Below are 243,793 nucleotides of genomic sequence, written 5' to 3'. Positions count from 1 at the left end.
GTGCTATTTAAGTCTGACAAGGCAACTGATGGGAATAGCTATTATTGGCCAATCTAGGTTTATATATCTATGGTCACGACACTACCGAACAATTACCGTATATGCATGTAAGATGGCTAACCATCCAGCCTATGGCTTACCGGCCAGCGTATGGGTTTTTCCAACTCTGCTTTTCCTAGTCTTGATTTATCTTACTTGTCGGCTATATAACATACCTACCCTTGTTATTTACAAAAAGTTCTTTACACTAGGCAAGCCACTGGGGAAAGCCCCTAGTGAGCTGTTGTGCCGTGATTGGTCTCGACGCCACAGTGAACTAGGCTGACAGTAGCTGATGCATTAGTTCTACACACAGGCTGACTACAGGCAAAGTTTTTACTTCACTACATAAGGTTGGTCTTGAGTATTCTGCATTCAACATTTACAATTCTCCGGTGTAACCAGGGCTATAAGAAATCTCGTGTGAAAACAGAAGTTAAATAGGTTTACAAAGTTTAATAGCTCTTCACTTTTTGGATCAGAATACATGTACAGCCATTTTCAGAATTTTGGCAAAAAAATCACAATTTTATGAAAAAAGCGTTAAAGATTTTACTATCACAAGTGTGCAGTACTGTATATAAAATCATAAGCGTAGAGGGATTCTCTATATTGTGTAGCGCCTGTTCATATGAATACTTATGTAAACAAGCTTACTTCTACTAGGCAGGAAAGTAGAACTCAACTTTCTGTTGAAAGGATGCTATAAAACAATTAGTAAAGAACTGGTTGTTTAGGCTGTTCTTAAAATAAACTTAGCAAACTACAAATCTAGCCTGTAGTGATAAAACTTGACTACTGCATTGCTCTTCGCTTCGCTCTTCGCTTCGCTCTTCGCTCTGCTCTTCGCTTCGCTCTTCGCTGGTCCTTCGCTCTCTTTTACTAATCTTGCCTCCCGGCAACACTGGATCACTGGCTTATATAGCAAGTTCTGTGCTAGTCCAGCGGCTTTTCATGCAAGCTAGCCTGTGTATAACTGCGTTAATCAGAGCTTTTCATGCAAGCTAGCCTGTGTATAACTAGGTTAATCAGAGCTTTTCATGCAAGCTAGCCTGTGTATAACTAGGTTAATCAGAGCTTTTCATGCAAGCTAGCCTGTGTATAACTGAGTTAATCAGAGCGTTTCATGCAAGCTAGCTTGTGTCTAACTGGGTTAATCAGAGCTTTTCATGCAAGCTAGCCTGTGTCTAACTGGGTTAATCAGAGCTTTTCATGCAAACTAGCCTGTGTCTAACTGGGTTAATCAGAGCTTTTCATGCAAGCTAGCCTGTGTATAACTGAGTTAATCAGAGCGTTTCATGCAAGCTAGCCTGTGTCTAACTGGGTTAATCAGAGCTTTTCATGCAAGCTAGCCTGTGTATAACTGAGTTAATCAGAGCTTTTCATGCAAGCTAGCCTGTGTATAACTGAGTTAATCAGAGCTTTTCATGCAAGCTAGCCTGTGTGCCTCTGTGTTACCTATAGTTTTGCAAACTGTACATGTCCAGCTGATGCATTCATACAAATATTTTTGTTTCCTGCGATCACTTTAAAACGTAACCATGATTCCTAGCACCTTGGCAGCTAGTGCCCTTTTGTCCATTGTAGCGATAGTAGTATCTTGTGTCCTCCCAACACTATCGACTTATTTTTAATTTTATATGTTCACTTGTATCTGAAGGGAAACATTTGTACATTCATTAAAATAGTTATAGCTTAATTTTTCGGCTTTAGTTTCATTAATGGGCCATTATTGGAACCCCCAACTTTGCCATATGAATACGTAAATAATGTGAAGAATTTTTAGATACTATAGTAAACCTATCGCAAGCTGAATTTCTCTGAGAGATTTTGAGCTCCATAATGTCATTGTGCTCGAGCATAAACCTAAGATATTTTCAGCAACCTTTCGCAAAGTTGTGCTTTTGGTTTGAGCTTTTTGTAGGTCACTTACCATTATATAACTTACCCTTACATAACTTACCCTTATTGTTGTGTCTGATGTTAAACACTAACTCACGTGATGTTTAATATCCTGTGCACCTGTGGCAGAACTAAAAGAGAGATAGCCTGTGCACCTGTGGCATGGTTAAAGAGAGATAGCCTGTGCACCTGTGGCTCAGTTAAAGAGAGTGATAGCCTGTGCACCTGTGGCTCAGTTAAAGAGAGTGATAGCCTGTGCACCTGTGGCTCAGTTAAAGAGAGTGATAGCCTGTGCACCTGTGGCTCAGTTAAAGAGAGTGATAGCCTGTGCACCTGTGGCTCAGTTAAAGAGAGTGATAGCCTGTGCACCTGTGGCTCAGTTAAAGAGAGAGATAGCCTGTGCACCTGTGGCTCAGTTAAAGATTAATTAAAGCAAGTAGAGCTTTTCCAATGAATTGTAAAGTTAAAGGTTGACTTGCAACAAAATTCACATTACAGTTATTTGGTATCAAAAGATTCACCATGTCTTACTCTGCAGTGTTGTAGGTGCAAAATATGTAGAAATGTGATTACAAGCTCTTAAAAGTTTTAATTTGATTACAAAATCGGAATCAGCGTGTCTGATTTACCTTTGAACAAACAATGAAATCTTTTCTTAGCAGTTGTGGTTTAAAATCCATTGTTCTACTGCAGTTCACCATTTTGATAAGAATGGTCGTATACAATCATTTCAAGCCTAGCTGAAATTTGTTGTTGTTTATAGGAAAACCAGTGATTGATGAACACGATGGAGTGGTTGAATTATATGTTTAAACAGTTGCGGGTGACTAGCTGGCAGCCTGACTCATCTACACTGCCTCCAGCAGGTGGGAGGGAAGCTCTACTCTTTCTCTCGCATCCTTAAAGCTTCACTTGCAACAAAATTCACATTACAGTTATTTGATATCAAAAGGTTCACCATGTCTTACTCTGTTGTCTTGTAAGTGCCAAATATGTGGAAATGTGATTACAAGCTCTTAAAAGCTCAAAAATGAAAAGCCGCCGTAGATTGGAATCTGTTTATTTATCAGACGTAGTCATTACAGTTTGGTTATTGTCTTGTCACGTGATGTTCTCACGTGAATTGAAAGGCCAATAAAAGGCTCAATATAAAGCTTATCGTAGCACTAGTTTATGACAAACACTTCGGGCTTTACCGAAGACCCCATATCAAATATAGATGCTCGCTACTTTACAGTTTTGTTTTGGCCTGGTCTAATCGGCAAGTTGTAATCTGATCATGTGACCCAATACTTCGCAAATAATTTCCACAGCAGTTTTCAATTATCACAGATTACCAACAGGCTCATCATGATTATCAGACAATGATATGTACTCATGCGAGTTAAGGTTAAAAAATTAAACAAATTTTTACGGTAAGTTATAAGATATCAGCACTAAAAGTGACAGCATTACAATGATGATAAAACAGACGCGTAAGAACAATAGGCATGGTTTTATTGAATGCGTGAAGTATATTTGTGAAATATTTCGATGAATAAGGTTGTATAGAAGTGTAAACAGAAACCATATCTTAACAACTATGTCCCATTTGAGCCGTTTTGGAAAAAGAATCCAAACTACGGCGGTCTCGTGTAGCTGCGATTAACTGTTCGTTTTTTAGCATTTAAGAGCTTGTAATCACCTTTCCACATATTTTGCACCTACAACACAGCAGAGTGAGACATGGTGAATCTTTTGATACCAAATAACTGTAATGTGAATTTTGTTGCAAGTCAACCTTTAAGTTATTAGGGCTCAATAAGTTAGTCTAGAAAACAAGTAATGGCAGGTTATAATTATCATTGTCATTGATGTAATAGTGTTCATATCGTCTTAACAAAAAGTTTATTGTAAGCATATATGCCAACTGTATTATAATATAGTATACCATAGACTGTCTGTTTTCTGTGTATTCGTGCCTGTGTATGTCCAGCTATAGGTATTTAAATCTTTGAATTTAAAATTACGCAGTAAGATGGATTAGAACTCATCAAAGATTGCACCCCAAGTTTTGAATCCATAAGCTCTAACACTGAGCTACCATATTTACACGATAAATGGTGTATTATTTTAGTATTGCTCCCACGCAGTACGATCCCCCTAATAACAAATCTTTTTTTTGCCTAATGATATCAACAATAATTTCTCTCAAAATTAAAATTTGGCAATTTGTGTACTGATTATATTTGTTATTAAGTGATCTATGTTGCTCGCCATAGTGAGTTCAGAGTTATCCATTATGGCAAAAACAAAATCGCAAACGAATAAATGATAAAATTTTAGTTAGAAGTTCGAAGTTTACTAAAATACATCCTAAAACTTCCTTCAAGTATGTGTTTAGTAAACTAAATTCATATAAGTTAGATTCAACGATTATGTTACACATCTGTCTTAGGTAAGAACTTTCTACGTAGTACATTGTAATGCTATATTATCTTGCAGATAATAACCACAAAATACACTAAAGTCATTGTAGGTACCTATAGTTACCAAAGTTAACATAGTATTTTGTTATTAATTTTAATGATGATAATCTTTACCAGGAGATGTTTGCATTAGATAATTACTATGGGTTTCTATACCACTCTATGTACGTCTATAGCCTATAGTATTGGCTGCTGGCATGCCAATTTTCGCATGCTAACACTGAAATGAACAGATTATATTTAGCCATTGATTGCTAATGATTTTACATTTAAACACCTCTACATTTTTATTTTTTCTCCCGATTTATTTCAACGAAACACTTCTTTCATGACATGAAATTTAAAACTTGCAGTTGTTTTAAAAGGTTTTGAAAAGCAACACAGTTGCTTTAATTTTCTTCTTAATTTATTCGCACCGAACAAAAATACTTTTGTCCTGATATGAAGTCTAAAAGTTAGGATGGCAAGTGTTGTTATATATGTTAAATACAAATCAATTTTTTGTCCAAAGACTTTTTATTACCCGGGTAGGCGGGTAACACCGGGTAGTATAGCTAGTAATGAAATATAATATGAAATAATACATTGTAGTACAGTATAGTAAAATGTGGTATAATATTTTTTATTAAAATTAAATAGTACATAAATTAATATAACATAACATTGTATAATAATGTTAGATAACATGGTATGATAAGATACAATATTATATATCTTACACTATGTCATGTCATATTCTGTTGTAGCATATTGTATTATGGTATATCATGTTGTGCTGTATTATATTAAATTGTACTATCATATATTTTATGGTATTGGTCTTTTTCAATTATGTATGCAAGCAGTTTATCTCTTTGAAAAATTCATATTTAAAGCATTATAATGTACAAACATACTGTATTATATTTAGTTATATTACCATTATATTAAATGTACAGTATATACACATATTAAATTGTATTTATTATGTTATATTCAGTTATGTTATATTATAGTGTTGCTGTTATATTAGATTATAATATATTGTGTTTTATTATAGTATATTGGGTTATATTATAGTATATTGTGTTATATTATATTATAGTATATTGTGTTATATTATAGTATATTGTGTTATATTATAGTATATTGTGTTATATTATATTGTGTTATATTATAGTATATTGTGTTATATTATATTGTGTTATATTATAGTATATTGTGTTATATTACATTGTGTTATATTATAGTATATTGTGTTATATTATAGTATATTGTGTTATATTATAGTATATTGTGTTATATTATAGTATATTGTGTTATGTTATATTATATTGTGTTATGTTATAGTATATTGTGTTTTATTATATTGTGTTTTATTATGTTATGTCGTGTTTTATTATACTGTGCATTATTATAGTATATTGTGTTATATTATATTGTGTTATCCCACGACCAAACGAGCGGAGCGAACGTTTGAGAGTTTTTATGATACATGCATGTGCACACAACTTACGAAAATTATTCATCAACAACGTCGCAAACCCTTGTTTCGAAATCTCATCAACAAATTTAAAGTATAATAACGATACAAAACACATATAAGCCTATTTAAAAATGTTACCAAGTCTTTGTAAATTGTCGACAGTATCTTAAAACTTACCCATCTGATCGGATTATACATAAATAGACAGATTAATTTGGCCGAGAATCGTTATTAAAACTAGCCAAGCCTTATTTTTATCAAAATTAAGACCGGCAAATGAAACGCCGAGCAACAGAGAATAGAACCATTAAGTCGTGCGCATTTCATGAAAAAACCGTGCACATTTCACCAGTCTATAGCATTGTCCAATTGCCAAAGGTTTCTGTAATTAACGTAGAAGTACTGAAAAGTAATCGTTTCTTTTTTGCACATTTCAAAGTAACTGACATTTTGGACACTTATGAGTACTTTGGTATTCCAACTGATGTCCAAAGCAGTGAAAGTAAAGGAAATGACAATGATATTTTTTCTAACGATTCTTATGAAATTATTGCAATATTTAATTATAAGAATAATTATTCGGTTTTATAAGATTTAATTATAAGAATAAGCATTTGAATTGACTAGATCGAAGTATATAGTGACCGATGTTGGGCAATACGTTACTGTTATTATTTTTTCTAAATAGTTTTGCTAAATAGATTTTCTAAAATCTATATAAATATCACAACTTCCTGATATTGTTAGCTATGACGTTTTGAAATGTAAACAAAATTGTGCAATGGTTTTCTATTATTACTGTATTACTACATTAATAATATTGGTTATTCTAATAATATCAGTGCATTTTACTTCTAATATCGCATTTCTCCTATTGCAGGGGGAGAGATATAAACATATAATCTTTTCCTTTCATTATTGCTGTTTGTTGTACATAATAACACCCATTACAGCTACCATTGCAGTTATCCTGTTGCATCGCAGTGCCATTTGATTGCTAATATTGCATTTCTCAACCATCAGTACCCTTTCTTTTTTCCAATATCACTTTGGTCGTGGGCTGTATGACAGGGGAATTTCTAGTATTATATTATATTGTGTTATATTATATTCTGTTATATTATAGTATATTGTGTTATATTATAGTACATTGTGTTATATTATATTGTGTTATATTGTATTACACTATATTGTGTTATATTATATTGTGTTATATTATAGTATATTGTGTTACCCTATATTGTAGTATATTGTGTTATATTATATTGTGTTATATTGTATTATACTATATTGTGTTATATTCTATGCTACTACTGTTAGATTTGTTACTTTTCCCAAGTTCTCTTATGCTCGCTATTTACAGCTGAAAATGAAATTATAATCAAAGATGTAACAATAAGGTTGGAGACTGGAGACATTACAGAAGCTAAGGTAGGACAACTCCTAAAATAAGAGTTTTATAGATAGTGAGGTGTCAATGTTCTTGTTCACTATAGACTATGGAGAAGTGTATTTAATGAGATAATTTAGCTGCTCGGAGGCAATTATGAGTTGAGGGCACTTTTCTTTCTTATGTTTACAAGATTCCAGATTGATTTTTCCCTTTTCTTTACTGCTCCGTAAAGCTTGGTTCCCATATACATCGCAAAGCACTGGCGACAGCACTGCAGGCTATTAGCGGTGAAATGAGAACCTATGCGCCGGGTTTAGCAAGAGTTTGGCGCTGTTCAAATATTGCGAAGAGCCGCAGGCAAAACCTTCCCGAAATGCGCTGTACAGGTGAAGGTCACCTTTATAGAAGCGACATGGCGAGCGAACGTTTTATTTGATTACATGATTATGTTTAGTAATGCAGCTTTATATGTGAACAGAAGCCGTCGAGCCTAGCGTCACAAGCGTTTTGCTGCGCAAGTTACCGCTGGAGTCTCACAATAGATATCGGAACCAGGCTTAACGAACACGTCTGAGCGTCAACTAGTCGTGCCAATTTGACAGCACATTGCTTATCTGTCAATATGCTCCACACAACGCGTTGTAGGCAGACGTTTTGGTGAACTCGACTGGAAGAAATTTAGACCTGAGTAAAGGTAGTTTATCTATGGCTTTAATGAAGAAGGCAAGAGGAAACTTGCAAGAAGAATGCCGGAAACTTGCTCCTGTCAATATCGGAGATGTGGTAGAGACCCAAGGCTATGAGTTGAGCTGTCAGAAAGTGTATCACTGCATCTGTCCACAGTCATATTCGTTTGAGGTATTTTATATAACATGAGGGTGTAAATTCAAAATAACTTGAGCTTTCCTATTTGACATTATGTTTACTGTTGACAGTTTATATATGAGATTATATAAACCAAAAAACCTCTAATTGAATGCCATAGTGCTTTATCTATCAACCTTTCCTCTATAGTGGCGGTCAATTGGAGGTCAATACATGTAGAGGCTAGCGTTTTATTTTTCAAATTTCTCATCAGAGTTTTGAGAAGATAAATTTAGCCCTTTTACGGGCGAAGCAATTGTCGCCTATATTTTGCCCTCTTTTTTCCGGTCGACCGATATTAAACCTTTTGAATGCAATAAATCTGCTAGCTTACCTCCAGCTTCCCAAACATCTCTTAATAACTATGCATTAAGAAACTGAGAAATATATCTACCAGTCGATATCTATTGCTTGCCATTGACCTGCGATGATACTATAACCTGTGTCATGTTTTACAATTTGTTGCAGCTTCAATTTTCATTTCATTCTAAATTTGAAGACATTTTTCAATTTTATGTCTATCCTAATTGTAGTAGCCGGCATTGCCCGAGTAGTAAAATAATCTTTGCTCAGAAAATTTATTTGTATTTAACATATAGCAACATTTGCCATTCTAACTTTCAAACTACATATCATAAGAGAAATGTTTTGTGTAGGTCAAATGAATTTAAAAAAAAACAATTATAAAAAGGTTTAGATGTAAATGTGAAATGGTTCGTAAGTAATAGCTAAATTTGTTTGTAACAGCTATAGTCTATTTTGCTACAATTACAATAAAAGATGATTCGGTAATGATACATATTAATACGAACTGAAAAAAAAACAAAAAAAATTCCGAATATGTAGAACTAGAAATTCCCCTGTCATACAGCCCACGACCATAGTGATATTGGCAAAAAGAAAGGGTACTGATGGTTGAGAAATGCAATATTAGCAGTCAAATGGCACTCCAGTGCAATAGGATAACTGCAATGGTAGCTGTAATGTACTGGGTGTGGGTGTTATTATGTACAACAAACAGCAATAATGAAAGGAAAATATTTTATGTTTATATCTCTCCCCCGCAATAAAAGAAATGCAATATTAGAAGTAAAATGCACTGATATTATTAGAATAACCAATATTATTAATATAGTAATACAGTAATAATAGAAAACCAATGCACAATTTTGTTTACATTTCAAAACGTCATAGCTAACAATATCAAGAAGTTGAGATATTTATATAGATTTTTAGAAAATCTATTTAACAAAACTATTTAGAAAAAACAATAACAGTAACGTATTGCCCAACATCGGTCACTATATACTTCGATCTTGTAAATTCGAATGACTATTCTTATAATTAAACCTTATAAAATCGAATAATTATTCTTATAATTAAATATTGCAATAATTTCATAAGAATCGTTAGAAAAAATATCATTGTCATTTCCTTTACTTTCACTGCTTTGGACATCAGTTGGAATACCAAAGTATCCATAAGTGTCCAAAATGTCAGTTATTTGAAATCGGTAAAAAAGAAACGATTACTTTTCAGTACTTCTACGTTAATTACAGAAACCTTTGGCAATTGGACAATGCTATAGACTGGTGAAATGTGCACGGTTTTTTCGTGGAGTGCGCATGACTTAATGGTTCTATTCTCTGTCGCTCGGCGTTTCGTTTGCCGGTCTTAATTTTGATAAAAATAAGGCTTGTCAAGTTTTAATAACGATTTTAGGCGGAATTAATCTGTCTATTTATGTATAATCCGATCAGATGGGTTAGTTTTAGGAAATTTTCTACAAATAATAAAGACTTTAGAAATAGATAAGAAATAGTTTTATATGTGTTTTGTATCGTTATTATACTTAAACGACTCCATTGAAAAATGGTTTAATTTGTTGATGAGATTTCGGTACAAGGGTTGTGTACACATATGCATTTATCATAAATCTCCCAAACAATCGCTTCGCTCGTGTTTATTCATGGGATTAATAATAACAATTCTTGCATGGTAGAGGTGTGTGCGTGTATAAACAAAGGTTACTGTTCCACCAGAAGCTATCCATCAAAACTTTGAATACGACGATACTGGTACCTCCCAATACAGGTACAAATGTAAAAATGAGATGTCACACTGGCTTTGTCTGACAGAACGGAGAGAGAATTTCGAGGCCTTTCCTATGGAGATAATATAATTGTCTGCTTGAGAAGAATTGGCTTTGACCCCAGATATAGCAATTGAACTGTACAAAAAATATTTCTCAACGGGGCATCGTAATGCGTGGACGCAATGCTAACATAATTAGCGTGTGCATACGGTATAGCCAATATAATAAAGTCTAGGACTAAGATGCCTTATGTAGCTCAGTGGTAGAGCGCTTAGGTTAAAAACTTGTGTATGCATTCGTCGTGAGTTCAAATCCATTGTAATTCTAAAATTTGATAACTATTATTAGCTGGAACTACACACATACATACACGCAAACTTTGAAAAATATATATATATACCTATGTTACTTTATATATATATTATACTAGCTGTACCACCCGGCGTTGCTTGTGTAATAGAAGAGTATTTGGACAGAAAATTGATTTGTATTTAACATATAACAACATTTGCCATTCTAACTTTCAAACTACATAACATGAGAACAGTTTTTTGTGTTATAAACAATGAGAAGTAGTGAGAGTTTGGCTATTAGCCAGTTTAATAATGTGTGCGAACAGCTTCTCGTGACGTTATGCTATGACCCGCGTAAGACGCAAAGCAGTTAGGTTTTGCCCTGATATAATGACTTATATTGGCAGGCTATCAATTCGACTTCCGTAGTCGTGTGGTCTAGGCGTGAAACTGGTGAAAGGCTTGGTCCGAGATAAAATCCTCTTCGGAACGGAATATTTATTCCTAGATTTTAAGATCTATAGCCGGATTTCCGACGAACAAACACACGGATGGACTTTGAGAAATATATAGATACATATGAAGTTTATTAAAAACTACAGGTTAATTAAAACCACTTTACTTTACAGTGTAAACCACATATACTATATATATATATATATAGATTTAACAATGTTGCATAAAAGCCCATTGCACCCATTGATATGTTTGCTACAATTTGCAGCCAAAATTAGCTTTTATGTGCAATAGAAGAGGAGTTAACTGTGTCAATCATTTGTAAGATCAGATTACCGCAATGATGCTAGCAAATAATATGCTATAAATCTGCAAATTTATAAGTTATGTAATGATAATCTATCAAATGCTGTAAATATATATTCATGAACAAATGACATAAACGAATCGTACTTATATTACACAGTAGATACAAAAAGCCGAACGCACTGAATGACTGAACAGACCGAACATCTTTTTGGGAGTTGCCCTCCCTCAACTATTATCTATAAATCAATTATTATCTATTATAAATAATATTGATTGCATGTTTTATACAATTATAATAAATATTACTATATATAGACAAAAATATATTCATTTCCAATTGAATAAAGAAACAATTTTGGCTAGTTATTTAGCTACTGGTTCACCAATGGTTAACGATACTACTGAACAAATAAAACCTTTTGCTTCTACTAGGCATTTCACTTTTATCTGTCAAAGGTGAGGCAAGTACTGATAGGACAATAGTGACAGCAAAAATACTTCAATTGAATATGTCATATTTTTATTCACAGCGTGCTTCACTGGCGCGAAAATAAACAACAGCCTCTAAAATGTTTCTACGGAATTCATTGAGCTCTTTATTTATAGAAGTTTGAGTTACGCACCCTTATCCTCAAATAGTCACACGAGAGGGCAACTCTTAAAATATTCGGTCTGTTCGGTCATTCAGTGCGTTCGGCTTTTTGTATCTACCGTATATTACATGCAAAAACAAAAGTTAACGTTCTTAAAGCAAAAATATTTGCATCGATTGCTTGTCCAGCTTCGTTCGGATTGTTGCTTTCGATGGAACGAACATCTTCTGGTTGTGCAAAACCTTCTACAATGTCTTCTGACTTGAGATTTTCTTCTGTACTACTGATCTAGTTGATGTTAGCATCCAAACAATTTTCTGGCTAGCAAAACCTTTACGCATTACATTTAGCACAAATGCAACGCGTAAATGTTTTGCTCGCTAAACTTGACCTTTGTTCTGTAGCAAATTTAAACCATTTTTTATATGTACATGTACTTCGAAGTATAAAGACACCATTAAATAAGAAACTACTAGTAGCCTGAGACAGTTGGTAATTATATATGTGGTGTTGATTTCAAAGTTTTAACGAAAAAAAAAGAAAAGCTTCGAATTTGGACAACGAGAGAATTAATTATTATTGATGTAAACGATTCATTATTAATATGATTTTGTAGACATTTTTCTACTGATCAATTAATATTATTAATAAAAATAAAAAATTTTCAAAGTGACCCGCAAATAGAGATGGCGTTCAATCAGAGGTGGCGTTCAATCAGAGGTGGCGTTCAATTAGAGGTTTTTCTCGGTAAGTGGTATACTATGAACAGCAAGAACTTGTGCCATAGTACATCTAAACTTGGTTTCGTTCCTGCATTCTCCCTCCACTTCTCTTGTTGCCTGACAACCATAGACATCTTGAATGTGTTGACAGAAAGTAAACAAGATCATCAGAAGGTGCATGAAAATGGCTTCAAAATCAGGTTTTACATCGATGGTGATACCAAGCCTTGGTTCAGGGAATTTACGCTACCCTCCAGAAGACATCGTTATGAGCATCATTACTAGTATTGGCAGCTTTCTTTCTGGGTCCAATCAGACATCAGTGCGAGAAGTCACCCTAATGGTGCACGAGAAAGACACAACTAGTGTCAAGGTCAGTCACACTAACTCGCTATATGCCCGTGTTACTAGGTACACTCAGGGCTGTTTATCAGATTCATATTAGCAATTAGCACAACCTAACAATCTTCATAGAGTGTCTGTTCAGTTGCCTATTTGCTGCTTTATACATTTACTGTAATGCTTCTTTTGTGGTTTCAATTTGGTACTTGGACTAATCAATGACTCGAAGAGTAAGTAGCAGGAGAGTAAGTAGCAGGAGAGTAAGTAGCAGGAGAGTAAGTAGCAGGAGAGTAAGTAGCAGGAGAGTAAGTAGCAGGAGAGTAAGTAGCAGGAAAGTAAGTAGCAGGAGAGTAAGTAGCAGGAGAGTAAGTAGCAGGAGAGTAAGTAGCAGGAGAGTAAGTAGCAGGAGAGTAAGTAGCAGGAGAGTAAGTAGCAGGAGAGTAAGTAGCAGGAGAGTAAGTAGCAGGAGAGTAAGTAGCAGGAGAGTAAGTAGCAGGAGAGTAAGTAGCAGGAGAGTAAGTAGCAGGAAAGTAAGTAGCAGGAGAGTGAGTAGCAGGAAAGTGAGTAGCAGGAGAGTGAGTAGCAGGAGAGTGAGTAGCAGGAGAGTGAGTAGCAGGAGAGTGAGTAGCAGGAGAGTAAGTAGCAGGAGAGTAAGTAGCAGGAGAGTAAGTAGCAGGAGAGTAAGTAGCAGGAGAGTAAGTAGCAGGAAAGTAAGTAGCAGGAGAGTAAGTAGCAGGAGAGTAAGTAGCAGGAGAGTAAGTAGCAGGAGAGTAAGTAGCAGGAGAGTAAGTAGCAGGAGAGTAAGTAGCAGGAGAGTAGGTAGCAGGAGAGTAAGTAGCAGGAGAGTAAGTAGCAGGAGAGTAAGTAGCAGGAGAAATGTTGGCTGCCAATAAAGATGAACTTACACAAATTTTTGTAGATTTTATCAGAAAGTATCAGTATTTTTTATCAGTTGCCATTGTTTTTCATGTTTGAAGTGATCTGACTGCCAGGATGTTCTCAAATTAAAATCGACAAAACTTGATTCCGGTTAAAACGTTCAGATTCAACCGAACGTGTGATTATGTCGTTCATAGTTACTCTTCAGCAAAGAGACCGGCAGAATAGAAATGCGTAATGCTGCAACGTGAAAGCGACACAGTGCGTCCTCGGGTTATGATTACCCTGTTATACGATTTTTTGCCTTTCGATGTGGAACACAATGTTTTACACCCTCACCGTACAATTCTTTTGTGCTATCCGATATCAGCAAAAGTTTATCTTGAAACACGAAATTGGCAGTCAGTGTGCTGAATACGTTGGAATAACGAAGATGATGAAATGCTATTTACCGAAATCTCTTCCACAACGGATGACAGAGATATGATGCTTGATCTCTCTCAGTTTCACGTTATTTGCTATAATACCTGGGATTTGCTATAATACCTGGGATTGCTGGGAAAATAAAACCAGAAACATGTAGGTGATAAATTTTAGCCGATGACCAAGTTGAAGTTTAGTAAAACACATTCTAAAACTTTCCTTTAAGTGTGTGTCTAGTAAGCTAAATTCATTTAAGTTAAATTCAATTTTTATGTTATACATCTGTCATAAAGCTAAGAACTCCTTACAGTACATACTGCACATAATATATAGTAGTGTTCCATTTATTGCGAATCATAACCACTAAATACACTAAAGTTGCTGTAGGTAACTGTAGTTACTAATGTTAACATATTATTATGTTATTAATTTTCAAAATGCACAGTATGTATAATAAAGTTTTGAAGATTTTTACCAATTGGTGTTTGCATTAGATAATTACTATAGGTATCTACACCCTCTATACGACATTTTCGCCTTGCGATGCCAACACTGGAATGAATTAAAACCGCACGGTGAGGCTCCACTGTAGCCAATAATAATAAAAAGAGAGACAGGCAGCCGAGCAGCTAGTGACATTTCAGCATATTTTTTCTGAACGCTTTAACCACGATCAAGTTTTGTCGATTTAATTGCACCTTCTTCTGCTTTCACTCTCTTTAACCTCATATTCCATTAGGACATACTGTAAAACCTCTATTTAACCTCATCTTCCATTAGGACATACCGTAAAACCTCTATTTAACCTCATCTTCCATAAGGACATACAGTAAAACCTCTCTTTAACCTCATCTTCCATAAGGACATACCGTAAAACCTCTAATTAACCTCATATTCCATTAGGACATACCGTAAAACCTCTATTTAACCTCATCTTCCATTAGGACATACCGTAAAACCTCTATTTAACCTCATCTTCCGTAAGGACATACCGTAAAACCTCTATTTAACCTCATCTTCCATTAGGACATACCGTAAAACCTTTCTTTAACCTCATCTTCCATAAGGACATACCGTAAAACCTCTATTTAACCTCATCTTCCATAAGGACATACCGTAAAACCTCTATTTAACCTCATCTTCCGTAAGGACATACCGTAAAACCTCTATTTAACCTCATATTCCATTAGGACATACCGTAAAACCTCTATTTAACCTCATATTCCATTAGGACATACCGTAAAACCTCTATTTAACCTCATATTCCATTAGGACATACCGTAAAACCTCTTTTTAACCTCATCTTCCATTAGGACATACAGTAAAACCTCTATTTAACCTCATCTTCCATTAGGACATACCGTAAAACCTCTCTTTAACCTCATCTTACATAAGGACATACCGTAAAACCTCTAATTAACCTCATCTTTCATTAGGACATACCGTAAAACCTCTATTTAACCTCATCTTCCATTAGGACATATCATTATAAACCAATGATAAAAAGTGATCAGAAAAAATTATCCACAAATTGGTTCAAACAATGACTAGATTACATCAACATCAACTAATTCTTTTGTTGCTGTCGTCGTGGTTGCCATGGCTTTAGTGACAGGTTTTACTAAGAAGATCGATCGTCACAATCATCGAAACTCACCCCTGATTTGAAGTCACTAAGATATAACCCATCGCTTTCAGATTCGTCCGTGAGATGGTTAACAATCAGATCTGAAAACTTTTAAATATTTAGATGGACAATTAGATTACACTTTAAGAACAGCGTATGATGTAATAGCGTCCAATGTTATGTAATATAATCCACTGTTATGTAATAGTATCCACTGTTATGTAATATCATCCAATGTTATGTAATATCATCCACTATTAGGTAACATCATCCACTGTTACATAATGTCATTCGCTGTTATGTAATAGCATATGCTGTTATGCAACGGCATCTATTGTTATGTGATATCATCATCTGTTATGTAATAGCATCCACTGTTATATAACATCATCCATTGTTATGTAATATCATCCATTGTTATGTAACAGCATCCATTGTTATGTAATATCATCCATTGTTATGTAACAGCATCCATTGTTGTGTAACATCATCCATTGTTATGTAACAGCATCCACTGTTATGTAATAGCATCCACTTATGTAGTACTCATAGAACAGAATGATATATTTACCACAATGAGTACTATTTTTATAAGGCAGTAAAATATGAAGCTGCATGTTCAAGTCTAACAGAATTGCTCAATGATATGCAAGCAATATGTTAGCATTTGAAACAACACAAATATACCAATCTCAGCATCGGTGCCTACTGTAGCGAATCCAAATAGTTTTAGCATTTCTCATAATATTTTTAGCTGGATAAATTGCTGCACCATAACCTTCTACATATAACATCTGTTGAGGTAAATTGTTGCACCATAACCTTCTACATATAACATCTGTTGAGGTAAATTGCAGACTCATGTAGGCAGCGAGTGGTTCAACCTTGTTATCAATGCATACGGCTTTGGCATGTGAAATAGTTGAAAATGTTTTCTCAAGCTTTATGTTATTATATAGATCTAGCTATTTATTGTTAATGATTGAACTTGGACAATCATTCAAGTACACCCAAAAATCTCGCTGTTGAAACTTGAATCACTGTTTTTGTAACATTGATCGCATACTCAATGTGCTAGAATATGCATGAGTAAATGTAAATTGATTGCATACTCAATGTGCTAGAATATGCATGAGTAAATGTAAATTCAAAAACTTTCAATTTTTCCAGCACCATATTTTTACTATTATGTACTCTTATTATTTTAAATTATCATTATTAGTTAGTATTTTTATCATTATTATTTGTTATTTTTACAAATTGACACTTTTTATAATCAATTTTGACTTCTTATTGTTCTTATTATTGTTACCTATCAGTCTCACCCTTATTATTGTTACCTATCAGTCTCACCCTTATTATTGTTACCTATCAGTCTCACCCTTATTATCGTTACCTGTCAGTCTCACCCTTATTATCGTTACCTATCAGTCTCACCCTTATTATCGTTACCTATCAGTCTCACCCTTATTATCGTTACCTATCAGTCTCACCCTTATTATCGTTACCTATCAGTCTCACCCTTATTATCGTTACCTATCAGTCTCACCCTTATTATCGTTACCTATCAGTCTCACCCTTATTATCGTTACCTATCAGTCTCACCCTTATTATCGTTACCTATCAGTCTCACCCTTATTATCGTTACCTATCAGTCTCACCCTTATTATCGTTACCTATCAGTCTCACCCTTATTATCGTTACCTATCAGTCTCACCCTTATTATCGTTACCTATCAGTCTCACCCTTATTATCGTTACCTATCAGTCTCACCCACATCTTCAGTCTTTCCTGCTTTCTAATGTAAGCAGAAATACAGACACGCTAATACTCATCTCCGCACGCTTTCACCGAGTTTTTCCAGCAGAACTATACAACCTCAAAGGCATTATCCTTCCGTAGTCAGGGAGACGTTTGGAGGGCAGAGCCTGAAATGTACATAGATGAACCACAGACAGCACAAAAAACCGCAACAATGCCGCAGAGCCATGGTAACACAAGATCCTTTTGCTTTACAGATATTTATACAGTCTAAATAATAAATATACTTCCAAACAAACTGATTCCTACCTGCTACTAACCTGCTAGTAACCTGCTAGTAACCTGCTATTACTGGTAACTGTACTACTTTGAAAAAAGCAACAGGACCCAGGAAATTGCATCATAGCCATAGCTTTCTCAGTATCATCTTGGTTACTGGTTGTGTTTTGGTAATAAGCCAGATATCAAATACATTCCGACAAAAGATATCGATATTGTTTTTTCTAACAAGGAAAAATTAATTTACTTTGTTACACATATACATGTAGATATATAGACACTACCTGTTCATATACATCTGTTGCAAACAGACTCAAATGCAATGGTTAAACCCTTTTTGAGTATGGTGACATACAGATACTTACAGATATGGTTTGGAAAGACAGTAAAATATATATATGTACGTATATACATTAATACCTGCAACACTTGGTTCTAAACACTGAACGGCAAGGTTGTGGAATTTAAGTTAGTCTTTCCAGAATCTGCAAGATTTATAGGGAACTTTTACAAGAATGTTATCATAAATCTATATACATGTATATATATATATATATTTCTCAATGTTTGTCCGTTTTGTAGGATTGATTGTCCAGCTATAGCAATTAGTAGAATAGTTGTAGTTGGACAACAATGCAGACGCAAAGTCATGGCTTACCACCATTAGAAGCCTATCTAGAATTTTTAATTGGCAATGTGCTTGGCTAACAGCTTGAATGTTACAGTTGTTTGACAATGTTTTAAAACCTTCACAGTTGTTTTTATTTTTCTCTTAATTTATTTCAACTACACAAAACACTTCTCTCATAATATGTAGTTTAAAAGTTAGAATGGCATATTTTGTTATATATTAAATACAAATCAATTTTCTGTCCAAAAACCTTTTTATTACCCGGGCAATGCCAGGTAGCACAGCTAGTTAGTCTTTAAATTTAAAAACTGCTGGCATTCGCATTAAAAACCAACTCTTTGTGTCGCTCAGTATGTATATTTATATATATATATATCACTTGAAGTTGTTCAAATGTTATACCCTTTACAATACCAGCTGGTGCCATGAGAAATTAACTACATAAAACAAATTTAGTCTAGTTAGGCAAGTTCAACCCATACTTACTAAAAGATATGCCGAGTTGAGCCTTTTCTTCACATTGCACAGCAATGGTTGAGTTTTCTCTTCACATTGCACAGCAATGGTTGAGTTTTCTCTTCACATTGCACAGCAATGGTTGAGCTTTCTCCTCACATTGCACAGCAATGGTTGAGCTTTCTCTTCACATTGCACAGCAATGGTTGAGCTTTCGTCCTCACATTGCACAGCAATGGTTGAGCTTTTGTCCTCACATTGCACAGCAATGGTTGAGCTTTCTCCTCACATTGCACAGCAATGGTTGAGCTTTCTCCTCACATTGCACAGCAATGGATGAGCTTTCTCCTCACATTACACAGCAATGGTTGAGCTTTCTCCTCACATTACACAGCAATGGTTGAGCTTTCTCCTCACATTGCACAGCAATGACAGTCATATCGCTATAAAAGTCTTATTTTCAAAAAACATATTATATAATCAAAGTTTTGCTCAAAATAATATTCAAGCCAAGGTGTTGGTGTTTGCAAAATATCATACATGTAGGATAGGAAAGTTTTTAGCAACATTTATTAGAGATATCTATGGTAGTCTTAATGTAATTGTAGGAATACTCTATCGTTCTTTTGGATGTACATGTACAAGCAGTAGATCTCATTAAATACACACACATAATGTTATGTAATTAATTTTAAATATAGCTATGTTGAGCATAAAGTATGGATGGATATTAGAGTATATTATGCAATAATTATTAGAATGTAATATTATGTAATATGTTGTATAATAGGAAATCATAGTTAGCCATGCTGTAGTAAATATGCATATTATAAAATAATATATTATGTCCTATTTAATGCCTGATATTATATAATTTTGCATCATATTGTGTAATGTGGTATTATAATATGTTATTTTTAATAGTGCTATACCATATTCTATTTTCTTATATTATAGTATATTGTGTTATATTTTATTGTGTTATATTGTGTTATATTATATTGTGTTGTATTATATTATATTGTGTTATATTATATTATATTGTGTTATATTATAGTATATTGTGTTATATTATATTGTGTTATTTTATAGTATATTGTGTTATATTATATTGTGTCATATTATAGTACATTGTGTTATATTATATTGTGTTATGTTATAGTATATTGTGTTATATTATAGTATATTGTGTTATGTTATAGTATATTGTGTTATATTATATTGTGTTATGTCATAGTATATTGTGTTATGTTGTAGTATATTGTGTTATATTATAGTATATTGTGTTATATTATAGTATATTGTGTTATATTATAGTATATTGTGTTATATTATAGCATATTGTGTTATATTATAGTATATTGTGTTATATTATAGTATATTGTGTTATATTATAGTATATTGTGTTATATTATATTGTGTTATATTATATTGTGTTATATTATAGTATATTGTGTTATATTATAGTATATTGTGTTATATTATAGTATATTGTGTTATATTATAGTATATTGTATTACACTATATTGTGTTATATTATATTGTATTATATTGTGTTATATTCTATACTACTACTGTTAGAGTTGTTACCTTTTCCAAGTTCTCTTATGCTCACTATTTACAGCTGAAAATGAAATTATAATCAAAGATGTAACTATAAGGCTGGAGACTAGAGACATTACAGAAGCTAAGGTAGGACAACTCCTAAAAAAAGTTTTATATTTTGTGAGGTGTCAGTGTTCTTGTTTGCTATAGACTATGGAAAACTTTATTTAATGAGATACTTTAGCATTCAGCTGCTAGGTTGGAGGCAGTTATGAACTGTAGGTTGCACTTTCCTTTGTTATGGTTATAAGGTTACAGATGTCACTGTTCCTTGTTATGGTTACAAGGTTATCAAAGGCCTCCAAATCTAGGAATATTCGTGAAAACCTCTGAATGCGGCAAAAAATTTATAGCTTAGCACAATCGACCCATACGTGTAATTGTAAGCTAAATAGAAAACGAAACACTCATTATGCGCATGCGTAGGGTTAATTTTATTGCTAGACGTAATAGAGTTAACTCTTCATAGAGAGTGACAGTTTTCAGCGGCAAATAAATTAGTTCGCGAATATGCATGAAATGGCAATTTTCGTGAAATATAACTCCGCGAATAAATGCATCCTGTAGGGTAGATGTCACTGTTCCTTATTATGGTTGCAAGGTTATAGATGTCACTGTTCCTTGTTATGGTTACAAGGTTGCATATATCACTGTTCCTTGTTATTGTTACAAGGTTGCATATGTCACTGTTCCTTGTTATGGTTACAAGGTTACAGATTTCACTAACCCTTATTATGGTTACAATGTTACAGATGTCACTGTTCCTTATTATGGTTATAAGATTATAGATGTCACTGTTCCTTGTTATTGTTACAAGGTTGCAGATGTCACTGTTCCTTATTATGGTTATAAGGTTACAGATGTCACTGTTCTTTATTATGGTTACAAGGTTATAGATATCACTGTTCCTTGTTATGGTTACAAGGTTATAGATGTCACTGTTTCTTATTATGGTTATAAGGTTACAGATGTCACTGTTCCTTGTTATGGTTACAAGGTTATAGATGACGCTGTTCCTTGTTATGGTTACAAGGTTATAGATGACACTGTTCCTTATGGTTACAAGGTTACAGATGTCACTGTTCCTTGTTATGGTTACTAGGTTACAGATGTCACTGTTCTTTATTATGGTTATAAGGTTACAGATGTCACTGTTCTTTATTATGGTTACAAGGTTATAGATGTCACTGTTCCTTGTTATGGTTACAAGGTTATAGATGTCACTGTTCCTTATTATGGTTATAAGGTTACAGATGTCACTGTTCCTTGTTATGGTTACAAGGTTATAGATGACACTGTTCCTTGTTATGGTTACTAGGTTACAGATGTCACTGTTCCTTGTTATGGTTACAAGGTTACAGATGTCACTGTTCCTTATTATGGTTATAAGGTTATAGATGTCACTGTTCCTTGTTATTGTTACAAGGTTACAGATGTCACTGTTCCTTGTTATGGTTACAAGGTTACAGATGTCACTGTTCCTTGTTATGGTTACAAGGTTATAGATGTCACTGTTCCTTGTTATTGTTACAAGGTTACAGATGTCACTGTTCCTTGTTATGGTTACAAGGTTACAGATGTCACTGTTCCTTGTTATGGTTACAAGGTTACAGATGTCACTATTATTACTGTTCCTTATTATGGTTGCGAGATTATAGAATTATCTGATTAATATAATTGATGTCCGTCCTTTTTCTTGCTGTTATAAATTTATTATATGGAACACACATCTGCGAACGCATGAGACACCGTCTTGTCAGCTTTGAGAATGCTGACTTTTATTAGAGTTGCCCCGATTTTGGTATCGGAATCGGTATCGGTGCCGATATGAGTGTCAAGTATCTGAATCGGTATCGGCCGATCTTTTCTTAAAAAATCTGAACCTTCCGATACTTTTTACAGATCAACCATTTAGCAGAAAACTGTATTTTAGCCTGCTATACTAATAAAAAATCATCAGCTGTAAGCTTCTTACTTTTACTTAATGAATTTCAGGCCTGCCGCACAATTTATTTCATGTCTATAGCCTGATCAACACAGCGAAGGAAACTTTTTAGCCAGAACGTAAACAAAAAGTGTGGTATTTCCCAATTACAGCGATAGGATTTATTGCAGGCAATCACGAACAAGATAACAAAAATGGGAGACAAGAACGCAGTGTAATATTTCTATTTACTAGCATTACGAAAGTAATTTAAACAGTCGACGCATAAAGTTATCTATCACTCTCTTGATCCTGACGATACAATGGATCGTTTGTATTGTACAAAAAACGGTAACCCCAGTGGCGTATCGGTATGTAGCCTGTCCTCCAACATCTGTTGCAAGGGAATCCCCCTTCAGTACGCTCGGCTACACTGATAATGATGGAAGAAAAGAGACGTCTTACTGAGATAATTGAATCACTAACGGTTTTTAAAAGAAACATTGATTTGCTCTAAACTTGTACAGGCACAGCAGTTCATCCAACAATAGAAGAGGGACTTCGTTATCACAGATAGAACTGTACCACTAACAGTAATTACCTTTATTTACAAATTACAAGAAACATGGACTGTTTTGTTACTACATGCACGGTATGTCAGTATGTGAATATGTATATATTTTTTTCCATAAATGCAAACAAATAAATACAATAATATTCATGTTTTCTTTGCATTATGTTTGTATTTGCATAATAAAATGAGCTACTATCTATGCAACACAAAAGATCTGAATCGGTATCTGAATCGGATTATTTTTCAATTAGGATCGGTATATCGGATCGGTATCTGAATCGGCTGGTGAATTTAGAATCGGGGCATCTCTAACTTTTATTGCTTATCTGTCAATATGCTCCTCACAACGCGTTGCAGGCAGATGTTTTGGTGAACTCGACTGGAAGAAGTTTAGACCTGAGTAAAGGTAATCTATCTATGGCTTTTTTAAAAAAGGCAAGAGGAAATTTGCAAGAAGAATGCTGGAAACTTGCTCCTGCCAACAACGGAGATGTGGTAGAGACCCAAGGCTATGAGTTGAGCTGTCAAAAAGTGTATCACTGCATCTGTCCGCAATCATTTTCATCTGAGGTATTCTAAAGCCAAAAAATTAGTATATGTTGAAAATAATAATAATTAGGTGTTTAAAAATTAAAATTACTTTGAATGTTATATCAGTACCTTCTTGCAGAAGTTTTATAATAGGTTTCAACTGTTATACTAACGTATTACCTCCAGTTTGTAACACCTTCCAAGCATGTTCCACTTTTTGAAGAAGTTTCTACGTTTTCTTAGCAGAGCAGAATAGCTTCTCAACCCTAACATCATTGGAATCAAGTTTAATGGTTTTTGAGACTTGCTCCAAACATTTTTGCTCCCATAACCTTTTTACAACCAGCACTGTTTGAGCAGCCCAGTTTATATACGCAAGTGTCACAGTTTATATATGCAAGTGGTGCAGTTTATATACGCAAGTGATACAGTTTATATACGCAAGTGATACGATTTATATACGCAAGTGATACAATTTATATACGCAAGTGATACAGTTTATATACGCAAGTGACACAGTTTATATATGCAAGTGGTGCAGTTTATATACGCAAGTGATACAGTTTATATACGCAAGTGATACGATTTATATACGCAAGTGATACAATTTATATACGCAAGTGATACAGTTTATATACGCAAGTGACACAGTTTATATATGCAAGTGGTGCAGTTTATATACGCAAGTGATACAGTTTATATACGCAAGTGATACGATTTATATACGCAAGTGATACAATTTATATACGCAAGTGATACAGTTTATATACGCAAGTGATACAGTTTACATACGCAAGTGATACAGTTTATATACGCAAGTGATACAGTTTATATACGCAAGTGATACAGTAAGGACAGAGAGCACTTGTCTACATGTAATGGCATATCTAAACTAGTAAGCGATGTGTTTAGTTGCTGTTATTCATTTGCCTTCTATTTCTCATGTTGTCTGACAACCATAGACATAATCAATGCGTTGACAGAGAGTGAACAAGATCATAAAAAGGTGCATGAAAATGGCTTCAAACTCTGGCTTTAAATCAATGGTGATCCCAAGTCTTGGCGCTGGGCAGTTGCGCTACCCTCCAGAAAGCGTTGTTATGAGCATTGTCACTAGTATTGACAGCTTTCTCTCTGAGACCAATCAGACGTCAGTGCGAGAAGTCACTCTAATGGTGCATGAGAAAGACACAGCTAGTGTCAAGGTCAGTCACACTAACTCACTATATACCTCTGTTACAAGACAAGGCACACTCAGGGCTATCTATCTTAGACAGCTTATCTAATCTTAGACAGTTTGAGCCACTATTAATATATTAAGTGAGCCTTGTCAGGCTCATAGATAAATAGTAAATGCTAGGCATGGCGCATTGAAATAATTTAATTTGTTTTCTATTGCAATAACCTAACGCTGCTATCGGTACTATTTCTCTGTGGCTATTGCTCTATTCCCTCTTTGGATTACAAACAGAAATGGTAGATGGTTGTTGACAAAGTTATTGAGTAATATAGTGGATGATCAGACCGACTAGCATTATGCGCAAGTGACTAGCACTGCATTTGCTCCTAGAGCAAGTCTGATTGTGACTCTATCTGTAGTTTGTCCTTAATTGGCTGCATCTCAGTGATAATAGCCACAGGCTTACACACCTGTTGTCCATTGTCATTTTTATCAGCAATGCTTGACGAATGGCGGAGCACTGACATGATCTTCATGTGATATCTTTTTGTCTTTTACAACCAAAAAACATTGTTCAGACTTCAAGCATTCTACTTATTATTTCTTATTATCCCTAGATATGACAATGTCACCTGCCAATTTAAATTTAGTTTCTCTTAATTTTATATGCGTGAGGAAACAGCTCTATATTTCAAATAACAATATTTTAATTTTGCTAGCAACTTATTACTACTCGTTACTAGTAGTAGTAGTTACTAGCAGTAGTTACTAGTCATAGTAGTTACTAGCAGTAGTTACTAGTAGTAGTAGTAGTAGTTACTAGCAGTAGTTACTAGCAGTAGTTACTAGTAGTAGTTACTAGCAGTAGTTACTAGTGGTAGTTACTAGCAGTAGTTACTAGTAGTAGCTACTAGTAGTAGTAGTGTGCCATGAGAGGTTGCTACGTCAAATCCTGTATGATGCATTCTATTTTCGCCCCTACTGTGGTATGGACAAACAGACAGACGTACATGGTACTCATTATTATTAGTAAAGGTTATTTCAACTTATTTATTGCCATCTTTAAAATTTGGCACATACTTTAATCATTATTTACTATTGTTCTTATTGTTGTTACCTATCGGTCTCACCGGTGTCTTTCCTACTTTTTAATGTGAGAATGAAAACTGTCACCCTAATATTCATCCCTGCAGGCTTTCACCAAATTCTTCCAGCACAACCATACAACCTCTATAAGTGAAATGAACTGCTTAAGAGAAGAGCCTGAGGAGATGTACATAGAGAAACCACAACCAGGTGTACTATCACAGAGCTATGGCAATACATGACTCTATCGATTGAACCTGTTTATACATGAACAGCTAATATTCTATTTACTAAACAGCTGATTTGCTAGTAACTAACCACTGATTATTACACTATTTTTAGAAACCTGTAGGAATCAAGAGATTTTTGGTTTTCCCTTACATTGCATCATATTTTTTCCCATACATTGCTTCATATCTTTTCCATGCAGTGCATCATATCATTTTATTTATCAGCTTCTGATTTCGGATTTTGTCAAAAGAAGCACTTGAAATTCGAGTGCCACTTGTGTCCTTTTTGGTAATTAAAACCTAATCTGTTGTTGACATGTCAGGCTGCTGTAAACTACAGGACAAAGGCAGCATTTTATCTTGCTCAGTTCTAACTTCTCAAATGTAAAATGTTGTCTCACCTAGTAAATGTATCCGTTCTTCATAAGATTTAATCGATATTTTGTGATTCGCCTAGCTGTGAGTTATTATTTTTTAATTTTATTTTAGTATATCCTTCTCATTGGAGTTCCCCAAACACTGGCTACCAAACGGTAGAGGTGCCTTCCAATACTGAGGAGTGGAAGGAAGTTGAAGGGGATTTTCTGTCCTCGATGGAAAAGAGAGTTGATGTTATTAAGGTGGCTATTAAAGATGTGATTGCGTCAAATTTTAGTTAATTTTAACAGAAAGTATTGATATTTTTTATCAATTGATATGCTGTTTGTTGTTTTTGGCGATCTCATAGTCAAAATATTTGAAGATTAAAATTGACCAAAATTGATTGCGGTAAAACGCTAAAAAAAGATGCGCCCAGACTTGCCCAAAATAATGTATATAGTGAGACAGTTTGTCTCCATCTCTCGCATTTACAACGGCTATTGCGATAAAAGTCTAGTCCTACGCAGTTCTATTGGCATATATTTTATTTTGTATTTGCTCATGATTGCTAGGATAAGATGTTAAATCGAGCTACAGATACATTATTATAAATGTCTCAAACGCCTCTAATAAGGGAAATTAAAAATTCGTCTTATTAGTTTTCTCTGAATGCTGTGTAAACATCTGAGTGCCGATTATGGTTCTGCCAGTCTACGGTAATTGGATCGTCGAGTTAACTTATTTCATCGAAGCCTTTGTATCAGCGAAGTTCTCAGTTGCTACCCACACTGGAAACTAGTTACTAAATAAAATAAGCAAGCCACTTTTTTGAAAAGACTGTTTGAATACATGTATATGGCGAAACCAACTACATCCTTAAAAAAGTCATGTATAATCAACGTTATGTAGTCATTATTAAAATCAACTTGTAGAAAAAAAAGTTACTGGTCACATTTGATTAGTTGATTCAAGAACAAAACAAATGGTTTTGCGAGTTGACTGAAATATTGAACGCAAAACAATGTCAATTTCTTTGAAGTCAATTAACTCACTGATTCCGGCAAAGGGTTGATAAAGCTATTCTTGCACCTGGTTGACGGTTTGTGGGCTCACCTGTTTTCACTTAGTAGCGTGGAGCATAAAAACTCTTGAGCTCTTAATATTTGATCCTTTGGAATAGAGTCGAGCTATGCAAAAGTACCTGTCAATACAGCTCTGATTACACTTCATAGATCTACCTATCAGACAAGATTTTAGCACGGGTGGCAACGGGGCTATGGTGTTAGCATGGGTGACAACGGGGCTATGGTGTTAGCATGGGTGACAACGGGGCTATGGTGTTAGCACGGGTGGCAACGGGGCTATGGTGTTAGCATGGGTGACAACGGGGCTATGGTGTTAGCACGGGTGGCAACGGGGCTATGGTGTTAGCACGGGTGGCAACGGGGCTATGATGTTAGCACGGGTGGCAACGGGGCTATGGTGTTAGCACGGGTGGCAACGGGGCTATGGTGTTAGCACGGGTGGCAACGGGGCTATGGTGTTAGCACGGGTGGCAACGGGGCTATGGTGTTAGCACGGGTGGCAACGGGGCTATGGTGTTAGCACGGGTGGCAACGGGGCTATGGTGTTAGCACGGGTGGCAACGGGGCTATGGTGTTAGCACGGGTGGCAACGGGGCTATGGTGTTAGCACGGGTGGCAACGGGGCTATGGTGTATTCAATATGCTCTGCAAATCTTGTTTTGCATTATCTTCAACAATATTATGTTATGTGATTTTCACAAGCCAACAAGTTTCCATCTTGGCATAAAGTTTTGATTAAAAACTTCCATCCAAGTCGTGGTCACTCACATAGTTTCAGCTCATATAATAGGACAAATTAATCTACTGCAGCAGACTCAAACAAAACATATCATGTTTTGTGCAGCACACATTCATGTCTTTCTCTCTCATTTATGGCAGTTTCCAGGCTGACTCCACTGCTCCTGTGATCATCCTGTAATCAATAAAACAAATGTCATAAGTATATGTCATTCATAGATATGTCATTCTAACACACATTTACTGAAAGCTTTCGATTTGGGATCTAGATAGATTGCGAGTGTAATTTTCAAAATGAATAAATGTTTAATAAAAGCATGAGTACGCCAAGCCAACAATTCAAAGCTTTGTTTTAGATAGTTACAGATGAACATTGATCAATCGATTTTCTTCACTTTCTACAAATGAGGAGTGAACATAAATTCTAATCATAAATCTAATTTACTAGCTAATACTGCCAAAGAAAATTTGAAGCAAATATTATAGCTAGGTGAAACCATAAAAAAGTTGAAAAATGTTGATTGGTAATAGCAAAAAATTTTTTTTTATTAATTAGTAAATGTATTCATGAGTACTAAAATTATTACCTTTAGTATGTATATATATAGGAGACTCAAAGTTAAAGATAAATTTACCTCTATTCTCCTATTGTCCTCTGCAGCATAACGCTGCTGACACATGTCTGCTCTAACCATAAGCCGTCTGCCTCAATCTTTAACTACCTGATGCTCAGAAAACTCTGAGCCAGGAACTTTGCAGGAACTGGAAGCATTGTTACAATTCCGTTGATCGTCAATAAAACGTGTCGTTGCAGTAATTCAGTAAATTAATGATGTCAATTAATTCAGTAAATGCCGACGTTGATACACGATCTAGTAATTGAGTAAAATCTCTAACGACGAACATTTTCGAGTTCACAGACAGCATGTTTTACGAGCGATAACATTTATTATGACCTATATGAAAATTTTGTGCTTATGATTGGCTAAAGAAGAGATCTTATATTTATCGCTCGTGGACTCTTTTCACATGTATCACTATACGCGTCACGAATAAAGCACTCGCTAGAATCTGAGCATTTTAAAATATGATTTCATTCAAGCACTTATATCTCTGGACAGGGTTAGTCTACAAAGACAAAAGTAGCACCAAATTGTAGCTGATGTTTTAGCCTTTAATTGGTCTCAATTTCATTTGATCGACCTTTTTGACGCAACCACATCTTTAAACACACTACAGTCAAACTTGTAAACATTAAAGTTAAACCTCTACTCATTACGGCCAAACCTCAAGATATGCTATGTATGTTACAACTATTGTATGTTGGATCCAATATATCTATAAGACTACACTAAAACTCATTTAATTCGCTCCTAAACCAAAAGCTTTTGATTATTATACAATAAATATTGTGGTTAATTATGCTTTAAAACAAGTACATTATAAAACTATTTATGAAGCTAAATTATACTCTAAAAAATAAATTAATGAAATAATGATTGATAAAAAGAGGTTTGTTTACCGTTCAGAAACACACAGTCAAGTGTAGGTTCAGAATTAGAGGCAGTGATTGAGATGATGCAGTGCAACTTACTAACTTTGTCTTAAATTAGGTAACAGAGTAACTTACTGACTTACTTTGACTTGAACTAGGTAATAAGGTTTGAAGTAACTTAGGTAAATGTAGTTTTTACATTGAACATTCGCTTTTTAATACGTATATAGAAGCCTCGTCATTCTTATTGATAAAACTATGTTGCTGTAAATAAAACACTAGTGCAATCTTTTGAAGATTATGTCTACTGAATTCTATGTTGCGTGTTAGAAATTTTTCATGTCAAGGTGATTCTAGCAGAGGTTTGACTGTATTTGATATAGTGGTCATGCAGGCCTTTTCTGTAACAGTGGAAGGAGATGTCCGGGTAGTTTGGCAAAGAGAGGTCACGTGATCATCAGACTACAATGGCTGGTTGGTTGTCAGCTAATCACCACAAGTGCAACTAATAGCCATAAGCTTAGAATTCAAGAATTTTTACATGGTCTTCACATGATGTTGGATTTAATTCAATAATTTGTTATCATCCATTAAATTGCAGTCATAAAATATTACTTGGTTAGAGGTCTAAGAGTAGGTCTCAACTAAAATATTATTTCAGTATTTGTGTTGTGCATTCTTTGACATCGCCAAGTTGAAGATGCCAACCAATGACAAAGCTTCTGGTTGTTATTCCCTCGGCTTCTCACTTGATCTGTTAACTAAGTTGTCTACTCTTTGATCTGCTCTTCATTAAACGTTTTTAAAGAATGGAAGTCAATAAAAATGAAGACGCTACCAGGATCCATTCTATTATCGACAATGAAAAAACTGATTCTAACAACATTAACCTGCTTTAACCTGTCATATGCTTTTACACAGCAGTCGGACTTAGTCACCCGCTTATTAATTTACAAGCTAGTTTGATTCTTGCACGTGACTGAAAGCTGATTGGTTGTTTATTTGCAGATAACAAGAGTACAGAACCCACTCACATACAAGCAGTATGTGACACTAAAGGATCACATTAGACAACAGCTAGGTGATACAAGTGAGTCTGTTGAGCGAAAACTCTGGCATGGCACATCCCGAGACAACATAGACAAAATCACTTCTAAATTCTTTGATCGTTCGTTTGCCGGTGACCACGGTAAGGAGACAGAGTTCAGTAGCTGTGAGCAAACACACAGTTACAACGTTTTCGCATCAGAACCTTTTTGTATCATGTTTTCTGGGCAAACTACTTCCATACCGCTTGCGTGTGATATCACTGTCACTAGAGTCAGTGTTTAGTATAACTAGAGAAAGTTCTAGGTAGAATCAACTCACAGATTAGTAAGCATATATGTTGACCAGGATGAGAAAAATTTTTTCATACATACCGTAAAACCTCTAATGTAACACTACCTCTATTTGACTGTCATTATGAGAGAAGAGTTGAAAAATAGAGCACTAGCCTCTATTAAGTCTATTTGAATGTCACCTCCAACTGACCGCCACTATATAAGGTTTGAAAAAAAGCGCCATGGCATTCAATTAGAGGTTTTACGATATATGTATCTATATATATATATATATAGATACATAAATATATGTAGCTATATATTAGGAGACTGTTCTATTGAGATAGAACTCTATATTCACTGTATTAGGAGACTGTTCTATTGAGATAGAACTCTATATTCACTGTATTAGGAGACTGTTCTATTGAGATAGAACTCTATATTCACTGTATTAGGAGACTGTTCTATTGAGATAGAACTCTATATTCACTGTATTAGGAGACTGTTCTATTGAGATAGAACTCTATATTCACTGTATTAGGAGACTGTTCTATTGAGATAGAACTCTATATTCACTGTATTAGGAGACTGTTCTATTGAGATAGAACTCTATATTCACTGTATTAGGAGACTGTTCTATTGAGATAGAACTCTATATTCACTGTATGATGATAGGAGACTGTTCTATTGAGATAGAACTCTATATTCACTGTATGATGATAGGAGACTGTTCTATTGAGATAGAACTCTATATTCACTGTATGATGATTGTATCAGCGATTCAATCACTCATCTTCTTTATACTGCTTGATATAAGGCAAAAATTCTGGCATGTTGTGTATAAAGCTAATAGTAATACTAACACAACAGGTCAGCAACCAATCAAATGGCACGATAGCAGTTGTGTGCTCTTGTTTCAATTTTAGGAGCTATGTACGGCTTTGGATGTTATTTCTCCACCACCTCCCAGTACTCCCATAAATACAGCTCACGCAACAGCAGGAGCGGCAGCACACTGTGCATGATCAGGGCGCGAGTGCTGACTGGTGAATACTGCTCTGGTGCCTGCGACTACAAGTCACCTCCTTACAAGCCCAGCTCTATCATTGAACAGTACGATTCTGTAGTTGACGAGGTCAGCAACCCAACAATATTCGTTATTTTTCAAGATGCTTCAGCATATCCTGAATACGTCATCAGCTACAAAGTGATACCTCAGAGAGTGCGCCTCTACAGCTAGTAATCTAATTAAGTTGCAACCTCAGAGAAATTGGAACGCTCTTTGAATGTGTAAATCCATAATCTTCTGCTGCACACTTTTCCTAAAACATGTTAACCAAAAATTGTTAATGAATGTTGAATGTATGTTTATACAATCAAAGCGGTGCTTTTGAGTTGAAACAGAAATTTTTGTACTTTTTATATGTACTCATAATAATATTACATGTAATATAAACATAGAGGTCTATCTACCTTAATACTATTAAATGGAACATAAACAAAGATGTCTATATACCATAATACTATTACATGGAACATAAACAAAGATGTCTATATACCATAATAGTATTACATATAACATAAAAAGATGTCTATCCACCATAATATTAAAGTACATGTATTGTAAAGAAGAATAAGAAGCAACAAGAGTTCTTGACAAGAGTGTAATAGAGCAGGGGTGGGGAACCTACGGCTCTCGAGTCATATGTGGCTCTTGCTGGTTACATCTGGCTCTTTGATAAACCAGGGGAAAAATAATCCATAATTTTGCTATTAATTTAATTAACATAATAAAAAATAATGCTGAAATTACAGTAAAAATAAACAAAATAAAAAATAACATTTAATAAAAATATTTTAATACGTATGTTATATTTTATATGTATTGACATAATACAGTAGACGCTCCTATAACGTATAGGCCTACCTCCCATGACGCAAATTCCAGATAATGTAAAGGATTCATGTGAAATTTTAGCTTCCCACTTTGTAAAAATTTCCATACAACGTGTAGCGTCAAGCCAGGCAAATTCTCTTTTTTTAATTTGAATGATAATTTATTTCGCCACACTTTTGAAAATAAAAACAACGCGCGTATAACCCCATATCTATTATACATATGCGGTATACAACTTCCATGACATTTAGTTTGTCGTGATATATCGTCAGATGTGTCGACAAAACAGAGAAACAGCAATTGTTAATCAATACTTGAAAGCGATTGATTGGTGCAGGTGTTACATCGTCAGTCCACCAATCCGAACGTCATGAGTTGGAGTATCGTCAAAAGTTCTGTTCGACGAACAGGTAGTACCGCTTTTTTGTAAAATACTTTGTTGTTCTGCTTTCTTGTAGATGTATAAAAATTTGCTATTAGTATTACTTTGCAGAGTATATTTTGCTGTTTAGAAAATAAGCAAACCGTTGTAAATAAAACTAGGACTTATTTTGTTCGAATGGTTTGTTGGTTAATACAAAATAAACGAACAAAATAAATCAATTTTTCTTATACTCTAAAATTGCTCAAACATGCTAATTTTGTTGGTTTTCCTTTTCCATTTAATGTTTCCGAGATTCAACATATACATATGGCTCTGCTAGAATTTTGAAAATTTTGGGTTTTTGGCTCTCCCAGTCAAAAAAGTTCCTGACCTCCGTAATAGAGTAATAATGCACTCTTACAAAATTAATTACTTTATTATATCAAAATAACTCAGGTGGTTGGAACAGCATTTGTCATCATAACAAAGAAAAGGCAAAGTGCCGAAAAACAAGATTGGAACTGTACACACACGATCATGAGTGGATGCATTGTGAAACATCTTACTAGCGGCCCGTCATAAACACCATAAAATCGATGGATATATAGACTATCATGCCCTAAGTTACTATAGCCGATACAATTATATAGAAAAGGTGAGAAACATCATTTCATAAATAATTTAGTTCATCATCGATATGAGGGTGTCAGGTGTACAAATATGTACATAAGATTCATGGCTGCGCTAGCAGTAGGCAGAATTTAGCTATGTCTCAGCTTTAGTAAAACATCGTGTTGTGTAGAATGGGCCGTTTACACCTCGTCTCAAACTCTTGCAACAATTCATCTATTTCATTGTCCAAGTCCTCGGATTCTTGAAGCTGTAACACGTAGGATATTTTATTTTCTTACAATGCTGACAGCCCACAAAGAGCAGCAAAAATGAGTTCAGTGCGCACTCACTGCAAAGCAGTATTTGTGACCATTGTGGAAAAGTCACTGGCATTCATGCGGAAAGATATTCAAGAATATAAAGCGAGACCCATATCAGAAGCAGCTGCTTCAGTGTAAAATAGAGTTGTGAATGACCATTTAAGCAAATCATAGAGTTATGAAATTTTAGAGTCATGTTCTAATTACCCTAGGACACTTATGTATTCGCGGCATCTAACTTTCGCATTTTCGCGGCAACATCCTCTCACGAGAATTTCATGAGCGAAACTAAACTATGATAACGAACGAGCGAAAACGCGAAATTAAATGGCTTTGTTCATTGACATTCACAATAAAATCGTCATATTAGAAATGCAGGCAAGTTTCGTGTGTGGTTGGCTCATTGGGCAATTTTTGCTAAACTCATTATAGCTAATACACCGACTGAGCAGCATGGCAAAACAAATTAAGATAATGAGTTTTTTTGGAAAAGCCTAGACAAATTAGGAAGATGATGATATTAGTCTAGTCATTGAATTTGTAACTGATGAGGATGACAGGCTGGTAGGGAAAGTCATAAAATTGAATAATAATTATTGTGGTGATGAATTTTATTACCAACCAAAAGCAATAACAACCCGGAGCCATGGCCACCGCCGTGCTATAAATACTTGAATTCTAATATTGGTACCACATAGGTCACTGCGGCAGAGACCTTGACGTCATTGATAGTCCAGGAAACAAATGGCAGCAAGCGATCAAATTGCATTAGTGATCTCGCCTACACATTTCTACCTGCGGTTCACAAATAAAAACTACCGTACTTTTCGGACTATTAGCCGCTACTTTTTTCTGATGATTTGAGCCATGCGGCTTATACAGTAATACTTCAACTTACGAGTGCTCCAACATACGAGAAACTTGAGATACGAGCCAGCTTTTAAGCAAGTGTTAGCACTAATATACGAGCCATGTTTGAGATACGAGCACGTGAGTCACTTGCCAAGTATGCCGGAGGTGTTTTATGAGAACAGCATCACTGTGTATTTTTCAACTGCTCAGGTTATACTTTTGTATCGTGTTTTTTGTGCGCGATTTTCAGTGCAGAATTATGTGAATTAAAAGTACTGTGGGTTGACTAAAAGTTTGCCAGTAAAATGAAAAATAATGCAAAGAAAAAGCGAATGATAACAGTTGATATTAAACGGGAAATTATTGAAAAATATGCGAAATATATATGCGTGATTGAGCTAGCTCAGCAATTTGACAAAAATACATCCACAATTATCAAACAGAAGGAATATATTCAGGGCATTTAGTTCGCAAAAGGACTAACGATAGTTTATAAACGGTACAGCGATCTTCACGACCGCTGATGGAGAGACTGCTCAGACATGGATAAAAGATAAACAATTGGCCGGTGAAAGCGCACTGAAACGATGCTATGTGAAAAGGCCGGGTGCTATCTATCAAAACTATAAAAATAAACATTCGGACAAGTTGGCTAGTGGTCGTGCATTAACCCTCTGTGACGACACCTGTTTCGTCCTAATCGCAACATATTGAAAAGGCGACAAAGGCAAACGTCCTTAGATAGGTTTATCTTAAAACGGCCGGCTGGTCGTGAAAGCGAAACAAAGGAAAAATTAGCTAACCAGCGAGAAACTTCAAACTATGAACGCCGAAGAAATTTTATTTCCCGTTTTTAAAACCGTTCCCGGTTTTAATTACGTTAAGTTGAAAATGAAAGTTTGCTTTTAGGTTTGCTTCTAAGTTTGTCTGTTAAGACATTGTTAAAATCCAGATTTATCAAAGTCAACTGTCGTAATGAAGAATAACTTATATCTCCCTCCCTGGCAAATGCTAGCGTTAGCTGCTATTGTATGTATTTAATTTTACATTTTAATTAATCACATTTCCTTGCATTATTTTTTATTTGTTGCTTTTTGAAAGCATGTGGTAAGTTAGGACAATAACCAACATGTTCTTTCTGTTACAATATCTTGTTTTGAGTGTTTTATTTGCATTTTTAGAGTATGGAAACCAATCAATATATATTTAATTGTTCTTTATATAAATAAATTGCACCAACATGCGAGCAAATTAACATACGAGCTCAGTCTCGGAACGCATTAAGCTCGTAAGTTGAAGTATGACTGTATAAGGGTGCGGCTATAATCTGTGGCTTTTTCTTTCACCGCTAGGGCGCACTAACGGGAATCTCCAATTAGTGCGCTTCTAGCGGTGAAAGAAAATACGAAACAATGCCTCACGGTACCGCCCCGTTAAACACTAAGTTAAAAAGCGTCGGATAATACGAAATTGTGCCGTCCTGCACTGTTCCGTTTTAAACAGCAAAGTTGCTGCCACGTTAAAAAGCCCAGTCCTTAGTTCTGCGGCCTATACAAAGGTGCGGCTTATGTATTGTTTTATTATCGTTTATTGGAAAATAAAGCAGATGCAGCTTATATAGAGGTGCGTTTTATAGTCCGAAAAGTACGGTAGTCCCAAATTGAAAAATATTTCGTACCAGTGAACCGGACCTGAGGAATCTAATGATGTTTGTTCCACTGCATTTATTTTCACATCACTATATTTCCGCACTCATCAGAGGTGCGAAATTAAGTTGCAGCGAAATTTTACTCTGTGTGCTACTCACGAAACTAAATACTAGCGAAATATAAGTGTCCTAGGGTAAATAATAGTGCAAAAAATTCTGGTGATAATTAGCATTACAATTCCAATGGAAGTTTTAGGTTATTAATCATAGTTGATTATTAAACAATTAGTTCAAACGAAGTTTGTACCGTTTAAAGCAGGGGTGGGCAACCTTTTCAAGAAAAGGGCCATTTTGCAAAATGTAACTATTGTTGAGGGCCGCATCATACAACCCTGATTTGGTATTTTCTGTCTTGAATAAAATTTCAAAAAGTAGCATATAATATACAACTTGAATACAATACAAGAATAAACGTGTACATGTATGTATTGGATTTATAAATGACAGTAGACAGTAGATAAAGTATGGAGATACAAAATATAATATTTTTATAATATTCATAGTGAGAAGCTTGGTGTTGGAGATTTTTAGCCAATTCGTTAATGTTAGGTTCTATTCTTGATGTGCACAGACGCAAACTATGCAGCAAATGACTGTCAGTCAGATTGCTTCTCAGTTTGCTTTTGATGTACTTCATTTTGGAAAACAGTTGCTCACAGGTATATGTATTTCCAAACATGCAGACAAATCTTCTGGCAAACTGCTTTAAATTACAGTAATCTGCAGTTGGTAAGGACTCGTAAAAGTCAACTAGGTGCATCGCTTTGAAATTTTGGATGAGAATATCATCCTCCTGCAGCGCGTTCAGTTCAAGCTGGAGCTGGATAGCTGCTGAGCTTATCTCACAAGTACAAGGCAATGAGAAGATGGTCATCTCACTTCTGAGGCTTCTGAACTCTGTAAAACGAGAGGAAATCTCCTCTCGAAGTACTGCCACTCTCTGAGCATAGCTATCCAGGATCTCGTTGTTGCCATTAAAGACAGATTTAAGGGTAGGAAAGTGATCAACTTTTTCTTCACGCAGACTCTGCTCATAGAGCTGAATATCTCTTTCAAATGTTCGGAGGTGCTTAAACAAGTCATGTATCAACTTGTCTTGTCCTTGAAGCCTCACGTTGAGTTGAGATAATTTTTAAAAATATCATTTAAGAACGCGAAGTCCATTCGCCAGAGAGGATCACACAGTTCTTGAGCCTCCATTCGTTTCAACTTCTGGAATAAAATGATCTCATCTAGTAATAGCCAGAAACGTTGCAATGTTGATGCTCTGCTAAGCCATCGAAGCTCAGTGAAATAAACAACATCCTCAGATTGGCTGTCCAGGTGTCTCAAAAACTCCTGAAACTCTCTGTGGTTTAGTCCTCGTGAGCGTATGTAGTATATTGTTTTTACTACTACTGAGTTGACATGATCCATATTGATAATTTTTGCGCTCAGGTTCTCCTGGTGTATGATGCAATGAACTGCAATAACATCTGGCTGGAGCGCACGTACTTTGGCTATAAGACCATTGTGACACCCCTATCATGGATGGTGCACCATCTGTACACAGTGACACACATTTGCTGAAGTCCTCAATTCCCATTTTCTGTAGTGATGCTTGAACACCTTCAAATATATCTACACCTCTTGTAGTAGCTTGCAACGGGTTTAAGTCGAGAAGTTCCTCAATTACATTGAAATCCTTATCTACAGCTCGAATAAATACACCCAGCTGTGCTGTGTCCCTGATATCTGTACTCTCATCAAATGCAAGTAAATAGCATTCAATATCACCGAGCTTCACCTTTAATTGATATGCTATGTCTGAGCTCATATCTTCTACTCGTCTGACTATTGTGCGGCGTGAAAGAGGTACATCTGAAACACTTTTTTAGCATTTGTGAGCACTTAACTTCAGCACGTTTCAGTAAGCACTCTTTTACTATTTCACCATCAGAAAATGGCTTTTGGTGTTTGGTGAGAATCTTCGCAATCTTAAAGCTCACTATAATATTGTCAATGTCAACCTCACGTGATTGAGTTAACACTTGCTGCTGCGCTTTCAGGCTTTTTTCAACTTTTCTGCAAGTTGTCTTTCTCCTCTGTGTTGTATCTGCCATAACTTTTACCATGATTTGTTTCAAAATGTCTTCTAATGTTGTATTCTTTGGTTTGAGCTACTGAATTCTGGCAGATTAAACATACTGTTTTGTTATGTACTGATGTAAACAAGTATTTATCCTGCCATTCAGTATTGAATTTCCTGTTTTCTTCAGCCACAGTTCTTTTTCTTTTAGTAGCCACGATGACTAGACAGCACCTAATTATTAATCAACAGTTAAAGTAAATTGACCAATAATGGGCAAGAACAAACCAACAATCATCGAAAGGGAATAGCTATTTGTAAACAACTACATTATTGCAGTGTATGCTATGTGTAAGACAAACCTGAAACTGTGATCTAAATACATATAATAGAAATATCACAGATCATGGATTGAATGATAAATAGATGGCGTCTTTGCAGTACGTACATGTATGTACATTATATAACACTATCTATGACTACTCTGCTAAAGTTTAGAGCCAACTGAAAATTCTAGTTGATGTGAGGGACACTACATTATGCATCTAACAAAATCTCACCACTATGTAGCATTTTTTATATTTAGTGCATTGTACTCATTCAAACACATCTATATATGCAAAATTACTGGGAGGGATGGAAGGGCCGCACGATAAATGGAAAAGGGCCACATGCGGATCCCGGGCCGCACGTTGCCCATCCCTGGTTTAAAGGTTGACTTGCAACAAAATTCTCATTACAGTTATTTGGTATCAAAAGATTTACCATGTCTTACTCTGTTGTGTTGCAGGTGCCAAATATGTGGGAATGTGATTACAAGCTCTTAAAAGCTCAAAAAAACGAACGGTTAATCGCAGTCATCACGAAAACGCTGTAGGTTGGAATCCCGTTCCAAAACTTCTGTTTACACTTCCATGCAACCTCATTCGTCGAAATATTTTTACAAATATACTTCACGCATTCAATAAAAGAATGTCTATTGTCCTTAAGCGTCTGTTTCATCATCATTGTAATGCTGTCACTTTGAGCACTGATATCTCAAAACCTGCCGTAAAAACTCATTTAATTTTTTAACCTTAGCTCGAGGGAGTGCATATCATCCTCTGATAAACATGAGGAGCCTGTTGGTCACCTGTGATAGTTGAAAAGCGCTGCCGAAGTTGTTTGCACCATTTGGCAGAAAATATGGGCCACATGACCAGATTATGACTATATGATTAGACCAGGCTGAAACGAAACTGTGAAGTAGCGAGCATCTATATTTGATACAGGCTTTCCGGTAGAGCCCGAAGTGTTTGTCATAAACTAGTGCTACGAGACATTTTATATTGAGCCTTTATTGGCCTTTAATTTCATGTGATAACATCACGTGTCAAAACAATAACTACGTTGAGTTGAGTACATCATTGAAATATAGGGATTCCAACCTACAGCGTTTTCATGATGGCTGCGATTAGCTGTGATTAACTGTTCGTTTTTGAGCTTTTAAGAGGTTGTAATCACATTTCTACATATGTTGCACCTACAACCCAGCAGAGTAAGACATGGTGAACCTTTTGATACTAAATAACTGTGATGTGAATTTTTTTGCAAGTCAATCTTTAACATAAGCCAACAGTAGCCTATATGATATAACATTTCAAAAATACTTGAGCCTATAATACACAAACCAAGTTCCAACATACTGTTTGGAGTTTCTCAAAGCACTGAAATTACAATGGTTGGTGAAAATTGCAAACACTCCTAAAGTAATAGTTAGTTGTTTTAGTTAGTTAGACAACATGTGAGTAAAACAACAACTGGTCAGCTGTCATGAATTGGTAAACATGTGGATAATAGACGGTAACTCACCAGCACACACAAATCGCAGATCAGAAATGCTCCTAATGTTGCCTCTTCATGGTTGTCATGTATCTCTATGTTGATAATATGAGCCTGTGATCCAGGATCTGCATTTCCCGTCTCCCTGTTTGTTAGCTCTATATATATTAAGAATAAGAACAGGCAGTTCAAGCTTTTCAGCAGCTACGACACGAATCATAATGTAACTAAGATGAAAAATTTGCAAATTTAAGATATAAATGCTCCGTAAGAGCTCAGGTTTCATATTTACAGCAAAAATCTCTATCTGAGGACAAGCATATATAACTTATATTTTACTAATAAGCAATTTTACAGCTGTAATAATATCGAATTTGAAAGAAACGACACAGATAATAAAATGTTCTCACAAAGAATAATCATGATCTAAACGCGATCATCTTCTCCATACATATACTAATATTACATTAATGATTTAGCAAGTTGTGATTATCTACTTTTTTTACTTTTTGTTGACTGAACTGGATTAAAAAATTTATACCTTCTATGCACTGGTCATAAACACGCTCCTCACATGTTATTACTATATCAAAATGTTCTTTACAACTTTGAAAACGTTCTGGACGCGGCTTGAGTCTTATATTTCTATCCAGCATGTGAAGTATACCATTTTGTGTATATCTATTCTTTTTTGATAAGGAAATGTTGAAGTGACATACACTGTATATCATAAAATAGCTTATACATGTAGATAAGCAAGATAACGTAAAACAAAAGGATACAGTGCTCGATCCCTGTTTATAAGATCTTGATACATTTGCTCGTAAGTTGTGTTGAAATCATATACATTCGGGGAATCGGCAGAAGATCCAGGTAACTTCACTTGATTACCAGATCCAAAGGATCGAACTTGGAAGCCTTTTTTCCTACAACAAGTGCAACATCAATTACCGAGTCCTTTCTGTTAATTGGAGTAATTGATTCACAACTTTGTTTACCGCCTACACTCAGTTAAAATAAAATGAGAAATAGCTTGTAATAAAATGCATGAATAGAAATTATATGACGACCAAACAAACTTGCGACAGTTGAAAATAGATCACTTCCTCAACAACTTGCCTACTTACATTAAAAAATAATGAGCTTCCATACTTCTGTTTTGGTTACTTGAACATACAACTGCCAGCTTAAACTTTTGTTGAAACATTGCGGTGGAAATATATAGACTGAAATAGAAATGAAAAAGTATGGCAGACACTAATCCTCGTCCTAGTTGCTGTGTGGCGTCAAACTTGGCTCTTATTTTTTTCCCCACAACAATGCTTATGAAGACAGCTCTGACTCTTTCTTCCCGGAGGCATAAACCGACTATCGGGAGATTATTCGCACAAGACCAGATGACCGACTAGTTTATCATGGAACACTCTGTGCATTATGAAATTGTCTATTACACATACTGTATAGTCAATCTTAACAAATATAAAACGCTTTAGTCAAACTCAATGCAGTTGTAATAACGATTTGTAATTAAATAGATAGGTAATAATTGTGACTCTCGAATAAGATGGTTGCTACTTTAAATGTAATTTTATTGCCTCAAGTCTAGACTGAATAGTCTTGTGGACGGCTAGGCGACACATTTGGGTTAAAGGGCAAAAACGTCAGACAGAAGGGCGACACAGTGGACGAAAATGCGCCAATTTTGGACTGAAATGCGACACGTAGATTTACAGATTATTTATCGCATATAGATCGACTGCGTGCGAATGCGATGCTTGATGTAACAAAACTTTGTGGGGTTTTTAATTAGCTATGAATCATGACGTTTTTAATTGTTTCAATGCTTTTATTGCTAAAGTCCAAACAAACCAAAAAGCCAACCAATTTGTCGCCTGTAAATCTGAAATTGTTTTTAGTGTCTCTCTTTTGTCTGAAGTTGTCGCCTTATAAACAAAAAATGTCGCCCTATCGACTGTCGCTCAACCGTCTAGTTACCACTGAATAATCGGGGAACTAGCGAGTCCATACTTGTTGTTGGCGTGTGTCAGAATTGGCCAGATTTTATAGTGGCGCTTTATTAACGATTGAAGCGATTGCCTTGAAGATTCTGACTGTTGGTGGCAGAGTGGAAATAGTCAATCTCTATTATCTGTATGTTTTTGTTTTAGTGTTGTTGATATTCTTCATTGCCAATAAAGCCACAATACCTAGGTTTTCACGATAAAAATTGGAGTATAGGTTCTGTTTATGTGGTTTGATGGAAATGGTGTATGCGTATACATATTATTGCAGTTTTGCTAGATGATTCAACTTTATAAATTTTTATATTTCATTTCAGTTTTGTCAGATTGCTCTAAAAGAGTTCTCCATCAATATCAGCACTTTGTTTACCCGTTCTAGCAAATTGTAGGCTAGGTTGCTCGTGCCAATGTAGATATTTAATAAAATCGTTCTCAACAAAAAAACACCAATATAAGCAATTGGATACTATCTAATAGTGAAGTTTATATATGCGCAGTCAGCTTATCACGATGTAGCAATTAAAGTTTTTTTTGTAAAGCAAGACTAGGCTGCCCTTAATGCAGCCCGATATGTAACTTTTGTTGCGAATATGACCTTCATAAATAATTTATCAATTCGTTTTTGGCTCGTAATGTTAACACAGTCAGATCAGGTAAAAACTTTCCGCAAAAGATCCTCCAGTGGAGGTTAAAAAAGCGGAACTCATCCTAAAGAACAAGAAAGTTACTCAATCTCGGCACGGACTTCCCTCACCGTCCTAGGCCAAAAAGTCTTAGCTGGTCAGTATAAATGTGGGCAGGTAATACCTTCCAAATCGAGTAGAAAATGCAGTAGGCTCGTCTTCTTCATCTAAACCACTTTTCCTAACTTTCACGTCTACGTTTATATAAATATCGCCTCCAACGATTCTACTAAAGTATTTCTACACAATCTGGATCGTCTCTCCTCTAATTATTCAAAAGAACCACTCTCTCTTAAATTACTGAAACTAACAGTTCCTTTTTTTAATTATAAATCCCAATGCTATGTTCTGTGTTTGCTCCAATGATAGAACATCTTTCTTAAGGTGTGGATCCCAAGCTATGCACCCATAATTCGAGATGTATTGGAGAAGACAGAGATTGATCATGTAATATCGAATGCACCACCAAAATCATAATACAACCGCATCTTAGTTTTATGTTGATAAAGCAATATTGCAAGATAATCGTGTAGACAAGTTTGTAAATAAATATCTATAAGACACTGTTGATACACGAAATACGTAATACTATGTATCTGTGTACTGGTGATGTTACAAGGCATTTAGGCGCTTCCTTTTACAAATATATTCCATAAATATTGTAGAAATAAAATGTTGCTTTAGCACGAATCTTCTGATTGTATCCTTTTGGTACTGCGCTTTTAGCAAACATAGCTGAGCTCTTGCATAGTTGTGATAGCTGAAATGTTGTATTTAACATTTATGCTTTACATTTTACGCTTTATATTTAAAGTTTTTAGAAGACTGCTTCGATTGCGATTGTTCATCACTTTTAGTTGATAAATAAATGGTGAGCAGGGCACAACAGTTATGACTGCTGTTCAGCAGACGTCTCCACAGCAGCCACCTTTCTTTCATCGGCCAAGGTTTGAAGGATCACATGATGGAGGCTTCCGACCACGTTTTCATCGATTTCCTCATCATTCCGCTGGAAGATTTCGTCCGCCAGGCTTTGCTGGGCAGATCAATGACAACAGGGGTCCGAAACCATGGATAGATCATCGCCCTGGCTATACACCAAACACATCTTACAATCAAGGTTTGTTCTCCCATCTTGGAATTACACCGAGTCGATGGAAAGCTGAAGGTGAAGACCTTTCTGCTCCGTCTGTTGTGATACCTTGAAAAATCCCAACAAGTCTGTTGCCATGGTTCTTTTTTGCGAAATAAATCATAAAGGCACATAATATGATTCAAGTTCCTTATCAGAAAGAAACCCAATTTTGTTTGTGTTTGTACAAAGTCATAAAATAGGTGTTATACCCTAGGTTCTATCCAAAAATTCAAAAATCTTATCACACCAAAGGATATGTCCTAGTTATAAGCATTGCTAACTGAAATAGCATCGGAGCTGTTCAATTAGCTCTAAATAAAAATTTAATAAATTATCAGCAACTTGCATGATCTTAAAAAGTAGTGATAGCAAAACAAGAAAGGAGGTTTTGTTTGTCAAAATGCATCTATCTCTGAAACGACTACCTTCACAGAGGTTATTAAACAGAAATAGACAGAAGTGAGGTCTACTTTGTTTACTCCTTTTTTATATATTTGTATTTGAAAGATATTTGAGCTCTGGCATTTTCAATGTTGGTTATGCAACCTGAAGATGCATGACAATGGCTAGTACTAGGAAGACCATGACATTATGCCGTATTGTTACTGCATATTGCCTTTTGTGTGATCATTTGAATGCATCTAATTTTAATTATCTTAAGTAATTTCTCATACAGTACAGCTTGAAATTTATGTGTATTATAACAAGTAATGCAGTATGCACTCATGGATTGCATTGCTGAAGATATTTGCAACCTCTGGCAGCAGGTCATCAAACCGGTACATTTACATTAATGTGTGTAGCACTTAGTTCTACATACAGAAGGATGAAAATTGTGGGATGACAAACCAACTCTGTAATAAGTCGTTCAACATGCATAATATTTGCTTCTATAGGTAAACAGGCCAAGAAGAGTTCTCATAGAAAGACTATAGATTACAATGCGACTGTTCTAAGAGCCCTTCAGGTAGATCAGATTGTTATACACCTCATTTGGACAATAAATTTGTTTTGTTTGCGTGTGTCGCTACGGTACATTTTAAAACTTGGTTCATACATGTAATAGTGTTGTGAGATTAGACTACCATAATTTGTTGCTCCATGTCACGCATTAACATTCCGTGATTATGCATGTTGGCAATTCCCCATTTTGACTCATTGTATGCAGTTGGTTTAAGAATTATTTATTGCAAGTGCTTTATGTGGCATAGAAAGGAAGACTCCCAAAGAAATCCCTCTGGTAAGAACAATATTCAAATTACTTTGTCATATGTGGTACTCAACACCATATAGATGTACAGCCCCGTATTACATTTATGGTAACAATGTCTCAACCCAGATACCCAAGTTTATAGTGATTCACGTATTATATGACCAGTGCTATTATATGACCGGTGCTATTATATTACCGGTGCTATTATATGACTGGTGCTATTATATGATCAAGTTTCATAGTGGTCACTGCTAAAATAACCAGCGGGTCATCGCTAGTTAAGGGCGATCTTCAATTGTGTAGAGTTGAAACCAGAACCACGCCGAATATTGTGCCAGTAACATAGTTCATCTCCTGCATCGGTGTAGATATGCCGTTTCTCAACTGTGATACGTTTGATATTGGCATCTGACACGCTATGGTTTGTATAGAGGTTAACTTGTGTTAACTCTAGTAGTATCATGAGCAGTATTAATCTATTTTATGAATTATTCTAAGGTTTGCAGAATGTCTGACTCGGCTTTCTTCTTTCCTAATTCTTTGATACTCAGAGTTATTCTCTCCTGGCTTGTTTGTTATTTTATTGGCTCATCTTTAGAAAGACGTGTAGTTTAATCATTTTTATTCCAATTGTGCGTGGGTGATACAATGAAGTTTAGCTGTGGTCATACCCAATCTCTGCTCACAACTAAGGTTGTAAGGTGTAATTATAATAAAATCATCAGCAAATTATGTGAGGTGTCTTTGTCCTGCAAAGAAGTGAAACTTATGACTTGGTAATACCAGTTGAGAGCATTTGTGCTGTTCTGTATTCATTGCATAATCTTGTAAGGACAAATACCAACCGTACCAACAGTGGGTGGAATGATTTTCAACTATAACAAAACTCATACTGTTTGTTACGTTGAAGTTTTCCAATTTACGATAACACAAAAAATGATTAAAGACGTTATCCTTGCGAGCATTTGCAAGGCGTTGAGCTGAAGATATATTGATTTAAGTTACGACATCACCAACATGTATATGCAGTCCTTCAGACTGGACTTCGAACTGGACTTGAGACTTGATCAGTTGGAATATATAAATAACAAAAATGATTGCACGATCTTTATTAACGTTATAAGGCTATGGATTACAATGAGGTAATACAGCTATTGCACACCAAGGACTGCAGATATATCATTCTGTCAAGACTGTACCTGTAGACATGTCCGAGTACATTTAATATACAGCAATAGAGTTACATCAGACCATGCAAATCAAAGAGTTATAAAATTTTAGAGTTATGGTCTCATATATAAGTATGCATGATTTCTTGTGTCTATATTAGCGCAGCCTGTAAAATTTGAGGCGTGTTGCCATTCCTTTTGCTAATAGATTTTAAATGCTGATATATCTAACCTATACTAGTTGATACCCATGCTAACACAATCTACACTCCGTGACATACCTGTTGCCACTATCTATACTGCCTCATCACCATGCTGGTGCAACACTCCGTGACATACCTGTTGCCACTATCTATACTGCCTCATCACCATGCTGGTGCAACACTCCGTGACATACCTGTTGCCACTATCTATACTGCCTCATCACCATGCTGGTGCAACACTCCGTGACATACCTGTTGCCACTATCTATACTGCCTCATCACCATGCTGGTGCAACACTCCGTGACATACCTGTTGCCACTATCTATACTGCCTCATCACCATGCTGGTGCAACACTCCGTGACATACCTGTTGCCACTATCTATACTGCCTCATCACCATGCTGGTGCAACACTCCGTGACATACCTGTTGCCACTATCTATACTGCCTCATCACCATGCTGGTGCAACACTCCGTGACATACCTGTTGCCACTATCTATACTGCCTCATCACCATGCTGGTGCAACACTCCGTGACATACCTGTTGCCACTATCTATACTGCCTCATCACCATGCTGGTGCAACACTCCGTGACATACCTGTTGCCACTATCTATACTGCCTCATCACCATGCTGGTGCAACACTCCGTGACATACCTGTTGCCACTATCTATACTGCCTCATCACCATGCTGGTGCAACACTCCGTGACATACCTGTTGCCACTATCTATACTGCCTCATCACCATGCTGGTGCAACACTCCGTGACATACCTGTTGCCACTATCTATACTGCCTGAATAAGTTGACCACAGTCTATCCTTCCTGATATACATGTATATCTACATTCCTAATATACATACAAAGTATGAGTATTACATTGTCAGATTAGCCTTAGATCATGTGTTGTAGAATCGGTTGTTTTTACGCGATGCTGATGAGACAGCCTCAGTATTCCCTGATAGTCTCTACATGGGATCACTCACAACTCCAAGTGACATGAGACACAATCCTATTAACTGTGTTACAACCAAGTTTATTCGCCAATCAACGAATAAGATAAAGTGTCCAATCTTCACAGTCGCTGTGAGTGTAGTTATAGAACCACGCTATGATTTCCATCTTATGTATACATGTATATGTAAACATGTGTCTTCTCGTTCTGTGTAACAAATACTATTCTGATCTCTGTTGAGTTATTGAAGTGTTATTAACAACTAAAGCGACATTGTAAAAAACTGCATATGCGTGTTTTATAACTGTGCATCATTGACCTATGTTGTCTGCATATAATTATATTCTTTATTTTATTTTGTATTTGCAAGAAAAACCATTAAAAATATAACTGTTATTGCTTAGTTTTTATATTATTTGTTATTTTAAAACATCATTATTTATAATCAAATGCATAGACCTACCACATCACTTCACTGAGAGACAGGAGCAGACAATTTCTTTAAATTGGCTAAAAAGTTGTACTTAGTAATTTGTTATAAGATCACAGGTGTCACTGTAACACATACATCACTGAAAATTTACTAGTTTTAGGTCGGAAGGCTGTCGTCTTCTGCTAACAAAACTCTTTTACTTGCGTTTGTTATTTTTCCAGTGGACACCAGAGGGTAGGAGACTTGTTACTGGAGCGTCTAGCGGAGAGTTCACTCTATGGAATGGTTTAACCTTCAATTTTGAAACCATCTTACAGGTAATGTACAGCGTTCCATGTCAATAACAGAATTCTCTTACTATCATACTGTAAATGTTTTCTTCATCGATATGTAAAGCAGGCACTTGGCTTGATTCTAGTCTACAAGCTGTTTGGCTACCATTAAAAGCAGTTACATATGATTAACAGGCGCATGACTCGTCTGTTCGATCTATGATCTGGAGTCACGATGATAACTGGATGATGACAGGAGACCACAGCGGCTTTGTCAAGTACTGGCAGAGTAATATGAACAACGTGAAGATGTTTCAGGTGAATATCAAGGACTCAATTGCCATAGTTATTTCACACGTTTGAGGAGTGAACCAAATTTGCAAAAGTGTTCATTTTGTGACATTTGTGACAGTTCATTTCATAGCAAGAAGTGGGCTTATCATTTGCATGACTGGAAGGACTTGCTGGTGTTACTGTCGAATTGTGTTGTCTATCTATAAGGTACATGTATGTATTTATCAGGGCATAGAGGGCAAGGAGGACGTGAAAACAAAACATGTGACCGCCATATGTCATAAACCGTCATGACCGCCATAAAAATATATGATATATATCTTTATGTATCATATATAAACATATATCATATATAAACTTATATTATACATAAACATATATAATATATAAACATATATTATATACATGTATAAATATATATTATATACGTATAGAGATATATTGTATATAAACATATATCATATATAAACATATATTATACATAAACATATATCATAGATGTAGACCGACAGTCTGACTGTTGTAGCAATCGACAGATTTGGGTGTTATAGAATAATAGAGTAGCTCCTTAATCTCTGCGCTTCATCGGCACACATGATGATCTCTCACCAGACTGACAGGATATTAACATAAAATAGTTAGAGGAATAGTTTTTACTTAGCTTTTAGATACTGTCAGTTCTGTGTATTTATAGGGGGAGCGAGTCTTTTCTGAAAGTGAACTAACAGTTTGCTTCAGTAAGCAGAAACGTGTATCAGGTTATTATCAGTTTATTATCAGGTTATTATCAGTTTATTATCAGGTTATTATCAGTTTATTATCAGGTTATTATCAGGTTATTATCAGTTTATTATCAGGTTATTATCAGTTTATTATCAGGTTATTATCAGGTTATTATCAGGTCATTATCAGGTTATTATCAGGTTATTATCAGGTTATTATCAGTTTATCGTCAGGTTATTATCAGGTTATTATCAGGTTATTATCAGGTTATTATCAGGTCATTATCAGGTTATTATCAGGTCATTATCAGATTATTATCAGGTCATTATCAGGTTATTATCAGGTCATTATCAGGTTATTATCAGGTCATTATCAGGTTATTATCAGGTCATTAGGTTGTTGACAAAGTATCCTATATTCTAGGCTCACAAGGAAGCCATAAGAGGCCTGAGTTTCTGTCCAACAGATACCAAATTCGCTTCCTGTTCAGATGACGGCTCTGTTAGGATATTTGACTTTGCCACCTGCAGTGAGGAAAGACTTCTCAAGGGTGGGTATACTGTAAAACTGTTGAATATGCTGGCTCGTAGGTTTTCTGGCGATTCCTAGCCTATGATCCCAATATTGAGGCTTTGAGGACACATATTCTTGGTTACTGTCACTCTCAATATACATGTATGTTTATATAGCCTCCATTCTCTATTGGCTGCAGGACATGGTGCTGACATGAGGTGTGTAGACTGGCATCCTCAAAAGTCCATTATTATCTCTGGCAGCAAAGACAGTCAGCAGCCTATCAAGCTGTGGGATGCGCGGACAGGCACCAGTCTTGCTACTGTGTGAGTCACAGTATTGTTCAACTCTGTCAAGCTTTCTTGATTTGTACCTGACTCTTTCTGGTCGTCAGTCCAGCAGTATGGCTTTAAAAACTAATGTGATAGTGTATATACTGATAACTGTGTGATAGTGAATATACTGATAACTGTGTGATAGTGTATATACTGATAACTGTGTGATAGTGAATATACTGATAACTGTGTGATAGTGTATATACTGATAACTGTGTGATAGTGTATATACTGATAACTGTGTGATAGTGTATGTACTGATAACTGTATGATAGTGTCTATACTGATAACTGTGAGATAGTGTACATACTGATAACTGTGTGATAGTGTATATACTGATAACTGTATGATAGTGTATATACTGATAACTGTGTGATAGTGAATATACTGATAACTGTGTGATAGTGTATGTACTGATAACTGTATGATAGTGTCTATACTGATAACTGTGAGATAGTGTACATACTGATAACTGTGTGATAGTGTATATACTGATAACTGTATGATAGTGTATATACTGATAACTGTGTGATAGTGTATATACTGATAACTGTATGATAGTGTATATACTGATAACTGTGTGATAGTGAATATACTGATAACTGTGTGATAGTGTATATACTGATAACTGTGTGATAGTGTATGTACTGATAACTGTATGATTGTGTCTATACTGATAACTGTGAGATAGTGTACATACTGATAACTGTGTGATAGTGTATATACTGATAACTGTGTGATAGTGTATATACTGATAACTGTATGATAGTGTATATACTGATAACTGTGTGATAGTGAATATACTGATAACTGTGTGATAGTGTATATACTGATAACTGTGTGATAGTGTATGTACTGATAACTGTATGATAGTGTCTATACTGATAACTGTGAGATAGTGTACATACTGATAACTGTGTGATAGTGTATATACTGATAACTGTGTGATAGTGTATATACTGATAACTGTATGATAGTGTCTATACTGATAACTGTGAGATAGTGTACATACTGATAACTGTGTGATAGTGTATATACTGATAACTGTGTGATAGTGTATATACTGACAACTGTGTGATGGTGCATGTACTGATAACTGTGTGATAGTGTACATACTAATAACTGTGTAGTCTACTATATAAACGGCAATCGTTGTCTGTCTGCGTGTTTGATTGAGTGTCCGCCTTATAGAGTACCGTACCTTTCGGACTATCAGCGGCTACTAGGTATCTAGGGCGCATTAACGGGAATCTCCGGTTAGTACACGCCTCTATACATAACCTATTCATTGTTTGCCCTTTTCACACAAAAATGACGTAATAATTTCAACTCAATGGCTTTCTTTTAGCTTCATGACACGCGATGCTTTTTGTCCTCGACGTACTAGGCTAATTTGTTTTCGGCAAAACGATATCGACAATAGACTCTCTCGATATTAAAATTTGGCGATCAAATTTTATTAACTCTGAAACACGACGCTGTTTTTGTGAACCTCTATTTCTGGCTTTTCTTAAGGTTTAATTGCTAAATCGCTGTTAAGGTCACTACCTTTCACGCGGACAATTGTATTATCTCAAGCGAGAATAGCATCTAGATTCTCTCACCTCCGATCAGACAAAGACACTACAATATTTTATTTTTACATAACATATCGTCGTACCGGTATCGTCGTATTCAGAGTTTTGATGGATGAAACAGTAAGTTTAGTGTTGGTGAAACAGTAATTTTTTTATACACACACTTCTATGCAAGAATTGTTATTATTAATTCAACATATTCACGAATTTTATTTTGTTTTCTCAGTTCGTATTAATTGTATCATTACCGAATCATCTCATATTGTAATCGTAGCAAAACAGACTCAATTTAGCTATTACTTGCTAATTATTTTACTGTTACATCTAAACCTTTTTATAGTCGTTTTATTTTTAATTTTTATTTTACCTGCACGAAACATTTTTCTCATGGTATGAAGTTTGAAAGTTACAGTTGTTTGACAAAGTTTGATAAACTTTACAGTTGTTTTTATTTTCTCTTTATTTCAACTACACAAAACACTTTTCTCATGATACGTTACCTATCATGTTTTCTCATGTTACCTATGTAGTTTGAATGTTAGAATGGCAAATGTTGTTATATATGTTAAATACAAATATATTTCCTGTGCAAAAACTTTTTTATTACCCGGGTACAAGTACAGCTTATGGTGTGAAATGTCGAAAAAATACTTTATCGAAGTTGTTTTCTCGCCTTGGAGAGGATTAAAATTTACATTATTTTATTTTAATGGGAAAAATTGTTTCGGATCTCGAACAACTCGGTTTTCGAACTACCTTCTGGAACTGATTATGTTTGAGAACTGAGGTTCCACTATACGTTATCAAAAGATATAGTTCACTGAAAGTTATGAAATTTTATATTTACATTGGTTTGAAAACCTTTACAGTTGTTTTATTTTCTCTTAATTTATTTCAACTACACAAAACACTTCTTTCATGATATGTAATTTAAAAGTTAGAATGGCAAATGTTGTTATATGTTAAATACAAATCAATTTTCTGTGCAAAGACTTTTTTTACTACCCGGGCAACGCCGGGTAGCACAGCTAGGCTTGGGCCGTGGCGTCACTCGGGGATGCGTGGGAGACCTTTTTTGATCGAGAACCGCGAGAGTCTCTAGGCGCGGCTTTCCGGATGAAAGAGTTGGCGAGTGCGAGGCGATTGATTGCAAAGCGATTGAGTGCTAGGCGATTGGTTACAAGACGATTGGTTGCGAGCGCAAGGTGATTGATTGCAAGGCGAGCGCGTGGTGATTGATTGCAAGGCGAGTGCGAGGCGACTGATTGCGAGTGCGAGGCGATTGATTGTGAGGCGAGTGGGAGGTGATTGCGAGGCAATTGATTGCGAGGCGATTGATTGCGAGGAAAGCGCAAGGCGATTGATTGCGATGCCGGTGCGGGCCGATTGATTGCAAGGCGATTGATTGCGAGTGCGAAGCGACTGATTGCGAGGCGAGTGCAAAAAGGCGATTGTCAACTGCTAGGCGGGTAAAGACTGGTCAGCCGAGGCGGGGGCTCAGCGGAAGAAGTGCGCGATCGTCAACTGCAAATATAGACGAGGGTGAACGGATGCATGAATCTAGACACATGAATCTAGAATATTTACTAGATTTTACACGCATCTAGCTGTAAGACACATTGCAGATTTCCATTGTTCTCCCCAACATTGACATGTATATGTGCATGCATTCTCTGATCAGGACAACAATTTCAGTAGACTGCATATTTGGAGTTGTTTTACAGTATGAAAGACAACTCTCAATAAACCTTATGCTGCACGCGAATCTGTTCCTGTAGACGGGTAATGCAGCTAGTAGTGTATATACTGATAACTGTGTGATAGTGTATATACTGATAACGTTTTGATAGTGTATATACTAATAACTGTATGATAGTGTATATACTGATAACTGTGTGATAGTGTATATACTGATAACTGTATGATAGTGTATATACTGATAACTGTGTGATAGTGTATATACTGATAACTGTGTGATAGTGAATATACTGATAACTGTGTGATAGCGTATATACTGATAACTTTTTGATAGTTTTTTTATATTGATAATTGTGTGATAGTCTATATACTGATAACCGTGTGATAGTGTATATACTGATAACTGTGTGATATTGTATATACTGATAACTGTGAGATAGTGGATATACTGATAACTGTATGATAGTGTATGGACTGATATTTGTGTGATAATGTATATACTGATAACTGTGATAGTGTGTATACTGATACCTGTATGATAGTGAATATACTAAAAACTGTGTAATAGTGTATATACAGTACTGATAATTGTGTGATAATGTATATACTGATAACTGACCTAGTAAGATAAGCCTTTGTAATCGTAATAGTTGCAGGCTTCAACTGTTAGATTATAGTCAGTACCATTTATGTGGGATTTCACATAAATGGTACATTAACATTTATGGTGCTTTGACCTTTAAGCACCATTTAATGTAAATGGTCTTTTACCCCCATAACTGTGGTTTTAAAACTACAGTTTCTTATGGTATGGGAAACTGTAGTTTAAAACTTGAGGATGTGTCACAGAAAAGATTGAAATTTGATGCCTTCCAAACTACCTGGCATACTACTCCAAACTGAAGCCTTTGCTTTAGTGAGATCGATTCAGAACAGTTACTTTGCAGCTATATTTAACTGAAATAAATTCAAGAATAAAGTGTCAAATAATAAATTTACAATATTAATAGATATAATAATATCTATAATGATAATAATCGATACAATGATATCTATAAAATATGAAATAAACACGAGATAAACCAACAGTAGAACCATACCAGATAACTACAGCAGAAGAAATGATTATGTAAAAAGATGGAAAAACAAGCCAACGCATGAACAATCTGCATGAGAACTGGGAGAAAGTACAAATACAGAACTTGAGAAAGCACACCTTTAAGCATTAACAGAGGCATTCATATTGACACTCCAAGATCGAGCCATCAAAACCGATTACGATTCGAACAAAGTAACTCAAACAACTGACAATCAATATTGCTATGTACAACAAAGAATAAAACAAATATTCCATCATAATAGGGGGATGTCAACTCCTCACTAGCAAAGAATATATAAGCAGACACACCAGAAACAAGTACCTTCAGGGTTCTTTAGTAAGGCACTCAAGCTAGAAAGCACACCGCAGAGGTGAAAAAAACAGTCCACTGCCTACTACCAAACATGAGAAAATCATGGTACTATGTGACTTCAAGGTCAACAGTGATTAAGATATTTACACAAGAAAACCAGACAAAAATATATGACAAAAAAGAAGACAAATCACCATCATCCGTGTTTCCTGCCCTATAAATGCTAATGTCAGCTACAAAGAGACAGCTCGAGATCTCACCTTAGAAATTGAGAAGGTGTGGAAAGTACGAGGCACAGTTGTCCCAATAGTGGTGGGAGTGATTGGAGTAGTGACTAAAGCATTTTCAAGTCACCATGTACTTGTTTTGAAAGACTTGAATGTGTTCAGAATACACAAATCATCACTTCTTGGTACGCACCATATCATTCGCAAGGTGCTATAACTTTACGCCCCACAGTGAAGGACCACACAGCATTCAGACACCAACAATTCCAACCTTCATCTGTGTTCAGAAGAGAGCATGTTACTGAATACAATAATAACATTTACTTAGAATAATATAAGATTACAATAATACTGATAATAACTTAATTACGTGGGTCTCTGGGAACCACAACTGACGACTTGGAGTAGCAGTCCTTGGGCAGCTTTTTTGAAACACATTCTATGGAACACATAGGGAGCACATTCTATGGAACACATAAGGAGCACATTCTATGGAACATATAGGGAGCACATTTTATGGAACACATAGGGAGCACATTATATAGAGAGTGTGTAGAAACAGATGAGATGTATGACACTGGCAACCTTAGGGTTTAGGAGAAGATCTGGTATTGGTCTAAAACTGGGTTCGCTGTGAATAAAAATCTCATAATAATAATGCTTATACTAAAATAGTATGCTATGCAACATTTATGTAACGTATATAAAGCTATACATGTACATGAAGCCATTTTCACTGGCACCCAGACAGCCTAGCCTACCCACCAAATATTAATATTACTTAGATTGTTTACTGAAACTATTTTATATCATTTAATTGTTGCTGGCACCTGTGATAGTCTAAGATGAACAACTGATGTGAAAGTATTAGCAGGAATCTCTTATATTATGAACCTCTTATAGACTAACATACTTTCCTAGACACATCTATTTAAGCCAAAAGCACCCATGAGACATCTATAATAGACATCTATTTATTTTAAGGCATGCCCACAAGAGCACTGTCATGTCTATGAAATGGAACCGCAATGGAAACTGGTTTCTAACTGCATCTCGTGACCATCTCCTAAAGCTTTTTGATATCAGAAACATGAAGTCTGACTTCCAGACATTCAAAGGTCACCAGAAAGAAGCGACGGGTGAGTTTTAGTCATGGAGTTGTCTTTCCTGTCATTTTATTTTTCTCTTACTGCTTTCTTTTCCTTCCTTTCTTCCCTCAAGATTTTTAAATGCACACAGTTTTTCATAAACGTGAATCTACTTACATATATATTTTTGTTTATAAACTAATCAGGAGACAAGATGTAATTTCAAGTAAAGTTGCAGACCACAATGAGATATTTGTGGTTAAACTCATGATAAGTGCATGAATATAAGTACATGCTAAAGGTCCATCTCGTTGAACTATATAGCCATTTCACATCCTGTAACCAGTGCTGGCATTTGCTGCATGCAACATGCTGAGCTAAGAGAGGTACAACAATGAGCAAAGACACTGTCATAATAAATCACGTGATTTCTCAGCAATCCTTTCATGGTTATGTGTGGAAAATACTTGATGAACATCAAGTATTTTCCACACATGCTATAACTGCTATAATAAGGTTGTTTTTAACTTAACCTTATTATAGCAATTCGCTTGTTTGTGATGTTGGCTAACATTGGATAATGCCATAAAACATGATTTCAAAGTTTTGTCTCGTGTACATTGCAAGCCAGCACTCTGGGAGTTACTATCTCTGGCATTGCTGGTTTATTCATCAAAAAGGACATTATTCTCTATCTTGTTAAACTACAAAATATTTTTCTAACAAAATTGAACCCATTAATTTAAGCACCCGAGGCATACACTTAGATAACGAAAAGTTATCTAGTTAGAGATAGGCTTATAAGCAGTTGCCATATTTTTTGTAATATTGTTAGAGAGACAAGTGAGCTAACTCGGATAGTATGTAAAGACTTTTACATACTATCTACATACTTCATGTACTAATATATGACAATCTTCCTTTCTTATGCATTGTCTCTATAGCCAAATCAGTATCAACCACTTCCATGGGAAGATCTATCCTCAGCTCCAATGTTAAATGCTCTGTCACTCTTGCAGTCGTGTCCTGGCATCCTATATATGAAGACTTCCTAGCGAGTGGTGGATCAGATGGAGCCATCAAGTTCTGGAGTGTTGGGTGAGTGCAGAGCAATGTTTGGGTTCTGAAGTGTCGGGTGAGTGCAGGGAAATCTTTGGGGTTCTACAATGTCGGATGAGTGCAGGGCAATGTCTGGGGTTCTGGAGTGTCGGGTGAGTGCAGGGAAATGTCTGGGGTTCTGGAGTGTCAGGTGAGTGCAGGGAAATGTCTTGGGTTCTGGAGTGTCGGGTGAGTGCAGGGCAATGTCTGGGGTTCTGGAGTGTCGGGTGAGTGCTGGGCGATATCTGGGGTTTTGGAGTGTCGGGTGAGTGCAGGGAAATGTCTGGGATTCTGGAGTGTCGGGTGAGTGCACGGAAATGTCTGGGGTTCTGGAGTGTCGAGTGAGTGCAGGAAAATGTCTGGAATTCTGGAGTGTTGGGGGAGTGCAGGGCAATGTCTGGGGTTCTGGAGTGTCGGGTGAGTGCAGGGAAATTTCTTGGGTTCTGGAGTGTCGGGTAAATGCAGGGAAATGTCTGGAATTCTGGAGTGTTGGGTGAGTGCAGGGCAAAGTCCGGGGTTCTGGAGTGTCGGGTGAGTGCAGGGCAATGTCTGGGATTCTGGAGTGTTGGGTGAGTGCAGGGCAATGTCTGGGGTTCTGGAGCGTCGGGTGAGTGCAGGGAAATGTCTTGGGTTCTGGAGTGTCGGGGGAGTGCAGGGAAATGCCTTGGGTTCTGGAGTGTCGGGTGAGTGCAGGGCAATGTCTGGGATTCAATCTTCTTATCAGCCTGCCAAGCTTGAATGCATAAAAACTTGTTCACACAAAATACTAGAGTTGCCCCGATTTTAATATCGGTATCGGTGCTGATATGGTTGTTAAGTATCTGAATCGGTATCGGCTGATCTATTCTTAAAAAATCGGAAACTTCAGATACTTTTTACATATCAACGATTTTGCAAAAAACCGTATTTTAGCCTGCTACACTAATAAAAAATCATCAGCTGCAAGTTCCTTACTTTTACCTAATGAACTCCGGGCCTGTCACACAATCTATTTCATGTCTATAGCCTAATAAACGTCCACACAGCTTAGCAATGTTTCGGCTTTAAGTCAGGACGTAATCACAAAGTGCGGTATTTCCCAATTACAGCGATATGATTTATTGCAGCCAATCCTGAACAATAGAACTATAATGAGAAACAATAATGCGGTGTAGTGTTTCTATTTACTAGCATTGCGAAAGTAATTTGAGCAGTCGATGCATAAAGTTATCTATCTCTCTCTTGATCCTGCCGATATGATGTATCGTTTGTATCGCATAAAATAACCTTAGTGGCTTATCGGTATTTAGCCTGTCCTCCATCATCTGTGGCAAGTGAGTCCTCCTTCAGTACGACTGGCTACATCGATAGTGATAGAAGATAAAGACGTTTCACTGAGACAATTGGGTCACTAACGGTAATTAAAAGACAGGTTTATTTGCTCTAAACTTGTACAGGCACAGCAGTTTGTTCAGCAGTAGAAGAGAGACTTCATTATCACAGATAAAGTTGTACCACTAACAGTAATTACTATTATTAATAACATATTTTAAAAAACATTGACTGTTTTGTTACTTGATGCACGGTATGTCAATATGTGAATATATATATATACCTGTATATCTTTTTTCCATAAATACAAACAAATAAATACATCAATATTTTTTTTTTTTGCGTCATATTTATATTTGCATAATAAAATTAACAATTATTTATGCAACACAAAAGATCTGAATTGGATGATTTTTCAATAAGAATTGTATCTGAATCGGCTGGTGAAATTAGAATCGGGGCATCTCTACAAAATACCTCTTGTATGGCAGCCGGACAACATAAAGTATTATCTGTTCCATCGCAATTACATTTCTCACTCTTGTCATATGTGATTATGTTTGTGTCCAATCTTTGCATATCTTGAGCACTTTTCCAGAACTCATTCATATTAGCCGATCCAACTCGTCAACTTTAACCATAGAACTCGTCAACCTTACTTTTGTTAAACGTAGACTGTGTCCATCTTTGTCATACAGCTTGTCTGCTTTAGCTGTGACACTCGTCCTAATTACCTATTCGACTTGTCCACATTACCTATACAACTCGTCTGCAGTACTTGACGACTCATCCACATCTATACAACTTGCCCTCATTTATACAACTTATCCATCATCATCTTGTCCACATCAGACAGCTTGTCTACCAACTCATCTACCATGGCTATTCAACCCTGCCAGTGCAATTTTCTTGTAATTCTGCACATTTTCCCTGCATATATGAATTCTGCAGTCATGTTTTTGCTGATGGTATAATTCGCTTGTAGAACGGACAAAGAGGTGGGATCTAATGATACGGCACATGAGGGTTTCATATGGAGCATGGCCTGGCATCCAATGGGGCATATTCTAGTCACAGGTAGTCTAGTGTATCATATTCTAGTCACAAGTAGTCTAGTGCACCATATTCTAGTTACAGGTAGTCCAGTGCACCATATTCTAGTAACAGGTGGTCTAGTGCGCCATATTCTAGTCACAGGTAGTCTAGTGTACCATATTCTAGTTACAGGTAGTCTAGTGTACCATATTCTAGTTACAGATAGTCTACTGCACCATCTTCTAATTACAGGTAGTCTAGTGTACCATATTCTAGTTACAGGTAGTCTAGTGCACCATATTCTTGTTACAGGTAGTCTAGTGTACCATATTCTAGTTACAGGTAGTCCAGTGCACCATATTCTAATTACAGGTAGTCTAGTGCACCATATTCTAGTTACAGATAGTCTACTGCACCATATTCTAATTACAGGTAGTCTAGTGTACCATATTCTAGTTACAGGTAGTCTAGTGCACCATATTCTTGTTACAGGTAGTCTAGTGTACCATATTCTAGTTACAGGTAGTCCAGTGCACCATATTCTAATTACAGGTAGTCCAGTGCACCATATTCTAATTACAGGTGGTCTAGTGCACCATATTCTAGTTACAGGTAGTCTAATGTACCATATTCTAGTTACAGGTAGTCTAGTTCACCATATTCTAGTTACAGGTAGACTAGTGTACTATATTCTTGTTACAGGTAGTCTAGCTTGCCATTTTACTTTTAATATTGCATTTCAATATAATAAGAGATTTAATAAACATATTTCAATATTGCTGTTGTTAGTTAAATTACGTACAGTAGGTTAGGTCTACAGCTTGAATTAATATTTATTTTATTATTGTAAAACATAAGTTTGAGATAGTTAAATATTTATTTTATTAATATTTATTTCTGTTACATATCGCTGTCAAAACCGTTCTACATTCAACACAACCAACTTTCAAAATGTATATTACAATATATTACAACTCAAACAGACTTTTATTACTTGGCAATCCCATTGCACAGATTAACTCAAAACACGCTGGCCGCAATGCTCAGTTGGCATCTTCTAATCTTGCATGCGGTCTTCAACGCACTGTATTTCTATCAGTCGGTTCGCGAGTTATGCTTAGAGCAAATCTTTGGGTTGAGAAGGGATAATTTAGTCAATGGTTCAATTGGTACTGTCTTGCATATCATATACTGTGCAAATCAAGGCCCACCTGCATTACCTGCTTTCGTTGTCTGCATATTTCCAGATTATACCGGTCCAACATTTCTTCCCGAACACCCTAACAGTTTTCCAGTTATACCTATCAAGCGTACTTGGACTGCTGGCCCTGCCACTCTTAGCCGTACAGGCATTCCTCTAGATCTAGCATGGGGTTTGACAATACACAAGAGTCAAGGTCTTGCCATGGCTAAAGCTGTCATTGATATAGGCCACCACGAAATGACCGCTGGAATATCGTTTGTTGCTCTCTCTCGAGTTCGAAAAATCAATGACTTGTTAACAATTTGCTAGGGAGCGCATCACTCGATTAGCTATCAATGACCAAATCTTACAACGCAAAAGAGAGCAGACTAGACTGCACGACCTTAAACACATACTGTATACTTATAACAGATATTCTAATATCAACAATTTACCAATTACTCGTATACCCGGTTTCTACCCAACTTTACCTCCAAAATAAATTGTTAGTGGCGCCTTTTTAGAGTTGTCCTCCCTCAAATTTATTTTATATCATCTCAAACAACTCTCATTTACATTATACTCTGTCAATTCCTGCTGAGAACTACTTTTTCAACAACCAACAGCACCCTTTCTTTTTTCCATTATTACATGTACTTTGGTCGTGGGCTGTATGACAGTGGAATTTCTAGTGTACCATATTCTAGTTACAGGTAGTCTAGTGCACCATATTCTAGTTCCAGGTAGTCCAGTGCACCATATTCTAGTTACAGGTAGTCCAGTGCACCATATTCTAGTTACAGGTAGTCTAGTGTACCATATTCTAGTTACAGGTAGTCTAGTGTACCATATTCTAGTTACAGGTGGTCTAGTGCACCATATTCTAGTTCCAGGTAGTCCAGTGCACCATATTCTAGTTACAGGTAGTCTAGTGTACCATATTCTAGTTACAGGTAGTCTAGTGCACCATATTCTAGTCATAGGTAGTCTAGTGTACCATGTTTTAGTCACATGTATTCTAGTGTACCATATTTTAGTCACAGGTAGTCTAGTGCACTATATTCTAGTTACAGGTAGTTTAGTGCACTATATTCTATTACAGGTAGTCTAGTGTACCATATTCTAGTTACAGGTAGTCTAGTGCACCATATTCTAGTTGCAGGTAGTCTAGTGCACCATATTCTAGTCACAGGTAGTCTAGTGCACTATATTCTAGTTGCAGGTAGTCTAGTGCACCATATTCTAGTTACAGGTAGTCTAGTGCACTATATTCTAGTTAAAGGTAGTCTAGTGTACCATGTTCTAGTTACAGGTAGTCTAGTGTACCATATTTTAGTTACAGGTAGTCTAGTGCACTATATTCTAGTTACAGGTAGTCTAGTGTACCATATTCTAGTTACAGGTAGTCTAGTGTACCATATTCTAGTTACAGGTGGTCTAGTGCACCATATTCTAGTTCCAGGTAGTCCAGTGCACCATATTCTAGTTACAGGTAGTCTAGTGCACCATATTCTAGTTACAGGTAGTCTAGTGTACCATATTCTAGTTACAGGTAGTCTAGTGTACCATATTCTAGTTACAGGTGGTCTAGTGCACCATATTCTAGTTCCAGGTAGTCCAGTGCACCATATTCTAGTTACAGGTAGTTTAGTGTACCATATTCTAGTTACAGGTAGTCTAGTGCACCATATTCTAGTCATAGGTAGTCTAGTGTACCATGTTTTAGTAACATGTATTCTAGTGTACCATATTTTAGTCACAGGTAGTCTAGTGCACTATATTCTAGTTACAGGTAGTTTAGTGCACTATATTCTATTACAGGTAGTCTAGTGTACCATATTCTAGTTACAGGTAGTCTAGTGCACCATATTCTAGTTGCAGGTAGTCTAGTGCACCATATTCTAGTCACAGGTAGTCTAGTGCACTATATTCTAGTTGCAGGTAGTTTAGTGCACCATATTCTAGTTACAGGTAGTCTAGTGTACCATATTCTAGTTACAGGTAGTCTAGTGCACCATATTCTAGTTGCAGGTAGTTTAGTGCACCATATTCTAGTCACAGGTAGTCTAGTGCACTATATTCTAGTTAAAGGTAGTCTAGTGTACCATATTCTAGTTACAGGTAGTCTAGTGTACCATATTTTAGTTACAGGTAGTCTAGTGCACTATATTCTAGTTACAGGTAGTCTAGTGCACTATATTCTATTACAGGTAGTCTAGTGTACCATATTCTAGTTACAGGTAGTCTAGTGCACCATATTCTAGTTGCAGGTAGTCTAGTGCACCATATTCTAGTCACAGGTAGTCTAGTGCACTATATTCTAGTTGCAGGTAGTCTAGTGCATCATATTCTAGTTACAGGTAGTTTAGTGCATCATATTCTAGTTACAGGTAGTCTAGTGTACCATATTCTAGTTACAGGTAGTTTAGTGTACCATATTCTAATTACAGGTAGTCTAGTGCATCATATTCTAGTTACAGGTAGTCTAGTGTACCATATTCTAGTTGCAGGTAGTCTAGTGCATCATATTCTAGTTACAGGTAGTCTAGTGTACCAACAAGTGTTATGGTCTTTCTCACTGTTTAAATCTCCTACAATCTATTCATTCCAAACTTATAACAGTTCTACAGGGATGTCATAGACTATCTATAATATTTTAGCTAAAGTAAATCATAAGGTCATCACATACTGCCATTGTGAGTTGCTGTTGAGGTGGTGTATGCTTTACTACTTACCATTCTTAAGTCTGAGAAACCATGACTTTGAGCTGCGCAGGTTAAAACCAATAATAGATATACAGTGAAACCTCAGTTTTCGAACGCTTCGGTTTTCGAACGCTTCGGTTTTCGACCAACTCGGTTTTTGACCAGTAATTTTGAGATTTGTTCGTCTTAGATCTCAAACATAAATTCAGTTTTCGAACAAACCGGACCATGCGCATTACAATTAAACACTTGGCACAGCGTGGAAACATCCATTAACAAAGGGAGAAGCAAGTTGCACTTCATAATTTATTCACAAAAAGAAAGGAACCGTCTGGGACGCCGTCCTTTCTACCGAAGAGATTTGCTAGGAAGACAAATCCTCTAGTCGAGTTATCCCAAATTGTTTTGGAGGAGGGTTCTCCTTCAAAGATGTGAATAAACGTGCCATTGCTGTTTTTTCACACGATTTTTGATGTAACCGATCCGGTGCATTTTTTGCTGTTTTACTATCGATTTCTGCAATTTTCGGTGTTGTATTTTAACCTTTAATGTTTTCATTATTTTAAGAGCCAAACATATGAAGTGTTTACCTTTTTTTTCTCTTTTCATCATCATAGATATAAAATATTTTATTAAGTTTAAACACGATCTATATCTACTCGATTTTATTCATAGTATGCAGTGGTCAGTACAGTTTATGATGTAAAATGTTAAAAAAATACTTCACCGAAGTTGTTATCTCGGGCTTGGATTGGATTAAAATGAACATACATTAATTTTAATGGAAATGATTGTTTCAGATCAACTCGGTTCTCGAACAACCTTCTTGAACGGATTGTGTTCAAAAACTGAGGTTCCACTGTGCTGTTATAAAATCAATATACATGTATTTCTTAAATCCACAAATATGATGGAAGAACAGGCCAATGATATATTATCCCCGACTGTTTTTGTTTTTTAATCGGCCAGGTAGCAATGATCATAGCACAAAGTTTTGGGCGCGAAACAAGCCTGGCGACACAATGAAGGACAGGTATAACCTCAATCTGGTGCCTGGGGAGGATGAGGTGGAAGAGAATGCTTTCACTGGTAACATCAGCAGCTCTGCCACTCAGGAGCTGCCGGGAATGGGTATAGATGAGGAGATGATGGAGCGGATGAAGCAGTGTGAGTCAGTAGTGATACTACCGGAGTTTCCTAGAGTCATTGATGTTGCAGAGCCATAGAGTTACTGGCTATGACTCATATTTGATTTTTGAATGTCAATAGAATGGCAGTTTGTTAAACTTTTTGTCGTAGTTTGACATCGTGCCAACAAGTATTGATAATCATTGTCTCAAGTAACAACTAGAAGGTCGATCTTCATAGACGAATTGTTCAAAAGAGAAAGGCAACCCTAACATGTCTATTTTTAGCGTCAAGAGGTAACAAAGCCATATCATCACAATGCAGTAAATATAGTGTTTAGGAATTTCAAGTATCAAAATGTTTCTATAAATGATAAAACAAAATATTGAAGCACAGTTTCAATTCATGCCACAGACTTTGATACCGCTTTGGCATGTCCTTCTATAGGTATTACCGCCTGTTACCGCATATAACCCTATCTCACATTTGGCATGTTCTTCTATAGGTATTACCGTCTGTTACCGCATATAACCCTATCTCACATTTGGCATGTCCTTCTATAGGTATTACCATCTGTTACCGCATATAACCCTATCTCACATTTGGCATGTCCTTCTATAGGTATTACCGTCTGTTACCGCATATAACCCTATCTCACATTTGGCATGTCCTTCTATAGGTATTACCGTCTGTTACCGCATATAACCCTATCTTACATATAGCATGTCCACTATAAGTATTACTGTATGTCCCCGCATATAACCCTATCTTACATATAGCATGTCCACTATAAGTATTACTGTATGTCCCCGCATATAACCCTGTCTCACATTTAGCATGTCCACTATAGGTATTACTGTATGTCTCCGCATATAACCCTATCTCACATTTGGCATGTCCTTCTATAGGTATTACCGTCTGTTACCGCATATAACCCTATCTCACATTTAGCATGTCCACTATAGGTATTACTGTATGTCCCCGCATATAACCCTATCTTACATATAGCATGTCCACTATAAGTATTACTGTATGTCCCCGCATATAACCCTATCTCACATTTAGCATGTCCACTATAGGTATTACCGTATGTCCCCGCATATAACCCTATCTCACATATAAGCAGACCCTATAAATCGAAACACCCCATACGACTTATCAAAGCAAAAGGTTGCTGAAATAGAGCTGCCTTTGTAGGCTTAGAATAATACATTACTGATCGGTGAGTAGTTATATAATTAGCTAATCGTCTAATATCACCGCTTAATCGAAAGGAAACAATCATCTGTTTGCTTCGAGCCAATGGAAAACTTGTTTTCATCTCATGCTGGCTTTAGTTTTGCCTTGTGAAAACCCGTGAGATAAAAACCAGTGAGATTGATCATACAAAGGAGAAAAGTTGTTGATGCAAACCAATAATGCTGTAATTACGGTACAGCCACAAATTAAAAAGTCATGTCAATTTTCTCCTTCTTCTATGCCCAAAGGGGTGAGTTTGGAAAGATCTTGGAACGGATTGGGTAATTTACATGTATTTTATTGTTTTTATAATGTAAAATCCCTATAACGTGATGTTATTGGAATGAATTATTTACGTTGTAGGAGCGCGCACTGTATTTATTTTAACAAATAATATTGATGATTCTTCTGACTCAGAACATGCTGAACTTGTTAACCACATGATAGTATTAAGAGGGCAAGTGTCCCAACTCATTCTGCAACACATTTTTGGCCTTTTTATGGCATCTAAGGATGAAAAATTTTATGCTAATTAATTTCATCAAATGTTATGACAGCTTGTATGCACCGATGTCAATTATTTGGTTTTACTGAATATTTACTAGTTTTGGTCTAGTTTTAATAATTTATTTGTTAGTGAAAGAGTTAATGCTAGGGGTATGACAGTCTGAAAGAAGCAGTGTAAGACATGCATTTCTTTTTATGAATAAATCAGACATTTCTTCGTTAAAATGTAACTGTACTAGCAATACTATTAATCTATATATTTCTCAAAGTTGTGTGTATATTTATCATCATGATTGTCCAGCTATAGCTTTTAAAATCTTGGAATAGAGAATCCGTATCGCAGAAGATTTGATCTTGTACCCTCCCATGCACCAGTCCAACGCCTTACCAATTCAACCACCCGAGCTTGATTAATTCAGTAGGCGATATATGTCACTATATGGGAGCAAATACGCTACCACTCTTCATTACAACGCAGCGTGATGGTGTAACGTCATAGATAGGGGTAGCTCTTATTAGTAAGCTTACTCAAATTATTCATTGGCAATGTGCCAGGCTAGTAGCAAGTAGCAGGCAACTACATTACCTCTCATTGTTTATAAGCTGATTTTTAATACCTGGGCAACGCCGGGTAGCACAGCTAGTTAACTAATATTACCTTTTGCATTTGTCATTTTTTGAAATAATTTAAAAACTCAATTTTTTGTTATCATTCCCAATTCTTTTAATTTGCAATTTTTAAATGTGCCATTGCAATTTCAAATGTGCCATTACACTTCTGTTTCCAGTTTTTCGTAAGGTTTGATTGCTAAATCGGTGAAGGCTAATACTTTTCATGCAGACAATTGTATTATCTTGAGCAGGAATAACCTCGACATTATCTGAACCGTTCTGTCAGACATAAACAGTACGATATCTCATTTTTACATTTGTACCGGTATCAAGAGGTACTAGTATTGCTGTATTCAAAGTTTGGACGGATAGCTTCTGCTGGAACAGTAACCTTTTTTATGGACACACTTATACGGACCCTTAGTTATTATTAATTCAACATAATTCCGAATTTTCATTTTGTTTTCTCAGTTTGTATTAATTGTATCATGACCGAATCATCTTTTATTGTAATTGTAACAAAACAGACTTAATTGAGCTATTACTTGCTAATTATTTCACGTTTACATTTAAACACTTATAATTGTTTTATTTTGTTTCTTAATTTATTTGGCCTGCACAAAACATTTCCTCACGATATGAAGTTTGAAAATTACAGTTGTTTGACAAAGTTTGAAAACCTTCACAGTTGTTTTATTTTTTCTCTCAATTTATTTAAACTGCACAAAACACTTTTCTCATGAAATGATGTTTGAAAGTTAGAATGGTAACTGTTGTTATATGCTAAATAAAAATTAATTTTTTGTGCGCAGACTTCTATTACCCGTCAACACCAGGCATTCGTCTAGTCACTCTAGTGCAATAATAAAACACAAGTGATCATGTGTATCACAACCAACCAACCACAGACTGTTATTATCGTCATAGCGTACTAGTATCAAGCAAGAGTGTGGGCACACTCTCACTGTATCACAACCAACCAACCACAGACTGTTATTATCGTCATAGCGTACTAGTATCAAGCAAGAGTGTGGGCACACTCTCACTGTATCACAACCAACCAACCACAGACTGTTATTATCGTCATAGCGTACCAGTATCAAGCAAGAGTGTGGGCACACTCTCACTCAGAACAAAATCTAGAGAAAAGAGCCAAATGCACCTGTTGTATTGTATTTCTTTTTGAATGGATCTTTACATGCAGCTTCTTCTCAAGTGCAAGCCATTGCTACTGTATAAAACATACTTTAAGTTAAAAGCTTCAGAAAGCTTAGCATGGTTCGAGTTGTAATGTTGAAATTAAGTTAGCATAATGTTATTTCACTTGCTTTCTGTCAGAATTATATGCGTACTACTGAATGCCCGGCGTTGCTCGAGTAATAAAAGTCTTTGCACAGAAAATTTATTTTTATTTAACGTATAACAACAGTTACCATTCCAACTTTCAAACTTCATATCATGAGAATAGTGTTTTGTGCAGTTTAAATAAATTGAAACAAAAAATAAAAACACCTGTTAAGGTTTTCAAACTTTGTCAAACAACTATAACTTTTAAACTTCATATCATGAGGGAAATGTTTTGCACAGGTCGAATAAATTAAAAGGGTTTAAATTTAAATGTGAAATAATTAACAAGTACTGTAATAGCTAAATTAAGTCTGTTTTGCTACGGTTAAAATAAAAGATGATTTGGTAATGATACAATAAATGCAAACTGAAAATAATATGAAAATGCTGAATTAATGAGAACAATTCATGCATAGAAGCGTGCGTAGGCGTGCGTGTAAAAAAGGTTACTGTTCCAGCAGAAGCTATCTATCAAAACTTTGAATACGACGATACTGGTACCTCTTGATACCAGTACCTCTTGATACTAGTACCTCTCGATACTGGTACCTCTTGATACTAGTACCTCTTGATACTGGTACCTCTTGATACTGGTACCTCTTGATACTAGTACCTCTTGATACTGGTACCTCTTGATACTGGTACCTCTCGATACTGGTACCTCTCGATACTGGTACCTCTCGATACTGGTACCTCTCGATACTGGTACCTCTCGATACTGGTACCTCTCGATACTGGTACCTCTCGATACTGGTACCTCTCGATACTGGTACCTCTCGATACTGGTACCTCTCGATACTGGTACCTCTCGATACTGGTACCTCTCGATACTGGTACCTCTCGATACTGGTACCTCTCGATACTGGTACCTCTCGATACTGGTACCTCTCGATACTGGTACCTCTCGATACTGGTACCTCTCGATACTGGTATCTCTCGATACTGGTACCTCTCGATACTGGTACCTCTCGATACTGGTACCTCTCGATACTGGTACCTCTCGATACTGGTACCTCTCGATACTGGTAAAAATGTAGAAATGGGATATCGGACTGTCTTTGTTTGGTACTTTGTCTGTATGAATGTAGAATGTAGAAGATATTCCTACTCGAGATAGTACAGTCGTCCGTGTAAAAAAATTGGCCTTGCCCGCGATTTAGCAATTGAATCTTTTTAAGCAACTGAAATAGAAATTCACGAAAAGATGACAAAGCATCGCTTTTCATAAAGCTAAAAGAGTTCATAGAGTTTTAATTAATATGTCATTATGGGTGTAAAAAGGGAAAAGGGTATATACGTTATGTAGTAAGAGCAATGAATTGCAAGAGCTTTCGTACTCTCGTGGTTAGAGAATTGGATTACATACCTGCGGTCATAATCTTAGTCAGTTCAAGTCCAGCAGAATGTGAAATTTTAATTCCAAAATTTTAACACCTATAGCTGGACATACCGAAAGACAGACAGACGACAGACAGATAACAAACTTTAAGAAATATATATATATATAGATGAGCTGGACCCTTAATTTGGTAACTTTTTTGCGTTCTGGAATCGGCTTATACGTGTATGTGGGGTTATACAGTATTATAATGCTCATTGCATGAAATGAAATACAGTAGGCACTCCTACAACGTAAATACACTAGTGTTACATGCTACGAAGTTTTGTCATATTTTTTATCTTCGTAGCATGTAAATGGTTCAAAACATATCTTTAAATCTTTGAAGCGATTCAAACCTCCGTTTCAAGGGGGTATTTTTGAAAACATCGTAGCAACAACGAAGTACTGTGTATCATGTAAACATCGATACAATGTATTCGTATTATCGCACAAATCTTTTTGATCGGAGGTTAGATTTTCATCAGTTAGGTTCTTACAGCATCTCTGTTTTTAGTGCACGCGTTTTTAAAATATTAACTCCAAAATTTAAAGAAAGATTTCTTACGCGCTTTGACATTGACGTTTGACCTTAGACGCATTCTAGGAGTGCCAGACGCAATATAAATTATGTGCCCCGTTGTAGATAAAAGCGCAACAGACTAATATAGAAAACACGGTGTTGTACAACAATTTCTTCGTAGCACGTAAACTCATCAGCTACGAATAATTGCGAGTTGCCCGACCACTCCTGCGTATCATGTAAATTCGTCCTCCTCATTCCTACGATCAAAACTACAACTTCGAAGCTCAAAAATTCGTAGCATGTAACACTAGTGACAATCCGTTTCAGGACCGTTTAAGTTATAGGGAATTTATGTTATGAGAACAGTAAAATACATGTAAATTGCCTAATCCGTTTCAAGCTCTTTCCAAACTCACCCCTTTGACCATGCAAAAGGAAAAACCTGACTTTTAATTTGTGGGCTGTACCATAACCGCAGTATTATTGGTTTGCATCGACAACTTTTCTCCATTTTATGATCAATTTCACTGGTTTTATAGACCATGAATTTTACAACAAGTTGATAGGAACTGCACATTTTCGACATTCATTTACAACGATTTTCTTATCTTTTTTAAACAGCAAAGTCTATTCTGCAAATTAAAACTAATAACAAATATTTTGTACGCAAACAATAAGGCAAAACAACAAAATATTTTTATTTAAAAAGGCGGTTCAACCTGGCCGTCGTCTATCCTGTACCTAGTGGTCAAGGTTAGGATAAAAGATAACTTCCGACGATACTCCAACTCGTGACATAATGACTGGTAGGCCGACACTGTAACACCTGCACCAATCAATTGCCTTTGTATTTATAAATAATTGTGCAGCAATCCTATTATCATTTTTGTCGACATATTTAACCATTTATTACGACAAACCAGAATGTCGCCGAAAGTTATATACAAGGACATACGCACGGCGGTTTTTCTTTCGCAAGTGCGGCAAAATAAACTAAAATTAAAATCGAATTTGCAAACTCGCTCGACTTGACACTTTAGGTTTTATAGAATTTTTGACGTAGTAGGAAGCAAAAACTTCACATAAATTTGTTGTACCTTTTATAGAATTTACGTTGTAGGAGGTATACGTTATAGGAGGTATACGTTATAGGAGGTATACGTTATAGGAGGTATACGTTATAGGAGGTATACGTTATAGGAGGTATACGTTATAGGAGGTATACGTTATAGGAGGTATACGTTATAGGAGGTATACGTTATAGGAGGTATACGTTATAGGAGGTATACGTTATAGGAGGTATACGTTATAGGAGGTATACGTTATAATAGGAGCATTTACTGTAATTTAAGAAAAAATAAAACAACTTTAAAGGTTTTCAAACTTTGTCAAACAAATTAGAAAAATATAACGACTATAAAAAGGTTTAGATGTAAATGTGAAATAATTAGCAAGTAATAGCTAAATCAAGTCTGTTTTGCTACAATTACAATACAAGATGATTTGTTATTGATACAATTAATGCAAACTGAGGAAACTTGTATGAGAAAACTTTAGTTGAAACTATGCATCAGTTGTTTCAACTAAAGTTTCAGCTAGCTCAGGATCTCAGGCAAATACCAGTGGTACTATATTTCCACTATCACTACACAGATTAATACAGCAGCGGGTGATAAAATACTTTGTGCTAACAATCGCTTGATTCTAAAAGCATCTACGAACTATGACCTGAGCCTGAGTGGTATCATAGCCTTTACAGTTTGGTATTCTTAATGGTTCAGTTCAGTATTAAATAATGACTTACCAGTTCAAGGCAGCTTTGCCAATGTTGATTGAATAGTTCGCAGTTCTCATTTATTGATGAGACAACTCCCAGCTACTGGTTGGATATTCCATCGTTGTGGGACATTTCACAGTTATCGATGGGCAACAATCAGTTACTGGTTCGACGATTATGTCTTATTGATGAGACAGCTCTTAGTTATTGATGAGACAGCTATTAGTTATTGATGGGACAACTCTTAGTTATTGATGGGACAACTCTTAGTTATTGATGGGACAACTCTTAGTTATTGATGAGACAACTCTTAGTTATTGATGAGACAGCTCTTAGTTATTGATGAGACAGCTCTTAGTTATTGATGGGGCAACTCTTAGTTATTGATGGGACAACTCTTAGTTATTGATGAGACAGCTCTTAGTTATTGATGGGACAACTCTTAGTTATCGATGGGACAACTCTTAGTTATTGATGGGACAACTCTTAGTTATTGATGAGACAGCTCTTATTGATTGATGAGACACCCAAATTGTCCAACCTCATAAAGTTTTTCCCTTTTATATTGAATTAGTTAAGTTGTGTTAAGTTGTGTTATGTGGTTATCTTATCAGTCTAGTATATTAAGATCGCACTGTGTAAACTGTGTACGTTTTTGCAGCGAATAAGGATGGTATCCCAGGACTCGACATGGACGGTAAGGATATGAGTACAGAGACGTTCTTACAGGAGCGAAAGGGCAAGTACATGTTCACTAAGAAGATTGACAGGTCATTCGCCGCTGCCTGGGAGGGTAAAGTTACAGTCGCTCCTCAAAATAGTAGTGAGTTTTATACTTTGCTCTTCTTGATCAAGACTAGTCTCTTCAATATATCACTAGGTTTCCATTGTGCCTTCGCTCCAGATTTAGAGTTGTACGCGCATTGAGTTATCGTGTAATAAGTGATTCCATTTATATTTGCATTATTGTCCATTGTCGACAGCATGCAAAAAAGGTTTTCCGCATGCTGTCGCGTTAATTTGTAAAAAAAATGATGAAGAATTCTATGCTAGAGGTCATAGCACTGCGCTTCTGCCTCACCTAGCAGCACTTTTCTCATCACTTTTTTGAATTAGGGACGACTAAACTGTGGGAAATGTTTAAATGTTTGTGCGGCATTTCCTTGCACATCAGCCGCAAGTGCCATTTCCTTGCACATCAGCCGCAAGTGCCATTTCCTTGCACATCAGCCGCAAGTGCCATTTCCTTGCACATCAGCCGCAAGTGCCATTTTCATCTTTCGTTACCATGAAACATTCAGTATGTAAACTATGTAAACTATGTAAACTATGTAAACGCGCTTGACTTTGCTGCTTCCATCTTGCGGATGACACAAACTGCAGATTGACCGCATCATGGGACCATATTCTACGAGTTGCTGTACAAGTCTGTTTACCAAGTTGTGCATCATGGGACCATAGTCTACGAGTTACTATACAAGTCTGTTTGCTAAGTTGTGTATCATGGGACCATAGTGTACGAGTTACTGTACAAGTCTGTTTACTAAGTTGCGCATCATGGGACCATAGTGTACGAGTTGCTGTACAAGTCTGTTTACTAAGTTGTGTATCATGGGACCATAGTCTACGAGTTGCTGTACAAGTCTGTTTACTAAGTTGTGTATCATTGGACCATAGTGTACGAGTTACTATACAAGTCTGTTTGCTAAGTTGTGTATCATGGGACCATAGTGTACGAGTTGCTGTACAAGTCTGTTTACTAAGTTGTGTATCATTGGACCATAGTGTACGAGTTACTATACAAGTCTGTTTGCTAAGTTGTGTATCATGGGACCATAGTGTACGAGTTGCTGTACAAGTCTGTTTACTAAGTTGCGCATCATGGGACCATAGTGTACGAGTTGCTGTACAAGTCTGTTTACTAAGTTGTGCATCATGGGACCATAGTGTACGAGTTGCTGTACAAGTCTGTTTACTAAGTTGTGCATCATGGGACCATAGTGTACGAGTTGCTGTACAAGTCTGTTTACTAAGTTGTGTATCATGGGACCATAGTGTACGAGTTACTGTACAAGTCTGTTTACTAAGTTGTGTATCATGGGACCATAGTGTACGAGTTGCTGTACAAGTCTGTTTACTAAGTTGTGCATCATGGGACCATAGTGTACGAGTTACTGTACAAGTCTGTTTACTAAGTTGCGCATCATGGGATCATAGTGTACGAGTTGCTGTACAAGTCTGTTTACTAAGTTGTGTATCATGGATCATAGTGTACGAGTTACTGTACAAGTCTGTTTACTAAGTTGCGCATCATGGGATCATAGTGTACGAGTTACTGTACAAGTCTGTTTACTAAGTTGCGCATCATTGGACCATAGTGTACGAGTTGCTGTAGAAGTCTGTTTACTAAGTTGTGTATCATGGGACCATAGTGTACGAGTTGCTGTACAAGTCTGTTTACTAAGTTGTGCATCATGGGACCATAGTGTACGAGTTGCTCTACAAGTCTGTTTACTAAGTTGTGTATCATGGGACCATAGTGTACGAGTTGCTGTACAAGTCTGTTTACTAAGTTGCGCATCATGGGACCATAGTGTACGAGTTGCTGTACAAGTCTGTTTACTAAGTTGCGCATCATGGGATCATAGTGTACGAGTTACTGTACAAGTCTGTTTACTAAGTTCTGCATCATTGGACCATAGTGTACGAGTTGCTGTACAAGTCTGTTTACTAAGTTGTGCATCATGGGACCATAGTGTACGAGTTGCTGTACAAGTCTGTTTACTAAGTTGCGCATCATGGGACCATAGTGTACGAGTTGCTGTAGAAGTCTGTTTACTAAGTTGTGTATCATGGGACCATAGTGTACGAGTTACTGTACAAGTCTGTTTACTAAGTTGCGCATCATGGGATCATAGTGTACGAGTTGCTGTACAAGTCTGTTTACTAAGTTGTGTATCATGGATCATAGTGTACGAGTTACTGTACAAGTCTGTTTATTAAGTTGTGTATCATGGGACCATAGTGTACGAGTTACTGTACAAGTCTGTTTACTAAGTTCTGCATCATTGGACCATATTCTACGAGTTACTGTACAAGTCTGTTTACTAAGTTGTGTATCATGGGACCATAGTGTACGAGTTACTGTACAAGTCTGTTTACTAAGTTGTGTATCATGGGACCATAGTGTACGAGTTACTATACAAGTCTGTTTACTAAGTTGCGCATCATTGGACCATAGTGTACGAGTTGCTGTACAAGTCTGTTTACTAAGTTGTGTATCATGGATCATAGTGTACGAGTTACTGTACAAGTCTGTTTATTAAGTTGTGTATCATGGGACCATAGTGTACGAGTTACTGTACAAGTCTGTTTACTAAGTTCTGCATCATTGGACCATAGTGTACGAGTTGCTGTAGAAGTCTGTTTACTAAGTTGTGTATCATGGGACCATAGTGTACGAGTTACTATACAAGTCTGTTTACTAAGTTGTGTATCATGGGACCATAGTGTACGAGTTGCTGTACAAGTCTGTTTACTAAGTTGTGTATCATGGATCATAGTGTACGAGTTACTGTACAAGTCTGTTTATTAAGTTGTGTATCATGGGACCATAGTGTACGAGTTACTGTACAAGTCTGTTTACTAAGTTGTGCATCATGGGACCATAGTGTACGAGTTACTGTACAAGTCTGTTTACTAAGTTGTGCATCATGGGACCATAGTGTACGAGTTGCTGTACAAGTCTGTTTACTAAGTTGTGCATCATGGGACCATAGTGTACGAGTTACTGTACAAGTCTGTTTACTAAGTTGCGCATCATGGGATCATAGTGTACGAGTTGCTGTACAAGTCTGTTTACTAAGTTGCGCATCATGGGACCATAGTGTACGAGTTACTGTACAAGTCTGTTTACTAAGTTCTGCATCATGGGATCATAGTGTACGAGTTGCTGTACAAGTCTGTTTACTAAGTTGTGTATCATGGATCATAGTGTACGAGTTACTGTACAAGTCTGTTTATTAAGTTGTGTATCATGGGACCATAGTGTACGAGTTACTGTACAAGTCTGTTTACTAAGTTCTGCATCATTGGACCATAGTGTACGAGTTACTGTACAAGTCTGTTTACTAAGTTGTGTATCATTGGACCATAGTGTACGAGTTGCTGTACAAGTCTGTTTACTAAGTTGCGCATCATGGGATCATAGTGTACGAGTTGCTGTACAAGTCTGTTTACTAAGTTGTGTATCATGGATCATAGTGTACGAGTTACTGTACAAGTCTGTTTATTAAGTTGTGTATCATGGGACCATAGTGTACGAGTTACTGTACAAGTCTGTTTACTAAGTTGCGCATCATGGGATCATAGTGTACGAGTTGCTGTACAAGTCTGTTTACTAAGTTGTGTATCATGGATCATAGTGTACGAGTTACTGTACAAGTCTGTATATTAAGTTGTGTATCATGGGACCATAGTGTACGAGTTACTGTACAAGTCTGTTTACTAAGTTCTGCATCATTGGACCATAGTGTACGAGTTACTGTACAAGTCTGTTTACTAAGTTGTGTATCATGGGACCATAGTGTACGAGTTGCTCTACAAGTCTGTTTACTAAGTTGTGCATCATTGGACCATAGTGTACGAGTTGTTGTACAAGTCTGTTTACTAAGTTGTGTATCATGGGACCATAGTGTACGAGTTGCTGTACAAGTCTGTTTACTAAGTTGTGCATCATTGGACCATAGTGTACGAGTTGCTGTACAAGTCTGTTTACTAAGTTGTGCATCATTGGACCATAGTGTACGAGTTGCTGTACAAGTCTGTTTACTAAGTTGTGTATCATGGATCATAGTGTACGAGTTGCTCTACAAGTCTGTTTACTAAGTTGTGTATCATGGGACTACAGTGTACGAGTTGCTGTACAAGTCTGTTTACTAAGTTGCGCATCATGGGACCATAGTGTACGAGTTGCTGTACAAGTCTGTTTACTAAGTTGTGCATCATGGGACCATAGTGTACGAGTTGCTGTACAAGTCTGTTTACTAAGTTGTGCATCATTGGACCATAGTGTACGAGTTGCTGTACAAGTCTGTTTACTAAGTTGCGCATCATGGGATCATAGTGTACGAGTTGCTGTACAAGTCTGTTTACTAAGTTGTGTATCATGGATCATAGTGTACGAGTTGCTCTACAAGTCTGTTTACTAAGTTGTGTATCATGGGACTACAGTGTACGAGTTGCTGTACAAGTCTGTTTACTAAGTTGCGCATCATGGGACCATAGTGTACGAGTTGCTCTACAAGTCTGTTTACTAAGTTGTGCATCATGGGATCATAGTGTACGAGTTGCTGTACAAGTCTGTTTACTAAGTTGCGCATCATGGGACCATAGTGTACGAGTTGCTCTACAAGTCTGTTTACTAAGTTGTGTATCATGGGACTACAGTGTACGAGTTGCTGTACAAGTCTGTTTACTAAGTTGCGCATCATGGGACCATAGTGTACGAGTTGCTCTACAAGTCTGTTTACTAAGTTGTGCATCATGGGACCATAGTGTACGAGTTACTGTACAAGTCTGTTTACTAAGTTGTGCATCATGGGACCATAGTGTACGAGTTGCTCTACAAGTCTGTTTACTAAGTTGCGCATCATGGGACCATAGTGTACGAGTTGCTGTACAAGTCTGTTTACTAAGTTGTGTATCATGGGACCATAGTGTACGAGTTACTGTACAAGTCTGTTTACTAAGTTGTGTATCATGGGACTACAGTGTACGAGTTGCTCTACAAGTCTGTTTACTAAGTTGTGTATCATGGGACCATAGTGTACGAGTTGCTGTACAAGTCTGTTTACTAAGTTGCGCATCATGGGATCATAGTGTACGAGTTGCTGTACAAGTCTGTTTACTAAGTTGCGCATCATGGGACCATAGTGTACGAGTTGCTCTACAAGTCTGTTTACTAAGTTGTGTATCATGGGACTACAGTGTACGAGTTGCTGTACAAGTCTGTTTACTAAGTTGTGCATCATTGGACCATAGTGTACGAGTTACTGTACAAGTTGTTTACTAAGTTGTGCATCATTGGACCATAGTGTACGAGTTGCTCTACAAGTCTGTTTACTAAGTTGTGTATCATGGGACTACAGTGTACGAGTTGCTGTACAAGTCTGTTTACTAAGTTGCGCATCATGGGACCATAGTGTACGAGTTGCTGTACAAGTCTGTTTACTAAGTTGTGCATCATGGGACCATAGTGTACGAGTTGCTGTACAAGTCTGTTTACTAAGTTGTGCATCATTGGACCATAGTGTACGAGTTACTGTACAAGTTGTTTACTAAGTTGTGCATCATTGGACCATAGTGTACGAGTTGCTGTACAAGTCTGTTTACTAAGTTGCGCATCATGGGACCATAGTGTACGAGTTGCTGTACAAGTCTGTTTACTAAGTTGTGTATCATGGGACCATAGTGTACGAGTTGCTGTACAAGTCTGTTTACTAAGTTGTGCATCATTGGACCATAGTGTACGAGTTACTGTACAAGTCTGTTTACTAAGTTGTGTATCATGGGACCATAGTGTACGAGTTACTGTACAAGTCTGTTTACTAAGTTGTGTATCATGGGACCATAGTGTACGAGTTGCTGTACAAGTCTGTTTACTAAGTTGTGTATCATGGGACCATAGTGTACGAGTTGCTGTACAAGTCTGTTTACTAAGTTGTGTATCATGGGACTACAGTGTACGAGTTGCTCTACAAGTCTGTTTACTAAGTTGCGCATCATGGGACCATAGTGTACGAGTTGCTGTACAAGTCTGTTTACTAAGTTGTGCATCATGGGACCATAGTGTACGAGTTGCTGTACAAGTTTGTTTACTAAGTTGTGTATCATGGGACTACAGTGTACGAGTTGCTCTACAAGTCTGTTTACTAAGTTGCGCATCATGGGACCATAGTGTACGAGTTGCTGTACAAGTCTGTTTACTAAGTTGTGTATCATGGGACTACAGTGTACGAGTTGCTCTACAAGTCTGTTTACTAAGTTGCGCATCATGGGACCATAGTGTACGAGTTGCTGTACAAGTCTGTTTACTAAGTTGTGCATCATGGGACCATAGTGTACGAGTTGCTGTACAAGTCTGTTTACTAAGTTGTGCATCATGGGACCATAGTGTACGAGTTGCTGTACAAGTCTGTTTACTAAGTTGTGTATCATGGGACTACAGTGTACGAGTTGCTCTACAAGTCTGTTTACTAAGTTGTGTATCATGGGACTACAGTGTACGAGTTGCTGTACAAGTCTGTTTACTAAGTTGTGCATCATGGGACCATAGTGTACGAGTTGCTGTACAAGTCTGTTTACTAAGTTGTGTATCATGGGACTACAGTGTACGAGTTGCTCTACAAGTCTGTTTACTAAGTTGCGCATCATGGGACCATAGTGTACGAGTTGCTGTACAAGTCTGTTTACTAAGTTGTGCATCATTGGACCATAGTGTACGAGTTGCTGTACAAGTCTGTTTACTAAGTTGTGTATCATGGGACCATAGTGTACGAGTTGCTGTACAAGTCTGTTTACTAAGTTGTGCATCATGGGACCATAGTGTACGAGTTGCTGTACAAGTCTGTTTGCTAAGTTGTGTATCATGGGACCATAGTGTACGAGTTGCTGTACAAGTCTGTTTACTAAGTTGTGCATCATGGGACCATAGTGTACGAGTTGCTGTACAAGTCTGTTTACTAAGTTGTGCATCATTGGACCATAGTGTACGAGTTACTGTACAAGTTGTTTACTAAGTTGTGCATCATTGGACCATAGTGTACGAGTTGCTGTACAAGTCTGTTTACTAAGTTGTGCATCATTGGACCATAGTGTACGAGTTGCTGTACAAGTCTGTTTACTAAGTTGTGCATCATGGGACCATAGTGTACGAGTTGCTGTACAAGTCTGTTTACTAAGTTGTGTATCATGGGACTACAGTGTACGAGTTGCTCTACAAGTCTGTTTACTAAGTTGCGCATCATGGGACCATAGTGTACGAGTTGCTGTACAAGTCTGTTTACTAAGTTGTGTATCATGGGACTACAGTGTACGAGTTGCTCTACAAGTCTGTTTACTAAGTTGCGCATCATGGGACCATAGTGTACGAGTTGCTGTACAAGTCTGTTTACTAAGTTGTGTATCATGGGACCATAGTGTACGAGTTACTATACAAGTCTGTTTACTAAGTTGTGCATCATGGGACCATAGTGTACGAGTTACTGTACAAGTCTGTTTACTAAGTTGTGTATCATGGGACCATAGTGTACGAGTTACTGTACAAGTCTGTTTACTAAGTTGTGTATCATGGGACCATAGTGTACGAGTTGCTGTACAAGTCTGTTTACTAAGTTGTGTATCATGGGACCATAGTGTACGAGTTACTGTACAAGTCTGTTTACTAAGTTGCGCATCATGGGACCATAGTGTACGAGTTGCTCTACAAGTCTGTTTACTAAGTTCTGCATCATGGGACCATAGTGTACGAGTTACTATACAAGTCTGTTTACTAAGTTGTGCATCATGGGACCATAGTGTACGAGTTGCTGTACAAGTCTGTTTACTAAGTTGCGCATCATGGGACCATAGTGTACGAGTTGCTGTACAAGTCTGTTTACTAAGTTGCGCATCATGGGACCATAGTGTACGAGTTGTTGTACAAGTCTGTTTACTAAGTTGTGTATCATGGGACCATAGTGTACGAGTTGCTGTACAAGTCTGTTTACTAAGTTGTGCATCATTGGACCATAGTGTACGAGTTGCTGTACAAGTCTGTTTACTAAGTTGTGCATCATTGGACCATAGTGTACGAGTTGCTCTACAAGTCTGTTTACTAAGTTGCGCATCATGGGACCATAGTGTACGAGTTGCTGTACAAGTCTGTTTGCTAAGTTGTGTATCATGGGACCATAGTGTACGAGTTGCTGTACAAGTCTGTTTACTAAGTTGTGCATCATTGGACCATAGTGTACGAGTTGCTGTACAAGTCTGTTTACTAAGTTGTGCATCATTGGACCATAGTGTACGAGTTGCTCTACAAGTCTGTTTACTAAGTTGTGTATCATGGGACCATAGTGTACGAGTTGCTCTACAAGTCTGTTTACTAAGTTGCGCATCATGGGACCATAGTGTACGAGTTGCTCTACAAGTCTGTTTACTAAGTTGCGCATCATGGGACCATAGTGTACGAGTTACTGTACAAGTCTGTTTACTAAGTTGTGCATCATGGGACCATAGTGTACGAGTTACTGTACAAGTCTGTTTACTAAGTTGTGTATCATGGGACCATAGTGTACGAGTTACTGTACAAGTCTGTTTACTAAGTTGTGTATCATGGGACCATAGTGTACGAGTTACTGTACAAGTCTGTTTACTAAGTTGTGTATCATGGGACCATAGTGTACGAGTTACTGTACAAGTCTGTTTACTAAGTTGTGTATCATGGGACCATAGTGTACGAGTTACTGTACAAGTCTGTTTACTAAGTTGCGCATCATGGGACCATAGTGTACGAGTTGCTCTACAAGTCTGTTTACTAAGTTGTGCATCATTGGACCATAGTGTACGAGTTGCTCTACAAGTCTGTTTACTAAGTTCTGCATCATGGGACCATAGTGTACGAGTTACTATACAAGTCTGTTTGCTAAGTTGTGTATCATGGGACCATAGTGTACGAGTTACTGTACAAGTCTGTTTACTAAGTTGTGCATCATTGGACCATAGTGTACGAGTTACTATACAAGTCTGTTTACTAAGTTGTGCATCATTGGACCATAGTGTACGAGTTGCTGTACAAGTCTGTTTACTAAGTTGCGCATCATGGGACCATAGTGTACGAGTTGCTGTACAAGTCTGTTTACTAAGTTGCGCATCATGGGACCATAGTGTACGAGTTGCTGTACAAGTCTGTTTACTAAGTTGTGTATCATGGGACCATAGTGTACGAGTTGCTCTACAAGTCTGTTTACTAAGTTCTGCATCATGGGACCATAGTGTACGAGTTGCTGTACAAGTCTGTTTACTAAGTTGTGTATCATGGGACCATAGTGTACGAGTTACTGTACAAGTCTGTTTACTAAGTTGTGTATCATGGGACCATAGTGTACGAGTTACTGTACAAGTCTGTTTACTAAGTTGTGCATCATTGGACCATAGTGTACGAGTTACTGTACAAGTCTGTTTACTAAGTTGTGTATCATGGGACCATAGTGTACGAGTTACTTTACAAGTCTGTTTACTAAGTTCTGCATCATGGGACCATAGTGTACGAGTTACTTTACATGTCTGTTTACTAAATTGTGTATCATGGACCATAGTGTACGAGTTACTGTACAAGTCTGTTTACTAAGTTGTGCATCATGGGACCATAGTGTACGAGTTACTGTACAAGTCTGTTTACTAAGTTGTGTATCATGGGACCATAGTGTACGAGTTACTGTACAAGTCTGTTTACTAAGTTGTGCATCATTGGACCATAGTGTACGAGTTACTGTACAAGTCTGTTTACTAAGTTGTGTATCATGGGACCATAGTGTACGAGTTACTTTACAAGTCTGTTTACTAAGTTCTGCATCATGGGACCATAGTGTACGAGTTACTTTACATGTCTGTTTACTAAATTGTGTATCATGGACCATAGTGTACGAGTTACTGTACAAGTCTGTTTACTAAGTTCTGCATCATGGGACCATAGTGTACGAGTTACTGTACAAGTCTGTTTACTAAGTTGTGCATCATTGGACCATAGTGTACGAGTTACTATACAAGTCTGTTTACTAAGTTGTGCATCATTGGACCATAGTGTACGAGTTGCTCTACAAGTCTGTTTACTAAGTTGCGCATCATGGGACCATAGTGTACGAGTTGCTCTACAAGTCTGTTTACTAAGTTCTGCATCATGGGACCATAGTGTACGAGTTACTATACAAGTCTGTTTGCTAAGTTGTGTATCATGGGACCATAGTGTACGAGTTACTGTACAAGTCTGTTTACTAAGTTGTGCATCATTGGACCATAGTGTACGAGTTACTATACAAGTCTGTTTACTAAGTTGTGCATCATTGGACCATAGTGTACGAGTTGCTCTACAAGTCTGTTTACTAAGTTGCGCATCATGGGACCATAGTGTACGAGTTGCTGTACAAGTCTGTTTACTAAGTTGTGCATCATTGGACCATAGTGTACGAGTTGCTGTACAAGTCTGTTTACTAAGTTGTGTATCATGGGACCATAGTGTACGAGTTGCTCTACAAGTCTGTTTACTAAGTTGTGCATCATTGGACCATAGTGTACGAGTTGCTGTACAAGTCTGTTTACTAAGTTGTGCATCATGGGACCATAGTGTACGAGTTGCTGTACAAGTCTGTTTACTAAGTTGTGCATCATTGGACCATAGTGTACGAGTTGCTGTACAAGTCTGTTTGCTAAGTTGTGCATCATGGGACCATAGTGTACGAGTTGCTCTACAAGTCTGTTTACTAAGTTGTGTATCATGGGACCATAGTGTACGAGTTACTATACAAGTCTGTTTACTAAGTTGCGCATCATGGGACCATAGTGTACGAGTTGCTGTACAAGTCTGTTTACTAAGTTGTGTATCATGGGACCATAGTGTACGAGTTGCTGTACAAGTCTGTTTACTAAGTTGTGCATCATTGGACCATAGTGTACGAGTTGCTCTACAAGTCTGTTTACTAAGTTGTGCATCATGGGACCATAGTGTACGAGTTACTGTACAAGTCTGTTTACTAAGTTGTGCATCATTGGACCATAGTGTACGAGTTGCTGTACAAGTCTGTTTACTAAGTTGTGCATCATTGGACCATAGTGTACGAGTTGCTGTACAAGTCTGTTTGCTAAGTTGTGCATCATGGGACCATAGTGTACGAGTTGCTCTACAAGTCTGTTTACTAAGTTGTGCATCATTGGACCATAGTGTACGAGTTGCTGTACAAGTCTGTTTACTAAGTTGTGTATCATGGGACCATAGTGTACGAGTTACTATACAAGTCTGTTTACTAAGTTGCGCATCATGGGACCATAGTGTACGAGTTGCTGTACAAGTCTGTTTACTAAGTTGTGTATCATGGGACCATAGTGTACGAGTTGCTGTACAAGTCTGTTTACTAAGTTGTGCATCATTGGACCATAGTGTACGAGTTGCTCTACAAGTCTGTTTACTAAGTTGTGCATCATGGGACCATAGTGTACGAGTTACTGTACAAGTCTGTTTACTAAGTTGTGCATCATTGGACCATAGTGTACGAGTTGCTGTACAAGTCTGTTTACTAAGTTGTGCATCATTGGACCATAGTCTACGAGTTGCTGTACAAGTCTGTTTACTAAGTTGTGTATCATGGGACCATAGTGTACGAGTTGCTCTACAAGTCTGTTTACTAAGTTGTGTATCATGGACCATAGTGTACGAGTTGCTGTACAAGTCTGTTTACTAAGTTGTGTATCATGGACCATAGTGTACGAGTTACTGTACAAGTCTGTTTACTAAGTTGCGCATCATGGGACCATAGTGTACGAGTTGCTGTACAAGTCTGTTTACTAAGTTGTGCATCATTGGACCATAGTGTACGAGTTGCTGTACAAGTCTGTTTACTAAGTTGTGCATCATTGGACCATAGTGTACGAGTTGCTGTACAAGTCTGTTTGCTAAGTTGTGCATCATGGGACCATAGTGTACGAGTTACTATACAAGTCTGTTTGCTAAGTTGTGTATCATGGGACCATAGTGTACGAGTTACTGTACAAGTCTGTTTACTAAGTTGTGCATCATTGGACCATAGTGTACGAGTTACTGTACAAGTCTGTTTACTAAGTTGTGCATCATTGGACCATAGTGTACGAGTTGCTGTACAAGTCTGTTTGCTAAGTTGTGCATCATGGGACCATAGTGTACGAGTTGCTCTACAAGTCTGTTTACTAAGTTGTGCATCATTGGACCATAGTGTACGAGTTGCTGTACAAGTCTGTTTACTAAGTTGTGTATCATGGGACCATAGTCTACGAGTTGCTGTACAAGTCTGTTTACTAAGTTGTGTATCATGGGACCATAGTGTACGAGTTGCTCTACAAGTCTGTTTACTAAGTTGTGTATCATGGACCATAGTGTACGAGTTGCTGTACAAGTCTGTTTACTAAGTTGTGTATCATGGACCATAGTGTACGAGTTACTGTACAAGTCTGTTTACTAAGTTGCGCATCATGGGACCATAGTGTACGAGTTGCTCTACAAGTCTGTTTACTAAGTTGTGCATCATTGGACCATAGTGTACGAGTTGCTGTACAAGTCTGTTTACTAAGTTGTGTATCATGGGACCATAGTGTACGAGTTGCTCTACAAGTCTGTTTACTAAGTTCTGCATCATGGGACCATAGTGTACGAGTTACTGTACAAGTCTGTTTACTAAGTTGTGCATCATGGGACCATAGTGTACGAGTTACTGTACAAGTCTGTTTACTAAGTTGTGTATCATGGGACCATAGTGTACGAGTTACTGTACAAGTCTGTTTACTAAGTTGTGTATCATGGGACCATAGTGTACGAGTTACTGTACAAGTCTGTTTACTAAGTTGCGCATCATGGGACCATAGTGTACGAGTTGCTCTACAAGTCTGTTTACTAAGTTCTGCATCATGGGACCATAGTGTACGAGTTACTATACAAGTCTGTTTACTAAGTTGTGCATCATTGGACCATAGTGTACGAGTTGCTCTACAAGTCTGTTTACTAAGTTCTGCATCATGGGACCATAGTGTACGAGTTACTATACAAGTCTGTTTACTAAGTTCTGCATCATGGGACCATAGTGTACGAGTTACTATACAAGTCTGTTTATTAAGTTGTGTATCATGGGACCATAGTGTACGAGTTGCTGTACAAGTCTGTTTACTAAGTTGTGTATCATGGATCATAGTGTACGAGTTACTGTACAAGTCTGTTTACTAAGTTGTGTATCATGGGACCATAGTGTACGAGTTACTGTACAAGTCTGTTTACTAAGTTGTGCATCATTGGACCATAGTGTACGAGTTGCTGTACAAGTCTGTTTACTAAGTTGTGTATCATGGGACTACAGTGTACGAGTTACTGTACAAGTCTGTTTACTAAGTTGCGCATCATGGGACCATAGTGTACGAGTTGCTGTACAAGTCTGTTTACTAAGTTGTGTATCATGGGACCATAGTGTACGAGTTGTTGTACAAGTCTGTTTACTAAGTTGTGCATCATTGGACCATAGTGTACGAGTTGCTCTACAAGTCTGTTTACTAAGTTGTGTATCATGGGACCATAGTGTACGAGTTGCTGTACAAGTCTGTTTACTAAGTTGTGCATCATTGGACCATAGTGTACGAGTTGCTGTACAAGTCTGTTTACTAAGTTGTGCATCATGGGACCATAGTGTACGAGTTGCTCTACAAGTCTGTTTACTAAGTTGTGTATCATGGGACCATAGTGTACGAGTTGCTCTACAAGTCTGTTTACTAAGTTGTGCATCATGGGACCATAGTGTACGAGTTGCTCTACAAGTCTGTTTACTAAGTTGTGCATCATTGGACCATAGTGTACGAGTTGTTGTACAAGTCTGTTTACTAAGTTGTGTATCATGGGACCATAGTGTACGAGTTGCTGTACAAGTCTGTTTACTAAGTTGTGTATCATGGGACTACAGTGTACGAGTTACTGTACAAGTCTGTTTACTAAGTTGCGCATCATGGGACCATAGTGTACGAGTTGCTGTACAAGTCTGTTTACTAAGTTGTGTATCATGGGACCATAGTGTACGAGTTGTTGTACAAGTCTGTTTACTAAGTTGTGCATCATTGGACCATAGTGTACGAGTTGCTCTACAAGTCTGTTTACTAAGTTGTGTATCATGGGACCATAGTGTACGAGTTGCTGTACAAGTCTGTTTACTAAGTTGTGCATCATTGGACCATAGTGTACGAGTTGCTGTACAAGTCTGTTTACTAAGTTGTGTATCATGGGACCATAGTGTACGAGTTACTGTACAAGTCTGTTTACTAAGTTGTGTATCATGGGACCATAGTGTACGAGTTGCTGTACAAGTCTGTTTACTAAGTTGTGCATCATTGGACCATAGTGTACGAGTTGCTGTACAAGTCTGTTTACTAAGTTGCGCATCATGGGACCATAGTGTACGAGTTGCTGTACAAGTCTGTTTACTAAGTTGTGCATCATGGGACCATAGTGTACGAGTTGCTGTACAAGTCTGTTTACTAAGTTGTGCATCATTGGACCATAGTGTACGAGTTACTGTACAAGTCTGTTTACTAAGTTGTGTATCATGGGACCATAGTGTACGAGTTGCTGTACAAGTCTGTTTACTAAGTTGTGTATCATGGGACCATAGTGTACGAGTTACTGTACAAGTCTGTTTACTAAGTTGTGTATCATGGGACCATAGTGTACGAGTTGCTGTACAAGTCTGTTTACTAAGTTGTGCATCATTGGACCATAGTGTACGAGTTGCTGTACAAGTCTGTTTACTAAGTTGCGCATCATGGGACCATAGTGTACGAGTTGCTGTACAAGTCTGTTTACTAAGTTGTGCATCATGGGACCATAGTGTACGAGTTGCTGTACAAGTCTGTTTACTAAGTTGTGCATCATTGGACCATAGTGTACGAGTTACTGTACAAGTCTGTTTACTAAGTTGTGTATCATGGGACCATAGTGTACGAGTTGCTGTACAAGTCTGTTTACTAAGTTGTGTATCATGGGACCATAGTGTACGAGTTGCTGTACAAGTCTGTTTATTAAGTTGTGTATCATGGGACCATAGTGTACGAGTTACTGTACAAGTCTGTTTACTAAGTTGTGTATCATGGGACTACAGTGTACGAGTTGCTCTACAAGTCTGTTTACTAAGTTGTGCATCATGGGACCATAGTGTACGAGTTGCTCTACAAGTCTGTTTACTAAGTTGTGCATCATTGGACCATAGTGTACGAGTTGCTGTACAAGTCTGTTTACTAAGTTGTGCATCATTGGACCATAGTGTACGAGTTGCTGTACAAGTCTGTTTACTAAGTTGTGTATCATGGGACCATAGTGTACGAGTTGCTGTACAAGTCTGTTTACTAAGTTGTGCATCATGGGACCATAGTGTACGAGTTACTGTACAAGTCTGTTTACTAAGTTGTGTATCATGGGACCATAGTGTACGAGTTGCTGTACAAGTCTGTTTACTAAGTTGCGCATCATGGGACCATAGTGTACGAGTTGCTCTACAAGTCTGTTTACTAAGTTGCGCATCATGGGACCATAGTGTACGAGTTACTGTACAAGTCTGTTTACTAAGTTGTGTATCATTGGACTATAGTGTACGAGTTGCTGTACAAGTCTGTTTACTAAGTTGTGCATCATGGGACCATAGTGTACGAGTTGCTGTACAAGTCTGTTTACTAAGTTGCGCATCATGGGACCATAGTGTACGAGTTACTCTACAAGTCTGTTTACTAAGTTGTGCATCATTGGACCATAGTGTACGAGTTGCTGTACAAGTCTGTTTACTAAGTTGTGTATCATGGGACCATAGTGTACGAGTTACTGTACAAGTCTGTTTACTAAGTTGTGTATCATGGGACCATAGTGTACGAGTTACTGTACAAGTCTGTTTACTAAGTTGTGCATCATGGGATCATAGTGTACGAGTTGCTGTACAAGTCTGTTTACTAAGTTGTGCATCATGGGACCATAGTGTACGAGTTGTTGTACAAGTCTGTTTACTAAGTTGTGCGTTTTCCATTCATGTCCTGCTAGCAGTTGCTAGATATCGGTTACATACTAAGAAGTATTTTGTAGATCTAGGCCGTCCTCTCCTCGGGGAGAAGCCTACTTCAGACAGTCCCCCACCAAAGGCTGCATTGCTCGACCCACCTCAGTCCCAGAACGACTCTAGTGTGTATGGAGAAAATGATCAGATGCAATCTAGTGATCGAGAGCAGCCAAGAGGAGGCCTTATGCAGACTCCCAACTTTAATTCTTCTGGACCTATGGGCTATTCTGGACCAAGGCCTGATTTTTCCAATGGGCCAAGAAATGATATGAGGGGACCCAGATCTGAATTCCATAATGGCCCGATAAACAATTTTATGGGCCAAAGGCCTGACTTTAGCAACAATTTCAACAATAGTAACTTCAATGGACCCCGAATAGACTTTAGAGGTCCTCCGAATAATTTCAGACACCGAGGTTCTGGCAACCAAGGTGGACCTGGCAATCAAGGTGGACCTGGCAATCAAGGTGGGCCAGGTAACCAAGGTGGACCAGGTAACCAGGGTGGGCCAGGTAACCAGAGTGGACCAGGTAACCAGGGTGGGCCAGGCAGGGACCAGGGTAGAGGGCAATGGAATTCACACAACTGGAATGGGCCGAAAAGGGACTCTAACAGGCCGGGCCAGTACTGAGCTTTATCTATTTTAGTTTCAATGTTATTTTTGTTTTGTACATATTATCAGGTCTCTGTACATTGTAGCATTCTGAGTTCTGTTCACAAAGTCAGCAAGAGAGTTCTTCCGTATACAAGAGCCTTCAGTCACTTTCTTGATCACAATCTGTCTCTTAGCCTAATTCTCTTTCTCTGTACAAATAGATCAGGCTAGCCTTATATCCATACCTTCTTATTGCCAGCATAAACAATATTATATTTCCGCCTTGCCTAGAAGTTGATGCCAAGTCTTGAGTCGATTAGGAATTGTTGTGGCCATGTATTGTTTCCATTGAAGCCAATATGGTATTATTGCAATGCTTGAAAGTAAACTTTATTACAAAACATTAAGTATACAGTTTATCTATACAAAGGCAGGCTTTATTACAAGAGATCAGTTTCATTGGTAACGTGGGATTTGCCATCTAGTGCCTACGCGAGAAAGGCCTTCAGCGGGCATGACAGCTTTTTGACTTGTTGGTGTGACAACTTCTGATTTAGGCGGAGTTCTAAATGCAGCAGCTTTGGGCCCCATGAGTTGTGCTAATGTCACACCTACTGGTGTTGTTATTGAATCAATAGAGTCAATCGAATCGGCCTCTGGGTAGAGGATAGCTCGTTGCTTGGCTGAATTTTTATTCATCGATGTCTTCAGTAGGAGGGCAGTCGTTTTTCTGATGTCAGTAGCTGTTAGCTGCATATATCTGGCAATAGTAAATAGAGTGGCTCTATTAGCTGAAGACCTCAGAGTGAGCAACTCAACCATAAACAGTTTTTCGGATAACTTGAATGGTTTGACACGCTGGAAAATATAGCTACAGTGGTTCTGTATCTAATGATAATGGTAAATATAGCTCTCTAGTGATAATAGTAAATATAGCTCTATAGTGATAATAGTAAATATAGCTCTTTAGTGATAATAGTAAATATAGCTCTCTAGTGATAATAGTAAATATAGCTCTCTAGTGATAATAGTAAATATAGCTCTAGCGATAATTGTAAATATAGCTCTCTAGTGGTAATAGTGAATAATTATAGCTCTTTAGTGATAATAGTAAATGTAGCTTTCTAGTGATAATTGTAAATATAGCTGTCTAGTGATAATAGTAAATATAGCTCTCTAGTGATAATAGTAAATATAGCTCTCTAGTAATAGTAGTAAATATAGCTCTCTAGTGATAATAGTAAATATAGCTCTTTAGTGATAATAGTAATTATAGCTCTCTAGTGATAAAAGTAAATATAGCTCTAGTGATAATAGTAAATATAGCTCTCTAGTGATAATAGTAAATATAACTCTCTAGTGATAATAGTAAATATAGCTGTCTAGTGATAATAGTAAATATAGCTCTCTGATGATAATAGTAAATATAGCTCTAGTGATATTAGTAAATGTAGCTATCTAGTGATAATAGTAAATATAGCTCTCTAGTGATAATAGTGAATATAGCTCTCTAGTGATAATAGTAAATATAGCTCTCTAGTGATAATAGTAAATATAGCTGTCTAGTGATAATACTAAATATAGCTCTCTAGTGATAATAGTAAATATAGCTCTCTAGTAATAGTAGTAAATATAGCTCTCTAGTGATAATAGTAAATGTAGCTATCTAGTGATAATAGTAAATATAGCTCTCTAGTGATAATAGTAAATGTAGCTATCTAGTGATAATAGTAAATATAGCTCTCTAGTAATAATAGTAAATTAGCTATCTAGTGATATTGACAGACTGCTGCAGTACAAAATTATGTTTTAATAAAAACGAAAGCAGAATTGAAACATTGTAAGCTAAAAGGCTTCGTGTAAAGCTAGCAGAGATAAACAATGACAAACTGACAAGTATATTTCTTCACGATAACAGCCATCTATTTTTAACTATGGTTGCACCAAATATTGAAGCCCTTGCTAAATCCAAAATAAGATTCAGTTATTTTTTGTAGCGACAGTTCAATTGTCAAACAGATAATAAGATGTAGCTAATAAGCTAGATGGGTAATTTACATCAGCTGCATGAATTTATTTTCAGTTAGTCATGATTTTTAGGCCTTAATATTGACTCGACGCGTAGGAGACTCTATTAGTTGTCTCAAATAACTATTATAATAGTCATGCTAATATAGTTACTATATATATATAAATCTCAGTGTTTGTGTGTCTGCGAATCGGTGTGTCCAGTTTTAGTTATTAAAATTTTGGAATGAAACGCTTGCTTCATGCCGGATTTGAAATCATGGAGATTGTGACCGTATGTTTGTAACCACAGATTTAATCAATGAGCACAAACACAGTCCTTAAAACACTATCGCTCTTATCATATACCTTATACCCTTTTTCTATTAATTGATACATCGCGCCTACGCATTACGATGCCCGTGTTATAAAATTGTTTCCGGCCAACTCTATGAAATACGATGCTTTTTCGTACCATTTGTTTTCTGCCATACGATATCAACAATAATTTCTCTCAAAATTAAAATTTGGCGATCGTATCTCAGTTAATTGTTATTCGTTATGATAAAAATGGTTTCGCCAACAGATCAGTGATAAAATATTAGTTACAAGTTTGAAGCATATACTAAATACAAAAAATACTAAAATACATACTAACATTCCTTCAAGTAGGCCTATGTGTTTAGTAAGCTAAATTCATATAAGTTAGATTCAACGTTTATGTTACACGTCTGTCTCGAAGGTAAGAACTCCCCATGTAGTTCATTGTAATGTTACATTTTATTGAAAATCACAACCACAAAATGCACTAAAGTTATTGTAGGTAACTATAGTTACTAAGGTTAACATATTGTTTTGTTACTATTTTTAATGATGATAATTTTTACCAGGCAGTGATTGCATTAGATAATTACTATGGGTTTCTATACCACTCTATACGTCTATACGATATTTTCGCCTTATGATGCCAACACTAAAACGAATTAAAATCATATAATTGTTTACCAACTAATTTTTCATTGTAATCATAGCAAAACAGACTACATTTAGCCAGTACTTGCTAATTATTTTACATTTACATTTAAACACCTCTATAGTTTTATTTTTCCTCTTAACTTATTTCAACAAAATACTTCTTTCATGATATGAAATTTAAAAGTTACAGTGGTTTGAAAAGTTTTAAAACCTTTACAGCTGTTTTTTTCTCTTAATTCATTTGAACTGCACAAAAAACACTTGAACTGCACAAATACACTTTTCTCATGATATGAAGTTTAAAAGTTTGTATGGTAAATGTTGTATATGTTAAAGAAAAATAGATTTTCTGTCCAAAGACTTTTATTACCCGGGCAACGCCGGGCATTCACCTAGTAGTGTATACATGTACATGTAGCTGTTATATTATTAACAACACAACTGTGTAACCATGATAGGTGGGTCATGAGACCAACTACTCACCTGTTTTTGTGAACTGTCTCCCTTTCTCTTGTTGATGTATGCCGGTAGTTGATTATGTTCTCTACAAGCCTCTGATCCTTCTCAGCTATAACCGGCAGGGTGCTTCTAGAGATTTTAGAGCTTGGAGCGTAGTACTTTTCAACATACTCTTGCATTGTGCTGTGCTGACTAGCTAACAGAGCAGCACGCTCTTTCTCATCTAGACCGGAAGCTCTTGGGTTCGGGGTCTGATGAAGGTCGGAGACTATATCCACATCAGGGTTGCCGTGTTCCGGCTCATGAGATGCAACTAATTCTTTAGTGTCATCCTTGTCCTCAAGCCAAGGACAGATTAAAGGGTCTGAAGGCGATTTATGTGTTGGAGGTAAGTGAAGCCTGTGTACCCTGACGTCTCCTTGACTGTATGACCTGTGCTGGTTATCTAGTTTAGCCTGTCGACTGCAGTTCTGGTGGTCAGAAAATGAGCTGTGTTTGTGTAGCTTGTTATAATTCTTACAAGGTATCATTGAGAGGGATGCGGCTGAGCTTGTTCCATTGATACAGCTCCCTAGAATAGGTACACAAGCTACCTTATCACCTTGAATAGTGATGTTCTAGAAACTAAGGCCTCTAAAATCTGAGGCTACAATGTAATAGATCTCAGGCTACAATGTAATAGATCTGATGTTAATATTTATACCAAAATAATTCTACAGAGTTACAGATATAAATGTTTATCAATTATCATATTATGGTTAAATTAAAGCCAAGGTTTGTGATTTGCTGTTTCAATGATATCATATATGATACTTGATAGCCTGTGATATCATATATGATATTTAGTAGCCTGTGATATCATATATGATATTTAATAGCCTGTGATATCATATATGATATTTAATAGACTGTGATATCATATATGATATTTAATAGCCTGTGATATCATATATGATATTTAATAGCCTGTGATATCATATATGATATTTAATAGCCTGTGATATCATATATGATATTTAATAGCCTGTGAGATCATATATGATATTTAATAGCCTGTGATATCATATATGATATTTAATAGCCTGTGATATCATATATGATATTTAATAGCCTGTGATATCAATGGTAAAGTTACATAAAACAATTACAGTGATTCAACATTAAGTTTCAAGTCTAATATAATAGAATAATAATATATAATAGAAATGATATGATCACCTCGGTAGTGAGATGATCCTGCTTGCTTCCTTTTCACCGATACTGTAGATGGCGCACTGCTTGTTAGGCTCTGTCTAAAGAATGCTGTCGAGCTGCTGTGATGGTATCTGATTGCCGGAGTGCAAGGGCTTGCGCTCACTGAAACAAAACAAAACTGGAGATCAGCTGACGCCATATCTTTTTCAAGAGTAGTGGCTGGTGACATGACAGCTGCTAACTCCCACCTAAGCTCCGCCATTCTAGCCGCCATTTTCACTGATAGCATCAATGTTCAACTATTCTAAAAAGGCTATACATTATCCACAGATCTAGCAATAGTTACCTTTGAGATCTCTCAGTCCGCGTAAGTTTATGATGACGTCTCCGTCTTAACTAATAGAAAAATATTTTCGAGCCATTCAAGCTTTAAGTTAATCTGCTTAGTAAAAAGGGATGCCTGCGCAGATATTTAGAAAAAGACAATATTTGGTCTGACCTTTAAATAATGACGTACTTTTACTCATTAGACTGCTGAATCTTAGACCTAGCTGGATTGTTGTAATTCGTTCCACTATCAATGCATTTCCATGATTCGAATTGGGTTCGGAGTTGCCCATTGCCAACGAATTCACACCCTACCATTTCAACGATTCGAAGTTGCACTATATATAGGTCTTTCCAAGATTTATGATGTCTACCTCAAAACAAAACTTGTTAAAGTAGATTCAATTTTCATCATTTTTTCAATGATGCAGGTAACTAGTTGTACTAATCCAGGATGCCTGATCACAACTGATCGCAATGCTGAAACCTTCTTACCTCTACTGGTGAGAGCTTAGTCGAGTGTTGTCGATTCGAATCCATCAGCAGTGAGAGTTTCTATGAGGTCGAATAGTACTCTCACTGTGAATGGCTTTACATAAATTTAGTGAAGTGAAATGAGTCGCATGCATTCAGATTTTACCATTTTTATTATTCGAGTGAAAGCAACCCCTAATAAATTTGAAACATGGAAAGACAGTCGATCGAACAGTCAGAGTTCAGTAGCTCATCACAATGTATCGTAGAAGAAAAAAAACCAACTCATTTAAAAGGATTTTCTTCAGACAAAATCGAACCTTTGGCAGCATCTTAAAACTTACTAGCTTTGTTTCTTGAAAGTAGAGCTTTGAGGTGTCTGAGATATTTGGAAAGGCCTTCATTGGGGTCTGATGTGATGAGACAAGAGCACACTGATGTTGTTGGCCAAGATGTAACACTTGTTTGGGGGCTCTCCTGTTTAGCCTGTGAACTAGAGTTTATACTACTCCACTCCTTAACACCTGCGTGAAAGGAAGCTTTATACATTACATAAGTAGTAACCCTAGACTACATAGCAAACCCTAAAGCTTAATATCACAATCTACCTTAATCACAGTGACATGTAGGGTATATTCACTCCAATAAAGGCTTTATATTTTCATACCAATTTCTAATATTTTCAAGCAAGGAGTTTTTTCAAATTATGTCTACTAGAGCCCTAGCAGCCAGACGCGCTGTGAGGATCGTCAGGCGTGTCAATAGAGCACAGAGAATAAGTATGCGCACAATTGTTCTAAAGGCCTGGAAAGTGAATGAATGGCTTAGTAGGTAGTTGTGTTCCGAGCAGTGTAGTTGATGGTCACTAATTCAAATCCCAGATGATGTAATCTTTTTTAACCTCAAACCGTGGCTTCAAACAGCCACTGACCTTATTATAGTAAATATTTTCAGCCTACTTTTGTATATAGACAGCAATAATCCTGGTTGCTCGATCAAATACTAACTAAAATGATCCACATTAGCCTCAGCTCCCGTAGCATCAAATCCCTTTACAAAGTAGGCAAACGAAGTCAATTATCAATGAAGTTATTAGTTAAGCCAATTATCACTTTTATATTAAGTTTCATGAAGTCTTTGGCATGCGCTGTGACCAATGGGGAGTTGTGTATTTTAGGCCGAGTTTCCTGACATGTTGCCAAATAAAGTAGTGGAGAGTGCCTCTTCAAGCCTGAGAAATGCTTACATCGCATTCATGCAAGTTTGAGGTAGACATGAACCAGGAAAGATAGATTCATTTCATTCAAGTTTAGCTCAGTTGAAACTGTCTTGTGCAACTATCTTTCTAACTGAAGTATAAAAAAGATGAACAACAGTATGAGTAGTGCTCTAGTGTTTGTATAACGTGTTTCTATATATTATATATATTGCCCACAGTGAAAAACATTTCACAATTTGTGGCACCAATAATACACAGCCCCCACAATGGGGGGCTGTATATCATTGGTGCCACCAACTAGTTACTTTGCGATTCATCGACGTGCGATGGGTGTTTTTCAAAATGTTTGCCTTGAGGCATTAAAGTTTTTCTTACACACTTACGGGACTCTACTTATGGGACTCTACTTATGGGACTTTACGTATGGGACTCTACTTATGGGACTCTACTTATGGGACTCTACTTATGAGACTCTACTTATGGGACTCTACTTATGGAACTCTACTTATGAGACTCTACTTATGAGACTCTACTTATGGGACTCTACTTATGAGACTCTACTTATGAGACTCTACTTATGAGACTCTAATTATGAGACTCTAATTATGGGACTCTACTTATGAGACTCTACTTATGGGACTGTACTTGTGGGACTTTACTTATGGGACTCTACTTATGAGACTCTACTTATGAGACTCTAATTATGAGACTCTACTTATGGGACTCTACTTATGAGACTCTACTTATGAAACTCTACTTATGAGACTCTACTTATGAGAATCTACTTATGGGACTCTACTTATGGGGCTCTACTTGTGGGACTCTACTTATGGGACTTTACTTATGGGACTCTACTTATGAGACTCTACTTATGAGACTCTAATTATGAGACTCTACTTATGAGACTCTAATTATGAGACTCTACTTATGGGACTTTACTTATGGGACTCTACTTATGGGACTCTACTTATGAGACTCTACTTAGGAGACTCTACTTATGAGACTCTACTTATGAGAATCTACTTATGGGACTCTACTTATGAGACTCTACTTATGAGACTCTACTTATGGAACTCTACTTATGCGACTCTACTTATGGGTCTCTACTTATGAGACTCTACTTATGGGACTCTACTTATGGGACTCTACCTATGAGACTCTACTTGTCAAACCTATAACAGATCTTTATTGAAGCAGCCACGATAAACTGCGACGTATTGTTGAACTAGTGGAACGGGAAAATTTATTTCGTGTACCATCTGTGCTTCCTTTCATTACGCATCTAGAAATTAAAACACAAGCCTGTGTCTGCAGGAAGAGGATTCTACAAGTTATTGGACGTCAAATAAGAAAAAAATATTTTTTATTAAATTGTCACTGTTTCATGTTTATAATAAACAAAGTACAGCTATCCTAATCAAGAGATTTACAAGATTTTTACCTGTTGTCTATTTTGGTTATACTAAGGTATACTAGGTATACCTTAGTATAACCTTATACTAGGTTATTTTGGTGTACTAGGTTAAAGCTTGTAGCACATCGAAGACAGACACCTACCCATGTCTCCATTTATTGTTGTCTCCCAGAATCCATAAGGTCTTGACCACTCTGCGAATTCACTCTCTTCTTCACCTGAGCTGCATAAAAAAGTACTTCGTCTCAAACTGCATTGATGTGCCCAGTAACTTGGCATAAAGAGCAGAGGAATTGGAAAGAGCCATTTTGGTGCAGCTTAGACAGCTTGCTGGTTTTATGGTAAACATAAGAAGTATTTTAGGTTTGCAGTGACGCAGGTAGCCAAAGCCGAAGGCTAACAAACTGTTACAGAAGCAAAACAAAGTTGTACTTTTTCCTGTCTCTTGTGTTAGAGCGAACAGGAGCCTTGATTTTACTGTCTGACTGTGATGCAACATTGCCTGAGTTCTTGCCAGATGACTTCAAATGTGGTGGAGGAGCAAACATGTCTGTATTTAGTCTATAGTTGTTCAAGTTGTGCCTTGTAGCAATGTCTACTCTCCACAGTTGATTGGGGTACTGCAAGTACATATGCATCATTCAATTTTATATTAGGATTGTCTCTCACATAATATATGAAACAAATAACTTTTGTCTTCTTTGAAGTTTCATTATCACTTATCTTTGTCATATTTTATCTTTTGGCATTTCACTAAATTATAGCATCTGTCAGATTCACCTTTAGATTATTCCTTGACCTCTACTAGCATCTCATTTACTAGCCTGTCATCTACTAGCTTGTCATCTACTAGCCTGTCATCCACCGGCATGTCATCTGCTAGCGTGTCATATTATAAAATGGTTCTTTTGATGACCACTGGTCCTTGTCAGTTGTAATCCATAGTGATGTTTAAAAAATATTTGTAGTATAAAAAATAGTAAACGTAACGAAACTGGGTAATTATGTTCAAAGCAAGCTAATATTTGTATGCTTGCGAGGCCTAACATTAATGGTAAAAATAACTCTTAGGCCTTCACATGGCTCACTTTATGTTTAATAGTACACCATACAACATTTTCCTGACTAGTGCTAGTGGAAGCCAGCTAGCTCTGTCTGAGCCAGCAACTTGACTAGGCATGCCTCGACGCAGGACCCAAAGCTAAGTCATAAAGGAATTGAGCCTGTGGCTCTCCAAGCACTTATAAGGCAGGACGAAAGCGATGTAGATCAGAGCACCTTTGCACTCGCTTTGTATTTGTGTTTCTCAGCATGAACTTATCTCAGCAAATACATTTATATATCTTTATACATAACTGCGTTGTCACGCGAGATTTGGTGTGGTGCGAGTAAATGAGTCTTGCCAGCTTCCTTCACATAGTGGTACAGCTAGAGATCTCCTAATTGACACCCCAAAGTACTCTAAGTAACAGCAGTATGTGTTACACATGTAGAATAGACAGCAGGAATTAATATACACTACAATATGCATCTTACACACCAAATAATCTATTTAATATAGAGCATAGATTTAAGGGCTCCCTTACTTATTATACTGCAGCATTCCACAAATCTGTCAACCATACATGTACCATATACTTTGATAGTTGGCTCAACCGTTGTATTTATTACATGCATTTTTTATAGCTCAGGTTCAGTTTTGTGTTCTACACAGTTGTATGTGCGTATCGATTCAACTTGCATTTACTCCTTGCCATTTGGTGACACCCTAACTAGTTGCTGCCTGAAAGGTCAGCTTAGTAACAATATTGAATGTAGCAAATTATAAATGTTATATTAACTGGACGGCTGCTTTAGGTTGCTATATCACTGTCAGCACATGTGCTGCCAGTGATAAGATGGCTACTAGTGTGAGTGTATAAAGCTAACTGCGATATAAGCAGGACTGAGAAGTGCTGATAACACTTTTGTAGATAAAGGACAGATGGTAGAGTAGAGTCAGTAATACACATGGTAGAGTCAGCAATACACATGGTAGAGTCAGTAGTACACATGGTAGAGTCAGCAATACACATGGTAGAGTCAGTAGTACACATGGTAGAGTCAGCAATACACATGGTAGAGTCAGTAGTACACATGGTAGAGTCAGTAATACACATGGTAGAGTCAGTAGTACACATGGTAGAATCAATAGTACACATGGTAGAGTCAGTAGTACACATAGTAGAGTCAGTAGTACACATAGTAGAGTCAGTAATACACATGGTAGAGTCAGTAGTACACATGGTAGAGTCAATAGTATACTTGGTAGAGTCAGTAATACACATGGTAGAGTCAGCAATACACATGGTAGAGTCAGTAGTACATATGGTAGAGTCAGTAGTACACATGGCTGAGTCGGCACTTGGTGAACCTAAACATAAAAACTTGATTGATTGTAATTAGATGCGGTTATAGCTCTGGAACTTGAAACATCGATCAAGTTTTTATTAATTGTTTTGTTTACCACATGTATGTACCCATGCTGATACACTTCAACCGCCTCCTACTTGGTAAGAGCAACTATATTTCAATAAGCATACATATTTATAGGCAGTACATTACATGTATAAGGAATTACTATTTACTCACGATTTTCTCATATTTTTTGCCCAAGTAGACCTTGCCCATTGTGATATCATCTACATGTGCTTATGACCATGTGCTTATGACCATGTGCTTATGACCATGTGCTTATGACCATGTGCTTATGACCATGTGCTTATGACCATGTGCTTATGACCATGTGCTTATGACCATGTGCTTATGGCCATGTGCTTATGACCATGTGCTTATGACCATGTGCTTATGACCATGTGCTTATGACCATGTGCTTATGACCACGTGCTTATGACTCATTAAAGAACGCGTGTCATGAGAACTTATGCAGATATTTTCATGTTCTCACTGTATATATATATGTATATATATATATACAGTATACATATACAGTATGTATGCATATATACATATACAGATATATATATATATATATATATATATATATATATATATATAAACAGCTTAAATTTACGATGGTAGATGGAAGTTGGAAAGCAACGCCGTAGAAATAACTACTAACTATCTCAGGCTAATAGTAGTTCTTTGTTTAAAGATGTGGTTGTGTCAAAAAGGTCGATTTAATGAAATTATGACCAATAAAAGACTAAAACATCAGCTACAATTTGATGTCTTTTTGTCTTTTTTGACTAACCCTGTCCAGAGATATATGCGTTTGAATGAGGCCATCTTTTAAAAAGCTCAGATTTCAGCGGGTGCTTTATTCGTGACGTAACGAGTGATACATCTGAAAAGAGTCCATGAGCGATAAATATAAGATGGCTTCATTAGCCAATCATCAGCACAAATTTTTTATGTAGGTCATATTAAATGTTATCACTCGTAAAATGCAATGTCTGTGATCTCGATGTTAGGGATTTTACTCTATTATTAGATCGCATCGACATCGATATTTACTAAATTGATTAACATTGTTACTTTAATGAATTACTCGATTGACACGTTTTATTGACGAACAACAGAGTTGTAGAAATGCTTTAAGTTAATGCGAAGGTGACTGTGAGTATTTTGAGCATCAGGTGGTTAAAGTTTGGAACAGACAGCTTATAGTTAGAGCTGACAGGCGTCTGCAGCGTTATGCTACAGAGGAAAATAGGAGAATGGAGGTGAATTTATTCTTTACTTTGAGTCTCCTATAGATATACTGTTGTGTTAACATTCAGATTATATTTCCCTGTTTGAGGCTATAATGTAATTTCCTGTGCGCACGTGCAAGATACGGATGCACAGTGAGTTCTTGAGGGCTTCTTTTGAATCCATATCATCTAGCAATATAATGGCTTAGATTGATGAATATACTAAAGGTAAATACTGAATATATATCTAAACTTTAGTATTCATGAATACACTTACTAATCAGTAGAATTATAACTTTATAATCTTTTATCGTTTCACCTAGTTATATTTGCTTTAAATTTTCTGTGGCAGTTTTAGCTAGTAAATTAGATTTATGATTTGACTTTAGATGTTCACTTCTCACTTGTAGAAAATGAAGAAAATCGATTGATCAATGCAAATCTTTAACTTCTAGAACCAAAGCTTCGAATCGTTGGCTTGGCGTACTTGTGCCTTTGTTAAACATTTATTCATTTTTAAAATTACACTCGCAATCTATCCAACTCCCAATTTTAAAGTTTTCAGTAGATACGCGTTAGAATAGCATATCTATGAATGACATATATTTATTGCATTTGTTTTATTTATTACAGGATGTTTATGTGATCCCACCATCGAAGCAGCTTTGTCAGTGTAGACACTGCCATAAATGGGAAAGAGAGACTTGAATGTATGCTGCGTAAACCATGATGTTTTGTTTGAGTTTGCTGCAGTAGATGAATTTGTTTTATTGTATGAGCTGAAACTATGTGAGTGGCCACGACTTGGATAGATAATTTTAATAAAAGCTTTATGCCGAGATGAAAATTATTTTGCTTGTAAAAATTATATAATAAAATAATATTGTTGAAGATGATGCAAAACCTGGTTTGCAGAGCATTGAATACATCATAGCCCCATTGACACCTGTTCTGAAATCTTGTCTAATAGATGGATTTATGAAGTGTAATCAGAGCTGTATGGACAGGTACTTTTGCATAGCTCGACCATTTGTTTAGTACAGTCATACTTCGACTTACGAGCTTAATGCGTTCCGAGACTGAGCTCGTATGTCAATTTACTCGCATGTTGGTGCAATTTATCTATATATAGAACAATTAAATATATATTAATTGGTTTCTATACTCTAAAAATGCAAATAAAACACTCAAAACAAGATATTGTAACAGAAAAAGCAAGTTGGTTATTGTCCTAACTTACCACATGCTTTCAAAAAACAACAAATAAAAACAATGCAAAGAAATGTGATTAATTAAAATGTAAAATTAAATACATACAGTAGCAGCTAACGCTAGCATTTGCCAGGGAGGGAGATATAAGTGTAATTCTGCATTACAACAGTTGAATTTGATAAATTTAGATTTCATCAAAGTCTTAAAAAACAAACTTAAAAGCAAACCTAAAAGCAAACTTTCATTTTTCGTAATTAAAATTTCTTCGGCGTTCATAGTTGGAAGTTTCTCGCTGGTTAGCTAATTTTTCCTTTGTTTTCGCTTTCACGACTAGCCGGCTGTTTTAAGATAAACCTATCTAGGGACATTTGCCTTTGTCGCTCTTTCAACGTGTTGCGATTAGGACGAACACAGGTGTCGTCACAAAGGGTTAATGCACGACCACTAGCCAACTTGTCCGAAAGTCTATTTTTATAATTTTTATAAATAGCACCGGCCTTTTCACATAACATCGTTTCAGTTGCGCTGTCCCCGGCCAATTGTTTATCTTTTATCCAATGCCTGAGCAGTCTCTCCATCAGCGGTCGTGAAGATCGCTGCGTCGTTTAGAAACGCATTATGGTTAGTTCTTTTGCAAACTAAATGCCCTGAATATAACCCTTCGGTTTGATAATTGTAGATGTATTTTTGTCATATTGCTGAGCTATATCAATCACGCATACACATTTCGCATATTTCACAATAATTTCCCGTTTAATATCAATTTGTTCAATATCAATAATCAATTGTTATCATTTGCTTTTTCTTTCCATTATCTTTCATTTTACTGGCCAACTTTCGGTCTACGCACAGTACTTTTAATTCACATAAATCTGCACTGAAAATTGCGCACAGAAAACATGGTACAAAAGTAAAACCTGAGTAGTTGAAAAATACAGAGTGATGCTGTTCTCATAAAACACCTCCGGCATACTTTGCAACTGACTCACGTGCTCGTATCTCAAACATTGCTCGTATATTAGTGCTAAAACTTGCTTAAAAGCTGGCTCGTATCTCAAGTTTCTCGTACGTTAGAGCACTAGCAAGTTGAAGAATTACTGTACTTGAATCAACCAATCAAATGTGACCAGTGAATTTTTTCTACAAATTGATACCAATAATGACTCGATAACGTTGACTATACAACGTACATGACTTTAAGAGATGCAGTTGGTTTTGCCACATATTCTTTTTAAAGACGCAGCTTGCTTATTTATTTTTATAATTAGTTTTCTTTGTGGTTAGCGACGTAACTGTGCTGATATAAAGACCTTATTCTACTTAGTTTGCTTGACATAATTACCGTAGATCGGTAGAATTTGTAGTCCGTACTAAGAAGTTTACACAGCATTTACACAGTTTACACAGGAAGCTAATATGACAAGTTTTTAATTTCTCTTGTTTGAAGCGTTTAAGACATTGATAATAATGTAGCTGTAGCTGGATTTTAAATTTTATTCTAGCCAACACGAGCAAATACTAAATAAAATATATGCCAATAGAGCCGCGTAGGACTAGACTTTTATCGCAATAGCCGATGTGAATAGGAGAGATGGAGACAGGTTGTATCACGCGTTACATCATTTTGGGCAAGTCTGGGCATGTTTTTTTGGCCTGAGCGTTTTCACCGCGATCAGATTTTTTCGATTTTAATCTTCAAATATCTTGGCAATGAGATCACCTAACATAACAAACAACATATCAACTGATAGACAAAAAAATATTTTCTTTTAAAATTAACTTAAATTTCACGCAACCAAATCTTTAAGATGAGAGTAGCATATCAGTGGCTCCTTCTTGAAAAGAAGAGGATCCTGGTCCTCTAAGAGAAAACTAGGAAAGAAGTAAGTGCAGTGCAATATTTTACCTGCGAAATAAGTCGATCTGTTCCATTCATTGCTAGTAAATGTCTAATTTTACTCAGTGGTTAAAACTTTAGCACACAGAGAGGTGAAGGAGCAGCGCTGTGTAACCGACAGTCAGAGCTGAATGGCAGCGTCTTCAAGCGCACTCTATAGCCAATCTGTTCCAACCATTAGATTATAATTGAATAGCCATTGATTCTACACGGCATTATTTACACAGACCCTTGTTGACTGCTGCCATTTATCCGTCAATTAGGCTTGCGAGGGCAAGTGAAAGACATGCCTGGCTACTAGCATAGCTACGGCTAGAATTAGATAGCATAGCAAAAGTGGGCAAATTACATAGATGAACTACAAACATATTTGATAACTAAATATCTTTTCGAAAAACACGTGATCAATTTATGGGATATGAGAAGCACTTGCTAGATACTTAGTATAAACATATTGTGGTGTGTTTACATGTTCTGTCAGCTTACATTCTTTACTATTAAAACAGGGAATAATGTTGAAATATTCCAGATTATTTCTACGTCATAAAGGTTACCCTATACCATAGAGTTGACCTTATGCCATAGAGTTGACACATATACCATAGAGTAGACACATAAACCATAGAGTAGACCCTATACCATAGAGTTGACCCTATACCATAGAGTTGACACATATAACATAAAGTTTACTCTATACCATAGAGTTGACCCTATGCCATAGATTTGACCCTATACCATACAGTTGACAGCTATACCATAGAGTTGACCCTATACCATAAAGTTGACACCTATGCCATAGAGTTGACACCTATGCCATAGAGTTGACCCTATGACATAGAGCAAGCATTTTAATGCTCACAGCCAACCTTTCGTAGCATCTGCTTTCCCTTAAGCAATAATGAAATGTGTTCATAACTTATTTTCTAGTAAACCTGATGCAAAGAGGAGGTGGAGAGCAAAGTGAGGTGTATAAAAAAACCTGATGCAGAGAGAAGGTGGAGAGCAAGGTGAGGTGTATAAATAAACCTGATGCAGAGAGGAGGTGGAGAGTAAAGTGAGGTGTATAAATAAACCTGATGCAGAGAGAAGGTGGAGAGCAAAGTGAGGTGTATAAATAAACCTGATGCAGAGAGAAGGTGGAGAACAAAGTGAGGTGTATAAATAAACCTGATGCAGAGAGGAGATGGAGAGCAAAGTGAGGTGTATAAATAAACCTGATGCAGAGAGAAGGTGGGGAACAAAGTGAAGTGTATAAATAAACCTGATGCAGAGAGAAGTTGGAGAACAAAGTGAGGTCTATAAATAAACCTGATGCAGAGAGAAGTTGGAGAACAAAGTGAAGTGTATAAATAAACCTGATGCAGAGAGGAGGTGGAGAGTAAAGTGAGGTGTATAAATAAACCTGATGCAGAAAGAAGGTGGAGAGCAAAGTGAGGTGTATAAATAAACCTGATGCAGAGAGAAGGTGGAGAACAAAGTGAGGTGTATAAATAAACCTGATGCAGAGAGAAGGTGGAGAACAAAGTGAAGTGTATAAATAAACCTGATGCAGAGAGAAGTTGGAGAACAAAGTGAGGTCTATAAATAAACCTAATGCAGAGAGGTGGAGAGCAAAGTGAGGTGTATAAATAAACCTGATGCAGAGAGAAGTTGGAGAACAAAGTGAAGTGTATAAATAAACCTGATGCAGAGAGGAGGTGGAGAGTAAAGTGAGGTGTATAAATAAACCTGATGCAGAGAGGAGGTGGAGAGCAAAGTGAGGTGTATAAATAAACCTGATGCAGAGAGAAGTTGGAGAACAAAGTGAAGTGCATAAATAAACCTGATGCAGAGAGGTGGAGAGTAAAGTGAAGTGTATAAATAAACCTGATGCAGAAAGGAGGTGGAGAGCAAAGTGAGGTGTATAAATAAACCTGATGCAGAAAGGAGGTGGAGAGCAAAGTGAAGTGTATAAATAAACCTGATGCAGAGAGGAGGTGGAGAGCAAAGTGAGGTGTATAAATAAACCTGATGCAGAGAGAAGGTGGAGAGTAAAGTGAGGTGTATAAATAAACCTGATGCAGAGAGGAGGTGGAGAGCAAAGTGAGGTGTATAAATAAACCTGATGCAGAGAGAAGTTGGAGAACAAAGTGAAGTGCATAAATAAACCTGATGCAGAGAGGTGGAGAGTAAAGTGAAGTGTATAAATAAACCTGATGCAGAAAGGAGGTGGAGAGCAAAGTGAGGTGTATAAATAAACCTGATGCAGAAAGGAGGTGGAGAGCAAAGTGAAGTGTATAAATAAACCTGATGCAGAGAGGAGGTGGAGAGCAAAGTGAGGTGTATAAATAAACCTGATGCAGAGAGAAGGTGGAGAACAAAGTGAGGTGTATAAATAAACCTGATGCAGAGAGGAGGTGGAGAGCAAAGTGAGGTGTATAAATAAACCTGATGCAGAGAGAAGGTGGAGAACAAAATGAGGTGTATAAATAAACCTGATGCAGAGAGGAGGTGGAGAGTAAAGTGAGGTGTATAAATAAACCTGATGCAGAGAGGAGGTGGAGTGCAAAGTGAGGTGTATAAATAAACTTGATGCAGAGAGAAGGTGGAAAACAAAGTGAGGTGTATAAATAAACCTGATGCAGAGAGGAGGTGGAGTGCAAAGTGAGGTGTATAAATAAACCTGATGCAAAGAGGAGGTGGAGTGCAAAGTGAGGTGTATAAATAAACCTGATGCAGAGAGAAGGTGGAGAACAAAGTGAGGTGTATAAATAAACCTGATGCAGAGAGAAGGTGGAGAACAAAGTGAAGTGTATAAATAAACCTGATGCAGAGAGGAGGTGGAGAGTAAAGTGAGGTGTATAAATAAACCTGATGCAGAGAGAAGGTGGAGAGCAAAGTGAGGTGTATAAATAAACCTGATGCAGAGAGAAGGTGGAGAACAAAGTGAGGTGTATAAATAAACCTGATGCAGAGAGAAGGTGGAGAACAAAGTGAAGTGTATAAATAAACCTGATGCAGAGAGAAGTTGGAGAACAAAGTGAGGTCTATAAATAAACCTGATGCAGAGAGGTGGAGAGCAAAGTGAGGTGTATAAATAAACCTGATGCAGAGAGAAGTTGGAGAACAAAGTGAAGTGTATAAATAAACCTGATGCAGAGAGGAGGTGGAGAGTAAAGTGAGGTGTATAAATAAACCTGATGCAGAGAGGAGGTGGAGAGCAAAGTGAGGTGTATAAATAAACCTGATGCAGAGAGAAGTTGGAGAACAAAGTGAAGTGCATAAATAAACCTGATGCAGAGAGGTGGAGAGTAAAGTGAAGTGTATAAATAAACCTGATGCAGAAAGGAGGTGGAGAGCAAAGTGAGGTGTATAAATAAACCTGATGCAGAAAGGAGGTGGAGAGCAAAGTGAAGTGTATAAATAAACCTGATGCAGAGAGGAGGTGGAGAGCAAAGTGAGGTGTATAAATAAACCTGATGCAGAGAGAAGGTGGAGAGTAAAGTGAAGTGTATAAATAAACCTGATGCAGAAAGGAGGTGGAGAGCAAAGTGAGGTGTATAAATAAACCTGATGCAGAAAGGAGGTGGAGAGCAAAGTGAAATGTATAAATAAACCTGATGCAGAGAGGAGGTGGAGAGCAAAGTGAGGTGTATAAATAAACCTGATGCAGAGAGAAGGTGGAAAACAAAGTGAGGTGTATAAATAAACCTGATGCAGAGAGGAGGTGGAGTGCAAAGTGAGGTGTATAAATAAACCTGATGCAAAGAGGAGGTGGAGTGCAAAGTGAGGTGTATAAATAAACCTGATGCAGAGAGGAGGTGGAGTGCAAAGTGAGGTGTATAAATAAACCTGATGCAGAGAGGAGGTGGAGTGCAAAGTGAGGTGTATAAATAAACCTGATGCAGAGAGGAGGTGGAGTGCAAAGTGAGGTGTATAAATAAACCTGATGCAAAGAGGAGGTGGAGTGCAAAGTGAGGTGTATAAATAAACAGCATTTTAAAAGAATTTCCTGACAACCTCTGAAACAGAGTCCTGCTTTTCAATTCGATTATTACTCACTTTTACTTACTACTAACTTTTACTCAACTACTGATCACTCCTACTCAGTTACTGATCACTCCTCCTCAGTTACTGATCACTCCTCCTCAGTTACTGATCACTCCTCCTCAGTTACTGATCACTCCTCCTCAGTTACTGATCACTCCTCCTCAGTTACTGATCACTCCTCCTCAGTTACTGATCACTTCTCCTCAGTTACTGATCACTCCTACTCGGTTACTGATCACTTCTATTCAGTAGCTGATCAGTCCTACTCAGTAACTGATCACTCCTATTCAGTAACTGGTCACTTCAACTCGGTAACTGATCACCGCTACTCTGTTACTGTCACTGCTACTCAGTAACTGATCACTCCTACTCAGTAACTGGTCATTTCTACTCAGTAACTGGTCACTGCTACTCAGTAACTGGTCACTTCTACTCAGCAAATGATCACTGCTACTATGTTACTGTCACTGCTACTCAGTAACTGATCACTCCTACTCAGTAACTGGTGACTTCTACTCAGTAACCGATAACTTTCTCAGCTAAAATCAACTATCAACTAAAACAATATAAAGGCAAACATCTTTAGAATGAAGTATTACAGTATAGTATATCCTACGCTTACTGAGTATGTACACTGATGGTTGATAACAACCCCGAATCCACAGCACATTGTAGCCACGTGTATAACACAGGTATAACCCATGTATGACGCGTGTATAAACCATGTATAACATATGCATGACGCCTGTATAACACGTGAATGACGCGTGTATAACACATGGGTAACGCGAGTATAACGCATGTATAACGCATGCATGATCCGTGTATAACACATGTATGACATGTGTATAACACATGTATAATGCATGTATAACACATGTATGACGCGTGTATAATACATGTATGATGTATGTAAGATGCGTGCATAACTCATGAGTCCGCATAACACCTGTATCAGTCTTAACAACATATCACTCAGAAACATATGGAGACATGAAAGCTTGTTGTATCTAAATTCTGCTGAGAAAATGTGTCATACACGATGTATACCCTTACAGCACACTTTTTCCACATATTTAACGATTACAAATAATGTTATGATTTAGTAATTATATTGCGTGTTTTATCAATAAAACTGGTGACAGAGTATATATTTGCTAGGAGAAACATGGAGCGCTTTAGTTAGTTTAAATCTCAGACTCGGCTACACAGCTGCTGGTAATATCTATGGTTGTTAATGCTTTCTAAAAGACGCATTGTAGGCTTAACGCTAAGCTTTGTAGGATTTGGAATAAAGCTTTGAGAATTTTCATACAGCATGAATCCCCTCAACTGCACTATGATGCAGTTGAGGGGCTTCATGCATCAGGGATTGATTCTTATGTCCAACGTGGCATGCATCTAAGATGTTTTGGGAATCCTTTATACTTGCATCATTGTTTTTTGTAATATTTAGGTGAAGCAGTGTGGATAGAAAAGCAGGTTTACACCCTTTAGTCTTCTTGTTTTTCTTCTTGAAAACAATAAAAGACAAAAATAAAGAGCCAGAGTACGAACTCTCATTTTAGTATAAGCTTTCCGAAAGCTGTCAAGAATTACAGAAAGATTTGAGCCAAACAAAAAAGTGATAGATACTTTCACGAGAGACCTTGACCTGAAGTCAGGTCAGAACCGTGAAGTCAGACTGATTTGTACAAAACAACGTGTTGAAGAGATGAACGAGGGAATGAAAACAAACTTTACAATAAACTTAGCATCGTCCATAAGGCGAGACGCAGGCTGAAGGTCTGTCAACCTGCCCTCAGGTTACATGGTGCATTTTCAAAACAGACACTAGACCAGTAGGTAGTTTTCTTGCCCTTTTCAAGAACTCAGTGTGCAACCATTTAACCAATATGCAACCTTCGTTATCTCCCTTCTAAACAGTCTCTAGTACCGCAAGACCCACTGTTGAGTTTGTTTATGTATGTTTGGACAAACCTCATGAATTCAACATGATAAAGGCAGGTTTACACCCAGCCTTTACAGGATGTAAAGGCAGGGTGTAAACCTGCCTTTATCATGTTGACAAAAATGATAAAGGCAAGAATTACAGAAAGATTTGAGCCAATGGATATGTATTTGACACAATGATATATAAACTAGGTACTTATAGATTTAGACACTAAACAAACATGGGTTATTTACCTGTTGCCCTGCCTTTACAGGATGTAAAGGCAGGGCAACAGGTAAATAACCCATGTTTGTTTAGTGTCTAAATCTATAAGTACCTAGTTTATATATCATTGTGACATTTTAATTGCCAGGGACCAGAAAATTTTTAATGATTAAATAAAGTTATATTGATAGAACGACCAATCTAAAGATGCTTCATCTTATAAGAGATTGGTGTGGACACTATTAGTGTGGTTACTATTGGTGTGGACACTATTAATGTGGTTACTATTGGTGTGGACACTATTAGTGTGGTTACTATTGGTGTGGACACTATTAGTGTGGTTACTATTGGTGTGGACACTATTAGTGTGGTTACTATTGGTGTGGACACTATTAGTGTGGTTACTATTGGTGTGGACACTATTAGTGTGGTTACTATTGGTGTGGACACTATTAGTGTGGTTACTATTGGTGTGGACACTATTAGTGTGGTTACTATTGGTGTGGACACTATTAGTGTGGTTACTATTGGTGTGACTACTATAATTGATGTGGTTACTATTGGTGTGACTACTATTGATGTGGCTACTATTGGTGTGGACACTATTAGTGTGGTTACTATTGGTGTGACTACTATTGATGTGGTTACTATTAGTATGACTACTATTGATATGGTTACTATTGGTTAACTACTATTGATGTGGTTACTATTGATATGATTACTATTGGTGTGGCTGCTATTAGTGTGGCTACTACTTTGGGTTAGTATCAACACATTATGAACTACTGTTGTATATCATGAGTGTTCTTTTAGTTTTAACTGTTCCTTCTGTGTCTGTTATAAACCAAAGTATCATTATAAACATGTTGTCACCTGCTAAATGTTGTCACATTTACTCTTATATTCTACACAATTTTTAGCATAAGTCATTGGGGACAGAAGATAAGCAAAAGCAACAAAATATAAAATGATCCGATTGTGAAAGCACTTGTGGCTTTTTACTCAAAGCACTGCTAGCTACATAGTCCATCTATATGTAATTCATTTCAAGAGCACCCGCTGCTGTTTGTCCATGAACTTCTAACTACGTAGAATACCTACATGTAAGTCATTGCAAGGGTACCTGCTGCTTTTTGTCCTGGCACTGCCAACTACCAATACCACATACATGTACATGTAACTCATAGCAAAACACCTGCTGCTGTTTACCCGAGCACTTTCAACTACATATACCGCCTACACGTAGCTCATTCACTCGTTCAAATGGTTTCTACTTACCCATATAGTGTAAGTATCCTTACTACCGTCGCGATGTATCGTCTATACTAGTCTCCCAATCGTCGTGTTCAAGTAGCGATACTAACAAGCCTCCCATAAAATCAACTTATCGAGATGCGATAGAGTTTAGCATTGCCACTTAGTGATCAACAATTATAATACAAGCAACAAGCAATCAAATTATACCTCACTGTACAATCTGATTCAAGTCCTCACAGCCTCTTTGTTTCCATTTGTTTGCACAAAAACTTAAAATAATGATTTGTTTGTTCCTAAAATTGTATATTATGCAAATATGGAGCCTTTGTGTTAGCCGCATTATTAATGCTTCAGGTCAGCTCAGTTGCGAGTAATACACTTCATAAAGGCAGCCCTTTAACAGTAACCAAATAATACCAGTAGGGTACATTATTAATGCTTCAGGTCAGCTCAGTTGCGAGTAATACACTTCATAAAGGCAGCCCTTTAACAGTAACCAAATAATACCAGTAGGGTACATTATTAATGCTTCAGGTCAGCTCAGTTGCGAGTAATACACTTCATAAAGGCAGCCCTTTAACAGTAACCAACTAATACCAGTAGGGTACATTATTAATGCTTCAGGTCAGCTCAGTTGCGAGTAATACACTTCATAAAGGCAGCCCTTTAACAGTAACCAAATAATACCAGTAGGGTACATTATTAATGCTTCAGGTCAGCTCAGTTGCGAGTAATACACTTCATAAAGGCAGCCCTTTAACAGTAACCAAATAATACCAGTAGGGTACATTATTAATGCTTCAGGTCAGCTCAGTTGCGAGTAATACACTTCATAAAGGCAGCCCTTTAACAGTAACCAAATAATACCAGTAGGGTACATTATTAATGCTTCAGGTCAGCTCAGTTGCGAGTAATACACTTCATAAAGGCAGCCCTTTAACAGTAACCAACTAATACCAGTAGGGTACATTATTAATGCTTCAGGTCAGCTCAGTTGCGAGTAATATACTACATAAAGGCAGCCCTTTAACAGTAACCAAATAATACCAGTAGGGTACATTATTAATGCTTCAGGTCAGCTCAGTTGCGAGTAATACACTTCATAAAGGCAGCCCTTTAACAGTAACCAAATAATACCAGTAGGGTACATTATTAATGCTTCAGGTCAGCTCAGTTGCGAGTAATACACTTCATAAAGGCAGCCCTTTAACAGTAACCAAATAATACCAGTAGGGTACATTATTAATGCTTCAGGTCAGCTCAGTTGCGAGTAATACACTTCATAAAGGCTGCCCTTTAACAGTAACCAAATAATACCAGTAGGGTACATTATTAATGCTTCAGGTCAGCTCAGTTGTGAGTAATACACTTCATAAAGGCTGCCCTTTAACAGTAACCAAATAATACCAGTAGGGTATAAGTTTTACAAAAGAAAATCAACTTTTTGTGGAGACAGTTTTTTTCTTGACTGGCCATATAGAAACCGAAAACAGAGCCATTTAAAATTCGCAACTTAATAAGACATAAAAAACATGCTTCTTAAACCAGCTTTAGATTGTAAACAGGGATCATAATAAGAAAAGATAGTTTTGGATTCCCTACATGCACCCTAAATGGCTGCGTATTACAAAATAGTTCGACTCATATCCATAAACATGCAGTTACCATCTGCATGCTGTTTTCAGCAATATATGGCAAACTCAATATATCATTGATCCACAAACAAATCCAATAAGACATTTCCATAAAACACCTAATGCATTTGTTAGAAGACAAGCGATCAGTTATTGTAGCTCAAGTAAGACTCAAGACACTGAAGGTTGGAAACAAGCGATCAGTTATCGTAACTCAAGTAAGACTCAAGGCACTGAAGGCTGGAAACAAGCGATCAGTTATCATAGCTCAAGTAAGACTCAAGACACTGAAGGTTGGAAAAAAGTGACCATTTATCGTAGCTCAAGTAAGACTCGATACACTGAAAGTTGGAAACAAGTGATCAGTTATCGTAGCTCAAGTAAGACTCAAGACACTGAAGGTTGGAAACAAGCGATGAGTTATCGTAGCTCAAGTAAGACTCAAGACACTGAAAGTTGGAAACAAGCGATCAGTTATCGTAGCTCAAGTAAGAGTCAAGACACTGAAAGTTGGAAACAAGCGATGAGTTATCGTAGCTCAAGTAAGACTCAAGACACTGAAAGTTGGAAACAAGCAATCAGTTATCGTAGCTCAAGTAAGAGTCAAGACACTGAAGGCTGGAAACAAGCGATCAGTTATCGTAAGAGTCAAGACACTGAAGGTTGGAAACAAGTGATCAGTTATTGTAGCTCAAGTAAGACTCAAGACACTGAAGGTTGGAAACAAGCGATGAGTTATCGTAAGAGTCAAGACACTGAAGGTTGGAAACAAGCGATCAGTTATCGTAGCTCAAGTAAGACTCAAGACACTGAAAGTTGGAAACAAGCGATCAGTTATCGTAGCTCAAGTAAGAGTCAAGACACTGAAGGTTGGAAACAAGCGATCAGTTATCGTAGCTCAAGTAAGACTCAAGACACTGAAGGTTGGAAACAAGCGATGAGTTATCGTAAGAGTCAAGACACTGAAGGTTGGAAACAAGCGATCAGTTATCGTAGCTCAAGTAAGACTCAAGACACTGAAAGATGGAAACAAGCGATCAGTTATCGTAGCTCAAGTAAGACTCAAGACACTGAAAGTTGGAAACAAGCGATGAGTTATCGTAGCTCAAGTAAGACTCAAGACACTGAAGGTTGGAAACAAGCGATGAGTTATCGTAGCTCAAATAAGACTCAAGACACTGAAAGTTGGAAACAAGTGATCAGTTATCGTAGCTCAAGTAAGACTCAAGACACTGAAGGTTGGAAACAAGTGATCAGTTATCGTAGCTCAAGTAAGACTCAATACACTGAAAGTTGGAAACAAGTGATGAGTTATCGTAGCTCAAGTAAGACTCAAGACACTGAAGGTTGGAAACAAGTGATCAGTTATCGTAGCTCAAGTAAGAGTCAAGACACTGAAGGTTGGAAACAAGTGATCAGTTATCGTAGCTCAAGTAAGACTCAAGACACTGAAGGTTGGAAACAAGTGATCAGTTATCGTAGCTCAAGTAAGACTCAATACACTGAAGGCTGGAAACAAGCGATGAGTTATCGTAGCTCAAGTAAGACTCCATACACTGAAAGTTGGAAACAAGTGATCAGTTATCGTAGCTCAAGTAAGACTCAAGACACTGAAGGTTGGAAACAAGTGATCAGTTATCGTAGCTCAAGTAAGACTCAATACACTGAAGGCTGGAAACAAGCGATGAGTTATCGTAGCTCAAGTAAGACTCAATACACTGAAAGTTGGAAACAAGTGATCAGTTATCGTAGCTCAAGTAAGACTCAAGACACTGAAGGTTGGAAACAAGTGATCAGTTATCGTAGCTCAAGTAAGAGTCAAGACACTGAAGGTTGGAAACAAGTGATCAGTTATCGTAGCTCAAGTAAGACTCAAGACACTGAAGGTTGGAAACAAGTGATCAGTTATCGTAGCTCAAGTAAGACTCAATACACTGAAAGTTGGAAACAAGTGATCAGTTATCGTAGCTCAAGTAAGACTCAAGACACTGAAGGTTGGAAACAAGTGATCAGTTATCGTAGCTCAAGTAAGACTCAAGACACTGAAGGTTGGAAACAAGTGATCAGTTATCGTAGCTCAAGTAAGACTCAATACACTGAAGGCTGGAAACAAGCGATGAGTTATCGTAGCTCAAGTAAGACTCAAGACACTGAAAGTTGGAAACAAGCGATCAGTTATTGTAGCTCAAGTAAGAGTCAAGACACTGAAAGTTGGAAACAAGTGATGAGTTATCGTAGCTCAAGTAAGAGTCAAGACACTGAAGGCTGGAAACAAGCGATGAGTTATCGTAGCTCAAGTAAGACTCAAGACACTGAACGTTGGAAACAAGTGATCAGTTATCGTAGCTCAAGTAAGACTCAATACACTGAAAGTTGGAAACAAGCGATCAGTTATCGTAGCTCAAGTAAGAGTCAAGACACTGAAGGTTGGAAACAAGCGATGAGTTATCGTAGCTCAAGTAAGACTCAAGACACTGAAGGTTGGAAACAAGCGATGAGTTATCGTAAGAGTCAAGACACTGAAGGTTGGAAACAAGCGATCAGTTATCGTAGCTCAAGTAAGACTCAAGACACTGAAAGATGGAAACAAGCGATCAGTTATCGTAGCTCAAGTAAGACTCAAGACACTGAAAGTTGGAAACAAGCGATGAGTTATCGTAGCTCAAGTAAGACTCAAGACACTGAAGGTTGGAAACAAGCGATGAGTTATCGTAGCTCAAGTAAGACTCAAGACACTGAAGGCTGGAAACAAGCGATGAGTTATCGTAGCTCAAATAAGACTCAAGACACTGAAAGTTGGAAACAAGCGATCAGTTATTGTAGCTCAAGTAAGACTCAAGACACTGAAAGTTGGAAACAAGCGATGAGTTATCGTAGCTCAAGTAAGACTCAAGACACTGAAAGTTGGAAACAAGTGATCAGTTATTGTAGCTCAAGTAAGACTCAAGACACTGAAGGTTGGAAACAAGTGATGAGTTATCGTAGCTCAAGTAAGACTCAAGACACTGAAGGTTGGAAACAAGTGATCAGTTATCGTAGCTCAAGTAAGACTCAAGACACTGAAGGTTGGAAACAAGCGATCAGTTATCGTAGCTCAAGTAAGACTCAAGACACTGAAGGTTGGAAACAAGCGATGAGTTATCGTAAAAGTCAAGACACTGAAGGTTGGAAACAAGTGATCAGTTATTGTAGCTCAAGTAAGACTCAAGACACTGAAGGTTGGAAACAAGCGATCAGTTATCGTAGCTCACGGTCATCAACGCTTTAACAACCACGCCAAACGATCACTCTAGGTATTAGAGAATAATTGTACATCTAGTTATCACACCTAATGACCTTTGAGTGTGCTCCGGACTGTTAGGGTGCTAGCAGTAATAAAGACCTGGTGAGAATTTAACTTGTGAAAGCACCCTTAATTGCAACGATGACTCCATTAACAGGCAAATAGGTCTCTGCAAGCTGTAGCAGATAGACATGGAAACCATCACCTGATAGGCAATCACAATGATTTGCAGCTAAATTGATCTTTAGAGCATCGAAAGTCTCAAGTGAGTTGAATCCGAGTGTTTAATTCATTAAAGGGTCAACTCAACCAGAACAGATCTAGAACATGAGAAATTTATGATAGAGAACGGAAGAGTGTTAGTAAAAACAAGGAAAAAGTACTTATTAGAAATTCAAAATACTGGACAGCAAGATAAGATAACACCAACAAACAAAAAGAGTGTACTTTATTTAATCGAAGAAAATAGAATATTTGGCTGCTCAATGTTTGTACAACTAAAATTTGTGTACAACACTGGAGACAGCAAAGAAATATTATTAAGCCAAACAAAGGAGCTCAAAGTCATAAACACTGTCATACATACACTCCAACTGTCTTCACTCCAGTGCAAAACTAGCCAGTCTCGCATATCTATTGACCTTGACACCCGATGTTGAGTCGTCTCCCTCATAGTCTCCTACCACGACATTCTTCCCTCTGTCGGTGCCATACCTACAACAGCAAGTATTTGTACCAGTCCATGAACCACTAATACTTAACAGGTTAGCATACGATAGATGAGCCCTTCATCCATGTTCTTAAATGTCTCTCCAATGCTTTTAGAATCGAGTTTAATTGCGTTCTGTTCAGTCTAGCAAAAGTTACACTGAATACCCTGTATAGTTGGTAGACTCCACATCTGCTACTAGCTGTCCACATCTGCTACTAGCTATCTACACTTGCTACTAGCTGTCCACACCTGCTACTCGCTGTCCACACCTGCTACTAGCTGTCTACACCTGCTACTAGCTTTCCATACCTACCACTAGTTGTCCGCACCTGTTATTAGCTGTCCATACCCGCCACTAGCTGTCTACACCCGCTACTTGCTGACAATAAGAAAAGATAGACTTTTACTTGTCTAGAGCTGTTTTCCTGTCGAAGCACTTAGCCAAGGTTCTCATGTAGGTTGGGTCATTGCCACAGCACAGCCCAACATAATCTACACCAATCTCCTTACACTTTTGGGCATACTGGCGAATGTCTTCGTAGGCACACGAGTGTTGTATAAGGTCATGCGGGTAACATGATTTATCTACGAACAGACAATATGACCAACTGTAGAGTGAGACAGAATAGAACAGGTTCGAGTTCAGTTCCTGAAAAAGGCTACCGGTTATCACAACAATGATATTCAACATTAAATTTCTCTTTGCGACTGGGCATTTCCCCAGTTGTTGAGGTTCCTTGCCACTGGACTCAGACATGTCCAGCCAAGATTATAGAACCATTATGTGTGTGACAATACTCTTAAAATAAGACTTGCCCAGACACTGCTTGTAGTACCCTTAGCAGACACACGGTAGGTCATCTGTGACCCTTAGCAGACACACGGTAGGTCATCTGTGAGAGATTACTCAAACAGTCTTCAATTATGACCTAACATTCACCCATTCTCTACATAACTCATTTTTTATTTTCACTGGTTTATAGAACTCAGTTTCACTTATACTTTGCCAGTTAATACTCGTCAGACAAGGCCACAAGAAAAGACAGTCTCATAGAGCGGGTAACTCCAGCTATTTAAGTAATTCTAGCTATTTACAGGTTACATCTTACATGGATATTTTACAAACTAGAAATTCCACAGTCATACAGCCCACGACCAAAGTGATATTGGAAAAAAGAAAGGGTACTGATGGTTGAGAAATGCAATATTAGCAGTCAAATGGCACTGCAGTGCAATAGAATAACTGCAATGGTATCTGTAATGTACTGGGTGTGGGTGTTATTATATACAACAAATAGCAATAATGAAAGGAAAAGATTATATGTTTATATCTCTCCCCTTGCAATAGGAGAATTGCAATATTGGCCAATATTAGAAGTAAAATGCGCTGATATTATTAGAATAACCAATATTATTAATATAGTAATAATATAAAACCAATGCACAATTTTGTTTACATTTTAAAACTTCATAGCTAACAATATCAAGAAGTTGTGATATTTATATAGATTTTTAGAAAATCTGTACTACTTAGTCATTGTTCTGTAGTCATCCAAACTTATAATTAAATACTGTAATAATCTCATAAGAATCGTTAGAAAAAAATATCATCGTCATTTCCTTTACTTACACTGCGTTGGACATCAGTTAGAATACCAAAGTACTCAGCAGTGTCTAAAATGTCAGTCACTTTGAAATCGGCAAAAATGAAACGATTCCAGTACTCCTACATTAGTTACAGAAACCTTCGGCAATTCGACAATGCTATAGACTGGTGAAATGTGCATGTTATTTTTTCGTAAAATGAGCACGACTTAATCGTTCTATTCTCTGTCACTCGGCGTTTCAATTTCCGGTCTTAACTTTGATAAAAGTAAGGCTTAGCAAGTTTTAATAACGATTTTCGGCTAAATAAATCTGTATATTTGTGTATCATTCGTTCAGATGGGTAAGTTTTAAGATACTGTCAAAACTTTTCAAAGACTTGGTAATATATTTGGATAGGTTTATGTGTTTTGTATCGTTATTATACTTAAAGGACTCTACAAAACGATGGTTAAATTTGTTGATGAGATTTCAAAACGAAGGTTTGTGACGTTGTTGATGAATAATTTTCGTAAGTTGTGTGCACATGCATTTATTATAAAAACTCTAAAACTTCGCTCCGCTCATTTGGTCGTGGGATTAGAAAATATTATATAAGTTCACACCTCAACTATAGTTACGAACCTGAGCCAAGGTGCTTCAGAGACTGGAAATTGGGGGTTTGCGCATCAGTCCGATAGCAGATTGGAAGGCAGCCCAAAGGTCCCTTGAAAAATAACGAATGGAGTTGGCAGGTGCTAAGAAATGACATATGGATAGAAGGTGCAGAAGCTATAAAAGTTAACAGATGAAATGAACTATAACAAAGCTATAACAGATGTAAAGTTTTTTGCTGACAGACTTGGAAGAATTCTATGATAAGATTAGAAGTCGGTTCAAATGAACAGCAAGTTTAACATTGTTCAATAAAATCAATTTACGTTGTCATATTTTCTATGCTATAGTCTGATTTAAAGACACCAAATGGAAAACTTCCCTAAGTTCAAAAAGCTCCAACCAATTTTTAGATTGTAACCTTTAACCTTTACTATAACAAGAGCCGTGTCTGTCATTATCGCGCCTGACGATCTCTCACACGGCAGTCTAGACTGCTGGAGTACAAATTTATGATAAATTTTAACTTAATGTTTTTACTCTTGACCTGAATATGAGTAGCGCTAAAGTGCTGCTACTCCAAGCTTTCAACGCTGTCACAACAGAAGACAGATTTTATATATTACTTTTAGATCAGCCTAAGGAGTCAAATTCTACTTTTTTAGTTTCTATAATATTTACATAATAACATCATTTCAAAGCTCAATCTTTGCAACACAAAAAGGTTGCAATTGGACAAGCTAAAAATTGACGTTTCTACCATTTTTGCTGGGATTTTGTGAAGCAGGAAAAGCTCAACGCTTCCAGCTGTAGAATGTGCTGACTTGTAACCCTCAATATTGAGTAGAGTAAACCTTAATTATTTACACGTGTAACAAGCTGCCACTCCTCAAGGAAGCCACACTTGGATCAATATTACAGCTTTGTCATTAAACTGTAGACAAGCCTCTATTATCGCTTGAGATGCAAAAACCAGAACTTTTTTAAGTTATGAAAAGTAAATATAAATTTATTTAAAGAATGCACTCTCCATACTTTGAATTAAATTTAAATTGCTTCCGCAACCAGTTTTGCTGTCGTTGATCTCTTACGGTGTATTCTAATATGAATAGTCTATGCATTTTGATGAGGGAGTTGTCACACCGAACTGATCTGATTTGTTGATAAGGCACAGTGAGCAACTTGAGACCCAATTCTCTTTCTGTCATAACCAAGGTATCACCTTCTAAACTTTTTATTTACAAATCCCTAGGCTACCTGTCATGTCAATGAGAACTCAGAAATCATGAGTTGTATCCAATGTCATGCAAATTAGCTTCTACGACATTTCCAAGTGGGTTTATAATAATGCCACATCTTAAATCATGTAATGATTTGACACTCACACTATCTGACTAAAGCATGAGAAAAACACAGTTGTTGCTCCAATTTCATGAAGCTATACTAGAAATGCCCTCTATAGCTACGCTATACATGTAGATACCATAGAGCTACTCTAAAGATATCATAGAACTACTCGAGAGATACACTAGAGCTACTCTAGAGATACTATAGAGCTACTCTAGAGATACCATAGAGCTACTCGAGAGATACAATAGAGAAACTCTAGAGATACCATAGAGCTACTTTAGAGATATCATAAAGCTACTTGAGAGGTACAATAGAGCTGCTCTAAAGATACCATAGAGCTACTTTAAAGGTACAATAGAGCAACTCTAGAGATACCATAAAGCTACGCTAGGGATACTATAGAGTTACTCGAGAGAGACCATAGAGCACCTTTAGCGATACCACAGAGCTACTCCAGATAAACCATAAAGCTACTCTATAGATACCTTGCAAACTTTTCGACATTCTTCAATAAGAGGCATCATTGTAGCTGGTCCTCTACTACAGTTGAGGGAGACAACATCCGCTCCTTCCTCTTGCAAACGTCGTAGAGCTTCTGGTATCGGTAAACCATCAAAAGTCATCCCGCGAGGGTTCACTGGGCAAATGCTGATCACAGTGGTGAAGCCTGAAACATATGGGTTGCTAATCAAGTAAAAATAAAAGGGAGAGCAGTTAGAGCTTTCCTGATCTCCATAAAAGGGTGATACATGAGCGCAGCTCAAATGTTGCGCCTGTGAAAGTGTCTACCTACGCCATAAACTCTTAGATCACGATATTGATATAAACACAAACCGGATCAGTGAAAGATAACAGCCAACAAGTTGACTGACCTCTTTACAGCAAGAAATACCACAATCACGGTACTGGTACCGACACTAACAGGGAGTATCAGCATCTCAAGTTTTAGATTTACTGAATAATGAAATGCATGATGTCATCACTAAAATGTAAATATCTAATGAATACCATGAAGCACATGAAGCCTTAGATTAGCATTTCAGTCTAATTATTCATCCTCACTGAAAAGCACTAACAATAAATAATGCTGCTTTTATAGAATACTTTTCTACATCGATCTACTATCCCCATCTATGGCTGTAGCTAAAGTATGTCTGCAACATTAGGTTTTATTTACTGCGACCTTACTGCGACCTTGCTGCGACCTTACTGCAAGCGATTCATAATGCGGATGAGTATGTGTTTCAGCAGTATTCAACAACAACATCTGAACTTATATAGCTAACCATCAACCAAGGTTAGACAACTCCACCTGAATACGTGGACGAGCAGTAGTGAATGCTAATTGATAATCAAAATATTTCTCTGAACAAATGTTAAAAATATGATTTAGCTATACGAACATCTGTTCATTCTTTACCTATTACAGAGAATGAACAAAGAAGACAATTTTAATTTCATATTTTTACTCTGAACAACTCACAAACTTTTTACAAAATGGCTAATTAATTTTTTTCGAGAACCAAACTTTTAGTAATTAATTGAAAAATTTCTACAGCACATATAACGCCTTGCTTTAGAGACAAAATCATCATCTTGTCGCAATTATAATTCCAAGAAGTGTGTATCAATATAATTATGAGTAATAATATTTTTAATAATTTATATACCTACTGTATAATGTAATAAAATATTTAAACATTTAATACATATTTAGCATGTAGTATAATAATTATATCATACAAATTATAAAATATTATAATATTGGAAATTATAAAATATAATAAATAATGATGTTATATATATTTATATATAAATTCTTTTTTATATTTATAGTATATTTACAATAATAAATATACTTGTAATAATATTTTTTACTCAGACTTTGTTTCTATACAAAGTGTAAAGCGGTGCAAAAACTACCAAGTATTTATTGTTGTAATTAAAGTATTTATTGCTATAATTAAAGTGTTTATTGTTGTAATTAAAATATTTATTGCTATAATTAAAGTATTTATTGTTGTGATTGAAAAATTTATTGTTGTAATTAAAGTATTTACTGGTGTAATTAAAGTATTTATTGTTGTAATTATTTATTGTTGCACTTTAGGCCTGCTAATGCTACGTATATAAATTGGTGTATAAGAAAAGACTCAACTAACCAAATTTTTTGAGGATTTTCAAAGCCAAAGAAGCCTCTCCGTAGTCCCAAAAGGTTTCAGCAATCATGTAGTCGACTCCTGCATCTTTTGCCCACTGGCACTGTTCCTGTATCAGAGGTAAACAGCAACGTGAAAATTAATTGAATGCTGCCAGCTTTACATCCTTCCAAGAAATGGGCATAGGCTCAATCAGGGGACCATAACTCTGGCTTTAGAAAACTCAATCAGTCGTCATCAAATTGAACTATAAAGGCCACACATGTAGAGCCCACACATGTAAAGCCCACACATGTAGAGCCCACAAATGTAGAGCCCACACATGTAGAGCCCACTCATGTAGAGCCCACACATGTAGAGCCCACAAATGTAGAGCCCACACATGTAGAGCCCACTCATGTAGAGCCCACACATGTAGAGCCTACACATGTGGCAAAATTGATTTTCATTAAAGAATAACAATTACCAAAACTCTGTTCATAGTCATTGCTATTTGTCAGTCAGAACAAAATAAACAAAATTATTCACTGGTGTTAAATGTGAGGCATTTAACAAAGATACCTTGTTCAGTTATGTACGTAGTCAAAAAGTCAATAAGTATATCCTCATGTCTGATATGACAGTAACTAAAAGCGTATGTATGTAAGTCCGTGAGCTATAACAAGGTAATTACAAGCATATGTGAGCAACTCACGGAAAACATCTGTTCACAGGCTTCAACAGTGCTCTGATCATCTGGGTCCCACAGGTTGCTGTTACATAGACCTCCGGCAAAGAATTTGTCATTTTCAATGGCCACAGACCTTGCTATTTCTAGAGCTCGCTTGTTTATTCCTTCTAATTCATTCTCTCTGCCCACGTCCTTCATTTTTTGTCGGTGTGCATAATACTGGTAATATATAACACCACAACACTGTAGTAATGGTAACATATAACAAACACAACACTGTAGTACTGGTAATATATAACAACACAACACTGTAGTAATGGTAATATATAACAAACAAAAGACTGCAGTACTGGTAATATACAACAACACAACTATGTAGTACTGGTAATATATAACAACACAATACTGTAGTATTGGTAATATATAACAAACACAACACTGCAGTACTGGTAATATATAACAACACAAAACAACACTGTGTACTTGTTATATATAGCAACACAACACTGTAGTACTTGTAATATGCAACGCCAACGCAACGCCATCTCATGTATTAGTAAGGGCTATAGATAACTAGCTTACTTAAAAGTTGATTTGAAACAAACTTCACATTACAGTTATTTGATATCAAAAGATTCATCATGTCTTATTCTGTTGTGATGTAGGTGCAAAATATGTGGGAATGTGATAATCAGCTCTTTAAAGCTCAAAAATGAACAGTTAGTCAATCGCAGCCATCACGAAAACGCCGTTAATTGGAATCTCTTTTTTTCGACGACGTACTCAAACATTGTGGTTATTGTTTTTGATCAAATGAAATGAAAGGCCAATAAAAGGCTCAATATAAAACATCTCGTAGCACTAGTTTATGACAAACACTTCGGGTTCTATCAGAAACTCTTATTAAATATAGCTGCTCGCTACTTTACAGTTTCGTTTCGGCTTGGTCTAATCGTCGAGTCATAATCTGACCATGTGACCCATACTTCCTGCCAAACGGCGCGAACAATTTCTGGAGCCGTTTTCGAATATCACAGGCGACCAACAGGCTCGTCATGTTTATTGGAGGATGATATACACTCCTTCAAGCTAAGGTTAAAAAATTAAACAAATTTTTACGGTGCGTTTTGAAATATCAGTGCTCAAAATGACAGCTTTACAATGATGATGAAAAAAATGCGTAAGGGCAATCGACATGGTTTTATTGAATGCATGAAGTATATTTGTAAAAATATTTCGACGAATGAGGTTGCATGAAAGTGTAAACAGAAGCCATCGTGTTCAGCTACATCCCATTTGAGCCGTTTTGGAAAGGGATTCCAATCTACGGCGTTTTCGTGTGGCTGCGATTAGCTGTTCGTTTTTTAACTTTTAAGAGCTTGTAATCACATTTCCACATATTTGGCACCTACTACACAACAGTGTAAGACATAGTGAATTTTTTGATCCCAAATAACTGTAATGTGAAATTTGTTGCAAGTCAACCTTTAAATTAGCCATTGGCAAGATGCCAGGCTAATGGCAAATGACATTGTTTGTAAGCTGATTTTGTGAGTGTAGCATTAATATCACTGTTTATAAGCTGATTTGTAATACCCGAGCAACGCTAGGAATTCTGCTAGTCTTATATAAAGCTAAAAAAGCTATTGACTAGTTGGTTGGCTGCATAGCTCTATGAATATTCTACAGTGAGAGTGGAGAATGGGATGGTTGGCTGCATAGCTCTATGAATATACTATAGTGAGAGTGGAGAATGGGATGGTTGGCTGCATAGCTCTATGAATATACTATAGTGAGAGTGGAGAATGGGATGGTTGGCTGCATAGCTCTATGAATATACTATAGTGAGAGTGGAGAATGGGATGGTTGGCTGCATAGCTCTATGAATATACTATAGTGAGAGTGGAGATTGGGATGGTTGGCTGCATAGCTCTATGAATATACTATAGTGAGAGTGGAGAATGGGATGGTTGGCTGCATAGCTCTATGAAAATACTATAGTGAGAGTGGAGAATGGGATGGTTGGCTGCATAGCTCTATGAATATACTATATATAGCTCTATGAATATACTATATTGAGAGTGGAGAATGGGATGGTTGGCTGCATAGCTCTATGTATATACTACAGTGAGAGTGGAGAATGGGAGTGGAAAGGGAATGCGTCAGACAGGATTTGAACTTGTGACATTCAGCCTGGTTGACCAACACTCTAGCACCTGAACCAATCTGTACCCTTTTAGCATTTCAGAATAATTTCGTGGATACTTAATCTCTCTGGTATACTGTTGTGGTACTAGTGACAATAATTAGAGTTCGTCTATGGGCCGTGTCATTGATCATGCCAAAAGATTGGATATTATTTTAAGAGGAAGTAACTCTTGAATAAGATCAAATTGACTTTTTTAAAGAGAACTTTTAAAAATATGCTGACTGTGTCAGGTTAATGTGTCAGGTTAATGTGTCAGGTTAATGCGTCAGGTTAATGTACTAGGTTAATGTGTCAGGTTAATGCGTCAGGTTAATGTACCAGGTTAATGTGTCAGGTTAATGCGTCAGGTTAATGTGTCAGGCTAATGTGTCAGGTTAATGCGTCAGGTTAATGTGTCAGGTTAATGCGTCAGGTTAATGTCCCAGGTTAATGTGTCTGGTTAATGCGTCAGGTTAATGTACCAGGTTAATGTGTCAGGTTAATGCGTCAGGTTAATGCGTTAGGTTAATGCGTCAGGTTAATGCGTCAGGTTAATGCGTCAGGTTAATGCGTCAGGTTAATGCGTCAGGTTAATGTGTCAGGTTAATGTATCAGGTTAAGGTGTCAGGTTAATGTGTCAGGTTAATGTGTCAGGTTAATGTGTCAGATTAATGCATCAGGTTAATGCGTCAGGTTAATACATCAGGTTAATGTATCAGGTTAACGTGTCAGGTAAATGTGTCAGGTTAATGTGTCAGGTTAATGTGTCAGGTTAATGTATCATGTTAATGTATCATGTTAATGTGTCAGGTTAATGTGTCAGGTTAGTGTGTCAGGTTAATGTATCATGTTAATGTGTCAGGTTAATGTGTCAGGTTAATGCATCAGGTTAATGTGCCAGGTTAATGTGCCAGGTTAATATGTAGACCAGGTTAATGTGCAGACCAAGTCAGTTCACTCTGGAGCCATAGTCATTAAGTTTTTACAAGGTTGTCTAACTTCAAAGAAAACCGCTAACACACTGAACATTTTTTGACAGGTGTGGGTAAAAAAACCTTACTGCTTGTATCACGGCTGCTCTCACATCGCTTTAGCTCTTCAACTAACTCTTACATATTGGAGGTACAAAAATCATGTAAAATGTTGTACTCATTAATACTAGTCTTATTTTAAGGATTAGGCTGAGCTCTACAACGAACTTAGGCAAAAAGGCCGCTATGTCAGGATTAGAGCAGAGAAACCCCATGTAGGCTGGCACATAACTGCGAGACCCCTTCATTGCCACTACCTAGTCTCATACAAACTGGTAGTCGCTGTAAACATACTGTGAAGGCTTGCACGACATCACTTCCTGCATCGACGAACTCCTGGTGCATTGCCCGTACAGCCTCAGGACAGTCAAGGACAACTTCAGGCACAAGGCTTCCTGCTCGCACTCTTCCTCTTCGTAAAAACTCAAACAGGTATCCTTCAGCAATCACCAGCGGTTTCTGAGTTTTTAAAAACTCTACCAAATCTATAAAAAAAGTATTTCTATTTTTCATGCATCATTAACCAAGAGATCTCTGAGATGTAAGATAGCATCGAAGGAGGCAGCAGACAGTGTCAGTGCAACAGTCAGCATGTTGTGAAAGTCAGCGTGTCGTGATAGTCAGCGCGTCATGACAGTCAGCCTGTTGTGATAGTCCGCTCGTTGTGAAAGTCAGCGTGTTGTGACAGTCGGCGCGTTGTGACAGTCAGCGTGTTGCGACAGTCAGCGTGTCATGACAGTCAGCGTGTTGTGACAGTCAGAGCGTCGTGACAGTCGGCGTGTTGTGACAGTCAGCGTGTTGTTACAGTCAGCGAGTTGTGACAGTCAGCGTGTCGTGACAGTCAGGGTGTTGTGACAGTCAGCGCATTGTGACAGTCAGCGTGTCGTGACAGTCAGCGTGTCATGACAGTCAGCAAGTAATTCCTGATAAGACTAGACTTATCAAATTTGTCAACAAAATAGACTTGAATGCACCATAAATTTTTCCAAAGTGCATTCAGAGGTAGGAATGAGTATGTCCCTATCTTTATAGGTACATTACTGAATCAATGGTTTGGTGTGGTCAACAGCAAAAATGAACATTTTAATTAATTCCAATTTAACAAGATTTTAAGCCTGGTTCCAATATACGTCGGAAAGCACCGGCGACAGCACCGCAAGCTATAGCAGTGAAACGGGAACCTATGCGCCGGGTACCGCCGAGGACCACCGGTAGTTGCCTGTGGCAACGCAATAGTTTAGCATTGTTCAAATTTCGCTGAAGACCGCATGCAAAACCTGCCCAAAATGCACTGTACAGATGAAGGTCACCATTGAGGGAAACGGCATGGCGAACGAACATTTTATTTGATTACGCCATTATGTTTAGCGATGCAGCTTGATATGTGAACCAGGGGGTGCTAAACATATTATGGAAATGTTTACTTTTCTTTATCCATTTTCATAAACATAAATATTTCCATAATTTTATTGAAATGGATATGGAAATTTTATTTTAGAAATATGGAAATGTTATGGAAATGAAAATAATATAGATATGAATTATGGAAATGGAAATAATATGGAAATGGATTATGGAAATGGAAATAATATGGAAATGAGTTCTGGAAATGAATTATGGAAATGCAAATGGTATGGAAATGAATTATGGAAATGTCATGGAAATGGACATAATATAGAAACGAATTATGGAAATGTTAAGTAAATGGAAACTGTGGCATACACATAATCCCTGCTGTGAATAGATGCCGACGAGCTTAGCGTTTTGCTGCGCAAGTTACCGCCGGAGTCTCGAAATCGATATGGAAACAAGGTTTTACATATGAGCAGGGTAAAGCAAACAGCTATGGATTGAATGATTCCCCACTAACTTGTTGTGGTGATAAACATCCTACAATAAGGGGTTACATTAAGGGTGTACATTAAGGGTGTAAATTAAGGGTGTACATTAAGGGGGTACATTAAGGTGTTACATTAAGGCGTTACATTAAGGGGTACATTAAGGGGTACATTAAGAGGGTACATTAAAGCGTTACATTAAGGGGTTACATTGAGGGGTTACATTAAGGGGTACATTAAGGGTGTACATTAAGGGGTTACATTAAGAAGGTACATAAAAGGGTTACATTAAGGGGTTACATTAAGGGGTTACATTAAGGGGTTACATTAAGGGGTACATTAAGGGGTACATTAAGAGGGTACATTAAAGCGTTACATTAAGGGGTTACATTGAGGGGTTACATTAAGGGGTACATTAAGGGTGTACATTAAGGGGTTACATTAAGGGGTACATTAAGGTGTTACATTAAGGGGTTAAATTAAGGGGTTACATTGAGGGGTTACATTAAGGGGGTACATTAAGGGGTTACATTAAGTTGTTACATTAGGGGTTACATTAAGGGTTACATTAAGGGGTTACATTAAGGGGTTAAATTAAGGGGTTACATTGAGGGGTTACATTAAGGGGGTACATTAAGGGGGTACATTAAGGAGGTACATTAAGGGGTTACAGTAGGGGGTACATAAAGGTGTTACATTAAGGGGGTACATTGAGGGGTACATTAAGGTGTTACATTAAGTGGTACATTAAGGGGTTACATTAAGGGGGTACAATAAGGGGTTACATTAGGGGGTACAATAAGGTGTTACATTAAGGGGGTACATTAAGTGGGTACATTAAGGGGTACATTAAGGGTTATATTAAGGGGGTACATTAAGGGGTTACATTGAGGGGTTACATTAAAGGGTACATTAAGTGGGTACATTAAGGGGTTACATTAAGTGGGTACATTAAGGGGTTACATTAGGGGGTACATTAAGGTGTTACATTAAGGAGGTACATTAAGGGGTACATAAAGGGGTTACATTAAGCGGGTACATTAAGGGGTTACAGTAGGGGGTACATTAAGATGTTACATTAAGGGGGTACATTGAGGGGTACATTAAGAGGGTACATTAAGGGGTTACATTAGGGGGTTACATTAAGGGGTTACATTAAAGGGTTACATTGAGGGGTTACATTAAGGGGGTACATTAAGGGGGTACATTAAGGGGTTACATTAAGGGGTACATTAAGGTGTTACATTAGGGGGTACATTAAGGGGTATATTAAGGGGTACATTAAGGGTTATATTAAGGTGTTACATTAAGGGGGTACATTGAGAGGTACATTAAGGGGGTACATTAAGGGGGTACATGAAGGGGTTACATTAGGGGGTTACATTAGGAGGTTACATTAAGGGGATACATTAAGGTGTTACATTAAGGGAGTACATTAAGGGGTACATTAAGGGGTACATTAAGGGTGTACATTAAGGGGTACATTAAGGTGTTACATTAAGGGGTACATTAAGGGGGTACATTAAGGGGGTACATTAAGCGGGTACATTAAGGGGTTACATTAGGGGTACATTAAGGTGTTACATTAGAGGGTACATTAAGGTGTTACATTAAGGGAGTACATTAAGGGGTACATTAATGGGTTACATTAAGGGGGTACATTAAAGGGTTACATTAGGGGTACATTAAGGGGTACATTAATGGGTTACATTAAGGTGTTACATTAAGGTGTTACATTAAGGGAGTACATTAAGGGGTACATTAAGGTGTTACATTAGGGGGTACATTAAGGGGGTACATTAAGGGGGTACATTAAGAGGGTACATTAAGGGGTACATTAAGGGTTACATTAAGGGGTTACATTGAGGGGTTACATTAAGGGGGTACATTAAGGGGTTACATTGAGGGGTTACATTAAGGGGGTACATTAAGGGGGTACATTAAGGGGTTACATTAAGGGGGTACATTAAAGGGTTACATTAGGGGTACATTAAGGTGTTACATTAAGGTGTTACATTAAGGGGGTACATTAAGGAGTACATTAAGGGGTTACATTAAGGGTTACATTAAGGGGTTACATTAGGGGGTACATTTAGGTGTTACATTAAGGGAGTACATTAAGGGGTACATTAAGGTGTTACATTAAGGGGGTACATTAAGGGGGTACATTAAGAGGGTACATTAAGGGGTACATTAAGGGTTACATTAAGGGGTTACATTAAGGGATTACATCAAGGTGTTACATTAAGTGGTACATTAAGGGGTTACATTAAGGGGGTACATTAAGGGGTTACATTAGGGGGTACATTAAGGGTTACATTAAGGGGGTACATTAAGGGGGTACATTAAGGGGTTACATTAAGCGGGTACATTAAGGGGTTACATTAAGGGAGTACATTAAGGGGTACATTAAGGTGTTACATTAAGGGGGTACATTAAGGGGTACATTAAGGGGGTACATTAAGAGGGTACATTAAGGGGTACATTAAGGGTTACATTAAGGGGTTACATTAAGGGGTTACATTAAGGGGTTACATTGAGGGGTTACATTAAGGGGGTACATTAAGGGGTTACATTGAGGGGTTACATTAAGGGGTTACATTGAGGGGGTACATTAAGGGGTACATTAAGGGGTTACATTAAGGGTTACATTAAGGGTTACATTAAGGGGTTACATTAGGGGGTACATTAAGGTGTTACATTAAGGAAGTACATTAAGGGGTACATTAAGGTGTTACATTAAGGGGGTACATTAAGGGGGTACATTAAGGGGGTACATTAAGAGGGTACTTTAAGGGGTACATTAAGGGTTACATTAAAGGGTTACATTAAGGGGTTACATTGAGGGGTTACATTAAGGGGGTACATTAAGGGGGTACATTAAGGGTTCCATTAAGGGGGTATATTAAAGGGTTACATTAGGGGTATATTAAGGTGTTACATTAAGGTGTTACATTAAGGGGGTACATTAGGGGTTACATTAAGGGTTACATTAAGGGTTACATTAAGGGGTTACATTAGGGGGTACATTAAGGTGTTACATTAAGGGAGTACATTAAGGGGTACATTAAGGGGTACATTAAGGGTTACATTAAGGGGGTACATTAAGGGGTTACATTAAGGGGGTACATTAGGAGGTACATTAAGGTGTTACATTAAGGGGGTACATTAGGGGTACATTAAGGGGTACATTAAGGGTTACATTAAGGGGGTACATTAAGGGGTTACATTAAGGGGGTACATTAGGGGGTACATTAAGGTGTTACATTAAGGGGGTACATTAAGGGGGTACATTAAGGGGGTACATTAAGGGGGTACATTAGGGGGTACATTAAGGTGTTACATTAAGGGGGTACATTAAGGGGTACATTAAGGTGTTACATTGAGGGTTACATTAAGGGGTTACATTAAGGGGTACATTAAGAGGGTACATTAAGGGGTTACATTAAGGGGTTACATCAAGGGGTTACATTAAGGGGTACATTAAGAGGGTACATTAAGGGGTTACATTAAAGGGTTACATCAAGGGTTACATTAAGGGGGTACATTAAGGGTGTACATTAGTGGTTACATTAAGGGGGTACATTAAGGGGTACATTAAGAGGGTACATTAAAGGGTTACATTAAGGGGTTACATCAAGGGGTTACATTAAGGGGTACATTAAGAGGGTACATTGAAGGGTTACATTAAAGGGTTACATCAAGGGTTACATTAAGGGGGTACATTAAGGGTGTACATTAGTGGTTACATTAAGGGATGGCTGTATAACAAGAGAATGAAAGCTTTTCACGTATGTATATATCAATCAAACAAAGCAACTGCAGTATGCAAGGCGGGGGTCACTCGAATCAAAACTGAACATACAGTAATTCTATATTCAGCTATTTCTTATTCTCTTTCTCCGTTACCCTGAGCCTGGATTGAATCTTATAATATATTAAAAAGTGAATATTATTTTCTTTAGTAAATAGTAAGTCGTCCATTTGAGCGGAATTGAAGTTAAGGGAAGACATTCAATAGTAAACTTTTGGGTCTTTTAAATTTGAGGTCAAATGTACGAGCTGACGCGGAGGGCACTGGCTTTAATTCACAAGTTTACAGTAAAAGCAGAAAAAGCGAAATTCTCTATTAAAAAGTGTCTCATGACTTCCTAATACAGAAAACTCCTTGTGATTGTGTAACTCTTGTGTGGACCTAATTAACAACAATTATTTAAACTGTTTTCAGATAAGCTCAATGACTTTAGGATCACTGGCTTTTTTACATGACATCGCAGCCTTGCAAATCTTGCTATTTATGTAACCAAAAATCTTAATGTCAAAATACTTTGTTTTATGACAAGAATTGTTTGTTAAGTAAAAATGTGATTGCAAGGAGAAACACTTTGTTGCATAGAGTAGAGAGTGACTTTGAAGCATTTCAAATTGCTAACAAGGAGAAGTGACTCTCTATGTTTATGACTTTCTATGTCACGGTGTGTAATCCGTCTCTTTTACTTCCCCGTTATCGTCGTCACTTTATAGTGTTGGCGAGGTCAAGGATAAAGGCAAGGTAGTGTTGCAATTTCAAGTCACTTTGAACATACATTATGTATATAAACAGCAAGCGAGGATTTTCACAAATTGTTCTAGCAGGCAAAAACAGAGCCTACCAGGTGAACTTATCGTGTGTATGTATAGACTATTATTATAATAGTCTATAGTAATATATGTAGTAGATGTCCTTAGTCAATAGTTCCCAGTCTATGTTTTATAGCCTACAGTTTATCTTCTTTAGTCTCCCATGTTTCTTCTGTTCTATGTAGACTACTTTATATTCCATAATCTATGGTCTATTGTCTATACCCTACAGATCTACGATCTAAGCTCCATATTCTAGTCCATATTCTAGCTGGCTATTTGCCAGCAGCATAACTGACCCTTGTAACCCCTGTAACCGGCTTGCCAATGTTGTTTATGATTGCGGCACACACTGCTCAAATAGCCGTTTTAAGTTACGGGCTTTCAGATAAACTTATATCTTTGATCAGAAATGAAAACATCACAAGGTCAGAAATGAACTCCATCAATCGTACCTCTAAACTGAGCTCTCGACTGGAATAGGAATACGGCAGCTGTCTGGCGCTCCAGGTTTGATAGTCCCCCAAAAAGGCCTATTTGGCTCGGCCCAAAATCACGTTTTTAGGGGGGATTTCAGACCATGGGGAACTATCAGTGAATTTGCTACTTTAGGGGGCTTCTCTTGCCAAGCCAGTGAAAGGGCCCATGTTACACATACGATACATATGCTAAAGGCCTAGCAGAAATTATTGTCATAGCTTCTGAATCATATTGGATGTTTAGTGGGGCGTGGAACTTTGGCGCCTCTAGGGAACTCCCAGTGTTCAGTGTTTAAGGGGTGTATTTCAAATTGACCAACCAGGTGATTGGGGGTACAATATCGAAGTCTGGGCCTAGTCAGGTGGGTGTTTCTTTCAGAGTATCAACCCTGGGTCTGGCGCAGATCCTTGAAAGCAATGCAACATCATGTACTAATAATGAAATGAAACTGGCCTGTAAATCCCTAGTTGACAAGTACTTGTACGCATATTGCAAGGCAACATTTCTGATGATCCCACTCCAGAACTATGATTGTTTATTTCACTGTGATTAAACACTGTGATTGACTAAAATTTAAAGGTATCTTTAAGAATTTTTATTTTGCTGAAAGCATGCTAACATCTAGTAAGAGGCCTAAACGCTTGCAGACCGTACGATCTCCATTTTATTTGCCATATATACCTATATTCACGGCCCTTACCTGCCTCTCATAAGGCATACATGTTGCTATATATCTATATTCACAGCCCTTACATGCCTCTCATAAGGCATACATGTTGTTATATACCTATATTCACAGCCCTTACATGCCTCTCATAAGGCATACATGTTGTTATATACTTATATTCACAGCCCTTACATGCCTCTCATAAGGCATACATGTTGTTATATATCTATATTCACAGCCCTTGCATGCCTCTCATAAGGCATACATGTTGTTATATACCTATATTCACAGCCCTTGCATGCCTCTCATAAGGCATACATGTTGTTATATACCTATATTCACAGCCCTTACATGCCTCTCATAAGGCATACATGTTGTTATATACCTATATTCACAGCCCTTACATGCCTCTCATAAGGCATACATGTTGTTATATATCTATATTCACAGCCCTTACATGCCTCTCATAAGGCATACATGTTGTTATATACCTATATTCACAGCCCTTACCTGCCTCTCATAAGGCATACATGTTGTTATATATCTATATTCACAGCCCTTACATGCCTCTCATAAGGCATACATGTTGTTATATATCTATATTCACAGCCCTTGCATGCCTCTCATAAGGCATACATGTTGTTATATACCTATATTCACAGCCCTTACCTGCCTCTCATAAGGCATACATGTTGTTATATATCTATATTCACAGCCCTTACATGCCTCTCATAAGGCATACATGTTGTTATATACCTATATTCACAGCCCTTACCTGCCTCTCATAAGGCATACATGTTGTTATATATCTATATTCACAGCCCATACATGCCTCTCATAAGGCATACACATTGTTATATACCTATATTCACAGCCCTTGCATGCCTCTCATAAGGCATACATGTTGTTATATACCTATATTCACAGCCCTTACATGCCTCTCATAAGGCATACATGTTGTTATATATCTATATTCACAGGCCTTGCATGCCTCTCATAAGGCATACATGTTGTTATATATCTATATTCACAGCCCTTGCATGCCTCTCATAAGGCATACATGTTGTTATATACCTATATTCACAGCCCTTGCATGCCTCTCATAAGGCATACACGTTGTTATATATCTATATTCACAGCCCTTGCATGCCTCTCATAAGGCATACATGTTGTTATATACCTATATTCACAGCCCTTGCATGCCTCTCATAAGGCATACATGTTGTTATATACCTATATTCACAGCCCTTACATGCCTCTCATAAGGCATACATGTTGTTATATATCTATATTCACAGCCCTTGCATGCCTCTCATAAGGCATACATGTTGTTATATATCTATATTCACAGCCCTTGCATGCCTCTCATAAGGCATACATGTTGTTATATACCTATATTCACAGCCCTTGCATGCCTCTCATAAGGCATACATGTTGTTATATACCTATATTCACAGCCCTTACATGCCTCTCATAAGGCATACATGTTGTTATATACCCTAGGACACTTGTATTTCGCTAGTATTTAGTTTCGTGAGTAGCATACAGAGTAAAATTTCGCTGGAACTTAATTTCGCAGCTCTGATGAGTGCGAAAATAAAGTGATGTGAAAATAAATGCAGTAAAACAAACATTAGATTCCTCAGGTCCAGTTCACTGGTACGAAATATTTTTCAATTTGGGACTACCGTACTGTTTGGAACCGCACCTCTATATAAGCTGCATGTGCTTTATTTTCCAAAAACGATAATAAAACAATACATAAGCTGCACCTTACTATAGGCCGCAGAACTAAGGACTGCTTTTTAACGTGACAGCAACTAAGCCATTTAAAACGGAACAGTGCAGAACGGCACAGTTTCGTATTATCCGACGCTTTTTAACTTAGTGCCTAACTGGACAGTACCGCGAGGCATTGTTTCGTATTTTCTTTCACAGCTAGAAGTGTACTAATTGGAGATTCCAGTTAGTGCGCCCTAGCGGTGAAAGAAAAAGCCACAGAATAAGCCACAGTGATTAGCCGCACCCTCGTAGGTTTACCTATAAGCCGCATAGCTCAAATCATCAGAAAAAAGTAGCGGCTAATAGTCCGAAAAGTACGGTAGTTTGTACTTGTGAACCGTAGTTTGTACTTGTGAACCGCAAGTAGAAATGTGTAGGCGAGATCAATAATGCAATTTGATCGCTTGCTACCATTTGTTTCCTGGACTATCAATGACGGTCAAGGTCACTGCTGCAGTGACTGATGTTGTACCAATATTAGAATTCAAGTATTCATAGCACGCGGTGGCCATGGCCCCCGGGTTGTTATTGCTTTTGGTTGGTAATAAAATTCATCACCACAATAATTATTATTCAATTTTATGACTTTCCCTACCAGACTGTCATCCTCATCAGTTACAAATTCAATGACTAAACTAATATCATCATCTTCTTCATTTGTCTAGGCTTTTCCAAAAAACTTTTTATCTTAATTTGTTTTGCCAAGCTGCTCAGTCGGTGTATTAGCTATATTGAGTTTAGCAAAACTTGCCCAATGAGCCAATCACATACAAAAATTGCCTGCATTTCTAATATGACGATTTTATTGTGAATATCAATGAAGAAAGCCATTTATTTTCGCGTTTTCGCTGGTTCGTTGTGATAGTTTAGTTTCGCTCATGAAATTTTTGCGAAAGGCTGTTGCCGCGAAAACGCGAAAGTTAGATGCCGCGAATACATAAGTGTCCTAGGGTATCTATATTCACAGCCCTTGCATGCCTCTCATTAGGCATACATGTTGTTATATACCTATATTCACAGCCCTTACATGCCTCTCATAAGGCATACATGTTGTTATATACCTATATTCACAGCCCTTGCATGCCTCTCATAAGGCATACATGTTGTTATATACTTATATTCACAGCCCTTACATGCCTCTCATAAGGCATACATGTTGTTATATATCTATATTCACAGCCCTTGCATGCCTCTCATTAGGCATACATGTTGTTATATACCTATATTCACAGCCCTTACATGCCTCTCATAAGGCATACATGTTGTTATATACCTATATTCACAGCCCTTGCATGCCTCTCATAAGGCATACATGTTGTTATATACTTATATTCACAGCCCTTACATGCCTCTCATAAGGCATACATGTTGTTATATATCTATATTCACAGCCCTTGCATGCCTCTCATAAGGCATACATGTTGTTATATACCTATATTCACAGCCCTTGCATGCCTCTCATAAGGCATACATGTTGTTATATACCTATATTCACAGCCCTTGCATGCCTCTCATAAGGCATACATGTTGTTATATATCTATATTCACAGCCCTTGCATGCCTCTCATAAGGCATACATGTTGTTATATATCTATATTCACAGCCCTTGCATGCCTCTCATAAGGCATACATGTTGTTATATATCTATATTCACAGCCCTTGCATGCCTCTCATAAGGCATACATGTTGTTATATATCTATATTCACAGCCCTTGCATGCCTCTCATAAGGCATACATGTTGTTATATACCTATATTCACAGCCCTTGCATGCCTCTCATAAGGCATACATGTTGTTATATATCTATATTCACAGCCCTTACATGCCTCTCATAAGGCATACATGTTGTTATATACCTATATTCACAGCCCTTGCATGCCTCTCATAAGGCATACATGTTGTTATATATCTATATTCACAGCCCTTACATGCCTCTCATAAGGCATACATGTTGTTATATACCTATATTCACAGCCCTTGCATGCCTCTCATAAGGCATACATGTTGTTATATATCTATATTCACAGCCCTTACATGCCTCTCATAAGGCATACATGTTGTTATATACCTATATTCACAGCCCTTGCATGCCTCTCATAAGGCATACATGTTGTTGAACATAATAAAGGTGATAATTGAGCCCATTTGTACATGCTACGGTTCATTTTGAATTTCCTCAGCTATTGTTTGTTGGTTAAGTATCAGCTAATTGCAAACACACCGATCGCACACACCGGTCGCATATACCGGTCGCACACACCGGTCAATCATACCAGTCGCGGACAACAGTCGACCATACCAGTCGCAGACACCAGTTAACCACACCGGTCGACCTTGGTATTTTCATACTGAGGCTCTACTGATTGGACTCACGGCTACAGTTAGCAGGTTGAATATTGCAGCTTGTGGTTGCTAGTCACGGATATGAGATAAAAACAAGCTCAACATGCTGCAAGATAGCGTATCATGTATAAACAGATAACACTGGCATATTATGGATAATGTATTCAATGTTAAATGAAGAAATATATGGTTTTGTAATAAATAGTTCCAGCAATTATTATATTATTGTAATAAATAGTTCCTGCAATTATTATATTATTGTAATAAATAGTTCCTGCAATTATTATATTATTGTAATAAATAGTTCCTGACTTCCTGCAAGTTCAAATAAATTAACACAGACTTTAAGTAAGCATACACAACTTTTTGCTTCTAAAAATCACTAAAAAATATTCATTTCTAGTGAGAAGCCCTGCTGCCTACATGCTTCATGTAAAATGCTGTCATCAATTGTTATAATTATAATATATAAAAGTGATGGCAAAACTTTTAACAGCATTTTCTATATACATGTAATAAAATAATGGTTTTACAACAGTTGTATTGTACTGGAAGGTCTCCATTGTGATCATAATACCATTGCAAGACATTTTCCTGCACATAAGAACATTTTCTCCATGTATATTTACTAAAGAAAGTGCTTGATGTTCAGTTTCCACGTGCCATAGGAATAGATCAGTCTATGTATGATGTATGTATGTATGTAACAAAATCTCATTAAATTCACCTGCTAATTCCTTGAAGCATTGATCACAAGTCTCTCTCCAGGGAATGCATAAACATTTGGAAGGCAAATTATTGTTGCTTTAAGCTTAATCCAGGCAATGTATATGTCTGTGTGAATTTCCATAAAAATATTCAATGAGCTGCTATACACGGCAGGTAAATATTACTAAGCCCACTTATATGAGCAGTAGCCTGTACCTCGAGCACACACAATCCATCACCACCCAAGAATTAATCCTATAAGATATATAAATAGACAGCTTCCTACCGGCAGCTATCTGAAGCTAACAGTTAAACACTACTTGGATATAATCTAAACCTCTTCGGCGAGTACCATACCTTTAGGTTGTCTCTCGTTAGACATCTTGTCTGCCCGAGTGTCACTGTAAAAGTGCGGAGACTGATAAGGAACTAGACACGACTCCTGCCCAGGGGCTGTCAGCGTTTGGCCAATGTAAACATCGATAGTATGGCGCTATTCAGGGATGGCAGTTACCGGCACTATTAACACTGATAACTTATCTCGTACACCGTGGCACCGTAGAAAAGCTGTGAATGTTTACTGTAACGGCAAGTAGCTGTAAATTGTAGAGTAGAGTGCTATTGAGACTGGGTCAGCAGAACTTAGCAAGGTTGTGACTGCTATTCATAGGACCAGCGTATACAAACTGCTTATATTTCGTTGTGAGATCAATAATATAGCAGGCTGGTTATTGTGACTTGATGAAAGGGGGCAAGGGAGTGTGTACGATATAACGCTTGTAGAGCGCGGTGAGTAAACACCATCACGTGTGCTGCCAGTAGTATTTACTCACCTACAAATTGTTAAATAGGTATAATAATATTGCGCACACTAACACCGCAGACATATTTCTCAATGGAGCTTGCAAGAGCTTACTACTACTTTTCTCTAATAAAAAAGATTGGGAGACTCCCACTACAACCAACTGACAACCAACTTGTTAAAGGCATTTTCTATATACTACAAAACTGGTTTTACAACGATAGATTGTACTGGAAGGCCTCCATTGCAATCATAATATCATTCATTGCAAGAAATTTGCCTGCATACAAAAAAGATTTGCTCCACAAATATTTACTCTTTTAAAACTCATTAATTTGGTATTTTTAGATTAAAAATGAATAATCAATTTGACTCTTACATAATAATATCTATATATATATTTCTCAAAGTATGTGCGTCTGTCATTCCGGCTATAGCTAGTTAAAATCTTGGAATAAAAAATCCTTCCAAAGAAGATTTGATCGCAGACCCAACCATTTACCAGTCCATGCCCATTAGGCTAGGCCGCTAGAGATTGAGTTGTTCATTGGCCGATATAAGTCGTTATATGGAAGAAAATACCCACCGGCTTTGCATACAATGCAAGGTGACTGCGTAAGTGATTGTCATTAGTTAGCTTACTAAAATTTTCCATCGGCAATCTGCTAGGCTAATAGCAAGTGGCAGACAACTCTCATTGTTTTTCATTGTTTATAAGCTGCACGAAACATTTTCCTCATGACATGAGGAAATATGAGTTTAAAAGTTGTTTGACAAAGTTTGAAAATCTTTACAGTTGTTTTTATTTTATATTAAATTATTTCAACTAACACTTTTCTCATGATATGTAGTTTGAATGTTGGAATGGCAAATTTTATTATAATTTATGTTAAAGGTTGAGTTGCAACAAAATTTACATTACAGTTATTTGATATCAAAAGATTCACCATGTCTTACTCTGTTGTGTTGTAGGTGTAAAATATGTGGGAATGTGATTACAAGCTCTTAAAAGCTCAAAAACGAACAGTTAATCGCAGCCACACGAGATCGCCGTAGTTTGGATTCTCTTTCCAAAACGGCTCAAATGTGACGTAGTTGTGAGAGATGGTTTCTGTTTACACTTTCTTGCAACCTTGTTCGTCGAAATACTTTCACAAATATACTTCACGCATTCAATAAAACCATGTCTATTGTTCTCACGCGTCTGTTTTACCGTCATTGTAATGCTGTCACTTTTAGCACTGATATTTTATAACTTACCGTAACAAATCATTTAATTTTTTTGCCTTAGCTCGAAGGAGTACCTATTATTGTCTGATAATCATGATGAGCCTGTTGGTCACCTGTGATAATCGAAAAGTGCTGCAAAAACTATTTGCAAAGTATTGGGTCACATGATCAGATTACGACTTGACGATTTGATCAAGCCGAAACAAAACTTTGAAGTAGCGAGCATCTATATTTGATACGGGGTCTTCGGTAAAACCCGAAGTGTTTGTCATAAACTAGTGCTACGCTAAGTTTTATATTGAGCTTTTTATTGGCCTTTCAATTTACGTGAGAATATCACATGACACGACATTAACCAAACTGTAATGACTACGTCAAATAAATAAACAGATTCCAATCTACGGCGGCTTTTCGTTTTTGAGCTTTTAAGAGCTTGTAATCACATTTCCACATATTTGGCACCTGCAACACAACAGAGGAAGACATGGTGAATCTTTTGATACCAAATAACTGTAATGTGAATTTTGTTGCAAGTCAACCTTTAAACACAAATCAATTTTCTGACCAAAGACTTTTTTATTACCCGGGCAATGCTGGGTAAGCTAGTATATATACAATGTATATATATATTGAATTGTTTTTCCACCACGGCTAATCCATATGAGTGGCAGTTTCTGCTCTAACTAGAGTCTCCTAACAGAGACCTGAGAGTTTTGAGCACTCACCTCAAGATCTTAGCTGTTCCCAATAGCACACTTTTCTGCAACTCATTTGAGTTGATTGCTGTCAATATCTGGTCACGCCACAATTTATGCTCAGGTGTTATTGCGCCCAGTGCCCCAATGACTACTGGAATTACAGTTGTTCTTACATTCCAGCATTTTTCAATCTATTCTCCAAGAGGGAGATATTTTTCTACCTTTTCTTTTTCTTTGCTGGCTATATGTAGTCATTGGGTACTACTACATCTATTATAGTAGCCCCCTTGTTCTCCTTGTCCACCACCACTATATCTGGTTGGTTTGCTAGGACATGCTTGTCAGTCCGGATGTAGACACCCAGAGGATCTTAGCACGATCATTTTCATTATAGACCGTAAAGTATGGAGTATAGATGATGGACTACAAACTATCGAGTATAGACAATAGACTATGGAGTATAGACAATAGACTATAAACTATGGAGTATAGACAATATACTATGGACTATGGAGTATAGACAATAGACTATAAACTATGGAGTATAGACAATAGACTATAAACTATGGAGAATAGACAATAGACAATAAACTATGGAGTATAGACTATAAACTATGGAGTATAGACAATAGACTATAAACTATGGAGTATAGACAACAGACTATAAACTATCGAGTATAGACAATAGACTATAAACTATGGAGTATAGACAATAGACTATAAACTATGAAGTATTGACAATAGACTATACACTATGGAGTATAGACAATAGACTATAAACTATGGAGTATAGACAACAGACTAAAACTATGGAGTATAGACAATAGACTATGAACTACTGAGTATAAACGATAGACTATAGACCATGGACTATGGAGTACGGCTAACAACTGTACAAATGGTGCAATGCTTGATCTATCGGACAAAGATCTAAAACTTGTTCAACATTTTAATAAGCTAGAATGTATTACAATAACAATAACATGGTGATACAAAAAGATAACATTTAAAAATACAGTATAAGGTTCATTTAATGGTTAAAGATAGGCCATGTGAGCGAGTCTGCTATCTCTCTCATAGACTCAATTGTATAAATAATATTCATACCTGTTGTATAATAAATAATGATTATTTTAGAAAAATTTAGTAGCGCTGTGATTAGTAACTTACATTTGAGATGTAACGTTCTATAACGTTCACCAGCATCTACACATGAGAGTAAATGTTGTAAATAACGATATTTCCAGTCAATACCCAAAAAATAATGTGGGTTGGTTTATGTGTTTTGAGTAGAAAACTGATTCACACTTTCAGAGTAAAAAGATTCATGAAATAATTCTCAATTCACAAAAATCAAAATTATTGCTAAATTTAATGGGGTCTGTGGGCTTACATAGAATATATATGGCACATTTAATGGGGTCTGCGGGCTTTCATAGAAGATATAGCACAGCAAGAAAATATAGCGCAAAACTCTCGCAAGTTTGAAAACTGGAGCAGGGCAGATTAATGCGATAGAAGTTAGGGATAAAGAGGATTATTGATATGCAATCACATCATGTAAACAGTTTCATGATAGCAAACACGAAATGTCTCTCGATGGTGTCGGTCTGTTGGTGGGCGTGTAAAAGATTGACTGTTGATAAGACATGCTTTGTGCTGGAGGAAAGTAGTACTATATATAAGGAACATGGTGCTGACAGAATTTAGGACTATATATAAGGAACATGGTGCTGACAGAAATTAGGACTATATATAGAATAAAGCAGTCATAAGGTCAAAAAGATTAAGAACGTCGATCCGTGGCAAGAATATATAACCTTACATACATTCTCGCAGCAAAAAATCCAGTCCTCACTAAATAAATTTTGACATAACATTGATTTTTACTGCAGAGCGCTGGCTGCTTCTAAACAAAATCAAAACTGCTAGAAAATTCTTGAATGGACACGCCCAGTCCAGATCAATTGCGCAATCATGAGAAATGCGTGAGTCATGCGAAAAACAATTCAAAGAAATTATGCAGTATTCTCAGTGAACCATGCTATAAACCATGGTATATGGCTATAAACCACGCTATATGGCTATAAACGATGCTATATGGCTATAAACCATGCTATATGGCTATAAAAAAAAGCAAAGTGCTAGCAACTCGCAAGAAAACTGTTGGAAATAAAAGCAACGGTGAGAAATAATAAAACCAAACACGCGTCTGCATGTACCAGGCGTATGCAGATCTGACGAGATTTTGTGACAGTGGTAGATCTTATACCCTTATAGTATGCTTTCACTCTAAGATAAGATGGAACAATACAGCAAAGCCACGCACCGATGTCAACACAAATGAACCCACCCGCTTCTTGCAAGTCAATAGATATGGAACATAAGACAGTACCTAGTAGCCAGTTGTCGACTAATCACTAATAATACATGTACAATGAATATCAGTATCACAGTTGTCTACTAATCACTATACATGTACAATGAATATCAGTATTTCAGTTGTCTCCTAATCACTATACATGTACAATGAATATCAGTATCACAGTTGTCTACTAATCACTATACATGTACAATGAATATCAGTATTTCAGTTGTCTACTAATCACTATACATGTACAATGAATATCAGTATCACAGTTGTCTACTAATCACTATACATGTACAATGAATATCAGTATCTCAGTTGTCTACTAATCACTATACATGTACAATGAATATCAGTATCTCAGTTGTCTACTAATCACTATACATGTACAATGAATATCAGTATCTCAGTTGTCTCCTAATCACTACACATGTACAATGAATATCAGTATCACAGTTGTCTACTAGTCATTATACATATACAATGAATATCAGTATTTCAGTTGTCTCCTAATCACTATACATGTACAATGAATATCAGTATCTCAGTTGTCTACTAATCACTATACATGTACAATGAATATCAGTATCTCAGTTGTCTACTAATCACTATACATGTACAATGAATATCAGTATCTCAGTTGTCTACTAATCACTATACATGTACAATGAATATCAGTATCTCAGTTGTCTACTAATCACTATACATGTACAATGAATATCAGTATCTCAGTTGTCTCCTAATCACTATACATGTACAATGAATATCAGTATCACAGTTGTCTACTAATCACTATACATGTACAATGAATATCAGTATCACAGTTGTCTACTATTCACTATACATGTACAATGAATATCAGTATCTCAGTTGTCTACTAATCACTATACATGTACAATGAATATCAGTATTTCAGTTGTCTCCTAATCACTATACATGTACAATGAATATCAGTATCTCAGTTGTCTACTAATCACTATACATGTACAATGAATATCAGTATCTCAGTTGTCTACTAATCACTATACATGTACAATGAATATCAGTATCTCAGTTGTCTCCTAATCACTACACATGTACAATGAATATCAGTATCTCAGTTGTCTCCTAATCACTATACATGTACAGTGAATATCAGTATCTCAGTTGTCTACTAATCACTATACATATACAATGAATATCAGTATCTCAGTTGTCTACTAATCACTATACATGTACAATGAATATCAGTATCACAGTTGTCTACTAATCACTATACATGTACAATGAATATCAGTATCACAGTTGTCTACTATTCACTATACATGTACAATGAATATCAGTATCTCAGTTGTCTACTAATCACTATACATGTACAATGAATATCAGTATCTCAGTTGTCTACTAATCACTATACATGTACAATGAATATCAGTATTTCAGTTGTCTACTAGTCATTATACATGTACAGTGAATATCAGTATCTTAGTCGTCTACTAATCACTATACATGTACAATGAATATCAGTATCTCAGTTGTCTACTAATCACTATACATGTACAATGAATATCAGTATCTCAGTTGTATACTAATCACTATACATGTACAATGAATATCAGTATCACAGTTGTCTACTAATCACTATACATGTACAATGAATATCAGTATCACAGTTGTATACTAGTCATTATACATGTACAGTGAATATCAGTATCTCAGTTGTCTACTAATCACTATACATGTACAATGAATATCAGTATCACAGTTGTCTACTAATCACTATACATGTACAATGAATATCAGTATCACAGTTGTATACTAATCACTATACATGTACAATGAATATCAGTATCACAGTTGTATACTAGTCATTATACATGTACAATGAATATCAGTATCTCAGTTGTCTACTAATCACTATACATGTACAATGAATATCAGTATCACAGTTGTCTACTAATCACTATACATGTACAATGAATATCAGTATCACAGTTGTATACTAGTCATTATACATGTACAGTGAATATCAGTATCTTAGTCGTCTACTAATCACTATACATGTACAGTGAATATCAGTATCTTAGTCGTCTACTAATCACTATACATGTACAATGAATATCAGTATCTCAGTTGTCTACTAATCACTATACATGTACAATGAATATCAGTATTTCAGTTGTCTACTAGTCATTATACATGTACAGTGAATATCAGTATCTTAGTCGTCTACTAATCACTATACATGTACAATGAATATCAGTATCTCAGTTGTCTACTAATCACTATACATGTACAATGAATATCAGTATCTCAGTTGTATACTAATCACTATACATGTACAATGAATATCAGTATCTCAGTTGTCTACTAATCACTATACATGTACAATGAATATCAGTATCTCAGTTGTCTCCTAATCACTATACATGTACAATGAATATCAGTATCTCAGTTGTCTACTAATCAGTATACATGTACAATGAATATCAGTATCTCAGTTGTCTACTAATCACTATACATGTACAATGAATATCAGTATCTCAGTTGTCTACTAATCACTATACATGTACAATGAATATCAGTATCACAGTTGTCTACTAATCACTATACATGTACAATGAATATCAGTATTTCAGTTGTCTACTAGTCATTATACATGTACAGTGAATATCAGTATCTTAGTCGTCTACTAATCACTATACATGTACAATGAATATCAGTATCTCAGTTGTCTACTAATCACTATACATGTACAATGAATATCAGTATCTCAGTTGTATACTAATCACTATACATGTACAATGAATATCAGTATCTCAGTTGTCTACTAATCACTATACATGTACAATGAATATCAGTATCTCAGTTGTCTCCTAATCACTATACATGTACAATGAATATCAGTATCTCAGTTGTCTACTAATCACTATACATGTACAATGAATATCAGTATCACAGTTGTCTACTAATCACTATACATGTACAATGAATATCAGTATCTCAGTTGTCTCCTAATCACTATACATGTACAATGAATATCAGTATCTCAGTTGTCTACTAATCAGTATACATGTACAATGAATATCAGTATCTCAGTTGTCTCCTAATCACTATACATGTACAATGAATATCAGTATCTCAGTTGTCTACTAATCACTATACATGTACAATGAATATCAGTATCACAGTTGTCTACTAATCAGTATACATGTACAATGAATATCAGTATCTCAGTTGTCTACTAATCACTATACATGTACAATGAATATCAGTATCTCAGTTGTCTACTAATCACTATACATGTACAATGAATATCAGTATCACAGTTATTCAGATAAAGATAAGTTGTTTGTTGAATGGGAGTCTTGGTTTTGTTTCCCAGCTTCACCTCGGTAACACATTTCAGCAAAAAGTGTTGTTCATGGTGCGATCTTCCTAAAGAAATGCTATTCTCTATGACATATTCTTAGGTATTACAAGTGGTCACAATAATTCCATGGTTAAGAGGATTCTTCTATCACACACCAGCAGATGTTAACCTTCCGCAGTTTAAACTCAAGTGAGAGAACACAAATCCCAAAAGATTTTAAAAGCAAAACAGGTGACACCATAGGTGAAATATATAGAGAAAGAAGTAATCTGGACAGCAATATGCTATTCCCTGCTGCAGTTTGATCATGAAATAAAAGCTATTACAGTGTATGTCTAAGCTATTTAATTTTAAGACAAGGGAACTTTTTCAGGCACATTTATCTTCCCCATGTTGTAACTTGATCCAAACATGGACAAACAAAATTTTCATCATCCACACTCAAAGTGCTGATAAGATAATTCACAAATTTACGTTTCCTGGTAAGACTATCAAAACCTCAATAACTCCATACAATAAGTTATACAATAGACCAACTATATGAACTGCTAGACGTGACTGTTGTCGAAAATGTTGTCTATCAGTATGTGTTGCGTTGAACTAAGGGAGAGAGAGAGGGAGAGAAAGGGAGAGAGAGAGAGGGAGAGCGAGGAGGGGAGGGGGGAGAGAGAGGGGGGAGAGGGAGAGCGAGGAGGAGAGGGGGGGAGAGAGAGAGGGAGAGAAAGAGGGAGAGAGAGAGGGGAGGGAGAGACGGAGAGGAGAGAGAGAGGGGGGAGAGAGAGAGAGGGGAGAGAGAGAGGGGAGAGAGAGAGGGAAGAGACGGAGAGAGAGGGAGAGGGGGAAGAGGGAGGGAGAGAGGGGAAAGAGGGAGAGAAGGAGAGAGAGGGAGAGCGAGGAGGAGAGAGGGGGGAGAGAGAGAGGGAGAGGAGAGAGAGGGAGATGTAACTGAATATTTGGAGTTGTTTTACAGTATGAAAGACAACTCTCAATAAACCTCTTGCTGTATATGAAACTGTTTCTGTGGACAGATAATGCAGCTAGCAGTTTGGGGCCGTGGCGTCACTCGGAGAGTGAGTGAGAGCCTGGATACTCTCGCCCTGAGTGCAGCGAGAGTATCCAGGCGCAGCTTTCCGGATGAATGAGTTGGCAAATGCGAGGCGATTGATTGCAAAGCGATTGAGTGTTAGGTGATTGATTGCGAGGTGATTGATTGCAAGTGCGAGGCGATTGGTTGCAAGGCGAGTGCAAGAGCGCGATGGTCAACTGCTCGGCGAGTAAAGACTGGTCAGCCGAGACAGAGGCGAAGCGGAAGAAGTGGGCGATCGTCAACTGCAAATATAAACGGGTATGAACGGATGCATGAATCTAGACACATGAATCTTGAATATTTACTAGATTTTACACGCATCTAGCTGTAAAACACATTGCAGATTTCCATTGTTCTCCCCAACATTATTGACACATATATGTGTATGCATATTCAGGGCAACAATTTCAGTAGACAATTTACATAATAATACATCAGGGCAACAATTTCAGTAGACTTTATATTTGGAGTTGTTATACAGTATGAAAGACAACTCTCAATAAACCTTATGCTGCACGTGAATCTGTTCCTGTAGGCGGGTAATGCAGCTAGTGTCCCTATAAACCGTGATGTCCCTATAAACCGTGATGTCCCTATAAACCGTGATGTCCCTATAAACCGTGATGTCCCTATAAACCGTGATGTCCCTATAAACCTTGATGTATACGATGCATACTCTGATCAGGGCAACAATTTCAGTAGATTTTTAGTTAGATAGTTAGATTTCAGTAGTAATTTCGTGTGCGCAGCAAAAAGGTAACTGTTTCAGCAGAAGCTATCCATCAAAACTTTAAGTATGACGATACTGGTAGCTCTCAATACTGGTACAAATGTAAAAATGAGATATCGGACTGCCTTTGCCTGGAACTTTGTCTGACCGAATGGAGAGAGAATGTAGAGGCGACTCTTACTCGAAGTAATACAATTGTCCACGTGAAAAGTATTAGCCTTCACCGATTTAGCAATCGAACCTGATGAAAAACCGGAAATAGAAATGTAATGGCACATTTGAAATTGAAACAGCACAATCTAAAATTGCAAACTAAAAAATTAGGTAATGGTAGCAAACAATTAGCTTTTATTAACAAATTTCAAAAAATAACAAATGCGAAAGGTAATATTAGTTAATAATTAAAAGTGTAAATTTAGCGAGTGCATACGGTATACGGTGTGTGATAAGAGCGGTAGAATCATAAACACATCGTAGTTTGGTGGTTAAATGCACGGTTCAAATATTGTGGTGGCAATCTTCATGCATGAGTTCAAATTCAGCAGAATGCGAGCTTTCAATTTCAAAATTTTAATAGCTATAGCTAGACATACCAAAGGACATACAGACCACTTTTGAGATTTATATATATATATATATAAAATGCATGTATGAAAATATAATTAGGTTATAATAATGTTTAGGTGTTAGACTAGCTCCATCCTCTACCTATGCATCATTGTTTAATGTGTCGCCAAGGCTACGCCTCTGTTCACTTGAAATTAACGTTAAGGCAAAATTATAATAGAAAGCCAAGTGGAGTTACCTGACATATTTATCGATAAGCTTCCAGGCTGTGGAACGATTTAAACGCGCAGACAATATTTTCTCACAATACTTGCTGCAACATATGAATGTTTTTGACAATCAAAATAAATATCGAAACGAATGAAATTATTAGCATATTGAGGTTAAGGAACACAGATCCTACAAGATGAATTTACAAGCATTGATTGTTGTAAACTATTCTGTGATTCACCAGTGTTGCGCTGAGCCTTAAGAAGTGGCTCGACTAGCAGACGGCTGGCTGTGTCACTAATAAGAGCCACACTTAGAACCGGCCACTATTAAATTTTAGGCGGGCTGTGTAAGAAGCATGGAAGTATTCCTATTAACAAGGTCAGCAGCGGCAGTCAATAGACCTTCTAACCTCCTAACCCTCTACTACATGTATAATAACATGACTTCTAACCTCCTAACCCTCTACTACATGTATAATAACATGACTTCTAACCTCCTAACCCTCTACTACATGTATAATAACATGGCTTCTAACCTCCTAACCCTCTACTACATGTATAATAACATGACTTCTAACCTCCTAACCCTCTACTACATGTATAATAACATGACTTCTAACCTCCTAACCCTCTACTACATGTATAATAACATGACTTCTAACTTCCTAACCCTCTACTACATGTATAATAACATGACTTCTAACCTCCTAACCCTCTTCTACATGTATAATAACATGACTTCTAACCTCCTAACCCTCTACTACATGTATAATAACGTGACTTCTAACCTCCTAACCCTCTACTACATGTATAATAACATGACTTCTAACCTCCTAACCCTCTACTACATGTATAATAACATGACTTCTAACCTCCTAACCCTCTACTACATGTATAATAACATGACTTCTAACCTCCTAACCCTCTACTACATGTATAATCACATGACTTCTAACCTCCTAACCCTCTACTACATGTATAATCGCATGACTTCTAACTTCCTAACCCTCTACTACATGTATAATAACATGACTTCTAACCTCCTAACCCTCTACTACATGTATAATAACATGACTTCTAACTTCCTAAACCTTTACTACGTGTATAATAACATGACTTCTAACCTCCTAACACTCTACTACATGTATAATAACATGACTTCTAACCTCCTAACCCTCTACTACATGTATAATCACATGACTTCTAACCTCCTAACCCTCTACTACATGTATAATCGCATGACTTCTAACTTCCTAACCCTCTACTACATGTATAATAACATGACTTCTAACCTCCTAACCCTCTACTACATGTATAATAACATGACTTCTAACCTCCTAACCCTCTACTACATGTATAATAACATGGCTTCTAACCTCCTAACCCTCTACTACATGTATAATAACATGACTTCTAACCTCCTAACCCTCTACTACATGTATAATAACATGACTTCTAACCTCCTAACCCTCTACTACATGTATAATAACATGACTTCTAACTTCCTAACCCTCTACTACATGTATAATAACATGACTTCTAACCTCCTAACCCTCTTCTACATGTATAATAACATGACTTCTAACCTCCTAACCCTCTACTACATGTATAATAACGTGACTTCTAACCTCCTAACCCTCTACTACATGTATAATAACATGACTTCTAACCTCCTAACCCTCTACTACATGTATAATAACATGACTTCTAACCTCCTAACCCTCTACTACATGTATAATAACATGACTTCTAACCTCCTAACCCTCTACTACATGTATAATCACATGACTTCTAACCTCCTAACCCTCTACTACATGTATAATCGCATGACTTCTAACTTCCTAACCCTCTACTACATGTATAATAACATGACTTCTAACCTCCTAACCCTCTACTACATGTATAATCACATGACTTCTAACCTCCTAACCCTCTACTACATGTATAATCGCATGACTTCTAACTTCCTAACCCTCTACTACATGTATAATAACATGACTTCTAACCTCCTAACCCTCTACTACATGTATAATAACATGACTTCTAACTTCCTAAACCTTTACTACGTGTATAATAACATGACTTCTAACCTCCTAACACTCTACTACATGTATAATAACATGACTTCTAACCTCCTAACACTCTACTACATGTATAATAACATGACTTCTAACCTCCTAACCCTCTTTCTACATATATAATAACATGACTTCTAACCTCCTAACCCTCTACTACCTGTCTAATAACATGACTTCTGCTGATGATTCAAGTGCACACTGGTATGCACTTGTCAACACAATTGCCTTACAATAAAAAGAGCAAAAGCTCAGATCACTTCGTTCACATGGAGCTAGATACGTGTATTTGCCTGTTCTAGCGTGAACCAGATTACCACGGTGCTCCAAGAACATTTCAGAAAGCCTTCTCCACATGGAACACTCAGAGGCCAATTTGGACCACCCTTGAGAGTGCCATAAAATAGGGTTAATGTTGATGCAAATATTGATTGATTGGAAGATCTCCTTACTATAAAAATATATAATACATGTATATAAATACCATCCATACTTTGTGTAAAAAGGTTTTAAATCTGAACTGCCGATTTCGCAACAAGCAAATTTAGAACAGCCGCTGACAAACATATACACAAGCTATCACCAGCAATAAATAATATTTACAGTCATGAATGAACATGCTATGACCTTCAGGGATACATCAACCAGGGCATGTGCATGCATAAACATGTTGCGCATGATCAATGTACTCCCATCAACAGCAAAAACGTCAATATTATGTAAATCTATAAAAGCTTCCCACGATGCAAAAAACCTTTAAAACTTTCGCATAGCGCCTAGTGTCTTATGAAGAATTCCGTTCAAACTGTGAAAAGTTTAGTCGAAGAGATGTTAACAGTTGTAACTTCTAGAAATAGAAGTTGAGATGTTGCACATAGTTACCCCTGACTATGGCCGCGTTATTACTGATGAAACTGTCTCCATAGTTACGACTAATAGAGTTTATCACTATACATTGTAGTTACCACCGCAGAAGGCCATCGCTCTGGTTACGACTATCATTGTTACACTGAATACTGAAGGAGTACATCGCTCTGGTTACGACTATCATTGTTACACTGAATACTGAGGGAGTACATCGCTCTGGTTACGACTATCATTGTTACACTGAATACTGAGGGAGTACATCGCTCTGGTTACGACTATCATTGTTACACTGAATACTGAGGGAGTACATCGCTCTGGTTACGACTATCATCGTTACACTGAACACTGTGGGAGTACATCGCTCTGGTTACGACTATCATTGTTACACTGAATACTGAGGGAGTACATCGCTCTGGTTACGACTATCATCGTTACACTGAACACTGAGGGAGTACATCGCTCTGGTTACGACTATCATTGTTACACTGAATACTGAGGGAGTACATCGCTCTGGTTACGACTATCATTGTTACACTGAATACCGAGGGAGTACATCGCTCTGGTTACGACTATCATTGTTACACTGAATACTGAGGGAGTACATCGCTCTGGTTACGACTATCATTGTTACACTGAATACTGAGGGAGTTCATCGCTCTGGTTATGACTATCATTGTTACACTGAATACTGAGGGAGTACATCGCTCTGGTTACGACTATCATTGTTACACTGAATACTGAGGGAGTACATCGCTCTGGTTATGACTATCATTGTTACACTGAATACTGAGGGAGTACATCGCTCTGGTTACGACTATCATTGTTACACTGAACACTGAGGGAGTTCATCGCTCTGGTTACGACTATCATCGTTACACTGAACACTGAGGGAGTACATCGCTCTGGTTATGACTATCATTGTTACACTGAACACTGAGGGAGTACATCGCTCTGGTTACGACTGTCATTGTTACACTGAATACTGAGGGAGTACATCGCTCTGGTTATGACTATCATTGTTACACTGAATACTGAGGGAGTACATCGCTCTGGTTATGACTATCATTGTTACACTGAACACTGAGGGAGTTCATCGCTCTGGTTACGTCTATCATCGTTACACTGAACACTGAAGGAGTACATCGCTCTGGTTATGACTATCATTGTTACACTGAACACTGAGGGAGTACATCGCTCTGGTTACGACTATCATTGTTACACTGAATACTGAGGGAGTACATCACTCTTGTTACGACTAATTTAATTCATAACTAAGAAAATACATCGCTTGCGTCGCATTTTAAAATTAGTAAAAATTAAAAAGTCTCTGACCATGGAAGCTGAAGTGCTTGAGGTTGTATTGACTACAGTACATCGACTATCAGGTACAATACAAACAAAAGTTAGCCAACATAATTTCACATTACAATTGGTTACTTGAACAGGAACTATTCGTTGTCATCACTTGAACAGGAAGTATTTGTTGTCATCACTTGAACAGGAAGTATTTTTGTCAACACTTGAACAAGAAGTATTTGTTGTCATCACTTGAACAGGAAATATTTTTAAAGGCACCCATTAGTAGTTTTATACACTTTTAGCGACGCGGCACGTTTAACGGAATAATCCACCTGAAGCAACATACCGCTGTTATCCCCTGTACTAACAGCAACACTAGTAGTGTCCTGCAAGTCATTGGTATCACCTGTTAGCACCGGAGGTGTGCTGTTCACCTTAGACAGCTGCTTCTTCAACGGCGAGTTACAGCTTGTTTCATCCTCTATACGAAAACCATTCTTCATGAAGTGCTTAATGGTGATAGACTTTTTGATGTGATCACACCTAGAGTAGCCCGAGTTGCTAATACCTCCCGTTGCCGAATGAGACGGGGTGAGAAGACGTATAGTACCTTGCTGTTGAACCATTTTAGCTAAGTCTTTTCTTGTCACATTCGTTTGCCTCCTGCGCACAACTGCTTTATTACGGCACATGGCCATACAGGCAGCAGCTCCAAACAAACTGCAGACGAGTAGAAATGTGCCGATGCCGGCTAGCAGACCAACTGTATTTGGAGGAAGGAAACTAGAAGACAGAGTGGTGATGGAGCGAGCATCCTCACTGAAACCCAGTGTAGTATCCATGTTTACATAGAACTTGACTGCTGACCAAGGAATGAAAACAAGCGAGGTAATAAGGCAGCATTCTCAATTAGCTTGGACTAGTAATTAAATTTGAATAATGTAAGCTAATTCCGCAAGTGAGCTAGCAAATCATAGACTGACTGGAAGCCTTGAGCAAATCAAATCTCTGCAGCTACAACTTCCGATTGGTGAGCCTAGTTTCCCACTCTCCAGAAGAGTACAATGTTACTTCTATTCATAGTGCCGTGACTAGAAGTTATCGTTCCAACACAATTGAGCTACTACTTGATAAGAAAACAGTATGAAATTTGTTTTGGGAAACAGCAGTCACACTAAGGTTTCTTAGTTGTTGCTTATCACTATAGCAACAGAGAGCTAGGCCTGCTTATGATCTTCTTAGCTGGCAACTCTCAAGATTTTTGGGAGAGTTCGAATCTGAAAGTTATACAGTAAACTGGAGCACTTGCCCGCAAGTCCCCTTAAGTCTTATAGGCTAAGTCCCCTTAAGTCTTATAGGCTAAGTCCCCTTCCAGTCTTATAGGCTAAGTCCCCTTCCAGTCTTATAGGCTAAGTCCCCTTCCAGTCTTATAGACTAAGTCCCCTTAAGTCTTATAGGCTAAGTCCCCTTCCAGTCTTATAGGCTAAGTCCCCTTCCAGTCTTATAGACTAAGTCCCCTTAAGTCTTATAGGCTAAGTCCCCTTCAAGTCTTATAGGCTAAGTCCCCTTCCAGTCTTATAGGCTAAGTCCCCTTAAGTCTTATAGGCTAAGTCCCCTTCCAGTCTTATAGGCTAAGTCCCCTTAAGTCTTATAGGCTAAGTCCCCTTAAGTCTTATAGGCTAAGTCCCCTTAAGTCTTATAGACTAAGTCCCCTTCCAGTCTTATAGGATCAACTTCATTAAAATTTAAACTATTTTATCAAAAAGTATGAATATTTTTTGACCAATTAAAATTTGGTTGTTCTAGGTGATCTGACTGCCAAGACGTTTCAAAATTAATATCTCTAAAACTTGAGCGTGGTTAACATGCTCAGAGGAGAAAGACGTGGCCTGACTTCTCAAAAAACCAGATCAATAGTCATGCATATTGTTTATAAGTTATAAATATGCTGTCTCACCAGCATTGGGTACTCATATGTTTACACAGCATTTAAAGAGGAAAAATATATAATTTTTAACCAACCTGACTTTAAATAATTAGAAACGTCTATAGAAATCTACTTGAAGCTAAATTCGAAACTTTAGTCCATCGATCATCAGCAAACACAAAATACAAGTTATGAGATAAATTTGTGCAGGACACTGCAATTAAGATACTCGCTTAAGCAACAAATAAGTAGTAATCGGTCTCCCATTGGGAATCCATCATGCTCTCGACTCTACTATTTTTATACTATTTGGTTCGGACAAATAATATAAGAGTTAGATATCTATTACGTTTCAAATAACGGTTCAGCCAAAGAGAAGACAACTAATCGGTTTCTAATAATAACTGTAGTATGTTGAGGCGTGTTCGCTGACCCGCTACCTAGAGTTGCTGAAACTCAGTTGAAGAAGCAAACGCTCTCTTCATGCCTAGTTACAGTGACTCGTCTTCTCTCTAATTGCTCAGCTCCATCAGCTCACACTGTTGAGGATTTGATTACCTTACAGACCCAACCTTGCCCCCCCAGCTATCAAACAAATGCACACAGGTATATGACTAGCAGATCATTGCGAATAACATACGTAAAATAACTTTATATAGCACATGTATATAATATATAATACATAATTCATAATGCATGCATGTGACAACTACGGTAATAAACTATCACCTCTACTCAAACTAGTCAACTTGACACGCGGTGTGACTGTCAGACTAGAAAACACCAATTCTTTGACACGTGCTATAATGGTAATGATGTGATAGGTAATGGTGGGCCAAACACTAATTTCTGGTTATTCTCTGAAGCAGCCAAACTCCAACAATCTCAAGGTTAAAAATGACTCACAGTCTAATGAGTCTATATTGCTAAGGAATCAGAGCTAGCTCTAGCGATCCAGAGGTTCATCAGTGGCTGACATCATATTAACAGAGCCTACAAGTACATCAGGAGCACTCATTCAGTCAGTCATAGCATATAACTGATTGTTCAACTCTCTAGACTTGACAGATTCAACTCGTTAGACTCGACAGATTCAACTCGCTAGGTACGCTGGTTGTTACTTGGAAGGACAAGTAGGCAGTGCTAACAACTTGTCCTTATACAATGTATGCGGTCAAAGGAATTAATTAAGAAATGGTAATAGATTATGATGATAATATAAAAAGAGCTATTACCTATCGAAGGATGGGAGACGTTAAGCCAGAAAATGCAAATAAACACAAATTCTGATGTGAATGGAAAGGTGAAGGTCAAGTTGAAAATGCTACTAGACAATATACACCGCTTGAATTATTAAAACTATACTTCAGAAACAAGAGAAATGGCAGGTGAATGATTACTAGACCCCTATTATATATATAAATATATATAACTAGAGTGTTGGAATAGGTTAATGTTACTTATCTTTCTTCCAGATTGATGTTTTACTCTGCCGTCGCTGTGACCCCAGAGTAAAATATCAATCTGGAAAAAAGATAAGTAACATTAACCTATTCCAACACTCTAGTTAATTTATATATATATGATATATTACTGAAGGCTTTGTGATGCCGAAAAATTCATAATAACTACAGTGCACCCTCTTAATAACTCAGTGCATCCATTCCAGGGTTGGCATCGTATGGTGAAAAAATCGTATGTACGGCTATAGAAACTGTTGTAATTGTATAATGCAAACATCCCATGGTAAAAATCATCAAAATTTTAAATAAGTACCGCACATATTAAAAATTAACAAAATAGTATGTTAACCTTAGTAACTGCAGTTACATACAGTAAATTTATTGTATTTTTTGGCTATGATCTGCATTAGAATGTAACGGTAGCACTGTGCTGTGTAGTGCGTAGAGAGCTCTTACTTTCAAGACAGACATCTGTATAACATAAATTTTGAATTCACTTTAAATAAGTTTAGCTTACTAAACACAAACTTAAAGCTAAGTTTTAGTATGTACTTTAATTTATTTTACTGAATTTCAACTTTTTATTGCTAAAATTTTATCACCTATTAGTTTTTGGCTTCGTTTTTAAGATAATTTTAACCGGTCTCATTAAAACCTTTTTCAACATAATTCGGCAAGAAAGCTCACACAATTAGATGATGTTTCCGTAATGAAGTGGATTTTTGTTAGTAGATTAGAGAAGTTGTCTACTGAATCTTTTTTTCGAAGGGATTGCAACTCCAATTTTGCTACCGGTTTTAAAGGGAAAATGGTACCATTTTACAAACGAGAATTGCTGAACTGAGAGAAATCGGTCATCATGTCTCTTTCAGACGTTGTGAAAATATTTTCAGCGAACAGCATTGCGATGTCTTTGTTATTTTGACGTACGCAATAAGCGCATCGACTGCCAAGTTTGAACTCGGGCGAAAATTTTGTTGAATTCGTATGGTGAAATTAGATTCGTATGGGTGAGGTGAAAAAATCATCATGTTCCACTTCGTAAATTAAAAAAATCGTATATCAGGGTAATCGTATCCTGAGGGTGCACTGTATCTGCATCTATTAAAAGCCATCCAACCAGCTTGACTTCCTAAAAGTTTGGTTTGCCAGCATTTCCTCAAGGATCACAAGCAATCATGATCCAAACACAGCTGAGAATTTAACAACTACTGTTTAAGGTTGCAAGTTATTACTATACATAAAAAGAAAATATTGGAAGCTCTATAGCTATTCTATAATAGTTGCTATTCTATAAATAGCTATAATATTATGTACGGATATAATCTATTATAAATAATATAATATAAATAATTACAATATTCTTACAGCTAATCTACAAGAGGTGTAAGATGCTCTCGTTCACTGGAAGCTTATAAGGATCTAAGATTTGTGTTTTAAATGGCGCCCAATCAGAACACAGAATAGAATTGTTATGTGGTTTATTCCGGAGTTATATTCACACCCAGGCCTCTACAAGCAATGGTATCTCTGCATCAAGATGATAATATAAGGAAGTCGAGTTGCTGACAGAACACGTTAGAGGTGATGAAAGTCTGAAAGTGTGAAGACTCAAAACAGAAGCAAAAACAGACAACTAGCTGATAAAATAAATTGGAATTATTATTCAAGTTTTAAAGTATCGGCTCTATGAATATCTGGAAGGTTCAACTCAATGAAAGCTGACCTTTAACAACATTGAGGATCCGCTCTATATCTGAATCCTTGTTCATGTTCGGACGATTTCCTGCCGGCACCATCAGCTCAAAGTCAGGCTTATACTCCATGAAACTCTAAAAAAGAATGCCAGATACTCCGAGTGTCATCAACACATATTAGGCACTGAATGTCATTGACACATAGCAAGCACTGGGCACCAAGCACCATACACCAGCACCAAGCACCAAGCACTTGGCACCAAGCACCATACACCAGCACCAAGCACTCGTACCAAGAGCAGAACATTTACTAATCCAACACAAAGTTCCAAACTATCGGGTGCAACATCCATTCAAAAGACCCTGTAGCTATTCTTCTACACTAGCACTCTGGAAGTCGGTGTGATGAGAGATCGTCAGGAGTGCCGATAGAGAGAATAACAATATGCAAAAGTATTCTCAAAGCCTTCTTTTTTAAAACTTGAGTTTGAACTGACAGTAAAAACAGAAAGCAATGTCAGAACACTGAGCTAACTTTTTAAAATCAAGATCCCGAGAGCATTTAGCAAGCTGACAGTGAGGAGTTGAGCGTTTTCTGACAAGCAGCGTTTATGTACAGATAATGCTACCTAAAATGTTGTTTCGTTGCATCAGCTCAGCTTTAATGATGATCACTCGCACTACATGAGACTGCCATAGTAGTACTAGTATTAATAGTATTAATAGCATTTATAGTCACTGCAGTGAACACGTGATAGAACACGCCTACAAGATGAACTAGAAACCAAAACTACACTGTATTAGCCAATAAATAGTCGGAGCGCCTCATTAAAACCTTCGTTTCTGACTCTCTGTGAAGAATACTGGAAAATAAAGCATATAAAACAGTGACTGACCTCCATATCTGATGGAATATCACATGGTAAAGCAACTCCAATGGCGGCGGCAGTGAGTGATGCCCACGTACGCGCTGTGTTAGCAAAGTGGTAACCCCCTGCAAGTCATAAATAAACAGGGCATCGACCAATTATTTTATCACCTAAATATATACGAGTATATATTTCATATAATTATGTACAAGCAGGATGAACCAATTCATTGCTGCTGGTGGAAACAGCATACAGAATATACATAGTAAGGCCTAACCTCGAAAACTAACTTGGTTAGAATTATTACTACTTTTAGAATTACAGTGGAACCTCTTCATACGAAAGTAAGACATCCTGGAAGCCGTTTCGAAATTAGAAAAATTCCTAAGTCCAAACCATATACAAAAAGCTCTAATTCATTCCAGGCCTCCACCCAGCCGATATATATATAACATTTGCATAAATTATAAATAAATGTAATAGTTAAAACCTGTAGCAAATATATGCTACAATTATAAAACATCTTAAATAGAAAAATTACACATCAAAAAAGAAAAATACTGCGAAATAACAAATAAAAATATGAATATGTTTGTTCATTTATCTTTGGCAATGGCCGTCCAGACTAGAATAAGAACAGACCACTGGAAGTTAGAGGATGGCGGGCAGAAAAGGAGGATGTTGTCCCACGACCAAACAAGAGTGAAGCGATTGATTGGGAGATTTATGATAAATGCACATGTGCACACAACTCCCAAAAAATTATCCGTTATCGGCCGTCAACAAACCCTTGCAACGAAATCCTATCAACATATTTAACTATTTTTCAGTAAAGTCGTTTAAGTATAATAATGATACAAAACGCATATAAACCTATTTAAATATGTTACCAAGCCATTGAAAGGTTACCGCAAATTCCTAAAACTTACCCATCTGATCGGATTATACACAAATAGACAGATTAATTTGGACAAAAATCGCCACAAAAGGCTTGAAAAGCTTGGTTTAATAAAAGTTAAGATCGGAAATTGAAACGCCGAGCAACAGAGAATAAAACGATAAAGTCTTGCGCATTTCACAAAAAAAAAACGTGCACTTTTCACCAGTCTATAGCATTGTCGAATTGCCGAAGGTTTCGGCAATAAACATAGGAGTACAGAAATCATTTCATTCTTTTTCATTTTCAATTTCATTTGCCGACACATTTGAGTACTAAAATGACGATGATATTTTTTAATGGTTCTTATGAGATTATTACAATAATTAATTATAAGTTTGGATGACTACAGAACAATGACTACGTAGTACAGATTTTCTAAAAATCTATATAAATATCACAACTTCGTGATATTGTTAGCTATGCCGTTTTGAAATGTAAACCAAATTGTGCATTGGCATGCAATATAGTATTATTACTATATTAATAATAATGGTTATTCTAATAATGTCAGTGCATTTTACTTCTAATATTGGCCAATATTGCATTTCTCCTATTGCGGGGGTAGTGATATAAACATATAATCTTTTCCTTTCATTATTGCTGTTTGTTGTATATAATAACACCCAGTACATTGCAGCTACCATTGCAGTTATTCTATTTGACTGCTAATATTGCATTTCTCAACCATCAGTACCCTTTCTTTTTTCCAATATCACTTTGGTTGTGGGCTGTATGACAGTGGAATTTCTAGTATTAATATCTTGATTTTTTTGAAAATTAATGTTTTACAAGTGTACGTAGAAAGATTTATTTACTGAACAGCACAAACTGAACAACTGCCAACATACTGAAAACACAGAACTTAAATTGCTAGAAACGAAAGTTGCCCTACCATGTATGAAATATGTGATAACTCCAAATTGGAGAATGAATGAAAACACCGCTTGTTATTGGTTTACATTCGCTAGTTAAAAGAGACTGAATGAGCGTTGTTCTAAATCGTACCCAAGTGAAGCAAGTGAGTCAAGACACAAAACTAGCAAATGGGCCAAAGTACAAAATACCTTTCAATCCGTCACAGCTAAAAATTTCTTTCATATCTAGAATTATCTTTCGTAAGTCAAAATTTCCAGTCACAAATTTTTCATAATTTGAATTTACTTCAGCAGCACAGAAAGAGAAAGAGTAAAGATGGTAGAAAAAGGAATAGTTAACTTATCCCAACTTGCACTAACTACCTTGCTACTTGCTCAAATTGCCTTAATATTTTTGTTATTCTTTTATCCTTAACGGTTGACTTGCAACAAAATTCACATTACAGTTATTTGGTATCAAAATATTCACCATGTCTTACTATTTTGTCTTGTAGGTGCAAAATATGTGGAAATGTGATTACAAGCTCTTAAAAGCTCAAAAACGAACAGTTGATCGCAGCCATCACGAAACCGCCATAGATAGGAATCAGTTTATTTCTCTGACATTGTCATTACATTTGGTTATTGTTTTGTCACGTGATGTTCTCACGTAATTTGAAAGGCCAATAAAAGGCTCAATATTAAACTTCTCGTAGCACTAGTTTATGACAAACACTTCAGGTTTTACCGAAGACCCCGTATCAAATATAGATGCTCGCTACTTTACAGTTTTGTTTCGGCTTGGTCAAAGAGTCTAGTCGTAATCTGATCATGTGACCCAACACTTAACGAATAATTTCTGCAGCATTTTTCGATTATCACAGGTGACCAACAGGCTTGTCATGTTTATCAGACAATGATATGTACTCCTTCGAGCTAAGGTTAAAAAATTAAACGAATTTTTACGGTAGGTTTTGAGATATCAGTGCTGAAAGTGACAGCACTACAATGACGATAAAATAGACGCGTAAAAACAATAGACATGGTTTTATTGAATGCGTGAAGTAAAATTGTAAAAATATTTCGACGAATAAGGTTGCATGAAAGTGTAAACCAAAGCCATTTTGTACACCTACGTCCCATTTGAGCCATTTTGGAAAGAGAATCCAAACTACGGCGGTCTCGTGATGGCGGCGATTAACTGTTCGTTTTTGAGCTTTTAAGAGCTTGTAATCACATTTCCACATATTTTGCACCTACAACACAACGGAGTAAGACATGGTGAATCTTTTGATATCAAATAACTGTCACGTGAATTTTGTTGCAAGTCAACCTTTAACTTTTACCAGTTTTGTTTTGCTTACAAAACTGTAACGTTTGACATGCAATATATGTGGGGATTGTGGGGAATTGTGGGAAATTGCATATTTAAAACTGTGCAATACAAACATTCATTCAAATTTACATTTACGCTTAAAGACAAATTTACACACCATTTTAGTAGATTTTGTCAGAAAGTATAGACATTTTCCTTTCCTTTGCAATTGTGTTTGATGTTTGAGGTGATCTGTTTGCCAGGATGTTTCAATATGAAAATTAACAAAACTTGATCGCGGTTAAAACACTAAGATCAAGCAAAAGTGCAATTATGATTGTACTTTCTCTAATTGCAAGAGACCGACAGAATAGAGACGCTAAACAATATCATTGCTCATAACTTTAGCGATGATAGCATCTAGTGACAGCATTTTGCACGTAGTCTTTCTCTGAGCATTTCAACCATGATGAAGTTTAGTTGTTTTTCATCTAAAAACATCCTAGTAGTCAAATCACCTCAAACATCAAAAACATATGTGTGTGTGTGTGTGCGTGCGTATGTGTGTGTGAGTGATTTATTTCATCAAATATATAGTATATACAATTGCAAACATACGAACAAGAAAACAAAGAAAAGTTTCAAACAATTGTATATCAAAGATCAAACAAAGGTAGAGATGATGGGGCCAGTGCGAAATAGCAGAGCTAACCGGTCGCAGGCCCGAGTCGACAGCATAAGGCGTAGACACTAATACTCACCAAGCCGAGCTAAGGTGGAGCCTTATCTCCGTTTTAAATTCACCAATAGGTTTTATTAATTTCAACGACGCTGGCAATTTATTCCACAGTGCAGACATCACAAAGTTAGATGTTCATTGACCAGCAGATGGAGAATAAAAAGGAGTAGGAAGTGAGGATGATTGAAATCGGGTGTTATAATGTGAAGGTTTTTGAAATGTTTGTGAATGATATAGTTTGTGTGCTCTAATAAGTGATTTGTAATGATACATTCCATCAGCAGTCAAAATCCTAGAGTCGTGAAATAAATCAAAAGTTGGGTAACCAAAAGGCTTTTTATATATAATATGCAATATTTTCTTTTGAAACTTAATTAATTTGTCAAGGTGAACCCAAGAAGCATTTCCCCATGATTCTACCGAGTAGCATAATTTAGAGTGAATAAAAGAGTAGTAAAGCATTATCAGAATCTTTCTTGGAACAGTAGTGCTTAATCGAAAAAAACAGTCCTGAAATATGTAGGTCTTAAGTCAATCAGTAAATTGCGTGTGTGTGAGGACCAACTCAAATTCCTATCAATTGTAATGCCTAAAAACTTAATTTCATCAACTTCAACTATATTTTTATCCTTTAAAGTTAACAAGTGTTCAAATTTAAAACTGTTCTGGTGGTTTTTGAAAACAATGTAAGCTGTTTTGTCACAATTAATTGTTAGTTTATTTACTTGACACCAGTGGCTCAGTCTTTGAAGATCAGAATTAATTTTTGTGTAAGATTCATTCAAGTCTTAAGAAGAAAACAAATTTGTGTCGTCAGCATATAAAATTGGAGTTAGATACAGCAGAGATTGACACAGATCATTTATATATAGTACAAACAGAGTTGGCCCTAACACAGAACCCTGAGGCACACCGCATGTTATGTTGCAGGAATTAGAATATGAATCATTTATTTGTGTAACCTGAGTTCTATTCGACAGATAACTGCGGATCCAATTAATAGTCAATATATTAAAATTATAATTATTCAACTTGTTAAGTAATATATTATGATCAATGGTGTCAAATGCCTTACTAAAATCTATGAAAATACTAATTACACATTCTCTTTTATTAAAAGACTCTAGAATTTGATCAGTAAAAGATAAAATTGCATCCAATGTGCCTCTTCCCCGCCCAAAGCCAAATTGATTTTGATTGAGAAGGTTGTTAGATTCTAAGAAATCAAGAATTTGCTGATTTACAAGTTTTTTCCATTATCTTACTAAAAATAGGTAAGATAAAGATGGGACGATAATTAATGTAATTAATTAATGTGTATGTGTGTCGTTCGGTATGTCCACCTGTAGCTATTAAAATTTTGGAATTAAAAGCTGGAATTCCGCTGGATTTACCTCCCGAAAAGCACAAACGAAGGTCAGTAATCCAATTATCTAACCATGAGTCTAAGATGGCTCTTACGATTCATAGCTCTTACTATATCCTGTAAACACCCTTTTCTCGATTGCACGCACTAAATGACGTATCAATTGAAACTCTATCAAGTCTAGGAAACGCAATGCTTTTTCGTGTTTTTGTGAAGTTCTATTTCCGGTTTTTTCGTTAGGTTCAATTGCTAAATTGCGGTCAAGGCTATTCCCATGGACAATTGTATTATCTCGAGTAGGAGTAGCCTCTACATTCTCTCTCCATTCGGTCAGACAAGGACAGTCCGATATCTGCTTTTTACATTTGTATCAGTATCAAGAGTTACCAGTATTGTCGTATTCTGAGTTTTGATTGATAGCTTTTGGTGGAACAGTAACCTATTTTATATATATATATATCCAGCTATAAGGTATATCCAGCTAAAGCTTTTAAAATCTTACAATTATTAATTAAGTATAGTCTATGTTATAACCAATGAGAAGTAGTGTAGCATATATATAAATTGTATATATATATATACTAGCTGCATTACCCGTCTACAGAGTTTATTGAGAGTTGTCTTTCATACTGTAAAACAACTCCAAATATGCAGTCTACTGAAATTGTTGTCCTGATCAGAGAATGCATGCACATATACATGTCAATGTTGGGGAGAACAATGGAAATCTGCAATGTGTCTTACAGCTAGATGCATGTAAAATCTAGTAAATATTTTAGATTCATGTGTTTAGATTCATGCATCCGTTCACCCTCGTCTATATTTGCAGTTGACGATCGCGCACTTCTGCCGCTGAGCCCCGCCTCGGCTGACCAGTCTTTACCCGCCGAGCAGTTGACAATCGCGTTCTTGCACTCGCCTCGCAATCAATCGCTTCGCACCCGCGATCAATCGCCTTGCAATCAATCGGCCCGCACCCGCCTCGCAATCAATCGCCTTGCACTCTCCTCACAATCAATCGCCTCGCAATCAATCGCCTCGCACTCGCCTTGCAATCACCTCCCACTCGTTTCGCAATCAATCGCCTCGCAATCAATCGCCTCGCAATCAATCGCCTCGCAATCAATCGCCTTGCAATCAATCACCTCGCACTCGCCTTGCAATCAATCACCTTGCACTCGCAACCAATCGTCTCGTAACCAATCGCCTAGCACTCAATCGCTTTGCAATCAATCGCCTCGCACTCGCCAACTCATTCATCCGAAAAACCGCGACTGAAGCCTCACTGTACTCGTGGGGAAAAAGGTCTCCCGCGCATCCCCGAGTGACGCCACGGCCCCAAGCCTAGCTGTGCTACCCGGCGTTGCCCGGGTAGTATAAAAAGTCTTTGCACAGAAAATTGATTTGTATTTAATGTATAACAACATTTGCCATTCTAACTTTCAAACTACATATCATAAAAGAAGTGTTTTGTGTAGCTGAAATAAATTAAGAGAAAATAAAACAACTGTAAAGGTTTTCAAACGAATGTAAATTTAAAATTTCATAACTTTCAGTGACCTATATCTTTTGATGGCGTATAGTGGAACCTCAGTTCTCAAACATAATCAGTTCCAGAAGGTAGTTCGAAAACCGAGTTGTTTTTAAAAATAAAATTAAAATAATGTAAATTTTAATCCCCTGCAAAGCGAGAAAACAACTCGGTAAAGTATTTTTTTAACATTAACATTTTACAGCATAAGCTGTACTTGTACCCGGCTAATAAAAAAGTCTTTGCACAGAAAATATATTTGTATTTAACATATATAACAACGTTTGCCATTCTAACATTCAAACTACATAGGTAACATGAGAAAACATGATAGGTAACGTATCATGAGAAAAGTGTTTTGTGTAGTTGAAATACAGAGAAAATAAAAACAACTGTAAAGTTTATCAAACTTTGTCAAACAACTGTAACTTTCAAACTTCATATCATGAGAAAAATGTTTTGTGAGGGTCAAATAAATTTTAAGAATAAGACGACTATAAAATGGTTTAGATGTAATAGTGAAATAATTAGCAATGGCTAAATTGAGTCTGTTTTGCTACGATTACAATATGAGATGATTCGGTAATGATACAATTAATACGAACTGAGAAAACAAATTAAAATTTGTGAATATGTTGAATTAATAATAACAATTCTTGCAGAGAAGTGTGTGTATAAAAAAGTTACTGTTCCACCAACAGCTATCCATCAAAACTCGGAATACGACGATACCGGTATGACGATATGTTATGTAAAAAATAACATATTGTAGTGTCTTTGTCTGATCGAAGGTGAGGGAATCTGGATGCTATTCCTACTCGAGATAATGCAATTGTCCGCGTGAAAAGTAGTGACCTTAACAGCGATTAGCAATTGAACCTTAAGAAAAGCCAGAAATAGAGGTTCACAAAAACGACATTGTGTTTCATAGATGTAATAAAACTTAATCGCCAAGTTTTAATATCGAGAGAGTCTATTGTCGATATCGTTTTGCCGAAAACAAATTAGCCCTAATACGTCGAGGACAAAAAAGCATCGCGTGTCATGAAGCTAAAAGAAGGCCATAGAATTGTAACTATTACGTCATTTTTGTGTGAAAACGGCAAATGATTATTAAGTTATGTATAGAGGCGTGTACTAACCGGAGATTCCCGTTAATGCGCCTAGATACCTAGTAGCGGCTAATAGTCCGAAAAGTACGGTACTCTATAAGGCGGACACACAATCACACACACAGACAGACAACGATTGCCGTTTATATAGTAGATAAATTAGAAAATTAAATAGTTCACTTACCTTTTTTTCAGCTACTGACAGTTTCTTGCTAGCGCATTCCTCAGGTTGAAGTCTACAGCTTGAAAAATGCACTAGCAAGAAACTGTTAGTAGCTGAAAAATTATTAGCTGAACTATTTAATTTTGTAATTTAAAATTCAAATTTTAACGCAAGTCACCTGAAGAGTGCACCAGCACGAAACAGACCTGTCATGACCCCAGAGTAAGACATCAATCTGGAAGAAAGATCAGTAACATAAACCTATTCCAACACTCTAGTTAGTTATAACACTCCGCACTTTTTAGAGCATAAGGTGTTGTTCGCAGTAGGCCTGACCACTTATTACAATTTTAAGACTTTTATAATGGGAGCAAATGTGCATGTGTAGTTGGCATCAAATAACTCTAAATGTTCCATCATTATTCATAAACACGCCCATATAATAAAGGTAATAATTTTAGTACTCATGAATACATTCACTAATTAATAAAATTATTTTTGCTATCACCAATTTTTGCTATTACCAATCAACATATTTTAACTTTTTTATCATTTCACCTAGCTATAATATTTGCTTCAAATTGTCTTTGGCAGTTTTAGCTAGTAAATTAGATTTATGATTAGAATTTATGTTCAGTGTGTAAAAAGTGAGGAAAATCGATTGATCAATGCTCATCTTAAACTCCCAGAAATAAAGCTTTAAATTGTTGGCTCGGCGTACTTATGCTTTTATTAAACATTTATTTTTAAAATTACACTCGCAATCTATCCAACTCCCAAATTGAAAGCTTTCAGTAGATACGCGTTAGGACGACGTATCTACTGAATGACATATAGTTATTACATTTGTTTTATTGATTAAAAGATGTTTATGTGCCGTCAGCAGCGAAGCAGTTGTGTCAGTCTAGAAAATGCCATAAATTGGAAAGAGAGACACGTGTGAGAATGTGTGCTGCACAAACATTGCTGTGTTTTATTATATATATATATATTGTTTATATATATGTTTTATTATATATATATATAATAAAACACATCAATGTTTTATTATATATATATAGATATATTTTATAATAAAATAATATCGTTGAAGATAATGCAACACATGATTTGCAGAGCATATAGCATCATAGCCCCATTGCCACCTGTGGTAAAATCTTGTCTGATAGGTAGATCTATGAAGTGTAATCAGAGCTGTATTGACAGGTACTTTTGCATAGCTCGACTCTATTCCAAAGGACCAAATATTAAGAGCTTAAAATACTTTATGCTCCATGCTACTAAGTGAAAACAGGTGAGTCCACAAACCGTCAACCAGGTGCAAGAATAGCTTTATCAACCCTTTGCCGGAATCAGTGGGTTAATTGACTTCAAAGAAATTGACATTGTTTTGCGTTCAATATTTCAGTCAACTCATAAAACCATTTGTTTTGTTCTTGAATCAACTAATCAAATGTGACCAGTAACTTTTTTTCTACAAATTGATTCTAATAATGACTACATAACGTTGACCCTATATGACTTGTTTAGGGATGCGGTTGGTTTTGCCATTAATTTGAATGCTTTCTTTTCAAAGATGCGGCTTGCTTATTGTATCTAGTAAATAGTTTCCGGTGTGGGTAGCACTGAAAACTTCGCAGATAAAAAGGCCGCGATGAAATAAGTTAACTAATATAATTAAAATAACTAATTAATTAATAATAACTAAAATAATTACCATAGACTGGCATAATCGTAGTCGGTACTCAAATGTTAACATAGCATTAAGAGGAAACTCATATGACAAATTTCCCATTTCCCTTATTTGAGGTGCTTGAGATATTATAGTAATATATCTGTAGCTAGATTTAAAAGTTTAGCCTAGCAATCATGAGCAAATATAAAATAAAATATATGCCAATAGAGCCGCGCAGGATTAGACTTTTATCACAATAGTCGATGTGAATACGAGAAATAGAGACAGACTGTCTCACTATAAACATCATTTTGGGCACATTTTTTTTCTGAGCGTTTTTACCACGATCAATTTTTGTCGATTTAAATCTTCAAATACCTTGACAATAAGATCGCCTGAAACAACAACCAACATCTCAACTAATAGAAAAAAATTGATACTTTTTTTAAATTGACTAAAATTTGTCGCAATCACATCGTCAACTATACTATATGTATAACTAATTAGGTCTATGGTTTATAGGCCGATATTTAACACCTGTGCAACTCTGGGCTTTCCGCTAGTACATGTACGTATATAAATCTTAAAGTTTATGTGTATGTATGTACTTCGGTTGGTCCATTTATAACTAGTAAAATTTAGGAATGAAGAATCTGTATCGCAGAAAATTTGAGCTCAGAACCTTCCATTCAAATTCCTTACCAGTTACACTACTCGAGATTCATGGAATTATTGGGTGATATATGTCGCTATGTGGGTGAAAATACGCTATGTGGGTGAAAATACGCTACCGCTCTTCGTTAAGCTGCAATGAAATTTTAAGCTTGCTACCACAGCTCTTACTAGTAAGCTTCATAATAGTAGCCATTGGCAATGTGCCAGGGTAATGGCAAGTGGCAGGCAACTATATTACCCCTCACTGTTTACAAGCTGATTTTTAATACCGTGCCACGCCGGGCATTCCGCTAGTCTGTCCATAAATTACAGTAAATATTTCATATAAAAACATGCTACAGTCAAACCTCGACTTACAATCACTTCCACAGGCAAATTTTTTGATATTGCTGATAAAAAAGGGTAAAAACAGCAATGCTAATACGACAGAAAACACACTATTGATGTGTAACACGTAATGTTTAAAATACAAATAGCTCTATTTAATTCGTATGACTCGCTTATAACTTGACATGCCTACCTAGGAAAGTATGCGCGACGTATCAAAAAGATATCTATCGTGGAATGGTTACCTATTATGGAAGTTATCTATCGTGTGGAAGCTCTATATGTATACATAAACTTGGAGTTTTCTTCACCTGTCACTTTCAGTGATATGTGATTAACATAATAACTACTGTATCGATGAGCCTCCGCAGTTCTAGAATAAACCGTACGAGTTTGGTATGAATGTTGAGTTATCATAAGCTAAAAAATTAACATATTTATAAAGATTCCGAGTCATGGCATGATACATCTACAGGCCACCGGCTACAGCATTTCTCCTAGAGTTATGAGCAGCTGCACTCCAATCACACACCACCTCCTGATGCCTGCATTTTTATGGCTCAATTCGCAAGAAATCTTTGTGGTTGTGGAAGCAGAACAACTGTTTGCTGTCATAGTGAACACTCACCTCCTCCCAATAGCAAGGTTGGTAGCTTCAGATCCAGCACTTGGCTCACACACCTTACATAGCAGCTGCTGCTGAGATTGAATGAATCCATTTCATCCATTGCTAGTCCATCGGCCCCGCACTGACATATGATGGTATGAGGAATAAACTCCTTGATGACCATATTGAGTGCACTGCAAGACGTGACAATCTTCTCAAATATGGTAAATGCAAGGCTGACAGTGAGAAGCGGTGAGGTCATAATAAAGTCATGAAATGAATAAGAAAGTACTGAAATTAAAAACATACACAAAGCAACAAATAGCACTGATAAATGAGGTCAGGAATTTGTACGAAAATTTATGGGCAATGACCGAAATTGTCTCCACCTGTTGAACACTTTCATGTACTGCTCGGTTGTGATGCCATCTGCAAGGGGAATGTTTAGTGTGTAGTGGCGACCCTTTCCTTCTCCGACATCCTCCATTCCACCGCTGCCTGTAGGATAAGACTAAATGCTAATATATTAAAAGCGGAGTGAAAGCATTGAAGGTTGACTTGCAACAAAATTTGCATTACAGTTATTTGGTATTAAAAGGGTCACCATGTCTTACTCTGCTGTGTTGTAGGTACAAAATATGTGGAAATGTGATTACAAGCTCTTAAAAGCTCAAAAACTAACAGTTAATCGAAGCCATCACGAAAACGCCGTAGGTTGGAATCCATCTCCAAAGCGGCTCAAATGGGATGTAGTTGAACACGATGTGCTCTGTTTACATTTTCATGCAACCTCAATCATCAAAATATTTTCACAAATATGTTTCACGCATTCAATAAAACCATGTCTATTGTCCTTACGTATCTATTTCATTATCATTGGAATGCCGTCACTTTGAGCACTGGTATCTCAAAAACTAGCCTAAAAAGTTACCCTTAAGTAAGCCTTAAAAGAATCTTAGCTCGTCGAAGGAGTGCATCTCATCCTCTGATAAACATGAGGAGCCTGTTGGTCACCTGTGATAGTCGCAAAATTCTGCAGAAATTGTTTGTGCCATTTGGCAGAAAGTATGGGTCACATGATCAGATTATGAGTAGACGATTAGACCAAGCTAAAACAAGATTGTAAAGTAGCGAACATTTATATTTGATAAGAGCTTTCCAGTAGAACTCGAAGTGTTTGTCATAAACTAGTGCTACGAGACGTGTTATATTGAGCCTTTTATTGGCCTTTCAATTCACGTGATAACATCATGTGTCAAAACAATAACTACGTCGAGTTAAGTACGTCATCGAAATGAAGGGATTCTAACCTAAGGCGTTTTCATGATTGCTGCGATTAACTGTTCGTTTTTGAGCTTTTAAGAGCTTGTTATCACATTTCCACATATTTTGAACCTACAACACAGCAGACTAAAACATGGTGAATCTTTTGATACCAAATAACTGCAATGTGAATTTTGTTGCAAGCCAGCCATCAGGAAATTTCAAAGTTAGACTAATAAAACATACTTTTTGCTAAAGAGGTACGTAACAATCTTTACTATAATATGAACGGTGTTTGTCTGTCTGTCCAAAGTAACGGTTGGAGGTGGAAAAGGATTACATTGTACAGGACTCTCACATTGACACACTGACATTTAGGAATAATTGTATGCATAATTATTACATCTGACGATATCTCATGGTACACTAGAATGTCAGCATACCAATAAAAGAAGTAGGAAAGGTAAACCCGATAATATATATGGGTATCTATGGGATAATTTATATGGGTATCTATGGGATAATATATATGGGTATCTATGGGATAATATATATGGGTATCTATGGGATAATATATATGGGTATCTATGGGATAATATATATGGGTATCTATGGGATAATATATTTGGGTATCTATGGGATAATATATATGGGTATCTATGGGATAATATATATGGGTATCTATGGGATAATATATATATATGGGTATATCTCGATATACCCACCTGGATAAAAACCAGGAGAATATTTGTGCAGGGACATACAATAGACTTTGTTGGTTGACCAGAACGCATCTTCTACACCTGCAAGAACCGAACCTGTTTCTTTACTCAATCTAAACATATGTGATCTGAAAGCATATGTGATTTGAAAGCATTGTATCAACCATTTTCACATAAATGATAGATACAATTATAAATAGAATAAAAGAGAAAACTTCACTGAGAGATATTGTCTGTTAAAATAAACACATCATATAGTAAAGCAAATGAATAGGAAATTTAATCATATTGTAGCTACAGCCATTGCTGAAAATTTGGATCAAATAGGTCACAAGCGGAGGATGGAATTGTTCAAAGCTGCACAAGCATGATAATATTCATTGTCAAAGCGATCCCGAGTATTGATGACTCGAGCATCAAGTAAGTGATATACTGACTAAATTTTAACGTATGTCGAGTAAAGCTCAATGTGCCATAAAGGTGTTACAGCGCCTTCCCGGGTTATGGCGTCCTTGTTTTAGAGTCTTTTTTCGCCTTATGACGTGAAACACAATGTTTTTTTATTCGTTACGATATTTTTCTCGCGTACATCAACAAAAATGTTTCGAAATTCTACTTTGGCGGTACATGTGCAGAATACGTCGGAATCACAAAAATGTTGATATGCTAATCGTCAAAAATCCCTCCTAGAACACATGAAAGAGATACGATGCTCGCTCTCTCTCAGCTCAGGATATTTCATGTTACGTAAACGCTTGATATTGCAAATTGTGAAATGAAAATTCGTGACAAGCGAAATTGAAATATTACTGTGCATTTTGGCATTTAATACAATATTTACTATAAACATTAATTAATTCTATGTATATAACAGCATATATCACTTTTATTCGTTAGCCACGGGTCCTAAGATTAATAACAACGTTAAAGGAAGAAGTAAATGATTTTTTATTGGTACCTATTTTTTATTATGTACCTAATAAAAATTAGGTACATAATAAAATTATGTAGTATATAAAATTTTGATGATTTACACCGAGGGGTGTTTGCATGAGATAGTTACTATGGGTTTCTATACCCGTCTACATGATATTTTAGCCTTATGATCCCAACACCGCAACAAATCAATGTATCTTCTTGAGTATATTTAGAGAGAGAGCTCTTTAAGACTTGTCCTCCCCTGCAGCACATCTAATAGTTAACAACGTCAGTTTGTATAATGCTTTAGTGAATGGCTGTAACTATATAATTGAAAAAATATACCGTATAGATTGGGCCAACCTACCATCACCGTGATGAAGATCTATGTCTATGTACAAGACTCTCTCAAATTTCTCTCTCAGCTTTTGAGCAGCCAACACAATATCATTGATGTAGCAAAAACCTGCCGCATTAAATCTACAATCGTATAGCAGGAATGGTATAGCCAGAATGGTATAGCGGGAATGGTATAGCGGGAATGGTATAGCGGGAATGGTATAGCGGGAATGGTATAGCCAGAATGGTATAGCGGGAATGGTATAGCGGGAATGGTATAGCAGGAATGGTTTCAATAGCATCAATGCAAGCATTGCATAAGCTATTAATATCAGAAGTCAAGGATGCCGAGGCAAGATATTGGGTGTAGCCTTGGTCATCTGCAGGTCACATTGGCCATTGCGGCTACACGTTCAATTCCGGTCCAAATTTCAGGAGGTATTATATAAGTTTTTTTTTATTTTACCACAAAGAAAATTGAAATTTTCTATTCTTCAGTTCAGAAATAAGCTTTTCTTGCAAGGCAGTTCAAACTGAACACTTATCCTGAATATTTATCATTAAACAGACATGAAAAGCAGAAAAGTACAATCATCAACAAATAGGTAACAGAAAAGCAAATTTTATAAAACAAATGGAAAAAAACTAGAATTGTTGGATCGAAAAGGAAAGCTCGGTAGAAGGGTGCACAACTCAATAAACACAAATATGAAAGTAAGTCTGCGCACACCTCTTGGCATGATGCCAGCCCCCACACCAATTTATGGCTACATCAACCTGTCCTTCGACGAGGGCCTCTGCAGCTACTATACTGCCTCCAGCCACGAGGGCACATTTAGGAAATAGTCCTTCCTCCACAGGACAGTCATAGCCTATCAACAGCCACACATGTAAATATGGGTTCAGACAGGTAGATCAAAGTGTAAAGTAAGCAATGTTTACGATTGGCTATAGAGACAGGTATCTGCCACTACACTACAATCTTTGTGACCATAATCTATATCTAGTTACTATAGTACAATATCAGTTAAACTACTCAAGATACATAATGGAAGCAATATATCAGCGGTCCAATCATCAGCAGAGAGTGTGAAGACAACAACTACCTAATCACTGTCTATGTAATGGCTAAATCATTGGCGCCGTTTCCTGCCATTAGACTTAGATGCAGAGTTCATGTACTGATCCAGGTTTTACATGATAACTATGAGGGTAGAATTGAAAGGATCTGTTCTAATTATTGATCGTAAAGAGCGCTGAGAGCTGAGCTTATCACATGAGATTTTAAAGGGGCCAATCATATTCTGACTGCCAACTATACAACTACCAACTGTACAACTACTAACTGTATAACTACAACTACTAACTATACGACTACTAACTGTACAACTACCAACTATACGACTACTAACTGTACAACTACTAACTATACAACTACTAACTATACAACTATTAACTATACAACTACTAACTATACAACTACTAACTATACAACTACTAACTATACAACCACTAACTATCCAACTACTAACTATACAACTACTAACTATACAACTACTAACTATACAACTACTAACTATACAACTACCAACCATACGACTACTAACTGTACAACTACTAACTGTACAACTACTAACTATACAACCACTAACTATACAACCACTAACTATACAACTACTAACTATACAACTACCAACTATATGACTACTAACTGTACAACTACTAACTGTACAACTACTAACTGTACAACTACTAACTGTACAACTACCAACTATACAACTACTAACTGTACAACTACCAACTATACAACTACTAACTGTACAACTACTAACTATACAACTACTAACTGTACAACTACCAACTATACGACTACTAACTGTACAACTACTAACTGTACAACTACTAACTATACGACTACTAACTGTACAACTACTAACTATATGACTACTAACTGTACAACTACTAACTATACAACTACTAACTGTACAACTACCAACTATACGACTACTAACTGTACAACTACTAACTGTACAACTACTAACTATACGACTACTAACTGTACAACTACCAACTATACAACTACTAACTATACAACTACTAACTGTACAACTACTAACTGTACAACTACCAACTATACAACTACTAACTGTAAAACTACTAACTGTACAACTACTAACTATACAACTATAACTACAACTACTAACTGTACAACTACTAACTGTACAACTACTAACTATACAACTACTAACTGTACAACTACTAACTATACAACTACTAACTAGAAAAACTGTTATAAATAATTCAATATTACTAACAAAAGACTATTTATATTAAGGAACTACCAATTTATGTATCTCTGTCTAAAACTATACAACACGTGAATAGTAACAAACAATGGCTATATAAACATGTGATAAACCTTGAGTATTGGTTAATCATTGACCAGCTCTCAAATTTGCTTACTAAATATCTTATGGTTACAGAATGCAACAGTTAAAAGATGCAATACATAGGCGGCTGGCTCAAAGGCTAATAGATTTTTAAGCAAAAGTGATAACTGTAAAGATTCCTTCAAATGTTTTGGAGCTTCGCGAGATATGGTTGCATAAAAATACCGCTGACCAAAGTGCTCCTTCTTTCTTTTTGGAGGGCTCAGTCACCTTCTTGTGTATAGCAATTCTATTTACTATGCATTCCGTCATTGGACCACATAATAGTCTACTTGCCTACTGGAAATCATAGCATAAACCTTTACGTGAACATCCCAGCTACTGATGCAATGATTTTTAAATCATCGTTTACAAAACATTTCTGACAAATTGTTAAAGATAGAAGCAAACTATCACTACAACTGTTTAGGCTAAGTTTTAAAAGTGTTTGACGTTAAGGTTGGAATACATACCCAGCCCGCAATCCTCCGCTATCTCTTTATCTATCTTCTCAGGGTCATCCAATTCACACACCTTCTTAAAAGTTTCAAGGTAGTCTCTGGAATGAAAGCTGGACAGTTCATCAATGGATAACTCCCGTGGCTCTAACACCCTGTAGAAGGTGTAAAGGTTAGTTTACAACCGAGGAAGAAAGACAAATTAGACTCGGGTACCAGCACAGCCTTACGGTAGACCAACTTAAGAGATCTTTACAATTTGTACATAGCAAGATACAATATCTGCATATATACAGTTGCATAGGTGAACAGCAAGATTTACCAGATCTATGTTATGTTCCACTCTGTGAATTGTTTTATTTGCAGGTGATTAAGAAACCAGACTATAATTACGACCTTTGTGCCCTAATTAGTACCATATTTTTTGCACCAAAAGACGCACTTCAAAATGTAAAATTTTCTAAAGAATTAGCGGTGCGATTTATGATATGGTACGTCGCGTGAATTGACGGAGTTATAAAATCTTCAATAAGCGTACTGCGGTTACTTCTCCGTGGATGATTTGCCGCTGAGGCAAGTGGTACTGCGGTTACTGCGGTTACTTCTCCGTGGATGATTTGCCGCTGAGGCAAGTGGTACTGCGGTTACTGCAGTTACTTCTCCGTGGATGATTTGCCGCTGAGGCAAGTGAAATAAATGAAGAAGTCCAATATACTAAAGAATTAGAGAGATTTTTATAAGTTTAAAGAAGTGAGCTGGTACATACACATGGTATGAATACTGACCACATCTGGGCATGGAGACCATAAGCTTCGATTAGCTCAGCACACAGAGATGCCTGCAACGTACAACTTCAATTTATACACTTCCCAGTAATTTACCACCATGTTGTAAGGCAGCATGTTGTTATGCAGCATGTTGCAAAACAGCATGTTGTGAGGCAGCATGTTGTAAGGCAGCATGTTGTAAGGCAGCATGTTGTGATGCAGCATGTTGTTAGGCAGCGTGTTATAAGGCAGCATGTCGTTAGGCAACATGTCGTTAGGCAGCATGTTGTAAGGCAGCATGTTGTAAGGCAGCATGTTGTAAGGCAGCGTGTTGTAAGGCAGCATGTTGTAAGGCAGTGTGTTGTTAGGCAGCATGTTGTAAGGCAGCATGCTGTAAGGCAGCGTGTTGTAAGGCAGCATGTTGTAAGGCAGCGTGTTGTTAGGCAGCATGTTGTAATGCAGAAGCTCTTGTGTAGAATCACCTAAATTCATGTCACCTGAAGCATCAGTTTTTTTGTAACCGACTAAAACGCGCATATTTAGACACAGCTTGAAAAACGATTGTGATATTGATAATTTATTTGATGACATATAAGAAGAATTGAACATTATTGTTTACAAAATGCTGGTCTGAGTCGGTAGACATTTCAACCAATCATGGTCCATCTCTGCAGTAAAGATTCTTTTGCTAACGGTATGTGCATAAAACTTCAATGGTACCTTCATGTAGTCACCAAGAATGTTTAAAAAACTAGCTTGAGATTTAACCATGAATGACAACCACCACCCTTACATCACTAGAATATTTCAGTTTTTAGAATACTGCAAATTCATTAACGGAGTGATATTATGATGAATGACCAATGGAGATACAAGTGATTTACCATTATTAACAGAGTGATATGATGAATGACCAATGGAGATACAAGTGATTTACCTTTATTAACAGAGTGATATTATGATGAATGACCGGTGGAGATACAAGTGATTTAGTTTTATTCAAAAGAATCATGGGGACATTCAACTTTTAGCTTTTGCTCAATCGTTCTATATGAAAATTTCGATGACTCAGTTCATTGGTCAGCTGCCTTAAACAACAGCATAATTCTATATATATATATTATGAGATGAGTGGTTGAGTCCAGTTTTTGTAGCCAGTTATGAGAACCCCGATGCTTCCAGTAATCTGAAAGTTAATGATTCCACATAAACGACTGCCTAACAACAGAGAGGTAACAGATTGTTTCACCTTAACGGAACCAACAGGACATTTACTGATCACCATAGTACAACAATAACAAAAGGTTGAGAACGGAGAAACTAGATGAGCCAGCCATGAAAACAGTTTGTTATGATAGTCTACTATCATAACTTGAATAACCGCAAAAACATTAGAGCAGTCCTTAGCATGAACACGCTCAAAATAATCATCAAATAACCGGTTGTAGTTCATTCACGTGATTAATAAGAATTACTTGTTTATAATATCAGCCTCGATGTATACTCATACTCCAGCTATAATTGAAAACTCACCCGACCTTTGATCCGAGGAAACATATCACAGGCTTGAACCATCTCTTGGCTGTACGCATAGCCTACTCTCATTATTCTTTTTCTATAGCGGGTTAAAGAATGATGCTCTTATAAATACAAATACATGAATGAGGTAATAGGTAAAAAATGTGCGTAGGCTAATTACTACAACTTATGGTTCCAATCTTTAAATATCAATCAAGAGTAAAACCTTGTTAACAACAATGTTTAACACGATATATGTTTCTTTACTAAAATTTATCGATGTTAATGAATAATACATCAGATCTTACCAAAAGATTCTGCGCATGTAGCATGTAGTTCTCAGGGACAGTATCTGCACATTCACAAAGAAAACGGCATCTCACCAGATGATCCAGAAAGAATGGACTTCAATTCACATCCTTCACCAAACACTCCACTGTTTATAGCATTTAGTTGTGATGTAAACACAGCGTCTCAGCATAAATATAAAGCTATCATAGTTTTGGTGGCAACGATAACAAAATCAAATAGCTATGTTTTCTGTGTTGCCATCAAACATAAAATGACCAAAAGCCAAATGGAAACGGATGTTGTCAACATAAAACAACTCAATTAGCTTTTTTCTCATTATAGCAAAAATATAAATATATAAAAAGAAATGAAATGGTATATGCATATTACTGCTTAATACAAAAACTTAATCTTACCAAAACATTTCAATAAGGATGGTAGGTATTGTTATGCTAACTCCATCATAGAACATGAGTAGACTTTGTATCATTGTGTGTATATATAGTGTATACAGTGCATATAGGGTATATAGCGTATATGGTGCATATAGGGTATATAGTGTATATGGTGCATATAGGGTATATAGTGTATATGGTGCATATAGGGTATATAGTGTATATGGTGCATATAGGGTATATAGTGTATATGGTGCATATAGGGTATATAGTGTATATGGTGCATATAGGGTATATAGTGTATATGGTGCATATAGGGTATATAGTGTATATGGTGTATATAGGGTATATAGTGTATATGGTGTATATAGGGTATATAGTGTATATGGTGTATATAGGGTATATAGTGTATATGGTGCATATAGGGTATATAGTGTATATGGTGCATATAGGGTATATAGTGTATATGGTGTATATAGGGTATATAGTGTATATGGTGTATATAGGGTATATAGTGTATATGGTGCATATAGGGTATATAGTGTATATGGTGTATATAGGGTATATAGTGTATATGGTGCATATAGGGTATATAGTGTATATGTTGCATATAGGGTATATAGTGTATATGGTGCATATAGGGTATATAGTGTATATGGTGCATATAGGGTATATAGTGTATATGGTGTATATAGGGTATATAGTGTATATGGTGCATATAGGGTATATAGTGTATATGGTGTATATAGGGTATATAGTGTATATGGTGCATATAGGGTATATAGTGTATATGTTGCATATAGGGTATATGGTGTATATGGTGCATATAGGGTATATAGTGTATATGGTGCATATAGGGTATATAGTGTATATGGTGCATATAAGGTATATAGTGTATATGGTGTATATAGGGTATATACTGTATATGGTGCATATAGGGTATATAGTGTATATGGTGCATATAGGGTATATAGTGTATATGGTGTATATAGGGTATATAGTGTATATGGTGCATATAGGGTATATAGTGTATATGGTGTGTATATAGGGTATATAGTGTATATGGTGCATATAGGGTATATAGTGTATATGGTGTATTTAGGGTATATAGCGTATATGGTGTATATAGGGTATATAGTGTATATGGTGCATATAGGGTATATAGTGTATATGGTGCATATAGGGTATATAGTGTATATGGTGTGTATATAGGGTATATAGTGTATATGGTGCATATAGGGTATATAGTGTATATGGTGCATATAGGGTATATAGTGTATATGGTGCATATAGGGTATATAGTGTATATGGTGTATATAGGGTATATAGTGTATATGGTGCATATAGGGTATATAGTGTATATGGTGTATATAGGGTATATAGTGTACATGGTGCATATAGGGTATATAGTGTATATGGTGCATATAGGGTATATAGTGTATATGGTGCATATAGGGTATATAGTGTATATGGTGTATATAGGGTATATAGCGTATATGGTGTATATAGGGTATATAGTGTATATGGTGTATATAGGGTATATAGTGTATATGGTGCATATAGGGTATATAGTGTATATGGTGTGTATATAGGGTATATAGTGTATATGGTGCATATAGGGTATATAGTGTATATGGTGCATATAGGGTATATAGTGTATATGGTGTATATAGGGTATATAGTGTATATGGTGTATATAGGGTATATACTGTATATGGTGCATATAGGGTATATAGTGTATATGGTGCATATAGGGTATATAGTGTATATGGTGTATATAGGGTATATAGTGTATATGGTGCATATAGGGTATATAGTGTATATGGTGTGTATATAGGGTATATGGTGTATATGGTGTATATAGGGTATATAGCGTATATGGTGTATATAGGGTATATAGCGTATATGGTGCATATAGGGTATATAGTGTATATGGTGCATATAGGGTATATAGTGTATATGGTGCATATAGGGTATATAGTGTATATGGTGCATATAGGGTATATAGTGTATATGGTACATATAGGGTATATAGTGTATATGGTGCATATAGGGTATATAGTGTATATGGTGCATATAGGGTATATAGTGTATATGGTGCATATAGGGTATATACTGTATATGGTGCATATAGGGTATATAGTGTATATGGTGCATATAGGGTATATAGTGTATATGGTGCATATAGGGTATATAGTGTATATGGTGCATATAGGGTATATAGTGTCTATGGTGCATATAGGGTATATAGTGTATATGGTGCATATAGGGTATATAGTGTATATGGTGCATATAGGGTATATAGTGTATATGGTGTATATAGGGTATATAGTGTATATGGTGCATATAGGGTATATAGTGTATATGGTACATATAGGGTATATAGTGTATATGGTGCATATAGGGTATATAGTGTATATGGTGCATATAGGGTATATAGTGTATATGGTGTATATAGGGTATATAGTGTATATGGTGCATATAGGGTATATACTGTATATGGTGCATATAGGGTATATAGTGTATATGGTGCATATAGGGTATATAGTGTATATGGTGCATATAGGGTATATAGTGTATATGGTGCATATAGGGTATATAGTGTCTATGGTGCATATAGGGTATATAGTGTATATGGTGCATATAGGGTATATAGTGTATATGGTGCATATAGGGTATATAGTGTATATGGTGCATATAGGGTATATAGTGTATATGGTTCATATAGGGTATATAGTGTCTATGGTGCATATAGGGTATATAGTGTATATGGTGCATATAGGGTATATAGTGTATATGGTGCATATAGGGTATATAGTGTATATGGTGCATATAGGGTATATAGTGTATATGGTGCATATAGGGTATTGTCACAGTGTGTGCTCACACTGAATGCTAATGACTCTACCAGCCCTACAGTAGCTGAGTCAGCTTATCCTATTATAAGATTACTTATGCTAGCTATGTTTGGGCTAGCTATGTTTGCCCGTTGCTCACACACATCCTATGCATACAGTTCATTACAGTTCATACAAAATAACATTATTAACTTAAAATTCCTGACTTCATGATATGGTGTCAGGACGAGATTTTTGAGGAGAACGAAAAGAAAACATGGCAGAAGGAGGGCTCAAGCCGCCGGCAAGTTTTGTAAATTCTACAGACAATCCCAGCGAGACTAGTAGAAGTTGAAAAGCATGGCTCGAGCAATATGATTTTTACATGATAGCAACAGAAAAGACTAAAAAGGATGGAGAAATACAAGTTGCGACTTTATTGACACTGCTTGGCGCACAAGGTCAAGAAATATTTCGAACACTGAACATAGCAGACCGAAAAGACATTGCAGAAGTAAAGAAAGCGTTCACTGAACACTTCAACCCTCAGGTAAAAAGAGTCTTTGAGCGATTTAAATTTTACAGCAGAGTTCAGAAGCAAGACGAGCCATTTGAAAGCTTTGTGACAGCACTTCGAGACCTCATCACAACTTGTGAATTCCATGCTGATGAGAAAGACAAAGCGCTAGTGGACAGAATTGTAGCAGGTATATCGTCAAGTTGGTTCGTGAGGATATATTCAACTTGCCAGGCAATCCTACATTACAGGAGGTTATCTCAGTATGCCAACGTAAAGAGGCTACCACGCAATACCTCAGAGAAATGAACCACCCGACAGATGGTGTTAATGCCATACGAAGTGTCGTACCCCCACAACACAAAGTATCCTTGTCACAGAGCAAGAGCCCAAACCTGCAATCGGATAGAAAATATAGAACTGGACCGTTACAAACGATAAAGAACTGAAAATACTGTGCTATGGAACATCAACGAGGGAGGTGCCCAGCTTACGGAAAGGTGTGCAGGAAATGTTCCAGTAAAAATCACTTTTCCACTGCATGCTTATCTACACGAGATAACAGTAATAACACTGTCAATGAGGTATCGGAACCTGACAACGTTAATACCAGAGACATTGCATTTGCCATCAATGACGGAAGAGAATGGACAATCAATGCTAAGTGCAATGGTAAGCCATTACGATTAAAAGTGGATACGGGAGCATCATGTAATGTAATTTCACAGACTGTACTAGCCAGCGTAAATAGCCAGGTGACAATTGTCAAGCATGCTAGATCATTAGTGTCTTTTCGTGGACATGCACTTGATGTATTAGGCAAGGTTATGTTACTGGTGGATGTTAGCAATAAGTATCATACAGTAGAGTTTATAGTCATAAAAACTGATACAAACATGGCAACTTTATTGGGGCTGCCCAGTTGCATTGAGCTTGGGTTGGTTGATAGGGCTGATTCCGTCACAGATAGGGTAGCTAAAAAATTCACTGATGTGTTCAGTGGTCTTGGCAGGTTGCCATGCAAGCATGCTTTGCAACTAAAAGAGAACGCTCAGCCTGTTATACAAAGTGCTAGGAGGGTCCCATTTAGACTAAGGGATAAACTACAGTTCACGTTACAATATATGGAAAGTGAGGGCACAATAGCTAAAGTAAGACAAGCAACTGACTGGGTGCACCCTATAGTAAACATACTGAAACCTGACGGGTCACTCAGGATTTGTCTAGACCCTACACAGTTAAATAAAAATCTAAAACGCGAACATTTCGCATTACCAACAGCTAGTGAAATATTTGCTAAACTTTCAAAGTCTCGAGTATTCACTACGTTAGATGCAACCTCAGGATTTTTAAAGATTGAATTAGATGAGGCTAGAAGTTTGTTGACGACTTTTGCTACTCCATTCGGTAGATATCGATTTCTTAGATTGCCTTATGGAATATCCTCTAGTCCTGAGATATTTTGTCGAACCGTGTCGGAATTATTTGAAGACATTGAAGGAGTGGAATGCTACGTAGATGATTTTTGATTCATGCAGCGACTGAAACCGAGCACGATAAAATCTTAAAGTTGGTATTGCAGAGATGCAGGGATTGTAATCTGAAATTGAAAGAGTCAAAATGCAATGTTAGGCAGTCTGAGTTGAAATATCTAGGTCACGTTATAGGTGATGGTACTATCAGGGCCGATGTCCGTAAGGTGGAGGCAATTACAAAAATGCCAAAACCAGAGTGTAAAGATGACGTCAGTAGGCTTTTACGAATGGCCACATATCTAGCTAAGTTCTGTCCGAATCTGTCGGAAGTTACCACCCTATTGCGCGAGCTAACTAAAAAAGGTGTAGAATGGTCCTGGAGCGAAGCAGCTGAGCAGGCGTTTGAGAAACTAAAATTCCTCGTATCATCTAGCCCAACGCTAAAAATGTTTGATCCAGAATTGCCAGTTACCCTATCAGTTGATGCCAGTCAGTTTGGCATGGGAGCAGTAATAATGCATGCAGGCCAACTAATAGAATATGCCAGTTGCTCCCTTACGGAAACACAGAGAAAATATGCGCAAATGGAGAAGGAGTACCTCACGATTCAATATGGTCTGAGGCGGTTTCATCAGTACATATACGGGCAGCATGTCATGGTAGAAACAGACCATCTTCCACTAATTGGAATTATGAAAAAGGGTTTAAATGAGCTTAGCCCTAGATTGATGCGTATGAGACTACGCAATCAAGGATACGATTACACTTTAATTCATAAACCAGGTAGAAACCTAATTTTGGCTGATACGTTGTTACATGCATTTCTTCCTAGCTACGGTGCTGAGGCTAATAAACTTGAAGCACTAGATCATGATCAGATTGATTCAATAATTACAGGCATTATTACACAGCCTCTGTTCAAGGAAAAGTCGAGTCAGGCAACGAAACTAGATCCCACAATGCAGATACTAGCATCATACATAAAGCATGGTTGGCCAATGACTAAACATGCTTGCCTTGAGCCACTAAAACCTTACTGGAATGTAAAATCTGATCTCACAATGCATAATGACCTGTTACTGTACCAGGCCCAGATTGTTATTCCTATAGCAATGAGGAAAACGTTGTTGGACCAAATACATGCTGGTCACATGGGAGTTAGTAAATGTACTGAGCGAGCCAAAGGTGCAGTTTATTGGCCATGCTATTTAGGTCAGATTAGAGATTTGATAGAATCGTGTTCTGTTTGTCAAGAATACATGAGATCGAACAGTCAGTGTAGCCTTGAACCATATGATATCGCAGAATACCCTATGCAATCGGTTAGTATGGACATTTTCCACCTCGATGGCAACGATTATTTGGTAACAGTAGATCGATACTCAAAGTGGCCAGCCTGCTATCAATTAAAAACTTCTCGGTCTTTAGAAGTCATAGATTTACTAAAAAGGCAGTTCATCGACTTTGGTCGGCCTGAAACCTTGGTCAGTGACAATGCGTCATATTTCACATCTTATGAATTTAAATGCTTCATTGAGGATAATGACGTTAAACACAACTTCCTCTCCCTATCATTCACGCTGTAACGGGTTGGCCGAACGCATGAATCAAACCATCAAAAACAGCCTCAGAAAGGCGTTGATATCTGGTCAGACATTGTGTGATGTTTTGGCCACATTACGGTCAACTCCATTGGGTGACCAACGGAGTTGGTCACCCAGCAGTTTTGCTACAGGCTCAAAATTTAAGAGGACAATTACATTGCCTACCCCACCAACTCAAGCCCCAAGGACTACATCTGGGGGAAATACACAGTCGCTTTGTTAAAAGACAATCACAAGCTATATTTCTGAACAACACAGCTACCCTTCCCACTGAGTATTGCGTAGGAATAAAAGTTTGGTGTAAACTAGGCCATAGAAAGTGGGCAGAAGGTGTTATTGTTGAACACGCGGAAACGCCTCGAAGTTACCACATCAAATTATCGGATGGCAAAGTTTTCAGGCGCAACACAAAATCTCTGAGACCTAACCGATCTTCTCATGCCTATAATAAAACCTCGATTAATGATCACATTTATAAACAACAGAGACTCGTTGAAAGTACTAATTCTAATAGAACCTTGATTAATGATAACCTTGATAAACAACAGAAACTGGTTGAAAGTACTAATTCTGATAAAACTTTGGTTCCGGTCCAGTCTGCTCAGCAAAGTCAGTTAGCTGTTGTTCCCAATTCTGTTGACCAGAGTGGCACCGCCACTCCTGCATCGACAGGTGCAACCAATCCTAATCAAATGAGTTCAAGCTTTTCCTCAGTTGTCACTAGGTCGGGAAGAGTGTCCAAACCACCCACTCGCTTAGGTTTCTCTTGATTAGGACAATTATTGTAAGCTACATCCACCAGATGTTTGTGTCTTTTTAGTTAAAAAAAATCATGTTTTGTTTTTGGTGTGGTTTTGGACTAAGAGTCAATTTCTACCAAGAATCAGATTTTGTACAATTGTGCTTTGCAATCAACTTCTATTATTTTAAACTGTTATGCAGATATGTTATTTTTCTGTAAGTGTCTGACTTGTGATATTTTAGAGCAGTTTGAATTGTAACAACAACTAAAAGAGGAAGATGTCACAGTGTGTGCTCACACTGAATGCTAATGACTCTACCAGCCCTACAGTAGCTTATCCTATTATTATAAGATTACTTATGCTAGCTATGTTTGGGCTAGCTATGTTTGCCAGTTGCTCACACACATCCTATGCATACAGTTCATTACAGTTCATACAATATAACATTATTAACTTACAATTCCTGACTTTATGATAGGTATATAGCGTATATGGTGCATATAGGGTATATAGTGTATATGGTGCATATAGGGTATATAGTGTATATGGTGCATATAGGGTATATAGTGTATATGGTGCATATAGGGTATATAGTGTATATGGTGCATATAGGGTATATAGCGTATATGGTGCATATAGGGTATATAGTGTATATGGTGCATATAGAGTATATAGTGTATATGGTGTATATAGGGTATATAGTGTATATGGTGCATATAGGGTATATAGTGTATATAGTGTATATAGGGTATATAGTGTATATGGTGCATATAGGGTATATAGTGTATATGGTGCATATAGGGTATATAGTGTATATGGTGCATATAGGGTATATAGTGTATATGGTGCATATAGGGTAGTGTATATGGTGCATATAGGGTATATAGTGTATATGGTGCATATAGGGTATATAGTGTATATGGTGCATATAGGGTATATAGTGTATATGGTGCATATAGGGTATATGGTGTATATGGTGTATATAGGGTATATAGTGTATATGGTGTATATAGGGTATATAGTGTATATGGTGTATATAGGGTATATAGTGTATATGGTGTATATAGGGTATATAGTGTATATGGTGCATATAGGGTATATAGTGTATATGGTGCATATAGGGTATATAGTGTATATGGTGCATATAGGGTATATAGTGTCTATGGTGTATATAGGGAATATAGTGTATATGGTGCATATAGGGTATATAGTGTATATGGTGCATATAGGGTATATAGTGTATATGGTGCATATAGGGTATATAGTGTCTATGGTGTATATAGGGTATATAGTGTATATGGTGCATATAGGGTATATAGTGTATATGGTGCATATAGGGTATATAGTGTATATGGTGCATATAGGGTATATAGGGTATATGGTGCATATAGGGTATATAGTGTATATGGTGCATATAGGGTATATAGTGTATATGGTGCATATAGGGTATATAGTGTATATGGTGCATATAGGGTATATAGTGTATATGGTGCATATAGGGTATATAGTGTATATGGTGCATATAGGGTATATAGTGTATATGGTGCATATAGGGTATATAGTGTATATGGTGCATATAGGGTATATAGTGTATATGGTGCATATAGGGTATATAGTGTATATGGTGCATATAGGGTATATAGTGTATATGGTGCATATAGGGTATATAGTGTATATGGTGCATATAGGGTATATAGTGTATATGGTGCATATAGGGTATATAGTGTATATGGTGTATATAGGGTATATAGTGTATATGGTGCATATAGGGTATATAGTGTATATGGTGCATATAGGGTATATACTGTATATGGTGTATATAGGGTATATAGTGTATATGGTGTATATAGGGTATATAGTGTATATGGTGTATATAGGGTATATAGTGTATATGGTGCATATAGGGTATATAGTGTATATGGTGTATATAGGGTATATAGTGTATATGGTGTATATAGGGTATATAGTGTATATGGTGCATATAGGGTATATACTGGATATAGTGCATATAGGGTATATAGTGTATGTAGTATCATTAATCTTACACACTACTAGCTGTACTACCCGGCGTTGCCCGGGTAATACAAAAGTCTTTGGATAGAAAATTGATTTGTATATAATATATAACAACATTTGCCATTCTAACTTTCAAACTACATATCATGAAAAAAGTGTTTTGTGTGATTGAAATAAATTAAGAGAGAAAATAAAAACAACTGTAAAGGTTTTAAAACTTCGTCAAACAACTTTTAAACTTCATATCATGAGGAAAATGTTTCGTGCCAGTCAAATAAATTAAAAAAATAAAACAGCTATAAAGGAGTTTAGACGTAAATGTGAAATAATTAGCAAGTCATAGCTAAATTAAGTCAGTTTTGCTGCAATTACAATATGAGATGATTCGGTAATAATACAATTAATACGAACTGAGAAAGCAAAATAAAAATCTTGAATATGTAAAATGAATAATAACAATTCTTGCATAGAAGTGTGTTTTTATAACAAAAAGGTTACTGTTTCAGCAGAAGATATCCATTAAAACTTTGAATACGACGATACTGGTACCTTTAGAGACAGGTACAAATGTAAACACGAGATATCGTACGGTCTTTGTCTGACCGAAAGGAGAGATAATGTTGAGACTCTTCCCATGGAGACAATAATAATTGCCCGACTGGAGAAGAAATGGCCTTGACCCCAAGTATAGTAATTGAACCTTACGGAAAATATTTCTTAACAGGGGCATCGTAAAGCGTGGCCGCATCGTTAAAATAATCAGCGTGCGCTATAGCAGGAATGACACACATTTCCACACACATACTTTGAGATATATATATATATATAGATTAGCAGTTATCATCTTATATTATATTGTTACACATAGTTAGTGGTTATCTACTCTCGCATTATCATATTACTTATAAATGCAAATGCGTACTGAAATCCACACATGCACAAGAACTGTATTAACCGTACACGCGAATGAAAAAGTAAATCAATCAACCGAGTCTACTAGTACAGTAACCTTATGATTGTTCAACACTCATATACCGTATGTTACGAGCCCATATGCGCATACTACCTACAACACCGTTGTAATTACTAATGCTGATGCCCAGTGATGTAGTGCTAACCTTTTTTCAACCATAAGTGTAAAGTTGAAATAAGTGGATGTAGGCGACCAAGAGTCGCAACGCGACTTCACCACCACGTAGTGGTGGTTGGAAAAGCTGGGGGCGCTGTAAGCCACCCAGTAGGGTCCGCCAAAGCCTACAGGGCGTTAAAATCATGTACAGTATATGATATGAGAAATGAGCACAGCTGTAGTAATAAATAAGTTGAGAAAATAATGAAAATTTGGGAATATAGTGTTGCCAGATTCTTGGCCAGAATTTTATGCTGAGTTTAATGATATAGTTTCTACACCTATAACTGGACACATTTAGAAGTTCTAAAACAATTTTATTTCGAGGGAGGACAACTCCTAAAATTTCGAGAAATTCCTATTTTTTTGCTTGGAATTACTGCTATGAGTCAGGTTTTCACATTGTAGAGTTATAAAAGCGTGGATGATGAGGAGTGTGTCTTCTATTGTGTGGAAAATTATGGGAAACCTTGGTTAGGGTTCTTCAGAAAAGTATCGATGGAGCTGACAAGTTTGCTATACAAACTGCAGTAGTAGTGTTTGACCAAGCTTTATATTGTAAAGCACAAACTATTCGATTCCTCAATCCCATTCTGATGTCAAAACTTGTCTCTAGATTAAGAGAATTCCTCACAGTAATGGCTTTCCTTGGTGTGATAGGCAAAAGGTATGGTGATGCTTGTTGGGCCAAAATAATCACAGAATCGCAATGTATCGCCAGAGGAAGCCTGAAAAGGGTGATGTGATCAATGGTCATAGTTACAATAGGTCCACCATGGCACACAAACTCTGCATGGAAGCACAGTATGACCTATTGTTGGCTGAATTCACTAAAAATCTTTAATGCTCTAGTGCCCTTGACTCTCTTAGTTTGGACGTTAGTAGAGCTGTTTTCAATCCCACTGAATGTAATCAATCTGAACTCGCCCGCATGAATCAGGCATTCCAAGATTTTATAATCACCTTTTCAATAGGCAACCCCACATTTAGATTCTAGGTAGAGCATATTGAAATGGTGACATAGTGGCTAAGTGTTGTCCGAGCCACAAGGGAATCTGATTGAAACCTCCATATCAACTAACTGCAACGACTCTTGCCATGGTTTTTTGCATACGACCACTCCAACTATGAAAGGTATGGCACACTTTACTATATGGAGATGACGCAGCTGGCAAAGACTCGCCCCCTATTTTACCAAGCAATGGCATATCACTGTGGTTATTCTACCTTTCAATATGAGCATCACCGCCCATTCTCCAGCGCTGCCTGTGGTATGGCAATAGAACAGACCGTCAATCATGATTCTAAATCACATGAAAGTCTCATTGGATTCACAAAAACCAATCTGCCTCCCAGAGATGGACCATGGCTCATCCACAAAAGACAGCTGTGCAAACAAAAATAAAGAAGCTTCTAGAATTGGACTCCACTAGCTCAGACCAGCACGGCTTGTCAGAATCAGCATGGAAAGCTGACGAAGACACAATACGTTTCAAAGAAATCCTATCAGCTCGAATCAACCCATTCAAGCACAAAGGTAATTTATTGTCAGTGCAGTTCACGCTTCAACTGACATTGCCTTTGATTTACAAAATGCAAGACAGATCGGAGAAAAGCAGTTTCAAGATTTTGACACCAAACTGATGACAACTCAAGAAGTAGAATTCAATGCACCAATAAAGGCAAACAAACTGAAAGGTTTGGCTTTGAGTCAAAGTGCCAAAAAACTTCTAGTAAGAAAAGTCTACAGTGTACACGACAGATCTTTGATCGTCTTCTTGTAATCAGCCAGCAGAGAAACATCGATCTTAGAAAAGTACTTTCTTATTCCCTTGGCAATGTAAGCTGGAGCCTGACAAATGGGGATAGATTGATGATGAAGACAGCCAAGTCTACCCTTATGACAGCATTGGAGAAAAAGCTACAGCCACATCCAGCATGTTACACAAAATTTGAAAACCTTCCAAAATTTGATGCTGTGGTTATTGATGGAATGGCTGAGATTCAAGCTGTGAAACCCCCAGCAAGATTCGGAATGGTTTCTAGTGTCTTATTGAAAAGGCTAGCATTATTCGCTACATCATATGGTTCTGCTCAGGTGGATTTTGTCTGTAATAGCTATCCTGAGGCGAGCATCAAATCAACAGCATGAATGCCATCATGGATTGAAAGGTAGTTAAAAGGTGACAATTTCTGAACCAAATCAAATGGCACCAAAATGGTCAGACTTTCTGGCAGAGGGTGCTAACAAAGAAGCTTTGGTGGCTTTCTTGAGTAGTAGTGGAGCAGTGCACAGATCAAACAGGATCTTGATGTATACCTAGCATTTTCTTCCAAGTGCGACAAGATCAGTTTTCAAATGGATGGAAAAACTAGTAATAAAAATATAGTGAGTCTAGCATCAGATCATGAAAAAGCTGACACAAGAATGATAGCACATATAAAGTCCATCATGGAAGACAAAGGATCGGACTGTATGGTGATGATAAAATATCAAGATACAGATGTTTTTATGATTTGTTTATCTTTGGTACACGAGCTTCCATCAGATCAATTGTACTACTTCTGTGGGAAGAAAGAACAAATGCGATACATACACATTGGAAATGTATCAGGTATTCTAACACCACCCTACTGCCAGGCACTTCTGGGTCTACATGCACTCAGCGGTTGTGATAGTATCAGCGCATTTCATTCAAAGGGAAAGAAATCCTTTCTGAATTTGCTCAAGCAGAACCCTGAGTTCATCAACGTATCTTTGGGCTTGGAGTTTGAGGTAGATGATGATACTCACCACTCTATAGAGAAACTCATATGCAGGCTTTATAATTTTGACACAACTGAAAAGGTTAATGAAGTAAGATATTTGGTTTATTGCTCTCCCTCAAGGATATCCCAAGCTAACCTTCCTCCAACCCAAGATGAACTGAGGCTGCATGTAATGAGAGCTGGTTACCAAGCAGCCAAACGGCGTAGAGCTGTGCAGCCAACAATTGATCCTCCTCTACCCACTAATCATGGCTGGACTTAGTCTAATGGCAATCGCAAAATCACATGGATGACACAGAACCCAGCACCTTCTGATGTGATGAAAGACATATTTTGTCGATGTAAGACAGGATGTTCATCCAATAGATGCCAGTGCCAGAAGGCTGGACTAAAATGTACAGATATGTGTCAGTGCAAGGACTGTGGAAATAAAACTGGTGCTGAAGAAGAGAATACAGATTCTGATGAGAATGCTGGTGAAGGTAGGTTATTATACATCAAGTATCAAGTTGTCTTTAAAAGTTTGCAGAATATTTCCACTCATGATACCTTTCCTTGATACCAGACGAAAAAAAAGATTCTACATCTTGATCAAATCTTTAAACAGCTGTGACAGTTTTTGATACATTCCCTCTTGTAGATGTGTAGGAGATACAACAGTCACGGTGCTACATCAGACCGACAGAAATATTATGTAATCCAATATATTATATAATATCGCATATAAGTTCAAATCTATGCAACTTGGAAAAATATAAATATTAAATCTGAAATATACTTCAAAATCTGATCTTGATTGATGTGGTGCAACCTCTTTACTTTCCCAAAATGATAAACTGGCGAAATTTGAAATTATATCATTAAATTTATGTATTACATAATACATTATAAAAATGTTGTGGCCAGAATTGTCAATTACATACTCCGAACAAGCTCCAAAATCTGGTCCAAAAACAAATGGAATTGGGTGGTATTCACAATTGGGTGGTATTCGCAATGGACTGTGTACTTCAAAACATTCCCAATGTAATATGTTACCAAGATGACATATCGAACATCATACCACATCGAAAGACGACATCGGAACAGTCATAAGACACTGAAAAAAATGTTTCAAAGACTTCAGGATGATAGACTGCTTGTCAATGAAGACAAATGTTCTTTCTTGCAAAACTCTATCATTTACCTTGGGAACCGCATCAACAAAGAAGGTCTATATCCTACAGAAAGCCAGGTGAACACTGTTCAAAATGTACCTATACCTCATGTCAGCGAATTATGCTCATTTCTGGGCTTAATAAACTTAACAGAAGTTCTTACCAAATCTTATTAGCATGCTGCATCCCCATCACATAAGGGCATAACATGGGAGTGGTCTAAACAATGTGAATAAACTTTTAATAAACTAAAATGTCTTCTCTCTACAGCTAAAGAATTAGTGCTCTACAATACCAAACTACCCCTTAGCCTAGCTTGTGATACATCAGGCTACGGGCTAGGAGCCCTGCTGTCACACATTCTGCAAGATGACCAAGAACCCCCAGTAGCTTTTGCTTCAAGAACTCTCAGTGAAAGTGAAAAGAACTACATGTATGCTCAGATTAAATGGGAGGCCCTGATCTGTGAAATCACAAAGTTCCATATATACTTGTATAGATGATCTTTTATGCTTTTACACTGGCCCTTTACAACCATTTTACGACCTAAAACAGACACACCATCTATAGATACTATGCGCATGCAACGATAGGCTGCTGCCATTTTAGCTGTTTCTACTTGTGACATTCCAAACAGAAGATCTGAAAATTACAGCAATGCAGATGCTATGTCAAGACTTCCGCAATCATGTCAACAAGTTCACTGCAACCAGCTGAAGCTTTTTCACTTGCAGCACTGGAGTGACTTGCCTGTCACTCTTTCTAAGGTTAATGATGATACAAGCAAAGATAACATTCTGGCTGAAGTCTACCAATATATTCAATCAGGATGGCCTCAACCTGTTTGTGCAACCTTCAGAATTCTCCAATCTTATCTAACAGAATTATCTACGCATGATGGTTGTCTGTTAAGAAATACCCAACAGTTATTCCCTACAATCTACAGCCTTCCCTATTGACGGAACTGCATCAAAAACATGTTGGGATAATAAAGATAAAAACAACTGCTAGAAAATATTTCTGGTTGCCAGAGCTAGATAAAAACATAGAAAACCTGTGACAAGCGCAACATAGTTCGAAATAAACCGGCTTCCAACATGTATCATCAGAAACTAGCAAGGAGCCCTTGACAGAGAATGCACTTGAACTTTGCACAGCCACGAGATGGACGGACGTTTCTGTTTGCCATTGATGCATACTCTAAATGGGCGAAAGTGTTTCCTATCCATTCAACTACTGCAGCTGCCAAAAATAACCACCTCGATCTTAAGAAGTCTGTTTGCAAGACAATGTCTTCCCACCGTAATTGTCAATGACAAAGGCCCTCAATTCACGTCTGATTTCAAGTGGTTTCATTTGAGTAGTGAGACTGAACACATAACTTCACATATCACCCACAGAGTAATGGACAGGCAGAGTGATAAGTACAGGCATTCAAGCTAGCATACAAGGCAAGCAGTGAACCATGTGAACAGAAAGTGAATAGATTCCATCTTCCATATAGCACAACAGTTCACGCCACTACCGGGAAGACGCCCTCAGATTTGCTCTATGGTCAAAACAAGAACTAGACTTGACGTACTCAAGCCACTAGCAACCAAAATTGTACACAGGCCGGCGTATAAAGCAAGATTTAAGACTGGGTCATTGGTCTGGTACCAGGACTCCAAACTACCAAACAGAAAATGGTTAGCTGGAAAAATAGTCAATGCCATAGGAAACAGTGTGTTTTGGGTTTAAGATGCAGAACAATCGCATATACAGCTACAGCGACGCTATGATCAACTACATCCTCGATCAACTCAACGACATCAAAAACACAAGCCAATGAAAACAGTCAAGTAACAAAAAGCCAACCAGGCCATTTTTTATATCTAGACTTGACTTGGTATGAAAAAAAATCAAAGGAGAGATAGCACAAACAACCAAGTCACAACTATTTAATCTGATACAACAAAATCAACAAAATTAAATCGGACCTCCAACTATGTGTTTAGAAAATTGCAGAATAGGCTCTACACTACTATCTTTCTGCATTTCCTTTAGCAATCTGTTACTTTGAAATTTTACAGAAAAGGTGGTTTAATGTAGATAGCATCATTATTTTTACACATTCATAATTAGCTGTTATAATCTTCTCATTATATTGTTACACATAATTAGAGGTTATCTATTCTTACATTATCATATGTGTCGCGGTCACAGAAACCATGGTTAAGTCGCAAATCACGAAGTTGAGTTATCCGACTTTGAAGTTGCACCAACTGAATTTATAATATTGGTAACGATTTCTGTAACACATGCATCTGGACCAATCAAAGAGTCTGAATCTGAAGTCAGTTTAGCCAATAGAAGTCTTTAACCCTCGGAAAAACCCTCTTAAAACTGTTGCTAAGCTAAACAGGAAGTACTGAAAAATGGCGTCCGATAAATATAATCGTTTCTTTCGTGCCGATTTTAAAGATAACTCTGACATTTTGGACACTTATAATGAGTACTTTGGTGTTCCAACTGATGTCAAAAGCAGTAAAAGTAAAGGGAATTACGATGATAATTTCCTAACAATTCTTAAAAGATTATTACATTATTTAATCATAAGAATAATTATTCGATTTTTTAGGATTATTATCAGATTTAATTATAAGAATAATTATTCAAATTTCCAAGATCGAAGTATATAGTGACTGATAGTGTGCAATATGTTACCGTTGTTACTTTTTTAAAGATTTTGCTGGTGATTTGGCTGTGCCTGATATCGCGGTACTGCCAAGCCGTTTTAAATATCTACAAAATTAAGTAATACATCTACTATATAAACGGCAATCGTTGTCTATCTATCTGTGTGTCTGTCTGTCCGCCTTATAGAGCGGTCTTTTCTTTTATCGTCGTACGAATTTCGGTCGTACGAAACGAACTGAATTAATATGTGTAGTAACGGTAAATAAATTATAGAGCGGTCTTTCTTTTTCCATTCGGTCGAACGAAGCCAACCGAATTAATATGAGTACTAATTATCGTAATTTCGTAATATGTACTATTAGCCACTACTTTTCTCCGACGATTTGAGCCAAGCGGCTTATATAAAGGTGTGGCGATTCTGTTGTTTTTCTTTCACCGCTCGAGCGCATTAACCGAAATCCCCGGTTAGCACGCTTTTTAAACGGCAAATTTTCTGCTGTGTTAAAAAGCACCTTTCCTGAGTTCTGCGGCCTATACAAAGGTGTCTATACAGCTATACAAATGTACTATTCATTAAATAAAATAAATTAACGAGTAGTTATTTACATGCAATTAATATTTACTGCCAACGTGTACCGAAAAGGTCACGTAAATGTTTGTTTCTTGGAGCCACTGGAAAAACGCATTTCTCACCTACTAAATTTACACATCAAAAAGGTAAGTGTTTCTTATACGATGTTGTATTGTCTATGAATTGCCACATCTCCACTACTTAATAACGTTGGATTTGCCGCTGTTCGTGATAGTGGGTCATGTTCATTTCCTTCAGCAGCCGAGTTACTAATTTTTTTCCAGCTACGAGTAGGCCTACTGTAACTTGCTATTACAGAACTTTCACGAGTACTCCGAGGGTTGCGATACGCTATTGTGAAAAGAAAGAGAGCAGCTGCTATCAACTTACTGTCACCCTGCATCAGCCATGACCAGCTATACGTCGCCTGCTCAAAAGTAGGCACACGCCGAAAACTGTTTCTTCATACGCCCGACAGAAAAACCAAAAATGTTGTCTATCCGCATGTGTTGCGTTGAACTAAGGGAGAGAGAGAGGGAGAGAGAAAGGGAGAGAGAAAGGGAGAGGGAAAGCGAGGAGTAGAGGGAGGAGAGAGGGAGAGAAGGGGAGAGAGAGGGAGAGCGAGGAGGAGAGGGGGGGAGAGAGAGAGAGAGGGAGAAGAGGGAGGGAGAGAGAGAGAGAGGGGAGAGAGGGAGAGGGGAGAGACGGAGAGAGGGAGATGTAACTGCATAGTTGGCGTTGTTTTACAGTATGAAAGACAACTCTCAATAAACCTCTTGCTGTACAAGAATCTGATCCCGTTGACGGGTGATGCAGCTAGTTTTCTTATAAATATACAGCTATTTCTATGACAACCAGCTAAAATCTGTTTAGATTTTTGAATTCAGCATAATTTTTGGATTGCAAGACAGAAATCTAGATGAATATCACAACCTCTTGGTATTGGTTGCTATGACGTTTTGAAATGTAAACAAAATTGGGCATTGGTTTTCGTTTCTCAAATTTTAACATCAGTTTTCTCGGAACTATGTTTTCGCACTAATGGTAAACGCGCATTCAGTTTATTGACCATAAAATCTGCTGTAATTAAGCTAGAATCAAATTTTTTTTGCAAAATAACTGTGAGAATTTTCTCCTTCTGCAAATGTAGATAACTACAAATGTTACAATCCCGACATAACCATGGTTTCTGTGATCGTGACCCATATTACTAGTGAGCTGTATTCATTATATACATTAACTAGCAATGCCTCCCGATGTTGCCCGAGTATTAAAAATCAGCTTATAAACAATGAGAAGTGATGAGAGTTGCCTACCACTTGCTATTAGCCTGACACATTGCCCATAGAAAATGGAATTAAAAATCAACTTATAAACAATGAGAAGTGATGAGAGTTGCCTGCCACATGCTATTAGCCCAGCACATTGCTAATGGAAAATTCCAGTAAGCTTGCTAATAAGCGCTTGGCTTCTAATGATGGTACGCCATGACGTTGTGTCAGCATTGTCCAGCTACAGGTATTCTAATAATAGCTATAGCTGGACATGCCGAAGGAAAACAGACGACAGACTTTGAGAAATATATATATAGATAGAAAAACAAATCAACTAAATGAATCTGCTATTAATGTAACCTTAGGCAAAACTAGAGAAAGCGAGGAACTCACCTCAATATATAGCAATCTCCAGTATACAGTCAAACTTCAACTTACGAGTCCCCCAACATAGGAGAAACCTGAGTTACGAGCCAGCTTTTAAGCAAGTTTTAGCACAAACATACAAGCCATGTATGAGATGCCAGCACGCGAGTCAGTAGCCAAATATGTCGGAGGTGTTTTATGAGAACAGCATCACTCTGTATTTTTCAACTGCTCAGGTCATACTTTTGCTACGTGTTTTTTGTGCGTACGTTTTTCAGTGCAATTATGTGAATTAAAAGTACTGTGAGTAGACCGAAAGTTAACCGGTACAATGATGGATAATGCAATGAAAAAACAAATGATAAGAATTGATATTAATCGAGAAATTATTGAAAAATATGAGAAAGGTGTATGCGTGATTGAGCTAGGTCGCCAATATGACAAAAATGCATCCACAATTATCAAACAGAAAGATAATATTAAGGCCATTAAGCCTGCAAAAGGACCAACCATAGTCCCAAACGGCATAGTGATCTTTATGACAAGATGTAGAGACTGCTCATGCTTTGGATAAAAGATAAACAATTAGCCGGTGACAGCGCAACTGAAGCGAAACTATGTGAAAAGGTCGGTGCTATCTATCGAAACTATAAAAATAAACACTCGAACAAGTTGGCTAGTAGTCATGCCTTCGCCCTTTTTGATGACACCCGTGTTCGTCCTTTTCACAACATGTTGAAAGAGCGACAAAAGCAAACATCCCTAGATAGGTTTCTCTTAAAACGACCGGATGATAGTGAGAGCGAAACAAAGGAAAAATTAGTCAAGTCGCGAGAAGAAATTAACTATGAACGCCAAGGAAAGTTTAATTACGTTAAGTTTAAAATATAAGTTTGTTTTCAAGTCTGTGCATCAGAATACAAATTTACCAAAGTCAAATGTTGTAATGAAGGATAACTTTTCTCTCCATCTTTGGCGAATGCTAGCATTAGCTGCTATTGTATGTACTTAATTTTACATTTTAATTAATCAGATTTTCTTGCATTATTTTTTATTTGTTGCTTTTTGAAAGCATGTGGTAAGTTAGGACAATTACCAACATGTTTTATTCTGTTACAATCTTGTTTTAAGTGTTTTTGTTTGTGTTTTTCAGAGTATGGAAACCAATCAATGCATATGTAATTGCTCTATACATAAAAAAAATTGCACCAACATGCGAGTAAACTGACATACGAGCTCAGTCCCAGAACGCATTAAGCTCTTAAGTTGAAGTATGACTACTTCGCAACAGCTATTTAAACAGAATTATACATGACGTGAGCGTGCTACCAAAACTGTACAATCACTACAATTTAATAATGCTGTAGCACACTGTTTCCCATGAAGCACTCTCCTCGCACCTAGTGATTCAGAGTGTCCTATCGTATCGGAAGTGTTTAGATAATCGTTCAACACCCCTCTAATGTACATGACGGCCTCGTATGTGCACACTATCTACGAAATAGTTGTAATAACTATTGCTGACGGCGTTTACTTATTATAATAGATAATAACATTCATAATAAATTAACACTTATTTGTCTTTGTTAGATCAGCCAAAGCCTGTAACGGCTGAAAGCAGTTTTTCACAAAAAGCGCTTAGTACAACGTCCTTGACTTTGAAAATAATCATGGTTCAATTATTGTCGGGTTTCGGTTGACTAAAAGACGTTTTGAACCCCAATGATATCTCCTAAATGCGTTTACAGTATACTTCAAAGAAAGTAATCTAACTCCAACTAGCGTGTCTAATTAATTGATGTTCCGATAAAGGCGATAATGTAGGAGTTTCTTTTAGAGAGACTTTTTAGCAGCTGACGTTTTCAGGCGGGAAATTTAGTATAATTAGCGTTACCGTTCGTCAACCAATCATGGAGCTGAGTTTTTATCGAAAGCCTTTTTTGCATCTGACGTATGGAGGCGGTAAAGTTAATATAAATTAGTGTTATCGTTCGCCGGCCAATCATGGCAGGTTGTTCAGTCGAGAGGATAATTCGTAATTGTCGTCACCAGACAGGAAATTCGCAAACGCGAGCATTGATAATAGGAACACTATAGCAACTACATGTATTTCAAATTGAGAGAAAGATTAATTTGGCGATTTCCCTAGCGTATAAGGCAATGATTCCACTACAAGATACGCACAAAAATCAAGTGCATGCAACCTCTGCTTGCTGCAGAGGTTGTAACTACTTTTACAGAGTTGTTTCTCCTCCAAAAATACCAGATGTCATCTTTTCAAGGGGTTGTTTCTCCAAAAGAAAACTTCAAGTAAATTCTGTTTTGGCTTTTTATTGAAAATTATTGTATTATTACTCCTGAAAACTGTTGACGGTGATCACTGATAAATCATACATGTACCTCACATATACAATATCAAAATCTATGCTTTTGCTGGTGCAGTATTATAGTATTATAATAGACATCCATTTACTAAATACATTTGTATTTTAGATGCTCTGTTTATTTGAAGTTCAGAACCTTTCGCATGCGGTATAGAGCACACTCACACAAAAGTTACTTTTATATTTTTTGTTTTAAAAATTGTGTCTCAAATAAAATTAGTTAAACCTAAAAAATTTATAACGATTCACATGAACACAATAGAGCTTTTACATTGTTTGTGGCAAATAAGGAAACTATGAAGGGGTGGTGGTGTAACTAACAAAAAATAGGAAAAGTTAGGTAGCATATTGTGTAAAGCTATTCACATATCATTCAGTCTTTTAACACTGTTTTATTTTTTATATAAATCTGACTCATATTTCGATGATAATATAATATGTATAAATAGAAAGATGTCGATTACAATTCCACCAGAGTTTGTACTGATAACTCTTTAGATTTCGTAACAATTATTACAATTTCATAATCATATACACGCGGTTATAATTACACAGAATATTCACATAAAATCTAGTATAGCATATGAACATTAGGCTTTGTAATTGTCAAGATCTAAAATTCAAACAAAATTTCAAAGACCATAAGCTAAACACATCCCCAGTGACAGAAATGGGAGGCCGAGATTGATAGTTTATGTCAACAGAATGGCTCTTACAAAGTGTATATATAATAGTCTTTTCTTTAATTGCGACTAAGTCCGTGAATTCAACTTGTAGTCTGTCGGCAACAGCGGTTTCGACCATTACTTTTTTGACTAAACATCCATTTATCGCTTGATGCAATGTAATGATCAGTGGTAGAATCAAAAATTTTCAGAACAGATTCTGTGGTGTGTGAAAGTGAGTCTTTTCTGGACACAGCCTTGAGCCAATTATTGAGACAAGACTCATTCGTGAGAGGAAATCTAAAACAAATTTAGGTATTAGGAAACAGTATTTGCACATTGAGCTCAGCTTGGGAATGGCAAGAACCCCTATTTGCACGAATATATTCAACAATTATTACGAGGAATTTATAATCATATTATAGCATATCCACACCCATAAAATATCTCTTAAGTTTCCAAGCACACACCTATGAAATATGCAATCAATGCAGATTCATTGTTATTACAGCCAAAAGACTGCAAATTATTTTACCATACACTAAAGGGCAGTTCTATCGGAAGAAATTTCATGTATCTTTTGATTGGTAAAAGGTTATCTTTCACAACCCTTACATTGGTATTGCAACATTTGCATTCATTATGGATGTACCAGATGCACATTGTGATGCAATACTATATTGTATGTACAAAGTTATTCTTTTGCTATTTGCTTGATATGGCATCCGCTTTTAAATACAGCTGTCACATCTGTAAGGAATGATATGTTTCCCAATGGTGTAGCCAATAGGTAGTCCCACACATTGGGAATGATACCAGTCTCCACACTGGTCACATTCCACCCCTTCCTCTCCATCTCTCCGCCATGTCAATCTGCACTTGCAGTAAACCTTAAAGTCCGAACAAAATTTTAAATTATGCATATTTATACGAAAAAGTTGATATGTTGAACATTGCTTATCTTTATATTTTCTGCCTCCACAACTATTCAGAAACTGATGCACAGGTTTTTTTTACCTTCACTGTCACGTACTTTGAACGAACCCGCCTTCTTTCCTTTAAGCACTTGGGGAACCGTGTAAACTCCCCCTCTTTCAGGCAGTTGAACAAATGCATGCGCAACAGTTTCTGGTCAAAAGTAACATGTTGAGTACAAATGTGATTTACTAATCTGTATGACCAAATGGGTGAGTTTGGAGATATCTTGGAACAGATTAGGCAATTCACATGTATTTTATTATTTGAATAACGTAAATTCCTTATAATGTAAACGTTGCTGGAACGGATTACTTACTTTGTAAGAGTGTCTACTCTACTTAAAATTAAAAATAGTAGGAAAATAAATACCACAGTTGTTAACAGAACAGATTATTAGGTCGGGTTAATATTAGGAATCCTAATCAGAAAATATGTTATAAGCGTGGTACACATCATTATGCAGTGCAAGATCACATTAGGGTTATATTGAAACCAAGCTACTTTTAAGTGCAGTAGCACAGCAGTAATTGCTCTTACCCTTCTTACTTGGCTTTTAACTGCAAGTCAGCATAGAAACATATCATCAAAATATTGTTATTTAGTCATTGTACATATAGTTGAATGCATAGGGAACGATGGACAAAATTGATTTCTGAACTCAAATTGCTGCAAATGTGAAAGAAATGATACGGCTATTCCAGAAGTTAACATATAAAAAACAATGTTTCCTTTCATCAAAACAAAAGTGGAATGTCATAAATTAAATCCACATAACCTTATACCTTGGCCGGGTTGAACCCAAATAGTGTCTCTACCAAGAAAGCGATTGCAAATAGCCCGCAGTCATTGGCTCCATCTTGCCTCTGCACATTTTCCCATCGGAGCCGCAAATGTGGTGCTAGGGTCTTGTGTAAACCTGCAGGTAAAACAAAAGTGCAAACTGTAGTTTTTAAAAAATGAATGAATACTAATGTATCCAGATGGTGAATAACATAAATGTATTTAATTAGCAAATGCGCAGAGCTCTGTGAGGTAACACTTTTCTTAATAAAAATACAATACCACTATGTTTATCTGCCTGTGCTATAGATGCAAAGTGTTGATCCGAGCAGCATTTGTGACTTCTCTCCAAGAATTCATGAGAACCAGAAATTTAGATCTAGGGCATGATCTGGTAGCCAAGTTATGGGCATGATCAACCTCCTGTGAGTCGGCCAAGTTATGATTCAATGTCAATTTTTACCCGACTCGCTTTATGAATTTAGGCAAGACAAATGATTGTTAGGTTTAAATATCAGTCTCTATCCTGTGATGTGGTGTACAATCACGATGTACACCTTTAAAAATTGAGTAAGAGCAAGCTTTGTATCTGGTTTGCACAAACACTTACTGGCAATCCCTTTCAGAGCTTGATCGTCAATGTCAAAGGCAAGAGAATCTAATAGTCATACAAATGTACTGGATCCAATGTTGGTGCAAGCCAGCCAATAGTTTCCATTAGTGTGCAGGATCTGTAAAACAATTAGAACTTCCCATCACTTGACAATATAGTCATACATATACCTGACTTAACAAAGATAATGAAAGCTAAGAAATCTGGTACTGTGGATCCTCGCCATATGATTGAAAATGATCAAATGAATTGTTAAATGAACCATTATCATGGAATGATTACAGTCACTACACCCGCAAACCAGATTAACAGACTGCTTCATCATTCATTAACAGGGCATTACCTGAACATATTTAGAATGATTCGCAGTATCAAAACCTCCTGGACGTTGAATGTAACACGGCGCTTGAGTTTTTATATCGGGCCATTGGAACCTGATGAGATTGACTGCAAGCTCCATGTCATCATCTGCCAGCCACACACTGCTTATCTGAATGCTGCTGTTCGGATCTTGTGGGTACTTTTTCTTTTCATTGTAGGTGATAAATACAGCAAGCATTATCACTGTATTCTTCAAGTAAAAAATGGGTAGATATAAAAAAGTTAAGTGAGTAACCAATTTACAACTCAAATCTCAAGAGTTTTCTTGAGCAAGGATTGATTCCGTTGCCATTTCTTCAGTTTCTTCGTGGGTATTGGTAATAAGTAACGATGCTTTCTGAAGGAGAAGCGTCGCTGCCATGAAATCTGCAGGAGAAAAGGAAAACTGATTTGAAATTATAACTTGCCTATTCCAACCAATTCCAATTCGGGACCAGAATACTGGTTAGTTGGAAAGCAGTCGTCCAATGTTTCCGCAAGAGGAACTGATGTAATTCCAGCCAAACGACGTCGGTATTTAAGTGGCATCCTGCGCCTCCTTTTCAGACCCCCATCTCTGAGAGTGAGTCGACGTTGTTTACCACCTGTTGAAGGCCGCACGATTAGGTCGGCTTTGATGTTGGTTCCAACACATAAAAGCTGCATTTCTTCTAATCTCTGTAAGACGGTTTTCGCGACACCCTTCTCAACACAGTTGTAAGTCCAACTGTTGATGTCATCCGCAAACGCCCGGATTTTTCCAAGTAACTTTGCTAATGTACTTTCATCTGAAGTAAACTCATTTGGGAAGCACTGTGGAATAGCCTCTGTATATGTAGACAGCTTTGTGGGAGGTGTGTATGCATTATCTTCTCTAGTACCATCACAGACATCAAGGCAGATCCATGGGGTAACTGTAAGATTGCTTGGAATGCCCATCCTCATCAAACCAATGTCTGATGATGTGTTTGCATGGGAAAGAGTGACGTGAGAAATCCTCACATGAACATGATGGCATTGAACTTTTAGCATCAACTATATATTGTTCAGGTAAGTTAGAGCATAAAAGTTCTCTTGCGCTTTCCAGCCTTTCAATCAAACGTTTCACAAAGTCATAGGGTCTGTTGTGGAGAGCTGCTGGAATGTCTTTTGCATACCGTCTTGACATAGAGCTGAATCTTATATTTCTATCTAAATACCTAAAAAATAGTTGCAGAAAACTATCATCGCAGGGCAGTCCTACTGTGACTACAAATGCAAAACTTGCACACACTTGTCTTTTTTAATAGCTTTTATATGTACTTATTTTTACCCCAGCATCAGCTTTGTGTGACATACTTCTCGTGATTACAAATCTTCCTTCTTGTGATGAGCTGCAAGCCAACGCATAAGTTTCCCCATCATTGCCATCAGAGTTTGTGCACTTGCTCCTGCAGATATTTCAGCTTTAGCTGCCTGATTTATAGCTTCAATGCCATTGTTGGTGTTAACAGCCCTCAGCTCTCTTGTGAGGTGAAAAAATTTCACCCATCTCTGATTTGAAAAGAAAAAACCAGATCAATCTAATTCATTTTAAATTCGGATTTATAATCTATGATTCTCTGCAAATATTTCATCTGTGTAGTTTATCTGAACCAGAACAGCTGTGGACTTGCAGGTAAATTTTTTCCATAATTATGCTGCTGTCAATAAAAAATTTGAATAAATATAGATGCTTTACAATAGAGCTCTGTAATTTTACAATCCAATTCACATCAAGTTTCAAAGTATTTCAAATCATACTTCAGAAAAATAATAAATAAATACAAACATCTTCTTTAACCCATCTAATCAGTGTACTGACAACCGCACCTTGTGCATTCCATTGCTACATCATGTTTGGTTGAAGTACGCTTGTACGTTCTTGTGGTTCATCCATTCTTTGCTACCTTGCAGCTCCTTCATATTCTGAAGGTATATTGCTATAATAGAGAGGGAACATGGTAGCTTGGTTTTAAGCACAATTACTTTGTGCACAAAATGTGCGGGCGCATGCACATTGGACAACAGTCTTTGCACAATGTGTGTAGGAACAAACGCATATAGGAACTTGTTTTACCTAATCATTTCAAATCACAGATAGTTTGTATTTGCATAACTAACTCATTTATACCAGAGTTGGTATCGACATAATGTTCATTTTAAAATATATGTCAATCAAAATTCAAGTGAATTTAATATACCGCCTGCCACATTGCAGTCAAGTAAATGCTTTTTTGAATGAAAAAAGTATGAAGGGCTGGCATTTTTGAAGTGATAATAGTGATGTATTAAAGTATTGATGAGCTTTTTGTCTTACCCTCTGTCTAGCTTTTAGCAACTTCTCCAAGGAGTTTCTTTAGATTTTTTGGACATCATTATTGATGTTGTTGGTACCCTTTACCAACCAACGATTCCAGGCTTGAAGACGGTGAAAGTCGTACACAAGTATAGTAGAATCTGAAAAAGGTTTTACTGTGAAATGTTTTCAACTGTTAACTCTTTCTAACACTGAATTTGAATGACGTCTTAGCAATGATTTGCGCCTTGAAGCAGGTAGGTCATCACATGTCGAACAGGTTGAATCTTCATTAATTAAGCTCATCTACAAGATCATAGCTTTAGACAAAATTATGGGAAAACTAAGCAATTTATCCCTGGGATGTTGGCAGGTAATCTGTACTGAGCAAACATTTGGACAAATGATGTTAAGCATTAAGCACTGTTAAGCATTACTTGTTCAAATGTCTTTCTCACGTCACCTTTTAAATTTTCAATAGCATGTGACCATTAAGTCTGCAGTATGGAATAACAAAATCTGTAATGTGATTACCAGGAAATATAGTGCTGACGGCTGATATTTCAGCAGCGCAGCAGTCTACCATCCACGACTTTGGCTGCCAGGACTGATTCCAGGACTTAACTATAGCTATCGCCTCTTTGATAGCTTCATAGGTCTTTTCGAGGACTACAAAACTAGCTATAATCTGATAATTAACGTTAGCTTTTACCACGATGAAGAACAATGGTAATCCATAGCGTGTAGTTTTGTGTGTAGCGTCAAATAAACATATCCCGTTGCCATATTTGTACAGAAGTTGTTGCTGATCCCTGGTCTGATGCACGAGCATCAGCTTTTCTCCAGTATCAGTTGAGTTTCGAAAACTCCGTTGATTGTTTGGATCGAGGCGCCTGAGGAGCTCTGCAACGTTTTCTTGATCATCAGAATAGGTACTGAAAAGTCAAAGAATATCTTTGAGATAACACAAAAATATAAACCGCATATTATAGAATTCCATCCATCCGAAACCAAGTCAAGCTTATCTATAGCAATCTGGCCATCCTTATGAAATTAATGTACTTTGTTTCACGATTGAATCTCTATGGATGGATTGTAAAATCTCACTATGTTATTTTGACATGTGCTAAAGAGCTCATGGCATAGGCATTACACATTAAAAAATCTTGCCTTCAATCTTAGATAAGGATATAAAAGGTTTTGCTCAGGCAACTGATCAAAACCTTTTATATCAACACTTTCATGCAACCTTTTAGGTTGCATGAAAGGGTAAACAGAAACCATCTAACACAGCTGCGTCACATTTGAGCCGTTTTGGAAAGAGAATCCAAACTACGGTGGTCCGTGTGGCTGCGATTAACTGTTCGTTTTTGAACTTTTAAGAGCTTGTAATCACTTTTCCACACATTTGGCACCTACACCACAACAGAGTAAGATATGGTGAATCTTTTGATACCAAATAACTGTAATGTGAATTTTGTTGCAAGTCAACCTTTAAAAATATTAAAATGCTGCTTTTGTAATTGTAGATGAAAGTTTTTTGATCATAGATTCCACCCAATAATTGAGGACTCTATTGCAAAGAAGTCTGCATGTCGAAAGGCTCATCCATCGTTTGTAAAATGTCACTATTGATTAACACTCTGAATAGTACACACGTTCCTTTACACCAGTGGTTCCCAACCTAGGGGAATTCCCTCCAGGGGGGAATTTGGAATTTTAAAGGGGGGAAATTTAGTTTTTATAATTTCGCATTTTGTGAACGTGCTTGTAAGCCTTAACAAAATCCTAGATGTGTTTTCTGTTCTCCTTCTTCTTCCATCACATGTATATTCTGGCTTGGGTAGTAGATCAAGTACCTTTTACTGTACATTCATTGTAATACAGTCTGCATGTAGGTACTGTAAATGTAATAATCTTTGCCAACAATTTGGAAAAAATCCAATAAACCAGCTTGACCTTAATTAATGACCTTAGTAACTAAGGTCAAACTAAGGCTTAGTTTGAAATTGTGCTGCTCACAGTGCACATGTATTTGACAAGGACACACCCACTTATTAACTACTGCATCACACGTAAAAGAAAAAATCTGTAAGATTGTTTGTACAAGTATAATTACATATATGCTCTCATTATTGTTTCCTATTATCACTCATGTTATGTCTCACTTGCTTTTCTGCAAAAAAAGTCACATAATCATGCATCTAATAGTAGTAAATCAAATAAAAAATATTAATACAGTCACAGATGATTATTATTGTACAAAGAGATACTAGATCGTTTATAATATTTTTCAGCCACCGCTTTATTTTTACAACCATTAGTTAGTGCAAGATGTCAAAGGCAAAGAAACAAACCTACACTGAGAGTTACTTGGATTATGGGTTTTCGTATTTTATGAAAAACGGTCTTCGGCTTCCGCACTGTGTGATATGCCTGAAAACTTTCTCAAATGACTCCATGGAACCATTTCAGTTGAAGCAACACTCGCAAAAAATTCACCCCGCACTAGCTGAGAATGACCGGGATTACTTTTAGTCCAAAGAGCGGCAAGTAAAGAGAAGTAGACTTGATGCAAGTGGAGACCTCTATGCTCATAGTAATGCACTTATTACAACTTCATGCGCTGTTTCCTACCGTACTGCTCAGTATAAAAAGCCACATACAATAGGAGAGACCCTGAACAAACCATGTGTGTTAGACTGCACATCAATAATACATACTTGGAAAACCAACTGGGCAAAAATTTCAAGACCTCCCACCATCCAACAACACTGTGAAGCGACGCATTGATGACATTGCAGCAAATATTGAAGAGAAAGTAGTTGCTAAGATTAAAGCATTCCCATTTTGGGCCATACAACTTGATGAGTCAACTGATGTTGCCAGTCTTTTCTAGCTATTGGTGTATGGTAGATATCTGCATGACACATGAGTTTCTGTTTTGTCAGCCCTTGCTTAGAACAACTGCAGCAAGAGATGTGTTGAAAATAGTTGAAAATTTTCTTAAAAAGGCCAAGTTAGGTTAGGATAATAAGTGTAATAAGTTAAGAAGTGTTGGAGCACTGGTGGAGCACATGCTATGTTATGCACTGATAGAGCACCTGCTATGTTAGAATGTAGATCAGGCTTTGTAAAACAGATCAAGCAGAAAAACCCTGATATAGAACGAGTGCATTGCTTCATTCACCATAAAGCATTGGCGTCAAAAACTCTTCCACAAGCGTTGAAATCAAACTTGGATGGGAACATAAAAGTTGTGAATTACTACATCAAAGCATCAACACTAAATACCAGATTGTTCTCAGCACTATGGTCAGAAAGGGATGTCGTGTTTACCACTTTGTTATTTCATACTGAAGTGAGGTGGTTGTCCAAGGGAAACATGTTAGACAGGCTCTTCGAGCTATGTTCGAGGTTATGAAATTTCATGAAAGTAAAGGTCAACATGAACTTTTAGCAGCTATGAAAGCTGATAACTATGTATTTGAAAGTGAATACTTGGTTGATACATTTGCCTCGCTAAACAAGTTGAACTTGAAGTTACAAGGGAGCAATCATAATTTCCTTGCCTTCCATGACAGCATTGATGCTTTCAAAGCAAAGCTGGTACTGTGGCATACACAAACCTGCACTGGGAACATGGTATCCTTTCCCACACTCACTGAATTATTGGAAGACAAAACCTGCACCAGGTTGTCTAATGGCAACTATTACTGAACACCTGTCTGATCTCATAACAGAATTTGGATGCTACTTCCCTGAGCTACCTTCAGAAAAAAAGAAGATGCTCAACATCACACGAAATCCATTTCAACGCGCTGTTGAAGAAATTACAGAGGAGCTACAATAGGAGTTTGTTAAGTTGGTCAACATTTCTGCACTGAACGATGATCTCAGATCAATGTCTATTGACCAGTTTTGGCTCTCAGCAAGAAAAATTTCTCTACTCATTGCTGAAAAGGCAATAAAGTTTCTGATGCCATGTAGCTGTACCTACCTACGCGAAGTAGGATTTTCATCAATGCTGCACCTTAAAAATAAGAAAAGAAATTGACTTGACCTTAAGAGCGACTTGAAATGTGCATGATAAAAAACAAAACCTGATTTGTGTAAACTTGCACAGAGGCATCAGCATAAAAAATTAAAATTAAAATTTATAATTTCACCCCACACCCGTTGAGTGTACCGGAATAACAATAATGTTGACGTGATTTATTACTATATATGCTACTCTCAGTTAATTAACAAATAAATACATGCATATATGCTGCTGACCTACATATATGTACTTGTTTAGCCTTTTCAGTGAATACAATGTAGTATAGGTTCACACTTTACATTTTCCAGGGAGGAATTTGTATTTGAAAATTTTGCAAAGGGGTAAAAGCAAAAAAAAGGTTGGGAACCACTGTAATAGTCTCTCTGCCACTATCGTCAGTATCGCAAAAGGGTTAATAAAACTGATTCCAAACATCAACCATCAGATCATCATTTTCATTTACAAAGGAAAACATAATGAATATTGTTGTAACGATATTAGTACAAGTGCGAGTTATCCTCTCATGTTTATGTTTTCATTAAGAGTAGACAACTCTTGCATTTAACGAGCACATTATATTCATGTCTGGGGATGACCATGCGTTTTCGGTTAAATACAAAATTAAAGAAAAACGATCTTATATCGCTCTCGTTATAATCCAAGCCATCCTCTCCATCTGTGTAATACAACATGGTGGCAGCGGTCTAAACTTGTTCCTGGGTGTCATGCAAGGTGTTTCGCCTCCACACGGCTTAGATCTGAGGGCTGATGATCTCTCTGGAGAGTAGAGAAAATGGTCCAGATCATTTGAAGATTATTTGCTGGCCATAGATTTGGTGGCAACAAGCAAGGCTGCAGAAAAAAGGAAGCTTGCCTTGTTCAGACATGTAGGAGGTGAAGATGTAAGGGAAGTATATTCACAGCTGGAATTTACAACTGACCCTGATGAAAATGGTCTGATTCATGAGATAGAAGAAGGAACAGAGGGGAGGAAGTTAAATGACGTGTTAAAGAAATTTCAAGATTATTGCAACCCAAGGTCCGGAACTATAGTGAATAGATTTCAATTCCACGGCTGCACTCAGTCAGGTGAGTCATGTGATGTATATCTTATGAGGCTGAAGAGGCTAGCTGAAGGGTGTCAGTTTGAAACACAGAGGGATTTACTCATCAGAGATAAACTACTCTTTGGAATGGATGATGTGAAGCTTCGTGATAAGCTAATGAGAGAGCCTGATGAGAAGCTCACTTTAGAGTACGTTGTCAAGGCAATTCGAGTGCAAGAAATGGCAGTCAAGTTCAAAAATGTGACTGCCACCCCACAGCAAGAAAAGCAGGAAATCAAGGATGGAGATATTGAGGTAGTGAGGAGTGAAAGGAAAAGCTGGAAAACCAAACCAGCAATAAAAACAGTTGGTGGAGGCTTTTGTGGCAGATGTGGAAGGAATCATAGCAAGCAAGTAAGGTGCCCCGCTATGGGTCAAAAATGCAGAAACTGTGATAAATTTAACCACTTTGCCAGACAGTGCAGAGGAAGAGCAGAAATAAATGCTCTAAAAGAAGATGAAACTGAGGTTCAGGAAGAGGTTTATTTAGGGGAAATAAACCTAGTGGAATCCATCAACACAGGAGCATGGCATTCTACAGTCAAAGTAGACACAAGCTTGAAGAAGGGGCAAACAGCCAGCTTTAAATTGGACACTGGGGCTGCACTAAGTGTTTGTGGACCAAATCACTTCAAAGGGAGATTGGAGCCTTCAACTAAAAGATTATACGGGGCAGGTAAAACACAGTTAAATTGCTTAGGGGTTATAAGATGCCGCATCCAAGCTGGTAAATTTGCCACAAAAGAAGATATATATGTAGTTGAGAATCAACAGACACCATTGCTGAGCAGAAAAGCCTGTGAAACACTACAGTTAATATCAGTGGATGTTGACAGATGTGAAGTGAGTGATGTGAATGTGGACCAGCAGCTGTTCAAGGGTCTAGGAAAAGTGAAGAGTGAACATTCCATCACACTAAAGGAAGATGCCATACCTTTTGCCATACACTTCCCTAGACCAATAGCATTCCCGCTAAAAAAACAAGCAGAGCAAGCATTAGATGAGATGGTGAAGGATGGAGTCATCACGCCAATTACTGAAGCAACACCCTGGGTTGCACCAATGGTCGTTGTACCAAAAAATGGCCAAGACAAAGTTAGAATTTGTACAGACTTCACCCAACTCAACAAATATGTGATGAGGGAAATTCATCCAATGGCCACTGTAGAGAGCAGTCTTGCTAGTCTGGGAAACGGTGTAAAGTTTTCAAAAATTGATGCTAACAGTGGATTTTTTCAGATACCACTCAGTCAAGAGTCAAAAAAGTTGACTACTTTTTTGACTCATAAGGGAAGGATACATGTATGAAAGACTTTCCCAAGGCCTTTGTAGTGCCCCGGAAATATTTTCAGCAGAAATGAATAGAATGCTGAATGGGATTGAAGGAGTGATAGTTCATATGGACGATGTGTGTGTATTTGGAGAAACGGAAGAGAAACATGACAAAAGTTTGGAGCTGGTCCTGGCCGCAATCAAGACGGCCGGTATGACACTGAACAAGTCAAAATGTAAGTTTGGTCAAAAAAGTGTGGAGTTTCTTGGGTATATCATCTCCAAGGAGGGTATAAGCGCTGGACCGCGAATACAAGGAATACAAGACTTTCCCACACCCACTTCCGTGACAGTTGTAAGAAGTTTCCTTGGTCTTGCAAATCAATATGCACGCTTTTCAGAGAAGCTGGCTGAGAAGAGTGCCCCTCTGAGGGCTTTGCTGAAGACAGGTATTGAATGGCACTGGGGTCATGCGCAGGAGAGTGCATTTCAAGAAGTCAAAGAGCTGTTCAGCAAACCAAGCATCCTTGCTCCATACAGTACAGAAAAGCCCACATTTGTGACCACAGACGCCAGCAATCAAGGACTAGGAGCTACTCTGAGTCAACTTCAAGGTGACGGCACTCGTAAGCTAGTGGCGGCTGCTAGTAGATCCCTTAGTGAAACTGAGCAACGTTATGCAGCAATAGAAAAGGAGGCGCTAGGAGTGTGCTGGGCAATGGAGAAATTTTCTCATGTCTTAGGAATGAAAGATGTAACGATTGAAACAGATCACAAAGCCCTCATTTCGTTGTTCGGTAATCAGTTTCTAGATAAGCTGCCTCCCAGAATTCAAGGCTTCAAATTGCGACTACAGAGATTCTACTATGATATCAAATATGTGAGTGGAACTGACAACAAGGCAGCGGATGCACTATCACGATATAACACTAGGGAACCAGAACAGAGTGATATAGTACGAGTAGAAGTGATTGAGAACTACGTATGAGAGAGTGTGCATTGGAATGGAAGCTGCGACAGATTGGAGAAATTCAAAATGGAACAAAGGGAAGATGAAACTTTGAGACAGGTTATTCATTATGTTGAACAGGGTTGGCCAGTTTACCTTTCATCCATGGACACAATCCTGAGGCCGTACTTTGAAAGGCGAGGACTACTGACTATGAACAAGGGACTGCTGATGCTAGGCATGAGATTGGTGGTTCCCCTATCCCAGAGAAGTCAGGTTCTTGAAGATATACACAAGGGACATTTAGGCATTACTAAATGCCAAGCAAGGGCTAGAAACAGTTTGTGGTGGCCGTCTATGGCAAAGGCAATAGAGGTACAGATAGCTAATTGTGAAGTGTGTAAGAGAAAATTGAATATAACATACGAACCCCTGAGACCTTCCGCTACCCCTGATCACCCTTGGCAAATGTTAGGCACTGACTTGTTTCAACTAGAGAGAAACAACTACCTGATAGTGACAGATTATTATTCAAGATACCCTGAGATAGCTTTACTAGGTAGAGATACTACATCAAAGAATGTCATATCCCACATGAAAAGTATGTTTTCCCGGCACGGTATTCCAGATTGTTTGGTGTCTGACAACGGACCGCAGTATTCATCTGAGGACTTTCAGATATTTGCAAAAGCATATGGATTCACCCATGTCACAAGTAGCCCGAAGTATGCTCGCGGCAATGGTGCAGCTGAGAGAGCGGTTGCAACAGTAAAATCTTTGCTCAGCAAGGAGAAAGATCCATACATAGCTCTCCTTGCCTACAGAGCATCACCACAGTTAGGAGTATACTCTCCTGCTGAATTGCTTATGGGACGGATGCTGAAGACAACTTTGTCAGTACATCCTGATAGTCTAATGCCAAAGCTACCCGATCATGAGATGTTTAAAGCCAAGAATGAGCTTTACAAAGAGAGAATGAAGATGAACCACGATATCAATCCTAAGGTAAAAGATCTTCCAGCAGTGTGTGGTGGAGATCATGTTATGGTGAGAGATAGTAGCCAGGAAGGAACAGTACTCAGAGCTAACCAAGATGGCGATCGAAAGGTTATCATAGAAGGAGATAATGGTCAGCACTTGGTACGGAACAGGTCAGCAGTAATCTCAGTTAATGACTCTAATGTAAATGCGGAAAGACGCAGAGTTAATGTCAGATCAGCTATGACGGCAACCCCAAGGATGAGTATGCGGCTCAGGCAACAGCCAGATAAATATGAGGCATAAGCTTAAGAGTATGGTAACTACCATGCTGCGACATGCTGCTACATCATATCGCTGAGCAACAAACTATGAACTATGGTAACTACCATACTGCGACATGCTGCTACATCATATCGCTGAGCAACAAACTATGAACTCTAGACAATCACTATTGCATATTATTACGTACCTTATCTTGATAAATATTCTTGTTGTTTACTTGCGTTGCATTTACCCATACAAATTTACGATAGCTTATGTGGTTGTCACAGGTTTTATGTGCCGATTTATCTTAGTAGATCATTATATAGATATGCCAGCTTTTGAGCTTGTGAAGGGATGTTGTAACGATATTAGTACAAGTGCGAGTTATCCTCTCATGTTTATGTTTTCATTAAGAGTAGACAACTCTTGCATTTAACGAGCACATTATATTCATGTCTGGGGATGACCATGCGTTTTCGGTTAAATACAAAATTTAAAAAAAACGATCTTATATCGCTCTCGTTATAATCCAAGCCATCCTCTCCATCTGTGTAATACAACAAATATCAATGAAAGAAACTTATCATTCATTCTGAGTATATTGCTAAAGAGTTGTTAAGATGATGCAGTCTCAAATGTCTCTTTTCTTTTTCTTTCCTGTCAGCAAGCATGCAGATTTTAATGCAATCTGCATTAAAATGAAGACTGGAATTTCGGTGCAATTTCTTGGAATCACTTTGGCTGAATAAAACCTTAATGAGCATGGACCCTTTTACTGGCTTGGCTGTGAAAACCCCCCTAAAGTAGCAAATTCACTGACAGTGCCCCATGGTCGGAAACCTCCCCCCCCTAAAACGTGATTTTGGGCCGATCCTAATGAGCCTTTAAGGGGGGAGTATCAGCCCTGGGGGCCTATGTTCCTCACTTCGTATTGCGCAATATACTCAATGGGCCTATGTTCCTCACTTTGTATTGCGCAATATACTCAAAGGGCCTATGTTCCTCACCCATATTGCGCAACATACGTGTGAATTGGAATACCTATCATATGCGTAGTAGGATTAGGTCTGTTGCTAGGTATGTCATTATAATTGTTTTAGCGCTGACTCACACTCCATCATCTGCCGGACAGTGAAAAAGAGGATTATGATAAGCTAAAATCTGCATTGCTGATGGCTTTTGGAGTTAATTGTTATGCAGCTTATGAGCAACTGCAAAAACAAGTGCTGCAAGAGGGTGAGCCAGTTGATGTTTATCTGGCTGCCATCAGAAGGTTAGTAGCGTTAGTGGGGCAAAATGATGCAGAACCAATCATGAAATGTGCTTTCGTGGCAGGGCTGCCAATAGATATTTTTATTCAGCTAAAATCCATGGCATCAGTAAAAAAATTAGGCTTAAGGGAACTTGTAGCTTGAGCAAGAATGATGCTGAGCACCAAAGCATCTGAGATGGCATGTGCAGCAGGTGCGATGATGAAGCACAAACGAGGTTGTTTTACTTGTGGAGGCTCAAATCATTTTGCTCGTGATTGTCTTGGTAATACTACTCCTAGGCAACAGATAAGAAAGCCCTGGGTATGTTACACATGTGGTGAGCCAGGCCATCTGGCAAAGCACTGTGCAGTTGGCAAGGAGACTGCACAACAGGGAAATAGTCAGGGGGAGCGTCAGCACCGGATGTTTCTCCACAACGTCAGTAATCAGTCAGGTGCTGCCATTTATCACCATAAAATACAATATTGCATGATAAAAACTCTAGTGGACACTGGATGTCAACAGTCTGTGCTTATAAGTCAGCTTTGTCAAGAGTTGGGCTTGTCAAAACGTGGACCACAAAAGGTAGTAAAAATGCTAAATGGTGAAAGTACAAGATGCTGTGGTGAAGTATTAGTACATTTGTTCGTGAATAATACAAGTGTAACAGCTAGATGCCTGGTTGCCCCACAGCTTGTGTGTGATGCCCAGATGATTAGTGGAATGGACATTATAACCATGCTGGAAGGAGTGTATGTTGGAAGTAATAATGATGGGCGGTTTGGAGGACAGCACTGTGCAGCAGTTGCAGTGACAGAAAATGATCCAGAGCAATTGAAGATTGATGAAAGTGACTTTACAGCTGCGTTTGATGGTGTAAAGTGGACGATGGAGTAGAAATGGGAAAATGGTGAACCTACAATGGCAAACCAGTGCAGTGAATATGCAGTGCCCAACGATTGTAGAGAGATCTTTGATGATGAAGTAAGTCAATGGATAAGCAATGGATGGCTTGAAAAGTTTAACCCTCATGTTCATGGCAAAGCAGATGGTGTTATACCGTTAATGGCTGCACGGCAGCCAAACAAGCCAAAAAAGGTCAGACCGATCATGGATTATCGACAGCTCAACACTTTTATAAAGAGTAACCCTAGAATTGATGTGGCAGTGTGCCAAGAAAAACTACGGGCATGGCGTAAAAGAGACAATCAGGCTTCAATTTTGGACTTGAGGAAAGCATACCTACAAGTACACGCGTCAGAACAATTGCAAAGAATTCAACTTGTGAAGTTCAAAGGACAACTATATGTGATGAAAAGAATGGGTTTTGGCTTGAGTGTTGCCCCTAAAGTAATGTCAAGGACAATTGAGAAGGTTCTCGCCCAAGACAGCCGCATATCAGAGGAAACTGATCACTATATAGATGAAATGACAACCTAATGAGATAGGATGGGATGAAGAGATTCTAGTTCTTGTCAGAGCGTTTGCCAAGGAAGTCATGAACAGAATTTCGCAGCATGATCCAGTCACTGGGCATTGGAGTGTGAGCAACGTTTTAGAAGGTGTGGTGTGATGCAAGCAGTTTGACAGTTGGTTGTTGTTTGGAAATAGATGGAAGTATCGTAGAAGATGCTACATGGCTCAGGAAAGTTGATGGGTCACATATCAATGTTGCTGAGTTGGAAGCAGTGATAAAAGGGCTGAATATTGCCCTGCGCTGGGGGATTGCTAAACGGAAAATTGTAACTGATTTTGCTAGTGTATACAGCTGGGTGCGGTCAGTATTAGTGGATAGTAAAAGACCTAAGGCCAGTGGTCTGAGTAAGATGGTGATCAAGAGAAGACTCGGGATCATTTTCCAATTGGTAATGGAGTATCACATCAAAATGACTATTCAGTTGGTGCCTTCAACATCTAACAAGGCAGATGTGCTAACCAGGTTACCACAGAGGTGGCTGAACAGCCCGTGCCTAGCTGTAGTGACATTAGATGATAAAACCAAGGAAATAACAAAGCTTCATGGTAAGCATCATTTGGGAGTTAAGAAGACCCTGTATTTGGCCAAGAGGATATGTGGACAAGATGTGGATGAGAAGGTCGTGAAGCAGGTGGTAGATTCTTGCAATCAGTGTCGGCGAGTGGACCCCGTCTCAATTAAATGGAATCACGGATGGCTGTCGGTTGACAAAGTATGGCAGAGGGTGGCAATGGACATTGCATATGTTAATTTCGAAAACGGATATGACATCACCGGTACAATTGTATTAGTGACGTCATATCCGGTAATTTCGAAAACGGATATGACGTCACCGGTACAATTGTATTAGTGACGTCATATCCGGTAATTTCGAAAACGGTAACACCTTCAAACCTGTGTGACCAAGTGGATGACATCGCAATGATGTCCTCACACAATACAGCCAAATTTGTAGCTACTTTTCAAGGCTTCAAGAAGCGAGGCTGTTACCAACTAATCACATATTTGTGCTATTTTGTTCAGCTACAAATACAACTGAATGTCAAGTTTTTTTGTAATGCCACATTTGACTTTTGTAACAACAACCAACAATTAAAAATAAATCATTGCGGACTTATTACTAAAACATGTCTTATTTTTAATGCCTAAGCTACTCCGGAGCATGCACACAGCTCGCGCCTACATATGCACACATATTTTGCACCTACAAGACAACAGAGTAAGACATGGTGAATCTTTCGATATCAAATAACTGTAATGTGAATTTTGTTGCAAGTCAACGTTTAAGCATTAAAAATAAGACATGTTTTATTTAAGCTAGTTCATTTAAGCAACTCCGGAGCATGCACACAACTAGCGTGCACCAATATAAAATTAAATGACTCCTTATGCTTACCTAGCTTGCTTACCTAGTCTAGCTATGCTTACATAGTAGACTAGTGAAAAATGTGAAAAAACTTAATAAATTTGAGAGTAACTATAAGAATTGCGTGTCAGAGAGCTGTAGCATAAATTATGGAAATTATTAAAGAAGGATGAATGGCAGTTCACCAATGAATAACTAAGAATTCATTTATAAAATAACAATAATAACAACAAACCTGGATCTGCCGGAGATTTTGAAAAGTAAAGATAGATGATGAACGATAATCGGTGAACAAGTCACACGACAGCGTATCTATAATAGACATAAGACTCGTGGCAGAAAGGAATATCCGTTAGAAGTGATAGCGGAGGTACCTCTTGCGAGAGAGTTGTTGACTCCTCAAGACATACCATAGATGCTGCTCGTCCTATTACCTAAAGCACGAATACACAGGTATGAGAGATAGCCTTTATCTCCACACACTCTGTCATCTCCTTTCTCGTAATTAAATGACTTGTCACCACAAGACATACAAAGTGATTATTGCTACAAAAGCAACTAGGACAACTGTGCAAGGTAAGATCTCAAACAAAACACCGACTTCCATTGAAATCACAGGAACCTAGGCTACAGACTGGGAGAACAATATCTAAAATGCAATCTTCAAACCAATGTAACGAGAGGTGAATAGATCTGACTAATCAAATAAACGGAGAAACAGAGAAAACTGGGTGTGATACGGAAAAACCTCTCAGGTTCATATAGTCCCACGATTTCTGGCTAAAACGGTTATAAACTGAACTCAACAATAACACCTTGATTACAACTTAATATGAATAAACGTGTGGTGTTATGGCAAGAATTAGAAAACTCCAAAAATGTCCATATTATATTTAACATGAACATATATCATATTATGTTATTACGTGGTGAAGATATTATATAACAAGGAAGCTGGTTCTGGATGGTGGCCATGGAAAACTAAAACTGTTTTTAACGATCACCCTACTCGCATAGTGGCCACCGAGAACTGGCGTCTATGCTCGTATCACAAAGAATTATTGTATTTCAAGGATAAATGAAATAAGAGCAAGTTGATGCGCAGGGTTCACATGTCGAGACACTCGCGTATCGCGGTACGGCTGTAAGGAACTGAGTTTTCGTTCAAGGCGCCATTTTGTTCAGCTTAATGAATTACCATGTCAACGCCATGCTTGGCCAATGTGGAGACACGAGACAAAAGCACTTCTGACCACACTGTTATAGCCCAATAAAAACTTTTGTTGTCAGTTCACCTTTAATCAACTATTCATGACAGAAACGACCCTTTCAATGTGAGCCAATGCTGACTACCAAGCCTTATAGGCAGCATCACATTTTTACATGACACTTTTGAATTTTTAGAGCTGCTAAGACTGCCAACAGTTTTGATAATTACGGACATACTGTAAGAAAAGCCTGGCAAATTTGATAGTGTTTAGAAATAATCTTTCTGCGTTCTCCATTATGCAAACAGCTTAAAATAACAAATCTGGCCATAAACTCATACCTGGTCCGTAAGGAACTTCACTTCATCATGTAAGCTGCAAGTCTTCATTTGTGACAACAAAGTTGCCAATAGCAGGAGGGTATGAGGAGTGGAAACCTTGAAAAATATTGACACCCGGAAGCAGCCACAACTAACAGATTGCGGCAGCAAACTGCTAACTCTCTTAATCTTGTACAACTAAGACTGGACCAAACACGACACTAATTATATTGTTACAAAGTAGCTTGTATACTAGTTTCCGTGAAGTTTTCTGTACAAAAGCTAATGAACTGTCAATTGCACACGCATTATCAATGTGCAAATAAGTATCTCTTCACTAAGTTAATAGCAATAGCCATGAATAAAACGTGTTGCAAATTGTTCACAATACACTTGACTTCCTTACAGACTGACCTTGCCATTTTGATATTTTGTTGATGAAATGTGCAATGCAAAATGAGACAATTCATATAATGACATACACTGAATGCTAATGTTACTAATGCTAAATGCTCCCTTTTTAAAATACACACATTTTACACACATTCAACGTGGTTTTTATCATCCATTTTGGCACCGCGTGTGAAAAATGATAAATAATTTAGGAAGGAACTAATACATAGGTCGTCAGGAAGCTAATGAAAATGGACACACGCCAGAAAACAAATATTATTTGGCAATTTAATGAAGGAGAATTAAAGATAGACAACAAACCTCCGTCTATGATCTCTTATACCGCTGCACTCAGTAGAAGAGCAGAAAGAAAACTTGTCCTCTTGGTTTACACCCGACTGTCTCTCAAGTGCGCTACTATGTGTTTATTAGAAAGAGATTCTGTCTTTGACAGCCTTCCCATTAGGTAACCAGCCTCTCACTCTTTTGTTCACTTTATGATCATCTCTCACCAACCTGTGTACACAGGAGGCGTAAGAATAACATTGAGCTATGCAACAATAAACTCGCTTACCATTTCTCATCGGCTCCATTAAACGCAACAAGACCTATTTGTTGGTTCAGATCATCGTCATCTAGATAAGAGAGAGATCTGCAAAAAATTGACCTTTCATCAAACAGTGTTCAGTTTTCACTGCACCAATACAATCAACTCTGTAAAAAATTGATGCAATACTATTTGAATCAGACCCAGTGGGTATTCCTAATAATAATATGTATATAATTGTTAGAAATACAATGTTAATAACTATTGCGAATAGCAATGGAGATCAAATAGTGTGTTAAAGTGATAAAAATTTAAAAAAATCAACACCTAAGATACGGCCAACATTGAATAACGATGAGCCTTTTACAGTCCAATAATAGAACTGTTTTGACGTGCATTGTTTAGCATTTTCTCCTTAGTGCAGACCAAGCGGCGCAACAGGCTCCCTATATTGCACCCTGGGCCTACATGGCTTGCTGTCTGTCGCTTGACTTGCATCTTAGCAATGCATGCTAAGAAAGAAGGTCATAGGAACCTAAGGAAATTATCTAATGCAAAACGCCTGGTAAAACCGTTGAAATTTCATTTGCGTAAATATCAAAAAGTAATGCAAAAAGTATAATAACTTTTGTTTCCTATTTGGTAGCTTTGACTTGCAATGAAAGGTAACATTACTGAGTACAGTACTGTATGTAGTGTTATACAGTTCTTACCTTTGAGACAGACATGGTAGCTAACAGCGGGTGAGAGACGTTAAAGCAACGCATTCCGTAAACTAGACTTGATGCAACGTGACAAACTTTGAATTCAACTTGAATGAATATACATGTAGGTTGACTTGCAATAAAATTCACATTACAGTTATTTGGTATCAAAAGATTCACCATGTCTTACTCTGTTGCGTTGTATGTGCCAAATATGTGGGAATGTGATTACAAGCTCTTAAAAGCTAAAAAACGAACAGTTAATCGCAGCCACACAAGACCGCCGTAGTTTGGATTCCCTTTCCAAAACAGCTCAAATGTAATGTAGTTGTGAGAGATGGTTTCAATTTACACTTTCATGCAACCTTATTTGTCGAAATATTTTTACAAGTATACTTCACGCATTCAATAAAACCATGTCTATTGTTCTTACGCGTCTATTTTATCGTCATTGTAGTGCTGTCACTACTCACTTTTAGCAGTGATATCTTATAACTTACCCTTACTTTAGCCTTATCTCGAAGGAGTACACATCATTGTCTAATAATCATGACGAGCCTGTTGGTCACCTGTGATAATCGAAAATTGCTGCAAAAATTATTTGCGAAGTATTGGGTCACATGATTAGATTACGACTTGACGATTGAATAATGCCGAAACAAAACTGTAAAGTAGTGACTATCTATATTTGATACGGGGTCTTTGGTGAAACCCGAAGTGTTTGTCAAAAACTAGTGCTACAATAAGTTTTATATTGAACTTTTTATTGGCCTTTCAATTCATTCATTTCAATTCAATTCAACATCACTTGACAAGACAATAACCAAATTTCATGGCTACGTCATCGAAATAAAGAGATTCCAATCTACGGCGGCTTTTCGTTTTTGAGCTTTTAAGAGCTTGTAATCACATTTCCACATATTTGGTACCTACAACACAACAGAGCAAGACATGGTAAATCTTTTCATATCAAATAACTGTAATGTGAATTTTGTTGCAAGTCAACCTTAAACATAATGTGAGATATGTCTATCTCGACATTGAAATATTGCGATATCTCCTCTATATGACAGCTATTATTCCATTCAAAAGATTGTGTACAGATCTACATACGTTTTATTAGTATTCATTTCTTAAGACACTCATTTACATAATAACTGTGCTGAATCCATCATTACACCTGGACACGATCTTGCAAAGCACCCAGTTGCCATCCGTGTCAATGTTAACCTTCTTTGTCTGACCATTGTGCCTGCAACAAAATTATAATAGTATTACTTATTATTTGTGTCCTTTTTGTATCTTGTGCTTGGCTCATTATACAGTATTATTAATGACTATTATGCTACCAACACTATATAAAGGAATGCTGACTTCTTAGAGTGATGATTGTTACTCTTGTTAACCTGTCAGTATTCATGATAGTCTTGCTAATAAATGCTTATAAGACCCGACACTATCTCTCAAGAAATCTTTAGGCTTAGGAGTCAAAAGCTACCTTCGAGCAGCATACTCCGCTGTTACATTGGTGTCAGAAGTTTTGGATTGACGAGGCAACGAGAGGATGTCGGAGGATCATGAGAGCAACCCCCTGAGAGCTAGAGGAGATGAGCCGGCAGAGCAAGCTCTGGGCTCGTCAATAGCAGACCCAGACCTGAGAGAGCAAATGAATGAAAGATTTGCGGGAGTCGGTGAGGCGCTTGATGAGCAACAGACAGCCTTGAGGGAAGCCACCGGCAAAGCAGACAGAATTGAGGAGATGATGAAGCTCCTAACACAAAGAGTATCGCAGTTGGTAGATGTGACCACGAACCATGAGAGACAAAATGATCGCGATTCAGAGGTAAGTTTTGATTTAGAAAGCAGTAAATGTAATGCAAAATACCGCAAAGAATGGGTGAAATTTGGTTTAAGATTTTCAGCCAAGAGCTTGGATGATGACTTTGATAGTTTTGCTATGCAATTTGAGACCTGTTGCCTTTCACATGAGGTACCAAGAGCATCCTATGTTTTAATCTTGCAACTGTACTTAAAAGATTTGGCTGCAACTTATTTGAAGGAAATTTTGAAATCAGAAGGGAGCGCTGTAAGCTATAGTACAGTAAAATCTTTAATGAAAAGCAAACTGGATGCTGTAAAAGGTGAGCAGCAAGTAGCCATGGAAGTTTCCGCAGTAAGACAGTTTGGAAACGAAATGGTGCGGGAGTACTACAAAAGATTCCGCAAGATAGTTGCTAGTGGTAGCGCTGGGGAAGAGAACCCCTACATCTTGTTACATTTTAGAGCAGGTTTGAGGCCTGAGATCAAAGAAAAGATTATGGGCATACCGGGAAAATTTCTTTCTGAAATTTTAAAAGCAGCTGTTAGTGTCGAAACTGCTTTGGTGGTAAACAAAAAGGTTGCTGATGTGTCTGCTAACTTCAGCAATCAGCCCAGACGGCATCCAAGCCAAAATACAAGGTTCAATAGGCAAGTTAGAGAATGTTTTATTTGCTGATCGGTAAACCACATCGCCAGATTCTGTGACCAAAAAGATAAGGGTAACATGTATGCACAACCAAGACATGCTAATCCTAACCGTAACAGATACCACCCAGATCAACAAGGTAGGTCGAATATTAGTAACCCGTCTGGAGACAGGCAGCGGAACAGCCAGAGTCAGATGCCTCAATGGTTTCAGGCTAGGTTAGCCATCCAACCCCCACAAACACTTACAACTCAGCCACCTATTTATCAGCCTCAGGCAGCCTATGCCTTGGCTGCAGTACCCAAGGATACACCTGCAACACCTCTTGCCTCCACCGCTTCATACAACCCTAACCAGGTAAGCGACAATAATATTACAGTCATTTATGACCACATGGCTATTGAACAAGTACAAGACCAAACAGAGCTATGCCATATTGATGCAGGTAAAGTTGAAATAGTTGAAGTACTACCTGCAGTTGATGAAGTGAATGCTTCAGTTGAAACGGTAGTGAATCCTAAATTTGAGGTTGCTGTAGTAGAGGTTGTGGAGACCAAATTACAGGTAGGTGAAGATATTTCCAATGTGTGTAAAGAAGGCATCGAAGGCTTAGCAAGCGAGAGTCCCGGGGCTCTAGGCAGCTTCTTCCTAGAGCCCAATGCTCCAGTAATGGTGAGTAATAATCCAAAGGCAAGTCCAAAGGCAGGTCTACAACAGGTATATGATATCATACTTCTGAATGAAAATGACATCCCTGTGCACCCAGAACGTGGTAGTAGTGTTAGTGATGCAGAAGAAAGATTAAAAAGTGGGTGTAGTCTCCGTGGCAAAGATTCACATCATCCAACGAGACCACCTAATTTGCATTCTTGCTCGGGAGCTAAATTGAAAGCACCACATTCTACGCTATTGATGTTAAGCTTCTGTTCCCTGCTTACTTTGTGTTGTGCACAATCACCAATGATATGTCGAACTGGTCATGCTGTTGCCATTTTTAAAGTTACCACCTTGTGTGCTGCCAGCCACCACTGCAGCATACGAACCATATAGTCTGACCTTGCAACTCTACAAGCCTAACCTTGTGCAATATAAAAGTACGACATTTCATTGCAAAATTGAAATTGTACAAACTAGAATAGTGACATATTCAGGATTTTTGGAAATGGACAGACACGAACTGACGACTACCTTGACCAACTTGTAACACGAGACACTTGCTAATGTACTAGGTCACAGAAATTAAATAATGTAATGATATGGCTTTCACTAGTTGTGAAACACTTAGCGTGCTAGTATTGTCATTACAGTTTCTTTAAAATATGCATAAGTATACAAATGGTTATTAGTTAGAAATTAAGTAATTAAATAGACTTGTGGCTAATAAGTACGCATTAGAAATAGTGATAGCCTAAATGCTATTTAATAATAATGTTTGACAGAAACATTTGATAACTGCCTTAAAGTGATTAATGAATTAGTTGTAAGCTTTTGGTTGCGATTTTCGCCCTTGCATAGATTCGGTAGATTAATATGATAGTGGCAACTGTAATTATGGAGAGAGAAGTAGCTATTGACAGCTCAAGAATTAGTGATGAATTAGTTGTTGTATTGGTAGTGGAATTGATTGCTAAAATAGTGGGGTACATTTTAGTAGTAAAGTAATAGTAAGGTTAAGTAGGTTAGGTTAGTAGGTTATTTGTAATTTTGAATTTTAGTGTAATCAGCAATAGTGGCTGTAGTGGCAGAAATAGAATCAGCAGGAGAATAAGCTAAAAATAAAACGAAATTGCTTATCAGTACTATTTTTACCAGTTATGCTAAGGCTTCATTATAGGTTTATTATGGCTCCCAGATTTATTCACGGCAGCGAGACAATGAGGTGTTTACTTACAATTATTATCTTTGCAGAAAAAGGTTGTGGCTAATTATGATTTATAGTTAATTGCGAGTCAAATTAAACATGAGTAAAGTAAGGGAGCTGCAGCATAAAACTAGAAAAGGGCAGAACATGATTAAATAGATACAACTTGATTTTAGCAATTAAGGAAAATATTTTACTAATTTTGAAACAGTCAATTTGGCTGTCTGCATAGATACGGATTGGGTTCCTACAGATTGGCTTACTTGTGATTAATTATTTGGGAGATGTAGTAATCTGAGTTAAATCTCAGTCTAAATTGGTCCTCATAATTCATGTGTGTAGAGAGCACACAATTCTTAATGCAAGCTTATTTAGCTGTCAGTTTCGGTTCCCCACCTTCTTCAACAGCATGATCTAGGACACCAACCTACAGATGCAGACAAGTTGCAACTTACCTGACCAATATCAGTGAACTATCAGTGAACTATCAGTGAACTATCAGTGAACTATCAGTGAACTACTGTATCAGTGAACTCCCAGCCCTTTAGTAAATCAGACGATAACAATCTTTAGTTTCAAGACTACTCAGAACTGAGTTAAGTTCATTCAAGGATTGCATGACTGGATTTGACATTCTCTCTGGCTAGCTAAATGATAAATTGCTTTTATAATTAGGTTGTGTAGCAGCAAGCACTTGATTTTTTAACTACTTGACCTAAGAGTTGTTTTATGCTAAAGCCTATCCACTTGCCATATGATATTTTTATCAGTGGATGGGAGCAAACTGTTGTATAAAAAAAGAGTAAATAGAACTAAATGGGACATATGCTTATTATTTTTGTTTTGTTTAACCTTAGCAATTAAGCCTGACTAGTAGGGTAGGGCTTCACTTAGTTAAGATATTATTTACAGTATGTATTGTTTGTTTATGTTTTTTTTATTGTGGTTTTGGTACACTGTCTTTCTTTTTATTCCTAGGAACTGCACTATATACACGAGAAACCGACAGCAAATAAAAATTTGTGAGCCATCGACAAGATACACATAGGCACATCCTGTAACAAACGAGTTTGGGTATTCGCGAAAAATGCAGTACAATGTCAGACATGCCGCGCACAAACAGTGATTATACAGACACTTCAACAAGTACTATACAGACAATCCTTCAACAGCATCATTACGCTACATCTACCAATAATCATAACAGATCTACAACTAAACACTTCCACCCCCTATCGAAGAGAATCTACGACTGTAACGTCATCTAAGGAGGAAGGTGTGAGATATGTGTATCTCGACATTGAAATATTGCGATATCTCCTCTATATGACAGCTATTATTCCATTCAAAAGATTGTGTACAGATCTACATACGTTTTATTAGTATTCATTTCTTAAGACACTCATTTACATAATAACTGCACTGAATCCATCATTACACCTGGACACGATCTTGCAAAGCACCCAGTTGCCATCCGCGTCAATGTTAACCTTCTTTGTCTGACCATTGTGCCTGCAACAAAATTATAATAGTATTACGTATTATTTGTGTCCTTTTTGTATCTTGTGCTTGGCTCATTATACAGTATTATTAATGACTATTATGCTACCAACACTATATAAAGGAATGCTGACTTTTTAGAGTGATGATTGCTACTCTTGTTAACCTGTCAGTACTCATGATAGTCTTGCTAATAAATGCTTATAAGACCCGACACTCTCTCTCTCTCAAGAAATCTTTAGGCTTTAGGAGTTCATAGCCACCTTAGAGCAGCATACCGCGCTGTTACAATGAGCACGTTAAAAACCAAGTATAAGTATGCATTTTACTAAACCCAACTTCAAATTTGTCAGCGTTTTATTTTTTGTATTACCTGTTTTCGGCTTGATTATGTATGGTTTTTCAGAATCTAAGTTGGGTTGTATTAGGCGAGATTTCGATATTAGCAGCGATCTCAAGATTTTAAGTCTCTTGGTCACCCATGTCAAAGGCTTTCATCAACGTTTCAATATGATAGGTTGTTTCATTGTTGCTCTCATAACTAGGACTCGCACGCTTAAACACAGCTGAGTAGCTGCTCTTTCGATCACCTACTGTTTCTTGTCACATGCGCAGCCTGCGGTTCTGAGCTTTCAAGTAAACACAGCTGAGTAGCTGCTGGTTCGAGTAGCTGCTGGTTCGAGCAGCTGCTGGTTCGAGCAGCTGCTGGTTCGAGCAGCTGCTGGTTCGAGCAGCTGCTGGTTCTTGTCACGTGTTACGCAGCCTGTTCTGAGCTTTTATGTAAAGAATATGCTAGAGTGACACACGGTTGCTCAGTTTGTTAAAATAATTAAATAATAGCCTGTGCTTGAATGAATCAAGTCTGTCTTCAATGTTTTTACAGTAGCGTCTTAATATTGTTGCGACATTTAAGGAACAACTGCTAATTTTTGCACAATTCACATTACAGTTATTTGATATCAAAAGATTCACCATGTCTTACTCTGTTGTGTTGTGGGTGCAAAATATATGGTTCCAAACAGATGCGACAATCAGAACTCAACTGGCTGAACAAACGATGCCAATATTTTTGTTTTTATAATTTTAATTATGTTTCATTGATGTCACTTGTTCTTTAATTTATATTTGTAGCATTTGATGGATTGTTGTCATTATAAAAATGTAAAATTGCGAATTCATAGTATATTACCCGGGTATATTAGATGGCATGATTGCGTTAATCTGAAGTCAGCTTACAATGGATCAACGCTCGTAACTCCTGTTCCATTGCACATAAAAAGCCCGTTTTGGCTGCAACTCTAGCAGACATATCGATGAGGGCGTTGAGCATTTTTCACGCAACATTGCTAACTATAGATATAAAACGAAGATATGTCTTCAAATTTAAAATGAAACTCTTGAAACCTCCAACAAATTGCAACGCTGGCTATAAGATCATCATAGGTAATTGCAAGCAATAGATATCAGTTGGTATGGAGAGGCGTGCATGTATCAGCTTCCTTGTGTACATTTATTTATAGTGTTGGAGTATGACAAGCTTAAACAATCTACGATAAGTTGGAGGTAAGTTAGTAAATGTCTCGCATCCAAAAGGGTTAATGATGCGCCGCTAGGGGGAAAGTGCAAAATATGGACGATTATCGATTCGACCGTGTAAGGGTTCAATTTATCTTTTCAACATTCTGACGAAGTGTTAAAAAATAAAACGCCACCCTTTATTTGAACACCACCTCTAATAAAGCGCCGCTTTAAAGGAAGATTTGGAAAATAGAGCGCCATAGCGTTCAGATAAAGGTTTTCAGAACTTGTGCTCAAAAAAATGTTCAAATGTTTAAATTTGAATGCACTTTTGTGGATTATATGAATATTTTTAACAAAATCGTATAAAAGTTCATTGCACAGAATAATGTTTGCTAAAGTTTGCAGCAAATACCGGCTGTTTATATGCAATAAAAATGAGTTATGAGCCCCGATCCATCAAAAGCCCAATTTCAATAATGATCATGTCATTATCATATGGTATGCTGCAACTCTGAAATTTTATGCTATATTAAGATACTTAATTGATTGCTACGAATATATAAAAACAAGTGACATAAACACACAATGTTTATAATACATGCAGAAACAAAAATACAAATTTTAAAAATTTTTAAGAAGATCAATTGCTATTGAATAACTGTTAGAGCATCTAATCTAGAAGAAGGATGTCTTCTGACTGGATATCTCCTGCATTGTTAAACTAGTTGATATTAGCAAGCAAACAATATTTAACGCAAAGTAAAACTCTCTAAAATATTAGCCTCGAAATTGTAATGCAGATTGTATCGTAATTATTCTGGTTGATAATTAGTAGTTATATATACGTAGTACATTTCTAAAGAATAAAAAGATTTCAATCTATGACAGAGACCAGCCTAGTTGATTCAGTTGATAGAGAATTTCAGTTGTCGGAGATTAGGTTCAGAGAGGTATGACTGTATATGTGTACAGCGACGTACTTCACCTGCTTGGAAGACATACCGCGGACGGACACAAGCAGACACCTAAATTTTAAACAAAGCATTTATAAATCTTCAGATCTACTAAGGGTTAATAATACTTTTAATCACGGAGGAAACCCAATAACATTGGAAAATAGCATTAATCTGGTAGAAACATCAGTGAAAAAAACACATTCGAAATTGCTAAAAGTTCATGAGAAAAGAACTTGGTGAGCCTTAATATTTACAGACTTTTACTACCAAAATGCTAACAACAACAATACTTCAAGTAAATAAATTGTACATAAAAGGGTACATTAGAGTTGACCGAGCACCTACCTCTTCCAGAGCTGATGATGCGCTGGAGGGTATCAGGTCACTTAACCCCTGGCCACTTACCCCCCCCCCCCCCGGCCATATACCCCTGGTCAGTTACCCCCTGGTCACATACCCACTAGGCTATATACCCCTAGGTCAATTACCCTCAGGTCAATTACCCCCTAAATGCAATACCCATGATCATAGATTAGATTCTTTGAAATTGCACTTGCAAGGAATTTAGACAATGGTGAAACTGCGTCAGTCAGTTACAAGACGTGCACTAGACACTGAGGAAACTGCTCAACAAATTATCACTCAAGAACTTAAAAATATATCCGAGCAAGCTTCTTCACATATCTCAGCCATTCGTACTATACGCAGAACAATACGCAGATATCGCCAGCATGCGGGTAACCCCCACCCAGTTCTCCAGACCCCTGAAGAGATTGTCATTCCTGAAGAATACAAGGTAACATCACGTGAAGAAGACTTTTTATTGTTTGATGGAGGTGATGATGAAAACCGTATACTACTCTTTTCGACACACAGAAATCTCCAGGTTCTCAAAACTTCATCTCACTAGTTCTGCGATGGTACATTCAAGGTTGCCTCAAGTGTCTTCTATCAGCTATTCACAATCCATGCACTTACTGCAGATCACATTTTAAGCTGTATGTATGCTTTACTACCCAACAAACAGCAAACAACATGTGAAAATCTCTTTCGACAGGTGAACGCATTGAACCTGAAATTATCTCCCACGTCCATAATGATAGACTATGAAAATGCTATTAAAAATGCTCTTCACACTGTATTTCCCGATACTACAATACAAGGATGCTTTTATCATTTATCGCAGGCAATCTACAGGTATGTTCAAAATGAAGGACTCCAGGTCCAATACCAGAATGATGTAGATATAAATATGTGTATCCGTTCCATGGCAGCTCTCGCATTCGTGCCTGTGAATGATATCAAGGAATCAATTGAGACATTTCCAGATAACATACCTGAAGTCGCCCAACCAGTTGTGGACTATTTTGAAGATGCGTACATTGGGCAACAACAACGTAGAGGTCGACAAGAACCGAGATTTCCTCACACAATGTGGAGTATTCACGAAAGAGTTGTTAACAGTTTGCCTCACACAAACAATAATGTTAAAAGATGGCACAGACACATGCAAACAAACATCAGTGCTCACCATCCCAACTTCTGGCATTTTTTGATCATACTTCGTAGAGAGCAAGCACTAAATGAAGTTGCCATCACCCATATGATAGCTGGTGAACCAGCACCAACACAAAGGCCAAAGTGTCAAGCTATATCACCGAGACTGCAGGCAATAGTTGCGGACTATGATAATTGACCAATTCTTGAATTCTTATGCGGTATAGCACACAATATTCAAATGTAATTTCATGATGGTCTAAAAATAAATGTCCATACATAAACATGTTTTACAAATGCATGTAAATTAATGTCTGTTTGCATTAAAATATAATTTTGTGATTAGTTTGTAAATAAATGCATTTATTTTTAAGTGTCTTTTTAATTATTCATTATTAACTACTAATTAAACCATGACAAATTAGCAAGTGGTTCATGTGATTTAAACCAAAAATTAACTGATTTAAGTTAAACTGTATTATGTGCTATGTAATTGACCTGGGGGTAAGCGACCTGGGGGTATATAGCCTAGGGCGGTGTGTGACCAGGGGGTAAATGACCCGGGGTATATGGCCAGTTGGTAGGTGGCCAGGGGGTAAATGACCCGGGGTATATGGCCAGGGGGTAGGTGGCCAGGGGGTAAGTGACCTAAAATCGCGCTAGAGGTCTGTCCCCATTGCTCCCTATTTTTACAAGCAGGTTACCAGCAGGGCTAGCAGTAGCTCTATCACATGCAATAGGAGACCCCTAGTCTGATACTGAAGACTACAATTATCAGCTTATGATTATCCTGAAATAGACTACATGGTGAACTATGAGGATGTAGTTTTCTGTGAGCCACATACAACCTTGATGCAAGGCAAATGGAAGCTATGCAAGGGGAACCTTGGATGAACTGGACAGTTCACAAAACCTTTGAAGTTGACTCAGCCACCAGTCCATGTCGCTGCTCCATTATTATCTCTGGTCAGCCTTGAAACCAGCAAGCTGCTATACGTATTTTACTTGCAGTTAACATCTGCAAATCTTACAATCTGAGCTAAAATTTATTTTGGCCAAAGAATTTAATAAAAGCTAAGTTTGAATGCATTTTTGTATTTAAATAAATATATTTAGTCAAGTCATATAAAACCTCATTGCACAGATTCATGTTTGCTAAAGTTTGCAGCAAAAACTGGCTGTTTATATGCATTACAAGATGAGTTATGAGTGTCGATCTATCGAAAGCCCAGTTTGGATAACGGTCATGGCGTTATCATACGGTGTGCTACAAGTCTGCAGTTTTATTAGCTACGTAGTGATAACCTATTAAATGCTACGAGTATATAAATTCAAAACAAACGATTTTATTATCTACGTAGTGATAACCTATTAAATGCTACGAATATATATATTCAAAACAAGCGATTTTATTAGCTACGTAGTGATAACCTATTAAATGCTACGAATATATATATTCAAAACAAGCGAATTAAAGTTTAAAATACAGGCAAAAACAAAAATAAAACTTTCGAAAGTGTTAAAAAGCATCAGTTACTGTTCAATATCTTCTAGAGTAGACCTAAACAAGCATAATCAATACTCAATAATCAATACAGCCGGAATACACTGAAAGGCATAATCAATACTCAATAATCAATACAGCCGGAATACACTGAAAGGCATAATCAATACTCAATATCAATACAGCCGGAATACACTGAATGGCATAATCAATACTCAATATCAATACAGCCGGAATACACTGAAAGGCATAATCAATACTCAATATCAATACAGCCGGAATACACTGAAAGGCATAATCAATACTCAATATCAATACAGCCGGAATACACTGAAAGGCATAATCAATACTCAATATCAATACAGCCGGAATACACTGAAAGGCATAATCAATACTCAATATCAATACAGCCGGAATACACTGAAAGGCATAATCAATACTCAATATCAATACAGCCGGAATACACTGAAAGGCATAATCAATACTCAATATCAATACAGCCGGAATACACTGAAAGGCATAATCAATACTCAATATCAATACAGCCGGAATACACTGAAAGGCATAATCAATACTCAATATCAATACAGCCGGAATACACTGAAAGGCATAATCAATACTCAATATCAATACAGCCGGAATACACTGAAAGGCATAATCAATACTCAATATCAATACAGCCGGAATACACCGAAAGGCATAATCAATACTCAATAATCAATACAGCCGGAATACACTGAAAGGCATAATCAATACTCAATATCAATACAGCCGGAATACACTGAAAGGCATAATCAATACTCAATAATCAATACAGCCGGAATACACCGAAAGGCATAATCAAACTAAAGTTAATGAAGGAACTGTGTAAGCCACGATTCAGAACTCAAGGACTTCAGACTCTCTGCAGCTTGAACAGCCGTATTGTTTAAGGGTGGGAGAGGGCTGCAGCAAATTGCATAAAATCTCATAAAGGTGCGTCTGCTCAGCATGTGCTCAACTATGTGCTCAACTATGTAATTGACTTCTGAATAAGCTTTTGTCCTAAACACTAAGTTTCTTTCTAACTTATTACAATCTTTTTTTTACAAACAGACGTACGTCTACGATTATTTGGCAGTTTTCGTCTGAATGACCAGTAGAAAAATGATTTTATTATTATAATTGATACGAACAAATACAACATAATTATGCACATACATGAATACAAACATGTGTACATACAAATATGTTTACATACAAACTTGCGTACATACACACATGTGTACGTACAAACATGCATACATACAAACATACATGCATACATACATGCGCACATGTATACATGCGTACATACGCACATGCATACATAAATACCTAAAATTTTGTGCTTTGATAAAAAATCTCAACAGATCCGAAACTGATAACAACATTTCTCTTCAATTAGAAAACAATTTTCAATGGTTCGCAGAAATTTCTACTTTCAATATAAAAAGCCTGTCTGTGTGTCTGTTTGTTCAGCAAACGCAAATTGTAATAAACTGGCAACTATTATATAACACTATTTAATAAATGGTTACTATGATACAATAAAAGAATTCTGATGTATTTCCTGTTTTTATTTCACCACTGTTGCTAAAAACCAGGAAAAATTGGACGAGTAAAAAGTTGGTAAAACTGGTCTTACTTCTAGACTTGATATTTTCAGCCACTTCCAATGATTTCTTGTTTGTGACGTCTGCAAAAAATGCTTGAAAATTTTTACTTTTCATGATGTTGTTATGGTTTATCTAATTTGGCCTAAAATTAAAAACAAACAGACATGCATAATGGAATCTAACAAGCAAGTTACGCTTCATACATTCTTTACAAAAAGGAAGGAACCATCTTGGACGACGTTTCTCCATCAAAGATATTTGCCAGGGAGACAACTCCTCCAGTCGAATTACCCTAAATTGTTTTGAAGGAGGATTCTCCTTCAAATATGTAAAGCAAACGTACCAATGCTGTTTATATTTTCTTTTTCAAACAATTTTTTGATGTACATGTAACTCATCTGTTGCATTCTTTGTTGTTTCATTATCAATATTTGCAAATTTTGGTATTGAATCTTAACCTAGAATGTTTTCGATGTTTTAGGAGCAAAGCATACGAAATGTTTACTTTTTTTCTGATTTCATCATCTAGAAAATCCGCTTTATTTGTAGTATGTAGTACTTATGCAGTACAGTCTATGGTGTGAAGTGTTAAAATAATACTTCACCGAAGTTGTTTTCTCGACTTAGAACGGATTAAAATTTACATACATTAATTTTAATGGAAATAATTGTTTCGGATCTCGAACAACTCAGTTTCGAACTACCTTCTGGAATGGATTATGTTCAAGCACCGAGGTTCCACTGCATATATAATAATAATGTTTTGACTGTTTTATTTGTGTTATATTTTATTTTAGTGTTAATGATGGTATATTCACCATATCAGCTATGGCAGTTTTCTGGTCTGGTAGCGACCAAGGCAAGCTAAAATGATGCGAGTAGATTCACTGATACCGGTAATTGAGTAGATCTACGTGTAGATTGTTTAGTGACATTTGCTTATTATTTGAACTACCCTGGAGTCTTTGGTGTGCCATTCCAGCTTGCTGATATAGATGCTATAATTTAAAAAGTGCTAATGCAGAGTAATAATTGGTGACACAGTGTAAGAAGGTTCTAAAATGACTGACCAAGAAAGTCGAGCTAATGGGTATCACCTAGCCTGAGCATGGCTCTTGTGGGGGATTGGAAGAGAGAGCCTGGGACACGTAGCAACACGCGGGGAAGACAACTCTAAAAGTCGACTTCTGAAGTCGCTAACACCACAATCGTTATTTCCAAAGGAGTATCACGTGTCGGTCTATCCCTAAGAGACATTCTCGGAAGAAGTCACAAAACACTTCTGGTGACAAAAATGTGGGTGACCATAGCATTCTTTTGTAATACAGAGTGGGTATCATCTGTTGACTTGACTATCACAGCATTAAATCCAGATGAAAGTAGTCTCTGGTGCTGTTGTTTCATGAGCGTCTCCAATGGCATAATTATTATCATCTTTGAAGGTGGGTCTACAACAACAATAAGAATACTACACAAAATCCAAGTTCAGCTCAATGACTGCTTCATCATATCATCAATAGCAAATACTTGATGATGATTGATGAAGATACCCGCATGTGGATGGCTTTCTTAGGAGGCATGGGCCTACCAGCATGCATGTGTGGACAAAACATTGTGTAGGTCTAAAATTTAAGAACATCAATGTCACCTTGGATGGTAGAGATGTATCAGTAGCTAGCCTTGGGCCACGCATTCCATATAAGGACATCAATGTCACCATGGATGGGAGAGATGTATCAGTAGCTAGCCTTGGCCCGGCCACGCATTCCAAATAAGAACATCAATGTCACTTTGGATGGGAGAGATGTATCAGTAGCTAGCCTTGGCCCGGCCACGCATTCCAAATAAGGACATCAATGTCACCTTGGATGGAAGAGATGTATCAGTAGCTAGCCTTGGGCCACGCATTCCATATAAGAACATCAATGTCACCATGGATGGGAGAGATGTATCAGTAGCTAGCCTTGGCCCGGCCACGCATTCCATATAAGAACATCAATGTCACCATGGATGGGAGAGATGTATCAGTAGCTAGCCTTGGCCCGGCCACGCATTCCATATAAGAACATCAATGTCACCATGGATGGGAGAGATGTATCAGTAGCTAGCCTTGGCCCGGCCACGCATTCCATATAAGGACATCAATGTCACTTTGGATGGGAGAGATGTATCAGTAGCTAGCCTTGGCCCGGCCACGCATTCCATATAAGGACATCAATGTCACCATGGATGGGAGAGATGTATCAGTAGCTAGCCTTGGCCCGGCCACGCATTCCAAATAAGAACATCAATGTCACCATGGATGGGAGAGATGTATCAGTAGCTAGCCTTGGCCCGGCCACGCATTCCAAATAAGAACATCAATGTCACCATGGATGGGAGAGATGTATCAGTAGCTAGCCTTGGCCCGGCCACGCATTCCATATAAGGACATCAATGTCACTTTGGATGGGAGAGATGTATCAGTAGCTAGCCTTGGCCCGGCCACGCATTCCATATAAGGACATCAATGTCACTTTGGATGGGAGAGATGTATCAGTAGCTAGCCTTGGCCCGGCCACGCATTCCATATAAGAACATCAATGTCGCCATGGATGGGAGAGATGTATCAGTAGCTAGCCTTGGCCCGGCCACGCATTCCAAATAAGAACATCAATGTCACTTTGGATGGGAGAGATGTATCAGTAGCTAGCCTTGGCCCGGCCACGCATTCCATATAAGGACATCAATGTCACTTTGGATGGGAGAGATGTATCAGTAGCTAGCCTTGGCCCGGCCACGCATTCCAAATAAGAACACCAATGTCACCATGGATGGGAGAGATGTATCAGTAGCTAGCCTTGGCCCGGCCACGCATTCCATATAAGGACATCAATGTCACTTTGGATGGGAGAGATGTATCAGTAGCTAGCCTTGGCCCGGCCACGCATTCCATATAAGAACATCAATGTCACCTTGGATGGGAGAGATGTATCAGTAGCTAGCCTTGGCCCGGCCACGCATTCCATATAAGGACAAACATTAAATTTTGGTAACTACAAAATATTCGATTGGACTTCGGGTAAGGTGCGTTTGTAAATTTGTAAGAGGTGATATAGCCCTACTACAACAACACGGTCCTATACATGAATACTAAGGCGAGGAAGAATTAATATCCTGTTGTTTTGTCTACCATAATACTCAGATTTTGCAAATTAATTCTGTACCATCATATTCTATTTCTAATAATTCAAAGTTAATGGCTTAAAGCTTTATTCAATCAATAGGGTAATTGAATCAGTAAATTTAAACTTATTTCAACCAAAAATCACAAGATAAAGATTTATGATCCTAGCTTATGATTTTCTTATAGGCTTTTTGTAGTCATTTATTTAGTATTAATAAATAACAAACCTAATAAAAGGTTTGTTATTTATTATTTAGATTAAATTCTGAAATTGTTGGTTGAAGATTTTATTAATTCATAAAATATAAATTTAATAACTTTTTTGGAACAATACCATCTGCCATGAATTTAAGCTGTTGATCCCTGAAAGAGAAAGTACTCAATTTAGATTCAAGGCTGTGCTAAACCCAGTACCCAGCTCGAAGAAAGCGTGGTCTTAATTTGATGATGATTGATTAAACAACTCGGACCTACCACTGCAAAACGGTGCCATCTGATAGCAAATACTTTCCGAAGCCAGTAGGAAGAACTATAAATTGGTCAAAACCTGCAATAACATGTTGTAAAGCTTGAGACTGTTCTGAAATATTACAGAGAAATATATGAGACTGTAGAAATATTACACCGCATTCTTGTTTCCCATCATTGTGCTTTTGTTCGTGATTGGCTGCAATAAATCATATCGCGGTAATTGGGAAATACCGCCCTTGGTGATTACGTCCTGACTAAAGCCAAAAGATTCCTCAGCTGTGTTGATGTTTATTAGGCTATAGACATGAAATAGATAGTGTGACAGGCCCGGAATTCATTAGGTAAAAGTAAGAAACTTGCAGCTGATGACTTTTTTAATTAGTGTAGCAGGCTAAAATACGGTTTTCTGCTAAATAGTTTATATGTAAAAAGTATAAGAAGTTTCTGATTTTTTAAGAAAAGATCGGCCGATACTGATTCAGATACACCCATATCGGCACCGATACCGATATTAAAATCGGGGCAACTCTAATGCAGTTTTCACCACAAATGCTGGTCACATTGGCCTATGACTCTGAAATCAATATGGGAAAAATTTTCATAGCAAAAGCCAATGAAAGTAGGTGAACTATAAAGTACATGCACAGTGCACGCAAGAACAGACCTGCCAACCCAAGAGTGGAGCAATGCGTGAGATTTGGTTTTGGTGCGATTGATGTATCAATGATAGTATATATGAAATTGTGAGAATTGGGGCAAAAATCTCACGCATTTCTCCCGCAGTTTCATTTTTTCTTTGGGGTGATTGCGTGAGTCTCACGCCCAATGCATGAGAGTTGGCAGGTATGCGCAAGAAGTTCATGTGGCTCCAATGACAAAAGAACTACCCAGAGGAACTTTCCTCTTAAAGTATTTCTAGTTATTGCACCAGGGGGAGCTATCAGGTCACTGTGGTACTTTTTGCTAAAAAATGAGAAAATGATAATGGTAGAATACGACGATTTTAAGAAAAAGTTGTAAAAAGTCTGACAATCTTTAAATCGTATGTGTCTTATGTTTCATGGTTAAATAAAATAAGTATAATATATACTAATTTTAAATCATCAGTTGGTTGACCACATTTATATATGTAGATGTTGTAACTCCAAATCATGACAATTTGTTGTCTAACAACTACAAAACGTAGAAATATTCTGGATTTTTTGTAGTGTTATTTTTGTCACACAGTCCCGTGCGTCACAGGCGGTAGTCTTCTTGCAAACTTCACAGAATCATTAAACTTGGGCCTGAAAACAAAACAGTACATATTTTTAGTAAAAGGGTAGTAGAGATATGAGCTTGCCAAACAATAATGTCATGAGTCAAAAACTTCAGAAGATTTATGCAATTGATCACAGATCAGTTTTTGATATCAAATTATGGTTATCACACCAGGTTTAATATTTAATAAATTTTTAATCCATTGCATGACAAGGATGAAACCTCATTCAGTGATAGTTAAGGCCAAGTGCTGCCTAAAGCAGTGTAAATGACAGCAAAGGTTCGCATCTGGGCTGTATAGTATGCGAGGAAGCATTCAAATGTGCTGCGCCTCACAATCATGCCAAAAATGGCCATGCCTGACTCTATGAGATCCTAAGAGCTTTATATGATCTAGCAAGAATAGCGTCAACATCAAGAGAGGACCTCGGCCATATGACTATTCATAATATAACAGAATGAAGAACATAGATCCTACTGATTGTATTTATATTATGATTGAGTGACGAACATAGCCCCTTTGAGCATGTTCCGCATTACTGAATGAGGATTATAGGCCCAAGCAATCGAGTGAGGAACATAGGCGCAAAAGAGTATATTGCCCAATACGAGTGAGGAACATGATAGGCCCTTTGAGTATATTGCGCAATACGAAGTGACGAACATAGACTCGAGGTAGTATAATATGCTCGTTATGAAGTGAGGAATATAGGCCCTTTGAGTATGTTGTGCAATAACAAGTGAGGAACATAGGCCCTTTGAGTATATTGCGCAATACAGACTGAGGAACATAGGCCCAAGCGAGTACGTATATCGAACGAAATCGAGTGAGGACAATAAGCCCTTTAAGTATATTGCGCATTAAGAAGTGAGGAGCATGGGCCGTAGTGAGTATATTGTAATATCTCGAGTGAGGAACATAGGCCCAAGCGAGTACATGTTTTGCAATATCAAGTGAGGTACATAGGCCCTACTGATTATATTTATATCATAATTGAGTGAGGAGCATAGGCCCTCATTATTATATTTATAATACAAAAGAGTGAGAAACAAAGAACCTCATGATTATATTTATATTATAATAAAATGAGGAATATATTATATTTATAATATACGTAATTATATACAGCTTTTAATATAAATAATTTAATCAATAAAATATTTATAATATAACATTGTTATATTTATAATA

At 37.2% G+C, this 243,793-nt stretch overlaps 7 protein-coding genes and 1 pseudogene across 11 annotated transcripts; 4 read left to right on the top strand and 4 right to left on the bottom strand.

Moving 5' to 3' along the window:
- The first annotated feature begins 255 nt into the window (after positions 1-255).
- On the top strand, positions 256-32,367 carry LOC137408866 (protein mono-ADP-ribosyltransferase PARP15-like). The gene is made up of 13 exons (XM_068095452.1): positions 256-392; positions 2,705-2,807; positions 7,238-7,305; positions 7,913-8,125; positions 12,751-12,973; positions 17,715-17,861; positions 20,622-20,689; positions 23,458-23,670; positions 24,615-24,836; positions 26,005-26,128; positions 26,617-26,747; positions 30,814-30,994; positions 32,054-32,367. Exons 2-13 carry the CDS (start codon positions 2,720-2,722, stop codon positions 32,365-32,367), a joined length of 1,992 nt encoding a protein of 663 aa, XP_067951553.1. The 5' UTR covers positions 256-392; positions 2,705-2,719.
- Positions 32,236-42,359, bottom strand: LOC137408867 (RNA polymerase II subunit A C-terminal domain phosphatase SSU72-like). 2 transcript variants are annotated; one of them, XM_068095455.1, is made up of 5 exons: positions 41,897-42,359; positions 41,552-41,695; positions 41,311-41,450; positions 40,800-40,927; positions 32,236-32,449 (listed from the first exon to the last, which is right to left on the bottom strand). In XM_068095455.1, the coding sequence occupies exons 1-5, from the start codon at positions 41,974-41,976 to the stop codon at positions 32,372-32,374; spliced, it is 570 nt and encodes a 189-aa protein (XP_067951556.1). In that variant the 5' UTR covers positions 41,977-42,359; the 3' UTR covers positions 32,236-32,371. The 2 variants fall into 2 exon arrangements, with proteins under 2 accessions (XP_067951556.1, XP_067951554.1); XM_068095453.1 differs by lacking the exon at positions 32,236-32,449 and adding an exon at positions 33,801-34,268.
- A 453-nt stretch (positions 42,360-42,812) lies between these two features.
- Positions 42,813-90,445, top strand: LOC137408153 (pre-mRNA 3' end processing protein WDR33-like). Its single transcript, XM_068094545.1, has 14 exons — positions 42,813-42,920; positions 44,331-44,593; positions 45,505-45,575; positions 48,106-48,279; positions 48,803-48,898; positions 49,049-49,171; positions 50,294-50,420; positions 50,583-50,709; positions 56,617-56,771; positions 57,740-57,818; positions 60,115-60,206; positions 65,022-65,219; positions 73,228-73,389; positions 89,449-90,445. Exons 2-14 carry the CDS (start codon positions 44,365-44,367, stop codon positions 90,051-90,053), a joined length of 2,238 nt encoding a protein of 745 aa, XP_067950646.1. The 5' UTR covers positions 42,813-42,920; positions 44,331-44,364; the 3' UTR covers positions 90,054-90,445.
- Positions 90,446-90,452: 7 nt separating this feature from the next.
- Positions 90,453-112,415, bottom strand: LOC137408154 (uncharacterized). Of its 3 annotated transcripts, none has more exons than XM_068094549.1 (7): positions 112,356-112,415; positions 98,519-98,706; positions 98,230-98,309; positions 95,798-95,977; positions 94,677-94,814; positions 93,483-94,029; positions 90,453-90,777 (listed from the first exon to the last, which is right to left on the bottom strand). In XM_068094549.1, the coding sequence occupies exons 2-7, from the start codon at positions 98,632-98,634 to the stop codon at positions 90,474-90,476; spliced, it is 1,365 nt and encodes a 454-aa protein (XP_067950650.1). In that variant the 5' UTR covers positions 98,635-98,706; positions 112,356-112,415; the 3' UTR covers positions 90,453-90,473. The 3 variants fall into 3 exon arrangements, with proteins under 3 accessions (XP_067950650.1, XP_067950649.1, XP_067950651.1); XM_068094548.1 differs by lacking the exon at positions 112,356-112,415 and adding an exon at positions 104,900-105,001; XM_068094550.1 differs by lacking the exon at positions 112,356-112,415 and adding an exon at positions 98,867-98,897.
- A 5,117-nt stretch (positions 112,416-117,532) lies between these two features.
- LOC137408279 (betaine--homocysteine S-methyltransferase 1-like) lies at positions 117,533-140,663 on the bottom strand. Its single transcript, XM_068094736.1, has 8 exons — positions 140,356-140,663; positions 127,855-128,045; positions 124,366-124,560; positions 123,675-123,780; positions 121,998-122,179; positions 120,193-120,274; positions 118,371-118,548; positions 117,533-117,965 (listed from the first exon to the last, which is right to left on the bottom strand). Exons 1-8 carry the CDS (start codon positions 140,378-140,380, stop codon positions 117,851-117,853), a joined length of 1,074 nt encoding a protein of 357 aa, XP_067950837.1. The 5' UTR covers positions 140,381-140,663; the 3' UTR covers positions 117,533-117,850.
- A 16,917-nt stretch (positions 140,664-157,580) lies between these two features.
- LOC137408733 (histone deacetylase 8-like) lies at positions 157,581-181,396 on the bottom strand. 2 transcript variants are annotated; one of them, XM_068095313.1, is made up of 13 exons: positions 181,268-181,396; positions 180,975-181,056; positions 179,460-179,512; positions 178,690-178,829; positions 176,518-176,659; positions 175,816-175,928; positions 174,534-174,611; positions 172,935-173,043; positions 172,567-172,739; positions 161,269-161,366; positions 160,402-160,507; positions 158,119-158,205; positions 157,581-157,797 (listed from the first exon to the last, which is right to left on the bottom strand). In XM_068095313.1, exons 2-12 carry the CDS (start codon positions 181,044-181,046, stop codon positions 158,159-158,161), a joined length of 1,131 nt encoding a protein of 376 aa, XP_067951414.1. In that variant the 5' UTR covers positions 181,047-181,056; positions 181,268-181,396; the 3' UTR covers positions 157,581-157,797; positions 158,119-158,158. The 2 variants fall into 2 exon arrangements, with proteins under 2 accessions (XP_067951414.1, XP_067951413.1); XM_068095312.1 differs by lacking the exon at positions 157,581-157,797 and having other exon boundaries at positions 157,837-158,205.
- A 3,363-nt stretch (positions 181,397-184,759) lies between these two features.
- On the top strand, positions 184,760-185,448 carry LOC137407874 (uncharacterized; annotated as a pseudogene).
- A 48,714-nt stretch (positions 185,449-234,162) lies between these two features.
- LOC137407873 (uncharacterized) lies at positions 234,163-234,762 on the top strand. The gene has a single exon (XM_068094254.1). It carries the CDS (start codon positions 234,163-234,165, stop codon positions 234,760-234,762), a length of 600 nt encoding a protein of 199 aa, XP_067950355.1.
- Positions 234,763-243,793: the final 9,031 nt, after the last annotated feature.

The sequence above is a fragment of the Watersipora subatra genome, chromosome 11 (genome assembly GCF_963576615.1).
Source record: "Watersipora subatra chromosome 11, tzWatSuba1.1, whole genome shotgun sequence".
Classification (NCBI taxonomy): Eukaryota; Metazoa; Bryozoa; class Gymnolaemata; order Cheilostomatida; family Watersiporidae; genus Watersipora; species Watersipora subatra.
The sequence above is the reverse complement of the archived record's forward strand: the minus strand, read 5'-3'. Positions and strand labels throughout refer to the sequence as shown.

Excerpts from the sequence above, each read along its gene's own strand:
- LOC137408866 (XM_068095452.1), top strand. The coding sequence starts at position 2,720 with ATGAACACGATGGAGTGGTTGAATTATATGTTTAAACAGTTGCGGGTG. Across the intron at positions 26,129-26,616 it reads TGTACTATCACAGAGCTATG|TATATCCTTCTCATTGGAGT; the intron begins GCAATACATGAC and ends ATTTTATTTTAG. Across the intron at positions 30,995-32,053 it reads TTCGTTTGCCGGTGACCACG|GAGCTATGTACGGCTTTGGA; the intron begins GTAAGGAGACAG and ends TTTCAATTTTAG.
- LOC137408153 (XM_068094545.1), top strand. The coding sequence starts at position 44,365 with ATGACTGCTGTTCAGCAGACGTCTCCACAGCAGCCACCTTTCTTTCAT. Across the intron at positions 50,421-50,582 it reads TGAGGAAAGACTTCTCAAGG|GACATGGTGCTGACATGAGG; the intron begins GTGGGTATACTG and ends TATTGGCTGCAG. Across the intron at positions 73,390-89,448 it reads AGTCGCTCCTCAAAATAGTA|ATCTAGGCCGTCCTCTCCTC; the intron begins GTGAGTTTTATA and ends AGTATTTTGTAG.
- LOC137408279 (XM_068094736.1), bottom strand. The coding sequence starts at position 140,380 with ATGTCTAACGAGAGACAACCTAAAG. Across the intron at positions 123,781-124,365 it reads CCTGTGAACAGATGTTTTCC|GAACAGTGCCAGTGGGCAAA; the intron begins GTGAGTTGCTCA and ends CCTCTGATACAG. Across the intron at positions 120,275-121,997 it reads AATGTCGAAAAGTTTGCAAG|GGACCTTTGGGCTGCCTTCC; the intron begins GTATCTATAGAG and ends TTATTTTTCAAG.
- LOC137408733 (XM_068095313.1), bottom strand. The coding sequence starts at position 181,046 with ATGAGAGTAGGCTATGCGTACAGCCAAGAGATGGTTCAAGCCTGTGAT. Across the intron at positions 176,660-178,689 it reads AGCGGAGGATTGCGGGCTGG|GCTATGACTGTCCTGTGGAG; the intron begins GTATGTATTCCA and ends GGCTGTTGATAG. Across the intron at positions 158,206-160,401 it reads GATCCTCAATGTTGTTAAAG|GCTCTGTTAATATGATGTCA; the intron begins GTCAGCTTTCAT and ends ATGTACTTGTAG.
- LOC137408867 (XM_068095453.1), bottom strand. The coding sequence starts at position 41,976 with ATGTTTCAACAAAAGTTTAAGCTGGCAGTTGTATGTTCAAGTAACCAA. Across the intron at positions 41,696-41,896 it reads GAAGCTCATTATTTTTTAAT|GAAAAAAGGCTTCCAAGTTC; the intron begins GTAAGTAGGCAA and ends CACTTGTTGTAG. Across the intron at positions 40,928-41,310 it reads TTATGACCAGTGCATAGAAG|AGCTAACAAACAGGGAGACG; the intron begins GTATAAATTTTT and ends TAATATATATAG.
- LOC137408154 (XM_068094548.1), bottom strand. The coding sequence starts at position 104,929 with ATGAATGGAACAGATCGACTTATTTCGCAG. Across the intron at positions 98,310-98,518 it reads AACACAAGAGACAGGAAAAA|CTCAGGTGAAGAAGAGAGTG; the intron begins GTACAACTTTGT and ends TTTTTTATGCAG. Across the intron at positions 90,778-93,482 it reads GAGACAGTTCACAAAAACAG|ATATATGCAGCTAACAGCTA; the intron begins GTGAGTAGTTGG and ends TACTATTGCCAG.
- LOC137407873 (XM_068094254.1), top strand. The coding sequence starts at position 234,163 with ATGATAGACTATGAAAATGCTATTAAAAATGCTCTTCACACTGTATTT.